The sequence below is a fragment of the Mugil cephalus genome, chromosome 4, assembly GCF_022458985.1.
Source record: "Mugil cephalus isolate CIBA_MC_2020 chromosome 4, CIBA_Mcephalus_1.1, whole genome shotgun sequence".
In the NCBI taxonomy this organism is placed as follows: domain Eukaryota; kingdom Metazoa; phylum Chordata; class Actinopteri; order Mugiliformes; family Mugilidae; genus Mugil; species Mugil cephalus.
This window is the reverse complement of record NC_061773.1, coordinates 9566211-9854568: the sequence shown is the minus strand read 5'-3', so window position 1 is coordinate 9854568 and position 288358 is coordinate 9566211. Positions and strand designations below refer to the sequence as shown.

At 41.5% G+C, this 288358-nt stretch overlaps 13 protein-coding genes and 2 long non-coding RNA genes across 28 annotated transcripts; 6 read left to right on the top strand and 9 right to left on the bottom strand.

Moving 5' to 3' along the window:
• Window positions 1–2512: 2512 nt before the first annotated feature.
• Window positions 2513–21059, bottom strand: LOC125006718 (ras-related protein Rap-1A-like). 5 transcript variants are annotated; one of them, XM_047583012.1, is made up of 8 exons: window positions 20916–21059; window positions 15328–15416; window positions 14026–14094; window positions 13656–13712; window positions 12595–12735; window positions 8705–8848; window positions 7895–8021; window positions 2513–3613 (listed from the first exon to the last, which is right to left on the bottom strand). In XM_047583012.1, the coding sequence occupies exons 2-7, from the start codon at window positions 15382–15384 to the stop codon at window positions 7932–7934; spliced, it is 558 nt and encodes a 185-aa protein (XP_047438968.1). In that variant the 5' UTR covers window positions 15385–15416; window positions 20916–21059; the 3' UTR covers window positions 2513–3613; window positions 7895–7931. The 5 variants fall into 5 exon arrangements, with proteins under 5 accessions (XP_047438968.1, XP_047438969.1, XP_047438972.1 ...); XM_047583013.1 differs by having other exon boundaries at window positions 15328–15421; window positions 20916–20982; XM_047583016.1 differs by lacking the exon at window positions 20916–21059 and adding an exon at window positions 20734–20883 and having other exon boundaries at window positions 15328–15421.
• Window positions 21060–22601: 1542 nt separating this feature from the next.
• On the bottom strand, window positions 22602–27462 carry timm17a (translocase of inner mitochondrial membrane 17 homolog A (yeast)). Its single transcript, XM_047583827.1, has 6 exons — window positions 27371–27462; window positions 25998–26097; window positions 25506–25569; window positions 25140–25268; window positions 24249–24359; window positions 22602–23455 (listed from the first exon to the last, which is right to left on the bottom strand). The coding sequence occupies exons 1-6, from the start codon at window positions 27394–27396 to the stop codon at window positions 23379–23381; spliced, it is 507 nt and encodes a 168-aa protein (XP_047439783.1). The 5' UTR covers window positions 27397–27462; the 3' UTR covers window positions 22602–23378.
• Window positions 27463–30690: 3228 nt separating this feature from the next.
• Window positions 30691–35145, bottom strand: lmod1b (leiomodin 1b (smooth muscle)). The gene is made up of 3 exons (XM_047584025.1): window positions 34519–35145; window positions 31644–33554; window positions 30691–31573 (listed from the first exon to the last, which is right to left on the bottom strand). Exons 1-3 carry the CDS (start codon window positions 34798–34800, stop codon window positions 31547–31549), a joined length of 2220 nt encoding a protein of 739 aa, XP_047439981.1. The 5' UTR covers window positions 34801–35145; the 3' UTR covers window positions 30691–31546.
• A 948-nt stretch (window positions 35146–36093) lies between these two features.
• shisa4 (shisa family member 4) lies at window positions 36094–44818 on the bottom strand. Its single transcript, XM_047583726.1, has 5 exons — window positions 44490–44818; window positions 41187–41364; window positions 39801–39937; window positions 39517–39708; window positions 36094–39007 (listed from the first exon to the last, which is right to left on the bottom strand). The coding sequence occupies exons 1-5, from the start codon at window positions 44572–44574 to the stop codon at window positions 38967–38969; spliced, it is 633 nt and encodes a 210-aa protein (XP_047439682.1). The 5' UTR covers window positions 44575–44818; the 3' UTR covers window positions 36094–38966.
• Window positions 44819–45676: 858 nt separating this feature from the next.
• ipo9 (importin 9) lies at window positions 45677–61653 on the bottom strand. Its single transcript, XM_047581790.1, has 23 exons — window positions 61337–61653; window positions 58803–58864; window positions 58596–58682; window positions 58090–58291; window positions 57838–57926; window positions 57429–57515; window positions 57132–57251; window positions 56349–56449; window positions 55889–55947; window positions 54945–55096; window positions 54761–54859; window positions 53430–53536; window positions 53176–53315; window positions 52655–52817; window positions 52286–52512; window positions 51926–52074; window positions 50797–51201; window positions 50502–50668; window positions 49710–49843; window positions 49498–49617; window positions 48743–48856; window positions 48559–48635; window positions 45677–46489 (listed from the first exon to the last, which is right to left on the bottom strand). Exons 1-23 carry the CDS (start codon window positions 61494–61496, stop codon window positions 46379–46381), a joined length of 3132 nt encoding a protein of 1043 aa, XP_047437746.1. The 5' UTR covers window positions 61497–61653; the 3' UTR covers window positions 45677–46378.
• On the top strand, window positions 61580–67198 carry LOC125006079. Its single transcript, XR_007112529.1, has 2 exons — window positions 61580–61692; window positions 63590–67198. It is a non-coding gene; the product is annotated as an uncharacterized LOC125006079 (long non-coding RNA).
• On the bottom strand, window positions 65879–98387 carry LOC125006078 (guanine nucleotide-binding protein G(s) subunit alpha-like). 4 transcript variants are annotated; one of them, XM_047581791.1, is made up of 13 exons: window positions 96597–98387; window positions 94818–94890; window positions 90051–90105; window positions 89707–89826; window positions 89569–89619; window positions 84987–85084; window positions 73075–73129; window positions 71594–71667; window positions 71277–71335; window positions 71003–71123; window positions 69626–69756; window positions 69177–69271; window positions 65879–67602 (listed from the first exon to the last, which is right to left on the bottom strand). In XM_047581791.1, the coding sequence occupies exons 1-13, from the start codon at window positions 96733–96735 to the stop codon at window positions 67456–67458; spliced, it is 1218 nt and encodes a 405-aa protein (XP_047437747.1). In that variant the 5' UTR covers window positions 96736–98387; the 3' UTR covers window positions 65879–67455. The 4 variants fall into 4 exon arrangements, with proteins under 4 accessions (XP_047437747.1, XP_047437749.1, XP_047437750.1 ...); XM_047581793.1 differs by having other exon boundaries at window positions 69204–69271; XM_047581794.1 differs by lacking the exon at window positions 89569–89619.
• A 6116-nt stretch (window positions 98388–104503) lies between these two features.
• Window positions 104504–107837, top strand: tubb1 (tubulin, beta 1 class VI). The gene is made up of 4 exons (XM_047582030.1): window positions 104504–104656; window positions 105555–105663; window positions 105792–105902; window positions 106334–107837. Exons 1-4 carry the CDS (start codon window positions 104600–104602, stop codon window positions 107482–107484), a joined length of 1428 nt encoding a protein of 475 aa, XP_047437986.1. The 5' UTR covers window positions 104504–104599; the 3' UTR covers window positions 107485–107837.
• Window positions 107838–108969: 1132 nt separating this feature from the next.
• prelid3b (PRELI domain containing 3) lies at window positions 108970–119886 on the top strand. Of its 2 annotated transcripts, XM_047582034.1 has the most exons (10): window positions 108970–109138; window positions 110251–110419; window positions 111538–111627; window positions 112101–112171; window positions 112270–112372; window positions 112934–117241; window positions 118418–118529; window positions 118632–118740; window positions 118917–119083; window positions 119197–119886. In XM_047582034.1, exons 1-6 carry the CDS (start codon window positions 109107–109109, stop codon window positions 113048–113050), a joined length of 582 nt encoding a protein of 193 aa, XP_047437990.1. In that variant the 5' UTR covers window positions 108970–109106; the 3' UTR covers window positions 113051–117241; window positions 118418–118529; window positions 118632–118740; window positions 118917–119083; window positions 119197–119886. The 2 variants fall into 2 exon arrangements, with proteins under 2 accessions (XP_047437990.1, XP_047437989.1); XM_047582033.1 differs by lacking the exons at window positions 108970–109138; window positions 110251–110419; window positions 111538–111627; window positions 112101–112171; window positions 112270–112372 and having other exon boundaries at window positions 117091–117241.
• Window positions 119887–120295: 409 nt separating this feature from the next.
• On the top strand, window positions 120296–125122 carry aurka (aurora kinase A). Its single transcript, XM_047582032.1, has 9 exons — window positions 120296–120599; window positions 120972–121037; window positions 121180–121543; window positions 121632–121674; window positions 121767–121958; window positions 122442–122580; window positions 122798–122946; window positions 123079–123253; window positions 123956–125122. The coding sequence occupies exons 2-9, from the start codon at window positions 120975–120977 to the stop codon at window positions 124139–124141; spliced, it is 1311 nt and encodes a 436-aa protein (XP_047437988.1). The 5' UTR covers window positions 120296–120599; window positions 120972–120974; the 3' UTR covers window positions 124142–125122.
• A 1157-nt stretch (window positions 125123–126279) lies between these two features.
• slc32a1 (solute carrier family 32 member 1) lies at window positions 126280–130859 on the bottom strand. The gene is made up of 2 exons (XM_047583643.1): window positions 129885–130859; window positions 126280–128771 (listed from the first exon to the last, which is right to left on the bottom strand). The coding sequence occupies exons 1-2, from the start codon at window positions 130275–130277 to the stop codon at window positions 127584–127586; spliced, it is 1581 nt and encodes a 526-aa protein (XP_047439599.1). The 5' UTR covers window positions 130278–130859; the 3' UTR covers window positions 126280–127583.
• Window positions 130860–154741: 23882 nt separating this feature from the next.
• On the bottom strand, window positions 154742–170878 carry LOC125006873 (rho GTPase-activating protein 40). Of its 2 annotated transcripts, none has more exons than XM_047583345.1 (15): window positions 170648–170878; window positions 166282–166505; window positions 165202–165422; window positions 164537–164615; window positions 163778–163926; window positions 162465–162630; window positions 162139–162230; window positions 161729–161806; window positions 160743–160902; window positions 159950–160032; window positions 158656–158862; window positions 158308–158451; window positions 157992–158143; window positions 157787–157842; window positions 154742–157299 (listed from the first exon to the last, which is right to left on the bottom strand). In XM_047583345.1, the coding sequence occupies exons 1-15, from the start codon at window positions 170728–170730 to the stop codon at window positions 157193–157195; spliced, it is 2001 nt and encodes a 666-aa protein (XP_047439301.1). In that variant the 5' UTR covers window positions 170731–170878; the 3' UTR covers window positions 154742–157192. The 2 variants fall into 2 exon arrangements, with proteins under 2 accessions (XP_047439301.1, XP_047439300.1); XM_047583344.1 differs by lacking the exon at window positions 170648–170878 and adding an exon at window positions 168492–168913.
• An 18642-nt stretch (window positions 170879–189520) lies between these two features.
• On the top strand, window positions 189521–270244 carry ppp1r16b (protein phosphatase 1, regulatory subunit 16B). 4 transcript variants are annotated; one of them, XM_047583045.1, is made up of 11 exons: window positions 189521–189667; window positions 217679–218109; window positions 241887–241957; window positions 252209–252354; window positions 253799–253902; window positions 259221–259345; window positions 263299–263424; window positions 263526–263601; window positions 263970–264099; window positions 264404–264551; window positions 266493–270244. In XM_047583045.1, the coding sequence occupies exons 2-11, from the start codon at window positions 217842–217844 to the stop codon at window positions 266964–266966; spliced, it is 1668 nt and encodes a 555-aa protein (XP_047439001.1). In that variant the 5' UTR covers window positions 189521–189667; window positions 217679–217841; the 3' UTR covers window positions 266967–270244. The 4 variants fall into 4 exon arrangements, with proteins under 4 accessions (XP_047439001.1, XP_047439004.1, XP_047439002.1 ...); XM_047583048.1 differs by lacking the exon at window positions 189521–189667 and adding an exon at window positions 212449–212508; XM_047583046.1 differs by lacking the exon at window positions 189521–189667 and adding an exon at window positions 216330–216519.
• Window positions 241984–264012, bottom strand: LOC125006731. Its single transcript, XR_007112610.1, has 5 exons — window positions 263943–264012; window positions 263505–263637; window positions 262038–262111; window positions 243645–243798; window positions 241984–242441 (listed from the first exon to the last, which is right to left on the bottom strand). It is a non-coding gene; the product is annotated as an uncharacterized LOC125006731 (long non-coding RNA).
• A 7105-nt stretch (window positions 270245–277349) lies between the features above and the next one.
• On the top strand, window positions 277350–286806 carry fam210b (family with sequence similarity 210 member B). Of its 2 annotated transcripts, none has more exons than XM_047583665.1 (3): window positions 277350–278087; window positions 283919–284106; window positions 285869–286806. In XM_047583665.1, the coding sequence occupies exons 1-3, from the start codon at window positions 277554–277556 to the stop codon at window positions 286083–286085; spliced, it is 939 nt and encodes a 312-aa protein (XP_047439621.1). In that variant the 5' UTR covers window positions 277350–277553; the 3' UTR covers window positions 286086–286806. The 2 variants fall into 2 exon arrangements, with proteins under 2 accessions (XP_047439621.1, XP_047439620.1); XM_047583664.1 differs by having other exon boundaries at window positions 277353–278087; window positions 283910–284106.
• Window positions 286807–288358: the final 1552 nt, after the last annotated feature.

Here is a 288358-nt window from a genome sequence, read left to right as displayed (position 1 = left end):
TCAATCTATTCCACACAACCATTAATCTGTTAATTGATCCAGCAAAGAGACGGGGGGGCAGTATGTGCGTGTATGCGTGTGTGTATGTTATAGAGTGGTACAGAGATGACATTAGAAAAGTAATAAATAATCTTGCCTCTCGTCTGAGCGGTTGAGAGCTCGCTGTTGTTTGGAGCTCCGTGGCTGTAGATAGATTTGGAGGGAAGCCACTGAACAACACACATCTCACACCTTGTTGTAACGGTTCCATCCATTAGCAGCTTATGACCGTATGAGGCCGTACCTGCAGGCGCAGCTAAATGCTAACATCGCCATGCTAGCACACTCACAGTGGCAACGCTACCATGCTTCATATCGTGTTTACATATTCACCACATCTTAATTTAGAGTATTAGCATGCTGCTGTCCATTAGCATGCTGTACTTTACTATGGGATGAATCCTTGAAGCTCTGACCTGATAGCAGCACTAGAGAATGAGCTCTTAAAGCATCAGCTATGAATCTGATAGTGGTATTAGGAGAAGACAGGGAGGAAATTAACGTCTGGAAATACGTTTTGTGCCAGTCCTTCAAATACACGGTAAGATATTTCACCACCTGTGGCGCTACAGTGCAAGTACAGAGAGCCACCAAGAAGAAGACATGTCTGCAATTCATTCAAAATGCAGATACAGAAGTTACTAAAAGAGGAGGAATGACATGATTTTCATGATTTTTTTTCCAAATAAGAGTGGCCTGTCCAAAATGGGGATATGACATATAGATGTCTAAAATAAAACTGGTCTAAATTTGCAGATATACCATAGAGTAACATGTATTACAAAAAACAAATAGCTTAAATCTCAAATCTATGAAAAATTGTGATTCTTGTGACTATTTTTTCCCCCAAATTTTCAACTAAACTGTTTTCTAAAATATTATTTGCTTTAAGATGCTCTTGTTTTACACATGTTCTTAAAGTTATCTGTTGAGGGGATGTTCACATTTTTCAAAGAAATGAGAAAGAGAGTGCTTAGATTTGATTCAAGCCCACCTGGTCTTCCTTCTCTTCAGATGGGGCCCAGAGGAGCTGCAGAAACCTCAGACTGGGGGATGACAGCGAGACGTTATTTCACCCAGAGGGAAATAAATGCAGAAGTGTCTTCGGTATTCCTGCGCTTCTCAACCACTAAAGGGATTAGAGGCCTGATCAAGGCTGCGGCGTAGGTGATAACAGTCAAAAACAAGAAGAAGATGATGTGACTCACACGCTTTAATCCTGTCACCACCGTCCTCACCAGCAGACTTTTAGCATCCTCCTCTGCTTGACACACATAAGGAGCTTAGATGATGCAGCATTTTCTTCCTCTCTATCCAAGAAAAATCCCTGTGTTCCTGGCCGGCAGGCTGCCCTGGATGCGCTCGTTGATTTGTTTGTCTAGCATTTAATTTGGCGAGATACTAATCATTCGAGTTTTAAGCGCAGACAAGACCAGCTGGAAGAAGAGAAGAGACTGCTAAATCTCAACTAGAGGTTTTAGAAAGTGGTGATGAAGATTTTCAATATTTCTTTCTATTTTAAGGGCTAAACTATAAAACAATAAGATAATATTGTATTAACCTAGATTAATTTAAATAATTAATTGAAACCTTGTATGTTTTTTGGATATAACGATGCATGACTAAGGATATTAGAAATGGCATCAATCAGTCACTCAGAAATTAAGCATCTTCTAATTGAAGACTGTGGTTTACAGTCTCAGTAATATTCAATGGTAAAGAGTGGTCTAATAGTCTTCAAAATGTGTCACTATAGTTATTTGGCACCTTTAGCTTAGTATAAGATCAAGTAAAGTAGAAGTATTAAATCATGAGTGTGGAAGCAAGCAAAAGTTGTTTGTTTTTTACTTCCAGAAAACTCTAACCCATTCACCAGTCTAATGTCTTGACATAAAGAAAACTATTCTGATGCCCCCTCGATGAAGCCTTTAACCTTCCATCTATTCAGATGTTTAAATCCAAGCTCTTTCCTTTACTCTGGAAATCAGTGAGAGAAGATTAAAGAAAATCCTGCCGTTCAGGTGAGAAAGAAAGGCTTAAAGAGCAGACCGTGGGGGCTTAGTATACGAGGTGCGAGAAATGTGGCATCCGTCCCTCGTCCTAACGCTCACAGTTTTAGCCGTGAAGAAGAAGAATCATGCTTGATACATGAATGTGTGATGTGCCGACTGTGAATGACCGTCTCATTATGTAATTTACTTGTGGTGTGTTGGCTTTTGATTTAGTAGTTTGTGCTCATATACTGACACCTAATGGTCATCAAGAGTAATGCAAAGCATATGCAACATGATACACAGAACTACAGTATAATACTATATACTGCAGCTATACTGCCTGTTAATCAATGAAGAACCAATAATTATTTTACACTAACAATATTCACCTGTTTTACCAATATACCTAGTCTATATTACGTTTTCAACATTTAATAATAATAAAAAAAAATTATCTCATTTTCTTCAAATAAATCAAATCCACTTTGAATAAAAGTTTAATTCACAAAAATACATTGACCAGTATAATGAAAATGTACTAAAATGTACTTTAATAATCCATAAAAGCTGGAACATCATTGACAGAAAAACACAAGAAGCATTATTAGAGTTGGTTTAGTATAATATATTTCAGCTTCAAGAGACATAGAAATCAATCCTTGTTTTTCCCCATATTTCTTCTATAAAAGACCCATTTTTTCTGAAGCATTATTATGCAAAAAATGGCATTAGAATATATTATGGGAGCTATGAAATCCCAGTGACTGAGTATAAAATTAAGTCACATCAGAGAGAGATATTTGCAGAAGAGAAGTCCATGAACAACAGGGCGAACAAAGAAAAAAATATATATAATAAAAATAATAATACATATTATAGACCTTGATCTATCATCACTGACATGACAGGCATGGAGAATAGGTGTATGGCTATAAAAAATTTCTCACTTTTCCACTTGATTTCACTTGAAAACATCTACACGTAATAACTGATGCATTTTTTTTCATGCTCGTTTTTGAAGAATATTTATAATCATACAACTAAAGGAGGTCGACTTCCATGTCTTTCAAATACGATATTGAAAAAGATGAAAAATACTGAATCCAAGTTCTAACTTTGTTTTCCTTCTTAGACGCTATTATTTTCTTTACGTTAAACTGTCAAAAATAATGAAAATAAGGGGCTGCTCTCTGGCCATGTTGGCAGCTCATGGACATTTTTTTTTTTTTTTTTTTAAACTTTCAGAGGCTTTGCTGTGTATTATCATCATCATCATCATCATCAGTTTGTGGTGCTGTTTGTTGGTGCAGAAGTGGAGACTGTCTGTTCAGGGTTCACACTGAAACTGAGACACAGAGGAAGGTCCTTGGAGGCGAGAGACCAGAGTCTTCTCTTTCTCTCTTACTGTCTGTCTTTCTTTCTCTCTCTTTATTTGCTCTCGTGTGGATCATCGTCCTCGTCTTTGATAGGAGCAGTTCAGTCAGCTGATTCACCGTTTATGGCTGATGGAGGGAAGGGGGCGGGGCTGTTGGAATGCTGGCACGTTCCAATCAGGGCAACAGTTCTTCATTACAGCATTTCTGCAAGACAACGCTCTGGTTAAATCCTCGCCTCGTTTATCCTCCCACCCCCACCAAATGCTTCTCCTTCAACATCGCGAGCCGTTGGTGCCCTCTAAAGGCCATTGAGTGACACTGCATGTTTTTAGAAGAGCCATCAGAAAGGCACAGATTCAGACCATAACACAAGCATTTTTATACTCTACACTATGTCCTGTTTTTAAGTCAACGTTTAGTCTTAAGGTCATTTCCAAAGAGGTAAATCATGTAAATCAACCCATAACATCTTTTATTTGTAGCTGAAGAGGCTGCCGGATATCTTCCATCCGTTTCTGACCATCGCCTACTGTCTCATCGATGACTACACCTACTCCCTTTTCCGCACAAACTTGTCAGTGTCAGAATCTCTGGATGAGGTTTCACAACCCCAGGGATCCTCCCACAGATAGACTTACTCAGAACAAGAACATGTAAGGGAGTGAATGCTCCTACTGGGATGTGTTCAGGTGCAGCTAGCTTCTTTTTGGCAGTCTGATCATGCACACTGATAGAAAAGCTCGGATGAAGCAGGAACAGAAGTGAGTACATGTGTAGGTTTGTGATCGATTTGTGGGGCACGCTACCATCCAATGGGGCAGAAAGGGCATTTGACTGGTCTCGGGGTTGAGCCAATAGACATCGCCCATAGCAGACATTTTAACTCGTGATAGCATTTAGGTGTTCCAGGTCCAGGGATGTGCTGCCATCCATTCAGGATCACTAACTTAATGTGGGACCTAAATGAACTGCAGCCACAGTTAAAAAGGTTGATTGTCAAGAGAGCTACATACACAACAGCAATCTGGAGTAACATCCAAGTTAACTTCTGGACTTCAAAGTTTTAGAGACAGCCCAAAACTCAATTAGTAAGTAAGGGAGTCAGTGCAGTGATAAAACCACAGTGATAAAACAACATGTGGGCACATCCGACTCAGCACGGCAGAATTGAACTCTTGAGGCCACCTGCTGCTTTAACTGCTCAAAACATCAAGACACACGCCTTTAACTTCTATCCAGACTTTTTTTTTTTGACTAAATAAGAGTCAAAACTATCTTGAAAAACAAACACCCAGTACAGAATGTGTCCAACACGATCCAGGTTTTAAAAAGTGTCCACACATTAGAAAAACTGCACAAGCTCGAATGCAAACAATCCTGAGAATCAATACGGAATGATATCAGATATCTGAGCTCCCTGACAATCCCCGTCCCAAATGAGTAGAAAGGATCTGGAGCCAGAGTTCGCAACACATGAGGTCAGCAGGCTGGAAAATGGCCGCAAAGTGAAATGTCCCATTAACTTTCTCTGTGTGTCCCGTCTGTGGCTGGCACTGTAAAATCCTGAAATCCTATTAGTGTTGGTTCACTGGGCTGGCCGGCGTGTGAACGGGGTGGGACGGGGGTTGGGACGGGGGGTGCAGACGCCTCCCCGGGGCAAGCGAACAGAGGCCCCAATCTCACACGCTCCGGACATTCATACTGACCAGCACAGATGGATTTAGATGAGGAAGGCAGTGGGTGGTTTACAAACCCTGGTGTCTGGGCTGGGCACAATGGCACTGTCTGTTTAACTAAGCTGGTGTTATCAGGAATAAAAAAAAAAAAAATTATTCTTCCTCCCTAAAGGTGAAGAAGGTAGAAGATGACAATCTGTAGTGGGTCATTTGTTGCTTTGGCAACACTGAGGTTTTGTCCTGACAACACTGCACAAAATGCATTAACAGACTGAAGGGCCTTTTATGAACGTGCACTCTGACCAAAACACTTGTAAACTATGAGCTGTGCAGCTACACCCTTCTTTTTAATTTCTGAACAACAAAGAGCCCACAGTACTGACACTCAACTCACTTCTTTTATGTGACATCTGAATATTTTCATATTGCAAACCACAACCTTACAGAGATGCTTTTTAATCTTGCACAAAATTAGCTGCAACATTCTGAGGTGTTATTTTCGTTGTAGTCAGATAACAGCAAATTACCCACAACACAGCGAGTTGAATTAACTGAGGTGCTTTGCGGATTGTGAATATAGATAAATATAGTGAGACTTCAGCATCACTTATCCTCAAACCTTAAACTTGTCAGCCTATCGTCCTGTCTGTGCACTAGTGTCACTGGCCCAATGCAGTGGTGATAAAAAAAATAAATAAAATTCTGCCAAAAACATGAGCGGCCACAGCGTCATAAGAGGCTGGTGCATCCGTCCGTCCATCACAACATGTTGTGTGACTTTACAAAAGCTGACAACATTTCCCTTGTACAGCGACTAGCTAACATCTGACCTTTTCCGTCAGGCTCGTCTTAGTCACAGAGCTACTTCTGTCACTTTTAGCGGATTCATCCACGAGATGCTGTCAGATAGCGTCCACCATTATATCCACTTAATTTATTCAAGACTACAAAGCCAAGCAATACAAACACACTGGCCTTTAAGGAAAGGTCAAATGACACTTAATCAGCCCAGTTCTTTTTCAAGCTTTCTGAACCCTTTAGGCTCCACTACCTTCAATGTTTGGAAACACAGAGGCCCGACTCTGTAATCTCAATGTGAGGGCGGATGCACATCATAAGATTTCGCAAGATTTCCTCCACTGACTTAACTAAAGTCATGATCCAAAGGAAACTTTCCACATCAGGGTGGGAACGCTCCTTACTCGGGCTTTCTAAATCTGAGAGGGATGAGTTAAGTGCGGTTCAGTCTTATCAACAGCTTACGATGGACATGAACTCTGACCTAGACTAGAGCTAGAGGTTAAAATTAGAGTGGGCAATGTGATGAGTTAAATATATCGTAGCAGACTTTTTTCCACACCAATCACAGGGAGGTAGCAGTGCCTTTATTTATGTTTTGCTGTCAGAGGACATAAGAATTTAAGAAACCTTGATTTATTACATTACTACACTACATCTTAAGTTTGTGTAAGTTATGTTATTCAGGATTTCTCTCTCTTTCAGCTGAGAGCTGTTGATTCAGTTACGCTATGACAACCCCATTTTAGTCAGTGGGCTCTTCTAAATAACAGAAACACTTTAGTGCTTAATTCAATACCGTTTAACAGCGCTGCACACTACAGCTTCCAAAATGATCATAAAGTTTAATTACAGCCTTTCTGAAGCTGATTCCACATAAACTGAGCATTAAAACAAGGTTCAAAAAGTATTTAAAGCAGGACTAATATTTTAGAATTCGAATGTATTTGGTTTCTAGCATCTGATGCTTTGTCAAATGAGTGTATATTTAAGTTACAGATCGTTTCTCAATGGAAACTTTGCTGAAAGTAGATGCTCACAACACCCACCTCCAACTAAAATAAAATGGAGAAGTATAAAATAATAGAGAAGTGTTGGTACATTTACTGCATAAGAGTGAAAAATATCTCTGATTCGAGCCGACTATAAGATAACTGGACCTAAAACTAAAAGACGAGCTTGTTTGTTCTTAGGATAGACAAAAATAAAAAAAGGCTGGTTTAGTGAGCGTGACTGCTTTGAGGCTTCCTCATTCACAGCATCCGGTGAAACTAAAAAAAAAAAAAAAAAAAACACTTTGAAAGAAAAATTAAAAATAAGCACTGAATCTGATTTTCTCTGGGAAATGACAAGATGACAGGTCAGGATTTCCTCATACATAACCAGCTGCCACAGCTTGCTGAGGTCTGAGGTTTAAGTAACGCTGTCATCCTGTGACTCATTCATTCAAAGCGTAATGAAGATGAATAAAAGTGCTAATGAAAGCACTTCACGCTTTTGAAGGCTGAGTCAGAGATGCCGGTGTAAGTAGACGGATTTGCTGGACCTGCGTCTCATCGGAATCACTGAAACACTATTCGCTGTCACAGGGAGCGGCTCCATCAACACACAGTCAACTTAAAACATGATGTCTGAGCTACTGTCACATGGAACAGTTCCTCTTCAAATGATGACTGTGCTCAGTCTGGTGTATCAGCATCTATCAGATGCAAGAATAGCTATATGACGGGGTTTTTTTCTGTTTCCTGTTAAACGAATCAGGTACTGGTGTTGATCGAGTAGGGAGCTTAGAGGGAGGCTCTCTCTGAACTGCACCTTCCAAGATGACTCCAATTTTCTTGTGTTTAGGTTCTTTAGAGGAGACAGGAAACCCAGCCCCCCTCAAAGCTATTATATAACGCTAATTAACCTGACAGCTCCTCTGTGAATCATGACTTCATGAATATGACGGCTGCTGATGGGTATTCATGACTAACATGTTTTGAAACTGTAGAAACGCACAAATACACACCTGGCTCAGAGCTGCTGCAGGGGCTGCAGGGGGGTCTTTAAAGCAGGACACAGTTGGATTTCTTTTTTGCCTTCTTCTTTTCCACTGGCGTTTTCCTATTTATCTGTCTGACCAGGTCATAGAAGATCTAGGAGAGAGCAGAGAGAGAGTGAATAAAATCAGTAAATTAGACAAGTTGATTCATTCCTCCTTTTTTTATATATATACACAAGGCAATTTATTATTTTGTGTCACAGTTTACACACAAGGTAAAATATTAACTGCACAATACTAATCCTTTATCTAATTGTAATCTAAAAAAAATCTCCTTTCAAGTAAGTCCCTGACAGACAAAACTAATACACTCATTCACCAGTTCATTATGTATACACACTAGTAACAGTTCATCACCAAACCTCCCATCACCTGTGGTATAATGTTCAGTTTATGTTGAATGAGAATCAGAGAGGAGGTGATTCAACTGTATGATAATTCTGAAGGATGTAGTTTGTGGTGCTGTTACACAGGATTTAATTAATCACAAAAGTGTTTCTCTTCTCCAGCCTAGCACCCTGACTAAAACGGGACATACAACATAGTGCCATTCAAACATACTCAAACCACAGCCTTCAAAATAAAAACACAGTTAAATCAATACCTCTCTCAGTTTTTTTAAGCAAACGCTCAATACCTAGGATTTAATGTAGGACTGTTGTATTTGAATTCATTTGTCTCCAGTAGTGTATCCAATGAACTGGCATGTGATTGTATTTTGGTGTTTGAGGGACAATGCAGGCCAGGTCAGCAGGGCTCGTGGCCATGTGTACTCACATCAAGGACGTTGATCTTTGACTTAGCAGAGGACTCTAAAAAGGCACAGTGGTTCCACTGTCTGGCCAGGTTTTGGCCCTGCTCCTTCCCCACCACACGCTCATCCTCCAAGTCGCACTTGTTCCCTACCAGGATCATCGGCACCTGTTACGAGAAAGAAGATAAATGTGCATGAATATATACAGAGTCAGACATTATCATTAACAAGCTGATATTATGGCACCAAATATATTAAACATATGTGACATTTTATTCACAAAAGGTTGTTTACATTCCTCAAAATTTATTTAGCTTAGAGCCTAGTAGGCAGTTTTGAAACCATTTACATAATATTTGCATTATTCATGACCGCCTACTCTGACTGGCTAGAGACAGCGACCAGGTTGACCTCCAGCATAGGCAAAAATACCATCCAATGAAAAATGCTGATTCCTTTAAGCCTCATCTTTACCAGCTCAAGACATAAGAACATGCGCAGCGATCTATGAACTGGAAACTGATGCTGAACGGGAGGTGGAAGAACCTGCACGGTAGTTCAGCTTTAGTATCGCATTTGCTGAGCAAAGAAAAACAAAATAGCGCAAAATAATAATTTTACTACCAATATAAAATCATGACAAAATGAATACAGCAATAAATACAAAATTACCACAGTGGTGAGGACAGACTTTGAGACAAAGAGCTAGTTATAAGAAATATAAGCATAGTGGAGAGATGATTGTAACAGCTAAGAAGTCTATTAATTTCAATCTGAAGTTTGAATGGGAGGGTCAGAAGAAAACCAGTCCACTCTAATAGGGTTACAAGAAGTGAGAAAACACATTAAAGAATTAAACTGGCAAGGAAATAAATCGCTTTCAATTTCTTTCGCAAGGAAATCATTTCAAAGCAAACTGAGAATGCTGCGCAGTGCAGCTGGAATCTCCCAAACATTCACCACTTCTTCTTCTGTGCCGTCAGTCAGTCAGATGTTTTAACAGCCAAGACCAAAAAAAAAAAAAAAATAGAAACTGTGAGGAAGAGAGAATATTCTGGGCAAATCTTCAACCCCCTGACTGTCACAGTGGGCAAAGCCGGGGCAGTCGGGGTGTCGGGATGCGTCTCATCCTGCCTGCTGTTTCCTGACCAGCTATCTAGGGAGAATGCCGGCCCGGAGGAAGTCATGGCAGCCCCGCCCAGCCAGGATAACATCGCTTTCCTTCCTGAACGTTTTCGAACATTTCAGCTAGATTCCATGCTCCAGCTGCTCTCTGGTATTATGATAGTGAGAGGCTGTTTTTTTGTTCGTGTGCTCATTTTGGTTTTGTTTCCCCTTTTCATTTCACATTTATACCTAATAAACCAGAAAACAGCTCAGGATTTTGTGGCAGGGTTAACGGGATATTTGTGTGTGTGTGGCGCAGCTAAGCAATCAGGAAAACATAATCAACCGGTGGAAAGTTTTGCATGCAACACAACAGGCGCAAATAATATATCATCAGGGGAAATTTATTTGCGGTGGGTCTGCAATGAATTAATCTGTGCATGGGAAATCCTGTGTTCAGTCCCCTCCTCTGGTCTAGAAGTGGCCCTCGGACATGTGTTAAGGATCTGGAAAAACTGGATATTTGTAAGTGTGGTAGTATCCTGACGTGCGCGAACTCGCTCACACTCCAAAACTTTTCCCACCCCCCAAGTCAACTATTCCGGAGGACACACATTCAGACAATATAAGGAGTGAGATCAAAATTCTACGGTTCCCTTTCGCTTCTCCTTTTTTCTCTGTGTGGCAGACGACAGGAAACTGAAATGTTTAGATTAACCCCACAGAGGTTGCTGCTTGATGTTTGATATCCAAACAAGCCCTCACACTGGACCGCTGAACGACATTTCTCCCAGGGGTCCTGGGAGAGCCAGTGGTATGCCCTCCTAACACAAACTCTGAGCCAAGCAGGGATAAAAAAGTATGCAGAGAAGGGGGAAAAAAAATGTTCGGTGTCAGCAGCATTAGCCTACTTGAAGAATTTGCACAGCCCACAAAGAATCTCTTCAGACGTTAACGTGCTGCAGACAGGTCCTATCCCGCCCACAATGGCATGCTCGGGATTGGATTGCGGGGAACACTGAACAGGATAGTATAGAATAGTGGTAATGAATGAAGCCTGCCCTTGGAAATGGAGCGTTGAGTCACAAGCTTGGAGTCAGACATTAGTACCATCCTGGTCACACAGGCAGAGACGGAGATAGCCCGGAAAAGTCATAAGACTTCTCTTACATAAGAACTGTGGAAGGAAGTAAAGGAAACAAGCTTTTAATACACCAGCGAGTGCTCACTTTATTTTTCACTCCTAATGACCTCTTTAAGGAGATGGAATTTTACCCTACTTTGTTCAATGTACAGTCATTAAAAGGCTTTTTAATTGAGCCTGGCAGTATTAAGTGCATCTGTACATTTTGCCAGCTTTGCAGTAAATGGTGCGTGCCATGGCTCGGAATAAGAACAGCTGTAGCAGCAACCACATACTCTGCTTTAGCTCCACAATAGCTTGAGAGTTTTCTCCGCACAAAAACCCTGTCTTCCGAGAGGAAAACAAAAAGAAAACACATTAAGCATTTCCTTTGGTCGCGCATTCCTGCAAGAGGCTAGGAAAGATAAACAGATGTCACGGCTATCATAGGTAAAAGCTTCAAGCGCCGCTGAACCGATAGCCGACAGAGTGGCCCTGAGAGCCAGATAAGCAAAACGGTTTAAAGCGAAGGATATATTCAAAGGCAACACACTTCCAAAAAGAAAAGGAACATCAACTGTTTTCCTGCATGCCGAGGAGCCACTGATCCTGCAATCCATCTGTTAGCCTGAGGCTAACCTCAGTTCCCAAACCGCGGACGCTCTAATGAAGCACCACGACCTCAGAATCTGCTGGGTTTTTGATGAGCTGAGGCCTTCCTTGCACATCATCCTTGACAGTCCAATCACCCACACAGAGTGCCAGGCCACAGCGAGACCACAAGGCAGGCCGCAAAGGAGTGGGAGAACACAAAGCAACGGGCAGTGAAACGTCCATTCAAAACAAAAAGAAGAGGAGTACACTGGTACGGATGCAGAAGAGAAGGACAGAAAAGACTGGTACGAAAGTCCTGACCTGGGCTACAGAGGGGTTTTACAGATGGCTGACAGGGAACCAAGAGAGACAGGGGGACGGAAAGAGCAATAGAGAGGGTTATAGTAACATTCATTCCCTCCAGAGATCACCAAAAAAGGGCATCTTAGATCCTGCTGACGCACTATCGGCTACACCAGAAAGGGGACGGAGGGCTTACTCACTCCAACAGCCTCACAAGAGGCCAGAGATACAGAAAATTGGAAATGTGCGGTTGACAAATAGCAAACTTGGAAAATAGTGAGATGACACATCCGGCAGTGACACAGAGCCTGCTGAGGGGTAAACCACACTTTATGCAGAAAACCCAAGAGTAAGGGTTTAATATAATCTAGTAAGAGTGAAAAACACTGATGAAATAATGAAACCACACAGATATGCATGGTACTGTTACTAGTTAGTCTAATAGTCTCATTGTTTTTACTCCACACACAACATAGTCAAAGTCACAACACTGTGACACCAGATGCACTACGCTGAGGTAATACAAATTTGTAATTACGGACATAAAGATGCAGTGATTACAGTGTTGAAAGGTTCCCATGGCAACGGTGTGATCAGGTTATGAACAATGTAGGCGGCTGAGCCCACAGACATAAGGCGCTTAATAACTGATCTGAACTATTTTTCACCATATGTGCAATCTACAACCAGCTCAAGGCTATGACAAAAGTTGAATAAAAATGATTAGAGATGTTTCAAATTGTTGATATAAAAAATGCTTGGAAGAATCAAACACTGTAAACTTACATCCTCTGTGTCCTTTACTCGTAGAATCTGTTCCCTCAGGTCTTGGAGGTCGTTGAAGGTGGACTGTGCTGTGATGGAGTATACCAGGGCGAAGCCTTGGCCATTCTTCATGTACAAGTCCCTCATTGCTGTGAACTGTTCCTATACACGGGAAGGAAAAAAAGAGGATGGACAGGCCATGAGCTCTGCTATACAGACTTTGTTTTTTATGCCTCACTATCTACTGTGTGTAAAGATCAGCAAGTAAGTCTTCGAGTGTGACATATTTAATGGCTCCAAATTCTACATTGTGAGGATTTTGCTGACCTTTCTTCATGATTAAGTATTGTTGAGTTTTCAATGGTTTGAGACACAAAACAAGCGATTTGAAGATGTTGCCTTCAGGTCTGTTAAAGTATACTTCTTCTTTTTACCACCTTGAGATTTTTTTGTGAACTGAATAATTGTAGTTGTAAAGCTGATCAGCTGAACCACTAGTGGGTCCAGAAACAATACAGCAGAGTAACAATTGTAAGATGTCTCTGAGTATTGTGAAGTGTGAGCTCTTGCACGTACAGAGGCAACCACTTGTTTTTTAGTAAGAACAGATACGTGTTTGCGCCATCAACAAACAAACAAACAAACTGAAGCACCAGTTCACACTACAAATTGTTTAAATGAAATATTCCTGCTGAATATCATAACCTTCACGAAGCTAATATTTAGAGTGTATACAGTCCTTAGTCCGGCCCCCTACTCTGGTGGTATGTGGAGAGCCTGCTACATTCATGTGGGGACAAAACATATCACAGAGTGTCAGGTCATGACTGGATGTCGTCCCAGCAAATAAAAATCTCTGAATGCGATTCCAGTTGAATTTTTCAGCAGTGAAATAAAACAGTCTTGCTTGAGATATAATTTATTTCAGCCGGCCCTGTTTTTCCTCAAAACAAATTATTATGCTGGAAGACACAGAGTTTCCCAGTCATCTCCAGTGTCAGTGTCCATTAAAGTGATTCAGGAGGGCTTACATGCAGGGTTTCAAATAAGGTTTCAATGCCAATGCCATGGAGTTCACTTACTGTGCCGGCTGTGTCGAGAATTTCAAGCATACATTGTTGCCCGTCTACCTCCACTTGCTGGAAGAAAGAAGCGTGAGATAATGTAAAGCATAATTTCAGGTCACCAAGCACATCATAGTCATTGTATAAATATGGCATTCACTGAAGGTCAAGAGAAAGCAAGAGATAATAGTATAGTATAAGGACAGAAATGAAGAGAATGAAAACCAGGAGAGAAAGAGACGGGGGGGGGGGGGGGGGGGCAGCGAAGGGAGCTAAATGAGAGATTTCTCCAACACAATATCATGATGTGAACCCGCAGAGCAGCTGCTAACAATCAGCTCATTTTAAGCCAGCGCTCTCCCTCTCCCCAGTCTCATGGGCCACTCACCTTTCTGTACGAGTCTTCTATTGTAGGGTCATATTTTTCCACAAAGATTCCCTGTACAAACTGAACTGTCTGCAAGGGAGAGCACAAAGAAAACCAACGTCATATCAGTGTGACCTCCCGGCCACAAGAACAAAACATCCAGACAGGCAAATACAGTCAATTGGCCACGTCTCCGAGCAACGTGTCTGTCTACAGTCATTACATCAACTAGACAGTACATCTGGAGTGAGGATGTTCATGAAGGTGGTCAGCAGTACAGCCAAGATGGTGTCAAAGTAAGACTTAAGGCCAGCACTTTCATTTTACTGGCATGTGTGGCTCCATGCAAACGTAAAGTCTAAGTTTGGACCGTGCTATATAAAGCAACTGCGCTTAGTGGCAGGTTTACATTAGAGGCAGACCAAGTTCACTGAATAACATCTTAATCCTGTCGCTTTGAGAGGCTGACCTGATTTTGACACATGGTCGAAGTTAGCTACATATGGCCATACATGACCTCAGTGTAATTAACAATAAATTTCATTGAGGTTTGTTTCCATTTTCATCCAACTTAAGAAGAAAGTGAAAACCAGTTAAAACTTAAAATGTTTCCGTTATTTTACTGTAATTTAAACATATACAGACTTAAATGGAATTCAGGTATAAAATACAAGTGTGCACAGAAATCAGCACGGTACTGAAATATACAGCAGTAAATTAACTACATTACATATAAAAGCGTACTGTTATTCTCCTTCAGTTATTTTAGCATTGTGCAGAGTCAGTATATCATACGGAGTATTGCATAAAACCAAAATGAACAAATCAGCAGAACATGAGTGGTCTGTGAGTAATCTGTAGTTTTACTTTATTTGGTCCATAATTTCTACAGCTAGACTGGGAACTACAATTGGCAACTTTTTTTTTTTTTTTTTTAATCTTAGTAAAAATATAACAAAGGAGTGGAAACTGCAGACACAAATGTGCAGCTAACATAGCTGATTTATATGAGACAGTCTTACAAAAAAAAAAACAGCAGATGTGCACAATCAGAAGGAAACAGAAACAAGTCATATATAAGTCGAAATTCAGGATAAAGACAGTTTCATCAGAGCTCTTGTGGTTTCCTCCTTGATTTGACTCACCTCCTTTTAGCACATAGTCTCTTTTAACAACTACCAAATGTCTTGCTGTTTCACTGACAATTATCTACAAAGTCTTTAGGAAACACACTGCAGGGGTGTTAGGGGTTGGGTGTGTGTGTGTGTGTGTGTGTGTGGTGGTGGGGGGGAGGCAGGAAGGAGTTCAGGAAGGCATACTCACCAGAGCGGACTTGCCCACACCTCCAGAGCCTAACACCACTAGCTTGTATTCACGCATGGCGGGATTGCTTCACTGGACAGCCCAACAGTCTGCACTGGACAAACAGGGAGAAGCAAAAACGGGACAAACAAATTGAGTAAAGGTGCAAAACCAAGAGAGAAATCCAACAAAAAGCAAACGAGCAAAGGAATTTCCCCAGTCTGGTCTCCGAGTTTTTCCACTCCTGAAAGGAAGGATTCTAGTCATTCCTGGAGGTTATGGACAAGAAGGAGCACAACAATGGAGGGAACACCCATAAGAGGAGCCGCTTCAGGGTGGAGGAGGTGAAGAGTATGTGACCCCTCTCTAACACAAACCAGCTGTGGTGTGTACGAGTGCAGGGAGAAGGGGAGATGATACATGCATCTGGCAGATATTCCTCCCAATGACACCATCATCTGGCTTTCACTCACCAAAACACACCCTGCTGTCAGATTTGTTAGTCACTCGCTCGTTTTCTTTGTGTGTTTGTAAAAGAGAAATATGGTGACTCTTTGAGTAATGACAAAAAACAGCTGAGGGAAGTGAATGCAGACATGGGGAGGAAATTGTGAAATCACTGGAATATCCCTTTAAGGAACTTGGAGGCTTTGGATCATTGGCACACATTGTGGCGTAAAGTCGGCTGGGCTGGCCAACTGGGTCACTACAAGCAGAGAGGGTTTACAGTTGGAGCAGGACAAATTGGGGTTTTTTGGATTATCTGTCTACCGATTTGTCTTCATATCAAAATGTATGTCAAATTAATTGTCATCAAATCGTGACATGAGATAGAGCAATGTGAGCGCTACACCCAAACTTCCTTCAGACAGCCCTAAACTTATGAACATCACAGGGCTGCTGGCTCTTGTTTTAAACGAAACTTGGTTCTGAAATTAAAGACTAATACTCTTGGGTCATGAGTTGAAAAGTGCAGCTTGTTGGCATCAAGGCTGCGTGTTAATAATCAGAAAGTAGCTTATGTTAAAATCAGGTCCCAAGGACGAGAGTTTTGCCCTGCTTGATTATCGGGCATTTCTGCATACCATCAAAAGCTAATCGTCAGCCATTCTGGGGCGCAGACGATCCCCTCTCCTACCCCGTTCTTTTTGAAGTGCGCTCCATCGAAATTCTCAAGAGGGGTGGGCAAAGGACTGAGGACCTCCAACTTCAATCACAAGCACTGACCATGTGGGATATGAAGCCCAGACTGTGAATAATTCATATATCCTAATCCTCTACACACAAAGAGGAGTTCTCCTTGTACAATCAGGGAGGAGCTACTGGACGGAGAAGAAAAAGAACAGGGCTGCACAAGGTCTATGCAAACACACGCTGCTGTACTCTCATGTAAACACTCAGGCACAGAGTCAAGTGCATGCACAGTGTCACATATACAATGTCATACAGACAATGTCAAACTCTGAGTTATGCTAGGCCTCACGTGTCAGCTTCCTGCATGTCATGTTTCTTGTACCAGCGCTCTGGTCTGACCCCTGCTAAGACACATGACGTCAGGAGTCCACTCTGTGACAGAGGCGGTTACATTATTATGAGACTTCTTCAGAGGTCGTTGTGGAGGACGTCCACTCCCCCAAAAAGCGAACTGTCAAATTCCAGCGGTTGTCTCCAATCTATAAATCTCCAAGAAGGATGCACAAGACTGGGATACAACAATCCTACTGTGGGCATTAGGACCCTGCATAAACTGTAGTGGATAAACTTTGGAGGTGCAAGGAATTGTCTCACTCTGTACCAATTTCTTCTAACATGGGGACCTCCACTATAAAATGCAGCACTCTATATTCAATTTCCCGTTATTACTGCAAGCTGTTCACCAAAGGTAAAAAAATAGTGTCTTCTTGCAGAATAAAAATCACTGATGGTGTCAAGTGAATAAAGTAAAGGAAAAAATTAAAGTGTAAAATAACGCAATAACATGCAACTTTTCAATGTTTCCTTTATTTGTTAATTCTATTCAGTGTTTTAAACAAATACTGATACTTATGCTCAATAGACTAGAAAATACAGGCGTCATATATATATAATGCAGGTCTTACAGTTTATGCGTGTACCTTATTCCGTGTTATACCGTGTCTTAGACGGAGGACGAGAATATGGTTTAAATATTGCTGACATTAATACATGTTTAGTAACAGTCTGCTTAAGAGAAAAGAGAACTGATATAGATGTGGGTTTTCTCTTATGTAATTTTGGCTGCTTACCACAGTAAAAGAACAACAGCATTACAAGAAATATATAAAGACCTGTCATTAATGTGACAGCCAAGTTGACATGAACAACTGAAACCTCTTATCCAGTTCCTGACACATTTTTTAAGCAGTGTTACCAAGGCTGCATTTGTTTTCTTATGTCAGTTCTTCCAAGTAAAAAGAACACATGAAGGTCAACTATAAGTACAGATGAAGATAATCACGTTTTCAAGTTAAAAAAAAAACATCTGTGAGCACTGAACTAATCAAAAAGAAAAGCTTGTGAGTATTAAAGTCGAGCTGAGCTCAAGTCTAAGAGATGGAGCTCAGGAGTTGTTAACTCATTGTCTCAAGGAAGGCAAAGAGGTTGAGCTTGATGCCTGCCAAGACACAAATACCACTTTATCCAACTCAAATGACCATATTGATTATGGCTCAAAGTAATTCTGTCTCAGCCAGCAAGCCTTCTTTCTCTTTTTAAGTTTATCCTGCAATGACTGAAGCCTGTTCTGAAACAAAATGAGTGCTTGACTAAGCTTTCTCCGACAAAAAAAAAAAAAACTTTCTCACCAAGAAAAACTACAAACTACTCTCTGATCTGTCTGCTAACACATTCGCAATGCACACAAAAACACACAGGGCCATTTAAGGACATCAGCCTTTAAAACCAAACCTCTTTCCACTGCCCTCAACTACACACTGTCATTCCCAACAAAACAAACACGGTGCTGCTGTTCCACAGCTCTCGTAGTAACCCCAGCAAATAAGGAGCGAGGGAAAGCCACATGCCACAGAAAACACGCTCCTCCATGACATCACCGCATCACTCACCCTCTACAGCCGAAGGTATGTATCCATCTAAGGCTGGAAATTGGATTAGATGGCCGTGGCAGCGAGAACATGCGGCGAATGCAAGTCTGGATACACTGCAAAACTGAATTTGGAGAACAGGAGGCTTCACTGCTAAACTACAACATCCAAGATCCTCTATATCCTGATCTACTGAGACCAACTACGACAAAACTGTCAAAGCAACTGACTCAGCAGGTCGCCATGATTGACAGACGTCCTCCATATCTTCCACACAGCGCACATGGTGAAAATGCACACATCCGCTGGTTGAGCTAGCAGACACCAACCGTGGTGTGTATCTGCTTGCTAGTTAACCCACATGCAAATAATGGGAGCTACATTTTCAAGAAACATTTAGTTGAGGTTTAGAGGCTAGAAAGACAAAAAAAACAACAAAAAAAAATACGTGTGAGATGATAGCTGCTCTATAGAGGAGTGTTGCTTTTCAAAATGTTGATAAGCTCCTGGTTACTCATTACCTCGACTAAGACCGCTGTTCACATCACCTGTTTACACTGAGCTTGACCCAAAAAAATAAAAACTTCAGGTATATAAGTCAGAAGCTACTGACAGTAGAAAACTTGACAATGAAAGGAACATAAGTTACTTCCTACAAACATCAAGAAATTTAAAAGGGTAGTTTACCTCAAGGGGGGTTTCCTTGAAATACCACAAATACAAATCCTGGCTGGTAATTTACAATATGGAAAGTTATTCTTTGTAGATTTTTATTTGCATGTAAAACTTTACTTTAGCAACTTAACCAAACGTTGGGTTCTAAAAGCAACTAATTAGGAATCAATTTGAAGTACATTAGTTAACCCTGTCTCTAATTTACTGTAATTAGTGCCAAATTACATAGTCCTTTCTAGGAAACTTCCCTAGGATATTAGGAATTTACAAGCTTGTAAAATAAACTGTTACCACCAGCGTTTTAAAAAGGAAAGAATGAAACACTGTGCCTTCACAGTCCTGAAATGAATTTTCTTTCAACCAGACCATCTCCAAGCATGACTGATAACACTGCACAAACTTTACTCAGGAAATCAAGATTTCTTAGTATTGAGGATGTTTTTTGTATTACACAGAGTTTTCTTAAACTGAGGTGGTTTTATCTGACTAACTTTTTGTTACATGCTCTTAAAGGTGTTAAAGAGTTGTCAAGTCATGCAGTCATCTCGTTTTCAGACACCTTTGAATGCCCCCGTGAGTCAAAAGCAAACTGAAGCGAGAGACAAAACTCAATTATGACAAAGACCTGTAACTGACAAATGCTGAAAACCGAATGCATCTGTGTCGCTAGGGTTTTGACCTGTAACCACATCCTCTTTCCAAAGTGTGAGAAGGCTTCATGCTGATAGGATGGAAAAGGAGTAGCTAACTACTAAAATAACCTCTTCCAGTCTCTGTTCCTGTTCAAGACTCCAGACAGCCGGCTTGCTAAGAGGAAGGGGGTTAACAGTCTATCTCTCATCTTTAAACCTGGCCTGCCATGAGATTCAGAGCACAGGATGAAGCCAATGTGTCAATTCAGTTAACAGAGTAGTAGGGGGGGAAAAATGCACCTTAGATACAGTTGCCTCAATGCATGAAGATCTACTTCACTGGGATGCTGTCATGACCCGATATTAATAAAAAACGACCCGCTGTGTGTTTATAATTTGAGGATGGAAGCACACACCTTTCCTGTTTCACGCCACTTAACCTGCAGCAGAAATAGCCTGCAACAGGCTGGGACCCAGACAAGAAAAAGTCGCTTGAGCTTCCGAGTTATCTCATTGTGAATCTACCTAATTTGCTTACGGCGGTAGCATATGCTTATCACTCCAGGTCCTGCTAAATCCCTGCAGTCTGTGGCTCTGACTACACCACAGAGTAACAGCCGATTATTCCATAACATTAATCAAATTCGGTTCAAATCGTAAGAGCGCTTACGGATAAACCCTTACAATACAATAATCCATAATCCAGGCAAGTGAGGTCAGCATCCACCCATAAACTATCCAGTTTCAAACCAGCAACTAGCCCAAGTCCCGTTATCAGGCTCGTTAGCAGAGCGCCGCTAACTAGCTAGCTTTGACTGGCTAGCTCCTGAGCTAACTAGCCGACACATCCTCCCCTGTCGCTTCAGCAAAAAACACCTCGGGATAACGAAAAGGTGCAGCAACCAAGCTCGTTTCATAATTCAGACGCAAACTAGGCGGGCATGCTTTGAAAATCAACGCGCATCACGATGTATTTTTTCTCGAGGAAAGAGACACAGCAGACAAGCTAACGTTACCTGCCCTTCCGCCCGGCCTCGACTAAAATGGGGAGTACTCACACTCTGTATCAACGGTTCCTACTCGAGGACGGTTCTTCTCGTTTGACCGACAAATAAAACACGCGCCGCGCTCTCCGCCGCGCGCGCTCGCTCCCCCGCGCGTGTCTACGCCGTTTGCTCGGACGCAAATTGACTTATTTGACCGCGTTTAGCATGCGGTAAAGTTTGGCATTTGGACTCACCGTCTCTCGCCGCTCCGCAAGTGTCAGTTTGGCTCCGTCCGGCCTCTGTGCGCAGCAGACGTCACTCCCGACTAGTTCTCATTTTTCTTAAAAGGGCATGACACAGCGGCCGCTCGGCCCGCATCATTTGCATGATAACGGGCTGCACACCGCGTGTCACCTCCAATGCACACCCACGCACACTAGCTTTTTTAACCTTTATTACTGATATCATGCTGTGCAAATAGCCTCCACCTTCGCTCTATCTCTTTTATATTTAAACACCACCCGCATGTGAGTCAGTGTCTGGTTGTAAAATCTGTGAAAGACTGGAAAAAAAATGCAAACAAAATCAATACGAAAGGGAATGTTTGTGTTTGCGAAGTGATCATTAGTCAGTATTAATACAAACAACAGCTGTTTTAAGTCTTCAGGGGAAAGTCTATATCAAGCCTGTAATCCCCCTGGGGCCACACATACCATTTGAATATTTTCCTTTAAGTGCTGTTAATGTTTAGATTTAATTGCACTAATAGTCACAGATATACCTAACTGATTAGTGGTCTTTTCAAAGAAAAAACTACCAAAGTGAACTACTCCCACATTCTTAGTGATGTATATGTGCTTGTTTTTCATTGCATAAAACCTACTCTTTAACAAAAGAAAAGAAATACCACTAAAATTTGGATTAAAGCTGCAACAATCAAATAATTTGTAGCAAGTTTGATGACTAAATAGTTAAAGTTCTGTCTTAAGCAAAATGCCAAAATGTCAGCTGTTCTGATCTCAGCTTTTCAAAGCTGAATATTTTAATGATTAGTTTGTTCTTTGACCTAAAAAAAAATAAATTTTGGTGTGTGCATTGAATGAAAGAGTCTTTTTTAAAAGACAGTATACCGACTGCCAAAAAATGACCTAATCAAAGCTGCAACAATAATAATAAAAAAAGATTGATAGTTAAACAATGACAGATCTTTCTTGAGAAAAATGCCAGTCTTCAGAAATAAGAATCAGTCAAATGTGAATATTTCCTACTTTTTAAGCCCTTTATGCCAAAAAAAAAAAAAAAGAAACAAGGACTTTGATATGTAAATTTGATATTTGAATGTGATATAATATTTAAGTCTAACCCAAACCGGGAGCTGGTTCCAGAGGAGAGGAGCACGGTAGCTGAAGGCTCGACCTCACATTATACTTGAATTTTAAGGAACCACAAATTAAGACTATTCAGTCTTTATTTATTTATCTGGGAGTTTATCAGATCACAACTTGAGACTTGGACTTCATTGAGTAAACAATCCCTGACCCCAAACCTAACATCAACCATCTGACGTTCCACAGGGGTTACATCACGGCACCTTTACTGTATGCCCACTCTTTCATCCAGCGTCCTTCGCCTGGTAATGCACAGAGTTGGTTTAAAGAGATAACAGGTGTGTGACTCAAACACGCAGGAATGTGAGGAAAGTGGTCCCTTATGTGTCTTTTTTAAACTAATCTTAAAGAGTCGGCCACACAGTGTCGGGCACACTGTGTGAGAGAGAGAAACACTTTGGTGGATATTTTTGTGAGGAGTTCCCTCTAGTGGGGGCAGATGATGCTGCTCAGGCTGCACGGATGAGTAAATGTAAAGTATTCACTCGTGGTCTAAAATTAATTCAGACCATAACTCATGTCATAAATATACTCACAAGACTACAACAGACACACTTTACAAGTAATTTCTTTATTGTACCATAGCACAATCTGTAATACAGATTTAATGCATTAATCCCTTGCTTGAGTTTCTCCATTCATTTCAACTACCTGCGCCATCCTTTGTCATCAGCAGTCTCTTCCACACCTGTGTCGAATGTAAAATCACTGTCACATAAAATAGAACAATCTGATACGACCCTTTACAGTCTACTAAAATAAATAAATCACTTTAAAAGAAACTGATATTCCAGGAATGGCTTTGTTTCTGTTCTATTGTTTGCCTTCAAAACTGAGTAAAACTAAATTAAAAGGCTAGCTATGTGTTGTCGGCCAGCCCAAGCATGTGACACTGTAAGCAAACAAGGACATAACTGAACACCGGAGGAAATCCTTTACTGTATATACATATGAGTGTCATACTTCTATAACTCATTGGGATCCATTTGGGACATGTGGGTTTGTTTCAGTGCTATAAGAGCTTATCTGTCAGGATACATGCAGGACATACTGTATGTGAACTAAATAAAACAGCACACCTCGTCCCCAACAACCCACCACATGTCTGTATTTAACAGGTGACAGGCGAAACAGATGCACATGACAAGGCTGAGAATGGCGAAAGGCAGATCTGTACATGGCGTTGAGGAGGAAAATGAAGATGTGTTTTTGTCCTTCACGTCTCTGTCACAGTCCATAAAGTCGGGTGTTCTGCACCTCAATTTCTTCTTTGTAACTTCAGCAAGGAATTCAAAAAGGACTAGTGGATAAAGGGAGGGGGAGGTCCTATCACTGATATTGTCTGTAGTCCCCGAAAGCAGGGCTCGGCATGGGAGCAGGGGCAGCTTCCTCTGCAAACTGGGGACCTGGAGAGAAAAATAAATGTCAATGTTATGAGTGAGGACAGCAAATCAAGTCTCAAAGAACTCAATGAGCAAAAAAGGATGTACTGACACCAATTATTAGCCATTGTTGAGAAAAAACACTGATCTTATGCATGTTTATAACAGGATGTTATCAGTCAACAAAGTTATCATAACATAATAAAATAACATATTGCCATGACAATAATTGGTGGAAAAAAGTTATTTTTCCCAATTTGAACTATGTGTTTTAATTGTGTGTATTTAGCTGTAATTAAAGTATAGTTATTTATATTTATTTAACAATTTATGTCTTGTTCTGTGTCTTCATGAGGCAGTACAACAATCCTGTTCAGTTCATATATGGATTGCTTTTTTTGTGTTATGTTACCTGTGCAATAATAGACACTTGTTTCCATAAGGGAAGCACAACAGCCAGAGTTTTGTGGGTGAGCAAACATTTTTAATATTAAATCCATCCAGTTTAACTCTAAATGTGTGGTGGTCTGAATCAAAATAGGACTTTTGTTTTCTTAGCTCATGAAAAAATAGATGACATAAGTCACACAAGTATTACTCCTGGTATTTATTACCCATGTTACTATGTGCAGGATAATTGCATGTTTGTGTGAAGCCTGGTAGCAGAAGGTGACTAATGCTCCAACAGGACAGTCAACATATTTGTCAGGTTTATTCTTTGCTTCAGCAGATGTCATCTCTCATGTTAAGGAGGTGATATTCCAGGATGAGTAATTTATTATCTAGATGAGAAAAAGTTCTTGGCAGGATCACTTACCAGTTGGGAACTGTGAAGAGGCAAACCTAGTAAGTAGGATTCCAGCGCCCTCTATCAACGCCAGCAGAATACCTCCCATGGCTGCAGAGCCAACCATCGCTACTGGTCCATCTACAGAGGAACAGGACATGTTAATAAAGTGCATGCACACAGTAAACGACAAGAAAGGCTGACATATTATCAATTCTTAAACGTTTTCCACTGTTTAATCTCTCTGGTTTGTTGTTATACAGGATTAAGATACTTACAAGTGCACATTATAATAAAGTGCAATTATTGTTAGCCAAGGAAATGCAACAAAAAAGTTAACAAAAAAAAAAAAAAAGTCAATCACACCTCATCAGTAAGAGCCCACAGAGTTCTGATCAGGTATAATAAAAATGTGTGTTTAACGTGCCTTTAATTAAAGACTGGATCACGTCAATTTAAACAGTCAGTGTCAAACAAGTCCACATCCAAGTGGGATCACTGTCACATTTTAAACGTACTTCTACACATCAGGTCAGACCACAATTTAATTAACTGCTTGATCCCAAATTAAATTAAAGTTGCATAGTGTATATTACAACACATGTTGCAGCCTGCAATTGTGTCTTTATTGAAAATACCATTAGGAGCTAGAAACAGAACAGGTTTAAACCTCCTCAGGGGGGTTGTTATAATAGCTGAAGCATTAAAATGCAGCAGTACCTTATGCAAGTGTGCTCTTGAATCTATCATACCATTAAAAATATGCCTTGCAAACACTTATCCAGCCCCTGCTGTTGAAATCTTTCAGGTGTGTTGTACTGGTGGAGTCGTAATAAACCATGTGCCCAGTGAAAACAGCAATATCAATGTTTGTATGAAGTATGTATCTGTCCACTAGCTACTTCCTCTAAGCTTACTCACTTCTTGCAGCCAGGATAGCTCCTGTCATGGCCCCGCTTGTTATTGAGTTCCAGGGGTCTTCCTTCCCTCGCACTTTGACTAAACCACAGTCAATCATGGAGAACAGACCTCCCCATACAGCGAAGCTACCTGCAACCCAAAGAAGGTTCACATGAGTTTAAGCAGAGACAGATACAGTATGCTTTATATTAATACAGCTTATGTCTGTTAGCCAAGCATTTCTCCAAAAGCACCACATTATAAACAATGTTTGATTGTAATATATTAAACATAAAGACAATTTGCCTTGTGGATCATTAAAGTCTGTCTGTCTAAGTCCAAGTCTAAACAGCGTAATGCCAGATTGAATGCTTCATGTTTTCTTACCTCCAAGCTGTGGGGCCCTGGTCTTGATGGCTGTCATGCTACCCTTCATTCTGTGGCTCATCCCCTACAAATGAGGGGGAAAAAACAATTAAATAAATTAATTATTTATTCACTTCTAGGTTAAGTCAACATACAGACGATGGCTGCTGGCAGTGAAAAGATGTCACACTCCTACAAAAAAATGTTATTTTTCCAATTTGATGTGAATCAAAAAGTCCTCGCTCTGCTATAAATGTCAAAGTCTCCTTGAGCAAGAGACTGGTGCCCAAGGCTAGTACCCTGAATAGCTGCTCTGCCAACACTGGTATAAGAGTGTGTGAAGTGAGGCAAATTATGAATACACGTGCTTTAAGTAAAGTCTATTTGCAATTTAATAACACAAATGATATGACGATAACAACACATCCATGAACTAGTTTAATGAAACTTTTAAACATAATTGTTATGTTTGGCTGACGTAAAAACGTGTAGTGCTGAGCCATCTGAACTTACCGAGGGTGCATTTCTGAAGCCTTTAACCGCCTGAAATATTCCTCCTCCAATAGCTCCCATGGTGAAAGCTCCCCCACAGTCGTCCACAATCCTCCAGGGGCTATAAGCAAAACAGAACCAAAGTTTATTGTGATACGTCACCGCATATATAGAAATATCTGAGGATTCCTACTGCAAGTGTATTTCAATTATATAAACACACACTAGCACTCTCACACAACACACATGTGAAGCATTACACACAAGAGTCCCTCGTAGTGTACTGTAGTAGTTGGCACACAACAGTGTATAAACAGAAAATTTAATTTAGCTGCAATTCAAACAACATGGAGCAAATCATTTCCACCCCTGAACAAACAGAAAGATCTGTTTACACACGCATAACACGACTACTGGTCAAATACAGTGTTTTATATCAGAATAAAGCAAATATATGTCATTCTTGTGCATTATATATACACACATTACAGCACGTATTGTAGGCAATGGATAAAATATGTCCGATTATCTCTGAGAATCTAGTTTATGTGTGTCTTTATCACACATGACAATGTTCTAGTTCACTGTTAATTCACAGCCAAGTCCACATGTCCATCACTTGAAAATTTCAACCTAACATTACCTTACACTTTCTGACCACAGTTGAGTTATCATTGAATAATAATTTGCATATCAACAGTATTTGGAAACGAAACTAAAGAAGAGTCTTATTGTTGTGTATTTCCATTTCCTTCCCAGTTATTACATCACATTACAAACCTACGACCAGGCGATAATTACACCTGATCCAGGTGAGACCGTCATACATACAGCATGGTAACAGTCCATTGATAATTGCAGTCAGTAAAGAAAGAGCTACACTTTCAGTAAAAACCTGACTTCTCTCAAGGTACCCTTCTCCAGCTGTTGTGAAATCCTCTGGTTGCCCCCAACAGGCAGCGCACAGGTTGCTAATGAAGCTAGCTCCCCAATGTGCTAAAGCAACGGCATAAATTAACCAAACTAAATTCTCCTGAATGGCTACTGCTGTCCTGTTTAAACATAACATTCATTGTACAGGCTTTATAGTTGTTTCGAGGCTCAGTTAATGGAGTCGGTAAACTGTATGTAATGACATGTGGGGCGAGGAAGCCGACAAGGTCACTAAACGTGACGGTCTGATGCTAACACACACGGCCAATACACTTGTATGCAAAGCTAGCATTACTGCTAACGTCACTTAGCCAGACGGATTTATGCGTTTTGAGATGTGCCACATGTTGTAACTTAAAGATAATAAAGCAAACTTAACACGACAGTTATCTAAAACCGATTCATATACAGGTTTTGCTGAAACGTGGTGTAAAATTGACATTTTCTTGTTTAGGACTCACCATGGTTCTCTGGCGTACTCCTCCATTTTGTTCTTTCGCTGTTCCCCTGACGTAACGACAACGTGATTCCTTAAAGGAGCAGTTCATGTATTTTCAAGGGAGGGGGGAGAAACCCACGTGATGTTTTTAGCTGTCATAACGTTTTGAGGGTCGGCGTATCTGTTTAGTACAGAGGTGTCAAACTACACAGTCCAATTTAATCTTAAGCAATTTCCATGTGTTTAAGTGCAAAGAAGAACGAGTTTACATTTTAAAAAAAAACATCCTTCAATTAAAAAAAAAAAAAAATCTTAAGAAAAAAAAGTGCAATTTTGGCTTATTGCTGTCTGCTGTTTAGTCCTGGGTCTCAGTCAGTGCGTTTACATGCACATCTTAATAGAGCTATGCTTGAAATTCGATTTTCTGAATGCAGTCCTTGTCCCACTTTACATGCAACGAGAAAAATGAATAACTGAAGGGAACACGTGCTCCTCCTCAACACTAGGTGGCGATATGTGTCTTTTCAGCGGGTTAATACCACGTTAATACAGCCTCCTTTCTGGTTGACCTATTACTCACATAATAAACAAGAGTCATTCACGCGGCAGACCGGCAATTCAAACAATAGTACTTTTTTTTTTTTTTTAATCTCGCACATAATGTCAGATGGTTCTTCTACTGGCTCTGTTTACCTTCTTGTTCTTCTGTGACCGGCTTTCTTGGAAGTTTTTGTTCTGTGGTCACACGCCACTGCAGCGGTTGTGGAGCATGCGCATACGCGTTATCCTATTGTAGTCCGATTAAGCATATACATGGCGGAGAAAACCAAATTCCAATTGTTTTCCAATAAGTGTTGTGTTATGTCCACTTCTCTTACTAAAAGAAATAAAGGATAGCAACTCTTCTCATTGAAAATTTACAGTTTTCATGCTGTGGGACAGATTTGACCCTCTGGTGGGCTACTTTTGGCCTGCCGACCGCATGTTTGGTTTAGTAAATGAACTCATGAATATGATTTCCAATAAAATATGTTGTTATTTTCTCAGTTAAAAAAACATTTTTATGGGGAGTGAGAAATCTGCTCACGCCAGTGGTTAATTTATCAACAAATATGACTATAGATGTAGTCTGCAGTATCTACCAAGTTAAGGTATCTGCCATGAGAAAATTAGTAGGTGATGATATGATGGTATGATCATTGATTTGCTAATAATAAAGATCATAATAATACATCTTTCAAAGTGTCCAGGGTCACCTTATGGAAACAGCAATGCACATACCATTGCAAAACAATAAAAATCTAACAATGTTAAAGAATAAAAGCTAATTTAAAGGTTTGTTGAAATGAAATGAAGGGGAAAATATCAATTTGTATTGTACAGGTGAGCAAGAAAAGAAATAAAGAAAAGTAACAATTTGGATTCCCTTGGACCTTTAAGCTGTTTCAGATTTATGGAACAACAAACGCAAAAGATTTGGCATCCAGATTATCATTAAAGGTCGGACGACTTCCCAGAATCTATGAACGAGAAGATATCCAGACTTCCATGTAACCCGTTTAACATTTTGGTCTCCAGAAGCAACAACGTTGTTTTAGTTTACTGGAGCAAAGATTTGCCAAACGTAAAGAAAAAGAGGAAGAGGAGCCTGACCATAATAATCTGTTTGCAGGTGCTGGACCATATATATTATGTTCAAACTTCACTCTTACTATTCTAATAGTTTTTTGTTGGTTTGTTTATTTGAGGAATGGTTGATGATGCCAAGATTTCCACATTGTTTGAAGATACACATTTATCTAGCGTCAACCACCTGTTTCCTGACTTTATCCTCTGGCTGCGTGATTAATGGTACATTTATCTGGCAGAAGTGAAATATCTCCTTAAGATGTATCCTTTTTTGTCTGATCTTGTTGCCTGCTCTCAGATATATTGTTTAGACCCAGACAGCCACGGAGCAAACCTAGATTCAAGCCATATTTCCCAAAACTGTATGTGCCTCATCAGCTTGAAGTAATAATCTTAACATACATTTCCAACCACATTAAACTACAGTAAACATTATGTCTGTTGTAAAAAAAAAAAAAAAAAAAAAAAAATAGCCAAAAACATGTTGCATTGTATGTCAGCTGACATATTTTATGTGTGCAAATGAGAACCATGTTTTCCAGAAAGCCTCTCTGCTGGCAACGAACGACCACTAATCTCAACATTTTCATTCCTTTCCCTCTTTTTCCTCCGTCTCTAACCAGCGCTGTTGGTCAGAGGAGCAGCTACAGCCGAGACACAGGCGGCTGGCCCGCAGCCCGTTATTAGAAAGGGGAAAGGAATGACTTTCGGAGCAAGCCTTCATTGAGAAATGACCAAATATAGGCATTTCATGAAGACAGAGACTGAGGCAAAGCTGAGGAGAGATAAACTGGCCTGCTGCTGCTCTCCTCTCCTATTTACCCAAGATGATGGCTACCTCTCCAGCTGCTGGGCAGACACTAGACAGCTCCCACCGTTTCTAGCAACAGATAGTAGAGATCATTGCTCATCGTAGATCAAGATGGATGATCAAGACATTCTTATTAAATGACCACATAAACACGTTTTAACAAACAAAAAGGCCGTAGCGCGTGTCTGATATGTCTTCCACAAAAGGTCTTACAATTAAATCTACCCTCTCTTAATATTGTTCAGCGTATACGTTAAACTGTGACAGAGGTCTCCTGCTTCACTGGGGAGCCACTTCCTGTAAACTCACTTTTGTTGTGTGAGTCCAAGATAAAATACAAAGCCCTGCTTGTAACCCACAAGTGTATAATTCAAGTTCATGGGGAGCACAGAGAAAATTTAAACAGCCTTCAGTAAAGTCAACCTCCGCAGCACAGGGAAGTAACAAAAACCAAAACACACATGTCAAGATTCACATGCATGTGCACTCATCTATATAAGGCTCGCTAACTATTATGCTTGTGAGTAACGATTTCATCGAATGTACTTGATGGAAACACCTGAGGATATTATTCACAATGAATGACATGGTATTAACACATAACATTTAATCAATTACAAAACTGACAAACTGTGCAAAAATCAGCTGTACTTCATTAACTTTACACTTGCATACGTAGAATCTTTTATTGAAGACGTACAGGCTTGGATAAGAAAGACATGTGTAACAAGACATGTGATTCCTCATTGCACCACTCAGGATTTTTTTTGTTCATCACATCAAATCTCCTTCAGAAAGTACGACATCAGATCAAATCATTGATTCAATCCTGTCATTATTGCCTAAATCTTTCTTAAGGTATAGACATATAGGTGTGTACACGAAGACTATATTCAAACACCAAGGCTAGAATTCTTTTTATTCATTTATTATTTTACAAAATACAACATCAGATAGTGAAGGACAGCCGTTTGCACTTCCTGATCAAATGCATCATGTGATTATTTCTGTGCTGAACATCCTTCGTCGTGCACCAGGATTCCACTGGGCCGCTCTCCAAGCCCGCCTGAGATGTCTTGAGATCTAACAATGAGACACACAATCCACAGACCACCGTGACCTTTTATTTTTCTTACCCAGATTGGCTACGAAGTCAGGCCGCCATGTTTGATTATTCCCTGATATTTCCGCCGCTTCAGATTTCCCAGTTTGAGCAGATTTACAGCTGAAAGGTGGATTCCCCCCCTCCACAAATAAATAAATGGTCAAATGAATGCTCACTATATTAATTATAGACTTTAGTATATTAGAGTTTTATAAAGAGCTCTCTTATGAATCTCTAATGAAGCTCACCGCACGCTCCCACCGCACGCTCACATTCAGATGCATATACAAGCCAACATGTTATATGATCGGCTTCATATTATCTAGTGCAAATAACCAGCAAAGCGTCAATATGAACTGAAGACAAACAGCCACAAGCTCATGGCACTCTGTGCTGCAGACGGCCTATAGGGAGCCCTGCATCACTCATTCTCCACAGAGTCCTTTTGGTCCAGTGTTTGAAGGGAGAACTCATAGTGAGGGCCAGTCGTCCAGCCATCTCGTGTTTCACTTTCCCCATCCGTCCATCCGTCCCCCGGCGCAGCTCTTTAACCAGCCGGGGGAATGTAGAGTTTATCTCAGAGAAAACTTGGTGTGAGATGTCTGTTCTCCCTTGCTCTTCTTCTTCTTCACTTTATATTCCAACATGAAATATTACTGCAGCCATTTTGGCACTGGCACCTGTGGGGGAAATAAAACGTCAGTATGTTTCAATGAACCCCCAGCTGAGCTCTCCGCAAACACTCCTTACCTTCTTCAGCTGTTTAATATCGCTTCCTCTGATCGAGGCCAGCAGTTGGTCCCTTGAGTTCTTGCCGCCGCCTAAGCGGTCTCCATCCAGCGTTGGAGGTGGAGGAGGTGGAGGTCCACCCCCGGGAGGAGGTGGAGGTGGCGGCGGACCTCCCCCAGCCCCTTTTCGAGGAGTCAGCTTTGGCGAGGGCATGGGCGAAGGAATGGGCGAGGGTCTGGGCGAAGCCCTGGGCGAGTTCCTCGCAGATCCTCCTCCAATCTTGGGCACCTCCAGCATCCCCTTCTTCTCCCCATTGGCCTGGGCCAGCTTCTGCTCCTGCAGGCGCTTCTGCCTCTGCCTGTCCATGTTGCGACTCAGTATGTTGGTCGTGGTCATCCGGGGTCCCGCCAACTCGAAATGGTAACCCAGTTTGAGCAGGGTGGTGTTTTCTTTCAGGATCTTGGTCATCTCCATCTCGGTCTTCCCACCACACACGTGGCGCTGGTTTTGAAAGCGCAGCTCGGTCAGCGTGGAGTTGTGCGGCAGCGCCTGGATAAGAGACAGGATTCCCTTCCCAGTGAGAAGGTTGGAGTCAAGGTTGATGCTGGTGAGGGTCTTGTTGTTGCGCAGCGTGCCAGAGATGGCGTAAGCAACGTGGTCGTCCGCGCGGCAGTTGGCCAAAGCAAACTTCTTGACGTGGGTGTTTTTGTGCAAAGCCTCTGCGAACTCGATGAGTGTTTTCGTCTTGATGACTTCTGAGTTGTTGACATTGAGTTCAGTCAGCGAGGGGTCGTTGCTGCGAACCTGCTGCATGAGCTCATCAAACATGCTTGAGTCTTCATCCTCCTCCTCTTCCGCCTTGGCCTTGCTGTTCGGGCTGTTTTTTGCCACGCAGTTACCAAGTTTCCCAGTTTCCTCAGCGTTTTTAACTTTTTCTTTGCTTTCCTCTTTTTCCTTTTTCCCCTCTGCGTTCTGCTCTGTGCTAATCTTCTTCTCCTTCTCCTTCTCCTTCTCCTTCTCCTTCTCCTTCTCCTTCTCCTTCTCTTTCTCCTTCTCTTTATCTTTCTCCTTCTCTTTATCTTTCTCCTTCTCCTTATCTTTCTCCTTCTCTTTCCCTTTCTCTTTATCTTTCTCCTTCTCCTTCTCCTTCTCCTTCTCCTTCTCTTTCTCTTTCTCCTTCTCTTTCTCTTTCTCCTTCATTTTCTCTTTTCCTTTCTCTTTCTCTTTCTCTTTCTCCTTCTCTTTCTCTTTCACATGGTCACTGTGGTTGACCACCTCTTCTCTCTCTGTTCTCTTTACTGCCTTGTCTGGTTGCACCTGCGCCTCACCTTTCACAGATGGCTGACTCTGGAGTTTGGGTTTGTTTTCGGCTTTGTTCTCCTCTGGTTTCAGCTTCTTCTCTTCCGCTTTGCTGTCTTGAGTCGGGCTTTCTGGTGTCTTGCTCTGCTTCTCCACCATTTTCGAGACCAGCCCTTGCGTCCTGAAGTTGTCTGACTTTCTGTCCTTGCTCGCATCCTTCTCGCTTTTCTCCCGCAGCTTTGAGATAATGTCTTTGGTTTTGCTTTGGTTTTGGTCTTTCTTTTCCTTCTCTTTGGCTTCGTCCTTCTTTACCTGTAACTTTGAGATCATATCCTTTGTTTTGCTACCTGTGCTCTCTCTGTTATCTTTCCTGTCTTTTAACTTATTGTCCTCGCGTTTCTCTTTTTCATTGGTTTCTGCTTTCGCCTCACCATCTCGGCTCTCCTGCCTCAAGTTTCTATTTGGATGCCCCTTTGGACTCTGCGGATCTTTGCTGTTCCTGTCTTCCACCTTGACATCGCTTGAGATACTAGCTTGTCTTTGCACTCCCACTTTCATGTTGTCGTTACCCTCCTGGCTGAGGCCCATCTTCCTCAGGTACTCCATCTTCCGGCTCTCTTTCTTCATATCACTCTACAGGAGGAGGAACATCTTGTCAGAAAGTAGAGCACACAGGAATACCAAAGACTACATGTTACATAGTTTAAGCAAATGTTAACATTCATTGTGCGTCTTTGAATTGTAAGATTGGCATTTCTGAAGTCTCATAATTTGGAGTATAAATGGTATGATATGTTCAGTGTAATGCAGTATACAGTTTACGTTTACTGCAAAAGAGCTACTCATCCATCTGCTCACTGTAAACACACACACTCTCTCACACACAATATGGCATGTGTGTTTACAGTCAGCAAAGGGACAAGGGACCACTTTTTATAAAGCAGTGATACATTTGCAGCTAGAAGCTCCCTAAGTCTTTGATTTGTGAGCCTCCATCTGTTTTGCCGTGTGCGGCCGTGGCCCTGGCAGATGTATCCTTAAAAGGCAGTGAGCGTAGGAGCAATCAACCAAGGAATTCCATCAGGCCGGGATTAAGACGCTCCGCAGGGCCGCTGCTCCATCCACTCAAGTGCCTCTCTTTTAAACACGCAAACTGCTAGAAATCTCGAGACGCTCAACTGAGCACGGCCCTGGTTCTGGAGGAAAAAAACATTTTGCACATGTCACAGGGAGAGAAATGCCTCTGTATGCTTGTGAGAAGATGGCTGGGGATGTGGGATGGATGTAAGCAAGCCTCAGAGGGCAAGACAATGTTTTTCCTGGCACAGAAGTCAACCCTGGGGAGGACTATTTTTGAGCTGATTCACTCAGGGAGCATGAGGTCCAGTAGCTTTTACTGTTTATCAGTAACAATGATAAACAGCAGAACCTATCATTAGAATACCCTGGGACAATGGATAGTAGATGTGAAGCTGTGAACTATCCGCATTCTCCTGCAAGTCATTGCCTTTTAATTGCTTTAGATACAAACGTATGATGACGATACAGAGATCAGACTTTCTCGTGAGTCAAACCTGAAATACTTTTCCCCACTAACCTCAACAGACGTTTCCCTCTGAACGAGCTTCCTTTTGGCGTCACTTCGAGCATCCCCGTCCCGGAGGCTTTTGCTGAGAGCTGCAGCTGCCTGAGCAGCCTGGCTCTCCCCTTGGATGACGACCTTCCCCTCCTCCGGGCGGAGGTCTGGTACCTTCAGCATGTCCTTCTCCAGCTCCTCCATCTCCTCAGGGGAGAGGGTGGACAGCAGGTTGTCCAGGTCCGGGTCCTCGCTGACCTGGCGGCCCGTACGGGTCAGGCCTCTCACCTTTCGCCTGGACATGATGACCCAAAAATCTGCTACGCCCTCGGAGAAGAACGGTGAAAGTCGGTAGCTTTGGAGGCGGAATAGTGTAAATTGGTAGATCCTTCTATTTTTTTTTTTGTTATTATTGAGGAATTTATCTCCTGTGTTGAGAAGCAGAGTATTCCTGTGGGCCGAGGCAGATGTCCTGCTGCCCTTTCAGGTCCCGCTCACCAAAAAGCCACCAGAGGCATCAATCCTGGTGCAAAGAGGCTGGACTCACGGTGTTGCAGCGAGGGGTACCAGTGACGGACTGCGAGAGGCTCGCATCATCAAAGTGCACTGTGAGGCTGGGACATTCTTCGAAATCCTGTGAAAGTGCATGTCCATATTTAGTTCAGGGTACACACTCCTTTAAAGGTAATGGGAAGGGCTGAAGTTTACAGAGATGCCAGAGCAGGCTTACACAGACTTCCTATTACACGACGTGTGTTTATACTGGAGAGCAGTTCCTGATTGTTTATTTAGGGGTTACTTTTCACATCATCATTTCTGGCATAGAGAGAAATGTCACAGTTTCTTTTAGGGACTTTTCTGATTTCCTTAAATAAAAAATCCCCAACTTTTTGGAGGAAAACTTGAGATTTAAGTGTGTTTTAGGTTTGTTTGTTTTAAGTTTGTTTTATTGTATAAGATCTCGTTTTAAAACCAGCGGTGACAATGAACTCTTCATGATAGTCACATGGTCTATAAATGTTTGCAGTAAAATGAAGCTAAAAGGTTAAAATATCAAAACACTGAATTGTAAAGTGAAATAAAGTGTGATTTGAGAAGAATAAACATGATATAACGAGTCAGGGTTGATGTAAAAATATGTCAAGAGGAGAAACTACAACAAAGCAAATGAATAACACTGAATGGTCAAATACAAATATGTATATACAGTAGTGGATGTAAGCATAGGTTTGGACTGTGATTTCATTGTTTTTTTTTTTTTTTTACATATCTAATAGGTTCTTTGTAGTTGTTTTCTGTATATAAAGTATATAATTATTTACATATCAACTCATTTTAGGCCTGTTTTTACAGTAATGCAGCTAATTCTGATTACTGATAGTGAAATTCAAATATCTCCATGCAGTATTACATGTTAATATAATGCTGATACTGTAATGTACACATGGTTTTCTGTCAAACATCTGAAAGCATCTAACTCAGTGTGGAGGTTAATATGGACATCTAGTGGCCAAAATCACACACCGAACCCTGTTTCCTAAAATTCCCTTCCTGGAGAACAAAACATTTCAAATAACGAGACGCAGCAGACATGTGTAATTTACATTCCAAAGTTAAATTTTATGTCAATAGAAATAAAAACTTTTCACTCACTTTATATTACAATATGTCATACAATACATATGACAAACAGACCAAAAAAAAAGAAAAAAAAATCATATCTAGACATGTTATTTTCCACCTGATGTCAGTTTCCTTAAAACACAAACCCAGGGTTAAGAAGCACAAATGAACAGAAACATCACCGAGCAAATGTTACGTCCTACTTCGTGTGAAATCATCTTACAGCGTTCTCCTTGTGCTTTACAAAGGCTCAGCAGGTACACGAGGAAGTCGTCGTAGGAGTGAATAATTCACGCTGTAAGCTGCTTGTACAACGCGTCCAATTCAATACGACTTAGGACGACCTCTTAGGAAGCGTTTTACGGTTCTCGGCTCTTACAAAGGCTTCAAGGCCCATTGCTGTCTCATGCTAAACTTCAGATTACAGGCTATAACTTATCTGGAGCTAAGCTGTCAAGCAAACATTTATTTATTTATTTATTTTTAAAGAATACTTTGACATTTTGGGAAATCCACATTTCTGCTTTCTTGTTGAGTTCAAGCTGGACGAGAGGATGGATGGCAGTCGGTTAGGTTTGTGTAGCCGTTGGATATCCAGCTACGATTAGGGCGAGATTTGAGACCTGGCTGAGAATATGGTCATTTACAAAGATACTGACGGTCCCAGAATACGCTCTGGAACTATGGACACACCAAACCACTGTCAAAACCAAAAAGCTGCATTTGAACACACACGAGCAGGACTCTCCTAAAGCACTGTTATCAGCTGGTTGGCAGTTTATCCGTCCTACAGAATCATGCTATTGGCAAAATATTTGTGTGCTCAGATGATATGAAGACACGTGAGCCCTCTGAAACGTGTTTTCTTTTCCACGCGCGGTCAAAACCAGAATCACAGATGCTCACTGATAGCTTGGTGTGTCACAGCCCTTAAGTCTTGGAATCTAACGCTAACTGTTAGCTTAGAGTTAGCTTAGCTCAGCATGAACAATGGAAGCAATGTTAAGGGTTACAAAATCCCCCCGTACCACCATCTCTATAGCCCCTTTATCAACATATTTACACTTCAGCTTGGGAACAAATTAATTAAGGTAGGCTAACAAATCACTGGCTCCAGCTTCATTTGTCTTCTGAAAGAATCAGGTAAATAGCGGGGAGCGATAAATTAGTTGATTAGATGATATAAGCAGCGGAGATGTTCTTACTTTTATTCGGTAGCCGACTAGTTATTTGAATTTTTAATACAGACACAACATCAAATAAATAAAATTACCCAGCAGTAAAGGATGCATCAATGATTACGAACCAAAATTGAAAACTGTAAACATCATTCTAAAGTAAACTGTTATGCATAATGAGTACTTTTGTTTCTGGTACATTTTTGCTGCTAATCATTTAGATTGTAGAACTTGGTCCATAGAAACAGTAGGAGGTATCAATCCTCTCATCTAACTTGCAGACAGAATGCAAATCAGTGGATTTAAATTAAACAAATCTTTTAAGGTGAACAAAGTCTACATTTTCAACAGTAGTCATTTTTGGCTTTGTAGCTCAGTCCAGATGTTTTGAACCCCTTCACAGTAAAAGGTAACCGCAGTCATAATAAATACTTAATGGAAATGTGTCAAAACATCATATCTTATGTTACAATGACAATACACCGTTTCCAAATAACTTGTTACAATGTCATAAAATATTTAGCAGAAGAACAGCTTTACAAAATATGTATTTAAATAGTTAATCTCTTATTTTCACGGTTAATTATTATTGTAAGGTGGGATATTTTGTTTGAATCAAGCAGCATCCACCTGCAACTTGCCCCTTCCCCCAACCCTGATATGTTACAACAAATACACATTTTACATTAATTTCAGTGAGAAACATCCTGCCGGGAATTATGGAATTAGTTTTAAGACGGACTTCTAATCGTTTAAAACCAGAGAGGAAGCGTAACAGGGCAGGAAACTCTGACTGGGTAGCATGCTGATGTCGCGATGGTACATGAGAAGGCTAAAAAAAACTACCTCCAAGATACAAAGAAGACGAGATAAAGTTCAAACCAACAGGTGTCAGAAGGCTCCTTACACAGATCAGGGAGTACCGGAAAATCCACCAGTCTTTCATTGGAACACTTCACCTCATCAAGTAGTCATGTGGTCCTAATTTCCAATTTGTTTTTCACTTTAGCTTGGATCAGACTGCGAAAGCGACATCAAATATAGATACAAAGACATCATGTTATCTGGAGACTGTGGATCAGAGATTACCTGGAATGTAACTGTAGGCAGTTTTCTATTCATTCAAATTTAACAAAGGTGAGAAAGTAAGACAGTTCTCTTCGACAAATTAAAAGGGAGTGCATTATCTTTATATATATATGTGTGTGTATATATATATATATATCTATATACACACACACACACACACACATATATATAAATCCCTTCTGAGCCTTCTTCTCTAAGGTAATGAGCCCTGGGTTTAGTTTACACCCTGTCTTTGAGGTGAGTGCGTCAGAAGTGGCAGCACAGCGTCGAGAGTTTAAGGATCATGTGACACCGGTCGACAGCGGTCAGGCGTCTGGTCGCAGGACAGAGTTTGATTTAGTACTGTGGGAAACTAAGACTAGTAAATAAACAACAACAAAAAAACTTAAAGTGCCTCCTGTTCCGTTTCACAGGCAAACCACCGCTAATCAAGCTGTAGTGTTTATTCGAGTGTGTGTGTTGCTGCCTTCTCCTCTGGAAACAGTCGTTTCTATCCATTACAGTTGTTCCCCACTGTGTAGTGTGTGTGTGCGTGTGTGTGTGTGTGTGTGTGTGTGTGTGTGTGTGAAGATGAACCCATCAGTGGCCAGGATACTGAGGCGGAGAATAAGGTGGTGGGGCTGGAAAATAAAAAGGCAAAAACCACAAAGTCAAATGATCAGTATATTATTATTATTCATATGTTGAGATAAAAGTGTTTTATATCATTTATAATACATTTAAGTGTTGACTTTCATGGCGAAGTTATCATATGCATAAGAGTCTGCAGCCACACTAGAGTTGCTGTGATTGTTTAATCAGCAGCTGAATAAGTCTGGGATCGGCCGTTAAGCTCTTCTTGTTTTACATGTTCATCTAACATGAACATTTCAATACACAAACTTTTTCACAACACCAGGATCATCTGGAATGAATAAACTACAGACTGACTCATCAGCATGAATGAGGCCAGCTCTGCACAGACAGTTTGCAGCTCTTCCTTGCCTCGTTGCTTCCTAGCCTCCCAGAACACAGCACTTCCTGTTAAAACTATTTTCACGGGAAAAACAAAGACTATTTTTAAGAATAAAAGTAGTTCAAAAATATCAGGGCATTCCCCAAACTCTCAAGTGGGTTATGCTTCCCTTACCCTGGCTATAAGCAGGATCCATTAGGTGTGGCTGGTACGGTCCCAGCTGCATCACTGGGTACTGTGGAGGCATGCCGGGATACTGGGGCGCCATTGGATAGCCTGCATGTGGGTACTCGGACGGTCCGAGCGGTTTTCCATAAGCGTCATACATGGGCTCCACTGGGTAGCTGGCCATGGGGATCTGCTGGGCTAAAGACAGAAGAAGTACAGGTGTGAACAGAAACTACGATCCGTCCACAAGCGTCCACACAGACGAGGACACAGAGAGCAGAAAGTGTTACCATCGTAAGGAGTCCTGCCCCGCTGCTGCCGTCTCTGGTAGAGGTAACAGCAGGAGCACATGAAGCAGCACACCATGGTGGCAATGATGGCCACGAACAGGAGGATGGAGGAGGCGATGCCGGCTAAAGTGGTGGGGCTGGGAAGAGAGGAAACAGGGGAGTGGAGGACTTAAGTTCCAGTGCGTTCCCTTTCCAACTTTGATCATCTAGCTCCACATTATTCCTCCTTCCCTATCTCGCTAATTACGTCTCGCTTAGAGAGGATTAAAGCAGAGATGGCTGTGACGTGGAGCTTTTGATTCGCTCTTCATTAACGACTCACCCCGACATCACATCCCAGTAAATGACGCACAGGCTCCAACACATTCCATCACCTCATAATCTCAACAACAAATCACTCCCATTTCATCTCTGCCTCCGCCGCCCACTCATCCGATCTCCCGCTGGGCTTAATAAACTGCAGGTAGCCTGCTCGCCCCTGGACAGTGATGGATGGTTTCCAGCTCCGAGGAGGAAAACTGCCATGTTGCAGCCTCTCAGGTACGATCTCGCTGAGTCCAGCTCTTTTATTGTCCCTTACTGGGACCAGCACAGCACAGATGATAGATTCAGAGCTTCCATTTCTCCACAAATCATTTGTCATTATTATTATTGTCGTACCATTCCAGTGTACACATTACATGATTTCATGCTTCATACTGTATATAGCAGAGACACTTTTTAAGTTCATGATTCATACTTTTGCGAATGCCACGTTTTCATGTCTTTGCACATATTTTATCTTGTGCTGATACAAGACAATGTAAATGTTTCGTGGTTGTAGTAAAATAAAATCTGAAATCCACTGAGGTCACATAAAAAATATACATTACACTTGATACCATGTTTGAAAGAATGTTATCTTAGGTTCACTTTACGTGGACACTAATATTCTGATAATGCTAAAATAGCACAATCATGTTAATGCCTCATTCAGAGGAGACTGGACCGACTGGAAGGAAGGTTCAAAACAACGTGAGACAGAAGTACAGGAACGTATGTGTTAAGTCTGTCAACTTTCAAACAATGCTGTGCATTTTTTGCACAACTTTTTTCTTTCTGAAAATTCATCTTCAGAGAAAGGATATTAATTTCACCATGACACAAATGAAAAGCAAAAAAGAGTCACCCTGGAGGACTCACAGTCCTAAGTATTTCTGGATACGTGGTTTAAGCTGTGAAAGTTTCCTTTTACAGAAAACAAAGAATCATCTGCTCTAGGGCAATGTGGAGGCTACACAATCCTGCAGTGATAACCTTGAATCTTACAAACACAGACTCTTGGTGTCGAGTAAATAAATAAATAAACAATTAGATTTAAATCCCTGCCGCTGAGTGTGCCCCCACCTGAACTGGAAGAGCATGCATCGTTTCTGCTCCCTCTCCGTGATCATCTTGAATCTGTCCAGGCAGCACTGGCGCCGGTGGCAGTTCCCACAGCAGAATGTGATGAGGGGGCAGTCGAAGCCGTTGTGCCAGGTGCCGTTTTTATCCACGTACCACAGGCAGTCCTCGTTTCCAGTCACTGCAAACAAAACAAAGCGGAGGAAACGAAGCAGGTCCGACTTTAGTTTGTCCTCCGTGCTGTTTGTTTTTCTTCCAACCATCTCTCATGTTCGCGCTGTTTGTCGCCTTTAAGAAAATCCAAACATGTATGTCGAACTGTTGCGGGTGCTTCGTTCTTACATCTTTATATTTCCAGACCAGCCACAGACACAATGCGCCCAGGACGTTTTAAGGAGCTGTACAACTGCAACCAATGGTCATTTTCATTACCACTTTTTTTCTGACAGCTACTCTTTCTATTCTTCAACTGATCGTGTGGTCTATAATGCAACAAAAAGTCAACCCCATCACAATTTAATGTTTCTCATCAACAATTAACTTTTGTCTGACAAGTCAAAAATCCTAAATATTTCATTTAAGACATTAAAAAAAGCAAACTGTCACATTGGAGATGAAGAAAAAAAATCGGCGTGTGTGCATTTTGTTGCCCTCACGCACTAATTTGCTAAGTCAATCAGAGCGAACTCTTTCAACACCACAATCGAATGAACACATTGGAAAGCTGCCGAAATGGGTTCGATTTGGGGCTACGGTCTTGCACAAGCCAGAAAAATTAGGGTCACACATATTCCCACAAGGCCCAACACCTGCAAACGGCCGACCATCAGCTTTGTGTGTCACGACCTTAAAGGAAAATCACATCAGAAGAGTGGCTTCTGTAATGTTTAGTGATACATGCTGTCTTTTAAAATAGTAAACATACTTTGAGCCCTTAATTGAGCTGAAGGGTGCACGTATGATTATGTTTTCCACAACACATAATTTAAGGGAAGCATTAAATTACAGTCTGGTCACAACAGGCTGCAGGAAGCCTCACTGCTTTCAAAGTTTGTCTCTGAAGGCTGGAGAAAAACTGACACATCCAACAACATAATCTGCCACTTTACTTTTCTTATGGTTTACTGAACTGATAGAAACTTCATGGTACCTGTGTGAAGCCAGGACCCACACAGACTTGGCTACTGAATCTGCGAAGACTAAATTTGGACAGCGACTGCTGAGCGGCAGCGACATATTGTGTAGTCTGATATTCAAGCTTTAATTTGAACTATTTCCTGATAGTGTTCTTTTGATGTTTACACGTCTAAACTCAATAAAGCACTAGAGTAAAACTTACCATCATGAAGAGTACATGCTCTGCTTTTAAACCATTTGATACAAGTGCATGGTCCCTGTTCTTGAGTCTGCAGGTTGTGTGATTGAAGTGTACTGCGTCACACTGGCATCAAAGCGGGTAGACTAAATAACACCTGTCTGTGTAACGTAATGCAGGTCAATGATATCTTAGTGAAAGCTGAATCAGCATTAAATAAAGGCAGGATTTGTTGAAGCACTTTAACATTACTGCTGAATGAAGTGTATGTAATAAACCAGCAAGTGAGTGTATGGACTCACTCTTAATAGTTTTTGAGCAACATGTTGATTTAAGTATAAGAACTAAACATGTGATATTTAAATGTGTTTAAACTAGCTTTGTGCTATAGAGTAAATAAAAATAGGAATAAATATAACACACTTCTGCATGAATATACATAAACTGTTTGTAATGAGGGGGTCGCTGAGTGCATTCAGTGGCATCTCTGTGCATTATGTCATTGCTATCGGGGTGTTTTCTACTATTTTAACTAAAAGAAAGTTTAGGCTTCTCTGAAGTCTTAGCACTCTATAGTGACCAGGGTCATGAATATGAACCCGATAGTTCTGGAGAAATCCCTCATTAATCGTAACTTTTTTTCAGGAAAGCTTTAGCATTAGCTTTAGCATTAGCTCTAGCATTTCCCTCAGGCTGTCGCTCTAATGAACTCTGAGCAGTCACAGAGTGTGATCACTCACAAGATCAATAAGTCTACATTAAATATTAAATGTACAAACATTTAATGTATGTACAGAGTGTGCATATATGTGTGTGTATATACACACCTATACAAGTGTGTATTCTTGATCGTTATTGTTTGATTTCCTAAAGTCTAATTTATGCTGTACAGTTTTTTCTTTTTTTTGTGTTATTTAAGTTCTGTGTTTACATCAGATTCCTTGAATGTGCACACACACGCTACATGCCAAAAGTTTGGAAGCAAGACCAAATTTGCAGAAAAAAGGTCATAGTTTCACTGTTCACTATACTTTGCAACAAAACAATCGTGATTACTATATAAAGAGTAACTTATCAGAAGACATTTTTACCATAATTATCAGGTATCTGAGTTTTTCTTTCTTCAAAGTAACCTCCCCTGGCTTCAACAACAGCATGGCATATACAAGAGACTCCACAAGAGATCTTTGTAAGCAGATCTCTGTATGTCTTATTTTTATTTATTTATTTTGTACTTTGGGACTGAAGTTGAGACTCTTGCAAATCTTCTCAACCCTAACACTAAGTCATTGTTTTCTTTTGCTGACACTACTCAGCAATGGTCTATTAACATTAATATACACCTAAAGGTAAATTGAGGACAACGGTTCATATGAAAAAAAGCCCAGTCTGATCATGCAGTAGTCTAAATACATCCATATATATGTTTAACTGATGCTGTTTTTTTAAAGAAAGGCATTGTGGACAGAAACTTTAAGTTGCCAAACTTTTGGCCTGTAGTGTAGCTAATACTTGGCCAATAAAGCTGATTCTGATTCTGAAATGACTGCAGCTGATGAGTGTCTTCATCACCTGCCTCATGCATTTTTATTCCCCGATTTATCAAATGACAACAGCAAATAAATACAAAGTGAAAAATGCAGATTCCCAAGTGATAGCTTCATAACACAAACTACGACTGTGCGTCTACTGTTGTGTCATTATTTATATTTGCACTATGCCCCTGGAAAATGTATATACTTGGACAATTCGCACAGATCTGAATAAAAAGGTTTGGTTTCAGTAATCTGGGCCTGAGATAGATATGAACAAGTAGAGAGCTAGCATGTAGCCGGAGATAACGCTGGTGATGCTAACCTAACAGCCCCGGTTAACGGCTGGAAAGGAAGAATAACGGTAAACACAATGAAGCAACCGAAGCAGCGGCGGAGATTCATCGTTAAAACAGTCGGCTACACACGACACGACGCGGGGCTGAGCTGTAATCTTACCCTGAGACGAGCAGAGGACGACGGCGAGCACTGCCAAAGTCACCGAGACGAGGGACATGTTGCCCGTGGGAAAGACCATCCCCATCCTGAATCTGAACCGAGCGACAGGGTTTTAAAGAGCGGGTGTTTTCATCGGCGTTCCCTTAAATAAAAAAATAAAAAATATACGAGCAAAAAAAGTGTCTGGAACAGTCCGGCTAGCTATTGCTCCCAGGCATTATCCTGTCTCGGGGAAAGCACGGGAGACGGGTCGGACTCGACTGTCGGTAATTTATCCATCGAAGTGACACATCGCGCCCGTGACGACGTTCACCGGGGACAAGGAGGACGAGGCGTTCACGTACCGTCTAAAATGTTGGAATTATTCTCCATCGCTCCACTGCCGACTAAGACGAACTAGTCTCCATAAAACCCAGTCATTCACATATATTAACTTGGGAACTGTCTGAATAAGTGCACACATTTTTATAATAGCCAAGTGCTAAGACACTCTTTCAAACCAAAGCCTTGCACTTAAAAAATGAACATAAATATTAGCAAAACATTGATTGAAAATTATTAAGTAATTATAACACTGTACAGTGCATTGTTCATGAAACTGGTTATTGTGCATGACTATCATTTTTGACAGTTTGCGTTTTCGAGCAGCTCTGAATGCATCTTCCCTCTCCACGCCCCGCCCTGGTGAAGAAAGAAGGTCTTAGCGCTATCTGGGAAACAAAACAACTCCTTATCCTACGAAACAGTGAGCACACAGTGTGAAAGCGTGGCCAGAACTTAAGTTTTAAAAAAACTACTATTTGCAGGAGGACAAAATAAACCACGTATTAGGGTCATGTAAGCCTGACTTTGAACCGTTTGGCTGTGATAAATGGAGTTAAAGCTAATTTTTGAAGATGCTAGTCTATCTCTGTATTAGATCGATGTTAACACCTCCCCCTTGTGGACAATCCGAAACTTGCAGAATTACAGTTTTAATTACATCTGCAAATACCTCCCATAAATAGATAAAATAAATGCATATACTTCATTTACTATTAATAATTCCTATATATCTGCAGTACAGTAAGAAGCCAGTCCGTGTCAAAATAGTGATTTATTCTGACACAGAAATTTAATTTAAAGATAACTGCTTATTTCATCCTAATTCAAAGACACAGAAAAGAATCCAGAGATCAGTCTGGAAATGTCCTTTTGGGGCTTTTATTTAGAAATTTTTCCATCCCAAATTCAAATGGGTACAAGGAAATGACAAGGCTGTGAATCACCATGGCAACAGTGTGAATTCCCAAATACCCACCGTACCCGAGACATGACAGCTAGTCTACGAGCTTTTCATTTCCCATCGGAAACAGTCAATGCTTTCTGGAATATAAGGCCGTTTCTCTCCCCCTCAAACATCAGCATGTTTTTTGTTTTTCTTAAATCGACGTAAAGTCACTTGGAAGTGTTTTCGCTCAATTCATACAGGAACACAAAAAAAAATAACAAGCTAAATTACAAACAGGTCATGATGAAATAGTCTGTTCATATGTCACGGTTCATCTGGCCCTCTTTGTGAACCCGTGACGTCTTCATTCGATCCTCTCGTCCATGATGAAGTTACTCCAAAACGGCGAGGCCTCCGACCTCCTTCACGCAGACCTGTGCAGTCTCTTACCTCGTCATCTTCCTCACTTTTAACACCTGCGGTCCTTCATCTCGTCACACGTATGAAGAAACAGGGGAGTTATGGGTAAGTTCATGAGTCTCTTCCCACCTTGTTTGCTTCCTCTGTCTTCCCATGTTGCAAATTCGTCTTAAGAGCATAAGTGAGGGGGGCAATAGAAGAGCGATCTGTGGCGTCGTAGATGGAAGATGATGACGTGTTGGAGCAGCAGACGGCAGGGCTAGAGGCCTATTGACTGCAGGGTTTGTCTCTCAGCTGTGTTGAGGTGGCCTGAGAACATGCTGTAACATGGCTGCTGGGCAAACTGTGTCAGGAAGTCCGTGAGGTAAGCCTGAGGAGGAGAAACGTGATACAATGCAGGTCAGACATGATGATGTAGGTGTAATGAAGGGATGGATACTCTAAGAAAAACAGGTCAATGAGAGCATGGAGAGAGCAGCAGGTTAACAAACACTCAAGTAAAAAATTCTAGCTGAAACACTAATAACGTCCACATCCAAAAAATAAAACAAACAGCTAAAGGACTTTCACCATAAAGAGTAGATTACTATTGCCATCATTTAACTGCATACATATGTAATATTTCACATTTGAAATGCATTTATTCAGTCTTTAAAATTATACACTTTATATATTTTTGTGTTATTTTTATGTTATTATCTTTTTTTGTAGGTGGGAGATCTTCTACCTCTGCAGTTTATGCACAATTTCACAACTGTGCACATACAGTCTAACTTAAGTGTAGGAATAAGTGCCGTACACTAGAATCGGCCCATAGCCCTGGTTTCTGAAACTAGAATAAGACGCTTCCATGTTCAACACACGAAGAGGTTCCTCAAAATAGTCCAGTGAGATCAGGGACAGGAACACGTATGTAAACACACTCAATGATCCCAGTAATCTGCAGGTTGTTAGGACCGTGTCCATGTTTATTTATTTAAAGTCAGTGTGGCGCTGTTGAACTGACTGGATTATTTCGAGGAGTTTCTAATAGTCGATTCTCAGTAAAAGATGTTTACATAATGAAAACTAAACTGATCACACACTCTGTAAACTACAATTTATGGCAGCGTTGTTGAATTAGATCAGCGGTTCTCATTAATAATGTCTGTTCAGTGAGTCATTACAAGAACTCAGATTACCCTTAATTGAGCTTGTGTCCACAGTATTTAATCACCTGTGTGTGTGTGCGTGCATCAGATTGTTTTACCATGAGGAGCCCTGATACATTAGTGTAATACACTGATTAAGTCAAGTATCCCTGTTACGTTTGTACTTTAATGAAGCAGTGACTAGATTTTTCTGGGAATCTGCCCCTCTCTAGTCCATGTGTAGTGAAAATAAATAAATATATTGATAAAAACAGTGCACGGACAACCTAGAGAGTACAGTCGTTCAGTATGAGTTGGAAGCCTTGGTCTTAAAGACTAATCCACCACCGCTGGCACCCTTTCACCCTAAAGCCCCTTTATAACTGGAGCACAGAAAACTCTCCGTCACTGGCGGCGACGAGCGCGTCCAACAGCGATGTGTCTGAATCCTCCCAGAGAGCAAGTCTGTGAAGCCTTACTCTATTTATATAATAACACTACAGTAACATTTGCTGCTATGATGGGAACACGAATCATTGACAAATGCAGAATATCTCCACACACCTCTCACGACCTCGGCACGATTTAAAAGTCTCATAACAGCAAATACTTAGAAAGATAATAAAGCAAAAGTACACAATGCCTAAAATACTGTAGCTATACCATTCATTCATTCATTCATTACATGTCAATACAAACATGTGACCTTCCCTGACTGACTGCAGAGTTGTCAGCTCTGGTGAATTAAGAACCGATGTCTTTTTTTATGAATATTGTCTGTGACATTTTATTTGACTGCTCGTGAACTAGATTAAACCATCTTCAAACTGGCAACAAAGCCCAGAACAACTCACACGTTGAGAACGAACTAAAAGTGGCTGATTTCTAATTAAATAAACTTACTAACCACATGGCAGGTTGAGTTAAATATATTCTACTGTCTCTCCGGTTTTAATTGAAGGGACACAGTCAAATCTCCTAACAAACTGAAAAGCTCCGAAACTATTTGCTCGTTGCCCATTGGTTTGTAGCCGACAGTCGATCACTAGTGGAGTGGTTGCAGTAAACTTTTAAAGAACTCTCCGTTTGCGTCTCATGTCAACCAACTGCATCGGATCCTGTGATCGTTTGCTGCCTCAAAGTTGTGATGAATTAATTGTGGCAAAACAAACATTTCACATATCATTGCTACATCTGGCTGAATTTCATGGTGTCTTCCTGTGCGTCCATTCATAAAGACGGTCTTTATTTACCGTGTCCTGCCTGTGATTCAATCTGAAACAAGAGTTCAAAGCTTATGAGAGTTTACCTGCAGATCAATCTGATTTATGGGGTCTTTCAAGGCATCTGGATCGTCCTCCTCATCGTCCTCATAATAATCATCATCTGTAAATGAATATGATGAGAAAATGATGATGAACGTTCTACAGCAAACACTAAGACAGAGGTGTGTACTGCTAAAAGAACTAAAACACAAATAACTAAGACGATACCGTATTTGTTAGAGGCGATGAGATCAGAAAGTAGCTGCCCCGCCAACCCTTCATCCTCCTCATCGTCCTCCTCCGCCTCTTCCTCCTCGTTGTCCTCCCACATACCGCTGGAATCTGAGACACACCCACGGAACAAATAGATTATTATTTTTTTTAATTTTACGGGCATGAAGAGAGAGGAAATACAAGAAAGGGTGAATGATTTAGAAGCTTGTCCATCACTTCTGACCATTAAGAATACTAGAAATACTAAAAACACTAACCCAATTCTCTAATTGTAACTTTTTACATTTGGTTAAGTCCAATATAGATATGAGAAAATATTCCAAAACACATACATCCATCAGGCATAACATTATGACCACCTTCCTAATATTGTTATATCAGTTTGGGATCTAGTGAATTTGGACACCAGGTCAACACCTTGTGCTGTTTTTTATGTTTTTTGAGTTGTTCCTAAATCGTTTTTGTGTCTGTGTTGGGCTGCATCCTGCTGGGGATGACTGCTGCCATCAAAGAGTGTTATTGTTACGGGTGGGGGTGCCCGGTCTGGTCTAGTCTGGTTAAAGTAACATCCACATGAATGAATGTTGGATCCAAAAGTTTCCCGGTAAAACATTGTATAGTCGTGAGACAATACTTCTCCTGTCAGTGGTTTTAATGTTGTGGCTGATCGTGTATATAATCACTCATTGTGTAACAGACCGACAGGATCAGGTACAGAACGATGAAGCCTTTCTAACATTTCTGCTCACCTTGGCTCCAGTCCGCTGCGTTGGCCCTGCTGGCGTTCGCCTCCACTACAGTCGACAGCTCATTAATGATCAATTTGAAGACCTTCACTAATAAAGGAATGTTGGTCCATCGCTCCGGGTCTGTTGAAATGAATCAAGAGCATAGACACAGACTTTAAAGCGTACCCACACTTCCATCTATAACGTATGTTGAAGATCGTCTCGTGTCTTACTCTTGGCAGATTTGGAGCGTGTGCGGATGCCGTCGTCAGGGTTGTAGATTTCTTCCCCTTTCACCACGATGTCTTGGAGACGTTTGTCGTCTGTGTTGAGGCCGTGCTGCAGCAGCTTACAGAGGGCAACCGTGCTGCAGGAATTTAAAAAAAACAGATGAAAAATATTTGAAGATAAGGCAGGAAAGGCGAGATTTTTAAGAAGCCTATTTGAGCCATTTCAGTCTGTCAGTGTATTTGAGCTGCAGTGAAAGCAGAACGTGTTCATGAAAATCTGGGGAAGACGGGATCCATCAGTTCTCTATGTACACGCTCAACAGGGTTAACACAAAGAGACAAACACTCATGTCCACCTAAGACCAATTCAGGATCACATCAGCTAAAAAGGCTCGGAGGAAGCTAAACCTCTTCAACATCAATATTTATATTAAACAGAACTGAATACAAATCAGCACAGGCTCAACTAATACCATCCATTTGACACATTTTCAACCGAAGCGCTTGTATAAAATAACTTTTATACAATTTAATAAAGTGGTTCAAACTTTTTAAATCATCTGTGAAAAAATGGCTTTTTTGAGGAGACAGAAAAGCAGTTATTTAAAATCTGGAGATGAATTTACAGCTGGAGCACTTTCAAAGTGTCGCACTTATTTATACACAACAAAATTGTCAGAAACTAAGCTATGAGCTAGTTTGAGCTACAATGCCTTTTCGACTACACCTGGTTTTAGGTTATTAACTAGACTGTTGCATTCAGATTTAAAAAGGTGATATGAAGCGTCGTCTTACCTGACTTTGCCCTCGTACTGTCCGTAGAACAGGTGTTGCCTGCTCATCCACTCTGTCATGACGAACTCCAGCGCTGGCTTCCCCGTTGGTCCGGGCAGACTACACAAGAACTCCAGCAGAGGCTCCAGCTGAGAGTGAACCAGGTGGGCAAACACCATGATCAGAGACTGCAGAGGAGGAGGAGGAGGAGAAAAGGTGAGGTGGTTGAAGTACCTACATGTATTAGAACGTAGAAAAAGCACAGAAAAACAAGACCCAACGTGTCGCATGCATTAACCGTCGCCGCTCTCCGTACCTGCATGACACTTAGAGTCTCCGCTTGCTGCATCTTGCTCAGAATTGCTCGGAGGATCTGGTCCAGCTGCTCCCCGAGCTCCGTTCCCGCCCGAGAGATTAGAGTGGACACCAGTCTGCCCACGAAGGCGGCTGTGAACTCGGAGGTCCGGGGGTCCAGCAGCTGGTTGACCACCTGCATGACGTACCAGAGGCCGCTGTTCCCCTGCTCGTCCCTCCACTGAGCGATCTGCTCCAGGGCAACGGAGACGTACGCCCGCAGGCACTCGCCGCCGTTCTGCATTATCGTGTTGTCGTCGGTGCGTAAGGTGCACTGCGCCACCACGGGGAACGCCTGGCACACCAGTATCTCCGACAGAGGGGGTTTGGTGTTTCGGACCACTGTGGTCAGGATGTCTATGGAGGTCTGTGGACGGAGCAGCGGCAGCAGGTTGGAACACAAACACTTTCGTAAGCCTCAGGAAACATCAACCTGAAATTATTCAACTTAACGGTTAGTCACGTGATTTAGCTTCTTTGACCTTTTCTTCAACTATTGGGAACTTTGACCTTTTTAACTACAATTCAAACAGAAGAGGAAGAAGAAGTTTTGACACTACAGGGACATGGTTTTGGTTTATAGCTGACCTAAAATAAATAACTACAAAGATCAGGTTTGTCTATAGCCACATACAGATCCGATAATTAAAAACAATACCTGGATGAACACTTGCCTAAAAGGTAAAAGAAGAAAACATTGGGGGAGGAGGCTGTTAGAATTAATCTGATTCTCTTGGGTCAGTTCCTGTGTCAGCTTGGCCGACTGCTCATTTGTGCTCAGACTGATATAATCCTCATAACTGCTGAAGCAAGGGGGAAGTTTTTGTCTTAAATAGGTAAGCGAGGAAGGAATGAGTGGACAAAGTGAACATTTGTGTTTGCAAAATTAAGTGTTTTCCTTATGGCTGACAAAACATCTCAACTTTAAATTTTCACTGACACTGTCATCAACATGTTATAGGCTTTCTGAGGTCATTCCTAATTAGTTCTTTTAAGACCACTGATTATTGGGCCCCACAGCAGAATATTACTGCTCTGCCTAACCCCCTTGAAAGTAAATAAAATAGTATCTTTGTTCCACTTCTACTTACAGCGCAAAGACCGGAGGGGATCTTGTCGGTGGGAGCCTGCATGATGCTGACCAACGTGGGGATGAGACGCATCTGCATGGGCCCCTGGCAGCCCTCGATCTGTGCCAGCTCCTTAAAGATGTCCTGAGCCAGGGACGCCACCACGGGGTCTGAGGAGAAGAGAGGAGACAGGGCCTGAGAAAAAAATAAGACACTGATCAAACATTCATCTCTCCAGCTTATGTCCCGGTCTTCCTCTGTGACGCGCTCGGTCAGAGCTAACTGAACTGAACTGCTGCACTTTGCCAAGAGAAAAGGAAAAGGATGGTGTAAATAAAACAACACTCGGAGAGGAAGCGCTACGCAGAGCTGCATTCATACCATTGTTATATTTGAGGAAAATAGCAATGGTGAGGGGGCAGATCTTATTCTCGGCGCTGGTGGTGAAGGCCGGGTCCACGGTGCAGACGATGCACAGCGTCTCCATGACGAGAGTCAGCACCTCGGAGCTGAACTGAGCAGCTAGTTGGACCAGTCCCTCTAGGATGCTGGGGAGGAAGGGCTGGAGGACGTGCGTGCTCTCCGACAGCTTCAGCTGATCACAGTACCTGGAGAAAGACGTGGACAGTAGGAGTCAGGAGTCATTAAATCTATAATAAAAAGACGTAGTTAATGAATCCTGTGTTGAATCACGATAGCAAAAGTGTTCTGTGCTGGAACGGTGACACTTCAGAGACACAGCAAACTCACCCCCAGATGGCCCTGACTGCAGAGATGCGGACGGAGGGCGGCTGGCTGTCGTGGAGGCCGCTGACGGTGGCCTGGAGGAACTGCTGGATGAGTTCGGGAGACATGGCTGCCGTGAAGCGACTGGCTGCCCACAGAGCTCGGCCAAGGAGAAACGGAGACGCCGCTGGGAAAGAGAAAACACAAACATAAGACAGTGAAGGGCAACCAAAGAGACGACACAGCAGCTGAGTGTTTATCCTTTAAATTTGACATGTACTGTCTTGTTTTTTGGGGGGCAACAAATTCTTAGAGAAGTGACTCTTACAGAGTTCTCAGTTATCAAAATTAGAAGATTCAGATTAGGGCACAGATACAACAAAAATCTAAAACCTGCATCTCTAATTCTTTGCAGATTTTACAGATTCTTGTGGATCTTTTAGGGAATATTCTTAAGTTTTGCTCCTGTGCGTCTCTGTTGACATGATCAATAGTTATAATACGTATAACACACTTGATCTACCAAAGGTCAGTTTGAGACGCACCTGCCAGGTTGAGATCGGCCAGAATGACGCTGGCCAGAAAACCGTGCATGTCAAACTGGATCCGACCGTTCTTCACATTCTCTGTAATGATTGTCTTGACTGAGCCGAGGGCCAACATACAGGCCTCATGGATCTTCCACCTGATAAAAAAAAAATAATTAAACGTTTCCTTGTCTCATCTCCGTGATGTGCACATTGACCACATATTGCCTGGCCTGAGCATGTTGCAAAGCGTCTTTAAAGTCTCCCCTCACCAGTGCTCATTGCCGCTGTTCTTGGCCTGCTCTGCCTCCTGGAGGTGTCTGGTGGCAGCTGCTGCCAACGCCGCTGCACTCTCATTCTGAAACTCTGCAGCGACAGCCTGCAACCAGAGATCAAAGGTCAGCATCTTTAGGACACTTCCATGGTGAACCAGAGGCTGAAAACTGGGCTGATCAGCAGATTTTGGTCTGAAACTGGTGGAAACTAGAGGAGACAACGACTTCCAAGTTTTCACTGCTGCACAGAATCACATATGGTCCATAGTAAACAACTGTTCTTTCCAAAGACTAAGGCTGCCTTCTGTCTGTAGAGGCTATAAGAGGTGGAGAAGGTTTATTTCTCCAGGTCTCAGGGTAAATACAGCTGCCTCGCGGACATGAACATGCTGCCATGTCATTGCGGCGATCATGTTAGTTTCTTCTAGTTCATTCGGTTTAGCACATAAAAAACTATTTGCCTACAAACTAGTGCACAAAATGCATTGGATTACGACACAACAGTGTCTGCTCAATGTCTGGCAGCTGCACTGAAATATTAACTCACCGAGGATATTTTAAGCTACTGATGAATCACTCAAAAGGGGAACAGCTCAATTTTGAGCAGACTGTACAAACACGAAGAGTTCGCTGTACTTTGGGCTCCTGCCACAGTTATAGTGACTCTCACAGTCAAAGTTCAACCAGGTGCAATTTAATTGATAGTGAAGCTAAAATTAGGAGGAGACTTGATCTAAAGGAGCAGGCACAGCTAACAAGCTAATAACTACGGAACACCTTTATTTATTATGAAGGGTTTTATAAAAACCTTCTAATGTCACTCTTCTTACGATCAATGCAGCCAAACTGTTTGCTGGTGTTTGTATTATAAAATGACAATAAAAGGAAAGGTGGATAAACTTTAAATTGGGAGCAAACCTCTCACCTTTCACAGACACAGAGGTTGGACTGCAGCAGCGCAGGCTGATTGTTTGCAAGGCTTCAGAAGTTAAAGTCTAATGTAAGCTTCAATCAAGGAGCAATTATTCATTTAGGACTGTAATGGATAGATTTGTTTTGTTTTCATGTTTTTGTAAATGAAGAACTGAAACACAGAGCTCAGCATGTGGTTGGCAACATAAGGAGAGGACAGCGTGCGCAGCTTCAAGTACCAAACGGACCAGCCAAGGAATTCTAGTCAAACGTGTCTTCATGCCCTTTGAAATCCAGGCATTCAGCGCATGTCGTCCTCCACTTTCAACACTGGTGATTAAATAACAAAACTCTAACCACAAGCCCTTTCACCTGTGCCATACTTCATCTGTAGTGTGTTCGAGCTCTCATCTCACCAGCAGCAAATCCTGAGCGGAGATCCTGACAGAGTAGGAGAAGGTGTCATCGTCCTCGTCCTCAACGAACTGCTGAGGATTCGCCGTCCACACTTTGATCTAAAGAAACAACACCACAAACTGTCAGCTTCAGCCGCATTTACACCTTCACGGGGCTCATGCTTCCATCGGCGTCGTTGCTCACCTGGTCCTCGGTGATCTGCATGTACAGGATGATGTAGTAGATGAGTTCAGGCAGAGCTTTCTTCACCGTGCTCTTGAACTTGTTGTTCTCCAGCAGCGTGTGCACAAACTCGAAGATGCTGAACACCAGGTTCTCAAAGCCCAAAACCTCACCTGCAAAAAACAAAACAGAAGAAAATACAGGATTAAATCAGTGCACTATCACTGATGCCAAACATGTTGCAGTAAGATCTCAGAGGCATGGGGGAGACTGGATGAAGTTTATTTGGTCTGATGAGACCAAAATCTAGCTCTGATATGCTTGTTAATCAGTGGACAAGACGTCACATTTGACAGACACACAACATTACCACAAACACATCGTGGTGGATTATTTAGAGAAGCTTCTTGTCTCTAGGCTGCAGCTTGTTAAGTTAGAGGGTGAAATTAATGCACCAAAATACAGGCAAATCTTAGAGGACAATCTGACTCGGTCGATAAGAGAAACCACAACAATGGCCTGTTCAGAAGCCCAGACTTCAATCCAAGAGATTTGTGACATTTGACTTGCAAAGTGTCCTTTTTTTTATCACTCCCAGTCCCAGTGCAACCTGATAGAGCGTGAGCTGTTTTGTAACGAAGAATGTAAAACTAAGAAGAAGTAAAGCTGCAGCGTCCAGATGTAAAAGCGTGACTGAGACCAGTCCACAGACTGGTGACTGCAGCCAAAGATGCATCTAGTGAATAATGACTTGATGCAGATAATGTAAACAATCAATACATCACTTGTTTTACATTAAAACCTTTTAATTATTCTATATGACTTCGTAGAAACACATTTTCACTTTCACAGTTTTTTGTAAATTCTTGTCAAAAAGCCAAATTATACCAACACTATGATTCCATTCACTCTTTTTATTCTGCACTGTAATTACAAAACAACATAATGACGTCAGTTCAACTCACCATCAGAGTCAACTGGATCTTCCACTTCCTCTGTGTAGTTGACTTCTGTTCTTACATAAGTGAACATCTAGTTGAGGAATAACACACTAAATGTTTTATTTTCTAGTTTACTCTCACAGGTATATTGTGTTTTCTCATTAGGATATCCTGTTAATGATATAATGTTTACATACAGTGCATTGCTTTAAAAAGTGATCTTGCTACGTAAGCATGTGGCTTCTACAAAACAGGATAATCTGCTGCGGTCACGTGAGTTAATGGTTTAAACTGGTTGTTCTGAAAGGAAAAGAAAAGCAAACCACAGTTAAGTGTCTGTAAACTGAAAAATGCCTCAAAGGAAATCAGACCTTTGTGCGGTCAGGTTCTTTCACCCTAAAATGGAAGCCTTCGCGTCACGTGGGCAGCGGTGATTATCCCAGCGAGGGACTAGCTAGCACACAGCTGGCATTGTAAAGGATATAAAGCTGCACTTTCGGTCAGGGTGTTCCACACGATGGGGAGAATCTGCTGCATGGACGACACCATGGGTTTGGGGAAGTTCTTCACCAACGCAGTCACTGCCTGAGAGAGGAAAAAGAAACGAAGATTTAAAACTCACAGCCGCCATATAAATGAATTACACATGACGGACAACTACTGCGAGCCATAATCAAGTTTAAAAATATTAAAAGGGAGACACTGCAGACGAATACAGCTACACACAGTTATTATCACCAATGAAACATCAAATAGCAGGAAACGATGCTTTCAGGAGTGAAATGTCGCAAATTATTATTACCCAATATGTTTTCTTTCCACAAGCAAATTAGCCTCAGTACAGTTGCATTTCCCTTTGTGGACAAATATAAGAAAAATGTTGTCCAGACTTATCTTAGATGTCTGCGACACAGCTAACAATTAAAACATTTGAGAGGGGTCATGTTAACTGTGTTCGTTAAAAAACATCCTTATGAATGCCCCCCCATGGGGTATATACCACCCCCCTTATGTATTTTATAATATGTCTGAGAAAACTGGTGACGTTCCAGTCGTGTCATTATTTCATTACATTGTTGTCACCTAGTCCTTAGCTTCTACATGGCAACAGTTGCTAGGCAGCGGCGTGCGGCTGATGTTATAACTTGTGCGCTAAACATTCTGTGTATAAAAACTCCCATGTCGTAACCACAGGCCCATGAGTTCCAATAAGTGGCAGCAGAAGAAGAAACCACTCGATAAGTCTTTGCTCCACAGAACCTCTCACCTTCAGGACTTCCATCTTGAGGCCGCTATCAGACGAGGGTCCATCAGGCATCTGCAGGGCCTGCACAAACGCTTCTGTAAACTGCTGAACCACGGGGAAGATCAGCGCTTTGGCTGCACCCTACAAACACAGATCATCGAACAGTTATTAACAAATCAAACAGTGTTCATACTCTAGTAATGACGAGTAACTTCTGAGACTGGATTCCCTGAAGTGTAAATGTTCAAATTTAATCTTTACCATCTTTATCATCTAATAACTGAAAGACAAACACGTGTCTTGTCGAGCCCATCTCACCTTTTCCAGCTCTTCGATAGCACAGATGAGGTTGGCACAGGTGGTGAATATCTCCACTGCTCTGGAGCGGGTGCGGATACTGTAAACCTGCAGGGAGGTGGTCCAGAATGATTATTACAGGTTAGTAACCGATTACAGGAATTTCTATGTAGACTTGACAAAATGTGTGCGTGTATCCACAGAAAAGTTAACACATGTATTGTTTAATTTTTTTTATTTGTCTGAAAGCAGGGACTGCGCCAAGACAACCACTATTTCCAATTTTAGCTTCATAGTTTAACTGACTGTTCAAACAGAGATGAAAACTGGTGAGATTGAACTGTAGTTTGAGACTGTACTGTGTATCATCGCTGTGAAACACACTGTGGTGCCAAAACATCCCATAAAAAAAAGCTGTAGCTGTACGTACCTCGGCCATGGTGAAGATCTTGTACATCTCAGGTAAGATGACTGGAGCCACCAGCGGCATCTGTGTGTCAGTCACCTCCCGAGTAAACTCTGAAAACATTTAAAACAACAAGGAAAAACACATTTTATTCTCCTTATAGTTCAAGACGTTTCAACTCTTAAACTAATGAAGTGTGAAATGTGAATTGGTCTTTTTACAGCACCTGGGTTTAGTTCAGATAACTTAGGTCAAAATGTGGATTTTGTTACACACCTGTGAGGACCCTCATGGCCCCGTGCACAGCGTTGACGTTGCCGCTGACCAGCATCTCCATCAGGAGGGTGAACAGCTGTGGCCACGCCTCGGGCCAGTCCCAGTGGGCGATGGCGGACACGGCGTATGCAACGCTGGAGCGGACTTTGCTGATCGACTCCCGCAAACCACCTGGCAGCAGCTCCCTGATGGCGGCTTTAGCCTGGGGGGCGACAACAAGAGATTAACAACATTCGGTCACAAAGTCTAGTGCGCATGAATACTTTGGAAAAATGGAAGTAAAGCCACAAAGAGAAGAAGGAACATACATGAAGATTAGAAGGTATTCAGAGCCTTTCACGCTTCTAAGCAAACTTTTTGTTGTAGAATCAATTTAAATGGGTAAAACTGATCTTTTTCACATCAATAATCTAGCAGCTATTAGAAATGTAATAATTAGCAAAACAATATGGAATATAACAATAAAATAAAGTGTGCGTTATATCCAAAGTGGACAGTGTTGTTACCTGATCTGTGGTTTCTGGAGGCCTGAATTTCTCTGACTGGGAACACCAGTGAGTCTCCACATACTGCTTCAGGATGACCGATGCCAACTGTGAAAACAAGCAACCAGACAACAACGACGACATTGATATTTGTTAAAATTTGAATCTGACACGAGTGCTGGACATCAGATGCTCCACTGTAAACGTCTTTGTTTAGTTTGTGCTCACCTGACGGATGGCGAGAGCTCCCTGAGGGTCAACTGTGAGTTCTGCCAGGTGGACGCCAAACTCTACGGTGCAAGAAAGGCAGAATATAAATACATGGATAAAACAAAAATCAGTCGGCTTATAGCGGTCACTGTAAGACAAGGACACCGTTCCTCGAAGCCCTGACCTCCAATGATAATGTTTCTAGGTTACACAAACGACAACGATCCACTCCCACCGGAAAATGTTGAAAGCCTGAGGAATGCCACATGAATGGTATTCATGTAGACGTTACTTAGACATGTAGCACCCACCTAGACCAGACCAGAAACCCCCACCCCATAGTAATGACACTCCTTGATGGCAGCAGCCATCCTCAGCAGGATGCAGCCTGACACAGACACACACACACACACAAAAAGGGGCACAACACAAGGTGTTGACCTCACTAGGACCCAAGCTGATCTGTGGGATGCACTGGAACAAGTCAAATGTTTTGGAGGCACAAGGGAGACTTACACAATATTAGGAAGGTGGTCATAATGTTATGCCTCATAGATGCATGTCTCTAAATACTGAATCAGTGACTTCATTTATTGTCGTTGTTACTTTTCCAGTTATTTATAGTTGTCTGTTAAAGTCTGTCTGCCACATCCCTGGCTGTTATTAAACACAACAAGGAAGACAAAAAAAAAGTATTCATCGGCCTCTCCGTTATTCTTCATTGTGAGCCTGTGCACCAAAATAAGAGACAATACTGAATTCGCTTAACTTGCACAAAGCTGACAGACTCCCCCTCCCCCCCTCGCGTGTACCTGCCGTGGATTCACAGAGTGCGAGATAAACGTGTAATTCAGGATCAGCATCGACCTCGATGGTCTCTCTCGCTGGGTTTTACCAAGAGTGACATCAGGCGCCAGAAGACAATGTTAATGCTGACAATCGTGCAGAGCGGCAGCCTTAGAGAGGGGGGCCAGCGGAAAGGGCCCGCCTCGCTGCGACGGTGCTGCTGTACGGCCGACAGACAGCGTGCACAATTAGCCTTTCAGCAACGGCACGAGGATTGCAGGGCAGACAATGGAAGGGCTAGTGGAGTTTAAGCTGCAGGCACTGGGTACTGGACACATATATCCCAATTTAGTTCATTATTAGAACAAAAGTCAGGGGGCCGTTATGAAAATTAATTCCCAGACACACCAATTTTTTTTACAAGAGGGAATGATAATGAGTGTCTTCTAAGTTGATCAACTATATGTGTAGATCAGAAAATAAACACTATTGCTGAATTTGTCAGAAGATTATTTTCCAACACATCCCCCACTGTATAAAACTCACTGCATTCAACCCATTTAGGACTTGGAATGGTAACATACAACAAAGTTTACCAGCTCTGTTCATTACACTCTTGGCTGTTTTTCACACTTTTGCTATATCCTTACACTTTGTGAGTAGACGGTGTAAAGTATTTTTTATGCATGTTTGTACTGAATACTTCTTAAAAGCACGGATGTGATGGGTGATTTTGCATCACCAAAACAAAGGCTTTTCTACCTCTACTGACTTGCATCACTTTACATTTGAACCTTGACACATTATCCTCAATTGAAAAGAAGGGCTGCTCTTGTGTGTGTGTGGACATTTATTTAGTGCAGTAAAGTAAATAAACAAAAAAAAAAAAAAGGTAATAACTCGGGGACCGTGTGGGTCCACCTTTGTCTCACACTCTGTCTCTTGGCGGACACAGGAAGCTGGCCGCTGGTCAGGCGGAACCCCCCCCCCCATCTCCCGGGAGACGTCTTCGCGGGAAAAGCTGTCAGTTCCAGGGGTTCGGGAGTTGCCATGGCGACGGCGGAATAAAGTAACGCAGGTCTGAATTTAGGAGCGTCCTTATTTCGAGGTGCACTCGGCGTTACTTTCGTGAGTATCGTTACTTCCAGGAATACTCAACGTTACTTTCAGGTGTACTCAGCGTTACTTCCGTGAGTATCGTTACTTTCGGGGGTACTCAGCGTCCCTCTAACGGTCGGGATGCTGTCATGTCACCGGTTCAGTGTGTAGCACATTTTAGCTAAACATAGTAGCTACTTTAACCTCACGCACAACTGACACGCAACTTAACGTAAAGAGTTTTGCTATGTTTATTAGTATTGTTGTTTATTGCTGAACGAGAAAAATGAGCCGGGGTCCACTGTGCCCCTGCGCCGCTGAGGCCAGGAGTCCCACACATCTCCCATGTGCTTAATATAACTCAGTAGCTAGGGCTAGGCTGAGGCTACAGATGATAACACTGGCAACGCGATTAGCCGCTTTCCTGTCAGTTTGAGCAAGGCAGCAAAAAGCCTCGCTAGGGGAGGCACTTTTTTCACGAGTTTTCAGGCCAACTTAGACATCAGTAACTTCTGAGTGGCCTACTGTTAGCTACAGGGGGTGAAAACGGCTCCCTGGCTAAAGTTAGCCCCGATAGGAAGCTGGCGACAGAGGCCCACGCTGTTCATTAGGGGCAACACAACGGTGAAGTCCTTCCAGGTAGAGTTTAGAAAGAGGCTGCCGCTCACCCTCTGTCACTTCCAGGACTTTGATCTGCTCCTCCGCGGCGGCGCGCACCTCCTGAGCCGGGGACAGGATGGCCGTCAGTGTCTCCATCAGAGCCTCTTTCAGTCCCTGCTGGACGGGGCCGGTGGACGAACCGGGACGAGCAGAACCCGCCGCACTCATGTCTGCCGGGTTTTCACTCACAGCCCGCTAAACTCGGTCAGTCAGTCACTCAGAGTCAGTCAGTCAGTCCACCGCTGCCGCCACCACCAACCATCAGCCAACCAGCCGGGGAGGAGCAGAGAGCCACGGGCAGAGGCGAAGCGCGCCAATGCGTGGGAACGCGGAGGAGGCGGGACTTGGAGGGAGGAAGCGCCCGGTGAGACCTCGTCCGGTTCGGGCCCACGTGCTTTTCTTTTTTTCTTTTTTTTTTTTTTAAACGTGTCTCTGTTTTGTTTTTACCTCTGTCTCCCTCTTGTGGAGCGGGGGAAACGTTGACTTCTGCAGCTGTCTAAGACATCACGAGTAACAATACATTTTGGTAAAATCTTTGAAATTTTACACTTTCGTACTGACTAATGGGGTTTTTAGAGACTTTGTTTATTCAGATAGATTGTTTTATATGTACAGTATATAATTATATACTCATATAATGATATAGATAATACTGATAATACACCAGTTAGTAGAAACTAAATTTGATAGATTATTTATTGTGTATTAGGTTTGTTTTTTCTCCCACAACATTATCTTGGTGTGTAACCTGGCAGTTTAGGGGCGGACAATGAAGAAAAAAAGGGGATATTTCGGGCTCTTTTTAAAGAAAAAAAAAAACAAGTCCAGGCGAACCCCGGCCCTTATATCAGCAGCCTAACAGCTCCCAACCTGAAGTTAGTCAAACAAGTCAGTGAGGTCGGACACAAGAGTCCAATCTAACACCAAGTGCTCAGAGGCAGTAAACTGCCAAGTTCAGATACTGAAAAGTGTGAAAACACATTGAGTTTGAGAGAATAAGCCTAATTCTGAATGTTGATTCAGCCTCTAACTGAATGATTTTGTATTTTAATGTTATTTTTATTGCTGTTGTTTTTACTTAGACTGTATGTATAGCTTTTACAAATCCATTTCATCAATAGAGACAGTAATTTGTTTCACTCATTGGTCTCCTGTATGCTGAACCTTCATTATAATATGGGCATCCTGATAAATGTTATGTCGTTTATACTGTCTTACCAAGTTGTCATTAAAACAGGACGGTAGATTATATTGACAGGCTAAAACCTTACATCTATTTTAAACACAAGTAGAAGACTGGCATGTTATTCTAACGTCTTATACAACAGACCATTAGGAGTATATTGCTGTTATTGTAGGTAAAATAACTAAGTTAAGATTGTAGCCAGTAGTAAGTTGTACACTATACAGCCACACACATGCACAAAGTATTCATGTGAGTTCTACGATTGGTGGGAAGTTTAGGTTTTGATTTAGGAATATCTGTGGGTGGTGGACACCTCACATCACAAGCATCTGTTTAAGACCAAATACTCACCAAGTTCTTGTTAAAAGTGGTTGCAGATATAATGTTTTAAACCAGTAAAAGTCTATGAGTAAAGTATAGAGAAATTATGTGACTTATCTGAGGGCTTCTTCCTTTGTAATCGGCTGGTGGGAAGTACAGAGTTTTTATTTAATATCTGTGGGTGGGTCACACCTGAAACTCACGTGACGAGCACCTGTTAGAGACCAAACACTCACCTGCAATTTTAGGATGTTGTTCAGATCAGATCAGAGCGATGTCCTCATTTTCCAGGATTGTTAGCGGTTCTCTAACAACCCATTCATCACAGCCAGTGGGCCGGAAAGTCTGGTCCAGACTATTGTGCTGTTCCCATTTGTTCTTCCCATTTTAAACGCGTTCGACTCTCATGTTTTGACACAACAATGCCCCAGATGAGGTTCATAAGAGTGTAACCATCCTGGTTGTGATTGTTGTGGTCAGGCCTGGCATCAGTGCCCAGCCTCATTAGTGACTAATGCCACACATGACTTTGGTTTTACACATTTTGTGTCAGTTACATGGTTTCAGCTGAAACTCCTACATAGTCACTTTATCAAGAGATGGTGCAGTATTTCGCAGATGCACATGTTGTCATCTCCTGATTGTGAATCCTCCCTGCATCCTCTGTTAACAGTTGTACAGTCGTCTCCCCTGAGCTTCCAGGCTTGAACTTTCATTACCGACATCTCACTTCTCTATTCTTTGCATGGACAAGAGTAACATTAAACCACTGTGGAGTGAAACAATAGTGCGATTCTTCGTGAGGCGTGACCGTCCTCCCGCACACGCTGTAACCCTGGATGAGGAAGGGTCGTGTTACTGAAGGAGGAACCATCAGCGTCACCTCACAATCCCGTGGCTCCAACAAGAAAACAGGAGGCTTCTCAGTGACGCTGACACAGTCTGACTTGTTTCCATCTTCAGAGGATGTGCTCCTTTCTTCTCCGCTGGTTCTCCATCCTTACATCAAATACTGCAAGAGATTCCTGATCACTTTGAGATTACGTACCTACATTTATCTACAAACTCTTTGAACTTATTCATACCAACATCAGTGTGGAGGTGTTGGCATGAACATAAACTGTGTAACGTCTTTTCTCCTATCATCACTAAACTCGGAAAATATGTCGAATTATAAAATATTTGATTGTTACAATGACGATATGCTCAACTGATGCCAGCTAGTGCAGGTTTTGATTTTCAGACCAGAGAAAATGAAAACACTCACGAGTTTATGATCCTCAACAATCCACCTCAGGAGTTTTGAGAAATAAAGCCTGGTGGCGTATTTGTATTATTGACCAAATCCCCACGACTAAACTAAACTCCGCACTCGCTGCCCCGACGTCTTCAGTGTGCTCAGATAAAATACAGCCACAGTTTAGTGTAGAGAGAGTTGTGGAGCAGAACGTTTTCAAGATAAAAAACAAAAAACAAACAAAAAAAAACAACTGTGATTGACGGGTGTCAGAAACAAAGATTAGCTTACGCTGAGTTGCCAGTTCATTAGGTACGTCTTGCTGCAGTCTAACAGACCAGCTTTGTAATGAATCCATAGTGACGTTTAGTTTTTGTTGAAACAAAGGTGTTGACTGAAGTTCCCTGGCATCATGTTGATGCAGGTAGTTTGTGTTGCACATGAAAAGCTTCATTAACTGATTTAGTTTGGAACATTTACTTGAATGAGTTCATTCATTTGTGTTTAAGCTCATATAAATGTATTCAACATGTTTGTTTCCTAAAGAATCACTGTGTAATTGCTATTCTTTATTCTTTGTATACAAAAGTCTCTAAGATCTAAGTCACAAATTGAAAGTGTGTTTTTCTCAGAAATCCAAACAGTGTAACTTTAACGTCAGCTCTGTACATTTTCTCTTGGAGACGGCTGCTCAGTGATCGATCATGCATCTCTTAACTGCACAGCTTGTTATTTAGAGTCTCCACAGATACCTCTCATGACCTTATAAATGCAAGGAGTTTCTTATACATCCTTTCTGGCGTTTTGTTTCCCCATTTAGTGACAAACGGTGACATAACAGACACTGATTTAGAGAAACATCTTCCTGATTGCAGGAATCTCTGGTAATATGATTTAAAAATATATTTAAAAAAACACATTTTCTCTGAGCATTATAATCTTGACAGGATTTACTGCAGGGCTGATGTGTTACACTGCATTAAACCGTGCGTACCTGATAAACCGACAGCTGAGTGTATGTGTTGCAGACTCCAGGCGAGTCCAGGAATGAACCAAACATTAGTACAACCGTGTCCTCTTGTTTAAGCAAAAAGAATTTGGTTTATGTAGAAACAAGCAATGTTTTGCAATCTGATATTTCCCTCTCCTTCAAAAGAGTTAAAGCTAAAATGAAAGAAAAAAAAGAAAAAAGTAATGAATACCCACACCCACCCGCCCTCATTGCACCCAGAACTGCCACCTTCTGAAAACGTTTGCAGGCGTTACTGACAGAAAGCAAAGAAACCCTGGGTGACAGCTCACAAGGGAGATAGATATAAGTGTACAGCACATATATATATAAAATATAATATCTGAAATAATGTATATGTATATATATATATCACATATATATACATATACATGTATTAAATTGTGTTAGGGTTCAGTATCTGTCACTCCACAGCATTAAGTTGGTGTGTCTGATTATTTTTCTTCCTTCATTTTTTTTTTTTCAAATCCTTATTATATAGACCAGAGGAGAGTCAAAGCAAAACAAATGAATCAACGAACAAACAAATGTGGGGAGGGGAGGGGGGACTAAGCAACAGACGAAAGGCCTCCGCCTCTATCTGATGTCCCCGTCTCCCCGGCGCCCCCCCACCCTCACCCCCGCCCAGTGGAGGGGTGAGCTCGCCCAGACGAGGTGGGACAGACCCGTCCAGCTGTACAGCGCAGTTAAACATAACTTACATATTAGCTCTCTCTTTTTTTTTTTTTTTTTTTTTTTTTTACACGTACAGTCGTGATCAAGGCACAGGGATCTTCTACAAGTTATTTTTTTTTTCTTCAATAAAGTTGTACAAAATAATACATTTTACAGTCTGTACAAGAATAATAGTCCAGCAGTAAAATAAAAGACAGACGTACTTAAAGCCGGGGTGGGGGAGGAAGTACGAGAGGTGAGAGGACAAGACGAGAGGTAAAAAGGGGAGAGGGTGGTTGTTGTTGTTGTTGTTGTTGTGTGGATAAGGAGGGGGATCGACGAGAGCTAGAGCGCGTGTGTGTGTGTGCGCGTGTTAGTGTGTCTGTGTGTGCTCCCAGGTAAAAGTGTTGCGTCCAGTCTCGACAAGTCCTTAACGTCATGCTTCCTTTTTGATTTTTTTTTTTCATCTCCTCGTTAAATAAACCCTCTCCTTTTATTTCCCACATGTTGAATAGTTGTTATAGCAGCAGGGGCAAGAGGGGCATATATTGGTGTGTGTGTGTGTGTGTGTGTGTGTAGAGATGAGGGGAGGGCAGGGGCCTAAATGGTGCACAAAGGCAGATCACGCACACAGTGTACACCGACACACAACATAGGGAAAAAAACAAAAACTTAAAAGTTGAATTGTGTTATTACAGGAATATATAATATTTATATTTATATATATACATATTTATATACACACATATATAAATATCTATATATATATAGCTTGGATTTTTTGCACTGCATTAAGTTCACTGGTATGCATGAAGTTATGCATTGTATATTTTTTTTAATCCTTTTTTTTTGTCGTTCTCTGCCATCCCTCCTTTCGTGAAGAGCAGGTCATGTGAGCCATGTGGTCTTATGTTCGAGTCACGCTCACGTCCACAGGCAGCCATTAGTCAATTAGTCCGTCTCTCCGCTCCTCCAGGGGCGCAAAAAATAAAAAGGCTTACAGCCCCTGCTCTGTGTCAGTTTGCTGCCCTCCGTGTCCCTTCTCTCTCTCTTTCTTCTTCTTCTTCTCTGCCTTCCTTCGTCGTCAGCACGCGGTGAATAAACTCCCCTCTCTCTCAGAATGAAATTCACTTCAGCCTCTGCTGCCGACTGTGAAAAGCAGGTTTTTAAAACGACCATTATGCATATGTGTGTGTGTGTGACTGCGATATTAAAACCCACCTATGGGTCTGAACGTCTTATTATCCGTAGTAGTGTGTGTACCTGCGAGTATCTGTGTGTGGATATATATCTGAGAGAGAGCTAAAAGGAGAGATCGTCTACACTGAGGGATTCCAGTCCCGACCCTCTGTCCCGGGTCAAAGTGTAGCTGGAGTACAGTCGTCTGTCCAGGTCCAGAATAATAGTTGATCAAACTGTTGTTGGTGTAGCCGTCATTTTTTCCTCTTTTTTTTTTTTTTTTTTTTTTTAAATTGAAAAAAAAAAAAAAAGTATTTCCACAGTTCACGTTTTTCTGAAGCCGTGTTACCAGGAGAAGTTGGATGAGTTCGGAAGGGAGGGCAGGCGGGCAGTTGTTAGGTGAAGTTTGGTGGAGGGGTGATGCAGGGGAAGGGGTGTGTGTGTGTGTGTGTGTGTGTGTGGCGGGGGAGGGGGGAGGGGTGCTAGGTAGGTGTATAAGTAGAGCAGGCGCCGCTGCTCATCACAAAAGCTCGTACTGCCGTAGGTGCATCCTCTGGATGATGTCGCGACAGTCGTTGAAGACGCGCCGGATGTTTTCCGTGTCGACCGCGCAGGTGAAGTGGGGGTAACAGTAGTGGCGACCGTCCCCGCTGGCTGTGCTGATCCTCTGAGAAAGACACGGACAAGGACAAGTTAGGGATGGACCCCGTCTCACTAACACCCCCCACACACCGACGTCGTGTTTTTCTTGGTGTTACTTATCCTGATTGTGATTGTTTGATTGTTTTCTCCTCGTGTGCTCCGTCTCATTGGTTTCACTCGTGTCTCATCACCTCTCTGCCCGTGTGCGGTTACACAGTCCTGCCTTTCCTTTTGTCTTTCATCAAGTGGTCTGTTCTGTTACCCATCAGTTCATCTGTGGTCTTCCCTCAGTGTTTTGATTGTGTTTTTCTTATGATTCCATGCTGGCACTCCCTCCAGTTTATTCCCTTGTGTTTTGACATCTTTTTGGATTTCTACATTACTTTCGTTGTACTACTTTATGTCGGATTACCTCTTGGTGAACTTGGATTAATAAGTCACATTAAAGTGGTCTCTTTGCGTGGGCTTCGGTCCGAGCTCGCCGTACTTCACCACCACAACATGTTCATTTGAAACTATAAGTAAGGATTTTCTCTTACAAGTCAACTATAAATATCTGGGACCATGTGATCAAGTTTGTTAGTACCACCTTTATTTAATTATTTCACTGCCTATCCTTGTGCTTCTTAACATTTTAACCGATCTGCTATAAGGCATATTGCCCTAAGAAAGTGAAGTGTCAAGTCTGAAGTTGAATGGATGAGGTAATGTCATATTTTGCCTACAAGTTATTTTCACTAACCTTTGTCACAGGATGTAGTCTCTGATGACCTTATTTCTTCAAGTAAAGTTGCGCATGCAGCTCATCGCTTGTTCAGTCCTTTACTGGTTGTTTTGGAAAATCAGTTCTCCAACGCTTCTAACCACAATCAGCCACTTCAAAACCAACCGACCGCTCCAACTACGGGCACTGCACCAGTTTTTAGTCAATCATATCAACTTCTAATGTCTTATTCATTACTTCTGCCATTTTTTTTCCCCTTTTAAAAATCCACTTTGAGCTTTTCCACTCCTCGTTCATTACACGACTCTATGCAAATTGTTTGTTTGCTTTAAGGCAGTGGTGTCAAACTCAATCAGAGACGGGGCCAAAATTAAGAACTGACTCCAAATCACGGGCCAACCGCACTGGATATTTATGTAAAATGAGACACAATTTGTCTTGTCAGATGTATTATCAGAAACCAACCACACAGAAATATCAATTTGCTGTTTTCCAAGCCACAACAAAGAATTTCGACTAAAAGATGTGGTTGTGTTCCAAACACTTGTTGTCGTTAATATTTAAGTAAGTTTTCTGTTCGCCGTGCGTGCTAACAGTAGGCTGTTGTCTGCTAAATGGTACAGCGTTACTACGTCTTTGTGTAAGAATCTCTCTTAACATATTGTAGTATTGTAGCTTTTATCGGTTAGCGCATGGACTGATTGAGCTTCAGAAGCTGCTCCCTCCAATTTGGACACTCGTGAAAAACTATTTTGATGAAATTGCAACTCATGCCGCACGGTAAAGTGAATGAGACAACTAAAACGATGTCAAATAACGTGAAAAGAACGAAAAAAGAAAAGCGATCAAAGTCATACAGGTAAGGCGAGCGTTACCTGTGTGAATCTGAGCTTTGTACACACCAGAAACTCGTCCCGTATGAAGTACTTCGCCCTGGTAACGCGGGGATCTTCACCTGGTTCGGGTATTGCTGTTGGGAAAGAACAAACTGGTCACATTTCAGTCGCCCGTACACTGAACTACTACTGAACAGTCAGAGTACAGCATCGCTCCTCCTGCTTACATGCACCACATTAGTTAGAACAGCACCAACCACAATTATTTCACTAAATTACTTGAGCAACAGTATTTATCAGTGTTGTCTTTGTTCAGAGTAGAAAATGAAATAAATCTGAACAAGATCTGAAACCATGAAGTCACATGGACTGACATGTAACGCAGTGTTTGGAAGTTTTTGGTGAGGACATGCCACGTCATTACAGCTTCATGGAAAACTAGTGGTGGTGACCAGTTAGAGTCGACCAAACGTCCAAGCTAATCTTACCATCATCAGGTGTAGTGTAGCGTGCAAACTCTGGGAAATACTCCTCGATTTTGGACTTCCCTGCCAAAACCTTCTCAGCCAGTAGGTCCTGTTTGTTCAGGAAGAGGATTACCGAAATGGTCCGTAGCCACCTGAGGAGGGAAGTGAACGAGTTGAGGGACATGTGTCTTTAGATTTAATTCACGTGTGTGTGTTTCAAGTGGAGTTACGTTTTACTGGACCCTGGCTGTAGCACAAAGCAACAATTTACGGTGTGGAATTTCTGATTTAAAAGGGACAAATATTCAGCTTTCACACAATATTCACACTCCAAACGTGTTTATCTGCAGCGCTTTGATTAAGTGTGTGTATCACCTATTATCTGTGATCCAGCTGCTGGGCCAACGGTGACACTGTTATTTCCCAGAAAACAATTTAAAAGTACAGATGACTCATCCTGTCCTAGGGGGCGTGTACTAACTGTACTACTTTTTTCTTCCAATGAAACGCTTCCTCAAATCTTCATCTTCATCTGCCTTCACCAGCAGCACCGCCAGCTTCGGATCTCAGCTCGGGCTCAGACATGCATCCTGGGGGCGGGGCTTGATCAGGCCACTGCAGCTGACCACTCACAGCAGGTTGGACTTTCCAAGAAAGAGGAAGGTCTCCCCAACTCCCCAACTGCTGCTATAGAAAACGGCACTCTGATTGCTGTGCTATGGAGATTGTTTAAAGAGTCTTTGTGTTTTGTCTGTTTGATTCCACACAGAAGATACGAGACGCGATGGCACGGAGGCAGCACGTCTCTCTCACAAAAGAAATATAAAGTTTTACATTTTGTGCAAACAAGGACAAAAACAAAGAAGAAAAAAACTTGAAGATCCTGCACAAAAAGATGAGCCAAGTGGAGATTCTGTCTTATGGCAACACACTAATAAATGTCGTTTGTCTTATGTGAATCCAGGAATTGATAGTATAAAAAGGCAAAATACACAGTCACAACTGTGCAGGGGTGCATCACATTGTCACATGTAGGAGGTATTGTAGTTGTGCAACACTTCATCTGCAGACTGCAGGACAGCAGGGGTGTTCAGCTTCTAGTGGTGGTCCTCTAACTCAACACTGACTTTCTCTTCATTCGGCCCCACGGCAGGTTTACACAAAGAGGCAGATCTTAAACACTGCAGACTTTTTTTTTGTCGTCCCTATGTTATGTCGAGCCTACTACCAATAAAAGATTTAGCTTCTGAGGTGGACGCTAAAAACATGCTGGCAAACTGAATAACAGAATGCCATAAACACATTGTTCACCACCTGTTCTCTCTACGCCACCTTTTGATAAGTGAGACTGAAACTGATCCCCAAAAGAAAAAAATAAAATAAACAGAAATATCTGACCTGTTGTTCCAAATGTTCTTGAAAAGATTGAGAGCTTCCTGTAGTCTGTTAGTCTGATTGTCTTCTCTGATCACCATGTTGTAGCTGCTACTCGCCACCACGAAGATGATAGCCGTCACATCTGTGTCACAAACACCAGCACCGTAGAAAAACTTGAACACACTGAATATGCGGCACAGCTACTTGAACACTGCATGCAACCAAATGCAATTTCCTGGACATAATGAAAAGTAATTGAGCAAATAGTCATTATTGCGAGCTGCAAACGTCCTACCGTTAAAACACTGGATCCATTTTCGGCGTTCATCTCTCTGACCTCCGACATCGAACATGCTGCGAGAAAAGGGAAGTGAAAGGTATAATTTACACTAAAAGAGCAGAGTGAAGACATGACAACAATGTCTGGTGAAGAGAAACAAGGCACAGTCCACTCAGGTAATGAGAGAATTAAAATTATTGTCCATCTCTCTTTGGCTCCTTTTCATAGAGTGCGTACTTCCAATATAAAGCCAATCATGCATACATAACAAGGTGAGTTTCTTTCACTACTACACATATGTAATAATGTGTGCTGAGTTTGTCGTAACTCACTGGAAATTGACTTTGTCTATTTGAAATCTTGTCTCGAAGATCCCAGACGTCAGTACTCGGCATCTCAGCAGGTCCTGAATGAAAGGGAAGGAATATGTGTGTTAAAGAAACTGGAAGTGGAAAGAATAAATATCACTATAATATTAACACAGATGATATTAATGTTAACTTAGACTTAGACCGACTTTAATGATCCACGAGGGAAATGACTTTGTCACCACAGCTTACTAACATATTAAATTAAACCCTGAGCTAACATACAAGTCCATCTTCAATCGGAGATTAGTGCAAATTTTATTTATTTGACTCATATTCACAAACACCGGCTGTGTCCGAAATAACTCCCTATTTACGTTACATTCACATATGTAACATACACGTTTACTCTCTGCTATGGCATGTATGTGACAGTGTCTATAAATCCCTCACAGCTCCTGCAATAGACACTGTATGCACAGTCCACACGCATGTTTCTCCAAACAATCCCACGAGACAATGCGTCACATGTTATATACACAAACTTTTCCACCGTGTGGTTACACAGCTGACAAAATGATAATGATTTCACGGAGGTGAGTTCATGGTTTCCACGTCCGTATGGATCACTTTGTCGTCTGCTGAAGCTGGAAACCCTGTACAAACATCTGGGAGCAATCTGCAAACAACTGCACATGCTCGTTCGCACACCGCATGTGCACCGATCGGCCATAACATTATGACTGACTGGTCCTAATCACTGGGTATTTGAATTACCTCGTAGTCCCGTCAGCGGGCGGGATATATCAGGTGTAAAGGGAACATCTTGTACTCAGTGTTGATGTTAGAAGGAGCAAGTGGAAGGATTTGAGCGGCTCGGACATGGGCCATATTTTGATGGTTAATGCTGGTTCTGATAGAAAGATGTCAGAACACGTGGGGTTGTGTAGCCTCCAACTAGTTAGTGTGTCCGTGCTGTGCCGCTCTGTCTTTTACTGAAAGCACCAACAATGGACACAACAGCATCATTACGAAACCACAGAGCAATGGAATAGGGTCTCGAGAAGTGTGTTATCTTTTGCATACTATATATGGCCAGATGTCACTTAGTTGGAAAACACGGGGGGTTGTGTTCAGTCTGTTCAGGTTTTGGTAACTTCCACATAGATGCGACTCAGGTTCCCAGCAGAATGTGCATCATTATAGGGTCACCAGCGTTATTCACTTCACCGGCTGGTGGTTTTAATGTTGTGGCTGATCGGCGTATGTTCACACCATGGACCGCGCGACACATTCTTGATCATATTCTGGCCGTTTCAAGTTGTTCAGCCAAACACAACAAAGACAACAGAGACAGTGTGACAATACCACAACCCTGAGACTGATTCATTCATTTCATTTTATCGGTTTCGTATATATATAAGTTCTGTGAAAACTAAAGACCCATGTTTACCGTTGACCCCACATCAAAACGACCGACTGCGTTTGAGTCTCGAGCGTCTCACCTGATCAGTGGGTGTGTAGTCGTTCTGCCTCACCACGTCAATCCGGTCTAAGAAGCTGCAAACAAAACCGAAAAATACAACCAGTTACAAAAAGGCTGCTCTCCTACAAGAACATAATAATAAACATAAAACAACAACATTAAAATGGAACACGGTGTAATAAACTGCCCTCCTTCAACAGCAGTACCTTAACTATGTGTGAATACAATATAACGTGTTAATGTACAGTAGTAGGAGAAGGGAAAGATGGAGGACGTCGGCCTCTGAACGGCCACAAGGGGGCATGTGTTTTAATTCACAGCGAGATCAGAGGCAGCCAGTCTGAGTCACCAGCAGTCGTTTGCTCTGTCAGACCGGAGAAGCCTCGTCAATGGAGCCGCTGTAGTAGTACTTACACAGGAGGAGAAGTGTGTATCTGTGCGCGCGCGAGGCAGCGCATGTGCGTGGGCGGCTATGGAGGCCTACGGTGCGTTCAGATTCGCAGAGAGCGCCTACCCGAGAGCACGCCAATTGTTCTGCTGCACTGGCCTACGACGCCGCCGCTCTTCGCGGGGTGTGAGTCGCCCCGATGTTTTTCACGGTGACCGCGTGAGGGTCACCTGCCAAAGGTGTCTCTGAGAACCGAGGCACATATTTTTCTTTACACGTTTTGTCAGTAAAATAAACAGGACTAAATGTCTCAGGGAGATCACAGGCTGTAAAATAAATAAATAAATTAAAAAAAAGTGCTGGCATTAAAAGGAGAAAAAAAAATAACTGACTAATCATCCGTCCATGTGTGTAGGCGTCTGTTCCACTATACATGTGCATATGAAATGTATGCGAGGACAGTCATAGACAAATATGGACAAGAGCGCACCGTGGAGACAGAGGTTTAAACAGCTCGGCCTTCGCGACTGTACGTCCACATGTACAGACGAGAGAATAATTAGGAAGAAGAGCAGGAGCCGCGCCAGTGGAAAGAGGAGTGGGCTGAAACTACGGCGGGCTGTGCTACACTGGGAGGCGTTTGGTGATTATCTTAGAGCTGCAGTGGCAACTTTTCTTAGTGTCCCACCAGCCTGCATCAATCAAGAGCAAGTGCTGCAGGTTTTCCCACGACAGGTCCTCTTAAGGGTGAAGAAACAGCACATCTGGAGGTCACTATACATGTGTACACATCAGAATATTCACATCATCCACACGATCCAACCAGTGATTTTTGCTCCGGGACTTAAACACGTACAGAGTCCAGACCTTTCTCGTGGGCTACTGAAATTTATTGAACAATAAAAGTGTCACTTTCAGAAACGCTTTCCATACAGAAACATTACGCCTGCCGATACGTGTGTTTTTGTGGACGCACAGGAACAAGACAGAGAGTGAAGGTAAGACACAGTTTGAATAATATTTATTCATTTGCCTAAAAAAAAAATTGAAATGAGTTTTTCTTGTTCGCCTTACTTTGCAAACTCAAGGCCTCTGCAAATTATTCAAATGTTAAAATGTAAAAGACCGGCCGCAGCGGCCAGATGCACACGACCTTTCACAACGGATGTGGAGCGCGTGTTTTGCTTTCATTTTCAAGAAGTATTAAAGATGTATGACCCAACTTGAAACAGAAACCGTTCCTGCTAATTTCTGCTGAAAACACCATTTAACATTTAAAACCCTGCTACGTGTGGGAACCTGCACCGACCGACAAGATAAAACAAAGCCCCCCTCCCCCCTCTGCCCCCTCCCCCCGTCGACACTGTTGAAAACGTCTGAAATGCTCATCGTCCACGGAGTGATTTAATTATTTCCCGCCCCGTCGGATTCTGTTTTGACAGTCTGCCTCTCCGTTCCAACAACCAGAAAGGCGAGACGCTCGCCTCTCGGAGAACAGGTATGTAGCCCCCTCTGAGATAACCAGGAATGTGGCAGGCAGGGGTGAAATGTGACAGGAGGGCTGCAGGTAACACACTGACAGGAACAGTGGGCCGGGCCCGCGGAAGCTGCAGCACTGGACGGACGGACAAGAAGTCAGGAAGAAGACAGACAGACAGACAGGCTGAAAGAGACGCTCACGAATGGTCTCTCGTGTGTGTTTCTCCGCACAAACGCACACGGACACGGACATTTGCACGGTATAAAACACACTTTCAAGCAGCCAACCGGTCTGGTACCGTGGGCTCTCTGCAGGGGCCAAGTGGCTCAGCTGTTCCCACACCACAGAGCCTCCGCTGTGCCAGCAACACACAGAGAACTTCAGTGAACAACTGCTCGGAGCGCAGCAGCCCCCGTAATCCGCGCGCCTCGCGCCCCGTGAGCGAACTCCACCCGCTCAGAACCAGGCTCCCGAAAAAACGAAAATGATCGGCGCGGATCTGAAAGCCCCCCTGAAAGACGATGACAGAGTTAACATGGCCGACGCGCCGACACCAGCCGAGGCCAAGCTCGTGTTTATCTACAGCTCTCTGGTGTGAGGCGTCGACACGCCCAGGACAAACACACTGCTCAATTTTTAGCAGTTCTCCCTATTAATAGGAGAAGTGCCAATAATAACCGTGCCTCGTAAGTCGAGCTAAATAATAGTGGCTGCCCCAGTAACAGAGAGGTCTGCGGCGTTATGTATAACCTGTCAGGGTTATTCTGGGGTAGCAGACAGGCTGAGTTAAACTCTGGAAATACACACAGGACACTTGTCTGGGGATAGAAAATAACCCAGTATTTACAAGAAAAGATTAAGTGCACTTTTTATAGACTGGACTGGACTTTTGACTCTTTTTGGTGTTTTGCAACACGTGTCGGAGGAGCTTTCCAAAACACGCACAAAGGATAATGTATTTAAATATTTTTAAATACTTATTTTTATCATAATCTTTTATTTGGATTTTTTTTTTTGCGTGAACAGTTAGATCATATTCCATTTAAAGCAAATGAACCAATTTAGATGGAAAATAAAAAGGCATCTGAGGTCGAAAATAAAATAAAAAAGAAACTATAAAAGTTGCTATACATTTATTTTATAAATTATTCTTAATATACAACACTTCCAACACTCCTCCAGACAGCCGCATGTCTTTACTGCACATTTAAAAGGATGAATTTTTGCTTTTCATTTCCCCTTCTCTCTGAATTTCCTGTGCAGGACAGAGTCAGCCGCAGTGTTCGCTCCCAACAAAGCTAATAACGTGCCACCATAATGCACTCATCTGGCTAAAGTGGCCGCATTAGGACAAAGGATCACCCAGATTATGAGTTAGTGCACATCCTCAGCTCTGCGTGGGATTAGGCTGCAGCACGGTGTCTGGCCTGCACACTAACAGCTGGACCACGAGACGTCCTGAATTATCAGCTTCGTTTGCTTTGACAAAAAAAAAATCATTACAAACTTAAGATACAATGAGCCACTTTTCTGGGAGTTATTTTTTAATAATGCTTTCTAATTAGGATTTCATATTTCTTCTTCTTAAAAGCAGACAGATTTTTTTCTTTTAACTAATGCAACAACAATTATTTTTAACCGTGTTTTCTGACGTGTAAATAACTATCAGGGTCCACAGTTTAGTTTGAAACAAACACGCAACATCTGGGAAACTTTGCCCTGCATCCGAGAGGCTCCGCTGAGCGGCTGTGTGACACACACACACACACACACACACACACACACGAGCGGAAAACACACAAATGCAAGCCACATCTGCTCAAATTTATGTACGTCTACAGGGTTTTTAAAAAAAATAAATAAATAATTGAATAATTAATACTCATGTCCTCTCAAATGAACACAGACAAAGGATTTATTTACAGTAGTTACACACTCGCTGACACAGAGAGCAAATGTAATGTTTCTGTCAAACTGAAAAGACGGGTAAAACGGTTAAAGAAATAAACTGTTCACTGTACGTAAATAAAGTTTAGCAATTTTTCTTTAAATACTGGTCGTCTCTGCAGACATTAATTAGTTTCCTGTTATTGTTGGTGACAGTGAAATAATTAAAATGGATGCGTGATGCACTTATTTATATTTATAGTAGGCTACATAATAAAAACAGCATTAAAACTTTAAGCTAAACTGCACAATGTAAAAATTCCACTTTTTTTCGGGGCAGACACTCGGACTTGTGAAATCAATTTCTGAGCAGCAGAAAAACGAAGCTTCACGCGCCTCTGAAGCTCCGAGTCGAGTCAGAAAATGGTCTTCCTCAAGGGGGGAGAGAGAGGAAAAAAAAAAAAAACCATCTCGCACGGCGCGCTGAGGGGAGCGACTCGAGGGGGCTTTACTGCTTCTTTGTGCGCTTCACGCAGCGAGAACGACCAAAACCAAAGGCTTCACCGGCCGATCCTTAATCAAACACACACCACATCCAGGGAGAGGGAGCGAGGGAGAGAGAAAGAGGAGGAAAGAAAAGAGAGAGAAGGCTGTGTCTGACATTACAGCGCTGCTCCAAAAATAGCTCCCTGGCGCCCTGGCCTCCAGCTTGGTTGTCATGGCGACAGAACCACAGGCGCTATAAATAGACAATCGGCTCCAAATCTTGTGCTACTGGAGAGGGGCCAGAGAGAGGGAGAGACAGACGGAGGAGAGAAAAGAGAGAAGAAAGAGGGGGGGGGGATGACAAGAGAGAAGGAAAGGAGAGAAAGGACGGGGGAGAGCAACAAAGAGAGAGGAAAGAGATATGCAGGGAATGGAGTGGGTTAGAGAGAGAGGAGGAAAAAAGTGCAAGACAGAAAGAAAAATAACAAAAGAACAAATCAGAGGAATTAACAGAGGAGGGACGAGAGAGGAAAACGGACTCGAATTAACAAATTGTGCGAAGGAAGAATTTAAGACGGGAAGGAGCGAGGACGGCGTGAAAGAGAAAGGCAAAAATTAAAAGAAAGAAACAGATGTAAATAGTGAAGCATTAATGAAAGAATGTAAAGTTTGGGCCAAAGTGAGGGAAAAGAGGACATGAATGAAGGAAACAACAGACGACCAAAAGAAATTCTTAATGAAGAACAGAGGCGAAGAGAGAAAGATGGACGTTTTAAAAATGCTAACAGAAAAGTCAGAAAGAAAGAAAAACTGAAAAACAGAAGGAAATTAGGGAAGAAATAAAGAAAAAAATGGCTGGAAGGAAAGAGGGGATGAAAGTAAGAAAAAAGACAGAAAGATATGCAAATAAAGAATTTAAAAATTTACAAAACTAAAAGGAGAGTCGAAAAGAAAGAAAAACTGAATAACTAAGTGAGAAAAACTACAAGAAAGGAAGAACAGATTAATTTTAAACCATTGCAATGCTAGGAGAATTGTCAGGAAAAAAAGAAAAATGAAGTGAAAAATATGTAAAGAGAGAAATAAAGAACCGCCAAGTTAAAGAAAGAAAGAAACATTTAAATAGACATGGCTAAAAGAAAGGGTGGAAGGAAAGAAAGAAAGAGGCAAAAACAGGAGCTTTAAAAAATGACAGACAAGAGAAAAGCCAAATGAAAGAAAAACTGACGAAGTGAAAAGTTAAAAGAAAGAAAGAAGAGAAAGAAGAGGAAGGTATAGTAAATGTGGGACTGGGGGACTCGGCCTGTTAAACATTAGGAGCGGCACAATCACTGAATACACAGAGCATTCACAAAATCACAATACAGTCAGATTACAGCAGCAGCAGCAGCAAAGTTTCCCAAAGCAAAGCCGTGTCTCCACATGAGCTCACCTTCTTCACAATGTACCTGACTCATGCTACACATCCACAGCACGTTCATCACCTGAACATGTTCAGCAGGATGACACCACGCTACGCACGGCACGGTGAAACCCCCACCTCACAAAGAACAGAAATATATATATATATATACACACACATATATATATATATATATAAAATCTGTGTGTCTGCCCATCCCTCATTCTCCCCTCCCTCCCTCCTCACGATGAGTCAGACTCAATCCCAGCCATTTTCTGTCCCTGCAGAAACACCACTACACACCACAGCGAGGAGGGAGGAGGAGGAGGAGGAGGAGGAAGCAGAAGACGAAATTCACGGGGACTCCAGCACACGATGGCACAGTATCGCTGGGCCACGACTCGAAAGAACAGTCGGACAATAGACGAGACGCTATCGCAGCCAGACGACAGAAGCAGGACGTAGTCACCGTCCTCGTTGTCTAATAACATCTGGATCCAGAGAGACCCTGACCCTCGTAAACTTTGAGGCCTAAGCTTCCTAAAGCTGGCTTCATAATGACTGAAACAAATAGTTATTTATTATACACCTGATTATTTACAATATATCTTTGAGCATCACACGTTTCCAAAAATCTAAGGTGACATCTTTGAATTAGTATTTAGGTTTTAGACTGAAAACTAAAACATAAAATTGTACTGCTGAGGTAAAGGGTATAATCAAGTTCATCAAGTGTTAAAGTTAAGACACATAGTGTTAAAACAATGGCATTTTTTTCCCCATTATCTTTTTTTTTATTTGTGTTTAGGCAAAACCTGGTTATTTTATTTAGTAGATTTTTAAAACACAATAAATACTAATCAATATCACAAATTTTAAGTCATTAAATTACATGCAGTGTCCTTCATTATATATAATACATAATATAATATAATATCCAACATCATTACAAAAAACTTTTTTGTAGCAGATAAGATGCACTTTTTTAAATCCTATTTCTCCACACCATAGCTCGACATAAGCCTTCGTAATCCCAGTAGTTACTTAACATTAGAGTTAAACTATAGTAGCAAATAAAAAGTTCTTAAACATTTAAAACTAGTTTCAGTGTGTAAATGTAATAAGAATAAGTGTAAAAAACAAACAAACAAAAAAAAAAACCTATTTCCTCTGAACCTCAGGAGAGATTTATAATGAGGTGAAAACTTCCAGATTTGCTTCATAACTCAGTGACGTCCATGTGTGGACGGTACAACAGAAACCTGACAGACTCTGTTTGGACCTCGTATGTGAATTGCTGAAAGTTACAGCAACCTCACCAACGCCAGCTGAACTCTACTCATCCTCGTCAAATCAAGGACAGAATCACCCTCGCACACTGAAACCGTCCAGAGCATCAGGAAGTGTTAATAACGACAACAACACATCGCAGAGGAGCATGACGGAGCAAAACGACAGCTTCAGGGAAGCTACAGCGACTTCCTTCTCATCACACAGAGACAATAAAGCATCACCGACAAGTCAACTTCTTCTTCCCCTATTTTATTTTTTACCACGACAAGAATCAAATGATGTCATTTATTAGAAAAAAGAAAGGGAGAGTGTGGGTCGGGCCTGACTTTCCCCCGTGCTGATATTTTCATTTAATGCTAACAGCCTTCATCAATAATGCTGAAGTTGTCTCTCTCTGCTAACACACTCGCTCATTCTTTCTCCTTCTGCAGCCTGCCTGGGTTAAAAATAGCTCTCCCCTCTCTCTTTCTCTGCTTCTCCGTTTACATAAGCACACAGAGGGGGGAGGGGAGCACTTCCGGTCTGGCCACCCAGCCCAGCATCTGATCCATAACACTGGGGCTGCTGGGTGTGGGAGAGAGGAGAGGAGAGGAGAGGAGAGGAGAGGAGAGGAGAGGAGAGGACCCACAATGCAATGCAGGGAACCCCTCTCTCTTCAGTCATTTCTCCTTCTCCGTCGTTGTCTCTCCAGTTGCCTCCAACTCCGTCTACGATCGCGCTTCTTACGAGGACGGTTTTTCGTTTTTCGCACCGACGGCCTGAGCTCACGAAATGAACAACAACAAAAAAAACATGCACCACCACACACATAAACAACAAACACTGTGGCCAGGCATGCAGCACAACAGAGAGACACAAACACACCCACAATGACACACAAACGGTGATAAATTTCAATGGTGTAAAGTGAATTCACTAAAGTGCTGCAGTTAAACTGAATTTTGAGTTACTTGTTGTTTGTGTTGAGCTACCTCTATTTCATGCTACACACTACATGAAGGATTCTTAATTTAGTCCACAATGACTGCTGCAATTACTATATTAGTATTCCACTTAAAAAGAACTTGTGAAAAGCGATTCAATCTTTTATTGGTTTGTGGCTCTTTACATTAAAGCAGTGACTAATGATCTCTCGTTGGTTCCATTTAGGTAACGTCCAGAGTGACAAAATTTCCTAAATATTTCCCCCAAAAAAGAATAAATTAGACAAAAGTCAAATTTTTTAATACCTGTTTGTGTATTCTGCCCCATTAATCATCCACAACCAATCATCTTACACATCAGGTAGTTACACTGTAGGTACGGTGTTGCCCTGCGGCGTATCTACACCATAGCCTGACATGCAATTTCCCAGCAATGTAACTACAAGTCATGACTGCAACAGCTGCTATTGGCACAAAATGCAATTCCTTGTCCACGTCTCTCAGTGGCTGGACAAGTGCAGAAACGTCTTCCTACACATCATCGACTCAGACGTCTTCAATCTTTTGTGTGATCTTAGTAAAAGTAACTTAATAGTCTTCAACTACTTCCAACAGGAGTTGCTCAGTTGTCTTTGCCATTGTGCAAAATACACAGAAACACCCACAGACTAGCTGCAGAATAGCGCAGGAGCACAAATACAGAACAATTGCAACACAAGTATAAATGCGTACATCCGTGTAGTGTAGTCTGCTACGACATAAGCACTCAAAGGTTGGAGACTATTAAAATAACACACCTAAATGCATATCAACTAGGCAAAACTAGCTAGCGCTTGGCCAGCTAACACAGTAAAATGCTACACTAGCAGCAACGGAGCAACAAGAACAATTTCAGTGGAAGCTGTGGATATGAAGCATCAAAGCGACGTTGGGTGAATGACCATAAAGTGCTTTGAGCAGCTCTTAGGTAGAAAAGTGCTTAATTCAGTGGAGAACATTTACCATTTAGATATTTAAAGAAATAGAAGAACGGCATATCCCGTACACAAACACACAAGGGAGTCGGTAAGCCTCCGATATTTAAATTCCTGACCTTGAGTGACCACCTTGTGCCTTACAACGAAGGCTTGACCAAGACCAAAACGACAGTGACATGTTTGTCAAGCAAAGGTTGTTGAGAAGGGTAAAACTAAAACATTTCAGCATTTGTGACAAATAATTTTGACACGCGAAACGCTGCCAGTGAAAATATGCAAGGAGCTGTGCCTGGACAGCGTCTCAGTTGCTGCCAACAAAGACACACCATCTACAAGTACTGTATTTTTGTTTGTTTAGCAAGACTAACTAGACAGCTATCTAATGGAAAAAACGACTTATTAGCTAACACGCACATACACACCTTGCAACAGCTCAGTAGACAACCCAGTTAAGCACAACTAAACCTTTAAGGAGGGATTTGGAGTTCAAGTGTTAAGAATCCAAACCAACAACTAACGGATCCTAGGAGCAGCTATCACTATTGTTTAAGAATACTGGAGCTGGCAATCACGTCACACTCAACAAATTATTAAACCACAATGTTGTTCTTAGCCACTCTTCGAAACAGCAGTTGATAACAGCGACTGCTGGAGTATTTTACAAATTCAAACACCATAGCAACATGTCAACACAGAAGTCGGGCAGTAATGTACCAGCCAGTGCGTTTACATGCACAGCGTAACCGAGCTGTGCTTGAAATTTGACTTTCTAAATGTGGTCCTTGTCCCAGTTTACATGCACCGGAGAAAATCGAACAACTGACGGGAACATGTCCTCCTCCTCGACACTAGGTGGCGACACTATGTGTGTTTTCACTGGATTAATACCACGTTAATACGGCCGGCTTTCTAGTTGACCTATTACTTCACATAATAAACAAGAGTCGTTCATGCGGCAGACCGGCATTTCAAACAATACCACACTTTTCTTAATCTCGTATGTAATGTTCACGCTACTTCTGGTGCAGATAAGACGCACGGCTCTTTTTACCTTCTTCTTCTTATGCGACCGGCTTTCTTGGATGTTTTTAATCCGGGGTCACACGACAGCGCAGCGGTTGTGGAGCATGTGCACACGCATTATCCTGTAGTAGTCCGATTGTGTATATGGCGGATTTTAGTCGGAGTAACGTGTTTACATGCACTTATGTTCTGCTAATTAGCTGGTGTTTTCTAGTGTTTTACTTCCGTGGCTAGGCTAGTTAGCTGGAGTCTGGTAGTGTTCTATTTCTGATACTAGCAGAAGGGAGCAGTGCTGGTTGAAGTGTAGTCGCATGTCCCACCACCTCTCATTACCTCCTGCTGTGGACTAGGCTATGTAGCTGGTGTCTGGTTGTATGTTATTTCTGATATTGGCAGAAGGGAGAGATGTTTGGTTGAAGTGTAGTTGCATGTCCTATCATCTCTATTACCTACTGCTGCTGGCTAGACTAGTTAATAGCTGACCGCTGGTCTGCTGGTCGGTTCTCCAGTTGGACTGGGCTTCTAAAGGAGTTTTGCCTCAGATTGTGGCTCAAGTGATCGTAACATCTCGTCCTGTGTATTAATGAATATCTCCAGTTAGAATTAAGGGAATAATTATTTTTTTCACGTTCATGTAAATGTACTGACTGATCTAAAAGTACATCACTACAGCTCTCACTACTGTTGATGAGTGGAGCAACCATGCTGTTCTAAATTGTGACTTCCCAGAATGAAATGGACTGCACTGAATGGTAACTGAATGCTAATATTAGCAAGCTATTACACTTCCATGCCAAAATTTATCAGGAACAAAGTTTTCACTAGATTAGTTTAGTGTGTAAGCTCACATTTCCTAATAAGCACAAAACAAACAAAGTGGACACATTACTCACCGTTAGAAATTATTCAACTACCTATTGAACTACTAGAAATATATCCAATACCTATTGTATTTTTCATCAAATGTCATTGGAAAAGTTCTTCATCCTCTGGGGACTGTGAACGTCTGAACATAGTTTAAAATCCACCCACTTTCATTCAGTACCAAAGTGGTGAACCAACCAACAGATCGACATGACAAGGAGACAGTACGGCTGAGATGGACAGGTGAAAGGAATGAGGTTTAACTTCAAGTCAGTTTATACCAAGCAGTGTGGTTTTTGTTCAAACTGCCACAGAAAGTTGTAGACAGTAGAAACACTGACAATTGACACCATTAAGTACCTTAATTTATTTCCTTCCTGTCACTGAAAGTGATGATTGACAGGAGTGAACCACAAAGCATGCAAATATTTTTAATTAGATTTTAACGCTCTTGAATATTTTGACGACGACCTACACTCAGACAACGTTTAATGGCCTTTAATAAAAACATTTTAGCAAAACTGGTGTTTAAACTCAGACCTAGGTCTGGGTAATTAAATCAGGCAATTGAGCTAATTTTGGAAAAGTGCTTATATTAGCATGCTGTCACACTCATAGTTTGGTGTGAGTAAACTACCATTAATAAGCCATCAATAAACCAAATGGAGACATTTAAAAGTTATTACAATTCATCAAGAAATGGGGCTAAAAAAATAAAATAAAAATGTATTGGAAATCATTCATCCTCTGGGGTCCATGAACGTCTGTACAAAGTTTCAATTCAATCCACCATAAAGTTGTTCAAATATTTCACTCAGTGGTGAACCAACCCACAGATCAACACTGTCACTTCAGTGAGTCATAGTGTTTATGTTTAGTGTCGCCTAGACAATTTATTTAAAAAAAGAAATCGAGTTTTTAATTTTCCAATGATGAGAACAGCTTATCTAGAGAGGGTTAATACCAACAACTCAAAATAAACACACTGTCAAGGTAACGCAGCTTTGTCGCCTCACGCTCACATAAACCACAAGGGAAAACACCCAAATGCCCCACAGAGTGCACACTGGGTGGTTTATATAGTACACGTGTGAACTATAGGGTCAATGAGAGAAAAAGGAAGCAGTGTTGAGCGCTGGAAAGTTTAAACTGCTTGTGAATATGGAGGTGAAACCAGAAAAAGGAATAAAAGACACAAAACAACTTACTACTGCGCGCAGTCAATGAGCTGATATTCGTTGGACCTTTCCCAGCATGCCCGCACACCCTCGTCCTGCCAGAGGATCTTTGTGTGGTCGTAAAACTCCTGCAAAGAGAAAGATGGGTCCGGATCAGCAACATACCTCATCTAGAAATAAGTGAAAATCAGGACCTTATTTTACCCACAAGCGTTCAGCCTTTGAGTACAAATGATCACAGCTTCAACCTCAAATACGTCCTAAAAACATGTCATAGTTATTTCTGTTTAATCCATATTAGAAAATTAGGACTGCGATGACTGAATGTCTTTTGTCAGAGATAAAAAAACACCTATAAGCTAGTTTGAGTGTCTCAAATACACGGATATTTGGTTTTAGACGGTTGGTCGGTCGTCTGAAGAGGTCACCTTGGACTATGGGAAGCTTTCAGAACCATTTATAAGCACAGGGATTAGCAGAAAACAACAAAAAAAAAAGAACATATTTATCATCTCGGTGTCAATTGATCAAGGCGTTTATGGACAGATAAGCGGTGGCAGTGATATTCCCTATCTTGGTTTCGGAGCTGAAGTCCGGAGAGAAGCAGCAGATGAGAAGGCTCTGACAGAGGCAGGAAACAGAACAGTTCACTGGGTTCATGAAGAAACGGAGAGCTTTGTACTGACACAAGGCCTGGCTGTCACCACGGAGGGGGCTATCTCTTCACTACGATCTTCACTTGGTCACATACAGTGCAGCCAAGCACAAATAAGCCATTATGAATTCAACTGTGTACTGTTAAAAATAATTAACTGAGCCAAGAGTAAGCAGGATTTGCAATGGCCGCCTTTTAACTGGTCAAATAAGTTTCACAAAAGGGAGAGTGGGGCTGAGATGGACACATGAAAGGGACGAGGCGATACTTGAAGTTCGTTTATAACAAGCGGTGTGGTTTTCGTTCTAACAACCACATAAACTTGTCAAACAGGAGCAACACTGATTGACACCATTAAATACCTTCATTTATTCCTTTAGTAAGGAAGTAATTACAAAAATCAAAACCACAAAGCGAGAGTGATCAAAAAACAATTCAAATGTAGTTACTGTGAATATTTTTGGGCAACACATGCACTCTGACTAAGTTTAATGTTCTTCATCTTTGCCTTTAATAATACAACCATTTCAGCAAAACTGGTATTTAAACGCAGACCTGGGTCTGGGTAATTCCATCTGTATTTGGGTGTACACAGTTCTCTTTGGCAGACCACAAGGACACTGTCTTAGCCCTGTACAGTTTGCTCATTTGGGCATAAAAACAATAAGCAGGGATGTTGCTACTGGCATCCAGGCCCATCCAGGCATTTTTTAAATTACTGGATTAGATTCAGACTTCACTTCTCTGTAGCGTCAAAACTTCTTCTTCCATTTTAATGGCGATGGGCTAGCATCAAAGCCACCAAATATCCCAGGAGAAGACCAACCAAAACCACGTGACTTAACATGCCTGCTGTGTGGATTCGCTTTATTTTGGAAAATTAAGTCAGTCAGACAGTAATTTGTAAACAGTGCTCTGTGGATGTTACACGAGGTGGTAGTAAGGGATCGTCATTCAGGTCAGGAAGCACGACGTCTACCACTTCTTTGTAAAGAGTTGTTACAGTCATTATAAATAAACCACAAGGGAAAGCACCTGGACTATTTCTGATTCTTTTAACCACCTTTTTTTTTTTTTTTTTTTATTTTTACGCTTATTTAAGTGCTTTGTTTTGTACCAATAGGCAAAGAGACCACAGTCAAATTCCTTGTGTGTTCACACATACTACTACATACTATTTGAAGCTGATTGTGATTCAGTGACAGTTCTGGTGATGTGTGTTCACACTTTAGTGCCGCACTGGTCAAATCTACACTGTCACCGCTAAAGGAAGGTTCAGACCAAGTCTTGCAAAACTGATCCATAAAGCATCCGTAAAGACAAAGTCTGCGTGGGGACACGAATAAGACCCTGGTTGAGACGAGGGCTTGGGAAGACGGGTCTGCTGACTCATACTGAGCACAGAGATAGACCCCCTACACAATTTAAACCCAGCTCACACTGATGGCCTAAATGGGGTGATACAAGACAAATTGAATAAAGACGTCTGATATATCGTCAGAATGTTTTTTAAAAATAATGAGATACAGGAGATACAGAAACCCATAGAAACAGAAACCTGAGGACAGGTGAGCAAGTAAATATGTGGAGTAAAGTTCAGTGTTGCTGAAGAAGGTGTGGTTCACCTTATTACTAACGTTCAAAAATACATTTGATTAATACTAATGATGGTGTTGATTAAATGAATGCAAAACTCAACAGGAACTCAAGTTAAGATTACAGATATACAATGCAGGCTCTGCACTTATTGTCTCTCTCTTCCTTCCCTGTTGAAGGCAGAGACAACCAGTCAAACTGGTTTCCAGTAGGCCCTCAGGCCAAGCAAGAGAGAGCGGGAAGAGGAGGAGTAAACAGTTCAGGGGAAGGAGGAGAAACCGAGCCTATCTGATGACTTTCTAATCTATCCTCTTTCCCTGACAACCACACACTCGGCAGGCAAATCGTCCACAACAAAGCTTTGATGCCTCTTTGTAACGCTCATTTTAGCATCCAGCTATCACTGCGCTGAAATCACGGTTTTAAAATAACAGCGTTACACCGACCACACCGGCAGATTTATCACCACGTTTATACCTGCTCTAATCCTCCACGCCCCACGCGAGAGAGAGAGAGCGCCGGCCCCTCCATCCAACGAGACCCCGCAGGTCTGCAGTGGAAGAGCAGTGACGGACGGACGGACGGACGGACGGCCCGAGGGAAGGGTCAGCTCCAGATAGGCCCACATAATAAATTTGCCATGACGTAACAGAGACAATATCATGAGACTTCCTTTTGCTTACACACAAATACGCTCACTCTCCACTGGAAACTCAGCTGTAAATGACAAATGTACACGAAAGGAAACAGTTTAAACAGCGAGGCCCTGGTGCTGGAAAATCACAGGGAAGGCAGTGTTATTACACCACTCCACTTTTATTTTCTGCTCATAAATCTAAATGCTTGATCACCATTACGTCAATAAATAAATCTAGGAATTCAAACAAGGTATCTATGAAAACGTTTTTTATCTACGTGACGGTTTAAATCATCTCCGGGGTCGGTGACGTTGGAAAGTATTTTTAAAAACAACGTATGAATTACATCTGTTCAAGAACTGAAACATAATGTATGCGTTACTTTTTGTCCCCAAACAGAACCGCAAACTGAAAAAATAAATCCATTTACCAGCACATAAAAGTAAAAATACCTTAATTGTACCAAAGTAACACAGATTATTTTCCAGGTTTTATTAAGTTATTAAATATATTATCTATCATCCATTCATACAATAGATAATATCTGAACAGTAACTTCAGCCCTGTATTGATTTTTAATGACAGCATTAAATTAACAAAGTATATCTGTTTCACTGCCTCATTATGGATTTCCATTAACTGTTATTAAATGACATGTGTAACAGGTCATTAGTTTTCCTTTACAGTGTGAAGCAAGAATTAATATTTTTTGAGCTTGTAAAAACAAGAAAAAAAAAAGAAATTTAAAGGGGGGATGACACATTTGTAAATTATCCCCCAAAAAGGAAACTGATTCAGTTTTAAATGTTATAAATGAATAAAATAAATAAGTGGTCCAGCGGTGGGACGTGCAGCGACTCCCTGACAGGCCGCAGGGAGCTGACGGCAGCTCGGGGGGGAGAGGGCGGGGAATCCCTCCGAGTCTCTGTATTTCTGGAGGACGCGTCCCTCTGGACGCATTTAGGTTTATTACAGACAATCAGCGGTAATAGGCGGTGTGGATCTCGGTGTGGATCTCTCAGGTGAGAGGCTCATTCAATTGACAGGCTCCCAAGCGGAAGCACACCTGCTAATTACTGAATCGCGGCGCAAACACGCCAGGCAGGCTAATAAAGGCTGCGGAGTAAGGAGCCTTACTCACCTGCAGCACAGCCGGCCGCGACTCAGCAGATCACAGCCGATACTGTGAGAAATTTATACCCGTTACACACCAAGATACACGGCTCAACAGCTCACCCCAGCAGCTCAAGTGTTTTTTTTAAAAACAGCACGAGGAAAAGATTGAATCAAATGAAATTCACGGCCACCACATTAGGTTTTTTTTATTATCAATTCTTTTCATTGATTGTTTCTGTGTAAAACACAAATAACACAATTTGCGAAAGTTTCTTGTTCAGTCCAACCAAAAGTTCAACATTATAGAAGAGATACGAAACTGTTCAAGTAATTTAGTGCGTTTCTGTTGTTTTGAAAAAGAATTGACAACTTATGGGTTGTTGAACTGAATTGGTGATCAATTATTCATCTATTAGAGCTGTAATTCCACTAGATAAAGGGGAAACATCTTCTTGAGGACCTGCAGTTACTCTGGTCACACTGATAACAACAACTGTCTGAAACTTCACAGAATTTAGTTTGTAAGATTACACAGAAACATCTCCCGTTAAGTTTTGTTTCAGCCGATCGATAATCCGCTAGAAAACAACCCAGATAAAAAAAATACCTCGCTTTTTAGTGGCATCAGTCTGAAGGTGGGTGTTGGCAACAAATGCGTCTTAAAAGAGAGAGAAGAAGAAAACAAACTGGTAGCATGAGTAGAGAGAGGGTGGATGTATGTGAAAGGGTGAACGGTGCCACTTACCGAAGGAAACTCAAAGTCCTTCCGGTTTACTTGGTGCAAGACGTAATCGATCCGGGATTGGTTTGCGGGACAGGCTAACTGGCAGGGAGGCGTGAGTGTGTTCATGGCAGCCACGATCGTCTGAGAGCAGAAGAAGAAACCCTCAATCGTAAGAAAGTCATAGGAGTCATACAGAACTAGTACATTATTAAATATATTTACATGGTCTTGAAGCTGCTCCATGTTCAGGCAACAGCTCCCTGTTCTGTTCTGTTCTGTTCTGTTCTGTTCTGTTCTGTTCTGTTCTATTCTATTCTATTCTATTCTATTCTATTCTGTTCTGGCTTCAAAGATCAGTCTCTTACCTCTATAGCTTCTTTAATGTTGTTTTTAATATCGTGGATTTTCTGTTTTTTCTCCCTGTGAAGAACAAAAAAGACATTCGTGCTTTTGTTTTTTTCATTTTCTTTACACAAAATCATAAATTACAACTTCAGGCACAGGAGTGAGTGAATGCAACTGATCACTTTGCCCATTTGAATTAATTTCAGTTGCTCATTTAATCCCCTCACCCCCCCACCCAAAAAAAAAAAAAAGCAAAACACAAAATTAATCGGAACATTTTCACCTTTAAATTCAAACTTATTCTGTCATTTTTCCCGAAACACAAGAGAAAATCCTTTAAAAAGAGCAATTAAACCGAAGCACCAGCGAGGAGATGTTTTGTCTCTTGTGTGACAGAGCCGCTGGGTTTTAGTTGGGATTGTGCTGCGTAACATAAACTTCTCCAGGATCTCTTCGTCAGCCTGGAGCTAAATTATATCCGACATCAGTATCATGGCCGCTCCAGACGCACGGATACCTTTATTTCGCTGACCGAGTGCAACTTGAATTTTGTGTACTTGCTGATGCTGAATCAGAACAGCAGATCCTGACATTCATTAAACAGCAGAGGAGAGGGGGGTTCGCGGTGGAGGAACGTCACGGTACATTTTAGGAACATACTGTACATCTTTGAGCAACAAGTGGGAACTGGAGGTATTAGCAAAGAACGGCGATACGCTCCACATTTTGTCCTTTCAGTGCGTAAAGACAAACAGAATTTCAGCATCACCACACAGCGCTGCGGTCTGAGAAATGTGCTCCCTGATACCAGCGGCCTCCGACGTCACACGGCCCTTTCAGACAGCAGGACTGACGGCGCAAGTGTTTAAATTCCTTCAAACGTCCGGACAAAAGACAAAAGTTTGACTGTTGAAATTCAGACTTGATACCGAAATTCTTCAAATATCAGAACGGAGCGTTTCAACAGCAGAACGAACTCTAACACGAGACCTGGAGCACTCATGCTGCGCTGCCGGACTTCAAGTTAAAAACTATAGGAAGGACGACTTTTGGTAATAAAACTATTTGTCTAAAGCGAAAAAAATAAGGCTATCAGTGTCATGGGATGCTGCTGTAATGTAAGCCAGACTAAGTACGTGGTGGAGGGCATCTATGGGATTCAGCTTTCTCCCATCTATTATTACTGGGCGACGCTTATAAATAGCTCAATACTTGTGACTTCTGGTGCTTTTAGAGAGATATTTAAAACTTGTGGGGAAAAAGTGAGGTCACAACGACCAAAAGGTTTCAAACATTCACTCCAACAATCTTCCTTTCATCCTCGATCCAGACTTCTTAATTTTAGCAGTGATTCAAAGTCGACTCAGAAAAACGTTTCATGTGCACATTTCTTTAGCTGCAGCGAACGAAAAATAGTTTACTTGGTCTGATAATTGCATTGGATTATGACAGTACGATGGGACACGTCACTGGTCCAGAGAGACAAGGACAACGTGAGCACAATGTAAAACTGGGAAATAAGGTGAAACAAAACGAGCATCCAGAAAGAAAGAAAGAAAGAAAATCTATCACGTAACAGTAACACAGCCCTGAAAACCAAGCAGCCCAGCAGATACTTGGAGTCACATGATGACACCTTACAGTCATCCTTCAAATTGTTCTTGTGCAGATTTGAGTGTGAATCTGAAAAACGATTTGACAAAATCCAAAAAAAAAATGTAATTAAAAAAACAAAAAAGCAAACTGGACTGGTTTGAGTTGATATTTGGTCAAACCAGTAACTGACTTTGTCTTGAGGAACGTTCACTAAGACAGTAACTAATCAGTTAATTCTCTTCTCTTCCGGCTCCACAAGCTGCTTCGTTTCATACGTTCACGCTCTTTTCAAAGAGAAAACATCACTGGCATCGGTCAAACCAGCTATGGCTAATTAGCTAAACTAAAACGTATAAAATACTGCCGGGTCTGTGAACTCTCCACAGTCGCAAAGAAATCTGCATCACTTCGGTGCCGATGGAAGTGGACTTTCTGTTGTCCCATAAGCTCAGGAGTGAGACGTCACCTGTGATGAGTTTCAGGAGTCACATTCTTAGCTAGATAGTTAGCATTAGCATAGCATTAAACATCAATAGCTCGGTGAATAAAAGTATCAGATCTGACTCTGTACTCACTATTAAACGACCTGAATTGGTCTCAGACCCTAAAAAAACACTCCCTATAACCAACCGACAATAGAAACCGTTTGAGACAGGACGTGTGAGGATGATCACAGGAGAAAGACTTTTAACTGATGATGCTGCTCAGTGTTTTGGAGTTAACTCTTCTGGAAGGACAACTTCAGAGGAATAACTTTACAGCAGTGTTAAAATAACTCCCAGATTAATTAGTAGACGTAACAGAAAATGAGTTAAACACGGCAACACAATAGGTCATTTCAGTAAAAATATTTTCTTTAAATCCATCTTTCCGTGTTTTAAATATGTGTATTTGCTGATTTATTTCTTTTATTTTTAACTTTGGCAACTTCTGATTGTCCAGCTTTGGAGTTTGGACGTTCTGTTGAAGACAAAACAATTACAAGATGTTTTTTTCCTATTTCATTAAATGATATTTTATAGAAAAATGTTTCTAGTCACTACACTGATGCTCCATATTGGGCATCAGAAATCAAGAGAACAGAAAACATTGGGATGGAGCGTTTTATGTGCATTACTACAGATTCAGCTTGTTTAAAAAAAATAAATAAATACGATAGCTCAACAACAACAACAAAAAACAACCTGAGAAACGTTCTCAATTAGCTCAGATGGACGTTTAAATTTAGCATGAGAGAGCTCGAGAGAAGGGTCTGCCTCCGTCTCGACCTCCCAGTCCTTTTATTTCGCTCGGATCGACTGGACTGGAGCCAAGAAGACAAAGACTACATTCCTCACACTAAGACCTCTACAAGAAAAAAAAAAATAAAACAAAAAGAAAAGAGAGAACACCCACTTTGAAATGAAGTGCCATACCAGTCTCTTCTCACCTCTCCTACACTGCCCTGCCTCTTCTCCCCTATATCACCGTGTCACTCACCATCAGCCTCCTCCCGGCACCTTACTCTGACCGGCACTGCCCCGCACCCGGAGGGGAAACCCAACGAGCCCCGAGGACTGAAACTGGAACTAAACACAGGTGTGGATTTGTGGATGTGCAATCGGAGCGTCTCAATCTGTGAGGAGCGTCTGTTTGACGTGACCCAAAAATAAGCACAAAATCCCCCACTCTAGGAAACAGATGATTAAGAATAGAAAAATGTGACTTTTTTTTTTTTTTTCCATTGCATCAACTTGGGATTGAGTTTAAGGAAATTCACAAGACGGAGTGGCTGAAGACACACCTGGGTCGGACGCGAGAAGTCGTCCGACAACAACTCTGGACAAAGCGTTCAATTTTATCTGCCTCATTAGATCGCACGCAGAGTTTCTTCAAGACTGTGGCAAGAGCCCGTCCCCTTCTTTGCCAACGGAAAGAGGGAATAATAAATATTTGTACACGTCTTTCAGTTTGAGGCAGTTAAAGAACCCTTCATCTGGAAACTTGTCCTATTGATAATCTGAGCGAGATACGGAACCGTGACGTTTAGGAATGAGGGGGAAGAGTTTTTCAGGACGGGCCATGAAACGCTGACCTCGGACAGAGAAATAAATACTGAGATGTGACCAGTGCGTGTGGACAACGGAGCGCTTCAAACGTTTAGTTCTGAGCTTCACATTCAGGACGTTATTTTACAAAAACAAGACTAAAAAACGGTACTTTTACTGAAAAAATATTATGCATTAAGAAAAAAACTGCTTCTCTGCCTTTATACTCTTATTATAAAGTAAAAGAAACGTCAAACACGTATCTGAGCCGTCGCTTGACTCAAACAGTGAGGGAGTGTTTAAGGGTTAAAGTTAAATGTTTTCTTGGTAAATACTCCTCATTAGTCTTGGACCAACTCAGGAATATTGACATTAGAGTTCATGGAATATGTTTTATGTTTGGATATCATGAAGATGAGGCTTTAATATGGTCAATAAGATATGACTGTTACAGTAAAGCTACTATTATCTTCTGTTAATCTGCTAATTATCTTCTCAGTTTAGTCAAAAAAAAAGTCCAGGGTAAGGATGTCAAATGTTTTGTTTTGTCTTACTATATATATAAATACATAAAAAAAAACTCAGAGAAATGTAGTTTAACTGAATAAATATTAAATTAGACATGATGGAAACAGTTTGTAGATTCATTATAAGAGGAAAATAGAACATTGTTGTCATGTTTTTTTATATTTCTCTTCACTGACCGGTAGACTCATCGACTCACTGTATCGTAACTAGTGTAATATGGCTTACGTGATGATTTACAAGCTGCACAACCGTATTACGATGTACATAAAGTGCTTCCTGCCAAGTACAGCTCCATTTGAGCACTGATCCTCTTTGGGCAGCTTTCACAAACTAAATCTCTGTTTTTATTTAATCTTCTAAAAGAGCTATGACTAACTTCTATTTTTCCAGCTGTACCTGCCTGTCAGCACTAAAAAATTTCTTATCGCTTTCTATCTCCTGAACGCACCATCATTCCTCCCCACAACATTATTAAGGTGTTTGGTCAACAAATATCTCTGTTATCTGAGCCAGTCAGTGTCACCCAGTCCTGACGGGACGCGTTAAAATCTTCGCCCGCGCTCTGAAAACAAACCCGAATTCGCCCAGAGAATTAAAAGTGTTGTGTAGGAAGTTGAGAATGAAGGCTCCACTTACTCTGCGTTGAAGCCATTAACGTGCAGTATTCGCATCTGTTTGACTATCGTGCTTTTCCCGGATTCACCGGCCCCTGAAAGAAGAGAGAGAACACACAGAGGATTTAGTCAGAAAAGCCTTAAAGAAAACTTGCATGGAGGGAAACAACTAAAACATCGAGGGTGGCTCGGTGGAGGAGGACGTCCTGGTGGAAGATCGCGTCGCTTGTAGGTAGCAGCAAACCTGACGACATGAGCCGTGACAGAAAACGTCCTGATTTACAATTTCTCTACAACTTGGGCCGAGAGAGATGTCGAGACCTCGATTCACTGAGGCTGAAATAAACTGTTATGTTATCAATGTAGGAAACCTGTGAACACGCATGACTTTTTATGCTGTCCTGTCACATCCTAGAGTTTAGTGTTACACTTGTTCTTCACCAAAAGTATAAGTTTGCAATATACAAGGCGTTGGTGAAGATCAAACCAGCAGTTCCCACTCTTTCTGGTGGATTTACTCTAAACTTCTCTTTTAAAGATGTGACTGTGCTCATTATTTAAGAAATAAAAGCAATAAAACTGGGTATCATGGCTACGATTTGAATTCTTAGTCATCTCATGACCCTTCACATTTATCTTGCGACCCGCTCTACGGGGCCTGACCTCTGCCATCTGTTGGGAGCCACTTGACTTAACTACCTCGTTTCACTCTCCTCTGCAGAAGTGGTGCTTTTTTCTTTTAATACTTGAAGTGCACTTTCCCGATAATACTTCTTTATTTTTACTTAGGGATGATGCATGATGCTTGTAACGGAGTGTTTCTCCGCCGCCGTACTTCTGATGTTTCCAGATGTGATGCGGGCTCCGGGGACGGGACGAGGCCGTCTAACGCGCGCGCAGATATTGTTTACGTGCAATAAACCCCGCGTCGATCGGAGCAGGCCAGCAGAAACCGTACCTCCGGCATGATTAAGCAGTCCTATGTGTGTCCTTGCAAACTGAAAATGAAAGGATCCAGGCCGTCATTAACGTCCCCTAAGCCAAACACTGGAAGCTAGCTGGGATTCGGGCCTGTTATTTAGAGCCGGAGCGCCAGCGTTCAAATCTCAGATCAATTTCAGATTAGAACGAGTGAGACAGGCGTTGAAGGGAAGCTGGTAATCCTAATTTGCACTCCGTAGTCCGAGAGGTTTAGCAGGACACCGGCCTCCGGGTTCACGCTGCGTATCATGACATGGAGGCCTACATGTTGAAGCCTAAAGATAAGATTTATCTAAATAAAAATAGCCCAGTTTTCAGTGGCTGATTTGAGAATATTCATTTCTAGAGGGACTTCTGAGGGGATTAATATGCAACGGCGAGCACGGAGGTGAAAAACAGGTTTAAATAAGACGGCCAGGATCAGACACAAAACACACCGGATCGCAGACGAGTTTTTTTTTTTTTTCATGTGTGCGTGTAGCTGAGAAACGTTCGTGGGGGGAAAAAAAATAAATAAATAAAATCCTATCGCTGGCCTCCCGGCCTCTGCGTGGTGCCTGAGTGTGCTGCCTTCACACAGATGGCGGTGTCTCTCACATGTTCTGTAATCATGCTCCATAATAACCCGCGAGTGCAGACGGGCCTGCTTTCTCAGCCGTCCTGTGTCAAAACACTGCGAACCGGCGGCGTACCGTCACCGCGTCATTGCATCATTAGCCGAAGCTTTAACCTTTACAAGCTGCAGGAGTAAAAAAAAAAACATCTGACATTTTTGACATTTCCGCGCACACATTATTGTAAATTTCACAACAAAACCTACCTAATAGTAATAGCCGGTGAGTCGCCCGGTATATCTGTTTGTCTTTTTGGAGCTGCTTCTCTATTTTCTTGTTGGCTTCCCTCTGTGCCTTCTCCTCATTTCGTTGGTCTTCAGTCTTACTATTGCCAAGACAGCCCATCTTCCCAGAAACCGGGCAAAAGGTCCGGGGGGTTAAGGCAGGGTGGTCGGACGGGTGAGGGGAAGGTGGAGTAGGAAGGAGGAAAAGGGGGTCGCTGATCAGAAGAGGGGGGACAAAATAAAAAATAATAATAATAAAAAAAAAAAAAATCAATCAACCCTAAATTCCTAGTCCGGCCCAAGAGAGGAACACCTGGCTCAAAATGGGAGACATTTATGTTGCCAGATGAAGCAGATGTTAGCCAGGTAGACGGCGACAGGCTCTGGCACAGTGTGTATGTATGTATGGATGGATGGATGTGGGTATTTACTGGCAAATTATCAGCAAAGGGATCAGTGAGAAAGGAGCTGCCGCCCTCTCAGACGCTTGATTCCTGTGTTTTTCACTGTAAATCCGCAATGAAGTCATCCACATTGATATGAGAGTGAACTGCCAAGCTTCCCACTGAAGCACATGAATGAACGGCGCTGGTCCAGTTTCCTTAGACAGGCTTAAAGTCAAAACGCCCGTCTTGAAAGAAAAAAAAAAAAAAGAAAGAAAGAAAGAAAAAAACATATATATATATATATATATATATATTACTTTTTTTTCCCCCCTCAGCAGATGTCTCCTCCGGAGCCCATCTTCGGTAGATGTCTCACACTGCCATTCATTTCCACTCACAACCAAAGCCAGCCCTACGTATATACTGTATGTGTTACATGTGTATATATATAAGTATATACACACATATATATATTTCCACCCTTTTAAATATAGCTATTATTATGTTTAAGCGTTTGCAATTCGCCTAATTAAAACACGTTAGAGAGCAGCTGTAATAAAAAAAAAATAAAAATACAAATAAAATTAAAAAATAAATATTTCCTCCTAAAATGACGGCATGTGAATCATCAGCTACACCGGAGCTCCTTTCTCTGTGAAACCCGTCACATTATACCCCGTATTTATTACTATTATTATTATTATTATTGTTATTATTATTATTATTATGTTAGGGTGTAGTCGTTAGACTTATCAATAGGCTAATAACCTGTCATGTCCAAAAAAAAAGAAATTATATTTCCTCTCCCCGTCAACAGATGCTGGTGCTGGCTTTTTGAACAGACACAAAAAAAAAGAAAAAGAAAAAGAAAAGGCCTCTTCTCCGTCCGTTTTTCTCCACGTTAATTTGTATTTTCTCCTCACATCTGAAAGCTTCTCCGGTAGGTTTTTTTTTTTTTTTTTTTTTTTTTTTTTTGGCAGCTGGATGTCCTTGAATATAACGCGATATCCAGGTGATATTCGTGGAAATCCTCCCCGTTATTTCCCCGTTTGGCGCAGGTACAGCCCGCTGTCAAGTCTCTCAGGTTTTTGTATTCCCTTTGAATCCGTATGGTAAATTACGGTTACATGTGCACGATACATGAACATACCGCGGTGTTTTCAATCACTGGTCCAGCGGAGAGACAGTCGCTTTCACCACCGACGGGCCGCGGCAGCTCCGGTTAAAAAATAAAAAAATAAAACCGGTCGGGGAAGAGCGAGTGGGTTTCTTTGCGGTATTACTCTGAATTATTTTTGCCCCCTTTTTTCTCCGAGAATTGTACATTGAGATAGATAGCGTTGAGGAGGTGGGGTGGGGCAAACGACTCTCACGGAACCCTGGGAACGAAAAACCGTGGTCAAGTTTTCCGGGACGGCAAACTCGACTTCCTGTTGCAACCTTCACAATAAAGCGCGCACAGACGCCTAATGCCCAATACGTAAATGGCGGGTTTGAACGGAAGCAAACCACATTTACAGTACAAACAACACCTCATTCACGGGATTGCGGCAGGGTCAGGCCAGTTTTCCCTTTTATATAAAGCAGTGCATTATAATGATATTAAAATGCAGACACATCTCAGAGAAAAATATCAAAAAGGATAACAAAATAAAAACATACTGCACTAGCTAGACAACACTAAATAGATATAAGCAGGCTACAAATCTTGGCTTCATGAAGGTTATGATATTCAGCATATGTGTTTTTATTTTGAAGGCTGCCGTTTGTTCTACTATTATTGACCCTTATCTTTTTGACAAGTCCATTTTAGTCAGAGGACTAGGCCAAATAACAGAAACACCAGTTTAACACCCAACACAGTTGAATTACCACTTTTCTGACACTGTTTCAGCATAAACTGAACATTATAATAGTCATGGAGGAGGATTTAGTGCAGGACTGCTATATTAAAATGATTTTTTTTTTCACTAATGTACTTAATGAACTGGTAAGTGAGTGTATATGACACACATTGCTTTAATCAGATAAGCTACAGAGACAGAACAGTAGCGCTTGGAACTGCTCCAAAAGAGTAAAGTAAAAAAGAAAGTATATATTTGAATCAGTATACTATGAGCACCAGTAAGTATTAACTAGATTTCCAATAGTAACAATGAGTGGAAATTGCACAATTCACATTCACATGGATTGCACTGTAAATGTTGACATTTATTGCAAAGTAAAGATATTACACATGAGTGTGTCCACTGAGAACAGCTTGGTCAAAAAGTCTGAGAGCACCAGGAGGGAAGAACCTGAAGGAGCCGCCTAGTGCATGAGGAGGGACATGTTCTCCATTAAGAACAGTGGCTTTACCATCATTCTTCTGTCTTCCACCACCTCCAGGAGAAACGTCCCAGGACAGAGCTGACCTACTTGATTCGTTTTTTGTAAATGTTCCCCTCTGCAGTTGAGGTGCTGCTGCTCCAGCAGACCATAGTAGTAGGTGGCTGACGCCTCTACTAAAGGTCCTCAAGAGCGCTCCTTGCTCTCTGAAGGACCCGTGTGTCCTCAGCAGATAGAGTCTGCTCTGTCCTTTCCTGTAGACTCATAAAAGACTCTATTGTCTCTTTATTCTATTCCAAAGTCTAATCTGAAACTTGAAAAGAATGGAGCTATAGAGATAATGAAAAAAAAGATCAATGCAAGTTTCACATCAATTTAAATGTCATTTTAAAATCACACATAATAAGCGAGAACACATACTGAAGAACACAGAATAGTGTCCAGTGTTTACTGTATAGCTTCTGAATCTGAACTTAAGGTCAGTATTTATATTATGTATCGTTTAGTGTTTGAAGTTGAGTCTTCCCCTCATAGAAAGCCTTAAAAATGGGGGTTTCCTTATCTATACTATAAAGAATGTCACCATACCTTCAAAATCACGTCATTATTCCCTTTGAAATAAACAACTTTCATTTATAAATATGCACTTTGATGCAGCTGTGCATAACATGGGAGCTTGTCAAAAAGCTAAATGTGGTCAAATGCATTTTCCCGAAGGAAATAACTAAGTTGAAATGTCCAGAATGAATTAACACGGTTTGTTGCTTTGTCAAGAACAATTTAAGAGTTATTTTTGAAAACTAATTTTATTTTAATGACAGTGCCAGTGAAACATAGATATCAACTTATTTTCAAGTGAGGATTCAATAAATCAACCAAAATTACATACACAGAATGAATACACTGAGTTCAGAAAAGGCCATATGTAATAATTATGCTTTTAAAACAAAAAAGGCATATGAGAATTACAAATTATTAACATTATCTGAGCTGCCAGTTTCAAATTAATGTGTTCTCATTTTGGAGACTAAAATTGTATTGTTACAAATGAAAGGTTTTCATACAAAAAGTTATTCAAAAAATGTAACAAATATACATCTGTAACAGTGAATATGTTTAAAACGACATAAATATGAAAAAAGACGATACAATCATTTAAATCTTTACATGTATCCTCTCCCTCGGTAGATCAGCTTCATGCTTTTAGTTTGAAGTAAGGATCAGAGTACTTCGCGTTTCCGCTCTGCCGCCGCTTGACGCATCTGGATTGAAGCAGGGTCGGATCACATGATGGCCCCGAGCGTCATGAAGCAGCGGCACAGAATGAGAGAGGCGCCCTCTTTGAAGCAAAAACGATTATCAATCTATACACCCGAAAACCCTTAATCAATAACTCTGAAAGATTAAGAAATAAAATGGATCCATGCACATATCCAAACATAGAAAACACAACCATATATATATTTCAAAGAAAGGGCTATTATACCTAAGAAAAATAATACTGATGGAAACTAATTTTATTCACCAAACTTCTTCAGGCGGGAGAAACTGGTCAAATTTAAATTTAAATCTCAGGCTGTGACCAATACATCCCAAACCGAGTGCATCCTAATCTACTAAAGTGACTTATTTAGTAAATATCCGTTTAGTCATTCAATGTCGTGTTGTCAAGTCTGAAATGAGTTCAAGTGTTACACAGTAAACACACATTTACTGGACATGTAAAATGTTGTGCATGAAATACAGTGACTGAGTTCTGATGTGTCCTTTGTCTTCTGAGACCAGACTTGGTTAAGAACTCTGACAGGAATGAGTCTCATGAGTCTCATACACGAGGTGGGACATGTTCTCCATTAAGGATAATAGCTTTACCATCATTCTCCTGTCTCCCACCACCTCCAGGAGACCATCCCAGGACAGAGCTGACCTCCTTTATTCATTTGTCCCTCTCCAGAAACTTACAGACGCAATTAGGTTGTTTTATTTGTTTGTCCCAAAGAAATAAAATTAAATGATCTGGCATAACTTAGTCACAGTTTAGTTCTTCAGTGTTGTCAAACTGGAAATGGTTTTTGAATGAAAGATTAACTTTGGCGCGTAAAGTTTAAAAATAACTCCTCCCTCTTTTTTCCTGTCTTTCTACCTGGCACAAATGTCTTGAGACACTTGAAACGTTTCTGAAGTTTGATCATTCATTGGTTGGTTTAAGATGTTTAAGATGTTGTCGTGTGCATGCTGGGACAGTTTTTAAACATTTTACTTTTCTTTTTTAGTTTATTAATACTTGCAGAGGATTTAGCCTCACTCCAACTGAATGACAAGGTCAAAGCCACAAGTCGCTGGTGTTAAAAGTTAAAGGTGTTTGATCTTCTTTTATTCTGAAGTCGTCAGAATTTAAAAACAGTTTCATATGTTATTTGAGGATGGGCCCAGGAGAATAAGAAATGTATTGCTGGTCTGGTTGGGATATCATGTTGCTGTTTTATGAAACCTGCCACAAGCATAGGAAATGTAGACCCCTATAAAAACAGCACAAGCAGCTGAACACTGCACAACCTTTTTCATCTTTAAAAGTAGAGTGATTTTGAATTTTCTTTATTGACTAAACCCCCAAAAATAATCTATGGTTACTATGGTGAATTGATGTGCAACATGTACACTATGAGTGGACCCAATGAGAACGGGTATAACCCACATTTCATGACAACAAATACACTGTTTTCTGTGGGAACTGCTCCAGCCAGTTAGTCGTGTGTTTCTGCTTCTGTGTTTATGTTTTGGTTTGTCTCTAACTTCTGCTGTCGTTCCAGATCCTTTCCTCCTGAACCGGCATCAATCCATCCATCCTGACTGGGTCCACCTTTAGTCTGGGCCCATTCGCCTGTGCTCCAGGTGACAAGTTATGTGTAGTTTCTCCCGCACTATTCCTTTTGCCTGAAATTGTGCATACGAGTCTTTTTTTTTCTGATGTTAATTGTTCAAGGAAAACATAAGACTGATTGGCTTAATTCACCGTGTGTATTTTAATAGTTGAGTGAAGTTTCCTCATAAACTCCACGATAAAAAAATAAAACATAAATGAAATCTGATCAGTAGAGAGCGCACCTGAACGCCTCTTTGTGCATCACAAATCATGCCCAGCAGACAAACTGGCATCATGCACAGACACGCACACGCTCTCGCACACAAACAAACACCTCCCTCCACAAGTGCGTCAAAAGACAGGGGATAGAAGCTCAGGGCAAAACACATAAAGGTCATCAGTGACAACTAAATGCTACTGTGGCTCTCTAATGAACCTCAACGGACGACTGGAGGAAGAACTAATGACTGAAACAAGTCAGGGACAAAAATCCACGACCTCTCCAAGAAACTTTAAACCAGGAAGCCGGCCGCTTTCATTTGATCTGAACTTCACAGTTTCAATGGTGTATTTCAGTCATTTGTTCAGTGAGTTGCTAACTGTCATAAAGGTTAAACTTGGGGCCTTAAATCATATTAATTCATTGACTCTGTTGTGTTATTTACTGAACACACACACACCCTGTCACGATAGCAGGTCTGAACACAAACAGAATAAGAGAAAACCAATTAATTGAGCACAGTTAATTGTGTCTAAATTTCATTTAGCTGGTTCAGCGTTCAGGGGGCTGGTCTTGTGTAATTCAGTCATTTTATTTATACAACAATAATAAAATTGTGTCAAGACACTTTACATTATATTCATTCCGACCATTTCAGAGCCTGAAACCCCCAGAACAAGCACAGAGGTGAAAAGGAAAACGCACAACAGACACATCTGCTTGAGGCCGGCCACGAGGAGGGGCAGAAAAAAAAAAAAGAAGAGGAGGGAGGTTCATGACACTACCGAGGGATATTATTATTAGTAGTAGTGGTGGTATATAACAGCTGTACTTTATCAAAGACAGTTAAAATATCATCCATGAAAAAGGGCTGTCCTGTCACCATAATATCTTTGGTGGTTTTGAACCCAGGACACTTGATTATAATAATAATTAATACTGAAAACTTACTGGGGAAAAAAAAATGGTATCAGATTTTATCTTAATGAAAAATAACTGACTAAAAACATTTTTCACACGGGAGCCATAACTTCAGTAGATGCTGCAAAGTCTTGAACATTTTAAGACCGATGGGTCGTTTAATAAATGCAAAATGTCTTGGTGCTGAACTTTTATTTTAGCGTCTTAATATTATTTTCATAACTTTGTTGAGTTTGCATCAATTTGGGAGGTCGTTTTGAAAACAAAATGAGCTGGAATCTGAACGCCTGAATAAATCTTAACATATTAAAGCTAAAATGCACAATTTAAATCAACTACCGAGACATTTTAAGATTCGGCCACATCATGTTATGTGTGTGTAAATCCTCTAGATGGTAGCATCCCTCATCTCCAAACCTCGGCCCATCATAAACCATCATTACTTCATTCAGTCCACAATTGGAAATGGAAAACTAAAAATTTTCCCTAACCCTAACCCTAACCCTAACATCTGGATAATTTAGCATTTACAAAGGTGAGGGGGGATACTGTTATATTGTCACAAAGTTGTCTGGAGTCTTGTTGTTAAAACTTTTTTTCTCTGCTCAGCCTGACAGACAGTTTAAAAATGTGAACTGGTCATCATACTGATGCGTGAAATGAACTGTTATCTGACACTGACCAGAGAAACACACAGCTTCCATTCATGTTCGCTACACTTCCTTCCTGTTCAGCTCACAGATGACTTCTAATACATCCAATAGGAGGGTGTCGCAGAGCTACTTTATTCTTTAGCAGCTATTACTCCTTTAAATTATAATGTGCTGACCAATAATAGTAATAATAATAATAATAATAATACTAATAATAATAATAATAATGAAGTAATGTAATTTGCATAGTTTAATATAAGTATAATATTATTAATAATAATAGTAGTAATAATGAATATTATAATATTAGTATAAGATTATTAAGCAGACACATTAGACCTATTTAAACTGCATGTACAGTTAGATAATTGAGGAAACTCTTTTATAATGTACATAAAGAACCGTTTAACCCTGTGTCTGTATGTATTGTTATTATTATTTATTAATTATTATTGTATTGTATAGTTTATATTGTATATTTGTGATCCCTGAGGTCTTATAGACTGGGGTGACTCCTCACTTGTGACATCACCTCTGGTCCCGTATAAAAGGCCAGCGGTGACTGAAGACTATCACAGACCCCCAGCTGTTCTGCGTACTGTAGCCTGATCATCATGCGTGAAATAGTACATCTGCAAATTGGACAATGTGGCAACCAGATCGGCTCAAAGGTAATAAAAGAAGACGCTTCTCCACTGCTGAAGTTGTGATTTGCACTAGGCATGACTGTACCATCTTTTATTTATTTCCTTGACCAACATCTGAACTGCTTAGGACAATATGAGAGATTGTTGTTGACAATTATTGAATGCATTTTAATATGACAATAACAATATAATAACCTGTTAAAATGTTCAGTTTAGGTTGATACAACGTAAGAACGTCTGTAATTTAACTCTCTTTTGGAGGATGTAGGTTGTGGTGTTGTTAAACTGGATTGAATTAATCTCTAAAGTGTTTCTATTTAGCTTCGCCCTCTGATTAAAATGGGGCTAGAAACACAATACAAATCTCTAGTACTACGAACCAATGAACGGGCGGTAATGTGTATGTTTTAGCTGTACTTATCTTTATTTTTTGTTATGTTTGTTACATGTATCGACATACGACGTACTGTTGCTTTGCATCTTGCCACCAACAGTTGTGACACAGTGGCGCAGGGTGTTCCCTGTCAAGCATTCAGTCAGAAGATAAGAGTCATAGCAAGACTGGTATGGGTGGGACGTTTTTATCGTGGCTAACACAAAACAAGGGAGAGCAACTATAAGATAATAAAGTAACACATGATCCGTTCCAACACTGGAGAAAGTGGCCGCTGAAAAAAACAACAAGCGGCTAATTCAGATATAAAAATATTTTTAATGTTATGTGCAGCACTAAAATAAAACCTATATAAAAAAAGCAGACGTACATTTCCATTTAGAAGTGCCTATGAATTAGAGAGTGTAAAAAAGACAAAAACTTGAAAGTATAAAACAGATAAATGTGCTGGGTAGATCATCAGTCATCAGCTGCTCAACTAAGAACCAGTGCTCATCACTATGACCGGGATGTTTCCCCTCTTTGTAGTTCTGGGAAGTGATCACTGACGAACATGGGATCAATGCAACTGGCATCTATGAAGGAGAAAGCAACCTCCAACTGGAGAGGATCAACGTCTACTTCAATGAGGCGCACGGTAACTGGGATTTTCCAAGTGCCATTAGTGTTTTTTTTTTTTTTTTTTTTTTAAATATTGTTGTAAAATTTAAATGTATGGTGTCAATTTCCAGCTGTGTCAGTGATGAATTCTCATTCTGCATTCAGGTGGTAAATATGTCCCCAGGGCCTTGCTCGTTGACCTGGAGCCTGGCACCATGGACAGCGTTAGAGGAAGCCGCATCGGAGCCCTTTTTAGACCAGACAACTTCATCCATGGTGACATATTCATATTATGAAATATTACATGTGACTGACCTTTTTCTGCTGAGTCTTGATTGTTCTGAGTTGGGTTTTTTTTTGGACAAGAGAAATAACCTAGTCTGTCTCCTAGTGTTTTAAATTGCCTAAAATTTGCATTTATGATTGTAATGTAAACTTTCCAGTGAGAAAACATTGCAGTTTCTAATGTGTTTTGCACTTAATCCATAGAACACTACAAATGTTTTATAAATCTGAGAGTGGGCTGAATAATTATATGACAAACTGAAAACAAAAACATCACATATAATCGTAGTTGTAAGTGTTAAACTAACGAAAATGACATTTAGTGACAACACAGAGTTCAAAAGAGGCGGCACAATGTTTTTACAATTGTCCTGCTTTTTGTATGCTGGCCTGACAAACACACTTTTATTTATGCGTCACAGGGAACTCAGGGGCTGGGAACAACTGGGCGAAGGGTCACTACACCGAGGGAGCCGAGCTGGTGGAGCAGGTGATCGACAGAGTGAGGAATGAGAGCGAAAGCTGCGATTGCCTGCAGGGCTTCCAGCTGGTTCATTCGCTGGGCGGCGGCACCGGCTCCGGCATGGGGACCCTCCTCATCAACAAGATCCGAGAGGAGTACCCCGACCGCATCATGAACACCTTCAGCATCATGCCGTCCCCGAAGGTCTCCGACACGGTGGTGGAGCCGTACAACGCCACGCTGTCCGTCCACCAACTCCTGGAGAACACAGACGAGACCTTCTGCATTGACAACGAGGCCCTCTACGACATCTGCTTCCGCACCTTAAAACTGACCACGCCGACGTACGGGGACCTCAACCACTTGGTTTCCCTGACCATGAGCGGGGTCACAACCTCGCTGCGATTCCCGGGTCAGCTCAACGCAGACTTGAGGAAGCTGGCTGTGAACATGGTGCCGTTCCCCCGCCTCCACTTCTTCATGCCCGGCTTCGCCCCTCTGACGGCACGCGGTAGCCAGCAGTACAGAGCCCTCACCGTGCCTGAGCTCACCCAGCAGATGTTTGATGCCCGCAACATGATGACGGCGTGCGACCCAAGGCGAGGGCGATACCTCACCGTTGCCGGTATCTTCCGTGGCAAGATGTCCACCAAGCAGGTCGACGAGCAGATGCTAGCAATCCAGCTGAAAAACAGCAACTACTTCGTGGACTGGATCCCACATAATGTCAAGGTGGCCGTGTGTGACATCCCACCTCGGGGCCTCAAAATGGCCTCCACCTTCATCGGCAATAACACGGCCATTCAGGAGATTTTCCGCCGCGTCGGCGAGCAGTTCGCCATGATGTTCAGGAGAAAGGCTTTTCTCCACTGGTACACAGGGGAGGGCATGGATGAGATGGAGTTCACCGAGGCGGAGAGCAACCTCAACGACCTGGTGTCAGAGTACCAGCAGTATCAAGAAGCCACCGCTGATCTAGAGTGGGAAGCAGAGGATGAAGAAGAGGAGGGACCCGCATCACAGGCGACAACTAAGGTTGAGTCTCGGGCGGAGGTGAAACTTGAAACAGTGACAGAAACGAGCAAAGACACTGTAGATGAAGATGAGTAGAAGCCGCGACTTGTGAAAGGATCTGGGAAATATTATGTGGCTTTGTTGCTCTGAAAAAGAACTCTTATTTTGTAGGTGCTATGACATTTTTCAACGATAATGCTAACTTTGGTATTTGTGTTAATTCAATGATTTGAATATGACGCTTGTATGTACGTTTCTGAGTGTTTTTTCTATTGCATTAAATATATAACCATGGACTTTTTTACATGTATATATAGAAGAAATTATGTTTAGTCAGCTCTATGTAACCCACTGCTTTAAGAAGGATATTGTGATGTTTACATTGTTTGAGGAATATTGTTTTTATAGGAGCTATGACGGTAAATAAAAACAGAAAAACCAAAAACTGATGATGTGGAGTATATTTATTGTGACAATTTAAAAAAAAACAATGACTTCCTTTTTCTACTGTGTTTTATCATTTAAGGTTAAACTGAACCAAACTTAGCTGCAGTGATGGACAGGCCTCTGATAGCATGCTAGCAGCGATACCGCTCAAGGCTGTCAAAGTGTTTCCTCCCACTTACACAAGTCTGGGTCAGAGAGATTACACATAACTTGGCCATAGCGTCTGCAGGCTGAGATAAGCACACATTACGTGGAGATGTCCCAGCACGAGGGCAATTCAGTTGAACAAACTCAGTGTACTGGACCAAAGGGGACACCTGTAAATCACATGGAAATATACTGTAGGTTTTGTTGATAAAAGCAGTATTAGCTCATTGACGACTGATTCATGTTACAAGGTGGAAGTAAGGTTGAGGAAAATACATTTTTTACTAATTATAGGTCAGACTTTGTTTGTTCCACAGTTTGTACTTTGAGTTATGTCGTGATCCCTCAGATTTCTCCTGCAACCACGCACGGGAGGGCACATGCTGAAATGAAACACACGTGAGATGTATGCCACCTGTGGTAAAAGGTCACAAATGCACATTATATAATTGAAAGCAATGACTGGTGCTCCTTTGTTTGGTAAATCCACATTAAACAGTGTCAAGGTCATGTGCATTATGTTTGATATGTTTGGACATTTAAACCACATTGGACATTTTCGAGTGTTGATTTTAGAACTTCAAAGTCGCATGAGGGCGTTATATAAAATATTACATACACAATATCAAATGCTGCACAGGAACAAGTTCATGTGACTGAGTTAATAAAGTTTTGACCTGTGGCTTGACCCTATTGCGTCAGCTGGGAACCTGCAACCTTCACCCATCTGGGATGTGTAACATCAAAGGTTAAAAGGGCGATTACCATAAACGCAGCATTGAGAACTAATCTAAAACACAGACGTTAAGACGAGGCTCATACTCGGCAAGGTTCAATTCATGTGTTAGGTCGCAGATTAGTTCTCAAGTTTTTATTTGAAATGCTTATTATTCCGCAGTCTTCAAGGTCAGGGTACGCATGCGCCGTGTACCAGACTACCGGAACTGCGTTTAACACTCATGTGACTGCCGCTCCGGTGAGGGCTGCGGAGGAGGAGGAGGAGGGGGAGGAGACTAGTACTTTTCTCTGAATGTAGTCCTCTGATCGCTGTCAGTGTGACTGTGCCGACCTACCGGTTTACAACGCGTTAGCCCCGGCTTCTCCAGCACCTCTCAGACAGAACCATGAAGATCTGGACTTCAGAGCACATATTCAAGTGAGTTTAGCCACACAATGTGTTTACTACAGATGATTCGGCCGTCAAGAGTTTCGCTGTCTGGTTCAAACAGATAAGTCACACCAGCTGGCATTTAATCCAGTGAACGGCATACGGCGGGGTTTAGAGGACAGCAAAGCTTCGCCGGAAAATGCGGCTAATTATAACTTTAGTGTCATTAGCTGTGCATGCTAATAGTATAAGCCATAGATATGAATACGGTTTAAGCTTTAGCAAAGTAGCGAGATTCTTTACCGGTTAATGTACGTTGGCGCTCAAAGAAGAAACACAAATAGACGACTACACTAATACTTTATTATATATTTATATATAATGTATAACAAAATAATGCTACAGTGTCTCTGTGCACATCTTTTGCAACGGGGTTGCGTAAGCTCCCATCACTAGTACAGTGTAACCTTTCACCTACATTCCGTCGTAGCCGCCTTCGTCACTTCTAGTGCCGGCTCATTCACACGTCTCCATAGCAACAACAAAACGCCTACGTCTGACAACCACGTAACGTAACAAAAAATCTTCCCTATATTCATTTTGAAATTGAAAACATTTGAGTTTCCGAGACACGTGCTGTGATTTAGACCTACCGGTAATATTGTGTTACTGTCTGACTGTGTTATATAATCCACCAACCATTTAATTTGTAAGCAACATGTAACAATTAATGTCGCATAGTAGTAAAGCAGGATTGTAAACATGCATTGAATATGTTAATAATAAAAAAAAATGTAGAAAACAATCCACCTGTAAGGACACTAATATATTAAATGAACTGATTATCACTATGTGGCTAGTAAATACTTGTGGCATCCACACTTGTGTGTTCAATAGCATTAAATAAAACTTCTTCATATGTTTTTCAGTGGATGCAACTTATTTACAGATTCTTATGTGTTGTGGCCTATCTCTATAATAATTTGCTAAGTATGTGATAACTAAAGCTCTCAGTTCAGACTAGTATAAAATGGTAATACTTAAGTAAAGTTGTACTTCATTACATAACCTTCAGTCACACTGCAGCACTAAATATATAACACTGAGTTTTTAGTATTACAATAATTGTTTTTTTTTTTTCCTTGGCTTTGCTTCAACAGCCATCCTTGGGAGACTGTGACCAAGGCTGCTATGCAGAAGTACCCCAACCCCATGAACCCCAGTGTGATCGGAGTGGATGTTCTGGACAGAAACATCGACAAACAGGGACGCCTCCACAGTAAAAGGCTGCTCAGCACAGAGTGGGGTCTTCCATCCATAGTCAAATCTGTAAGTGTCAGGACACAAAAAAATTCTCGCACTCTATGGAAAAAGAGACTAAAAGGTTATAGTAATCTGGTTTTATCCTGGACCAGTTCAGTACCATTGAGAGGTTAATGCTTTCCATCCAGCAAGCATGACCTTAGCCCGCGTGGCTATTTCTGTCCAGCTGCAGCAAACCTGGTGGCTGACTGAAACCCATTCGAGTTCAAGGCTCTGTGCCACAGCTCGTGCGTTACAGAACACGGTAGTGCCATTTCTGTCATTGCTGAGCTGTACCCCATGACAGCATGTGTTGTAACTTTCCATCTCTGCGTCAGCTCATTTCAAACTAGAGGTCACGTTAATTCACCTGTTTGTGAATGGAGGCCTCTGGATTTCTACGACATGACATTGAGCTTTTTTCCTTGGATCGCTGACTTTTTGAACTCGGATGATAAGGCTACAGTAAACAAATAGTCTGTTACTCTGTCTTCTGTCAGTCTGTATAAACAACACTGCCCAGTCACTTTCTGTTCTGCAGCACAAGGTGTCTGAGGAAGGAGTTGTAGTCTCTGGTAGCATCTATGAATAGCCCTTTTAATTCCAAGGACAGTCCATGTCACAGACTGTCCCAGTGATTGATAGCATATTAACGCAGCTCTTAATCAGATTGTCTCAAAGGCAGATCACTCCTGAGCCTCACAGTATGTATCATGCAGACGTCTTGGAGCTCACCTCTGTACTTTTGTGTGAGGTGCTGTCAAAGCCTCAGCAGAGATGACGGAAAATCCCAGTAACATTATAAAGCTAAAGCTAGTGGAACAGAACCTTACATGCAGAACTGAAATGTAACTTTGAGTAAAGATTTGAAGTTTACATTTTGTCCTTGTTCTGCCTGAAAAAGCTACAAATTACTTTTACGTGGAAGTTTTCAATGTATTAAACTAAACTTGCGTGCAAATGAATTGAAATAAGTAGTGGTTCAGTGCAATCATGACTAATTTATTGTATGATATTCAAATGCAACCTGGGTATTTGTACTGGAAACATTGGTTAACAAGCAATTTAACATGGAGTTAAACTTTAATCTGTTTTATACGTTAACTTCACTTTATAGTAAAGTCCGTCTCTTTCTTTGCCTGCAGATCATTGGAAACGCACGGACGTACACGTATGTTCAGGAGCAATCGGTGGTGGATCCCAAAGAGAAAACGTTCGAACTTCAGTCTACAAATGTGAGTACATTTAGAACAACACGCCCTACTCTCGAGCTCATGTTGAGATTTTACTATCACTGTGCCAGTGAGAACATGACGTACATGAATGTGCTGCCAGATGAATGTGCTACTACAGGACATGGCACTTGCAGATGGAAAGACATCTCAGGTTTCACTTCTGCCCACTGGTAGTGCAAAATGTGACCGTTAAGTATGGAAGATACTTTCCTGATTTTGTTTAAAGGGTCATAGTCTATTAAATCTCATTATGAAACACACACAGCTCGGCTTTCCACCTGAACAAACACACAAGCTCAGTGTCTTAAATGGTGAATTATCTCTGGAATGAATTCCTGTTTGACTGGTTCACATTTCAATAAAGGGAGTTCACTGTGCTGTTGTGGGACCTGACAGGTCTCTCGGACTGGCATGTTATATAAGACATGTGCATATATCTTTGTTTGATTATTAATGATTTATTTTCTCGACAGATCACATTCACAAACATGGTGTCTGTGGATGAAAAGTTAACGTACAAACCACACCCCCAAGATCCAGAGAAGTGAGTTTTGATATTGCTCAAGTGAGACTTTCTTTAATTGTCATGTGATTCAAGGCGGATTTTGACTGTGACGTATTTTAAACCTCTGTCACCTCTAGAACGGTACTGACTCAGGAGGCCATTATCTCTGTGAAAGGGGTCAGTCTCAGCAGTTACCTGGAGGGAGTTTTGGCCAGTACCATCTCTGCAAATGCTGGAAAGGTAAGAGATCCCCTGTTTCAGATAGTTTCACATGTTGAGAATTAATCAAACTTTTCTCAGGGCCTGCTCCTCTGAAGTATGACTGTTTATGCTGATCACTTCAATCAAACTGAGAATGAGAATTTAAATCTGTGTTTTAGAATTTAGTTAATGAGCTGCCAACGTAAAAAACAAAACAAAAAAAACTTGTGACTCAGTTATGACAATTGTTTCTGCACCCATTCAGTCATATTGTTTTGGGTACTAAAAGTGTTTGTCATAGATTAGAATAATGTTGTTTTCACTGACATATACAATAAAACTGAAGATGCAGTCTAGACAAACGCGTAACCAAGCAGTTCTACACACAAACGTTATGTGAAGAAACTGTAATGACAGGTGATAATTACATCATTCAGATGTGAGTGTGACGACACACAGGATCTATCCACAAAGGAACTTGTTTGTATTGCACACTAAGTAGTTACAGAACACTTAGTATGAGGCGCAGCGTTATTCCTGTGGCTCTCTTAAATGCTGATCCTCATCACATGACTAATGGTGTATTTTGTTCCTGATCAGGGCCGTGAAGCCATGGAGTTGGTAATCAGGCGACTGAACGCAGAAATCGAGGAGCTGGCCGCCACAGCGCGGGGGACCATGCGCACCCCGATGGCCGCTGCAGTCACTGAGAAATGACACATGCCTCTGTTGTCCAGCAGTGTCTGAGCGAAACCAGTACGACCAGCATCCCTTCCTGGATGCTGTTTTGGTGCTCTGGGGTTTTTTTGTATTATTTAAAGTTACAATCCAACCATCTGGTTCACTTGACTATCTACATTAGATATATTTTAAGCAGCAGGCTGCAGCATGAGGAGGTCCTGTTGAGTGATTTCAGCGGATGCCGTCTGGCAGGACTGCAGAGATTAGAACTATGTGGCACACTGGTACAAGTTTGAACATCGTTTGTTCTCGGACGCGTGTGGCACTGGCAGAAATGTAGCCGTGGGCGAACTGGAAACATCCAAACAATGAAAAGTGCCAAAGCGGACACTGCTTTTTGTCCAGCGTCTTCAAACCTTTGCCAGATGTGTTTTCATCTGGAAAACGACCTCAGAATGTGTGCGAGTCTCCTCTATCATGAACTCTGTTCGAAGTGACAGGGTCAAAAGAAAAACAGTTTATGGTAAGATGTACAGGAGAACTGTACTGTAATGACTGCTTGTGTTTAGGTACGATGGCTGAAAGTCAACAGATTACAGGGGTGGTGGTCACATGCAGTGTATGTCAAGGGCACATGTGCTCAGATCAGAGGAAATCTCAGTGGGGTTTATTTGTGTAAGCGGGCCATCTCAACAAGGTTTTTCTGTGGGACCTCAGTAATAACAAGACACTGTACCAGGCAGCGTGTGTTGGCCTGATTATAAACTGTATTGTTGTTATGTAATAACTAATATTGTTATTAAGGTATAAGTGAAATGAAGGGATCAAGCTACTTGCCATATTTATGTTTTTGATGTAGAAGGCCTTCTCAAATGCAAACTCATTACAACACAGATGTAAACGGTAAAAACTTCATTTACTCAACCTTGAACTTGTTTGCTGAACTGAAGCAGGTTTATACCTGTGAAGGTTCTTGGTCATCCAGGCCATGGTATATCAAAAAAAAAAGGTCAAACTGAGGCAGCTGGACTTGTAGTGTTTCCTCTTACAAGTCCACTCACACTTGTTTCAGCTTATTTATTTTATTTTATTTTTATTATTATTTTTAGATATTAAGAAGTTTTATCAACATATAAGCCTCTCAGCACGTTCTTTCAATAAGAAGACCTCAAGACCATTACATGCACTTTTACTTGCACTTACAAACTTATCTATTCTAAGAAGAAAAAGCTGCTACACCTGCTGAGGGAGCTGACAATATGAGCATGTATCTGGGAAGGTCTTTTTTTCATACAGTGGACAGCAGTATGGTGATGGTGAACGAACAACAAACTAGTTTCTTTAAAATATCTTTTTTTTTTAACCTGTAACAGGAATATTTATTTTAATAGTTTTCTTTGAATGAGTGAGTTATTTATGGTGTGATGTCACATAACTAACCAGAAAGTGTACTTTATGTTTTTTTTTTGTTTTTTGTTTTTTTTTTTTGTCTAGGTGCCAGTGATAAAAAGAAATTCTCTGAACAAATGCAAAATGTGGCAATAAAATATTTTAACTTGGAAGTGATTTATTTTTTTATTTAAGGTGAGATAAAAAATAACACATGTCTGGATTAATCTAAAAAATGAAGTGTCCTTTTTTTAAAGTTAGCATTCAATACAGATTTTAATTCAAACTGTTTTTAATGAGGAATAGGTCAAATTCATGATTATTTATATTAAAACCTGGCTGAAGTGAAAGTCAATCACGGTCATTGAATGTATTAGAGCAGTCGTTTAGCTAAAGGCCATTAAAATAGATTTTTACATAAATAAATGGTTTAAACACTGAAGCAGTTGGTCTACATGCAGGGAGCATACGAAAGATGTTGCCTCTTTTCTGCCACACTGAGGCCAAATGCTAGTCCTACAATTTCATGTGGTGAAAAAATTAATGAAATGTTTGATGTGAATTCTGGGTGCCACCAGCATCCTTTTATTTCTTTTCTTTTTTTTTTCTTTTTTTCTTTTTTTTTTGCAAAGTTACAATTTATTAATTTTGCCCTTAACTTCTGAGGTGTCTGGAACACAGTGCAGAGACAGAAAACATCTACCAAATGTAGGGAAATATAAACTTCAGTATAGGAGATTAAAAAGTGCGGCTTGACAGATGTTTTGCAAATTTAGCTTAATTTACAGATATCACACAGGAATCCGCATCCAGTCAAATCCATCCACCTCCAGGGCATGAAGAACCAATCCATCTCCTAAAAAAAGAGAAAAGCTTCTTTATGAAAATAAAGCATCAGATCGAGAACATTTTCAGTTAACTGATCCTGATAATAGTGAGTTAAAATTTTTCAAAAACCCAGGGCTGTGTTTGTATGCAATGGACATGGACCAAGAGGGTCATTTGTGCCTGATTCTCATCATGGACAGTACACATGGAAACTGGGGAGGTAGGCTGAGGAGGGCATTCAAGGGTAATGCTCATAAAGTGGGATTTGTGACTGCTGCTAATGAGACAAATATCATCAGTGATCGTAACGAGGCAAAGCAAGTCAGAAATGGATTGCAAAAGTACAATTAAACTCTTTTGGAGTAACTGCATGAAGCCAAAAAAAGGAACATATAGCAGTGACAAAGTTTAGGAGCTCAGTGAATGGGCCAAACGTCACACAGCAGAGGTGGAGAGTATTGACATTCAAGGCCTGTTTAGAAGCCAAGAAGAAGAGCACTGAATACAAGATGGACTGAGTGAACTGAAATCCAGGAAGTTATCAAGGAGAATGAATCTCTCCATTAGACTGAAAAGTGAAGTCTTCAAATATTGAATACTGAATGTTAAAATGCAAAACCTGACAAAGAGTAAACCAAAGTTGAGTTGACCGAGGGAGAAACTGTTGAAGAAAAAAAGAAGGCACTAGAAGATAACGGGGACAAGGAGAAGAAAGCTCTGAAGGAGACAAAGAAAAAGGGGAAAGAATCAATCTTAAAGGTGTAGGAAGAAAACAAGAAACTCAAGAAAGAAAAGAGAACTAAAGGAGCATAAAGTACCAATGAAGGAGAATAACCAACTGGACGAGCAAAGAAGAGAATTTGACAAGACCAAAGAAAACTCTGGAGAGTGTATCATGAGCTGGAGAAGTCCAAGAAAGATCTGCAAGAATTAAAAGTGTAGACAATAAGAAAATGGAGGAGAGTAAGAAATATCTGAAGGAGTATAATAAGAAACTTGAGGGTGAGTTGAAAACAATGGAGGAGGAAAAGAAACAACTGGAGGGTATGAGGAACTGGAGGAGTCAAAGAAAGATCTGGAGGAGGTGAAGAAAGGATTACAAAAAAATAAAAAAGTAATGAATGAGAAAAATGCAGAACTAGAGAAGAAGAAAAAGACTTGGAAGAGACAGAGGATTAGAGGAACAAGAAGACAGGAACAAGCTGTCAGAGGACAAGAGAAAGTTTAAAGATAAAGATTAGAGGAACACAAGAAAGCACTGAAAAAGACTCCAAAAGATTGAGAGGGAGGAAAGACAAGAAAAGACAAGAAAGAACAAATGGTAAAAGAAAGAAAAAGAGGAAAGGAAAGAGGAAAAGGGAGGTTTCACAAGATCCTTTATACGTGTTTTTTTTACTATGTTTTAGTGAAAATAAAGATACAGTAGATTGTGATATAAAATGTTGGCAGACTGTACACTTGAAATTATATTAAGGTTATTAAAGTTTGGTATAGTAGCCTACAGTAAAACTTTCTCAGATCTATCCAGTTGCCAACTAATTGACCTTGCGAATGATAGCAGGACTGTCTAGAGAGCAGAAATCTTCTGTTTCCATATGAAAGTCGGTTCCAGACAAAGGGGGGGATTTTCCTAGCTACCTTTTGCTCTGGGAAAAGGGTTTGCTCATTAGAAATTGCGATGTTTAGTGATTGTTGGTATACAATATAATTGAGTCATGGATTTTTTTTTTAATTTAATAGATAACTACACGTGAGGAAAAGAACTGATTATTACAGTGTTTATACGGTGGAAAATTGAACACAGCAAGGATAATACGATTTTTTTCACTGTATATTTTCTAAGGTTAATGAAACGTACAATCCGGCTTCCGTAATTCCCTAATTCGCGCATGCGCAATTCAAATCTGGCGGTGCATGCTCGCCTTACGTCCGGTAGGGACAGTCGGCCACGGCAACACCAACAGAATACAACATGCCGAAGAAAAACACACTGCCTTCTGAAACACTGCAGTAAGTACATTAATGCACACGAATAAATCTCGACCTGTGTCATCACGAAAGAGCTGGCACTTATGTACGAGGTGCCGGGAGAGATTGCACACAATGCTAACGCACTTTGACCGAGCTTCTTCTGGCCTTGCAAGACTTCTGCAACGTTGGTGCTGACTGTTCTAAACACATTTCTTCATTAACTAGTAATTGTAAGCTTCCATTCAAAAATCTGGACACATATTGAAAGTGTGTGTGTTCAAACTTTTCACTGGTAGGACACTGAACCATTACGCATAGCCAAGCTTCACAAGTTGAGCAGAAAGCTGTTTCATGTGAAATGAGCAAAATACGACCAGTTAAAAAAATCTATTTTATGTCGGTTTGACTTTTCTACAAAGCGGTTACCCAATGCTTCTTGCAGGGTCGTAAATAATATACCTTTTTAACATATTCATTTGAGGAATTTAGCTGAAGTACTGTTGATTCATCCTCAAATGTATCTACAACTAAACCATCAGCTTGGCAAAGACTCACTCATATTCTTTTGATTTAACTAAAAATGTAATCTAGAATAAAGAAGACACTTGTTGTATGTTGACAAGTGTCCTTCTGATAACAAGAAGGTCTAAGATGAGCCCAATACGATAATCAAATTTATTAAATTGAGATTTGCTCGATTATTTTATAATCCACAAAGAAATGCCCCCCACCACAATCAGAAATCTAGAGATTTCTGCCATGGTGTGTTGTACTGGCAGTAGTTGAAACTTCCCAAATTCCCTTTCATATAGTTAGTCAGATAGTTTGAGTTACTTTAAACAGGCCTAGCACATCCCTCGTGGGTAAAGGATGAGTTTATTATACTTTCTGATGGCTTCATATCATTCAAGTTTGCAAAGATTTGTGTAATGCATGTAAATAAACTGAAGCTCAAATTCACTGATGTATCAGAAAACACCGTGACAAACTGCATCCCCTACATTGACTGTGAAATAAAATCACCATCTCTCCTACAATATCAGAACACATATTTCCGTTGCACGTATCAAAAGATGTATGTTTTGTGTCTTAATTGGATTCACTTTGGATGTTTATGATTAAAATTCAGCGCCTTTTTACTCACACACAATCCTAAAAGATTTAAACACTTCATCTCAGTAAGAGAAACTGAATCTGTGTATGCTGCTGTTTCAGGATCCTTGAATCTCTGTGGGCACAGGGAATGCAGAACTGCAGCACAAATGAGAACAAACTGAAAATCCAGCAGGCATCACTGGCAACAGGTCTTGTGGATGAAAGAATAAAGGTATACCACACTTGTTTTATGAAAGAGTGAAATTTGCTTTCACAAATTATGCAAAAATAATCTAAAACACAAGTAACCATTGTTCATATTGTACTGGTAAAGTGTTGGATTTACAGCAGGAACCGAAAGAAGAGGAAGGATGATGATGGAGGACAATCAAAAGAAAACAAGTCATTTAGCACCTCAACGAAGACAGAGACATGCACTGAAGGTAATGAAGGTCATTTTTACATTTTCTACCCTGTATATTAGGGTAAATGGATTTGGTCCAGGTTCCCAAGTGTGAACAGCGACTTTGTGTGTCATTCTGTTGTATTGTTTGCAATAGTTGCTCTCAACTCCCAGATGTGAAAAGTGTTCCTTGACAGATGTTTTGCTTTATTCCAGATATCACAAATAGTGTTTTTGAAAAGATGACTCAAGATGAGACAGAGGAGGTCGACTCTGAATTCAGCAGGCTGGCACAGGGAGAAGCGTATCAGGACTCATCATCATCAGATGAAGAGAGTCAACAAGGAGCAGCTGCTCAACTTATAAGAGGCATTGAGGGAAAGGTGTGTACATTTGTATACGTGAACAAATTCTTGTGTAACTGTCAAGGACCTAAATGTGGCCCCTCGACTCTCCCACAGTATCTGATCAGTCTGTCATCTCTTGTTTTGTTCAGGTTCGAGAGCTCCAGGCCTGTGACTGTGATGTTATTGTCATGGTTTACAACCACAACAGCAGGTACCTTTCTACAACTGGGACACCGAGAGCACTGGACTTCCTACGCTCTCAGGATCCAGGCATTGATTTCCAGTTTGCAGCAGCTTTATCTACCTCTTCTTGAGATTTGTATTTTGAACTCAGTAACATCATCACTCAGGCAGTGAGTTGGATGTTGTGCTCATGGGACCTTTGAACTCTTCAGAATATCAGATCCTGAACTGCTGACATGTTAATGCTTTCTGAAACCTGCTGTGATATTTGCAACACTTAAAAGTTGTTTAATTTAACTGTGCAACAAAGAACAGCAACCATCTTACCCTGAATGCATATATGCAGTTATTTGATGTGGCCACTGGAGAGTTTTATGAACCAGTACAGTAATTCTGAACATACAGAAGCTAAAGTGTCAACAGATTTTCAGAACTAACTGGATATTCTTCTACTGTGTAATGTCTGTCTCGTTTGTGTTATGATAGTTATTTGAAACATATATTAGTCTATATTAATTGTCATCAGAGCTGAGGAATGTACATGGACGAATGGTGGAACATCTTCAGCAACCCAACAAGTCCAGTGTCTTCTTGTTTCAACTTTGTTTTTTGGATTTATTTGAAGCTGGAAAATAAATGCCTACTTTGTCTCTGAATCCCGTCCAACTGAAGATATTCAATACGTTTTTGAAACACAGATATTGTTAATGCCTCCAGACATTTTGAATAATTTGAAACATAGCATGATGCTTTCTGGTTTATTGTCTATTGAATCCGTAAAGCTATGTTTCCTCTTTTGGGACAAATTATTATCGCTGCCTGGTTATAATATTTGGTAGGAAATCTATAATTATATCTGTTAGCAAAGAGCTATATTTGTAGCCAAAACAAACAAAATGTAACAAAACTAATGCCATAAAATAACGTGCAACAAACAAGCCGACCCCCCTATCCAGAGCGCTTGCGCGTCCACTGGTGGAGCATTTCCGGTGACGTCGTGCCTCGCCAGCCAATGGAGGACGAGTACAGAGCATTCACTCAGCCAATCAGAGACCACGGTCTGTTTAAAGGTTGTGAACGAGGGGACGTTTGAAATCAAATACACACAGAGTCTGAACGCATCCGCAGCTTTTATTCGTGTGGTTTTTTAAAACTATATTTATTTCTCTAAAACGTCTAAAAAGGACTGGGATAGGGTGGAAACGTGAAGTTCGTTGTATCTCTACTACGAACTGCGTCTTCTGGCCGACGTAGCTGGTAGGTAGCTGGGCTAACTTTACGTGCTGGAAATCTGCCTCTGACCCTTTTAAATTCTGGATAAATTTTCCGACGGTGGTCGCTGTCGGTCATCGTGCAATAATCTATTTGGGTAAGTGTATGTAAGTCTCATAATTAACATTTTAATGAGTATTTTGTGGGACTTGTTGTGTGCTATGGTTACTAAGCTAATGTTGCCACTGTCTATAGCGATTGGTAGCTAAGCGAGAATGGAGGCTAACTATCGTTTTGCCACCTGAAGTATGTTCGACTTTTCAGTGTTTATGTTCACATTTAGAGATTAGTATGAATATAAGAGCAGCTTTAAGCACATGTGGTAGGCAACGTTGTGGTTAAATTAAGTTTCACCAGCTAACCTACAATTTAGAGAAATACAGGCTAAACCATGTTTAAAAAAAAAAAAAGAGTTTTATTAATAGTGAAATCATATCTCTCCACTCTTTTATTTTTCTTTTCTTCTCAGAGTATGGATTCTTCTGCAATGATCAAGGTGGCCATGGGCACAAAGCTACAAAGGCCTGAAATGAAGGTATTGATCATTTTAATTTGAACTTGACGAGAGATTATTCAGTTTGGTTCAGGGCACAAGAAAAAGACCTCTTTCACTTTAAAAAAAAAAAAAAATAAATAAAAAGATGTTTTCAGTGTTTGGTGTTTCACTTTGATTGCAGTCAAACAGTGATGGGCCGAAGCGTATTCCTGTCTCACAACAGCCACAGAGGATTCAGAAAGCCGTAGTCACACCAACTCCGCATCAGCGAGTCTTGGGTGTGTCAAATGGGCCTCAGCGGGTCCTCGGTGTGTCAAATGGACCGCAACGTGTTCAGCGCCCTGTGAGCCATCAGAAGCCAGTGTCTCATGGCTCTGTTGTTGTGAAGCACACAAACCCTGCTGATCAGAATGTGAATCCTCTAAACCCTGCACCACAACCCAAAACTTTACCCCCGCAAAACCAGCCACAGAAGCAGGTGTCCAGGGTGACGCCGGAGTCAACCAAGCCACCGTCGGAACCAGCAAAGTCGGAGAAGCCTCAAAGTGAGTGGACTTTACTGGACAAACAAATGATTGTTTTATGTCTGTTTTTTGGATTCTAAAACGTGCCTTTTGCTTTTCTTTTTCTTAGCTAAACCAACCAAGAGTGATCACGCACATGTGTCTTCTTCAAAGTATGTCTAAGTGGGATTCTTTACAATATTCATGTAATCCAATAGAAAATTGCAGAATATGTCACCATTATTGTCACACTTTGCTCACACAGGAAACCATGGAGCCTGGAAAACTTTGACATTGGCCGTCCGTTAGGAAAAGGAAAGTTTGGTAATGTCTACCTTGCCAGAGAGCGACAAACAAAGTTCATCCTAGCCCTGAAGGTGCTCTTCAAGAAGCAGCTGGAGAAGGCCGGTGTTGAGCACCAGCTGAGGAGAGAAGTGGAGATCCAGTCTCACCTCAGGTGATGTATCGTTCAGATTGTATCAAATTTAAGAGTCTGAATGATCCGCAAAGCAAACCGGTTAAATTATTTGACATTGTCAGTATGTTTCTGTTTGTATTAGTTCCATTTTTATCGATGAAGTATATTATTCTATATTCATATCGTTAAGAATCAAGAAATTTGATTTCCCATCTGTGCATGCGCACATGGGAAAATTTCCCACGGGATGAATAAAGTATCTAATTTTTCTAATAAATATTTTACTTTAAACCGTTTCAGTGATGCGTTCTTTCAAAGACATAACCATTTCTATGTATTGTCCTCATGAAGGTAAGATTAGTTGCAACTGATATATCACCTCTTAAAATCCTTGGTGTGAAGACCTTCTCTAAACTCAGCAGCTGAGGTGTCCGTTAGGATGAGGCATTTTTTTTTCTTTTTTTTTTTTTTTTGTGAATATCGGTTGTGTGCTTAGACAATTTCTGCGTCTGCGACATACAGGCATCCAAATATCCTGCGACTCTATGGCTACTTCCATGACGCATCGCGTGTATATCTGATCCTCGAGTTTGCGCCCAGAGGAGAGCTGTACAGCGAGCTGCAGCGCTGTGGAAGCTTTCCTGAGGATAGAAGTGCCACAGTAAGTGTCTCACTTTAATGTCGTTGTCTAAAATGTACGATGCAATCAAATGAATACATACATGCCTGGTTTAAAGATGTTTAAATGTATCAAGTGGAAGCAATGATGTTTGTTTGAAACTTTATCCACAAAACTTGATGTCCAGTTGTCTTGTTTGAAGGACTTTAAACTTTAGACTGTCCATGTAGCAAACTTACTACTTCATGTTTCTTATTAGTACATCATGGAGCTAGCAGATGCCCTCAACTATTGCCACACCAAGAAAGTGATTCACAGGGACATCAAACCAGAGAATTTGTTGTTGGGAGCAAATGGGGAGTTGAAGATTGCAGATTTTGGCTGGTCTGTTCACACGCCGTCCTCCAGGTAACCACACGTGAAGCATCTGTAAAGTTGGTTTGTGAAACTGTTGTAATTTTTGAAGAACGAGTTTTGTTTGCATCTCCAGTTCATTTGTTTAGTTGGTGCCTCACTATTGGTTTGTTGTTCGTTGTTCAGGAGATCTACTCTGTGTGGAACGCTGGACTACTTGCCTCCAGAGATGATTGAAGGCAAAACTCATGATGAGAAGGTGGACCTGTGGAGTCTGGGTGTCCTGTGCTACGAATTCCTGGTTGGAAAACCCCCTTTTGAAGCAAAAACTCACGACGAGACATACCGCAAGATATCAAGGGTACTACACTCCATCAACAGGCTTTTACACTGATCAGGCATAACATTACAATATTGTGTAGGTCTCCCTTGTGCCTCAAACAGTTGTGACTCATCAGAGAACGGACATGGGTCTTCTGAGGGTGTCCTGTGGTGTCTGGTAACAGGATGTTGTTAGTGGGGGCCTTTGGGTCCTATGGGTTTAGGGGAGGGACCTCTCTGGATCATCCCACAGATACTTTGACCAGTTTGGGATCTAGTGAATTTAGAGTCCAGGTCAACACCTTGTGCTGCATCCTGCTGGGGATGGCTGCTGCCATCAAAGAGTGTCATTGCTGTGGGGTTGGGGTGTCTGGTCTGGTCTAGGTGGGTGGCACATGTCTAAATAACGTCCAAATGGATGCCAGATTCATACGTTCATCACAAGATGGTCAGTGATATATGACTGTATGTTACAATGCATGTTCAATCTTAGTCAACATTGGTTGGTTTTTCAACTTTTTGGTTGGACAATTTAAACCTGATACAGTATAGAAATATTTTTTGTGAATTAACATATTTACTTTTCTGTTGTCTTACCTTATTTTATTCTATAACACCTAACTTAAGTCATGTGAAAAGTCTGATCTGTTATTTACTTTATTTCATTATGTTATGCCTGATTGTGCCATTTCGCTGCTCATTAGTGGTACATGATATTGAATCTTTGTTTCCTGTCATCCAGGTGGAGTACACCTACCCTGCACAGAGCAACTTCAGTGCTGGAGCTAAAGACTTGGTTGCCAGGCTGCTGAAGCACAATCCTATGCACAGACTTCCCATCCAGGGAGTCCTGACTCACCCCTGGGTAGTCGAGTCCTCGACCAAAGTGCCGACAACTATGAACAACAGCGAAGAGCCCAGTCGGTGATTGCTCTTACTACTGAGGGTTGTACATGAGAGTATTGCAGAACACGGACTTGGCGTACGTGTGGGACAAAAATCTGCTTCTATCGCTGGGGTGACAACATCATTTCTTCATGTGGATGGTTTCCATCTGCAGATATATTTGAGCCACTTGATTTATATTTGTCGTCTTTTTATCCTTTGACTTTCCTGTCTTACCAGTTTACAGAACCCCTAAAAGGTCACGGTGGGGGACTCGTATAGTGCTCCATTGAAATTTCTTTTACAGTCCCTCTGATCCAGACTGAAGTTAAGAGACTAGAAAAAGGGAGAGAGATTATCTGGCACTACATGTGATGCTTTTTATTTTCAAAGGCCGATCATATGCATAGTGTAGCTGCTCTGTTTGGCTGTGGCTGTATATATGGTTATTGTTCGGTCTTCAGCTGCTGTCGTAGTTCAGTATGTTCTTATGGATGTGTCCAGCTCTGGTACTATTACAACACTGTCTGTAAAAAGCTATTGAAACAACTCTTGTTTTCCTTCTAAATGTAAATGCAGACTTGCGCAGCCACACCGTGACTCTTCAGGGGCTCTGTACCAGTGACTTCCTGTTGACTGTAAATATTTCACTTTTTTTCCTTTCTTTCTTTTATTTGCATAATTAGGCGAATTTGTATGGAATGTATCTAAAGTGTCATCGAGTTGAGGTAAATTATCTTTCACTTTGAATTTAACCAGTATGTCTTTATGTGTTCGTCTTGTTTGCATTTCAAATTCTCTTACTTGTCTCGATTACTTGGTAAACCAGACTTTGCACTGCATGAATGCCTGATGAGGGAAATGATTCTATCACCTTGAAAGTACTGTTTTATCAATAGCCTCTAAGTGGGGTGTACAGTCAGCAGATGGCGCTAGAAAACCACTGGAACTGGGATAATGTTACAGGTTTGAATGAAAGTGATTTTCTGCTTGTAAAATAAAATATTGAATTAAAAGGCTACTATGAGAGGTGCTGTTTAATGTGTATTACAGGTGGATGTGATGTGATGAGTTTGCATGGTAAATCTGAGAATCTCTTTTAATTGGTGTCTATTTTCACCTTAAACAATATTGAGACTATACTGCTATTTTTTGTAGCTGTTACGTCTAATTAGAGGAACCAATGTTAGGGGGAGTAGTGATGCAAAGTATATTTATTTAAGGTCCTCTGTATGTGTATATCTATATATAGTATAGGTGTGTGTGTTTGTGTGTATAATACACACTCACACACAACCAAAGTAGTACTGTCGGAGAATAAAACACAATGCTAATTGCCTCAGGGGTGATTGTAAATCGTTTGTCCAAGCTAGTTTTCTTTCTCATTGCTTTATGCAGTTGACGTCCCTCTCCACTAGGTGGCTCCCCAGGAAAGATAATGAACATGCAGGTCTTGTAACAGGAGCAAAATCATTATGGCTCGATTGTTTGAACCGAAATGTATTTTAATATACACATTTTACGCGTGAAGGTGCTTAAAATTTGTTTATATGTATATTTGTATTCCTGAATGGTTGAAAGGAAGTATTGGTGGACGATTCCCAAATAACAGGACGGATTTTTCTAGATTAGCTATTTTTTCTTTTCTGTTTTTGCATATTTAACTATGACCAAATAATTGAAGGTATAGTCGATCTACCTTTGACATGCATTTATAGCTGTTAATCCTTTGAGAAATGTCAATCCCTCCCCTTGTTTTTGCGACTCCATCCATATCAGTCTCCCTGCGCACCCCTGGGATTTATACAGACCTTTAGACGAGTTCACTCACAAATGAAATTGTTTGCCCAGATGTTCCCTGAAATCAACAGAGTGGATGAACAGGTCGGCCATGAGGCCTTACGCATGTGCCTGCAGCAGAAAGGCTGTCGAAATGCTTGTTTTATTTAAGCAGGAATGTGAGGCCTAGTGGAAAACATGCTCCGAGTCTCTCTGCAGACGCAGTCTGGAATAAATACAGCAGACTTTGTAATCGGATTTTGAGCAGACACATCGGATTTTGAACCCCACCCAATCCTCACATAAACCCGAGACCCACATATTCTCTGGTTATTTTTTTTTCTTCTTCTTTCCAAACCACAGGCCCGCACAGCCTAAAATAAGTATGAAAGCGACTATCAGTCATTTTCTATCTTTTATTATAGAGAAAAAAAAAATACATGTTCTGACCGTTTTTCGTTTTACATAAAACCACACACATTTTTACAATATAATTTCACGTAGTTCTTTATTCTTTAATATTAATTTCACGATATATGATAACGACTTTGAGATATACATTCCATCTTTTTGAAACCACAATAACACACTACACATACGGTTTTATAACATTTCCACAGGACCCATTGGATTGCACAGAATGAAAAATGTCTGTATGCACATTTTCCTCTTTAATGATCTCTCTTTTTTTCTTTAGATTTCCAGACACCGAATTTCAAACACAGGCCGCTTGTGTGTGTTATTATTATTATTTTATGTGTTGAAATTGAGTGCAATTTAGCTTCATTTTAGGGGTCCACATGCGGCTATAATTTTAGCCTGTATGTGGGAGTGAATTCTGTTTTGCCGATTGAAAAGTTCAATAAAATAAATGTCATTTTTTTAAAAAAAAAGAAAAAAAGGCCTAAGCATTGACACGTCCGCGCGGTTTTCTTTTTTTTTTCCCACTTCCCAGTTTCATTGTGTGTCTGAAATATCATACATTCAATGCATAGTTTGTATAGCTGCTGTGTACTGTCTGATAGTTTGCATTACCAGTATTTTTTAAATCTATCGGGTTAGGTCCAATTTTCTAATTTTTCTAACAAAAACGTTGGTATTCTTTTAAATATTCCTAAATGCATCCATGTCTTTCTATTGGTTATTGCCATTGTGTTATTTTTTGTCAGGCTTTTTCTTGGTTCAGCGCCACATTCACATATTGATTCATATTGCAAATTACCCACAGAAGAAATTTCTCTTTCTTTTTTTTTTGTATTTGCCCTTTTAAAATAATCGTCAGTAAATCGTGTCGGTCCATCACAAACTAGAGCGTTACATGAAGTGAAGTCTCGTGTGGGGAAGCACCACAAGAGCGACGAAGAGGCAAAGCTGCCCCCCATTTTGCAATTTTAGTTTAAGGTCAATGTTGTAAACGTTTACTCCACTGGAAAACATGTGTGTGTACTTTCCTTAACATATTTTTTCGTTGCCCTTACAGTGTGCTGTGGACGCCTCAGATTCCCTCACTGCCACCGACCATGTGTGTGAATTGATGTGAGTACTGTATGAATGCGAAAATGTCCGCATGTGCTCCGTGCGCGCTTTTACGCATGAATTAAGCAAGGGGGCAGCGCGCACAGACAAGTGGTGTGTTTTACTTTTCACTTTTTCACTAAATGGGGGGATTTGCCGTTAACATCTATAGTTCCAGCGACGACTTGCATCTACTCTTCTATGTTATATTTGAAAGCCTCTATGAGCCCCTCCATTGAGTGGATGAAACCGGATATGCTGCATATACCTCCTATTACAAAGATGGCGACGTCAAAGAAAACCTGGTGCCATAGCAGCTTTCTCCATAAAAGCTTGAGGTGGAAGAGGCTGGGAAGCAGAAAGCAGAGGCCTGCGCCCGTCAGGCTGCCGGTGAGGCCCATGAGGAGGGCGAAGTGTGGCACATAGATCGCCATGAGCAAGGTGAACACAACAAGGCTACATCGGAGAGTGAGTCCCCAGGATTTTAGGCGTCCATCGCCTCCGTAGCAATCTGGAAAGTACGCACGTCCCCCATCCTGGAAAAACGACTTTTCTAATACCTCGACAGCAGCGAAAAACGGCAGCGGATACGACAGCAAAGCTTTGGCCACGAGGAAGAGGTTGACGACAGCTCGGATGGTCGAGGGCAGGTTGTCTGTGATGACCTCCTTGGTCGCGTCAGCCCAGGTCAAGTAGGCCACCAAGGCGAACAGGCCCTTGAGGATACAGGCAGCGATGTGAGTCCAGTTCATCATGCAGTGGAACTCGCTGGGTTTCTGCATGTTCCCCTCCAGAGACGGCAGGAAGATCTGCGAGGTGTAGCTGAACACGATAATCCCAATGGAGATGGGGAACTTCTTGACATCGATGTAAAACTTGACCTTGTCCCAGGCCCAGTCCCTCGCCCTGGAGAGGCAGTACGCAATCACCAGGACGTTGATGACAAAGTGGGCCATCGTACACAGCAAGCTGAACTTGGAGACGGCTTTCAGGTTCTTCAGGAAGGCGCAGGGGAGCAGAGCGGCGGTGGCGATGATGGCCCAAGACTTCTGGGAAATTGGCATGCTGGGGAAGCTGTTGTACATGAGATTACCGCTGACCACCACGTAGAGGATGCAGGTCATCACTAACTCTATGATTTGGGCTACATTCACGACATGGCCACCCAAAGATGGGAATCTGGGCGCGCAGCAGGCGTTGGCAATGTCCACATAGGAGTCCCTCACACGGACGAGCTGCCCGTCTTCATCCTCCTCGTACAGGCAAGAAATGAGGATTTTCCCCGTGTAACAGCACACCACGGCGGCGAAAATAATGAGAAACAGTCCGAGGTATCCTCCGTGCAGGATGGCGTAGGGAAGGCCGAGAACGAACATCCCCTAGACACACAGAAAAAGAAAACATATTGTGCCTGAGTTAAAAGTGCTGAATTATGCTCATTAAATAAAACGTAAATACTTTTTTTTTACATTTTATTTTTTATTGAAGTGGTTAAATTGTATTTTTAATTTGTTCTTTGGGGCTGCTTGGCGTGACTCTTCAATGAATGTGACTCCCGTTTTTTTTTTTTTTTATTGTGATGGGTTTTCCACTTCGCTTTGAGCGCATCCGCCCGCCTCTGACGTCATCACGGGCTGAAGGAGACACAGTGTGACGTCAGGGCGACTGCCGTGACCACAGCCCCTGATAAGACATGAAAAGCATTGCGTCTAGGGAGGTTTGTCGCATAGCCTCTACACACAGACTCCACTCTCCTGCAAATACCCCCGCAAGAAGTGAAGACCCACCTCACATGCAAAAAATGGACTTTACATATATTTCTAATTTTAGTTTTGTTTTCAAGACAGTTTGGGAAAATATGTGTGTTTTATGCACAATTATTATTTGTTGCGTAAAACTTCACATAACTAATATTGGTTATTAATGTAGATACATTTAACCTTTATAACAATCCCACAGTATTATTTATAAAATTCTTCCTTTAAACCCAAAGCCTAGAAACTGCTTTCTTTTTCCGTTTTGTCATCACCGTGCGGAGTATGATGTGCACACTTATCAGAGACGTGCATCGGTGACACTGGACATCACTACAGACAAAGAATGTGTGTTGAGGGGAGGAGGGAGGAGGGAGGAGGAGGAGGGGGTGGGGGGCACAAGGCATCAACTGCCTCCCTTTTTTCAGCGCATTGTAACGCACAAGCGGTTCTGAAAATCTCTGCACTGCTCTGGTAAGAGGTCACGGACATTACACTACTTTAATAACAGATAAAAACAATTAGGCAGACTATATTCCGCACACTATATGAAGCAGAAACTTGTCAAAGTTCCTAGAAAGCCTGGTGGTTTTTCGTTTATACATGGGCATTTTAATGAACCTTTTACGCGGACGCAGGTGTGCATGTAGAATTTCACAGTTGCTCCGTAGACGGCTCGGCCAATTAGAACCGAGCGCCGGAACCGCCCGTTTATAATCCCGTGAAGCGCATCTTTACCTGGATTGCGTTCGTGACGTTCCAGCCCGCCTCCCAAGCGGTGATTTTTGGTCTGACTTCAGTCAACTCGTTCGTCGGACCCCCGTCCTTTGAGGCAGAGTGCGGTGGACCGGTGCCGTCCCTCTGGTAGTGGCTGTCCCCCTCCAGCGCGTCCCCGTCTCCGCTGCCCTCGCCTCCCATCTCATCGGTTGTCAAAATGTCCATCTGCATGCCTTGCCGGTGGTCGTAGTCCAGGTCATCACAGGCGGCGAAGCCGAGAGCCTCTTCGTCGGTGGCGGCCTGGAACCCCATCCTAGCGAACATCCCGCTCACCTTTGCCTGGGATTTGTTGGACACAGTCGTGGCTGCATTTGTCAGTTTATTAGAAAGCTTGCTTCTGATTAAGGTCGCCATTTTTCGATCCTCTCTCGACTCTCAACTGTCTGCAGCTTAATTGATGTTCTTCTCCTCCAGTCAGTAAAAAATGAGGCTACTTTGGATTGCTGCTCTTGATTCTCTGCATTAGATAAAGCCACGAGAGAAAAGCGCAAGTTTTTGTTTCAAGACACCGACGGTTTTTCAGTTGCTATCTCCACTTCTTGTTCAGTGTACGCCTGCTGCTCTTGATTATCCCCGGGTTCATGTCACCTTCAGACGCCACCGGTCCGTTTCTGCATCTTGGCACTGCGCTCTGACGCTCGACGAGTAGCGCACCTTTTCAGTCTCTGAGGCAGTTCGGCGCTGTGCGCAAAAGCTTTACGCACGACTGAAGGCGAGCCACAGGTTTCCACGGGGCCTGTAATATCGCTTTCTTTTGGGGTATAAGGTGGCACACAACGTTTCCAGCAGTTGCCCGTCGGTTTTCAGGTGCCTTTACTGATGCCAATGCGGTACCGTGGAGCCCGGGGGGGAAGGCAGGGAGGAGACACGTGTCCTCATCAGCCTGCCAATGCAAAGCACGTCTCCAGCCCTCCCAGTTCCCCACCAGGAGAAAACGGGAGAGATTTGCTGCATTTCTAGGGGAGGTGCTTGCAGTACCCCCACCTTTCCTCCCCCACCCCATAATCTATAATACCTCATCGTAACATCCAATGACATTCCGGGGGCCTCAAATCTTGCATAACTTTACGCGTATAAAAGGAGCCTGAACACTGACGAAGACCCCAAATCTTTGGATCAGATTATATAACACACAAATATAGGATCGGTTCATTAAAAATGTCGCGCCATCCATTTCTTTTTAAGAGAAGAGGACACGGAGCATCAAAATAATAACCAAAAAATATTTCTGGAATTACGCGAATCGGGTTTAATATGCGCGTTGGGTTGGTTTGATTTTCAAGGGAAAAAATACATTTTTTGTGCTTTTTTTGCTTTGCCAAACTGTGGTAAGATCCAGAAATCGAGACGACCCAATTCACTTTGGCAAAATAAATGTAGCATTTATAAATGTAGCCATTTATTTTGTATGAACCGAAACGAAACTTTGATTTCATTCCACCGGCTCTGTTGTCAGAAGCCTTCATTGAGGATGCTCATTCATTCACTCATTCATGATCTTGAGTGTGTCTGTGAAAATGATGTGACAGTCCGACCCGTGGCGGTGCTCCCGTTGAGTAAAAAAAAAAAAATGCTTTTTATGGAAGAAGAAAATTAATTTAGGTCAATTTAAAAAGAAACGTTGACAGATCATGTGTACCATTTTTTCTCAGTAATTTATATCCTATCTAAGTCCTTTAAATCCTTGCTAAATGATACAGTCATGCAATTAAATTACATTGTCCAAATATCATATTTATTTTTATTCATCCATTTAGCTGCATTTGAAGTCATTTTCTTGTTTTATTAATAAGTGAATTAGCAACACAGGCCCAAATAGCTGTAAAACGTTTGTTGACACTCTCTTGTCACTAGGACTTTGTTTTCGGCGTTTCCTCGGGCTGCAGTATCAGAGTTCATCACCATGATACAAAGCAGCGGCCTAGTTCGGCACACTAAGCCTGTACTCACACACACTATGCTCTAACGCGGTCTGTATCTGCTGTATCCATCCAGGGAGGGGACATAACGCGGCCTGTTAAACGCTCTGAGTCTGGTTGCTTCAATAGGCTGTAACCCGCAGCAATGCAGTGACATGACAGAAAAATACATGATCTCCAACTGGTGATCACAATACAGCAAACACAAACCAAGAACAGCAAGCCAATGCTTTTTGTTTTGTCTGTATATCAAATTAGAATGAGAGGCTCCTGGATTAATGTAGGGTTTAAAAGAGAACAACCTCACGCCTCCACAAAATACCACAAACACCTTTCTGTGTTACTTTGGCTTCACGAAAATACAGGTTAAGATATTTAACCCTGTGAAGTCATTCAAGCATGATCCGAATTTAAAACGTGTCACTGCCTGGCGATTGTGCACAGCACAGTCTTGTATGCAAACAAAAAGACATCAAAAACCATCGTATTATTGTTCAGTTTTTAAGCGGATTGAATGGTTTGGCACTGAATCAAACCCAAATCCAAACTGCATCACGACGATCTCACCGACAGGCTCACAAAGAGGAACACAGGCCGAGGTTTATCAGGCCTGTGCATCACCTATAAAAACCTCAATCCCGACTGCATTTGAATCATAAAATACGGGGCAAATACATCTTACTCTGACGCGCCCGGCTTTGTGCGTCTTTTGTGTGGCACTCTTTTTTTTTTTTTTAACTTTCAGCCGTGGGAACGAAAATATGTCTGTTTGCTGCGCCCAGAATGAAAGAGTTAATGACAGAGGCTGTTATCAGCGCGCCGCAGCCCTCCTCTGATCTGCGCTCTGCGCTGTCTGATGGACTGTGCTGCAAGATGAAAAGAGCAGCCCTGACACCAGGTTACAGCGGTGCAGACCTTTTCACGACCTGCTGTACAGATCCACTAATAATAATAATAATAATAATAATAATAATAATAATAATAATAATAATAATAATAATAATTTATTCTGCAATAAAACTAATTGTTTTATTGTGATGAAACCAAAACATGCGTTCGCCCACAAAAGTTACTCAAGATCCTATTATATCACACAATGTATAACGAATTTTAGTCCATATTTCTGTGTGGTTTTGATACTCGTGCTTGATTTTGTAGTTGTGTTTCCATCCATGCAGACACATCGTGTTGTCTGTGATCTGTTAGAAAGAGAAAAGTGATTTCCTCACTTCATCACCCATCCCGAGAGTCATCACAGGGTCAGGGTGCCACGTCCCTGGAGGATCCTCCTGATCTCTGTCGATTCAGATATGACCGATCAAAGCTCTCTATCTGTGTTGTCCGACTTTACACAGCGTTTGTGTCTGACCCCCCGCGTCCGACATCCCAGGCGCTTTTCTTGTGTGTATGTGTGTGATAGAAAGGCAAATCCAAAACGGCATTGTGGTCTCAGTTTGTCCTCAAATTCATTTCCTCCAGTGTACCCCTCCACCCCCTCCCTCCGATGCACACTTTCCTTCCTTCCCTCTCTCCTCAGTATTTCACCCCCCGGCTCTCCTTTTTCACATTACACACATGGGTGAGCTGGCACAAGGTTCTCCGCCTTCATATAACCCCACCACCTCCACCTCCTCCACCATCCACATCACCCCCTCCGCCAGCAGCAACCCCCAATCATTTTCTCGATTCAAAAAATAAATTTGGACTGCAGGGAGCATTTTCTCCTGGAAACAGCAAATAAAAAGAGGCTGCATTTTGCTTAGATTCACAAGTAACAGCAAATAAAAAGGAAAATATAAAAATATACATAATGTAATCCATTTGAGGCCTGTCTAGCTGGTGCATTGTCAAAGATTAAATAGATTCGACGTTTAAGTGGCGTAATTTCCTGCAATTATGTGGCTCCACAATGCTTGTGTATCTTTACCTCGCCCATTAAATGTTTTCAGTGAGACAAGGTAATGGCATGGTGCTGTGAGTGTTTGTGTGAGGGAGGGGGGAGGAGGGACTGTGCTCCCTAAAACCTTTGACGAACGACACAGATTGAGCCAAGATCCAAAGATTTTTGAGGCAATGCAAATAAAACGCAGAAATGCCCCCAAGATTATTATGCTAAAAAAAAATATATATCTTATTATTATTATTTTTTTTTAAAGATTTATGGAAACTGTGGTACCCATCCCGCGCCACATTACCTGCTATTTGACCCCTGATTGTATGACTGCTGCGTCCCTTTGCAAGTCCAGCGAGGCAGAAAATAACGCCCAACGCTCCCCAATTAATAGACGACGGTGAAAAGGCACTCTGCGCTCTCTGGGGACTGTAGAGGAGGGAAATTAGTCCACATCAGGCTAATCAGAAGACCTCAGAGTCCATTAACATTTGCATCACAATCACAGGTAGCGCAGTGTCTGTGTTATCGACCGAATTCTATGTTTGCGCGAATCGTGTATATTTCAGCACCACGGACAGAGTTTGTTCATCTTAAAGGTAAAAACCCACCACAAGCGACGTTTTATCCAGTTGATTCTTGACACTGAGAACTGAAAATACAATTTACTGAAATGGTTTCAGCTGTTTGGAGCTGCTCGGTTTGTTTTTAGACACAAATACAAGACAGTCAATGACCGAAGCTGGGAGTCAAAGACTTCAACACATGAAGTTGAGGTATATTTCTGTCTGGAAGAGTGTAATGACGCCCTATTTTTGCTTTCTCATAACTGTAAATGGTTTACTTAAATTTGTACAAGCTGACATTTTGGGTTCAGGTGACCATAAAGTTTCAAAACGCAAACTGTAATGCCAGTCCGGTGGACTGCTCAAAAAAACACAACTCAACTCAACTACTGATAGCAGCATCCATCTCAGATTGTTTTTTTTTTCTCCTGGTCAAATGGTGTCAGTGTCAGATGAGCTCTGCGCCTCGACATAATTTGTCGATACTTATATTTTTTTCACCCTTAACAAAATTCTGATAGGGCACAAAGTTGCACAAATACTTTGTTTTCCTCAGTTCTCATTCTCGTCCTGTCAATTTTCCAGAGAAGAACAAAAAGAAGAAAACAGGCTGTGATACAAACATCATGATATTTTAACCCCTTTGCCCACACCGTGTTTTAAACAGAGGCATCAGGCAATCATAGCAGCCGCCCACTTCCACGGAGACAAATCCAGGTGGCCCACAGTGGCAAACCACTAAGAGCCTTTTCATTACTCCTAATGCGCCTGTTTAATGGCTTATTATGGGCTCCCGAGAGACTCCCCGAGAGAGGGGTTTGTATTAGTCCTGCATGATGGCTTCTGTCTGCATGAGAACAATGACAAATGGCACGAAGAATTCTTCTACTCTATCTATCCATCCGTCCACCTCTCCCAAAATATGACCGCACATGAGTCTAAAAAGAGAGTGAACTGTGTGTATCCGAGTTTCATCCTCCTCCTCCTCTCTGCGTATTTGATATCAAACGCTCCCCAGACGCCGTTTTGTTGTTACCCCACGGTTACTCCGCTCTCTCCATCAACCTTTGACGTCCCTCCTTCCCGGTGCGGGTCAGGTTCTCTCTCCTGCTGCGACACATTAACATTGTAATTGCCTTTTTTTGAGCACAATAAACGGAGCTGGTCCGCGGGGACCTGCACGGCCCGGAGGCTGGCACAAAGCTATGCCATCGATTTTTCACACACTACCAGCATTAAAAAAAAAAAAAAGCAGCAGCTATCAAAAATCACAGACATGCTTTCTGCAGATGATGTAGTGTATCTGGTTTACATCTGACACTTGCCTCGAGGCACATACAATAAATTGTCCAGCAAGATAACTAATTATTATTATTTTAAAATTTAAATGGGCAATTGATGGCATAAAACAGCAGCATTATCAGTTCTTCTTCTTGTTACATATTGTGTAGGTGAAAGTGAGTAATAGAGCAAGGAGCATTTCTCTTATATTGATCAGGACTTTAGGTGATGGAAAATCATCAATAGGCTATCTGTCACACCTTAAGCTACTGCACCCCTACAGCCACAGCTCCTTCCACTGGTTGTGTATCTCTGTGTGCGCGCTGCAATGTGAAAATGCTTCATTTTTAATGGAGTGGGAGAAGTGTGTGCATGTGTGGTCTTGTCACCCAGAGTCCAGTCAATAAAGGAGCAGACCTCAAGCTGCTGCTTTACGGACGTGTAACAGTTTTGTTCTCATTAAAGTTTGATGTCATGAAAGCAGCGACATCTTGTCGGCCCTCACAGGGATTCTCACACTCAACTCAGGCTGCACTTTGACTGAGGGAGCTGAAAGGTTGGCAGTGCTTCAACATGTCATCATCATATAAACACACGCGGTCAAGTAACTGTACGTGTTTTCCTTTCAGTGTTATGATGTGTGGATTCACTGTATATGTCATGACTGTAGAACTGCATTCACAGCTTACAGAGGAATTATGGCCAAACCAATCTCACCTTTTGATTTGTGAATAGTTTTATTTACAATCAAAAAGAAAAAGTAGGAAAGATATTTACCACATTTGCATATTAACATGCACAACATTGTTATACAGAGATCGAACTAGATCAAACTAATGGTTTGAGATTTTCTGAAACAAATTTATTCACTCTCTTGCTGAAAGTCAGGTGGAAAGATTTCTGTGTTTCCTGTGTGCACCTGAAATATGAACTTGCAGCCGGGCATTGTAGCATGAAGGCTGAAAACTGTAGGAAACCACAAGTCTCAAGCACCATCTATACAAACACGATACACAAACCAATGTCAGACCTGCAATGAAAGCCGACTGTGATGCTTCCTCATGCCATCTGTGTTTGGACCAAAACGCTGCACTTGAACACAACGACTTTAGCCATCAGGTAGCTCGCACATATACTGATCAGCCACAACATTAGAACCACTGACAGAAGAAATAAATAACGCTGACCATCTTGTGACAATTCAATCTTCTGCTGGGAAACCTTTGGAACTGACATTAATGTTGATGTTACTTAGACTAGTTACACCTACCTAATCTAGACCAGGCACCCCCACCCCATAGCAATGACATTCCTTAATGGCAGTAAAGGACTGATCATGACCTGGATGACTGAGAACCTTCACAGACTTGATGGCAGCAGCCATCCCCAGCAGAATGCAGCCTGACACAGACGGACACAGACAGAGGCATAAGGAAGACAAGGTGGTTTTAATATTAGAATTTTTAGTGGTTTTAATATTAGAAGTGTATCTTCCGCACCTACATAAAAGGAAATAACTCTGCATACCAGCAGGTGGCAGTGGTCTAGATTCATCATTGAAAAAGGGGAAACAGGAAGAGATACTATTAGTTGATAGGCCAGGAAGCTTGGCCTTTCTGAATCAATTTGATGGTTTGGTCTGAGTTTATTTATTTTGATACACAATACACATAGTATTGTTTCATCGTGCTGCCTGATGATGGTCGACAGACAGTCGACAGTCTCATTAATATTTTGTGTATTTGAATGTTCAGAGGAGATGAACATGTAAAACCTGAATTTTGAACTTTGCCAATTAGAGTGATCTCTCACATCGTCACCATAACTAGGGCCACAGAAGCCGACTGACGGACAACTGGTTTGATGTGTTACCAAAAACTGAAGTTTTTAAGTTTTAATCAATGAGCTTTTACTGCCAATAGGTCCAATGTGTCTAAATGTTTCTAGTGTTTGAGATAAGCTGTGCTTTTAAATATTTCTCTTTCATAATATGAGCTCAAGTTAAACCACAAATTTGGATGGATTGTGTAGATATTTATCTGTCAAGACACAATTTATCTATTTATTTATTTTAGGTCAGATGACACTTTATGTGTAAGAAGCAATAACGAATTACTAATGACGAAGAGGCATTTAGTGTTTTCCTTTTCTACAGTTTAATACGATTTTTAACAGTCATGACTAATGTCTGTAACATCCAGTAAACAAACACAAGCTCAGAAATGTTTCATTCTGGTCGGTATTTAATAGGCTGTTAGGTGTTAAAAGGAAACATACATATCTTGTATCCAAAAGTCCATATGTAATCTCATCGAGCCGCACAAATTTTCAGCGTTTCTTCTCCCGTCATAAACGGCTCCATTTCTTTTAACCAGGCGCTGGATCAAAGGATGAGATGAAACATATACAGCTGCATGCAGCAGTGCAGGGAATCCCTCTTTTCAAATTAGCAGCAACCCTTTGTTTATTCTAACGCATCCCTGTGTGTTTTTTATTAGTGTAACCCCTCCATTTCCTCTCCCCATCCAGCCTGAATGATTCATTGAAATGCACATCTTGTTTTGCAATTGACTACATTCACAACCTGCTGAAAGCTTTTTGTTCTGTCCCTGTGATGTCGGCAGGCCCTCAAACGGCTTTGATTTAATTGAAAGTCGTGGTGCTCATGGAGAGTGCTCGGAGCTTAATAAAGGTAACCGCCGGCCATGTTGCATGTAGGTTTATGAATAAAAAGCGTGTATGCTTTTAGAAAACGGGGTTTTCCCTTCCCCCCACGGTCGAACCGGGCAGCCACTCTGCGCTGTCATTAACTGCTATTGTCAGCAGCACAATCAAGAGCAGGAGAGGAAGAAAAAAATACACCAGCACTTATCATGAGCTCAGCCACAGGAACAACACACACACACACATGTGCAGAAACACACAAAAATACCCAGTGCACACCAGGAGAATAGATGTTACTATTGATTTCTGGGCTGATGTGTGAGACGTTGCACAAATACAGGAGTGTGGCTACAAAAGGTGTTTTTGTCTTTCGAGAGCTATAATCGTTCCGCAACACTGGGCCAATGGCCGGCTCTGTGTTGAGGCGTCGGGTCAATACAGCGGTGGACTGGAGCGCTGCATCGCTCCAATCTTCTGCCTCTTTTTACAGGGCCAAATGGCAGCTCAAGCATTCACATTAGAACAACATTGTTTGACTTTAACTCAGACATTTTGGCCTAAAGCTCAATCTTTTCAACATGTCTGATGTCATTCAGTATATTTTTTTATTGTCAGTAAAGTCCCTGGAAAACAATGATCAGTTTAGGCTGTAACATATATTTCCCGTGTAGCCAAATCCTTATGGAGCTTCATTGTTATTTCAGACTATTAACCTACAAATATTTATGATTAATTTTTTTTTTTCCTAAAAAGACAAGAAGTTTAGAAGTTTGTTGCACACTTAGGGGGAAAGAGATAATTGTGTTCCCACACAGATGAATATACATGCAGGGTTACTCTGTTATCAGCATCCTAAAATTGGTCACACGTTTGAATTGTGAGGATTTGTGCCTTCAGATATATTCATATAATGTCATAATTTCACGTGGACTAATTTCATAGTATTGATATATAATGAAAACACAGCAGCCGCCTTTTCACTGGCTTTTCACAGTCAAGTGTTCAGGTGTTTTTTGAGAGGTTGTTGGTCTTTTTTGGGATTTGTTTTTATCTTGTTTTGCTCTCACAGACAGTATCCTGGGAACCTTAAAAAAAATTGCATGTATTTATTGTTTTAATACATTGTTAAGAGATACCTGCATTGACCTTTATTTATTTTAGGAGTTAACTATAGTTTTTGTGGAATAAGTCCAACTACTGAGGTACACACTATGTACACAAGGTAAATTCACGCAGCTGATCCTTTTTACACAATTGGTTCTAAGCTCTTGAATGGTCATTTTAAATGAGTATTTTATTAAAGAAATGTGTAAGTTGAAGAGAAACATCTCCATTGCTTTAATTCATCAATCTCAGCTGATCTACCTCATCAGGGCTGTTTAGGTGAAGCTTGATCAGAGATGATACGGAAAAATTGCTCACGACATAAATAAGTAAACATATACAGTAAATATCCACACAATCCCATAGTCAGTCTGAATAATCAGCTAATTGATAAAATAATCAACAAATGATCACACACTGTACAGAGGTACCTTCAGTGCCTCACACGCTTCCTTTTACAAACTACTTTCTTTTATTCTCTTGAACGCATCTTTCACTGGACGTCACTGACCCACCCAGAGGTCAATCTGTCCTGTTGGTTTCTGCCTCAGTTGTGTCATAGTGAGCCGCGTCCCTGAGGGCGACTGCAGCAACACATCTCATGCAGACCTGTCAATAAGCTCAACGTCCCCGACGCCCCTCCACACTGGCCCTCAGGCCTCCTCCCTGTGTGTCTACAACTCACCACCGATTGCTTCCCAGTGTCCCTCTTGTACTATTTAAGCAGAACACTGAGGAACACATGCACGGCTGCAGAGGGCACGCCGAACACACACACACACACACACACACACACACACACACACACACACACACACATTTTCATATATTCAAGGCTTTTGTGGGTCTGTGAAGAGTCCTTTAAAGGTTGCAGAAGATGTGAAGATATGTATGTATCATAGTCACTGAATATTTGTTCATTTACATCAAAACAAAAACATTTTGTTGGATTATTATTGCTGCATTTTACACAGCTGATATGTGAAGATATGTATCTTATACTACAGCCACTCCCAGCTGGAGGAAACTATCGAATGAGAGCAGGGAAATGTTGCATATGTGGATACTGGCGGTTGATTACTTTGTGCCACACGTGTAAAACACAGATTTGCAAATTTTTCCTCGTCGTCTCTTTGAAATCCATTTCTGTCAGGACACAGCCTCCTGTTTTGGACTGGACTGGACGGTCTGTTCACGGCCAACTCACTTTCTGTGCACACAGAATAATAATCGTGTCCTTGACGGTGGCTAACACTTTATGTGAGGTGTTGCTGTTAGATGATGAAGTATAAAACAACAACCGAGAATAATTTTAGTTCACTTCATATGGAGGAATCTATTGCTCTGACATCACTACATCCAATCTTTTGCATTCCTGTAAAAAGCAACTCCAGTCAAGCTATCAGATCCCACCTCTCCCTAATTCAATCTCAGATGCTGCGCATCTCCTGTCCACCTCCATCTGAAATGTTTCTCAGCCGTAGGTGGGTGAGATAACATCTCTATTGTGCACTTCTGTTTGGTCGAGATAAACCACAAACAATATTAAACACCCCCATATCTGCTCCTCTCACACAATCCAGCTATCGCCCTCAATGTGGCCTTATTGCATTTCAGTGTTACAGCTCTCTGTGTTCTCCTGTAATGTGCCACCCCTCCTCCCTGTGTGCGGTGGTATCACCCAGTTTGTACCTATGTTAGCATGCGTTTGTTTCTGTCTCATTGTTTTTGGACTGTGGATGTTGCCATAGTTATTGTGTTATTGTGTCAGATTAGAAGATTATAGATTCTTTGTTTGACTTAAGAAAGACACAACAAACCCAACTTGTATTTATTCACCAACTTGTCATAGTTTGATGTCTCTGGAGACTTAGAAGTAGTTACAAGAGACCAAATATCAAAACTAACAGTCGATGGTGTGAATGATGCTGGATGTCTTGGGTTAGTCTAAACGTGTCAATAAATGTTGATACAGTTTTGGATTTTGTTTAGCACATCCTCGTTCCCAGTAGGATCAATCATCATAGCTTTGGTGAGCATTTCCCTTTTGGTTCAGCACAATTCTCAGGTCAGTATTAACTATTATAATATATAACTATATACTGTAAACCCAGTGACAAATGCTTTCAGAGTGAATCAACAAATGTAAGAATGAAGATGTTCAGTCCAAGAAGCTTCTTCAGTTTAGGAGGCCGGTGGGGAATGAGAACGTCTGTGGGCACATCACATGACTGGGGTCTGATAATGGTCAGGACTCACCTGTGACGAATGCTCCTCTACATCCAGAGGATAAATTACTTTCACATGTGCTCCAGGGATATATATATAACACATGAAATACACAGTTTATTACACAAAGTTACGTCCGTTTTCTCCTTTTATGAAGTTTTGAAGGCAAAAAATATTAAGGAATTACTTTTTTACTTTTGTTTACTACAACACAAGTGTAGTGACCATAAATGTATAATTACTTAGACTTTAATGATCCATAAGGGAAACTGACTGGTCACAGTAACTCAGTTGCACGTTAAAACACTCCTGAGAAACACAAGTGAGAGGAAAGGTTAAATAAAATAAAACACTATTGAAAATAAAATCATTGAGTGGGAATTATAATAGTATAAAAAAATAATATAAGCAAAACATTTACTGAATTAGCACATGAACAAATGTACAAAAAAACTGAGACAAATACACAAAATATAAATAGGAATGATAACAAGGTGCATCAGTGTCCATTAACATGGATAACAAGGAGTCATCTGTTACAGAAGGTGAGTCGTTGGTATGAATGAAGTCCTGCAGCGTTCACTGTGGGAGTGGAGCTGGATCAGTCGGTTGGAGGATGAGCTCCACTGTCCCTTTATAGTCTGGTGTGGTGGACGAGATCACATTACACATGTTTTTACTCTTATAAGTCAGCAATGGTTTGTTTTTATATTTGGTGTGAAGGTTTTTAACAAACTTGCTTTGCACATTAACAAACAGTAGATGCTGGTGTCGAGTGGAGTCAGTTTTGGGGCCTCCAACATGTTCTGACTTTACCTTATCTCACGTTTTAATATAAGCAGCATTTCTTTTCTTACTTTACACTAAATGGAATATATTTGTGTGTCGCATCGTTTGTATGGAGCTGTGCATTTAATGATATCACCTTAGTCTCTATTGTAATGGACATTCTTTCACAGATTTCTGATATTTTATGGACCAGTGAATTCATCACTAAACCTAATAACGATATCACAGTATTTATAATTCTTTCTATCGCCTTCATATCTTCTCTTTCCTCCCCGCCAGCTTTTATTCACCATTTTTCATTGTTTTCCATTTTTCCATTTTAAATGCACCCACACACTTGCCCTCGCCCATCTCTCTCTCTCCTCCTCTTCCTCCCTCCGTGGCATTGTCCTCCCTCTCTCTCCTCTGTTGTGATCATACCTCCACCCAGGCACCTGACTGCAGATAATCACTCGAGAAGTAGAGAAAAAAAAGCCCTCAGTTTTTATCTGCAGCCACAGCTGCAATTCATTGTAGAGAGCTGAATGACAGAGAGAGATTAATAGTACCCCATCACTCTCTCCATCTCTTCTTTTTTCCCCCCTTTCCTCCACTTTCTGCCAATGCTTTCTCCTACAGCTGGTGCTTTCTGAAGGGTGAAAAGACCCGGCTCCATTTGAATGCCCCGTTTTGAATTTGCTGAACAGCGGCTGTAAATTAGGGGCTGTTGTAGGAGGAGATGATCACGTTACACATTAAGCTGCACACTGGATTCTGATGAAGTGTCTGTCTGCGACTCCTCAATGTCAAAATGGACTTTTGCACAGTTCGTCCAGCGAAACAAGTTTCAGGAACGTCATTAACATAAAAATTAAAGTGATGCCAAGAGAAGCGAGGTGCTATTAACAGAATCACTCGCTCCTGCAATTACAAAAAGGACAAATTTGACCCGAGGCGGCGAAACGCACGGTGTGATTTAAATGGCAGAGGGGAGGTGTGGTTTGCAGTGATCTGCAGAAATAGCACAGGTTGAATGAAAAAACACGTTGCCTTGGACCAGACAGGAGCAGAGACTCGGGGTTATGGTCTGGACTGACTCCTCGTCATAGGTGGCAGGACGAGGAAATGCACATTTTTGAACAGCTGTCACACTGAAGGAAAAAAATACGCAAATGTGTTAAGATTTGCAGAGGAGTGAAGAACAAATAAACTGATTTGTGCTTTTTCAGTTTAAGTTCTACAACATATCATCACTGTCCTATGAGAGTGACGTCACACTTTTTTTTAAACGATATTTAAAAAGATCATTGAACAACATAATATATTTTATCTTTTAAGAAGTTTCAGAAATTAATCTTTCAGGTTTTTAGACACACAATAAAAATCACTTGTTCAAATATGGTGGGAAAGTTCATTCTTATCTTCCAGTTTGAATCACGTGCATACACTGAAAATATCACGTGTCTTGTGGGCCACAACTAGTGATAAGTGTTGATTATTTTCTCAGGAAATAATTTGATCCATAACGTGTTTGTTTTTTGTTTGTTTTTTGTTTGTTTTTTTTTCCAGAAGTGAAATCTTGACATTTGATTTTGTGGCACCAAAATAAAGTTTTCCAGTTCATTAGCATTAATGTATTAACGCAGCGCATTAGACAACTTTGTCATCCTGGCAGAAAACTAAACAGTAACACATACTTAAAAAGTCAGTTACCAAACATTTTCTGTCAAATAATTAATTGACTAATCATTCCAGCTCCGGATGTGTCTCTGTTGCCGACTGTGTCCGTGTGGAAGAATCTGCTTCAGGATTCATTTATTTCACGCTCCATCCAGCGGCTCCGTGTGTTTAGCTTACAACGCTGGAGCTTCTGTTTGAATACAGAGGGAAAAAAACAACAGACGACTCACTGATGTGAAATGATTACACAACTGTTTTTTTTTTCCCGCTCCGGGGCTGAATGTGTGCGTCTGATTCCCGCTCGTGGGAATCATTTCATCCAGTTTACCCCCCATAACGCACCTGCATCACTAAACAGGAAGGAGCTGCTGTGTTCTGATCACCACGTGTTCGGTCCTGATGGACGCAGGAAGTGACTCAGTACAGCAGATTATCTGTACTTTGTATTTGGGTACATGAGCAAAATGTTTTAGTGTTTGAACTGAATTAAAGTGACAATTACAGTGATTTAAAAAAAGCTGAAAGAGTAGCATTCTGCTTGGCATCAATTTGTAAAATCCAGTCAACTGATCAATATGAGGAAAAGGGAACATGTGAAACATGAGGTCTCGAGAGGGTCCACCTGAAACCACTTCTTAAAACCTCCAGAATTTTACATCTACAAAGCTCTGGAAGAATGTGAAACACACACGACAAAAATGTCAAATACAAAAAAACATGCAAACATTGTATTTCAGATTAAAAACTAAATGACTTCTAACAGTTGACAAGAGGATTATCTCTGTTCATGAACTGCCCCGTTACACTTTAGATCATCTGAGATCCGTTCTGTTCCCAAACACTCTGAGATTACTTCCGCCCCCATGGAGTGGCGTGGCTCTCCACTCTGCTGCGTGAAGGGGTGTCTGGGGACGTGGACACGGGTCACAGGCAGCGCCACATCAGGGCACCGAGCTCCAGCCGAGTGGGAATTCGTGTTGATTTTCATGCTTGGCTGAGCCTGTTTTGCCAGCTGCCATTTATGCCCGGACGTTCATTCTGTGTGAGTGACCGTGTGTGCGTTTGTGTGCCGTCCTATTTTGGTTGGCATAATGTGGCATCCGGCTTAAAATAGAAACAATGTCATTGTGGCAGGACCTTTTTCGTCAGGGGATAAAATAAAAGCTCAATTTTTTTTTTTTTTTTTTTTTGGAAACTGCAACTCCAAATGTAAACACATACACGGGGCTGTGCGGCATTTCTTATTCCAATCACTTCAAAAGGAGAGCTGAGAGCTTTTTTCTTCCCTGCCGAACATAATTCAGCTCAGCATCTAATTCATATTATTACTGAAATTGCCTCAAATTTGTTGCCATGGTTATTTTTCTCCCCTCTCTCTTTTGAGCTTTGTGCCTCCTCAGTGGCCGATGATTAGGGCTGACAGCAGCTAGAAGGAGTCTGGGTGTGGGGAGACAGTGTGTGTGTGTGTGTGTGTGTGTGTGTGTGTCAATGGGAGGACCGATAGGCTGCAAGGCAGTGACCTGGTAATAGTGAATGTATCCACAGGCCATATTCCAAGATAGTTGCCATGGTCACAATAATTGGGCAAAGCAGAGCAACGAGAGAGAAAGAGAGAAAGAGAGAGAGAGAGAAGGTGTGTGTGCGTCGTCTCATGTCTGCAGACAGAAAGAGAGAGAGAGGAGAGAGAGAAAGAGACAAAGAAATGAAAAGGAGAGAGGATGATTGACTTTAAGGAAATGAGGCTTGAGGCAACACTGCAGACTAGCAGCGGGAGACGGTACTACAGCACCAGCTGCTCACAAAGATACGCTGTACCGTGAGGATGGACAAAATAATATGAACGCCTATCGCTGTGTTGTGTCTCAACTGAGACATCTTTAGATGGTCATGAGCTTCACAAATCATCATATATGTGTATGTGTGTGAGTTCTGTTGTTGTTATTTTATTGCCAGGTGTTCATGTCCTAACCAGGTCAGTGTGATCACTATGGTTACTTACTGGACATTGGGTTTCTGGTCATCTAGTAAATGTCTCCAGTAGTGAACTGTTTGCTTTTAAGTTTTATTTCAATTATTCCATGCAGTATATATGTGCATTGATCAGTCACAACATTAAAACCAACAACCTGTGAAGTGAATAACACTGATGATCTTATTACGATGTAATATTGCACGTTGGCGGTTCACTGCTTGTCCATCCTCAGTCCTCCTTTAGATTTGGGTCAGCATAATCATTGGTTGATTAGACATTCTTTATATATTTTTTAAAAAATTTCCTCCATAAATTTAAATGTCTTTGAATAGACATTAACATAAATCCAACATATTTTAGTAAATAAGGGGTAGCTTAAGGTTGAGTGCAAAATTATGATAATAATGTACATTTATAAATAGCGATAGGCCGAGATCAATATAGACGTATATAGTAGGTAGGGAGGCCCTACTTCATCTCTCCATCAGTTTGGGGTCCTTGGCCTGAAAAATGTTGAAGACCCCTGGCATAGATTTTAAAATAGATACATCTACAGGATTACAGCATGTGTATAATGTATATACTGTATCGTATGTGAAATACTTTCCATTTATTGGTGATGATTTCTAGCCACACTTTTACACACGTGCTCACAAGTATTTATAGACTGACAGGGTTTATATAGGATCAACCCATTTTTATTATGATGCAAGAACATGTAAACCAGTGATTTTGTGCATCCACTCATATGTTTCAACCATTGTTGTTTTGAGGATTAAGGAGCATCACACAAACGTGATTCACGTCATTTGTTGTTTTGGTAACACTTTCTATGAAGGTTGTATTTGTAATGCCCTATGAATGCACTCATAATATTTTATAAGGTGTCTATAAAGCATTATAATGGTCATTATTACCATTTATACATATTCACAAGTCGTTATAACCAACTTCATGATGCACTATGACAACTGGTTATGAATGATTATAATTTTAATCTGAATAGTGCATTATAAATATGTCAATATCTGCCTAGTCACTTGTTAGTTTTATGATGCATCATAACTACTTTGCTTTGCTAAATGTGTATAGTGATGCATAATGAGTTTTGACTTCGCCTATAGTGCTTTATATCTGTAGTTATAAGTATATGTAATAAAGTTATAATAATGTATACATCTCCCTACAGCACACAGTTATAAACATCTATGCAATATCATAAGTGCTATTTGTCAGCGATAAGTAAAGTGACAAGAATATGACACTATTATTAACAGATATAAGTTACTATGAGTAATTAAAAGGTGCAATGAACTAAGTCCTGAGTCTGGCATCTTTACCCCATATGCACAATGTTAATATCAAAGGTGTTATTTGTCAGCTTAAGGTAAATCAAAATGATTATCAATGCTCTGAGCACATTACACAAACACATGAAACAGGCCAAAAAGGTGGCACGGCGTGGTCCTAGAGATGTGGCTCTTAAAAGTGCCTTTGGGTTGGTGAGGTGATTCAGGGTCAAAGGTCAGGAGATGGTTTGACAGCAACTACAAGAAGAACAGAGGCAAATCTTTAGTGCTCTAGCTGGGTTTGTTTTTATGCAGAAAGGTTTGATTGAAAACACATAAGCAGATCACGTTTTTTTGTTTAAAGCAGCGTAATGAGACATTATGTTACCGCATATCATGCAGGCACCGCAGATTACCCGTAGGTGGCTTAAGCTAACTACACGAAAGTTACCAGACACGGCTAGTTTTAATTCACAAATTAGGCATTAGCTCACAAAACACTAGCAGGACAGAGAGACAACATACCTGTCCTGGAGAGGACTCAGCGAAGAAAGGAAAGAAAAGCCGCTTTATGACTTGTACATATAGTCAATGCTTTACGACAGTGGGTGGAGCTGTGGACGGAGGTGGGTCATGGACTAAGGAATGACATTTCTACAATAATAATAATATAAATAAAAACGATATTAAAATAATATCTGACGGCATATAATAATAAATGCGGACATTTCTAGCGATCGACATCTAGCGATGTATAAGAGACCGATATAACAAATAACCATTATTTTTTTTTCGAATCTCAAAGTGCCGAATCCTGCAGCAAAATTGACGTTGCATTAAAAACCGAAATAAGATCATTACAAATCTAGTCTAAATGAAATTAAATCAAACCTCTTCATTGCGCAGTGTTACATTGACAGTCGTCCTCATAGCACGAAATAACTTCCAGTTGAAATACATCAGTTTGAAATCCGTTTCGAGCGACATGAAAATTTGAGAAAAATCGGCAGGCACCAAACAATAGATTAATTTTCGTGACAGTTTCACATCCACTGTGACACCGGGTTGGCATTTAACCGCTTCTTTATACAGGATCGTTTGAAATGTCCGCATTTATTGAATGCCGTCAGATATTATTTTAATATCATTTTTATTTATATTATTATTATTGTAGAAATGTCATTCTTTAGTCCATGACCCCTGACCCCACCCACCCACCTCCGTCCCCAGCTCCTCCCACTGTCGTAAAGCATTGACTGCGGGTTTTCCACTCTTTCTTCGCTGAGTCCTCTCCAGGACAGGTAGGTTGTCTCACTGTCCTGCTAGTGTTTTGTGAGCTAATGCCTTACTTTGCTTACATGAAGCACATGGTTTACGTATTAAAGCAATGATTTCGAATGGTTTCAATCATTAAACGATCTAATTTGTGAATTAAAACTACCCGTGTCTGGTAACTTTCGTGTAGTTAGCTTAAGCCACCTACGGGTAATCTGCGGTGCCTGCACGATATGCGGTAACATAATGTCTCATTAGGCTGCTTTAAACAAAAACACGTGATTTGCTTATGTGTTTTCAATCAAACCTGCATTAAAAACAAACCCAGCTAGAGCACTAAAGATTTGCCTCTGTTCTTCTTGTAGTTGCTGTCAAACCATCCCCTGACCTCTGACCCTGAATCACCTAACCAACCCAAAGGCACTTTTAAGAGCCACATCTCTAGGACCACGCCGTGCCACTATTGTGGCCTGTTTCACGTGTTTCATGTGTTTGTGTAATGTGCTCAGAGTGTTGATAATCATTCTGATTATGTGTGTTGGTTTAAATGAAAATAAAGTGAACTAAATACATTCCTTTTGTCTTTACTGTCCAGGCTCTCATTTCATTGTGCCTCATATTTGTTTATAATAGTCTTATATCCACAACACCTCATTTGCACTAATTTACCTAAAGCTGACAAATAACACCTATGATATTAACATTGTGCATATGGGGTAAAGATGCCAGACTCAGGACTTAGTTCATTGCACCTTTTAATTACTCATAGTAACTTATATCTGTTAATAATAGTGTCATATTCTTGTCACTTTACTTATCGCTGACAAATAGCACTTATGATATTGCATAGCTGTTTATAACTGTGTGCTGTAGGGAGATATATACATTATTATAACTTTATTACATATAACTACAGATATGAAGCACTATAGGCAAAGTCAAAACTCATTATGCATCACTATGCACATTTAGCAAAGCAAAGTAGTTATGATGCATCATAAAATGAACAAGTGACTAGGCAGATATTGACATATTTATAATGCACTATTCAGATTAAAATTATAATCATTCATAACCAGTTGTCATAGTGCATCATGAAGTTGGTTATAACGACTTGTGAATATGTATAAATGGTAATAATGACCATTATAATGCTTTATAGACACCTTATAAAACATTATGAGTGTATTCATAGGGCATTGTAAATACAACCTTCATAGAAAGTGTTACCGTTGTTTTTAGGGCAAATATGAATGGGCACAAGACTCATAATTTAAGCTGGATTAAAATGTTCAGTGTACACTACATCTGTGTTTTCTTGCTGTGTGTCTCAGAGTTGTGTGTATCCCTCTCTGCCATTGGCACTGTCGCAGTCGGTCTGCGTTTGAATGAAGCTCTGCCCCGTCCCGTCTCTCACAAGAGAGCAGCAACATCATCCTCTGACACTGTGAGATCACAAGGGTGTCCCCCACCCTGACTCACTCACAGATTTGAGCCTGGCTTGCTAACCTCCGGCATTCCACCGTCATCATTACTACTGTCCACCCACATGTCTCCCCCTCCCTCACATCCGTCCTCACGCTGCAACAAAACCTGGCGGGGGAGCGGTGCAGCTCGGTGGTTTCTCTAGTCTACGCCACCCGAGCCGTACAATGAAGCGACAGCGGGGACTATGAGGCGATGACGTGGTGGGTGTCTGCGGAGGATGTGGGTCTTCATTGGATGTTGGATTTGCACGTGCACAACCTCAGCTGTGGTGCAAGGAGGCGCTGGACATTTGAGGGCAAACCTGAAGGACAGAGATGCATGTTCAGCTCTTCTCCTTCCTTCATTTGTTCTGTCTTTGAATTGAACAGTTCCAAGAAATGTCAACACATAAAACTGTGTGTGTACAGTACATGCAGCGTGGGTGTGTCTGATGCATGCTTTTGTGTGTCACGAAGTTGGGGGCTGGTGGCAGGGACACATTGTGTGTCTCGAGGGCGGAGGCTTCGGTGATCTTGAGTCATGAGTTATGTTGAGGAGGGGACGCACAGCCCTGAAATGAAGGAAGGCTGCATGAACATCGTGCTTCGGGCTAAAAGCTGTCTACTGAGACTGTGTTATAGCGATAAGATTTGTGTGTGTGTGGGTGGGTGTGTGTGTCACAGGCATGCAAAAACGCACACGTCCTTCTCTTCTTTGAAGTGTCAGGCCGTCAGTCGGTGTGTACGTACAGTCAGATTCAGATTTGTCCAGTGTGAGACATGCTGTCAGTCTGAAGGGACATTGTGTGTTCGTAGTGGCCCAGGGGATGGAGTGTCTGTCAGTGTGTGTGTTTGTGTGTATGTGTTTGTGTGTGTGATTCCTGCTACAAACACATTACAGTCCTACGCCAGAACACAGAGGCAGTAAAGGTCATCCTCCTACTATGCATCAAAAACATAACATAATACATGGTGTAGTACCTAATTAAAATGCAAAGCAAAAGCAATTAACGTGATTTATACAGTTGGTTAAAAAGAAAACTTTATTAATTTAATTCATGGATGCACAGTTCAATTCTGTTGGTAAATTACTTAAAATGAAATTTCAATTTGTGAGAAATATGAGAATTAACTACAGCTCCTTCACCATTTCAGCAGGGTGCATTTTCAATGGTTGACACTCAAGGCAACAACTGAGTTTAGCAGTTTAACACGCTTTATGTGTGTGTGTGTGTGTGTGTGTGTGTGTGTGTAAAAACAAAAATCACTTTTGTCAGCATACAACTGATGTGTCAATGTGTTTTTTCACATGTTCTGTTCTTTTTCAAAAACAAAAAAAAAACTCTCCATCCAAAAACGTTGTGACTTGGCAGAAGGTGGCATTAGTATTGTGGGATTAGTATGAAAATGTACCAAAGTAGATCCCAACATGACAAGTTCAACATATTGTTGAGCAACACAGTGGTGACTCTGCTGACTTTGTTGCTCGTGTGTTAAGCTTATCTTAAAACATTAGCTGATTCAACAGTTAGAGTAACAACAGAGAGTAACTCTCATGAGTTAATGCATATACACTCCCAAGGTGGACCAACTGGGTATTCTCATCTTCTTCCCAATTTTTACAACCTTAAAAACACATTTAAGGCTAAAGAAGTAGCACTTAGCTAGCGTCAGTGTTTTCTTTGAGCTTTACCATTAAACTTAGTTTAGGTTGCTAACTAAAAAAGGCTAGTCTTCAGAGCTAGTTTTTCCTTCTCTTTATTAACCAACTGACTGGAGGTTTTATATTTATACCTTATTGCATTTATTATTATTATTTATCATATTTATGATTTCATTTAGTGAGGTGTAGAGGCTTTTTTTCCATTCAAATTTTAGGCTCAACATCGTCTCCCCTTCTTGTAACAATATTAATATAATAATTTCAATATGTAAAATATATATGCTAAAAAAAAATACATTTTAAATAGCTGAGATGAGCTCATATTCCTGGTACTCAAGATTATCTGCACCGGAAGCAGCCTCCTTTAAGCATATTTGTACTGATGGATATTGAAAGATAAAAAGGGTCTTTTCCACGCAATCATTTTATCTTTAATTACGTGTTTTATTAATGCCACTTTTTATATGGAAATGTGATTGTATTAACACCACATACGTATTGTAGGTTTATTTAAAGCCGCCCCGCTTTTTAATTTGGCACTTTTCCTTCATAAAAATAAGGGGCCGAAGTGGCCATTTGAATATCTTTGATGTTCCTTTCAGCGTGTCTTCCTGATTCACAATCAGCTCCGCCGCCTGTCTGTCAGCTTTCTGCAGGAGAGATAGCACTCTCTTCATTACGCGCTTCATTAATTTAAATGCTAATTGATTCTGCGAGGGCCTTTCAGACTGAGGGCCAAGTCCTGTCTTCCCCCGTTGATTGTGTGTGTGTGTGTGTTAATGCGTGCGTTTGTGTGCACCTGCTGGATCCTGGAGTGACACGTCCTGACAGAAAAGCCTCTCCTGCCTGTCTGTCTGCCTCAAGTGTGCCACTGATACGGTTGGAGTGCAGCCTGGAAGACAAGCAGAACAAAAAAAAAATCCACCAACAACCATCAAACAAGAGATTTAAGGCCTTAGAGGTAAAAAATAAATAAATAAATAAACAACGTGAATAGATGCAGTTGGCGTGCAGCGTGTGAGGACTAGATGGATAAAACAGAGGATGCAGGGGCAGTTAAATGATCCATGCTCTGTTGCTAGGAGACACCGGGGCTGGATGGTAGAGATAAACGCTGGGATCCACCCCTGGCAGCGAGCGGAGGGTGGGAAAGAGTCAGCGGGGAGGCAGGGGGTAAGAAAGGGAGAGGGGGAAGAGGGGGAGGGAGGAGGGGAGTCACACGACAAAGACAGAGGCATCGCCGTTCACGGCAGATAAGCTTCCCTTTTCTCTCCCGCTTTTATTACCCCTCATGTCATTTGTTATTCACTTAGACCTAGAGATCTGCAGCAGACGTTACAGAAACATCAAATGCGTCTACTTAGTTTTCTTCGTTGATGATCCGTAGTTTACGTTTGGGCTTTTCTCTTATGTAAGTCCTCCTTCTTTATATGAATGTGATATAGAGCCCTGAGAAGGTCACCACGTCTTGTTTTATCACATATTTTTGCCTTTTTATTGTAACTGATTGAAACAAATCGTATCCCTGCTAGTACTCAGTTTAAAGCTACCTACAACGACACTCAAGACGCTTGACAAAAATCTAAAATGTACTGGGCTACACCTGTTTGTCTATCAATCCAAACTGAAATATCACTTTTAACTCAAATAAAACTGGGTTTGTACGAGACAGGTGCTTGAGTTGTCAACCTGTGAATCTTTGTTGGTTTAGTGTGGATGGAGTTTAAAGGTAAAGTCTAAAGGCAGAAAATAAACGATTCAAGAGCATCAACCACTCAAGTTTGAGCTCCACGTGTAATTTGTGTAACAAAATCACAAAGGTCCACCACAATCCGTCAAAGCCCCCTCGAACAGGAGACAGTGGTGTTTAATGCCATGACTCACAGTGAGTAACACTTTGACGTGATGATAACACAACTGGTTTAAACCTATAGTAATCAGTGGGCTGGTCCTTCCACCGCAGACTCGCTCAAACCGTTTCCACGAGCGATGCCCTCAGCTGCATCATTAGCAGAAATCAAACTTAAAAAAGTGAAACTTTTGCGCAGTGATCAGCGGCGGAGGCTCTCGAGCTGGTGCCAGGAGGGAAACCATGGCTGCCACCATGCAAGCACAGGAAAGAGCTTCATCTCCCTCCATCATCCCTCATCAATCCGGTCAGCCTGACACAAAAAGACAAAAGGGAGGAGAGGAGCGCTTCCTTCCATCGCATGTGAGGGAAGTGGCGAGCTCTGAGTGCGCGTCGTGATTAGTTATGAATGGGACGCAGCGGCCTGATTGGTGGAGAGAGACGGGGGTCAGGCGTTCTGCCAGCAGCTCATACAAGGCTGCTGATTGCTATTCATCCGCTGATTACAGTAATTTAGATCTCCAGCAGGCCAAAGGGGCCTGCGTCTGGCAGGCTGGCTGCTGCCGCTCCGTCTGGGGGTGCAGTTTGGATTGCCTAGTGATGTTTTTTGTTTTCGGAAATGAGTGAATGAAGTCGGAAGAAGAAACGAACATGCAGAAAAACCAGAGCGGGTGAGGGGAAAAAAAAAGTGTCGAGCGTTTGAAAGAGAAAGATGAAAACATTGAGGTCCAGAAATATTAAGTTAGATTTGTCATCAAAATACTGCACAAACTGATGCTGACATTACATGCTCACCTCACGTAAGAGAAAATAAAAAGAATTGCATATGATGCATCAGCTTTGCTCTTTCTGTCTTTCCGAGCAGCCGCTTGGACACACTGAGACCTTGAATAATCGAAGTTGATGAAGCAGTTAGTCGCAAATGGTTTCTCCAGGAGCGCGGGTGATGAATAATCAAGGAACTGAGCAGCTCCGGCCTCTCCACCCGCGCACATTACAAGGTTAATCTCTCTATTGATTACTGCAGCAGAATCAAAGCGACGCCTCAGTACGGACTTTCTCTGTTGTCACACGTGGCTTTGTCTTTTTGTGGATGCATAAATATGGAGGAGCAGATGGAACTGTACCGTTGATGAATGACGCTTTTGTTGATAGCATCTTTCCAGCGCAGCTCATAATGAAAAAATAAATCATGCTTAGCACAACATTAGAGTCACATTTATTGACAAAAAAAAGCAACATCTCGAAAGTGTTTTTCTCTAGAGGAAAGTACTTTTCACAGACATATTAAAAACTTGTAAAGGACATAAATATACATTCTGACGTCTGCTGACGTCCAAAATCACCACCAAACAAAAGGTCGACACGTCGATCCCAGCAGGAAGCAAATGTCCTCGTAACTGTCCAGCTTCAGGAGTGATTTACACGGATAACACTGTTTCAGGAAGCGTCCTCTCAATTTCTCACACAAACACATTCACGTATATACAAACACGAACACGGTCGATAGGAAAACGCTGTACTGTGGACTCGCGGCCCTTGATTTGGTGACACCTCATGGTGGCGTCCAGCATGTGTGTTTAGGCAGCGCGTGTGTGCATGTGCTCTGCTCCTCGGGGTGTTTGGACTAACACTGCTCGCCCTCTGGGAAGCTGCTTCAGAGGTGACCCAGTTCTCCTGATTGTCAGCAGAAGGCGGTTTCATCAGCTCGCTTTGTGCCGAGGCACTGAACTGTGTCTGGGACCCTGGGACAGGCCAATTGGACTTGTGTAATGAAGCTCATCACACACACGCATGCACGCACGCACACACACAGGCCGACCGTCGTCGGGTCCGGGGCGACAGAATTTATAACACCCATTTATTACCTTCTGCTTTATCAAAGAAACGCGATTCCTCCGCGCGTTTCTGATGCAGGCGCCACGTCGCGATTATGGTCCATTACCAGGAGGTGACAGAGATTGAGCAGAGGGCGTTGATAGATGGCGGTGCCGGGGCCCCGCTGTCATTATGGCGTCTATCGAGTGGAGAGCGCGAGACGCTTTCCACAAAATGGCCGCGGAGCCTCAACATGGCTCCGGCTGCCGGGAGCAAATCATTCGTGTCTGGTGATCGGTACAAAGTGTTAAATACATTCGTCTGCTGCTTGTGTATGTTTGGAAAAGGCTTCGAGCAGCAACACGATCACTACTCAGCGTCCAGCAGAGACGCCCTCCCTCCCTCACAGCCAGCAGAGTGAATATGAATGAGCAATATTTACTACTGCTAACAGATGTAAAGAGATTCATAACAAAAAAAAAAACTATACATGTACACAAACACTGCAAAGTCCCACATCGAGTATGGGCACCTTAACACATCATACTTTTACACTGAGTGCAGCGACTCCGTATTATCCTAAGTCTCTCTATCCTACACAATACTCACAAAGTACAGAAGCAACAACAGTATTACATTCATATAAATAATAATAATTAATCCCAGTATCGCCCCCGAGTCACTTCAGCGCCTTCAACTCGCTCACGTTTAAAGATGAAGACCAGCTTCACTGTGTGTCCTTAACAAACTCCCTTTAGAGGTACAATGTCTGTCCTTGAGGTTGCGACACCGAGTCCCTTGGTGTCAAAAGAGAAAAGTCTCCTGAGCAATCGTCGCATTCAGGTCAGGGGTCCTTGGAAGTCCGTGGATTTTTCATAACACCCAGGAGATCTCAGGGTTTCACAGATAAAGGGATATCAGTTCATCAGGGTTTCTCCCCCTCTTTAAATGGCACTGACAAAGAAAGGAGACGAGCTGACAAGCCCTCCGTCTTTGTTTACTTTTGTCCCCAAAGCTTTTAAAAATGGTAAAAGGATGAAACAGGTGATCAAGGGAAGCCCTTCCTCCAAACTCACGTGGACCAGGTTCACTGATAACCTGCATTTTCTCTGACTAACTTGGTTACTGTCATGCAAATGCACTGTGTAAAATATGGGAATAATAATAACTCACATGAGAAATCTTGTACTCAGCTTATGCTTAGATATCAGTTTAGCTTCAGCTACGCAGAGAAACGTCCGTATCATGTTTCAGCTTTTTTTTTTTTACAAAGGACTGATGGATCAAACCCAGGAGCAGGAGAACACACTGTCTGGGTATGAGGAGCAGAAGCCGGCCTGAGACAGGGGGTAACTTGGGCTCTCCATAGCCAGAGGTGCTCTGCATCCCCATCTGCTCGCTCATCATGGGAGAGGATGGCTTGAGAGAAAAAGCAAACTGTCCATTCTGTGTCTCTCTGTCTCCCTCCTCTGTCCTGTGCAGCAGGTTCTCTGTTGGAAGTAATGAGTCACGTCAGCAGTGTTTTGCTCGCAGCGCTGCAGCCCTGCAGGAACGCAGGAGAAATGATGGAGCAGGAGGGGAAAAGGAGCAGAAGGAGATGGAGAGAAACCTAAAGAGGAAGGAAGAGTGGAAGAGAAAGAGGGCAATGTGTGGTCATGTGATCAGGGACAGCTTTGCTCCTGGCAGATTGTCCATCTCTGTCTCTGCTTCCTCCATCTGTCTCCTACTCTCTTGTTGCTCCGAGGAGAGACGTTGTCGTCTTTTTAAGACTGTTGTTATTGTTCTTTTGCAACCCTTTCCTGGATCTGTCCATCCCTCGTCCCACAGCCTCCACGTCACAGACCTCTGCTGCCGTTGGGTCTCAGCTTGATGACCCATTCTCCTCCAGGGTTACTGTTGCACAAATCCAGAAGGTGCGCGTCGGGGTCCAGACAGTGTTCACCTGCAGAACACACACAATATAATTTACTTAAGCCACAAAGTTGTCAAATTGTTTGCAGATGAGCTAAAAGAATAACAGAATTTACTTTTAATCAAGGCAACCCCGAACTATTTGTAACCCAATCCTTATGTGTCCAATAGGCCAATATGACTGTTTGTCTACATGAGAGCAGAACAGTCTCAGTTTATTTATTCTCGGCCTGTGTTGTTTGAAAACAATAATCAAAAGTAAAACTTTACAAGTTTTCCGTCCCAAAGTTGGACTGAAAAAGTTTTAGTTGTGCCGCTCACAGCTCTCATGTGAGTGCACAGACATGTGTGTAATAAGCATTTGTCTGCTCTGATAACTGCAGATGCAACTGCTCGTGTCTCTTTGGCACTTACACACTTGGTTACATAAGACCTTGCTACTCTCATCAGCTCAGTGAGCAGAAAGACATGCAAATGTCAGCGCTGCGCTGATCTGAGGAAACAGTGCAGGCACTTACCGATGTTTCCTCCCACTTCGTAAAGGGCACATTCTGGATACGCCACGGACCCGTTTCTGTGGAGAGACACATGGCACCATGAAGGTGGAAAAATGCTACACAACAAAGTTAAAGCTGTGAGTTTGTTCACACTTTTGCATTTTTGAATAATCCAAACAGACATGGTTCATGCGGTAAAGTTACTACTTCACGGTGTTTATCATACCTTCGCATTTTCCCCTTCCCGTTGTCGGGGCTGCGGAGGAACTGGCGCTGGAACTGTGCGAGGAGGTCTGAGGCGCGGGAGTTGATGTTGAGCTGATACTCCATCGTGCCGCTCACAAGCTCTCCAACCTGAACCTTCACTGTACGATGCGACTGCAGGAAACGAACAACAGCACGACAGCTTTCAGCACTGTAATAACACTGATTTCGTACCAGTTAAGAGTCTAGTGTGGACTTTTTTTTTCAAACACAAAGAACGTTTCTTTCAGTGATCGCGGCCAACACGGGCTCATTGCAGCGCCGCTAAAGCAGCTCACCTCTGAGTTGTTTTTGTCAGGTTTGTCTTTGCTGTCTGTGTGGATCTTCCTCAGCAGGTTCTTTATGCGGCGATCATAGAACTGGTAGCGCCGGTTATTGTTTTCGTTAAGCTTGCGCACCTGGCCGATGAGGAAATTTGGAACCTGAAGGGGGAAACAATGTGACACAGCATTTATGAGGCATGTGCTTTCATGCCAAGAAATGTGTAGAGTGTCACCAGACATGCCACTTGATTTCTCTGGGACTTTCCAGAAAAAACATGACACAGAATGAACTGTTGGGTCTACATTATTTACAGCTTCTGCTGTATTTTATTTTTGTCATATCTAATGTGTCTCTGGTCCTACCGTCCAGAGCAAGTCCTGGTAGCGGATGAGGAGCCTCATAACGTCAGCTGCCTTCTCCGCCTGTCCTTTCTCTGCCCCTTCGGTCAGTTTGCTGGGGACGGCCTTATGGAGGAAGAGGTTGGGAGCCATGATGGTGGCGACGGCCCACAGATTCATTCTGTTCCTCTTTTCCCTGGAAATCACCTTACTGAGGAACTCCAGCAAGGCCTTAAGGAAACACACACGGAGACACGTGAAACTGAAGATATTTCTGTTGTTTCTGGTTAAAACCGTGAAGCACGAAGGTTGAACATGTGTTTTAGATCCTCCCTCAGCTGAAGAATCAGGAAGAACTCCTGCTTACACGCAGCACAGAATACAGTCACATGAATTATCACAGTGACTGCATCATCCGTAACACCTCTGCTGAGATGTATGTTAATGAACAGTAAGTTTCAGCTGCCTCCACTGGAGTCAAAGTAATTGGTTCAGGTGGGCTTTATGCTCCTGGCTGCTATAAGTGGAGCTGACTGCACACTTGTGTCGGTGAAAGTGAGTCACGGTTAATGCAAGTTGTTATATAACAGAGCTTTTTTCGATGTGGATTATGAGCAGAATGATACAGTAATGTTTTATGGAACAGTTCTTTGGTCAAGTATCATCTGGGATACATTTCTGACAAATCTAAGAGGAGGCGGCAGCTTCGAGTGAACAATATTAAACAGCTTTGGGTTGTTCTCAAATGTCCAGTTTAACTCTTTTTGGGGAAGTTTTTGTTTGTGTAAAAGTCCTGTTTTATGCCATTATTGGTTTTCTTGACATAAATTAATATTCTACTTCTTTACTATGAAGTAAATCAGTGATATTAAACTGTAAAAATACTGAAATCCTACATTAAATTGGTAGGTATATGTTCAGGCTGTATCCCACCTCTCAACCCACATCCAATATGAGATAAGTTTCATGTTTACTCAACCATGAACCATGTGCAGTTATAGATACTATTAAAAAAACTTCATTGTCTGAATTTGGTTTGATGTAAAATAATAGTAAAACATAAATGATGTGGGTTAAAAGTAGAGCATTTGTAAGTAGTATAAAGTGGTACATCAAATTCAACACCAAGTATTTTAACTTTGTACTTGAGTAAAACAAAAATGATTCATATTGAGAAGGAACTAAAATTCTCTGCAGCTCTTTGCAGTGACTGAGACCATTTAAAAAATCTATTTCTATTCTGTTATGATTGTTTAAGGGCAAGACTCGCTCATTCTGTTACGAAACCATAAAGTGAAGAGCTGAAAAGTGTTTTTACCTTCAGTGTGTTTCTGTTGGGCTCAGGCAGCAGCAGTATGAGCAGGTTCAACATGTGGAGTTTCTGCTTCAGCTCTGTGATGTCTGAAGGAGAAAGTGAGGGAGTAAGACAGACTGAACACATGCAGACACACACATGGACACACTGTTCATTTCCTTTGTTTCAGACTGAGAGTAATGGGTTGTCTAAAGATTAATAGCATTGTGACAGGTGGCCATTAGGTTTGTTAGCTTATGTCTCTGTCGTTTATCATGTTGAATTGATCCTGAAACTATACATCAGGGAGTTATCAGTCAGGTTATATTAATATAAATCTGCTTTTTTTTATTAAGGTGAAGCTCATGTGAAAGCAGGTGATCTCCTGGTCTGCTGCTGTCACTGCAAATGTATTTGTGGAGCTGGGACACCTCTTAAAATCTTATCGACTTGTTCATCTTAATGTTGATTTTTCAGCGGCGGCAAAAAAGATAAGCGTCACACAGCCCTGTCATCACGGTGAAGAGAGTTAGGCGATTATTATGTGAACCCTACAGAGCTGTTGGGAAAAGAGGGCAGCAGATCGTTGTGTAGAGAAGGGAAGAGGAACTGTTGCATGTGCTGATTTTATACAGTAAATTAATGCAAACTGAATTTGATGATCTCATACATAATAAAGACAGGTCAGAAAGACTGTGTGCAGCTAATGTACAGTATGTGTGGAAGCGTCTTAAAATGCTGCACACAGTAAAGAATAACGACACAAGAACATACAATGTAATACAAACACAGAAATCATTGTGTAGCATCCACTGACCCCTGACTCCGCTGAAGGTGTTGAGGTACTCGGCGGTGAGCAGAGGGGCCGGCAGCTCCCGGATGAACTTCTTGAGTAGTGCTGCAGCGTCGTTCGGACTCACTTCATCCCAGCTGACCTGCCCTGAGTAGAAGTTGGCCTCCAAGTTCTGCTGCAGCAACTGCACAAAGGAAACAATGTAGATTTCAGAAGACGTTGGCAACAAGACCACTCTGTGATTCCTCTGCTGTTCTGTTCTCATTAAAAACTGTCTGTTGTTTAAGATTATTTATCTTGAGGATCTGTCACGGCCTCAAACAAACATATATGTTATTCAAATATTTCACTGATCAGTCTTGATGTGAAAACCTGTATTAAATTTATTTCTACTCTAATTTGTTTCTATTCTTGAACTTTACATATTTTGTGGTGTTTCTATGTTTTTGTATTAATCAAGTTGTTACGTTTAGTGTGTTTTAAAGGTCCACTTGATGAAAGGCACTGTGTGAAAATAATCATTAATATGTGTAATAATTTGAAATGTTATTAAAATCATAAAAAAGGAAATAATGTACAACCAAAATATGAAACTGGTTTAACTGTTTCTGAGAGATCATTGTTCTCAAATCCTCTAATTCAGTATCTGTGCTGGAAGCTTTTCCTACATTAGTGCTGAGTGGCGCCCTCTGGTGGTAGCTTTTATTTAACTGGTTCAGAGTCACCTGTATGTGTAAGCTAATGCACACAGTGCAATGAGGGATATCTGGCAGCTGAAAAAGCATTATTGATTTTGTCTCGTTGTTTGCTTGTTTTTCCAAATGTCAGCTGTAGTTAAACACAGTAAAGTCAGTTGATTTTCCTCTCTGCTTCCCAAGTACTTCTGACATTTTACAACGTCAATATTTCATGCCATTTAGGTCATGAAATATTTTACCTTGCTTTATACGCAAGACGAATAAAAACAACACTTAGGGGCAGCGTGTATGTGTGTACATCCAGATTTGCACCTTGATTCTGGACTGAGATCCTGGAACCCGCAGGATCCCCTCCGAATCGACTCCTTTCTTCTCCAAAAACGACAACAACTGCAGAAAGAGAGAGAGGGAAGAGAGAGACATCAGCAGAGTCAAGCGTCAGTAGATAAGAATCTCTCGCTCACCTCTGCTGGTTATACTCAGTAACTGCTGCTACCAGCAGGGTGTGGTCAAAGCGTCCTCACACACAGAGGACACTGGGAATGTTTAATGTCCTCCAGAATTAAAAGACGCTGTTTGTGTGTTCAACACAAGCAAAACTGAATATAACACATCGCAAGCAAAAACAGGTAAAATGAAAACTGTCGTCTTGTGTTAGAGGAGTGAAGAACAGACGTAGAATAAATGTACTGTACGTGTATAGTGCACTATTGGGTTCTTACTGCCTGCAAGAAGAGAGGAGTCGAGGTGCTGGGCTTCATTTTCTGATCGTTTTCCAGCAGCGTGGCCAGTGGCACCCCAAACAGAGTGCTCTCTGCAGGAGACCAAAGTGTCAGGAGAACATTCGTCAAAAACAACATTGCGGAAGAAATTCTCCACTGGTTGTGTGTCAGATGTTGTTGTGTGTGTTCTTATATGTAAATAAGATCATTATGCTTTAAAAGGATTATTTACGACAGATTAATCCATTCTAAAAAAAATGTATTTTGTATCATTTTCAGTGCTGCCTATGTGGCAGCACTTGGCAGTGAGTGATACTACTACATACCTGGGATTTTCCTCCGGCCCATTTTGTGCCTTTTGACCTCCAGCTCTAGGAGGTCACACAGCGCCGTCATGTCGATGAGAGCCAACTGACGCACCTTCTTCATGTCAGTGTGGGAAAGATCCTGAATGCGTGTCACTCCTAGACGGCACTTGGGGCGTATCACCCGCTGAGGAGGTGAGAGTGGAGGGAGAGGAAAGTGAGAAGAGGAGGGATGGAGGTGATAGGAACAAAATGGAGGTGAAGAGGGAGACACATGAGAAAAAGAACAAAATAAGAATATACCTATTGCAATATACCGTATATCAGTTCCTTTCTAGGCAGTGTTTTCAATCAATGTGTTAACTGTGCCCATGCATAATTAACACCACTAATTAAAACTCAAAACAAAAGTCCCCTCCAGAACTGTGTGATTCTTTTGGAAAGAAAAAAACACAAACTATTTAGCCAGAAAAATAAATCTGCTGGACTTTGAGACACAACAAATCTCATATTGTTTAGTTTCAATCACTCTCTTTGTGATTAACCTTGTTATCTAATCGACTGCAGAGTAGTGCAAATGCATTATAATATAACATTTGAGTGTATTGTCAGCTTTCCAAACATGGACTGACATGTACAATGATTTATGTGAAAAGCTTGGATTGAATTTATTTGTTCAAGTTTAATACTATCAAAATAACTGATAATCCCAAGCTCACATAAACACAGGCACAAATAATTTAAAACAACTTTAATGTGATTACTTGGTTGAAATCAGATGACTTGTAATGTTGATGTTGCGCATACAATACACGTTGCTGCATACACAGCAAAAAACCAACCACAGGCGTTCATGGCAGTCATTCTGCTGAAGTGCCCAGTAAACAGTTATTTTCAACCCAATGATAATACTTTTTAAGATAGTACTTTTATAGGTGAGTGTGCAGACATTTCTGTACTGACTTAAAATCTCCATGAACAAATTGAATTCTGTTAAACTGTCGTCCTGGTGCAAGAGCCAAACTGTTAAAAGCTGGTATCTTCATCATGTACAGTGCTTCCCCTTCAAATCATAGGATTCTTTTAAATCAGTAGCACTAACACATGTGAGTGTTTTTGTAAAGTGTCTTAAGACCATTTGTATTGTTACTGACGCTACTATAAATAAAATTGTATTGAATTTTCTTTATGTTCCATTTGCAAATTCAGTCCCGTTTCATCAGTGGATCATTTCCAGAATTTGGTTGTTTGAAATTACTTTTCTCTAGTACCAGTGGAGCCGACATCCGGCCGGGAAAGTTAGTGGAAGAGATGCAAAGTGTTTGGGAGCTTACAGGCAGGGTGCTGTCCTCTTTCCTGCGTTGGCTGTTACTCTGTGGGAGTTTGGCTTGTTTGAGGAAAATGACAGCCTGTTCGCAGTAAGCCACGTCAGTGATGAAGAATTCCTCTTTAGGAGCACATCGCTGGTGCTCTGGTGTCACGGCTGAGGGAGAAATTAAAATGAATTCACGCTACGTGATGGCACAAGAGGGGGGAAAAAAACAACCTAACGTCAAAATGGAAATGAAGAAGTCTACCGCCAACTTCCTTTATCTTCTCACTAACTCTTATCTGCCACAACAAAAGAACAGATATTTATAAAAACAAAAATACTGCTGTAGTCTATCACCATTATCTTTGAGCGCTATGGTCTCTGTTGTATATTTAGAACACTAAAACACGGAGAAATGAATTGTATTATTCATTCAATTATTCAAACACTTCTTCCTGGTTTTTATCACAGAACACAATCGGGGACTTTCCCCAAGCACCTGCATGGAGAGACGAGGTGTTATCCGGAGATTAATCTGATCCAATGTGAAGACAGATAACTGGGCTGTGACCTGATCGTTCTCATCAGACCATGTCAAATCTGCTGCTCAGTTATTCAGACATGTTATTAAAGACTATAAATAAAGTGTTAACTCCAGATGATGGAGCTTGTTAGTTTCAACTGCTGCTGTACTCACACATTTACCCATCTACTTATTTGCTACTGTCTGTCGTACTTGCAAGTTTATGTTTGATATGAGTCTATATTGAGTTGCTCTTACCTGTTAGTGGTGTTTTGGTAACTGACGCCATGCTGTGTTGGGGCCGTTCGTCGCTATGTTGAGACTCAGGGAGGAGGGTCTGATGAAAGAGCACACAGACACGTTTCAAACTAATTCTTTTCTGTCGACCGCTGGGAATAAAATTTGTGTGCTTTTGTCCATTAATCAGATGGACAAGAGTAGACAGAGTGTTTTCTTTGATAAAGCACTGATAAGGATCGGAGGAACAGAAGCTCTACGCTGGATGAGTCAGGCAGGCACTGAGGACAAAGCATGGCCTTTACATGTGATTTGGCTTCATTGTCACAGGACAGTCACCCTGAGTGGAACAAGACAGCACAATACACTGGAACAATAGAGAGACCCTCACTGAGAACTTACAGTCGCCTGGGAAATTGGTATTTTATATTTTATTGCATAATGCATTTACTGTGTGACATACGCAGCCTCTGCTTTCACACAAGACTTTCTACAGCAATCAAAGCCTCTGATTTTAGAATCTGAGGCTGATATTTACATGTTGATAAAAAAATATACGACATGACATGCTTTTTAAGTAGCTGCATACAAACAGATTAGGATGTTTTAATCGTCATTTTTTGGTGGTCGGCTGCAGAACTGTCTGCCTCAGACCAACTCTGATGGACATTTAACTATATCCTGACCTGAGCGATAGGGGAGTTGAAGATGTCACGAACGTCGCGCGGTGGCGGTTTGTTCCTTTTGCGGAGGGACAGCGTGTAGGAATCCAGGCGGCGCTGAACAGCCGCAGCCTGCGTCCGGGTCAGAGTAGACAGCAACACCGCTTTGTCCACATCCTCACTGTCTTCACTGATGAGGGTCGACAAACCAGCATCGGCCAGCCACTGCTCCTCTTGTTCCCCTTCTGAGACAAATACATACATGGAGCAGGCGTTGAGACACAAATGGATGGATGGAATATGAACACAAACTAACAACAACAAGATGGCGATAAAACGCAATAAATTAACTTTAAGTAACTTCTAACTAGATTGAATGATTTGCTAAGTTTGCTAGTAAAGTAACAGGTAAATTTGTTGCTAGAGAACAAGCCAATTAGTAACAAAGAGCGACATCATAAGATGCAACATAAGCAAATGTAACTGCTTCATTGAGAGTAAACAAAATTATCATCTCTTTATCTGTTCTCTAAACGGGTCACATATTAAACTTTACTATTTACAGTTAGTTCAGGTAACTCCGCAGCAATTGTATCAGGCAGTGTAACAAAAACCCTCCAGTCAAAATTTAAGTATGAACTAGTAACAGATCTGCTTATGAAGACCTGGCTTTTGGGCCCTAAATGCAGTCATTAGTAAGTATTTTAAATTGACACGCAGATTGTTTACACGTTAGTAAAACGTTAAAGCGCTGCTTCTGTCCATTAAAGGGTAGAATACACACAATCAGATCATTTGAATGGGTATAATAAAAGAGTACTCCCATTAAAAGTCCACATTCATAAATGGCTATTTGGCTTTGTGTATAAAGCACTCCCCGCCACAGAGTGTTTGAAGCTGTTGTCATGGTGATGAGCGGTGCTTTGCGGCATGGGAGAAACCTGATACGTTGCCAGGACAAATGCATCATTTCATGCAGGATCTCTGTAGCAGCTGAATTAAACATGAATATTTTGTAATGCTACCAGATGAGCTCATGAGTACATTTTTCTCAGCTTTTCTGTCCATTCCTACACCGACCAGCATCAGATTTACAGTGTTTACCTTCTGACTGTCTGGAGTCTCTCCTGCTGCAGTCAAGGTCTGTGTAGCCACTCCCCTGTCGGATGGTCTCAACCTCACTCCAAAATGAGTCCAAGCAGAGTTTGTCGGGGTGCTGCTCCTGATCCTGGGAGAGCGCCGTGTGCGTGCTGTGCGCGTGTTCAGCAGCTGCCTGGTCCTGCGGGCTGTGCCAGGGCTCCACGCTCATCTCGGTGGGGCTGGGATCTCTGGTGCAGACATACACACACGTAAAGAAATCACACGCATGCATGCAAACAAATGAGCAGAAACACAAAGACGCATACGAACGCGGCAGAGACGGAAACTGAACCGGTGACGGGAGGATGAATCAGCTGGGAGAGCCCAGAGAGATGTAGAAACAAAAGGAGTGGGATGGAGGGAGGCCCGGAGAGCGATGGCGAGAACGGACACAAAGGGGGGTCTCTATTGTTCTTGCAAAATGTGTCCTGGAGGCAGAGTGCCCTGCATGTCCACTAGATGTCACTGTTACAATGTGATATCTGCTTGTACCAGGGCTCCACCCTCTCTCATCTGATGTAACTCACTAACAATGACAGACAAAACATACAATGTATAATTCAACAAGATAGATGATAAATTGTCTTAATTTGACTTCTGTTTTCTGTCCAAACCAAAGCATTGATAAACCTGCCTGCATGTTTTCTGTAGGACCTAACAGAACATACTATTCTCTAACAAAGGGACACTCAGCTGGCAGACGCACTCTCCCCCTAAAACATAAAAACGTGATCCAATGTCCACAGACACCGGAAATGATTCACCCCACTGCTTTGTAGTTCAGTCACATTCTTCTCACATTCATCTCAGTCGACATACCAACCAGTGCTGGTCCACATTCAAACAATCAAAGGTGGCTTATCATGCCAGCATGCTCATAGCGACAGACAATGAAATAGTTTCAGTGCAGATGCTTGCCAAAAATATCTGTCATGCTTACAACTGTATGTCAACAAATAAGATGCTCCTCAAAAATGCCCACATCACCCACGAGTGAAATCCGTGTTGTTTAGGATGAGTGCTTTGGTATGTTAAACCAGTTTCACTGTGTTTCAAAAGAGGGGGTAGGGGAGATGTGATGTTGCGAGTTTCGACAGAAACCTAATTCAATAAAAGCATCTTTTCTGAACAATCATCAGAAAGTTTCTACAGTAGGACGTAGTAGCTCTTTGTTTTCAGTAACACTTAACAATGTCCCCAGTAAATGGTGAATTAAAAATCAAATCTATTCATCATCTAAATGAAAGAATTCTAACTGTGCACTGAATGTACTGCTATTACATAAAACTACATTATGACAGTTCTTTGAGTGATTCAAAGCCTTCAAAACTGTCATTGTTATTAAGTAAAATGGGTCATGCCATCACTTCTTCTGGTTCTCCGGACCAGTGTGGGCACATTCCAACACACAGAGCAGAGAGGATACCATGTAATGTGACAGGACATTCATTCAGCGGAAAACCTCAAACATTTATGCAAGTTTTATATTCAAAAACAATGAATGCATTTTAAAATGCAGAGCTGCAAGCTACTGGACTGGTGGTAAGAGCAACGGCATTAATGAACACTAGCAGACATTGGCCTGACAAGCCAGACCTTTTTCAGTGTATGTTATATAAACTGTCAGAAAATAATGGTGAATACCATAATCACAGACATTGCTGGTTTCCTCCAACCAGCCAACAAAAACCCAAAGAGTTTAGAATTACAATAAACACAAACAAACCAGCAAGTCTGTATATCTGACATCCTTGCTTTAAACGACTTGAGCAATTAAATTTCCATTAATCCAGTTGTTGAAGAGTGATTTTAAAATAGCTGTTTCATATCTAGTGGAAACACAACTTCTAAGTGACATAAAAGAGTACATTTAAAAAACGTACTTAATACTAGTTACATAATAAGTATCCACTTAATGTTTTGATTGTCTACACATTAAGTTAATACATTATAATTACAGGCTTATGTAACCTTGCACAGAGAACAGTGAGCACTATGCGCGAACTACATACACCAACTCTGCGGGGGTTTGAAAGACATGTTAATGTCTTGGCATCGATGTGCCATCTATATAGTTTCACTTACAGCATAGACTACTGTCAGACTTTCCCCAAAACACGTTTGAATTTGGTCCTGATCCACCTCCAGCTCTAATTCTTTCTCATGCCACCTACCTGATTTTATTCCTGAGATACAACGGCTTCACTCGCCTGGGCCTCAATTGGGTTTGGTTTGGATGGAGCCTGAAACGGGTCAATCTGGTACGTGGAGACTGCATGTTGGATCCAAGGCTGCTCACCATTACCTCCTCTCTGCCTCCCATATCCACACTATTAAAGGGAATTAGTCCTGCACAAAAACTAGCTTTATCCAGTCCTGGTGGTTAGACGTTGTCAGTGTAAATCTGTTCTCTGCTCCAGTTTCTCTGAGCGGCGGCAGGAAGTAATGTTCTAAGTCTTCAGCGTGGTTTGAGGCTGGGTGGCATGCTTGCAAGCTGAGTTGAACTGGAGGTGGAATGCAGGAGGGAGTGTCAACCCCATGAACATCAACACATCATTCTCACCTGTCCCCTCCCCTGTAAAACGCCCTGCCTACATGCCTGATGACTGGCAACTTCCTCTCTGTCTCTGAAAGACTTTTTAATTGTGTGTGTTTTTTTTTTTCTGGCTTCTTGTTAGGCCAATAGATGTCTAATGGATGTGAACAGTGAACTCTCTAGATCCATTTGTGAAAGCTGACAAAATTAATGTCACATAAACACCTCGCAGGCTTCAGTGAACTTTTCTTTGGGCGAAGCAGTACAACCCTTCTCATTAATCAAGAATTCTTTGTTACATAAGATGAGGCATTGTATCGCCTCTCTGTCACGTTATGTCACGGCTAAGAAATAAATTAATCATATGGATCAAAGGATTCTCTTTATTTTCAAACTGTGCTGCAATCTATAATGAAACAGCTCATGATGCGGTGAGTTAAGTCAAATCATGCTTCGCTTGCAGAAGAACACACTGAAGTACGAACCGCACCATTCATGTTCTTCATAGTACAATAACATCCCCATACCTGAGTACATAAACCTTTGCTACAACAAAGGGTCAAGTGTCAGCTGTGTGTCGTAGTGCATGTCTATAGGTGCGAGGCAGAGTGACAGAAACATAAACCAAGACACATTTTCTCAGGTTTCTCAAGTGCAACAGGTCTGTCTGCATTGAGTGTAAGAAGCCCTATAATCTTCACTGACCTGACAACCTGACTCGTCGTTGTTTTTTTCATTTTCTCTTTTCATGCTAATGTGACCCATATATCAGTTGACGATGCAAACAGACAAAACTCAAACACCTTAAATGTTACGGAGAAGAGAAAAGAGAGAAAAATATTCCAGTATTTTTGACGCAGAAAGCCAATAGCCGTGTATGTTTACACGTTTTACTCAAACGCACGTCTGCGTGACTCAGTTCTGTCTAATGACAGCCTTATGGAGTCTATGGAATTTATTTTCATAAAAGCTCAACATAAACTTGCTTTGCATCAGATTCACTCACTCACTCACTTACAAATAACTGAAAAGCTTAACCACAAGTTAAAATGCCAGCAATCATGACATGTAATCTCAATAGAAACCAGGGAAAGAAATTCCCTGTCTTTTTTTTTTATTTATTATTCTATCAGCTAAGAGTCATTTTTAACTCAAAGCAAAGCAAAAGGTCCATGTTAATTTTAGAAACTAACTAAAGAAAATGTCAGGGTGCTGTGATTGTTCCTCGTTGAATGGACCTCCCATTAACTCAGAGAATAAACAGGAAGCCATCCACTTTCAGAGAAGAATGGACAAAATGTGAAGAAGTTGTCTACCTTCATACTCAGCACTATGGGAACAACACAAAGTAACCCCAAACAAAAAACTGCTCAAGGAGCACAGTAATCCACTTTAAAAAGTGTCTCGTGTTGAAAGCAATACAGTGTTTAATGCTCGTGGCTGAACTCCACTGAAAGCCTCTTAGCTAGTAAAGAATGCAACAATTAGCTCATATGGCCTTGAGAAGGTGTTTATCAACCCGTCGCAGAGACAGGATCTTTTAAATAGATAACACTGAGACTGATGGCTTTGAATCACGGTAAGTCTACAAAACACTCAAATCAAAACATTTAAAAAGACACCATAATAGCAAAACTCAATCTGACAGCATTTAGACAGTTAAAGTTTTGGCTAACACCGGGGAAAAAAACTGTCAAACCAAAGCAGCACCCAAACCTATTTTCATTAAAAGTGTATATACATGAGCTACAAGCCCAACAGTCCACAGTGAGAGCGGTGAAAGCCTAGTCCTACCTGGCTTTGGCTTTGGCGCGCCCGATACCTTTGCCTGAGAGTAGCAGCAGCAGGGCTGCTGAGCCACTTCTCCCCCATGGCATCCTGCTGTTGGCCCCCCAAACTGCTGCAAGCTGTAGGAAACAGCGGCTGCCTGCCCCTGGCAAGCTGTTTCCTTGTAATCTCTTCAATGCACAAACACATTAGAACAAGGACAGTCTAACTGTGTTGGCAGTCACGTCACTACGTCGCATCCTGGGGCAGGAAAAGAAGTCTGCATGGGGGGTTGGGAGGGAGAGAAGCTGAGTGGCTGAATAACTGGCTGGGGCTGGGACAGGCAGGAGGGAGATATCATATGAATGGTTAGCATGGTTGGGGAGGAGTGGGGGCTGAATGGATGGAGCAACACAACAGCTGCATGTCTGATTGACTGGCCTGTCTGCTGCGGCGGCTCCATTCGCTTTTTGGGTCAACTTATGCTGCGGTTTCTCGTCTTATTGGGACGAAGAAACGTATGAAACATCCACATAGTCGTTGCTGGTACTGATCAAACGTAAGCACAGGAAGCCACCCTGTTTCTTTAACCTGACCTTTGGTTCGAAGTTTTTATGGTGGTTACTGAAGGACATCTTCCACTTAACTGTAAATTATCTACAGCATGGTTGAATGTGAATAACTGTCATGTTCAATTTGTGAGACAGGATTGAAAATCTCCTTATTGAGACCTTATAGGTCTCTGAAGGAGGAACACAGGGAAGAATATAGTATGTGGTGGATGAGGCAAAGAGCACAAACAACATGAAATAAAATTTGTGCCAACTATAACATCTCTTGAATATAACACAGTACGACAAGTTTCAAGGCCAAAGTTCAGTTGTGACCTGACCTTCGATCTCTTCAGATAAAAACGATTGATGAGTTCAGTCATTATGCTGCAGCTGTGACTAGTTTCATTGCAGGCTTAAATGTTTTCTGCACCATGTGTTAGTACATGAAACGTGCCCCAAAAATCAAAGTGCCATTAGAAAAGTTCCCTTAAACAAGACATTAGGGGAAGAAAGGGTTGTGAATGTTATCAATTGTGATTAGTTGTAAATGACTATTCTCTGTTTGATCTTTACACTGGGGTATATATAATACTATGGGGTAGAGTAGTTAAAACAAGTGCTGGTGTTATTATGGCGTCATAATCCAGCTCAAAGTAAAACTTTTCATGAGCTCTGCTATTTCTGTCTCATTATGAAAGAGCTATGGAATTTATTCCTAAGGACTGGACTTTGTAATGCAGCAGCCTGGACGGAGTTTAGTCTATAATGCTAGGCCTAAGAAATAAATATAGTATTTCTAGGAACATATATGAACAACCAAGCTAAAGCGAAAAGTTCCCTTATAGATTTCTCATTGGCAAAAATGTTTTGTTAATGAAGTGCATAAAAACTACTTTAGGAGCCCTGATGGATGAAGGCCTCTGTCTACTTTATACCATTTAATAATATCAAAAATAAACATCCCAACATTAATCTTGTTTTAGTCTGGCAATCCTTATTCAAGTCAATCTAATCCGTTCCTGGATGCAATCAAGTTGTTCATTTATTAAATGCTCCACTCTCAAAACTGGTCCAGTTATACTGAACAGAACACAAGTCTTCTCTGTTACAGTTTACTGTGCGATATATGGCGGGAGCAGCTTATTCTTTGCTTTACGTTCGTGGCATCTCAAATCTTTGGCAGTCTTCCCACTTCTCAGACTCAGTCTGTCTCTGACCAGATCGACACTGATTATGCAGCATACAGAGATGCCATTTGGCATTTTGGTTTTCTCTCCAGCTCTCTCTGCTCACACAAATTATTATTATGTTCCGTTATGTCAACACTAATTTCTGAGGTCTCCCATGCTGTCCATTAATCACTCTCATCTTGATTTTATTCCTGGTTGAATCCACCAAAACCACTTTCCATGTAAGAATGGTCAAATCACCTCACTCTCTCCTTCCTACGTTTCTTTCCCTTCACTTGAATCTTCTCTGACTTTCATTCCTGGCAAGTCAAGCGCTTTCTCGCCTTATCTGACAATCCTCCTTAGCTCACAGATACGTCCGCAGGAAAAGGAGAGTGCAGATCGCAATGGCACGTCTTCATGTGAGCCTGCAGATGGCATGTGACAGTTAGCTCAGCCTCGTGGCCTGCTCAGCCACCTCTTGGCAAGCGGGGCACTGAGCCGGTGCGGAGTGGAGGGGAAGGGAGGACAGGAAAGTGTCAGAGTATACAGGAGAGGGAGAAATCATGAGGAGAGAAAAGAGGGCAAATGATGACAGAGGAGGAAGGATGTACGGTACAAGTGCGTTGAAATTGATAAAACAAAAATGTACACATTCTTTTGTTGATCTTTGTTGGCCAGATATTTGTTTGTCAGATATATATGTATTGTTATGATGATATATAAATAAAATGGAAATTAAATTAATTAAACTGCAGTATAGTGCAGCCTTCACACAAACCCAACAATTCCTCCAGATGGCTTGACTCACAAGCAACTGGTGACAGTGAGAATGGCAACAGCACGTCACTCATATCCACACACAGTCGAAAACAAAGTGTATTAGTCCATTATTGTGAAGACACAAAAGCACACAGGGACACAGGAGGTGACAAACTGTATCATCAAATGACAAAGCCCATGCAGCTAATACAAGTTAGTGTTTAATCCAACAACCACAACACAATTCCACCCAAACCAATAAAAATGCCAAAGTCAATCTCTGCTGAACACGTTAGTGAGTACACAGTGTTTCACTGGATGAAATGCACCAGTCATGCATGGGTGATATTCGTTGTATACATACACAGAGCTTGGTTGGTGCAATTAAATTCCTGGATCATGCCCACAGTGACGTGGGTGTTTCCAATCATCATTACTTATGGCTGAAAAGTTGGGGACATTAACTCATCTGGATGGGGCAGCTGAACTTGTTCTGAAAGCACAGATGGCAAATGAGTTGAAGCTTTAATTATCTGGTCATAAAAATATATTGATGCATCACTCAAGGTATGTCCCAGCAGGGCCTGCAGCTTTAACATTAACACAGAAGTGAGCAAAGATTTCTTATTAAGTCTTAAAGATAAACAGGCCTGTTTAGTTTGGAAAGATAATACACACGTGACAATAAATTCTTTTTTTACCTACCACTTGGCACACACGTATCATTGTCAAGGTAGGCTGTGAGCATGTTTTATTGAAACCCTAAACTTAAATGATCATAACAACAATTACAACCCTGTTATGATCTGCAGTGTGTAACCATATCTTCCCTAATGATAAGGAGCTTCCTTGCCCAGGTCTCTTTCAATGAGCCATTTGACACACACTGCCTGTCCTCTGTCATCACTGGCTAATGGCAGTCACAGGTCTATTATTTTATTATTTATCATGTCTTTGACAGAACTGTGTATCCCTATTCTCTCTTTGAGAAACAGATGCTCCATTGCGTCAACCAAAACAAACAAGTGTCTTTGCGTTAAGTCCCTCGCATCAACACAGAAACTGCCTCTCTGAGGTGTTCAGGGCTTAAGCTACCAGCAATGAAAGCTGGAATAACTTCTCTCTTTCGCCATATGGAGCTAAAGTGGATTACAAGAGCAGCAGTACTTTGCACTGACTCTTGGCATTTAGACTTGAAAGTGGACAGCATTTGGCTCTTCAGATACTATGCTAACATTATATGAAGTCATCTTGTACTGTTCTTGTACTGACTTAACCTATAACATTCACACTTGCCCTGAATTCTCATCCACATACATTAGTGATAGTGATCAAATACATCAAACATTTAAACCTCAATTTTGTTACAACCTCAAAAAGCCTTGACCAAATTTACAGCCTCTTTACAAAGCTCATTGCCAATCTACAGCAATATAAAACTCCTAAACTTCCTTATATGTAAAATATAACAGCCAACGTAAAGATAATGACAGTCAAGCATTTCATCGCAGTACTGATGTATTAAACAGGGGAAAAAAAGACAGATCAAAGACTATTAAATGAGTTAAATGAGGACAACTGGAAAAAAATTTCTTGTTTTGGGCTAATCAGTTACTTTAATGCACTTACAGACGATCAGTTGTCCGTTTGTTAGGTTCACTAGTCAAAATAAATGCATTCTAAAACAGTTCAGGACTAAATCTTAGCTTCATGAAGGTTAAGATATTCAGTATTTATTTAACAGCAAGTTGTGGAATCAAGCATGTTTTCATTTTGGAGGCTTTGTTTTGTTGTACTATTGAACTGTAATAGGTTCTACTGACACTTGTTTCTGTAATTTTGACTGTTTAATTTTGGTCAGTGGGCAAGGACTAATAACAGAGAACACAAAGGCTGTTTGCTTCACGTTTCTTACGTCGTTTCAAAATAAGATGAGCATTGTATTTGAATGTATACGTTTTCGCAGGTGTAGGTTACCTAATGTTTTGACAAGTCAATGTGAATTTAATAGCAGGTCATAGAAATACAATAAATATGTTTAAGGTGTCATTTCATACTTCGTCCATCAGATAGCATTAGTATGGCGATCTAAATGCTAAACAAACAATATTGGTAATACCGACGTTAAAAGCGGGCGTCACTTACGGCGGAACTATGATTCATCGATTATAACAGTTACAGTAATAAACTCACATTTAAAGGCATATTTTGACTTGACTTCCGTCACTGTGCCGAACAGGGCTCTGTAGAGCTGCACGTGCAGACAGAGAAACGCCCTTAGTAACAGGTCCTGAGACCCTAGCAACCAGAAACGCTTTCCGACAGCAGAAGAAAGTCAAAAGGCGAAATTAAAACACCAAACAACAAAAATAAAACCTATAATATTACTAATGCACGGAGCATCGTGTGTATGACAGCATTAATCTGCACCCATTTAACATTACAGGTGTACAAAGGGAAGCTATAGCTAACTGGAAACAAAGAGCTCCAATAACTACACCAGTTTACTCACATTTGAAGACACCGTCGACGCCCCCGGTGTGCGAAGGCCCGACCGAGCGTGAATAAAGGCTTTTTCCATGTAGTAAAATAACATAGGCGAGTCTTGCTGTGAGCGGTAACAACAAACAGAGTAGACGCCAGAAGAGATGAAATGAGATGAGGGAGTCTTCCCTCCGTTAACCGTTCACGTTAGTCTTCTCACCTTGCTGCTGACGTCATCACGCTGGGCTCCACAACAACAGAGCCATGTTGTTGTAGCTGGAGCCCAGCATGCTCCAGATGGCATCTTAACCAACTAACTTAAAAGTTACGGCGGGCATTAAAGGCATTCCACCAGACCTTTGCTGTATACTGATTAAATGACTAAAACACGTACTGAATATATAGAATATATATAACAATATATAATTTGCATGGACTAATACACCCAAAATTCTAAAACATGTGCTTTATACATAGGCCTGTCAGTAGATATCAGATATCCACTTGTAAAATAAGCAAACCAATAAATTAATTAATCAACTCAGAATAGATTCTAAACGAGCCAAGTGAAGTAAACCTACCTTGCAACAACTCCTAGAATGGATGTGAGATTTATTTACATGCACTTGAACAACTGTGACTTTCTCAGAGGGCAAAAAATTATTTTAATTTAAAATATTTGTGCCATTATTTTGCATATTAGACGAATAACACGTCAAAGTCAAGTAAATACAATGGACATAAAAAACTAAACACTTTCATTGAAACCATGACAAATTTTCTATAACACATCCACAAGGAATTTCAGAGATTTTATTGTTTATTCTCTTCAGCTTATTCTGTATATATTTAGGCTTATTTAAATAATTATGATCAGGATAAGAAAACCTTTGCATGTTTTATATATCAGAAAAAAAAATGATAGGAGAGAAGATTAATGTGGTATCATCCAAATGACCTGACATTTGTTATCTATTATGAACTTTATTTATATAGAGTATTTATACTTGTAGCAGATGTCAAATGTATAATACTGTCTCGCGCATGGATAGGTCAAAGCATTTTACTGTAAAATTTACCTATTTGCATGACCTTTTATTTCGGTAATACAGAGGTTCTAGTTGGAAAGCAGCCCAACCTGCAATAGTTTTGCATTGGCCCATAAGGTAAGAAGTAGATCCACTGATAATACAACAGGAAGGTTGTTTTATGTTTGTACATGCAAATCAAGCTTGGACAAGCTGTATCAAATTTAAAACGTGGGTTTACACAAATCATCTTCGTGTATCTGTGTATTGTTTGTCATTGCAAACCTTGTACTTCACAAGAGATTCATAAATAGCCATTAAAGAATTGGATTTTCACTTCAGTCTGACTGAGTAAATAACATGCAGTGACAAAATAAGTTAAGTTTCTGGAAATTTCAGTCTCATGTCATGACCTTCTTCAGCAGCTGGTACTCCATTTTCTGATGAAGGCCAATGCGCTTCCTCTAAAAGTATGAAATGTTCTAGGAAGTGTGACCTGTGCTAATTCTGCTGCCATACAAGGTCAATGATGAACCTTCAAGCACACATTTAACAATGTATCTACTATCTAACATGGTACACACTCATGCAAAGTCCCTTCTGACTCGGATTTAGGCTACTGCTTCCCTAACCACATGCCACATTATATTTAGCCATGAACTATGGCTCTAGGGATGGTGATGTTGGTCTCCCACTCCAGTAACTGGCAGCTGGTCCGGAATAAAATAGGCCTATCCGAGCAGCTGCCGGGCGGATTGAAATGAAATTCTATACTGGCATTTGAGGTTCACACAGGAAAATTTGCTTTATCAGCAAATACCCACAGAACAAATGACACCACTTTCTTTCTCATCTGTGCTTTAGTTGAAGAACTAGTTCTCATTTGGCTCAAACACCTCTCTGCCTGAGATAAATCTTGCACTTCTCTGCGCTGTCACAGAAGTTTTTGTTTTTTTTATATGTCACAGCTATAAATCACTCACAGTGTAGACACAGTAATGCAACAGAGACACTTATTTTCAGATACCTAATTCCTAGCATACTACAAAACCCTCATTCATGACGCACGCCTGCATTGTGTCTGCTCGCAGCTTTGAGATGGAAACCTCTAGGTCAGATAAATTGTATCTGTCATCCTGTTTTTGTTTTCAGTGACCTCTCAGCATTCTTATGCACGGCCTGTTTCATTACAGTGTGTGTGTGCAGTGTGTGTTTGAGACCGAGGAGACACAGAGCAGCACAGCAACAGAGAGCACAGAGGGCCAGTAAAGCATCCCACTCTCTTCCTGCCTTTGTTTCTTGTCAGGGACCAACATGAGGCTCAGTTATTAGCTGCACCTCTTAGACATCACTTTGCTCCCCCCCTCCTGTGGGCTCCACTCCTCCTACGGCTGCTGTGCGTTTCCATGGAGACGCAGAATATGCCTGCAGATGATTACAGCTCCTGCTGCACGGCCTTCTTGGAGACAATGATTCTCTGCGCAACCTGAAATTAAACAAACAGCAAAGGCACGAGTGAAATGCATCCATTCACTCATTGTGATTGTGGTTTAGTAATGCACAGTGATTACCTTGAATCTCAGAAATGTCATTCTTTAATGAAAACATAGCCTGATAAATAACATGACATAACATTGTGGCAATGCAACTGTTTGAAAATGACAATGACCTTCTAGCCACGATTGCAGCATAGACCATCTGATGGCAGTGCTTGTCTGTCATTTTGATCCAAACTGAAATAGTACAAACATTAACTGTGTCTGCTGACTTCAGAAATCTCCTGACATTTTCTCTAGTGCTAGCACAAGGTTCAGTTTTGTGGTTTTAATGGAAATATCTCATGGATGTCTCAGTGATTTAGGTCATGTCCAGTTGCCCACACTTATCATCCTGTCCACTTGCAAGAATGGAATTTGTCCAGTATCTTGATTTGTATAAAATCTAAGCAGCCCCAGCTGCACTTTGCATCCAGAACAAGCAAGCAAATGGTGGCGTGCTAGCACCCTACGATAAGATGGTAAACATAGTTCAGATGACACTAAATATCAGCGTGTCGATGTAATCAGCATTATGATCACATTAGCATTTAGCTGCCTGAGTACAGCCTCACAAAGCTGCCTGTATATCTGTGTGAGATGATTTGCATGTCAAATGTCCAAAGGTGTGTACTCTCCATGCAGATTTGAGTTTGTATGTATATTCTGTCGTGTGTGTGTGTGCACATGTACATGGGGTGTCTGTGTGCATGCACGCATGACCTGCTAACAACCGTGACAAATGACTGAAACTCTATCTGGAGTGAGGAACTCTACCTGCGCTAATCACCGGGTTAGCTCCCTATAAGGACCACAGTTCCTCCACTGAGCCTTTTCACGCACTTGTTGTTGATACCTCGTCAGACAGAGACAGAGAAACAATGGCTCGTTTGCAGAAATTAAAAAAAAAAAAAAAGTTTAGGATTTGCTCTGGATTATGCTGGCATGTGTGCATTAAGCTGGATTTCTAAATTCCTTAAGGCCCTCAGCTTTGGTGTAGTAGACTTGGGAACGGGGCCAGACATCTGCTGTCTTGCTCACACGTCATGATGGCACGTGAAGCCTGCCCCGCTTATGTGCTATAATGGATTCTCCTGCGAGTGCTCTGCAAACGCTCCTGTTTACCGCTGCCAATAGAGTGAGTCAACTATTGGCAGGCTTTTTCTCAAGCAGCATATCCAGTCATTATGACGAGCTTGGTGTTCACGTCACACATTAATGTTGCATATGATAAAGTAACAAGACCTTTTCTGACTGGCAAAATATCAATAATCAATAATTAGACTTAACACTAACAAATGTCACAAGACAAATTAAACTGCAAGCAAATGTGTTCTCTCCTGCTTTAATTTATTTACCTAGACTTACTTCTATGTAGGCTGTTCACTTTTTGGACTACAAGAAAAGGTTTAACGGGAGTAGGGTGATTAGATTAGATTTGCAGACAATAGACACTATTCAAGCAGTGCTAAAATCTCTTGCTATATTTAACTAATTCTCCTTTCATTCATGGTAATATCCTCATTTGGGATTAACCCTGAGTTGAACTTGGGAAACAAAGTAACACTGGTGACATTTGAGCTCAGCATTTATGAAGATGCTTAAAGGGGATTTAAATAACACACAGCGAAAGAGGCAAAAGGAAAGACACTGAGCATACAAATCACATCATACCATTAAGACTGCTTAGATTGGCTATCAACCAATATATATATATATATAAAAAAATGCCTGAGACAAAGGCCTTTGTATTAAATCAACACGCTGCAGTCAGGTGCAGCTCTGCAGTATCACCCCAGTCACGGAGCTGTTCTGCTTGATCAGCAGCTCATAAAAGGTGTTGTTGAGTTCCTGCTGAGGTTAGTAGAGATCGTGAGAGAGGACATAAAGTGCGGCCTTGTTGGAGCGTCACACAACATCAGCGCCCCTCTGTGTCACAATGTGGCTACTACACATGGGCCATAAACACGTGGTGTTTAGTTGAGACAGTTAAAGCTTCTGCTAAAAACATTATTAGTGACGTGAGCGCTAGTCATGGCATAGCACACGGGTTATGTATTGACAACACAAATACTGCAACTTTTAGCAGCATGGTTATCATTGTGTCTCATATTTCCACTTGTAATGTCCAGAATTAGCCACTAGAGGGGGCGCTTACCTTTCTGTAAATAAACTGCAGACCAGTGAAACTACAACGACACCACTTAAGTTTTCTCTAACGTGTTTCTGCATAAACTGTTTCGATTTAATTTCTCATTTGTTTCATTATAGAGACAAATATGAAGGTACAGCACCCCTTCTTGTGTGAGTGAACTTAAGGTGTTGGTTGGCCTTGATAGGGAATAAACTGGGGTTAATTGTTCCATCTCAATGATCCTTACTTCCTTACTTTTTTAACCACATCATTTTGGTCCCATGAGCAGTGGTCACAGATGACTTTCAGCAACATTTCAACCATCTACTGAACTGAAGGGAAGTTTTTTTTTTTTTTTTTTTTGTTTGTTAAATCTTAAATCTGCATTTTCAGTGTGTCCTTTTAAAACCTCATAGGAATTACTAAAGTGTTGCTGCAGAGTCAGAACCCAGCATGCCTCCAGCAGAGTGAATTAGGTCTCTGATAATATTCCTGGTGGGTGTTTCAAGATTTGGAAAGCTGCTGTCTTTTTTTTTTTTTTTTTTTTTTTTTTTGCACTCATTGAAATAGGGAAAGCAACCTCTGCACAGTGTTGCCAGAAAAGCAAAGACTTCTTGGTGACAATCTATACATAGATTTGTGGTTTGAGCATTGTCAGTTACTGGCACAATATACAAGGGAGAGCAACACGGTGCCAACAAGAAAAAAAAAAAAGAAGCCAGAGGAGATAGATTTTTACTGCTGTCAATGCAGATGAAAGAGAATGAAGCTATGTTGCCAAAGAGGAATCACAGCATAATCTGGTTTAGCGTCAGTTCCTCAAAAAGAAAGATTAGCCCTTCAGGTCTTTCTTTAGAACTGCAATATTGTTCCTCTCAGCATGACACACTGAATGTGTGATAACCATTGACTGCTAAGGCAGAATGGAGAAGAGCTCAATATTCTGTTTAAGAGGCAGAGGCAGACTGAATATGCAGCCTACAGTTAGTGGAAGTCAATAACAAAGTACATTCACTAAATTACTCTACTTCAGTCGCTTATTTGAACTGTATGCTACTATATATATATATATTGACGTTTTACCCACTATTTATCAACTTTAGTTACTTGTTGCTTTTCACATTAAGATTTTACAATGAAAAATGCACAAATAAGCTAAATACAAATGTTTTGTGTACAAACGCAAAATAATAAATCACGGCTTCCCAGCTGCAACAGTTTTCAGCTGGTTCTCCTCATCATGTTTGAAATGTCTATAAGTTATAAGCAACCTCTAAAGAGGTTCAAACGTTCAACATTTCAGCCCAAATAAAATTGAAAATCTTTCCACAGAATATCAAGATGTTGTTTATTTCTCACAGGAGGGACCCAAACCCAAAAGATTAGGATGCTTGACTTCTAAACTGTATAGGTAGTTCATGCTACCTTGATCGGGTAAAATAGTAAAAGGAACTCATGTGAATGTAAACATCATGTCAGTGAATAAATGAATGCAGACTTTGTATTACAATACTAAGCAGTATTTTCAGTGGTAATAATATTACAGCTATTGCATAGCTCTACTGGCACTTTTTTTTTAAATATATATTTATTGCAGAGTTACTATAGATGCTTGGAGGCATCACAAATCCAACAGAGTACAGTGCTAGAATACAAAACAAGAAAATAAATCTTCCCAAAATCAAAGTCAGCGCCTCCATTGTGCTTGGACAGCTTTCTTCCAGCTGCCAAACGCATGATCCCAACCATATCAGCAATATTCAAATAATCTGCGTGTCAGAACTCCTAGGAAGCATGCGTATATTAGAACTCTCTTTCCTTGGGCTGCAATGATGACACTGTTTTTTTGGTTCACAGAATAATTGTTTGCACAGCATAATCTCTGCAGACAAATAAATAGATAAATAAATAAATCTACCACTCCAAAAAACGTCATCGGGGGGGTTTATGTTTCTAGGTCAGTGGCTGATGTAATTGTTCTCTCTGGGTGTAGTAGTAGTAGTGGAAACGTGTGTGTGGCCGGGAGTTAGAGAGAGCCTGAATAAAGCAAACAGTGATTTAGATTTATTTCAACAACTTTTAGAAAGTATCCACGTTCAGTAAAAGTAATTTGACAGGCAGATGACGGTGAATTTGAGAAATAATGAAACTGGATGCAGATGGTTTGCAAGAGTGACAAGGAACAAGAGATCACTTGTGCATAATCACTACTTCCTTCGTTAATGTCTCAAGCAGCTTGGTGCATTCACGGCCTGTCTGCGACTAAAAAAAGGTCGCAGAAGATACAACCCATTTGCAGCTAAGAGACAACACGTGTCATTTCCAGTTGCCACATTTACAGCTTTATGGTGCATAGGCACTCGTATGCACTCAAGCACATTTTGCTTTGAGGTTCCGTTCGAGCGGTAAAGGCGCCCTTTTAGTCATTTTGCTGATCGTTACCTCACTGGGATGTTTGATCTTCACTGTGGAATGATGTCAACTGTCAAACTCTGCGCATGCATCCTAACAAAGCACACGCGCTAACTCTGAGTGAAATAGGAGACGTCTTACAGTGTATGTGGCATTTTTGTTGGTTACAGATTTTGAAATGTCATTTTCAAAGACAGAATTTTTTCCACTGTGCCGCGTGAAAGAAAGACACCGTTTGGTTGCAGCGACCCTGATACATTTATTGAGAGAGCTATATTTGTGGTTTTGTGTTATTTTTGTTTTACGAGGGCAGACTTCGCTGAAAATAGACAATCTCACATTATCATTTGAGTAAACCAATCAGAATAGAAACAAAAAATCTAATGGCCAAGTACTTACTGTTGTTGTCTAGTTTTGGATCTTCTTCAGTGAGATTAGAAATCTGCCTGTTTCAAAAATTATCATGGAAATACGGTTTACAGAAAGTGGTAGATGTGGAAAAAGACTTTTAGTACGGTAACTTCTTGAATGGACACAGGAAGACAAATGTGTCAAAGAAAAGGGACGAGGTAAGAAACTTTCAAGGTTGCGCTCGTTGACAGAGAGACAGGTGCCTTAAAGCTGTGAAGGTAAGAAGGAAACAAAAGACCTAACTATTCTTTCTAGGGGATCAGTGTCACATTTGGACTTGGAAATGCTTCAAGAAAAGCAGTAAAAAGAATCAGTACTTTTGACTTTAAAAAGAAAAGACACTCTATGCAATATCTCCTATGTGTGGTTTATAATCCATCACATTACTGCGTTATTAGTATTAATGGATTTCTGAGTAAATAGCCACTATCCAGAACCATATAGAAACACTGAAGTATATGTCAAGAGCAAAGATTTTAGTCTACCACTGCCTTTTACTGGATATAAAAAATAAACATGTAAACACACTTTTAGTGAAACAGTGAATTTCTAACACATGACGCATAAAGTGCTGCTAATGTGGAGGAAAGCATAATAAATATTACATCCACTCCAACGCTCAAGTGTCCTCCAGCCCATTATGGCATTGACAGCCCTGTTCATTCACTCTGTGCTGTTAACCACAGGAACCAGCTCAATACTATAAGTTGCGGCGCCCTTCTTGAGAAGGGCAGGGCACAAACACTTCAGTTTCATTATGATTGATAACAGGCGGATTGATGCACAATGGATGGAAAGAAAACTTTTAAGTGGTTGATAATAACAGCATACTCCATCCTCGTTGACGAGTTAATATCTTAATGGGGGGATCTGACAACACGGACACTTTGCTCGTGGCAGCTGCTTGGCACTGATCCAGTCTTCACATCCATAGGAGACAGAGATAGATGCATAAAAGAGAGGGTGGGTCTCTACATAAAGACGTGCTGTGTACTGATTTATCACACAATTTTCAATAGTGTCACAGAGAAACATCATCTTGCCTAAGACAGTCCTTCAGCAGGAGATCATTCGACATTTTCAGTTCATGGTCAGTTCAAGTTCGAATAGAAATTACGAGAAATATATATTTTGCAAATTTGATTTCTTTTTGAGGCTTGGATCAAAAGACTGCTGAGCTTGTCTGTGGCACACCATTCTCAAAAATAACATCCTAGACTTTCAGCTGTTTCCCCTTGTTTCTAGTCTTTATGCTAAGCTAACTTACTGTTGACCTAATGTTGTGAAGACCTAACATTTTTGAACTACAGGTATGAGATTAGCATCAGTCTTGTAAACTAAATCTAGACAGGAATGTGAATAAGAGCATTTCTAAAAAAAACATTTGACTGTTCTGGTAGTTACAGGACCAGACTTCTTCCTGGAATTGGTTTCACAGGGTTCCAGTTGAGTTTTCATGCTTAGCCAGGTGAACTAGCTGCTAGACTATGTCATATTTAACACACAGATATGACCTTGCAAGAATCCTATCATCAAATTGTTACCAAGAAAGTGAATAAGAACATATTACAAAACTGGATTCTTTTTTTTACATGGCATTCATGGGACCACACTATATCCTGGCAGTAAGTCTTGGGTCTTATCTGTTTAATAATAATTAAAGTCTATTAATAAGATAATTTCCCAAAAAGTTGGACTACTCTTGTAAATGCCGGTTATGATACAGTATCAGTAACTTCCTGGACCTCCAGCTGTTTCCCTTATGTCTTTATGCTAAGCTAGGCTAACTTGCTGCAGACCGTATTTTAATTCCAAACACGAACATGAGATTGCCAAAATGGCTCCAGAAAATCTAACCACTAAACCGAAGGATTCAGACAAGACCTGATCCTAATCCCTACTGTGGCTCGTGGTCTTTGTTTCATGCCACCATCAACAAAACAACCACCTCTTTCTACTCCATGAGAGAAGTGGGGCAAAACCATGAAATATGTAAGGAGTAGCATCTAAAGCCTGCTCACCGTCTCAGTTGCCAGGGGACCAGGAAGATTGGGGTTAAGAGGAGAAAAGGGGGCATGTGTGAACCAACACATTACTCCATCAAATATTTCTGACCCAGATTCTTGGCTTACAGTGTGTGGTGTCAAGGTTTATTTCACCTATTTTATCCATGGAGTTTGGACAACATGTGTTTGCTAGCACCTCCTAAGACACGTTAACTAATTCATGCTTTCTGCTGATACTGAGGATCCTTGACTGGTCTGGTCAACAACGTCTCCCCTCACCGTCTGGGACTTGCTCGTGGAGGTGCTTGAACCTCCATGTCCATGTCATTAGCATGGCGGACTTTGTCCTCTACATCATGCCTCATCTAGCACATCATTTATGTTTACAGTGAACGTAATCAGGATGGCGCTGTGTTTAATGTTAAATGCATTTACTGTTGCAAATAAGTGTATTCTAGTCAACAAGGTTTCTTTTCACAAAGTTCCATGTAAGCAAAATTGTAATACATTTTATTTCATAAACTAAATCTTACCTCACACATTCCCTTTTCTATTTTCACCACTGCATAATGAAAGTATTCAAATGCAGCCTCAACATTATGATATTCAGCATTTTATTGTACTAATAGCCAAACATGACCTTTAAAATGCTCCCTTAAAAACATGGAATTTTAAGGATTAATTTTAATTCAGATGTATGAGAAATTATGCTAAACTTTCATGCAGTAGGCGGATGATTACTTAATCAATGATCACATCAAGACAAGAGGCAGGGAGAGAGAGTTAGAAAGGAAAAGAGAGATACCTGAACGAAAAAGAGGAAATCCCAAAGAGTGGGAGAAGAATAATTTTTCATATGCGCCACAAAGAAGATTTACTTCTAGATCAAAGATTTACTGTTTCACCAGAGAGGCAGCACACACACAACACTAATTTCATTTTCAAGTTCAGTATTTTTCTGGCACATCAAGGGCATTAGTACAAAAAAAGTCCACTGCTAAATAATAAATACAATATAAAGTACTGGAAAAAATATTGCTTTACCAAGATGGCTTAGTTGAATATATAGTAAAGTTACAAGGACATCTGCAAAACAAGAGTTGGGAGTTATTGAATGATTTACAACTAATTTCCTAATGTACAACAATACTTTATAGGCCAAGTGCGTCAGAAATGAGTTGTCAACAAAACAATAAAGTAGTAGAGCATGAGCCCATATAAGAACATTAAAGAATATTATGTGTAAGATAAAACACTGTTTCTTAGTAAAATGACCACAAAATACACAAAGGCTATGACTGTGAACAAAATAGAAGAAATGTAATGAACTCTAAAAGTAATGTGTGTGAACCCTTTTTACAGTTGACACTTAAGCATTATATTTCAATATAAGGACCAATACTCTATATCTTCATCCAGTCCCAATCCTCAAAACAAGAATGCACATGGAATAAAAATGGCAAATGCAAGCATGTTCCATGCACCGAATGTGGGTCAGCAGAAGAAATCTGGGTCGCTCATTAAGATCCTTTGATGAAAGACCTGAATCACCTTGATTCATAGAGTCCGTGTATGCACAGCACACTTATCTGATCTGTAGCACTCAAGGCCAGTATGATATGGGCAATTCATTAAGTACAATGCATTACAAAACCCAAGCCTGCGTGCCTGCATGTGCGAATCAATGGGCTATGTCAAGCAAACATCGGACTATGATTTAATCATTTGTTGCAAGTGCATTATACCATGAACAGAAAGTAAAACCGATGACAGTGCTGCAACAGTTGATATCTATGCCAAAGAAATCCATTGTTTTTATAGCTAGTAGCAACCTGTACACATTTTAGGCCTCAAGGCTAACGTTAGCTAACATAGCTACTATTGATAAATGAGATCAAGTGGTGCATTCAGTGCTCTCTGATCTGGTACAGTAATCTCTATAATATGCTGTATGGAGGGTAGATAAGTTGTGCTTTATTTGACAACATATTACATAGCATTTGCTAGAAAAAACAAAGGCCCTAGTCAGACCTGGGTGTAACAAGTATCCTGAATGGTTGGATCACAAGTATCCTTCTTTAAGTATGTGCGGTCACACCTGGTGTCTCTCTACATGATTTATGAGCCACCACTTGAAAGCCAATCTCAGTTCTGCACTCTCTGTGCAAATAAACATCATCGTTTGGGGTGCAGTGGAATATTGTTACAGCTACTGTCTCTAATGGAGCTCTACCTATGTCAGTACCACAACAAGCAAACAGCAAGCAACATGACCCAACACGGAGTCGTGACACAAATGGTTGGGAGTTTCTTTCACATTCTGAGAGCACACAGGACAAGTTATCAGTTATTTATTTCTGCTGTGATTTTAGATGTTTTAGGGAGTCGCACAAAGCCCACATTATAACTCGAACAATGGCCTTTATATACGGAGACATGCCGCCACTGCGCTGTTTGTAGAAGAAAAATCTTTAGTAGTAAATAAAGGCACCATTCATTCCTGAGAAATACAGTAACTTCACTCAGCAGGGCCACTTTGCAGACAGCAACATGAACACGCCAAATTTCCTGGCGATCATTCATGATTGCATTCATATTTGTTGTTTTTCTGAACGAATGAGGAAAAAAAACTCACTCATGCAAAAGGACGTCAGCCGAGTAGGCGTTGTGTCAATATGAACAGGACATATTGTGTGTTCACGCTACTAAAGGAATGTGGTCACAAATGGCCCAGACCTCCTCCATAATACCAGGTCTGAACAAGGCCTTAGAGACAAAACATCCCACATGCACTGGACTAGTTGTACCAAGGTACCTCTAGTAATGTGCAATAGTTACATAATTGACTGTGATGTTAATCACACCACAAATTACCACAGACCACAGACACCACAGTCACCACACACAGAAGTCCTATGATAATACTAATCCAGTGTGAACAGGCATTGCTTTGATTCAGGTGTTTTTATTTTTATTTTTTTTTAATAGTTCTACTTTCTTTGTGGCTTATTTTCCGTCTCTTTCCTCTTAAGAATTCTGAAGATTGTGTTCAAACCAAAGTTTGATCAATTTTGTTGCATAAGATATAGACCCTTTCACAGAATCATGTTTGACAATGAAATCGTGACGGATGATGGATAAGGATGGATGTCATGCAGGGCAACATAGTGCGATGTGTCGGATTTAATTTCACTGATGCATGAATGTGTTCAACAAATTGGTAAAGTAGGAGCTGATACATAACTGCCAGATGATTCATAACGCCTCCTAGGATCTATACGGTCTGATCATGTTTTATTTTGTATAATCTTTTTTTAATTTATTTTCATTATTAATTCAAATCTACAAAGCAACTAACTGACTGACTAACTGTTAAAAAGTGTCCGGGCACGAAAGGCATATTACCTCTGACATGTAGTTTTCTGGGAGAATAAATCTAGAATTTAGATGTAAACATACAGAAAAATACAACTTCTTTAAAACAACTTTCTTTAAAAATGGTCAACAGATTTAAGTCCTATTCAAACAGGATTAATACCAGTGTGGCGCATTTGAGATAAATGAGATTAACCAGCTCTGTGTTTGGTTTAGATTTATGGTTGTGATGGCTCTGTTTGTCCCTACACTCCTCTCTCTCCTCCAGGGTCAAATGTGGTCTTCAAAGTCCACCTCTGTATGAACGCTGAGCATAACTGATTTATTAGGTACCACGAATAAGTGTCCTAATGTTGTCTAATGTGATATAATGAATGTTAACAAGTGCCTGGATCAGCACTTATGTTCTAATGTTCTAAATACATGTTTACATTTATTTACCACTTAAGGACAAGGGACCATATATGGTAAATTCATTCATCTCGATTTTCTCAAAGAAAATAAAAAATTTTGAAAATTTTCTCAAAAGTAAAAAAGTCTTCTTATACCCTACAATAACTCTCTAAGCTGGAAATGTACAGTTAGTAATTGTATTTGAATGCGTGCCCTATAAAGGGTTAAGTAACAAACCGAAGAGGGGGCAAATCAGACAAAACTCACAAGAGATGAAGATTCACAGCACACACACATCACAGCACCTCTGTGTTACATGAAATACGGTAGGTAACTTTAGATATAAATTTTACTTTATAAATTACAGACAACCACAGACACAGACAGAGACAGAGACAGACAAACCAATCCCGTGAGAAAAGGGCTTCACTGTGAATATAAGGTATGAATGCCACAGGCAGGCCAATATAAAATTTTTGGGGCCCTGGCCCCCTCGGGGCCCCGCTTTACACACCCCTGTCATCCACTACGGCTGTATCCGAGCTTCAGGCTCCTCCTCCCGCTCAGCCCCGCCCTCGAGGAGTGACTGAGAGAGAGAGAGAGAGAGAGAGAGGGGACTCTGCAGATTTACACACACACACACACACACACATACACACACACTGAGCTTTTCTTCCAGCGCTGCCGTATCTTTACTAACGGGACAAGTTTAAACCTCCTGGATATCACTGTGGGCTCTCCGCGTCGCTCTCCCCTCCGTGTGAACATCTGCACCCGGACTGAGGTAAGTGTAGAAATTTAGACATGTTTCTTGTTTTTTTTTTTGAGGGGGGTAAAGTGTGGACCAACTAAACCAGGAGAAGGAAGGGGATTTTTCCCAGAAGAGGAAAAGCGGCAGCAGGGAGACAGGCAGGCGGGCAGGAGGAGAGGCATGTCCGGCGGTTGTTGGAGCTCTCACTTTGCCGCTTTTCTGCGGGTCACCGGATTCATTATTATCTTGTAATTAAACCGGGGGAAAAGCGGCGTCTGCGCTGCTGGCGCCTGAAAAACCCAACCACACGGTTTGAGATTAGCGGAGCGGCTTTAACATCTCCTCTCGGATGTTACCGTCGCTGTACGGCTACACATGGCTTCTCCTGCAGCCGCTACAACATTTCCCTCATACTTTGGAAGTGTGTGCTGCTGGGACACTTTCAGATGGTCGAAGCCGCTGGAATTTATTATGCTGCGACTTTGTAAATTGCTGTCCCGTAGAACCAAAGCTCTGAACTCAATGTTGAGCTTCTCAATGGGAGGAGCAGAGTGTTACACTCAAGTTTTGAATGGGAAATACGCCTATGTGCACCCATCCGACGCTTTTAAATTACTTTGTCCTTTCTGAGGATGTGATTTTAGCACCAGAAACCAATGCTTTGTTTATGCATTCGTCATTTAGTCCAGAAAAGGCCTAATAAAAATGGTAAAACCCATCAGAGTGTCTGCAAATTGCTTGTTTTGTGCAACTAGCTGTACAACAACCAGCAAACGCTGACAGCAGAGGTCAAAACGAACACAATTATTGCTTCGCTTTTTATTGCTAAATGAATTAAAAAATCTGTCGATCGACTGTCCAGACACAGAAAAATACTCAGTTCACCCTGACACACGTTAACCTCCAAGAAGCTTGACCTGGCAGTTTGCTTGCAAGGCTGCGATGAACAATTATTTCCACTATCTGCTAATTATTTTCTCCGTTAACTCAAAGCTGCCAAACGTCCCACACGTTCAAAGCAAGGTGAATTTTGTTTTATACAAACAGATGTAATTGTTGCAGATCCGCAGTGAGTATTAGTTAAGCTTTGGTCTCCTCCCACTCTGGGATTACTGTAATTTAGTAAGTATTTATGGGATTGTTGCTAATGTGCAGCTAGCAGTCCAAAGTAATTCGGCTCACAGTGATATAAAACAGAAGAAGAGCAGCATACTCAGACGAGCAGCCTGAATCAGTGAATTAATTGTATGTGTATGTTTTTTTTTTATATACAGAAATGATTAAGATATTATCAAAATGGCTGCCGTTTTATTTTCTTACAACAACCAGCTGTGTTAAGACAGAACAGGCCTTGTCAGACATCTGTCCAACCTTCATTATCGTAATAGCATCAGAAGTGTGCTGGAAGAGTGGCTCTCGTGCACTAATGCACTGCCCCGTGTTTACACGTCATCGGCCGTGATGGTCTCACTTTGTGCCAGATGTACACTTTGTTAGTACAGGTGGGATCCTCGCCTGGCTGAGTTGGCCTTTAAATGTTTCGTAAGTTTAGACGCGCCGAGCGCTTGTCCTGCTGTTCCTCTCTGTATCTGCACCGGCTGTCGGCTCATGTTAGAGCAACAGTGTGATTTGCCCACGTGCGCGTTCAGCTACTGTACATACATGTAAGTACAGTATATGACAGTGGTATCTGTGCATGCAGACGTACACATACCTGAAAATGGCCTGCAGGTCAGCATCACATGTGTGAGTCCAGATTGTAGTTTGCATACGTGAAGGCACTTGCGATGTAGGCACAACGCTTAGAGCAGATCTATACAGTGTATAGGTTAGGTGACATGTGTTTCGTTGGTGCGCGTCTGTGACCCCAGATTAGGGCTAGTTGGACCCTTGTGCGGAGCTTTTAAGCTGATTCAGTGTGTTGCCTTCAGTGTATTGGTGAGAGAGATCACTGTGATTAGCTGAACAGCTCAGAGAACTAGTGTATGAGAGGAGAAGCAAATAAAAGCAAACAAGACAACAAAAGGGTAAACATCTTAACATCTCTAATCTAAACATTCAGATCCACAGATACTTTCATCTAAAACAAATAAGCTGTAGACCACCTGATCAGCATGACTCAAGAGGGACCAGCTCCGTGTGAGATTGTAGCCCTGCCTAGTTTCCTACACTCCTGGCTAATAGTGACTCTTTGAGGCCACATTCACATAAATACAATTTTGGGGTGAAACCGCATAAGCCTTGCATGTTTAGGCATTTTTACAACTAGATGCAGTTTTGCAATGGATTGTCAAAACAACACAGAGGGAAACCGGAGAAAAAAAGAGTGTTTTGGAACGCGTAAACATGGCCTTAATTTCCCCTTTTCATGACTTATACAGACTACTGTCACGTGCTAGTATGAAGAGATATTTGCTTTCACGCAGGTGCAGAATGCCCGTTGGATTTAGTCTTTGTCACGGCCGACCTTCGTTTCTGTTAGTTCTTTGATGACGCTTTTATGTGTCTGTGCCCGAACTCTGATACACCGTACATGTAGTCATCATTACAGCCGGTATCAGGTGTGTTTACTCAGAGACAAGGTGGAGGTGTAAAAGTGAGTATGTGTACTGCACCAGCAGCGTGTGATGGGTAACAGGAAAGCCTGGGAAAAAGAAAACGAAACATCAAGCCTAACAGCGAAGGCAGACGTTTTCTTTTGAACATGAGTCAGAAAAACAAATTGAGAGGAGTTTGGGAGCATAGGACTGTGTTTTATCTGTTTTGGCCATCAGCTGTTGCTTTCAGGTTATCACAGCCGCCTTCAAACTTAAAAGGTCACAAACAAACAAGCAGAGCCGTACGATTTAAATGTGGTGCAAACTGTCACGCATCGTGCAAATTTTGCGTCTTTGATTTTGGAAGCACTTGTCATGTGACAGTGCTGCTGAGAAACATGCTGCTTCAGAAAAGTGGAAATAAGTTTTTTAGATAATGTTTTAGGTAATTTTCCCTGCAGTAGCATTCTGTCATTATGGCATCCCCGTTGTGAGATTCAGATTATTTTCTTTGTGTATTTAATAAAAAACAACAACATTATTTCAAGCAATTTCATAACAAATAGTAATTAATTGTAGAAAATCCAGACAGAATATAGTCTTTAGTTAAATACAGACTCGTTGATTAGTTCTTTGAATTCCTAATTTTATAAAACAGATTGGAGCAAATTTTATGAAGAAATTGAAAGAACTTGATTTCAAATTAGACACAGTTTTTTACAAAATGTATCTGCTAATTTTTATGAGTGCTCAGTAAAATGTTTAACTTGGGGAGGTTTCATAGAGCCAGAAAATGAAGACGATGCTGAAGTGGCAAAAAAAATCGCAGTTCCTCAAATGGCCACTTGGGACTGACTCCAAAACTGAGTCAATGCTCACATGTCCAACCCAAAATAGGGTTGGTCTCTACAGCTTACTTGCCCTATTCATTACAGTTGTTTAGTTCACAGTTTACTGTAACTCACACTTTTAAGTGATATAACGCTTCATGTATAATTTGGGTAAAGGCTTTTTTGAATGACTTCTTTGTCCATTTTTGAAACAGACAGAAGTTAGGTGAAGTCGGCCGCAGCAAAGATGGCGACAATCCACTATACTGAGAATCAAAACGTCTCCTCGGGACCCATATGCATGACGCCATGAAGGGTTCATCCATCACTGTATATTAAGTCAGTATTAGACTCATTGCTCTTTTTAAGACTTAATCTCTTTCCAAATGCGCAGTCAAGTGTAGACTAACAGTCATTACAACCATAAATGCATGTAGCCACATTAGCTGTGCACTCCTCCACATTAAAATCAGCTCAGATATTTGAGGTGATAAATCATTAGGCTGTACACGGTGAAATGGCAAGTCTGGATTCTCCCGAGTGTCTGAGTGAGCCGCCTGTGATCTCCGAGGAGCCCCTTCTCTACTCCCCCTCCGCCGACGAGCCGTCTCCATAATATATTCTCTGCAGTTTTGTATCCTAACTGATGTTTAATTATTCCGGCCCTGTGATTTGGCTGTTGCTCATAAAATATTGAAACAGAAGCAGCCCTGGAGGCAGACTGAAACACATCAGCCTCATTCTATCCTTAAATACGACTTGGAGTGGTGGTTCACATCAAAGCAAGTCGGCACAGAAGAGGAACCCTGAAATAAGTTGTTTAATTGCATTTAAAAAAAAATAAATACCAGTTGTCGTTATTTGAACTCTATATCTGTTTCTTGGCCTCGTGCTGATTAAAATGTCTTCTCCGAGAACCTGCACGCTAGCTGACTATTGAAAAGCGATTATATGAGATCAGTGTTCTGATTACAGCTAGCAAACCCGGGCGCTGCCTGCTAATCTGCCGTCTTAATACCGAGACAGGCAAATCTCAGGGCAACTATCAAGCCTACTTATAAGCCTTCGAAGCGCACATCCCCCTTCCTTGAGTGTTACTGATACACACTTGTTGTGTTTTGTCCTGACCTCAAGGTTGATTTGATTTGCTTTGAGAGTGAGTGGTGCAGATGATCTAAGGATGAATGTTGGCCAGGTGAATTTGGTTTCACACACAGTGACTTAACAGCTCATATGTTTTAGTGATTGACTGATTTGCCAATTACTGAAAAACATCCACTACAGTTCCCTAAAAGCAGAAGATGTTCTGTCATTTGGTCCAGCCAACAGACCAAATTTATTAAGTCTACATCTAAAAAAAAAGAAAGAAAACAAGCAAATGTAAAAAAAAAAAAAAAACAATATAACTTTTAATTTCTGATTAGTTATATGTTTATTTACTTATGACTTCTAGTAGGTCCAGTATTTGGTAATTCTGTCTTAATGCTGCTTCCTCTGTCTCTCTGTCTTGCGGCACAATTCATTTTCAGTTATGTCATTAAGAGGAAAGTAGGCATTACAGCATTCGGCGATTTCCTCTGAAGTTGTGGGTTTGAGCTGAGTACATACTTAAGTAATCAGCTGACATAATGGTGGATGCCCTGCTGATGGACGCCGGGGCATCTGAACCCTCGCGTGGCCGCTCACTGACAAGATAAAACCGCAAACATTACTGTCTTGTAGAGAAGAGCTTTGGCCTCTTTAGCACCGTGTAGTCTGGATCGATCTGCCCCTGTGGCTGCAGGTTTGTCTGCCAAGCTCTTAATTTGCAGATGTTTCATTGTTCAGTGAAAACCTTGTTTTAGGTTATACGTGAGTAGCTCCGTTTGACATGTGCTAATAATACGTTGAGGCGGTTCTTTAGTGAAATCTGACTTTGAGCTGCTGATTGATTTCAAACTATCTTGATGTTTAAAAATTTTAGGAAGCAAAGACATTAGCTTATTAACTGTGTCACACTATCCAATTTCATACACAGCAGTCCTTCTCTGTCGAATCCAAACAAACAAAATCAGCAACGGCCTGTTTGTCCTGGGCGATATAATTGGATGTCGTTCCACCAGATAGATAAGGACATTTTGGGCTGCGCTGCACATTAATAGTAACCAGTAAATCTAAAGGAACTGTTGAAAGAACTAAAACAGACATTTGCTTATTTTATCATTTTTAAGAACATGCTCTACGTTGTTGGATCTATAGTGTGAAACAAAACCAGTTTAGCCTCAGTTTTATCCACTGCACAACCTGCATGTGCCCTTTTTCTATTCTAACAGGCATGCAGGCTTGAAAAACTATATAAAACTAATCACATTAACTTTTAGAGGAAGTCTATACTAAGCCTTTTGCACTTTACATGTAGTCATATAGATTTCTAGAGCCAGGAAACTCTACACAAATGCATGAGAACAAATATTGTGTGTGTGTATACTGGACCAGTAAAGCTGATTTACATTTACATGCTTCTGGCACATGGCTGCAGTGATTCATTACAGCATATAAGTGCTGTTAAATGACACTGAACATGAATGAGATTTATTCTTCTCCGCTGGCATCAAACACGACACACAGATCAGGTCAGTAGCTGCGCTGTGTTCAGAGGTCTGTTTGAGATATCGTCAGTAGAGGAACAGTAATATTAACAGGTCGTGTATCGTCGCTCCTCCGCAGTGAATCTCCAAAAGTGCACATAAATGTCCCCCCCCCCCACCAGTCTCCATGGCTTTCCACTGGAGAATACAAGAATCTGCAGTTGCCTGTCACGGCAGGTTAGGTCTGACCTCGGCTCTATGTCTCTGTCCAGGTTACACTGCGTCCCCTGACCCGCAGCTTCACACACTCTGCTGCCACGAACCCTCCTACACGCAATGATCTTTTATTCTTCTTTTGTTTTAAATATGCACGCGGACAGAGATTTAACTGAATCTGAAGGTGTAGCTACCCTTTAGCGAAGGCCACGTCAAACAAACTTGTACCTAACCTATTTTATCCTAGTTTACATAAAGGGTACGTTTTGATTTCCACTGCGTGTCTTTAGAACCGACGTCCAAGCAGCGCAGTGTGTTATTGTCAGTGAGGCAAAAGTAAAACACGTCTTCGTTGTCTTCCGTGCGTATCGAGAATCATCTGCGAACTCACACTGTTTTTGTGTCTAATTTTATGTGTTTTATTTCTAGCCCGTCGCGTGTCTCTGTGTTACGCATCTGTTGCAGGAACAGGCCGAAGGGCCCGAGTCAGTGGAGCAAGCCAGTGAACAGGAAGTGAGATCACAGGGCTGGTGGCTTGCACTCTGTGTTCAGGAAGGCGTTCGGCCGAGGGAGGGGGGGTTGTAAAGGTTTTTTTTTTTTTCCTCACATTGTTGTGTAGAGCACAGCAGGCCTCTGTGGCTTTAGTTTGGCTTTGGTGCATGGCTCCTTGTGTACGCGTGAAATGCCCAACAAAAATCTCTTCATAGTAGACAAAAAATAAATAAATAAAAATACACAGGCCTCCTATGATGTACTAAAACATACTAACATAGTAGATTCTGTGTGTGTGGAGCCTCTTTAAATAGCCGCTGTCTATAAAGAGTTTTTATTCTACTCCCCTGATGAGCAAAATGAATGTGATGAACACAGCTGTTGAACTTCAAAGGCAAAATTCACCAGACACTGAAAGTGTTGTTGAAACAGTCTGCATGTGTGTGTGTGTGTGTGTGTGTGTGTGTGTACCATTGCTTTTTGAAGGCGTAAATAGTCCCTGTGCTGTTTGAGATTGGCCCTTTAATGTCGGGTTTGCTCTGTCTTGCCTCTCTCTGTCTGCGTCCAGCACCCATTGGTTTAAAATTGACTGCACACTCTGGTGCTTGGCTGTGCCTGGCCGTGCCAAGGCTGCAGTTGCAGGGTAATTCTGCATGTGTATGTGTGTGTGTGTGTGTGTTCTCTCATGTAAATGTAAGCATAGATGCATCTTCAAGTGTAATATTTGGCACTTCTGGGCTCAGGACAAACAAACACACACACACATCGCACACCACTGGTGTTTTAATGTCTTTGAAAGCAGTGATCCTGTTGCCGATGCTCCTCTGCTCTAATTTCTTAAGTGCAGCATCCCTTCAAAGTGTTGTAACAGCTGTATCTGTTTAAATATTTATGAGGGAGCACAAGTTTATCTGGAAGCATCCTTTTAGGAAACCTCAAAAGAGATCAAATGTTGTGGAGTGTCTAGACGCGACGAGGATGATGCTCACGCGCGAGAGCGGCGACATTAATTTTACAGAAGGGTCAGGTATTGCAGACGCGCCACAGATGTGGTGACGCGATGGCTTCTCTGCTGTCCCTGCAGGGTTTCAGTCCAGCTATCTAATTACCTCCTCTAAGGATGTTGTGTTTTCCTGTCCTGTTTGGAGGAAGTCTGAAATATCATCAACAGCTTTCAAAGAAATTTGGTACAGAGGAGAAAGTGTTTGACTTTTGGCGTGGCTCCACTCCACTCTAACAGCCTTAACGTTGCAAAAATGTATCTTTACTATTATTATGCTTTGTTCATGATCATGAACTACTGCAGTATAACTCTAGCTGCATTTATCCTCTAATTATCCATGCACTGCTACAGATCCCAAATTCAGATGAAAAAATTCTTTCTAACATTAACGTGACAAATTCGGAGCGCTGCGCATACTTGGCAGTGGTATGTGCTTTCGGGATGCCTTTTGGCGTGGCACTGATTGATATTCGGCTGGGAGAACAGAAAATGCGCTCATATAAAATGCGTGTAAGAAGTTAATCACGATGGTGTCGTTGCGGAGAGTTGCTTCAAAAACAGCCCCCCCTTTTAGCCTGCCTTTCTTCTCATGTGCGCCCTTTGCGGTATCTGTGGTATGTTTACATTCTTTATCCGTGCAGACTCACCGCCATTATCAGGAAATCAGTTTGTGCCCTTTAGAGATGTGGATGAAAAAACTGACAACTGCGTACATGTTGGCGGATGCAATGTGAGCTCAAAGACGTGATGACACGTGAGACATGATGCAGTTATTCCATGTGTAGTCAAACATGCCACGACTTAGTAATCAGTAATTTATTATTATTAGTAGTAATATTATTATCAATTAATCTTCCAGATAACTTTCAACTGTATACTACTTACTCTCTACTTACAGTGGCTTACTATCCATTAGCATCTGCTCCACAGGGTCTTTGTTGTGTTCTTTTTTGAAAAACAATAGATAAAGATTCACCAGTGACTCCCAGGCACCGACTAAGCTCACTGTGAAGGTCCAGATACTGACCCTGCTGACTTGTGGCTATGAGGTCACTAAGCCATCTTATCTTCTGTGTTGAGTTGCTGCTGTTGTTCGCAAAGCCTGCATCTTATTGTGAAGGAAGTGCGAAGGGTTCATATTGGATTTGGACACGAGCTTTGATAGGAACTCATTTCTGCCTGGATGCAGGTGTGCGGTTTCTTAGTATCTTTGAATATTAGTTTCAAATGTACGGTATTTGTTGTGCAGCTGCAAGATTTGACCATCATTTGCCTCTATGTTTGTTTTAAGTGTCCCCAGATGGAGATCCTCAATGCAGTTTGCACAATGTCCATTCCAGGAGGCTAAGCTGTGCTAACTTTTGGCAAGACAGCAAAATCACTGGTTTTGGAAATCTGCAGGAACTCGTGCTGTTTGCCTCAGTACATGAGGCTGCTCAGTGTTTTTTTATAATTTTGCTGAATTTCTACTGAAGGAAGTAGAGAATATAAAGTTTTCATTACCAACGGAGCCACAGTGGCCATGTTGGTGGGGATTATGCCAGGTTGAAATAAACTTGAATTATCCTTTACCAAACCCAAAGAGACGATTACGGTCAGTGGGTTTAGACTCTCTGAGGAGCATCAAACTGCCAGCAGGGAGAACAGATTATGCATATCCACAGCATTGTCATCCCTTTTGTCTGTCCCTGCCTCTCTGAATCTAACGAACACCGACAGATCTTTATTTTGCAGAAAATTAAAACGAGTAATCAGAGTGAACAGCTCCTAGTCTGTCCGTGCCCACAGTCACTGGGACAGTGCAGGCTCACTGCACACCCATCTTGATGTAGTAGTGGATGAGAAGTGACACTTACTGCAGGCTGGCTGAGGCTAAGCCTTGTTTACTTTTATTTTAGCCAGGGACTTAAACCATCATTAGGCAGCGAAATGACTCAACAATGGGACTGATCTCCAGACAGGCAGACAGAACGAACGAGGAGTGGAAAACGAGTAGAAGGAACAATTCGGAACAGAAAGAGAAACAAAAAAAAGAAAGTATATTTCCTGAATTTGCCTGGAGATAGAGTAGACAGGATGACTGCAGCAGGGGGACGGGGGTGGTGGTGGCTAGAACCCCGAGGCCAGGGCGTGTTGTGGTCAAACCCTTTTATAAATAAACAGAAAGATTGGTCTAAAATAAACACAAAACGCTCATGTCAGTGCGGGGCAGATGGACGAATAACCCCACCCAGGACCAGAGACAGGACAGCAGGGCCTAAACATGCTGCTGTGCAGGTCACTGCGGGTCAAGTTTTCCCCCTGCTTTGGTGTGAGGCCTTTTTGTAAAGGTGACCACACAGGGAAAATATGCTCCTGCAGAAAATAACAATGTCAGACTGTCAAACTGAGTTTCGTTACTTGAGGATCAATGTGATGTCCTCCCAGGGAAGGTTTGTAACCCTGAGCGGAGGCTGTGCTCGGATGCCTTTTTAAAAAGTGGACTTTTTTTGTGCCACCTTAGGCCGGCATGCTGCTGTTCTACTGACGTAACTGAAAGCAATAGGCTTGTGTGGGTGAAATGAAAGCCCGTACATACAAAGAACATCTCAAAGAATAAAAAGAGGCATCCCACACTGACAAAGATGACAAGCAAATGGAAACTCGCACAACAACAACAACAGCAAAAAAAAAAAAAAAAAAAAAAACAGTCTAAGAAGAAAAAATTTACCCTTTTTTTTTTTTTTTAACATGGCAGGACACGGATCATTACTGCAGAGCCTGCTGGTGAGAGGAGCCGAATTAAACTCGTTCAGAAAAGGCTAATAGTCCATCGCATGGGAATACAAATGACCGGCTTCAGATCATAAGACTTTTCTGCTTAAATTATCTGGGAGATGCAGCAGTTTGTGTGTCCACACAAAGGTCCTCCTCTCAATCAGTTTATTTTGGGCTGTGACCACTGAGGGCGCTGTGGAGGAACATTCCTAGAAGTGGATTTTGTTTGTATAACACACAGGAATACAAATACAGATACGTGGCAAGGTTTATTTGTACAGCACATTTCAACAAGAGGGCCGTTCTTTTTGTTGCACATGAGACATGAGATTCTGGAGGTGTGTAGCTCCTCCTAGCTTCCTATCGCCCCCCCTAATAGTAACTTTTTTAATGCATTTCCTTCATGGTGGGACGGCCCAGCAGTCTAAAAAAAAGTAGTCATTTTATTGAAGTTATGCAGGGATAATGAAAGATCAGAATGAATTTGACCTGTATCTGTTTGGCATGTACAGTATTTCATTTCTCTTTTCAATGGTTATTTATACTGTACTGTAATACCATGTGACCGGCCTGCTGGGAGTTATTTCGTTGCAGGAAGGAAAATGGTGTGTTATTACTCATTGTGGTAAAGGTCAGTAAGTGGCATGAAAAAAAAAATCCTTTCATTCATTCAATTTGAGAAAAGGCATTTGTAAACAGAAAGGTTTCCGGCCTCGATGTAATGCGGTATGCGATGCATAAAAACCAAATGCTGTTCTTCCGTGATTAGTTTCGACCCTGCCTGCAGATGAAGTAGGAAGCATGAATCTAAACAATGTCCGAGGTTTCAAATGCGGCTTTGATTTTATGTGGAAATCCATTTAGAGTTTTACGATTTAGCTGCTCATTGATTGCACACTTTTTTGTTCCTGTTGTTGTAATTGGTTGATTGCTTCTGAAAGATTAATATGTTCGCATGGTTTTATATTATTGTAGATGATTAGTGTAGAATATCTTTGAGGGTAATTCAAATAAAACAAGCAGTTAGAGTTAATTTTGTCACTAATTTCACAGATCAAACACTTATATGAGAAAATAAGATTAATCCTTAAATAACAGTAAGCTGATTTGAGAACCCTCAATGACACGCTGCATTTTTCCTGTTTGCTTGCTATTTCTAAAACGGCATGCCTTGATTTTAATAAAGCTGTGGAGGATGTTTTTCTGCTCATAGTAATGCAACTCCCAACATTCTTTATACCTGTGAAGGTTCTCAGTCATCCAGGTCCTGCTGTCCGGTTGCCTTTTTTAAATGTCTTTTGGATTCCCAAACTTTCAGCTTTGCATCACAATCATTCATACGTAATGCACACAAGGTAATAAAACTTAAACAGAACGACCACTGACAAACCCACACAAACTGTTTAGGAACAACTCAAAAAACGTGAAGAACAATGTGTTGACCTGGCCTCCAAATTCACTAGATCCCAAACTGATCAGGTATCTGTGGGATGATCCACAGAGGCCCCTCCCCTCAACCCACAGGACCCAAAGGCCCCCACTAACAACATCCTGTTTCCAGACACCACAGGACTCACTCAGAAGACGCATGTCCATTCCCCGATGAGTCGCAACTGGTTTGGAGGCACAAGGGAGACCTAAACAATATTAGGAAGGTGGTCGTAATGTTATGCCTTATCAGTATATGGCCGCTAGATGTGTTACAACGTAAGCTGATCATCTGCTTGGTGATCAAGGGTTTGTATGGTTCCGCTTTAGTGGTTATCATGCTTTTGAATCTCAGAGACATGATTTAATCCACACAGTAAAGAGAACCAGTTCTGATCTTGTGTCCTGTGCAGCTGAAATTACAAGTCGAGTTTATGTGAAAGCTTTCTACAGCAGATCAGCCTTTCCCTAACAGAGCCCTCCATCTACACGACCAAAGATAAACAAGAAGCTTACGAGGTGTACTGTAAGAGTGCTCTAAATCCTTCAGTTTACACACTGTCTGAGCATTGATCCGAGCGTTCGGCTTCCCTGTGGCTTGCTGCTGACGCTGTGGTGGCCCTGTTTACAGATGGAAACTGTTTCTATCGGTATCAGGTGAAAGAGAGAGTGTCTCTGTTGTGAGGAGGGAATTTTAGCGGCACAGTTGTTACACTGCTGTGTTTATTTTGCTTTTATTTTTGAAAGAAGTTTCTGGAAAAATAGGGTGGTAGCTTAAAGGCATCAGGGAGGTCTATAATAAAGTTGTAATTAATGCAGAAATTGCATTTTGTTGCCTTGAGAAAAAATGTACCATACTTTGATTCAGTTTGAGGCACTTACGTTTAGATTCCCATATCATCGGGAGACATCTGATAGGTCTTTGTGACACGTTCTGAATTAATCTGGGACTGGTATTCAGCCTGTGACAGACGGTTTGGTCTCCATGGAGTCCTGATCTCAGCATCATGATGATGTCACTGTGGGACGACATAAGGAGACAGAAGATAGAAGACAGATAGAAACCACAGACATGTTGTGACAAGTTCTCAAAGTTTCTCAGAAAAACTGATCTGCCACATACGTTAAAAAAAGGTACAAAGAGGAGAAGTGGCGCTGTTTTTAAAGGAAAACATTTCTGATGCCAAAAATTGATTTGATTTATTTTTATTCTGCACTTTGTAAAGACGTTGATTAATGAGCGCCTTAACAAATCATGACTTTAGTTTTCAGAGCACTTTACTTTAAGCACCTTAGACGACATATACACACACACTCGCTGGTTCAATAGGTACATTAGTGAAAATGAATCCATTCTTCTGAATAAAGTCCTGCATGAAAACGTAGCTTAGTTTATTGTGAAACAACGTCAGAAATGTGGTCGCTCAACTGTACGATCATGGAGAATGTAGTTTGATGTGCTGTTAAACTGTAATGACTCAAAGACGAAGGCACACTGAGCAAAATGGGGCTATTTTAAAGAAATGCTGAATACCAGGACTGAGTACAGGACTGTTCTTTTAGGATGCTTTCGTTTTCAATAGTGTCCCTGAAGTGAGGGTGACTAGATTTGATTGTGTTTGTGTCTTGAAACCCTGACACGCGTTTTGCGTAATCCCTTCTCACTGAAATATGAAACTTATGAAACACCCTCTCTCCAGGTCCAGCGTTTGATTTGTCCACTCTGGGCTACTGTAGAAACACGGTGGCGCAACATTGTTGACAGCATTGAGTGCAAGAAGACCCATTCCCTCTGGAGACATAAACATAATTATGAATATTTCGTACCATTTCTGCCAATAGCTGAACAAAATCCCACACACTGGACCTCAGTTTGCAGTTGACACACTTGCTGAATGATTTGACAAACGGCATTGGCTTCCTTGAGACACAGGATAGATGAATAAAGAGCAGTGGCTTTGTGGCCACAGTAGGCCACGATTGCTGCAGTTATGCTGCTTGAGAAGTTCGTCAGCATTTTATGCTGCTGATGCACTGTGCCTACAAAGTGGGTGGCTGTGGTGGCACAGCAAGCGTCCTTGGTTAAAGCACAGAACCCGGTGTTGCAGATGAGCACCTCAGATGGTAGCTACTGCCGTGGGAATGGGTGAATGAAAACACCATGAAGCATCAAGTCACATTAAGATGTAGACCCACTGTAAGAGTGGACTATTTGCCGTGTCCTCTGGTCGTCTCAAAGCAGAGTTTACATGTCCTTTATTTACATCGTTACCATTCTTATTTCCACCTTGCATAGACAGATGATTGTGAACGGAAGGTAAATCAGTCTGAGGTGAGAAGTCAGGGAAGGTCACACTCTGAATCTTCTTTGAATGCACAACATATGAAGAGTATGCAAGGTGCCTCTCTTGTTGTTTCCTTATTCCACATTGTGCAGCTTCAATTTTATTCCCACAAACGTCATTGTAGCAAACCGATGGCATTTCAGTCTCAACATTTGACATAGAGGCTGCTTTGTCCATGTAGATTTACATTTTTTGTCCCTCCATGATTCAGCAGAAGGGCCATTGGGTGAAGGCATCAGCAATTCAAGTTGTTGTTTTGGAGCCAGTTTAGGTGTCTCTCTGAGTAATGACTGGTGACACGAGGCTGTCGGCCCTTTACGGTGCTTGATGTGACATTGTTACCAACATGTCTTGGCTTGTTTAGTTTCGCTTTTGTAGCATCGTGGCTCCCTGTCTACTCACAAAAACACGACACAGACAAGGTGGAAAAGCAGGAGTAAATAAGAGAAACACTTCAGATACACTACACACAGTCTGAACCTGTATTTAACTGTATCATAAACCTGCATTAAATGCTGTGTCTTAGATATAGTGTGTCGTCCAGTGGAGAAACTGAACATACATTTTAATTTATTAAATCGTCTTTTTCATTTCCCTTGGGATCCGTCCACGAGCCTCCTCCTCTTACACCTTTGGCTTTTCTGTGATTTCAAGAGTCCAGGTTTGTCTAAATAACGGCTTCAATACAGAACAGCGTTTGGACTGTGGATGCAGCGTTGACCTCGCTGTGCCAAGCAGGACCAGGCACAAACTCGAATTAGGTTAACGGGAATTATACTTTGCATGACTGTAGGGCCACCGTGTTTTGCTGAATATGTTGGTCAGTAGGCCCTGCGGACCTGGCAGAGAAATACACCGCAAGATTTCTGGCTTAGTATTTACAAGCAGCTTATGTGGACATAATCTAATGTAACTCGGGCTCTTGTGGAGTGATTTCAACTTGTTAGTTTGCTTATTTTTAAGTAGGAAATTAAATTACCTTTTTTGCAGCTACAGCAGCAGCTGGACAGTGGACGCATCCTGCAGCACCGCGCTTTCGTCGATATGCAGCGCGCTGTCTACCTCTGCCCTGGTTCGTTACGACAAGGGATACAATGACCCAGAATCAAGCTGACCTGAGCGCTTTAAATCAAGGCTCCACCAGAGGAAATAAATTCTCTCCCCACCAGCACGCCGAGCGCCAACTAGGACAAGTAATCCAGACAGAATAAAAATGTCCTCATAGAGGACGCCGAGGGAGAGAGGGATCAAGGAGTGAAAACATTTTCAGCTAAGAAAGAGAGAGGAGGGTATATTCTTCACTGGTCGATTGACATTATCTTCTTATCTTCTAATATTTAGTGCTTCATAATGAGTCTCACCACGTTTTTTTTTTTACACTTGTTGCTGTGTTTTCATGGCGGCTAGTATTCCACCTGTAAGCAGAATAGTTATTGAATCAGAATAAAACGGTAAAACGCTTTGATGGTAAATGTTCCCGCCTAATTATGTTGGAATGAATACAACCCCGTCTCAATGTGCTTTAATAAGGGACAGATACGCGGTAGCAAAACCATGAGTCGTTCAAACAAGTGTCTGAAAAGATGAACAAAGCCCGAGTCAAATGTGTCATTGAAAATGTGGGTCCATCGTCTTCTATTAAATGAATTCAGCGCTGCAAATAAAGTTTGCGTCAATTATTCATCTTCCTCTGTTACATTTGATGACGGATTCAATGCTGCACACCAGACAGAAGTTTGAATGTTGCCCTTGTAAACGCAACATGGGTGTGATTCAATACAAGGTAGGAGATGAGAGAGTCAGTCTCAGCTGCTGTTTCTTAGATTGAGGTTGAACCATGAAAGCTATATTGTTCTGGCATTTTTACGGATTAATTCTAAACAAACATATAACTTGAATCTGTGAACCTCAAAGGTGAGCGTAGGCAGTTTTGTTAGCTTTGGACAGAGCCGCCTGTTTTCTCTGTTAGCACTGCTGGCTGTAGTGTTGTTTACTGTAAAGACATGAGAGTGGCGTCAGTCGTCTAACAGTTCACAGGAAACAAAAAAAAATGTGTTTGTTTTCAGGAACCTCTCGGATAAACTTTACGAAAAGCGTCAGAGGCCGGTTGTTTGTGGTGTTCTCGGTAGGCACTATAACCAATAGACCACCTGTTGCAGCATTTGACTCTAACCATCCATTACAGTTTCTTCTTCTTCGAAGTCTGAGATCAGAGCGATACGGCGGATGTGTTTGTGTGTAGCTCAATGGCTCGGTGGAGCCTGTTCAGTTTATCTGTTTACCTGCAGCAGCAGCTGCTACTCAGGTTTTTCTTTCCACTCCCCTGCTCTGGTCTGCCGCTGAGCGCGAACGTTTCCTCTTTATTCCGTTTTTCATTGAAAAAGGGAAATTGCCGCTGTCGCTGCTGAAGGAGCGGAGGGGGACGTCGAGAACACAACTCGGCATAAAACACAAACAGATTGGATCCTTCATCCGGAGACACACCTGAAAATTTGAGTAAAATTTTGTAAAAGATAGCAGTTTTGTAAAAGCGTGTCTCACATCCTTTAAAGGAGAGGGGAAAATACCTTGCCTTACAAAATAAATACAACATTTAGCAAATGAATGAATGAATTAAAAAACAAAACAAAAAGTAGTATTTACTTAACTGAGAACAGATAAGAATGCTGCTGCAGTAATTAAAGCTCTGTGCAGGGTGACTGCACATTGCCTGCCACTGTGTTGAAGGTGTGTGTGTGTGTGTGTGTGTGTGTGTGTGTGTGTACGCTCTCCAAACACAGAGCTGAGTTCTGTCAGTTTGACTACAGTGACTTTAGTTTGCCAGGGGTCGTATTCAGACTAATGAATGTGGTCGTCAGAAAGGTCGGATGTCAGATCTCAAAACCTACCGCTTCCTCTTTTAATGGCCGTGTGTGATAATGAGGCCTTTGGGATAAAATACGAGTTCGTGTTGCCGTTTGATCATTAAAGGACAACTTTTTTTTATAGCTCTGAGTATCATTACGGCCGGTTGTGATAATGTTGTAGTCACCAAGCTAAATGTCAAGGGCAGCCATGTGAAAAAGAAGCTGAAAACATCCAGGAACATGAGCTGTCAGAGGACCACACAGCTTTGAATCGCTGTAGTTTATCCTTTATTTGTGTTAGAAGTCAATTTAATAATCTGTGTGTTAACATGAATGTCGGTGGCTGCATCCAAATGTTCAAACTACAACAACCCAAGACTGTCCAAATATAGACGTCTGAGATCTGACATCAGCTGAATCATGTAGCAACCATAAACTGTATACAGGAGCCCCAGTTTGTGGATGACTGTTTTGTCTTTTGTTTGGCAACCTACGGAGCCGCTAGAAGAACCGTCTGAGGGATAGTATGTATCTTACCTGCACCAGAAGTAGCGCGAACATAACATACGAGATTAAAAAATGTACATACTTTGGTTGTTGTTTGAAATGCCGATCTGCCGCATGAACGACTTTTGTTTATAACATGACGTAATAGGTCAACCGGAAAGCGAGCTGTGTTAACGTGGTATTAACCCGCTGAAAAGACACGTGTCGCCACCTAGTGTGGAGGAGGAGGACAGTTATTGGATTTTCTACGCTGCATGTAAACTGGGACAAGGACTGCAGTCAGAAAGTCGAATTTCGAGCATTAAGCTCTGCATGTAAACGCACTGAGTCACTACCGATGGACATTTCAATCAAGTCAGGCATGCTACAGACATAACTCTCTTTAAGACCTAATGTCTACTTAATTGTGGAAGATTTTTCATAAGAAATTAATTTAGCTTAGTTTTATGGACTTGAATATTTTATAAGGAACTCTGGGACCAAACAGCAACGAGAGTCTGTTGGAGCTAGAAATTTATCTGCAGCCTTCATCTACAGACCTGACAGCTACATTCATCTTTTACACTCTATGGCAGTAATTGTGTTTACTTAATGTATGTGTAATATAATAAAAATATGACTAAGGGAAAAAAATGACTTATTTCAGAAATTACTTTTTAAATTGTGACATAAAAAATGGTCGGGTAGTGCTGGGCCTCAAGCTACTGTGGTCTTTCAATCTCATAGGCACAACATAACAAGGAAAATGTAACTGTATGAAAATCTGCAAGGACCCAGCCTGCAAGTTTGAAGTCACCTCAGTTTATAAATCGACTTCCTGGCTTAACGTCAGTGTATTTGTTGAAACTGTGCACCCACAGTTTTCCTGGGAAGTGAGGGATTATTAACGTTTTAGGCGAGTTTGTTTTGGGATTTACCATCAAACAAACCTCCGAAACGGTCTGAACTGTTGTTACAGCCTGTTTAATCATCTGGCTCCCCTTGTTTCCTGTCTGTGTATGTTCCCATATCTCAGAAAGCACTTTGTGATGTCACTGTTTTCATAACTGATAGAACTGCAGCTAAATTACCAAAAATGAATCCTTTAAATTGAAATTAGTATATGTTTGGCTCAGATATTTTTGCCTCCAGCGTCCGTTAGCACAATTGCTGAGAAACGCAGCACATTGTTAAGTCTTCTGTTTTGAAAAACATTTGCCTCTGGATGGATTTTTCTTCAAGCGTACGATGCCCCCTGAGGCTGTCACCTTCACCAGCATCAGTCACAGACCCAGTATGCTAACAATTAGTTTATTCCTCTCTAATGCCCTTAACATTTCCATAAGCCTCGATAGTGAAACCAAGGCTGACAGTGACTTTGCAAAAGTCTTTACGGTTCAGCTAAATCACGAAACGGAAAGAAGGAGTTTCATTTCATTCTAAGAGGCTGCGTTTCCCATTTTAAACATGAAATTGGATTGAGCTCTTTCATTGCAAATGTCTTCACAAAATGATCCCATTGTACTTTTCCACCAAAAGTTATTGTGAAAAGTGGACACACATTGAAGGAGCAGCTTTAAACTGCTGAGCAGCAGTCGGTCCTCCATCTCACAGTGGATCGCACACAAATCCTGCAATAAATTCCACAATTTTTACTATAATTAACAATGTAATTGTTTCATTTGCTTCAGAGCCTTGAAACCAAGTCAGTTCATTGACTGAGGATCTTGGAGTGAGACAGGGATTCTACAGGGAGGGAGTTGCTTGTATCTGTGTGAATGATGTACTTGCATCACTTGTGCAACAGCTGTAACTCCTGCTACTGTCCCCGATGAGCGGGTGTTGGTGGGCTTTTTAAGCAGCTTGGCCCGTCCGTGGTATTAGTAGGTGATTAAATGAATTAGCGCGGCCTGGAGACATTAGCGCTGGCCTGGAACACGGGGTCCGAAAGATTCAGGGGGCCACAATGGGAGGGCAGGGCAGGCAGGGCTGCGGGCCTCAGCTGACTGAGGCGAACGTTTCACAAGCATGCATTCACAACATGGTCTACTCATGTCATACAACGACTCACACGAACACACACGCATGTAGATTAAACGAAGAGACACAGACAAACCAATACTCTGTCAGACACACTGGACCATTGTCTCTAACACTGCAGCCACTGTGTCTCCACGCGGAGTGTCCTGACACAGCACACGCCTCCTCGCTGCTAAATGTCATGCGCTGGTGCTTACATTATTGGTGATGCAAGTGTGTTGATGTGCTTGTGTCAGCACAATCGTGCCAGGTGACAGTTGTGAACAGAGCACATATTCTGTTGCTCTGTAATAAGCCTTTTTGAAAAATGTCAGATATTCTAGATTTATTTTCCAATAAAATAATCATACGACTAATTAGTAAAGATTGAAAATAATAAGTTGCAACCACAGAGTGTTTGGACCCTTCAGTGATTTTTGAATGACAGATTTCACTCGCATATCTTACACTTTTACATTTTTTTTTTTAATTTTTTGATTAATATGTTGCTGCATTGTTAATTTTTTCTAGTAATGGTTTCGGTTTTCCCTCGTAAGTCTAGTTTCAGTGCTGCAGCTTCAAATTATTTTCATGATCGATTATAAATCACTGTCTATCAAGGGTCAGTGAGGATGTAAACTCGACTACACAAAGAAAATCTCCAAATATTAACTGTCATGTACAATAATAAAAAATTCTCTGCAGGGATTTCTTTGTCTCTTAGTGTAGACACATTTCCGTCTTTTCACCTTTGTCCCATTAGCTAATGTCCTAATAAAAACTGATGATGTGCAGCAGGATTCAAAGATAGACACATGCACATTTTTTTGCGTCCAGAGTTCATCTTTCTTTGTGGCTTGTTGCTGATTGATTGGGTTAAAACTTGATGCTCGAGAGCAGCTGTGATACTTTGTGCCTCTTTATTGTGTTCATAAGTTAAACATGTGAAGTCGGGGTTTGGCAAAATGACCTGAGAGGACAAAACTCTCACTGGGGTTATGAAATGTGCAAGTGAGAAAAGTCTGTTTAGAGTAGCATCTTTCACAATATGTGAAACTGCTTCACAAAAACATGTGAGCTTAAACCATGAAATAAGTACAGACAGAAGCAACAGATAAAACACACTACAAATTTGTTTCAGATGAAGCACAACAGAAAATCTATAGCCAGTATCAGGGCTGCAGTGTTGAAGGAATTGTCATCTTTTGTTTTTAGATGTGTGCGACAACCAGACAACCAGTAAATGCTGGTCTGAAGACCTGGGTGATCGGCTAATGAGATAACGATGGAGTCATTCAGAGATGTAAGCAGGAGCTTGATCTTAAATTGAATTTTTATCTTGAAGGAAAATCAGAGTAAAGATAATAGGATGGATTTGTTGTGAGTAAAGACCAACAGTCTCGTCTGTCGTCATGTGGATCACTGGTAGATGGTCAACGGCTGTCTTTCTGAGATAGGTGGAAGAGAAATCACAGAAATGAATTACAAGTCTGTTTGTGAAACACTTTCCTTAAATAAATAATAAACATATATGGGTTAAAACATAAATATGCTGACCCAAATGCACAGCCTGATCACATATAGTAATTCCTAAGTTTAGACTATAGAGTGGAAGATAGAGACCCGAGGGATTGGTCAATGTTGGAAAGCTATGCTTTCTGAAACAAAGATAAGGACCTGGCCTTTATCTATAATGAGCTGTAAAAGGTTTTTAGCTCTCCAGATCATTACGACACTCGGATGATTATGTAAAACGGACAGTTTCACAGTCTAATCAGGCTTAAAATGGACATACAGCTCAGTACAATCAGTGTAGCAGTAAGACGTCGCTTTGAGTCATTTTAAACAAAGTATGTAAAAGGTAAATTGTATAGGACCCAAGATAAAACCCTGGGGAATGCCGCACAAAAAAAAACAAAAACAAAAAAAACTACAAAACAATACAGCAGTTTCAGACATGACTCTTGTATCCAAAGGGTAGAAGGTGAACCAGTCTAGGGCAGAATCACTCAGCCATCCCCAATAGGGGCCATTTATATAGATATTAGACAATATGCCATAATTGGATGAAGCAGCATGAAAAGAAAGTCTTTAAAAAGATATGGTCTTAATTTCAAATGTTATTAAAGTCTATTCTTAGCAGATGAATTGAGAGGTACTTAGCATACCTGAACTGTCTTGTGTTACTAGCAGGAAACTCGCTGTGAGCAGCTTTCCATTGCACTCTTAACTCTGACACAGTTTTTGTAGTTAGGCAGCATCTTCATGTCATTTTCTGTCATCTTGAGATAGAGATAATGAGGAATATTAAAGCTTCATCTTCAAAATGGTTTAATCAGGTTTTGTGTTGTAGGGGCGATGAGAGCGAAGACAATCCTCTGTTGTTTGACGTCTGGATTAATTTTTATCTTCAGATCCGTTCATTTGTTCTCTCCTTGAAACAATCTGCATCAGGACACTTATGATGTCGGCGCTCAAATACTTGATTGAGGCATCAAATCGGTGTGTCCTTGTCTTTTCTAGGCTTGTCTGCTCAGAAACCAGGGTCAAATGTATTGCAAAGCCTGTGGATCCTTTAATATAATATTTAATGGATTTTGCTCATAACCTTGGATTTAGTAGTTTTACCTAACAATCCCAACTCATGTTGTTTCTGTTGCTTTCAACTCCATCCATCGGCAAATGATATTTTTTTTATCAGCTATATGTGTACAGTATATCACCTTCTGTGAAACCTCCATAATGATGATAAAGCCTAGAATGACCCTAATCCATCTGAATTGTGGAAATATTAGTGATTTAAAGCTAATTTGGCACCGCTGCTCGCACACATATCCACACGCTTAAACACACACACACACACAGTCCACCAGTCCAATGAGGATTGGTCATCTCGGGTAAGAAACCTATGAACACACGCATTATATTTGGCAAAGAAGGAAATTGTTCATAATGGCATGAAGGTGTAGTGGCAGGTACTGACAAAACTACATTATTTCCTCTGGTGAGATGCGGCACGTAGCTCCAAACCAGTTATAGAACTATTTATCTGGCCTATATTTTTGGTTTAGGCTGTCTCTGTCTCTCATAATAAACTATTTCACAATGTCTTGGTCTGGCATGTCAGCAGCAGATAGACTTTAATCTTGAAAGTCAATTATGGGTCTTGACTGAAAGTTGGCTTTGGAAGGAGGTGTTGTCTTTTTGAGTCCAGCCCGCTCATATTTTATTCAGGAGTGTGTAATCACAACAGGGCACGCAACAGAGCAGGAGTTTTGTGTAGGCAGCTGGCAACTTACAAAAACAGGAACCTGAAATAAACTCAGAGGCAGAACCAGAAGAAAAACTGTAAGTAATTGTAACTCTGTTTTGGGAGTTTGCTTTGGGCATAAACAGTTTAGTGACGGCAGCAGCAGCTACCTCATGTTCATGGGTGATGAAAAATTAGGCTTTCTATAAAAATGTGAAACACAAAGTGGGATCGCGGTGTAACATCTGCACATGCAGCCAGCGAGCTGATTGAGGTCAATCTGTGATTTGCTGCCTTGGCCCTCGGGGACTGGCTGTGATATCGCTGTAGGGCTTACCGTTACACATAGCGCCTCGCATTTTACATATCTCCAAACACTTTGCCTCAGACATCACATTAAGTGTTTACATTGTCTTGTTTTTAAGCTCTGCTAAAGTGTCTAATAGGGTTAAAAATTATTTATTCTCTTCAATCTTCAGGTGTTTAAGAAAGGCCAAAGACTTTGTCGTGACGTATTTCTACGTATTTCTACTGCATATCTGTATGTGGGTTTCTTCTTGCGTATCATAATATGTCAAATCATGAATCGGTGTCTTCTTTATATCCCTTGCGTCCCTCCCCACACAGTAAAGTATGACAGAGCTCAAGTTGTCAGCATGTGATGAACAGTGAAACAATGGTCGGCCTTAGGCACTGGTCTCCTATCAACAGAGGGACACTGCCCAGGAGCACGCCGACCTTTTCACTTCTGTGGTTTCAGGGTGTGGGATGGTGGGAGAATGGTTATTGTGCCAAAAATCTGTGGTATTCTTGGAAAAATTTATTCAAGCTTTGGCATCCTCCTAGTTTCCATTTATAGTTGCCATGAGTGGGCAATAATGAAGAAAAATTCAGCCACAAATAAGGCCTGGCCTCGTAATGCTGCTTGGACACAATCACTCCCAATGAGTTGGATTCTGACTGAATCTATTTTTTCAATAATTGACAGATAATATGTATTTCTAAATGGGCTGCAAGTAAAGACTTAGGTATTTATCATTGACTTCTGATTATTATCTTGGTTACTCATGATCAAAAAATTTGAACATAGTGAAAAATGTGTTTGTGATTCTGACGGTCAGATGACTCATCTGACCAACAGGCCAAAACAATTGTCCTCTGAATAGATACTAAGCTATAGGGAAGCAGCCAATTCTCATGACGCAGAACTAAGAAGCCGCAGTTATTTTGCTGAATTTTGGATGAAATGTGACCTAGACAATTTATTAAGACCACACTATTTGTTGATGAATTATATTTATATAGAATGAGTCCCTTTAGGGCCACAGTTAAGATGTCGTGTTAACTCGTGCCTTAAGAGATCAGATCACAGTTGGCCAGCTTTAAGTACACCTGAGATGCATTGAGGACACATTTAAGATCTGACCTTCCAGACCACATTTGGCAGTGGTTAAATATGAAAAAAAAATCCAAACAATAATAATAATAATAATAACAGTAATGATTGTTTGTATATTCAAAGTGGCCGTGTTCAGTTAGCTTTTCCATTTTTCCCTTTTTACTTTGTCCCATTGCTGTGCATATGGATGCTTGTATGGATTGGAGTGGTTTCTAAAATAACCACAGTTTGTATCACGTCGTCATGTCGGGACGCACATGCAAGAAACAGCTGGTTCTGAAACAGCAGTAAGTGAGCCATTGTTTTGATGCAGCAGCTGTTTGCACATATTCCAGTTAACCATAAATCACGTAGGTGTGTATTTGCATACAGATCAGAACTGAAGTGGTCACTTAAGTCACAAGATGTGAACACTTAGAGCTGGCCACTTGTGATCACATCACTCAGGACGCATGTTAATACCAGGTCTGTGGCAGATATTTTTCACGAGCACTTAGGCAGCCTGAGAGGAAAAAAAGGGTTGATCAGTGTCAGCGCATGTCAAGATTTTTATTAATTCAGGGCCTGACTATGACGTTCTCTGCTGATTTTTTGGAATTTATAACCGTGTGTTTACTTTGTAGAGCATTTATTATTTAATTATCGCCTTCATTAAAATCAGAGAGCGGCGGCTGCCTTTCTGGCTGCAGATCAGCTGAGCCAGCCTTAATTTAACTGGTGAAATAAGGCAGTAAAAAACGCAACGACTAAACCAAGGTCTTTTATAGTGAACTGCATGGTGTTGAAATTTGTTTTTTTTTTTTCTGACATTTCAATCAAATGAAAGTGAGGTAGAGGAATAAAAGTCCAGAATATGAGTTTGACATATGAGCCCAATCAGTCTTTGACAGATTCTCTAATGAAAGTCTGGTGATCATATTACTTTAGCTTTAAGTTGCTGATCACTGAGGAGCTGTTTGTGTGTGGGCGTGTCATGTTTTTGTTTGGTTTTATTGGTCTCTTCCTTTGCTGTGACTTATGTATATGTGTGTGTGTGTGTGAGTAACGTCATTACCTGAGCTCTGACTCCCCTGATTCGATCAGTAGTAGCTCCTGGGGTTCATAGCCCCTGCGCTTATTCCACTGACCATCACAGGCGGCCAAAGAAAACACTGGACGTTCCTTGTTTGTCACACATCCTGTCTGGAGTTAATTCGCTCATGTCTCGCTGACAGGGAGAGGTTCAGTGTGCCTGCACAGACTCATTCACGGTGCATCAGAGGGAACGTTTGCCCTTGTAAAATCCAGCGTGCTGTAAAATAAAGCAGCTCATGTAAAAGGGTTTATAGATGTTAGCAGTTTCGTGTCGCATTTTTCCTTGTTTATTTGTCCGTTGTTGTCGTATGTTATTTTCCAGCAACCGGGGAGCAGTTCTGTGTGTAGATTTATTATTTCATCAGTTCCTTCGCTATAATCTTATGAACCAAGTGGGGGCGTCACAGTATGTTGAGTTAAGGTAGCTGACACCACAGATGAACTCTGCCACAGGAGCGTTGTTTGTAACCTTCAGCTGTGTTTTGCATCCGAGTGGCCTCCTCTTTACCCAGCACGGTGCTTTTCCTGTTTCAGCACCGCGCATTAAGATGAGCTTAAGGGTCTGTTTCATGTCGTTACATGAATGGATGTGCCTCCATCAGGAGGAGCGGTGTGTCAGGAACACATGATACTGACAGAGCAAACAATGTGGACATATTTATGAGTTCAGTGGACAGCGCTCTGAGAATAATAGTGCTTTCAGAGTACATGGAGGATGTTTTGAAGAATTATTATCATCACCTGCAGCACGGTGACTATGCACACGGATGTTTTTATTGTATGTCTATAGGTCGTGTTGTTGCTATGCAGCTTTTAAGAGAAGGGGATGAGAACAGTGACATCTGCTCTAAATCCTGATCTTACAAGAATATATATATTATAATATATTTTTATTTTATACGTTTGAACTTACAAACTCTTAAAAAAGCTATGTAAAAATGACATTTATTATGTTACTATATTTGTTGATATATGGATCAGCCTTCTAAAAAGTAGTGCAAAGTGAGTATTGACTATCCTGTCGCACTATGTCACCAGTCTACTGGAACCTATTTACATATTCACACCAAAATCATCTTGGTAACCAACAAATGACACCACGTCAAAACAGGAACCGGCTCGCTGTCTGTCTTCCTTGAAATACTTGAGGGGGGAAAAACTTGCTGACGGCTTTAGTTTGAAATCCCTGCTGTTAACCGCTTTGTGATTGAACTTTGGGTCCGGACCAAGACACTCGCAACACGGGCTTTTTCTCGTCCCCATTTCCACCCGTCGTTTGTCCGTCCAAAGGTTTTGTCACGCAGAAAAAATCAAAGATGAACTCTCATCAGTTACGAAAGAAACTGTCAAGCCTGTAACGGCTGAACTGTCAACAGCGGTTCATGGTTTCTTTTTGCTCACTGACACACAGACACCCACGCACATGTACGCTACACTGGTGAGCTGACGACTGGAAGTGATGCTGTAGGAAGTGATTGTACTGCTTGTTTCCTGTCCATGTTTGTAGCGTTGAGGCAGGTGTTGCAGAGGAAATATAGCATGAAGTCGAAGAAAAGCTGACTAGACGTAGTGGCACGCTCCGTCGTGCGGCTCTCATTAAAGACTGCACATATGAGGAAACATTCACCATGAAGGCGTAAGTAAGAGCTTGTTTCACGCTTCGCTTTTAAGGCTATGGAAATATATTTGCGTGTTTGCGTGAGAAGTGTTTGGGAAAGGCCGGACTTTAATCAGGAGAAGGTTTTTTGGCTGTGGTGTTAAATGTCCGTACATTGTTTAGAGTGCTGCTCAAAGGAAGTGGTCTGACTAAGCTCCAACACTGTAGGAATTTTGCAGTTTATGTGTGTGTGGAAAGTTTTGGTCTTTAACTTAAAAACTGAAAACTGTCTTTTAGATTCATGTATCAAAAAAAGAAAAAAAAAGATAATTTTCTGGCTCCAGATGATGTAAAGATCCAGTAACCTGCCTCCTCTGTAGATCCCCCCAAAAAATGATAAGAAAGTGATGCTGGGCTTTGTTGCCTCTCTGATGATGCAGCTTTGGGTCTTCAGGGAAGAGAAACACACTTCTCATCTTCATGTTTACAGCCTGAGAAGCTGCATCAACGTAACTCAGACACGAAAAAAATCCCCGTTTCAAATTTACTGCCCCAGAACGTTTCTCTCTTTTCTCTCTTTTTTTTTCTCTCTCTCACTCTCTTTATCAGTCTCTTGTGCTGGCGTTTGCGTAGCGTTCAGGAAGCGGTTAACCTTGATGGAGGATGGTAGACAGAGGTCTGTAACAGCTCACAAAGCAAATGGAAAATCTAGACTGCAATTTGTGCTCAATCATTTAGTTAAACGTCGAAAACACTGACCTGCATTCTCATGGAGGCGCATTTCTCCGCTTGTTCCTGAAACTTTACAGTCGCCGTGACTTTGAGGTAAAAATTATGCAAATTACTGAACGATTTCTTGTTTCACTTTTCTTTCAGATGTTTTATTTATTTATTTATTTTAATTACAACCGACCAAACAGAACAAACACCTAAAGAACACTTGGTTGCGCAGTGGCTTAAACTGGGGTCTGTCTAATTAGGCCACCATCTCTGTGCACTTCGCTTTAAAGGAAATCATTGTTTCTCCAAGAGACTTTAATTTACAGCCTTTGCAGCTTCAGTTTAAAGTCCTAAGTGAGTTTATCAGAAACTTTTACATTTTAGTGATGTGTGTTTATGAAAGTGACGGCTGACAAAGTTTCGCCGCGGATATTTTTACGAGCTGGGGCTCAGCTTCTCCCTCTGTCTCTCCTCTCAGGCTGTTCACTGCTGCTGAGACGATGATGATGACGATAACGGGAGGAGGCCACGGCCGGAGGTGCAGCCCTCGCTAGGACCTACACGCTCTCCCCAAGTTCACCCCTCCGCCGTCCGCCCGCCCGCCGCCCGCCCGCCACTGCTGTTCGCCCCCCTCCGACGCCATGGCCAATCACCTGGAGCTCATCCAAGAGCTGCAGCAGCTGGACAAAGTGCCCAGTCTGGAGAGGCTGCGGGCGGCCCAGAAGCGTCGCACCCAGCAGCTGAAGAGATGGGCCGTGTACGAGAAGGAGATGCAAAGCAAGAAGCGGAAGGCTGACAAGAAGGGACGCGGCGCCAGCAGCCTCTACTACTCCGGGGCCAAGAGGCACGTGTCGTTCGCCGCCAGCGTGGCCCTTCTGGAGGCCTCGGCCAGGAATGATCCAGACGAAGGTAAGAGCAGTGGAGGACATTTATGGTTTGCGCAAATGAGTTTGAAATTCTTGCCTGGGATGATTACATAAGTGCAGCCAACTTGCCGCTGGGCTGTTGTTGTTAAACTCACAGTTTAACGTGACACTCGGCGTGTCAGCCTCAGTTCACTTCTACAGCAAGATGTCAAACTGCCAATGTCAGGAAACCATTGGCTGGCTGTGCCCACTTAAACCGCCAGTGGAAATCACTACGTTTGAATTGAATTTGTTCTGCTTCTGAGACTGTCTTTATCATCGGGAAATAATGGAGTTGTCACACCGAGATGAAACTCTGCCAGTCTTTTAATTAAAATTTCTCCCGCTGGTGCCCCCGTGTTTGGAGATAATAATTGTTTTCCTGAAGCACGCAGGGTCCCACGATGCCGTGGCAGTGTGTCTGTGATTCGGGCATGATGATAGGCTGCTATCCTAAAGATGTGGCATCTAATTTAACGTCACTTTAACCTGAAATTGGATTGAACTCTTTTTATCATAACAAGTGCAGCCTGTGGCGGTTCTACTGTACAGTCTTTTGCTTGTGCAAGCTGTGTGCACAGATAGGAGAGCGGCCGCAAGACTGAGGCATTTTCACAATAATTCTTATGGAGCAGAAGCGACTCTAAACTGGTTGTACACACTGACAGTTGTACACATATGCACATGCAAATGGGCTGTGAACTGTACCATATAAGCTCCAGCTGGAGTGAGAGGCGGCTCTCTTGGATTTTGCAGCGGCGTGGATCCTGACAGAAGCTTTGATTTAACAAAAACACAAGAAAGGGATGTTGTTGCCGATTCTGGTGGCGACGGTGATGTGAGGCTGAAAACGGTTTGTGGAGCGCTTTTGTTGCGCGTTGCTGTGCTGTGTCATTCATTCTGTCAAGTCTGTTTAGACTGAACCAGAACTGTGGTTGATTGTGCAAGTGATTAGGCTCCTTGTACAAAAACCACATGAGGTGGCCATGAATGTCCAACATCAATATTGTGCAGTGACGGTTTAACAATGAAACACTGAAGTTTCCACTCACTCTGCATAAGGTGAAGTTAGTATTTATACACAGCACTGAGACGTCAATAATTGTCATGTAAGGGCAGCTCTTGTATTGAATTATTTATGTAGCTAATATAATACTGTTGCATTGCGTGTACAAGTGTAATTTTTTTTTGATAAGTTTCAATTTAGTTAGTTATTTCATGCTGTATGTGACAGGATGTGACCTAATGGCGGCCGCCGGTTGCCTTGCCAACCGCTCTGTAAAGTGGTCCCCGTGGCACTGTGAGAGCTGTAAAAACAATTTTTAAAAATATTATTATAATAATATTCAATTACATTTGAATTGATTCAGTTACATTTCCTTGTAACTGGTACAGGCAGAGCAGAGCGTAGCAGGTGGGCAGGTCATCGGTGTGGCGTTGTTATCGCGTCTTCGCGACTGTACTGTACAGACTCCGGCTCCAAAGTCGCAAGATGTTGCCGCCTGTACCCCTGGGAAAATAGCGTCAGTTTGGCCAATGCAAGGAAGATTGACAGGACTAGGGCGGCGCTCTGCTTCAGCTCCTGTGTCACTGAATGAGTGAAGCGCTGACTGAAAGATAACGTCTTCTGCCTCCATTTATCCCTTTACAAAAATATGTTGGATTCATGTTAATGTGTATTTAAAGAAGCCCTCCCTGCAGTACGTACCTCTGTTGAAGACCTATGGTTTATGCTTATATTGTTCTACTTATGAGTGTAAGACACTTTTTGCAGTTGAATAATACAGCGTCAAATCATACTCAGCACTGCCTGTGTTGATATTTGTTATGAATAATATTATTGGTTAAAACTTGATTAAAAGTATTATGAGAACACGTTGTAATAAAAATTGAAAAGGCGGAAAGCTGTATTTATATTCAGTGGTAAGCTATTTATTTTCTTCTTAGATTTCTTCTTAGCTGAATCAATTAGTAGCAGCCAGAGTGTACCCATAAAAACTGTAGCGTGTGGACACAGGACTTAACAGAGGTTGGACTTATTGCAGTAATTAGGTCGTTTCAACCCTCAGATCCCATTCTTGAAAATAATAAACATACATTACCTTGTCAGCATTAGCCTGTTCACACATAATGCAATTTACACACATCATGATAAATGTAGCGTGTCCCTCAGTGTGGGAGCCGTGAGAACAGCTCTCATTGCTTTGTACTGAGTGTTTGTGATGTGCGGACACTTTGTCAGTTCTCCTTACAGATGACAGCGCCTGGGCATAGAAACATTCACTATCACTGCCGTTTAATGAGGGTGACCATGAAAGAGGCAGCGAGATAAAAAGAAAAAGGGACACAGGATGCACTGTTGCCCACACAGCTGTAGCAGCAGGCTAACTCAGGAGCCTGATAATGTCCTTTCTCATTCCCTCTGGTCCCCAAATGCTCTACCAGGCATCGTGACTCCACACGTCACGCTGCTCCAGCACCAGCTCACAGGCTCTGGACTTCTTTTACATAAATATTATGTGACAGTGTTATGGATCCTCTTTCAAGAAGGTTGAAGTGAAACAAAATTAGACGTCGATCATGGTGGAGATCGTCTTTGACAAACAGGACATGAAGCGAATTTAGAGAAATCTGAAGGATTTTATTGAACAAAATGAATCTCTAATCCGCCAAAAGCGATGACTAGTGAAGGCGAACTAAATGGCAGAGAGTTCCCAACAAGACTGGAAAAAAAAAGGAACAACCTATCACCTGTGTTTCATGAAGAGAAAGAGAGGGAGAAGTAAACACAGCAGCAGAGTGAGATTGACTTTGACCCGAGGCTGACTCTGCCGGCCTGGAGGCCATAATAAGATGAGAGGTCAGATTGGCTGGACTGACTCCTGTTTAATCCCTGATTGGCTGGAGCAGGCGAGGTGCTTCCTGTGATTCTTTTCTTGCTCTTTTTTTTCTCCGTGGTTGCAGTCAAAGCATCAGCGGGTCAACCGGAGGCGATGCCTGTGAGCGCACGCTGACCAGTGTATGATTACCGATGTGTGCGCTTTATATTTGTTTGCTCTTTTCGTGTTCTTTGTAAGCTTCACTGTGTCTCCAGTAGTACAGAGCATATGCATACGCAGTCTTAGCTGTGCACACTCACTGAATTGAATGAGATGGTGTGTCCAAACTTTTGACTGGTCGTGTGTATATATATATATATATATATATATATATATATATATGTATATATATATATATATATATATATATCTGAGCTTCAGTGTTCCTGTTATTATAACTTCCTCTCTGGAAGTTGCGGGAGCCGACTGTGTGAGGACACACAGACACAGTAAAGCCACAGAGGACACAATGACACATACTCAGGCTTATGATTGTGTGTCCTTGCAAACGCGTGCACGACAGAAGGAGATGAAATACGCAGAAAGAATATCTACAGTTCCATGAATGTAAATAAACTTTTTTTACTGTGTCTGCAGAAAACTCTCTCTCTCTCTCTCTCTCTCTCTCTCTCTCTCTGTGCGTTTGCTAGCCAGAGACACACTGCTCAGATATGAGGGGTTATGAAGGCAGAGGATAGTGTCTAGGAGAGGACTCCATGGAAGGGAGGCGTCCTGACTCTCAGCCCATTGCTTCGCCCTCCGGGCTGACGCCCTCCTGAACTCTCAGCCCCTTCACTTTGATGGCAGTTGATGGCTGTGAAATTATTGCGAAGCGCCTCGGTGTGTTTCCGCGCGGCTCTGTGGCTATTGAGACTGATAGGATTTCTCCTCCTCGGAGAGACGCCGTCCTGCAGAGGGGCAGCCAGCAATGTCAGAAAGGAGAGTCAACACACCGAGCTGTGGAAGGACTGGCCTGGCATTTGCTCTGTTATCTGACAAAGATGTCAGACGGGTTCGACGTTAGGAGTCGAGAAAATGGGAAAAAATCTCAACGAGATGCGATTATGTAACGAGCATTTGAGTTGATGTTTGCAGTCTCGTCGAATGTTCTTATCCAGACAATCTCACAAAGCTGCTCAGTGTCTGTGATTAACGACAGTAGGTTACTTCAACATTCGGAGGCAATCAGATCCTCCCGGTGATTAGCCGCCTGTAAGTGGGTGAAAGTAGCATGGACGAACAGGAGTGTCCTTGAACAAAACATTGCACCTCGAGCTTCTGGTAATGTGTGCGTCGTAAGGGCTGCACTATAGTAGAAAAGAGGAGATTCATACGGTGAGTTGTCTGACCTCATCTGAAATGAAATGTGGACCTGGGGACCAAATACTTATCATACTTATTCATTTTGAATACATTCACCTTCAGGTCAAGATCTGATTATACTGGAACATCGCAGCCTATGGGTCACTCTTCTCCGTATAAATGTAATAAATCACATTGCAATCCTTGATAAAGCAGTAAGCTGAAGAGAGAACAGCTGTCCGACGCCTTTTGAAAAAGTCTGATGTCGTTCGTTGAACATACGCTATTTTATTCAGCGAAGTGTGTGCTCAAGTGCATGTACAGTTTCTTTGTTTTTTATTAATAGTTCTCAAATACATTTTCTAATACGGCCTTCAACTGCCACTGAGCTGCTTACAGGAGGGAGGGAATATATATTTGTAAAATCAGCCATCCCCTCCTCTCTCTAGTCCTGGTTGGGCGTGGCGCTAAGTGAATTTTAATGATGTTGCCGTAGAAACAAAGGCAGCTTTCTGAAGCTGTTCACCCGACAAACTGTTCTGGTAGCTTTACTGTAAAAGAGTTTATGTTGATGATGTTTTCTTTACATCCTACTCGAGTTGTATAAAACAACAAAACTTAACCCCCGCACTTACTCTCACTATAGATATGCAGTAGTAGTTCACCTTGAGGCATTTAGCTGGTTACAATAAACACTGTGTTAATATTAAAGTAACAACCAGTGTCAGGGTTGAAGCAAAGTGAGGAAGAGACAGACATGAAAGAGGAAGGATCGGTTGGATAACCATTATTTTGCCGTTATTGTGGGTGCAAAATAAATAAAAAAATCAACTTCCGTCCATATCTTTGCAGATTCTTGTTGTGTTGCCGCTCACCTCCCACCTTTGGACTCTATTTATTCACCCACTCACGTGGCAACACCCAGCGCGCTAATTACCACTTATTCCCCACTGAAAATCATAACTCGTAACTTGACGCTGGAGACACTTGGAAGCCGCATGCCATTTTTAGTCATGTGGCTTTTGCTTTTGGTTCACCACCTTTTTTTCTGGCATATCTTCACCATAAAAAAACAAGTACAGAGGAGGAATAAGTCTAGATTTCAAAAGAGAAAATACTCCTCCAGTGAGAACCGCCCAGCGGAAGGAGAATTTGCGTGTGGTATTTTGTGCCAGCCTTTTCTCTTTCTAGTTATTTGTTTGCAAATGAGGTCTCGGAGGAGGTTTCGTCTTCTGCTGCTGTCTTATTAGAGTGGTAAGACCTTCTCCTCAGAGGCCCCAGATAAGCTTAGCTGCTACCAAACATATGGCAGCAATAGAGCGGCATTAAAAAGAGGAGCGGAGAGAAGAGCACGGATAAAAAGGCGTCGTATTTGATGTAACCGGGGTTCGAGAAAACCTTTGTTGGTGAGGTCTGCCGTGTTTACACCTGGGGTCACCCTTAATGTAGCTTTCTGAGAAATCACATAACTGCACTGTAAACAAACAGGTTAACCTTTAAATACCACTAGGAAGATTTAACAAGCTCTTGATGTAGCGTTTGATAAGACGATAAGATGGAAAGTTCAGACAGTTAAATTGGCTTCTGTGTTGGATCTTTTCATTCGGTGCCGTCTCTGGTTGGAAAATAAACGCTTAGAATTTGACATTTGGGAGCATCATGCAACATGCATGATATTTGTAGTGGATATATGGAGAGACACAAGACATCTCCAGCTACCTGCAGCAGTAATTATTACCCTAAGAGTTGGTTCTAAACTAAGATGTTGAACATGATTAGTACTATATGTTAGTCATGTCGTTGTTGTCCAGTAGAACTGCACAGATCTTCTGTGTCTGGTCTCAATTTGAAGGCATCATTTGTACTTAATTAATCTAATTAATCTCTTAAATGCACTTCTTGATTGTAACAAAATCAAACACATCTGCGAATGAATGTAAAAGAAATGACCTCCAATCTGCCCAAACTGATCCACTGTGACGGAGAAGCTTATTCACCTGTTGCCATTAAATCGTTTTCCATTAAATGAGAAACCACACACACACACACACTTGTAAGTTATACTATGAAAAATAAACAGCGCCGTTCACCGCTGATGCCGGCTGCCCTGCAAAAGATCAGCGCCGCTGCTTTGTGTTGTGACACAATGCATTAAAAATTTTGGTTCAGGATAAAAGAGAATTGATAAAGAAGTTGTCAGAAGCGTCAAACATTAAAGGGTCGACTTTTGAACCAGATTCATCGGCCCGTTAAGTCTGCACGAAGCTTGTTATCCATCTCCTCCTTTCAAAAGCATTTAAATACTGTAAATCACTGGATCTGATAAACACCACTGATATGACAAGTGATTAAACAGCTCGTTGTCGGCATGCGGGATTTAATGTGTGTTGGATCGCTTTGTCATTTTGTTCTTTTTTTTTTTCGTGTGAGCCTTTGCATACTGCATACTGTTAACACTGTGACTGGGCTGTAACCTTTTTTCAAAAACATCTGTCTAGACCCTTGAATACGTATTCAAGCCCTGTCCTTTAAAAAGATTATTATTTTTATTTTTTTTACCTTTCGTCTCTTCTTGGCTCTACCTACCGATCCGTAACACGAGGTTGTTTACTTACACGTTCAGCTAATCTGATGTGACCTGGCCGTTCCATCTTGTGTCGTAACACGGATCACTACAAGGTGAACTGTCTGACAGAAAACAACCCCTGAACAAGTATGACTCTGTCCATCTCTGCTAATGTAAATTCTTCACGTCAAAAAGAGGCTGTTGAAAATCCACACACAAACGAGCCTTTATCAGGTCTTACCCGCAAGTAATTTGTTAGCAAACACATATAACATGTATTGGCTCCTTCTTTATTTAATTTAAATGCTTTTTGGTTTTCTTAGTTTTCTTTGACGAGAAGTTACAGAATATCTCCGTGTTGTATATATTTTCTTGTTTAGGATTTTTTTTTTGCCTGTATTTTCTGATATTTATTAAGGTGGTGACTTCAGCCATTCAATAACCCTGAAAACACCAATACCGCAGAGCCTAATTTAAACGACCTCTGCCCAAAAGATATTAATAAAAATTCAGGTGAACTTGCTGTGAGCGCTGATGTGCATCCAGATTAAATAATGAGTCAAAGCGCAGTTAATCTGAGGAGCAACACTTCAGCATTTAATCTGAATCATAAAGCTCCTTATGGCAATCTTATTTTATCGCTTTGCTAATTAATTTATTCAGTCATACGGCTGAATGGAATCAGTCTCACTGTCCTCGCGCCGTTTTCTTGTGTCACAATGCAGCCGTCTCAACAAAGGACAAATCAAGGCTCCTTCACCGCCGGCTCAGTTTTTGCCTTTTTTCCTCTTTGTCGTCATCCAGGTTGATTTTATGCAATATTCGGAGCGCTTGATTACTCAAGTGGCATTTGGCATTTCATTTCCCTGACTGACAATAACATGTGTCGTTGTGTGGGTGGCATCTATGAAATGGCGTTTTGATTACGAGGGCCAACCTTACTCTCCTGACATTGGGGAAGCTGTCCTTTCTTTCTCGCTGTTGTTTCTCATTGGTTTTCTCTCCTGTCAGCTCTGTGTGATTAGGACACTTTTTGGTTGGGTTCCTTCCAACCTTCAGGTCAACTAAAGTCTGTTTCTCTTCTCTCTTTTGATCTCTTTTTGCTGCCCTTTTTCATTCCCTGTCCCTTAAATTGAGATTCCTCCCTGGGTTTGTCAGACACTTTCAGGCATCGCTGCTCTGCCTGAACCTCGCTGGCACTGCTGCCTCCTCCCCACCATCGAGTCCATGTGCTTCACCATGGGCGGAGCGGCTGATTCGTCCTGATCATGTGACATAATTGGGGATTAAAAACGGTGGAATAAAGTAAATGTACAAAAGTGGAAGCGGCATGATTGGTTATGTATAATGCAGTGTGGGGTCTTAATATTTGCGATGTGGCGTCAGTGGCCGGGCCAGGATTCACTGGAGCGAGGGATTATCAGGATTTTGACTTAATTGGTTTCATATTTGAACAAGTTTCTTGGCCGCACAACTGTCTCACAACAACAAAGGGTCATTTACTGAACTGGAGCAATTTACTGACTAACTCTGCTTCATTATGTCCTTTACTTTCACTACAGCACGCTCTTCTTCGTCTCATTAGCAGTCATTTCTCGCCCTCTTTTCAAACGGCTCATGTAAAATCCTCATTTCCATTATTATGGTTCTTTGCTGGTTTAGATGTGCCTGTAGTGGAGTGTGCTGTAATAGTCTACCAACAGGCTTCCTGACATATCCGTCTCCTCCCCTCTTTCACATCAGTCAAATCTCCTGGGAGAGCCCCGACTCTCAAGTTAACTCCCATTTCCATGGTAACCGAGGCAGACATAGAGAGGTCCAGGTAGCCGTGGCCCAGAGCTACTCAGCTGCAAAGGCACAAATTGTGCATCATCACCGCCGCTGCTACTGCTACCGCTATGCGGGACAGTATGTGGGAAATGGTCGGATGTGGTTATGGTCACTGGACTAATTTGCCCTCAAGTAGAACTGTCATGGGTGGAGTGAACTGTGTGATCTAAATCATACACAATGCATGTATAGAAAGTAATGAAAGGACTCTTTAAAACGTAAAAAAAACCTAAACTTGACAAATTAAAGAGGAATGAACGAGAGCACGTAATATTTGGATTAAGATGGTTTTAGAAAACCCACTGACAAAACTGACAAAACAAATTCTTATAAAATGTAAGGTTGCCAGGAGTTGTAATAATAATAAAAACCATGGCCTGAAGCAAAATCCTGATGTGGCGTCTTAAATAAGACAGCAGCTAAGGAGGAAGCCGGGTGAAGTTATCACAAAGTCGACACGGAGGATGGATAAAGCAACATAATTTGCCACGGTGGAATTGTGTTAATTATTTAAAGCCTGATCCCGATTGTTTCCCAATCTTGGCCGAACATTTGTGCCAGGATAGCAGAGCAGCTTAACAAAGTATGTTAATTAGGAGAGCGCAAACACAAAAGTCAAAAGGGCTTTGCAATGAAACTGAAAAAACGGACTTAAACTAAAATAAATAATTGAACACAGCAAATTAAAAGAAATATGTGTGCTAATGTTAACCCAAGTGAAGCAAGTGTTTTTGTGCCTGTGACTAAATGATAGTGTTCCAACAGCATAAAACGGATTTATGGTTTTGGAAACTGTCACGGGTGGAGTGAACTGTGCGATCTAAATCATAGACAGTGCGTGTACGGAAAGTTATGAATGGACAATTTAAGACTTAAATACTAAACTTTAAAAAAATGAAAGAGGAACGAGAAAGAACCTGTTTGGATTTCAGATGAGTTTTGAAAAACATTCGACATTGAATATTTCTCAGATGATCTTTTACAGCTGACAAAAAATAAGCAGAATCCTTTTGCGGAGTTGTAAATTTGACAGCAGCAAAGGAGGAAGTCAGATAAGATTATCACAGTCTACAAGGGTAGAAGGTTGGGGTGGATGGATGTATTAATAAAACATAGTTCAGCATAGCGGTTTAGTGTTTATTATAATCTTGGCCAAACATTTATTTTCAGTATCAGGAATTTAGAGAGACTTGAACACAGTATGTTTTTAAAAAAGTATGGGTATACTTGTAAAGCGCTTTTCAACTACAAAAGTCACAAAGTATTTCACCATAAAACTGAATAAAATGGATAAAAACAATAAATAAATGGAATTACGTACAAGAAAAACATTCAAATTTTGATAATTTACCTAAACAAACCTAAGTGATAGTGCTGTAACATGATAAAAATAATTCGTGGTTAGTCACAAAGACTCCAGAGAGGACCGGTGGTTTATAATTGTTGGATAAATGTTGACGGAAAAGCTGATGTGTAACATGGGACAACGAGAAGCACAACTGAAGGATAAATGGGGGAAAAATAAACCTCATACACCTGAGCAGAAAATAAACACATCAGCAGGGCTGCCTCTTATCAGTGGCTGTGATTGAAGCCCACCCGCCTGGACGCTGGCCTGCCAGAGGCATTTAAGTGTCAGTGTGAGTTGGGGTTGATCCAACACTGCCAATCCCCTGAATGCTTGTTCAGCACCCCGCTGCTCCCCCCCCTGCCCCCCCTCCCAACTAATATTATCTCCCAGTGTCTACCCACCTACACGGTGAATAAACAGCCCAAAATAAGTCCTGCAAAAGGATTCTGGATTATCCAACAAGGATTAGACCACAACAAACCAAACAGGGGCAGCCACAAGTGCAACACTTGACGTCGTTAAACCCTGGAAGCACCTTGAGTCGCCTTTTAATTGCATGTGTTGAAACTCCAGCAGCGCCCGTGGCTGGTGAGGATGTTACTGATGCAGAGATTAAAGAAAAATCTTTTCTAAACTGAATCGATCATTTCACGTTTAGGGTGAAACTACCCCTATCCTTCTTCCTGCCTCCTGTATTGGGTTTTCCTGAAGCCATAAATGCAAATGGGGCCAGTGGAGTGGAGCAGAGCTGCTGTGAGCAAATGGCAACTACTGCAGCTGGTTACAGCCGGAGGAGCTGTCAATCAAGGGCAACAACAAACCCCAAAATATACCCCTCTTTAAGCCGGAGATGCCCTCAGTGGGACAGTAATTACCACCAGTTAGAGGAAGTAAAATTAGCTCTTGAAAACCGACTAATATGTGTTTTTCTAGAGGATCGTTGGCAGTTTATATATTCACTCTTCTTTCAGTAGTTTTTTTGGAGATGCCATCTAATGGGAGCGAAGGGTAACTGCTTTGGCATTAAAAGTGAACTTCATCTATTTTGAAAATATCAATATAATATAAAAAATAATAAGGGGAGGTAGACACTGATCAGAAAAACAAATGCTTAAAGAGTTTGACAAGATACTACACAATAAGCAAATAATGTGGTAATGTTTTCAGTTAGTCGACCACCAGCTGCTTCTGCAGCTGTTTGATGCTATTAGCTGTGCTACTGACATGGATGGTGACAATACAGTCAGAATCAGCAGAAATCATTTAGGTTAAATCATGAAGCCAATGAATGACAGGATATAGTAAAACCATCTATCCTAATTATAATCAATAAATCTAAGCTTTTTGTCATTGTTATGTTTTAAAATTCAGTTATATTTTACTAGTTAATCCCAGGAGAAATCAACAACTTCAAAAATAACAATCGAATTAATCAATTGAAAAAATAGTGGCACAGCTAGTTTGTATATTGATGATGAAATGAAACGAAGCCAAAGTCTTATGGTAATAACCTGAATAAGCTCCTCCCGTTTTTTGGGACCTGGAGTTAATCTGATAAAAGGGTTGATGTGATAGTCCCTGCTTTTCAACATCTGTGAGTCCACAGCGTTAGCCTGAAGGATTTGTCTGTTAATGACATGATCAAGCGCCTTAACTCTGTCCAACTTTGGAGTGTGTTCCAATCATCTTTCCAAATCAAAAACCTGAGCTCACTGGGGTCCTTTGTGTTTATTTGGTTTCAGTCTTAATTCGCTCACGTTGACCTGAAAAACACCTGCCGCATCCCAATCCACAGTTTGTTGTGTCTTCCAGTTGCCTTCCCTGCAGCGCTACCCAACTGCATCTGTTAAAGCAGCATAACATACAATTAAAGTCCCTTAATAGCTCATGATGTGGGGGATAATTATAACACACGCGGAATGCTAATTATATCAATGATCTTCCCTCTCCATCGTCCTACTAAAACCAATGTCATTCGGCTGCTACTTATGGACGTGCAGAGTGGCCCACTTTCTGCACAGCCGACATGAAGGCAGAGAGAGGCCTGCCTCGCCTGAAGAGCATTCATAACCTAACAATGTTCATTTCAGGAAACTGCTGCACCGACTTTGTTTTGGTTGTTCTGAGATTAAAGTGTCTCTCTGATGCATCAGCACTTTTCCATATGGAGTAAATCAGTGAAAAATGATTGAAACACGGTTGTCGCCTAAACACTAATGGTGACAGAAATTACTTCCAGTAATATTTCTCTCAATTACTTCAGTATTGCACCGGAGAATTATAAACATCCAGTGAACAGAGCAGCATCAGGATTCTAACATGAACCTTAGAAATAAACCGCAGGTCTGTTGTGTCTAATGTTTAGTTATGAACGCACATAAATATGAATAGATGTGTTAACTTCAACAGAGTTTCAACTTGTGTACACACAACATATGTGTACACACATGATATATCCAAGATACGGAGAAATGTTACAATATAAAAATGCAACTACAAGTATCTCAAACTGCGTTGTTGGTTGGTTTTTTACAGAAGTGTAAAGAAATCTAATTTGTTTTTAAACATGAGGCATTTTGGGCACTTGTACGCATCAAAGAAAAGCTGTGAAATGGGTTGTGATGAACCTGTGAATAAACATCTTCATCTCCATTAGGGATACAGTGAGCTTGAGCAATGATAAATGTAAAGGTTACCAAGCTAAAATGACCATCTTCCAAGAGGAAACAGGCTTAAAATAAAGTTTGCTTCAGGAAATCGACTTCAAATTTTCTTAAATTACAAACACAGAATGTGAGGAAATAACGTGCCTCAAATAGGCAGGAATAGGAATTAATACTTTCATCAAGAGTCAGTGGAAGTGACCTCGAGTGCTCCCTCGTCTCCCATCTTAAAATGTTTTACAGTAACTCTGGGCTGTAAAATACAAGCCTGCTTCCACTGGCTGTGTCCTAGAATCTGCTTCCAGCATATCACTGTTTTAGAGGGATTATAAACCACTATGACATGTTACATAAACCATTCTGTAATCGGTATCTCTGTGATTTAAGGGATTCTGTAGCAGCCATTATTGCAGCACAACAATATTCCCTCCTCCAGTAAAGCAACAGGAGAGACACCCCGGGAAGAAAATCAATTCTCCTCTCGGACTTTCCTGCGCCTGAAGTCACGCAGCGCCGCTCATATCACAATATTCACTTGATCCTCACTGCTGGTGACTTCTCCTTATCGCTGATCATTGGCTGTGAGATACGCTTTAAGAGAGACTCGCGAGTGTTTATTACATCAACTGGAAGATTATAAATCTCAACTGAACTCATAGATCAGAGGATCTGTGCATCCATCTTGCTTTGATAGGAGGTTCTCGCTCATCAGTCATCTCCCAGGGATTTCCTGATCACAAGCAAATAGGCTCAAAAAAAAAAATCTCAAAACGAACCCTGAAAGATTCAGATCTGTCAAACCGCGAAGATGAAAGGATGGAAAACAGATACACTGTGTAATCAATAAGAACTCTTTGCAAACTTGTGATAGATAAGACAAACTGGGTTTATTAAAGATACGTCTCTGAAGGTCTCACAGTGAAAATATTAGCAGCTACTTACTTTGTAGTTATGATTTTGAGCTGCTGCTTATTGTGTGTGATTTGTGTCTTAGTTGTAGCTGGAAGTAATCCACATATTTATTAAAACAAACTGTCATTAGCAAATGCAACGGCACAGTTTTTACTAAACGGCATCATCAGCATGTTAACTTGCTCACAAGGACGGTGCTAACACACTGATGCTTAGAAGGTCAATAAAGGCGTGGACACAGCAAACAATCAAACAACTACCAGCAGTGAAGGCCGACTACAGAGTCTCCTCACGTCAAGTTTTGCCTGCGCCTAAGAGTTACACTTGAACACACCACAAAAACGGCATCAAATGATCAGCTATTCACTGTAGATGAACTGAGAAGATATTTGTGTATTTGAATGTTGAGATGAGATGAAGATGATAAATTAGAAGTGCGTTCTGTGTGCCCTTTGAACTACCTGGTTGGTTTACTTCCGCTTTTCTTTCTTTATTTTTCTTTTTTTTTTGTGACTGCTTTGCTCAGTTAACAGTCATGTGTTCAGCATAAAATTCTGAAAAGCTGCTAACAGGACACACATAACAGCCGCCTGACCCCAGCTGATGGCTGACATTCAGTCTGGTTTGTTGCGGCCACCTTTGCCTGTCTATAAATCTCACTTTAGCTTGTTAGCATGCTAATTAGCCCTGGTCATTACTTACAACTTAAACTCACACAGTGTGCTGACAATATTTCACCATACGGCTTATCCCGAGAGCGCCCTGTACTTTTTAGACCAGTCTAATAGTTGAAAATTTATGAAAAACGCAAATGTTGACATCGTCGTGGTTTGGCAGATACAAGGGGCAGCGAAGATTTCATCGCTGATCATCCTATAGTCATGTTGTGGAGATGTTCTGGACCAGTTGATAAACTCAGACTGCTTATGAGTAGCTTCTTATCAATAATCAGTGTTCAGGAAGGTTTTGACCTAAATAACTCCAGTTTCCATCTCCAACATACAATTGGACCCATTTGCGCGTGCAGTGCACACAGTGTTGTTGAGGCACAGTGAGATAACAGGAAGGAAGGGTGGGTTTCTTTTCCTGTGCCGTTATTTGTTGATGTATCTTTTATCTTTTGGGAGGCATCTCGTCCAGCGCCGTCTCCTCCCTCAACGGGAATTCATGGGACCTGCCCCGGAAGGCGTGCATGAGATTTCTGCAGCGTTGTGTTACTGGATTGTGGAGCGGGAGATAATTGCCATGGTGACCCTTGGATGTAATGGATTGCTTTTTAAAGATTTTTGTGTTTGTGGGTTCAGCAAAGTGTGTTGCTCAATCCCAAAGGGTGCTGGTACAGACAGATAGGAATCACGCTCATGGTTTATGTCGCCAGCCCTGTGTTACTTTCTTTGCTTTTGTCTCTCTTAGTGTCTCAGTGTCTGTCTGTATTATTTGTAACGGTGTTTTTTCACTCTCATGCTCCTCTTTTATATTGTGCATGATAAAGCCTCTGAAACTCACTTGAGTCAAAGAACTGATGCGTCCTATAGGTGAGATAAACAGGTGTTATGCTTTTTAGATGCTAGTTGCTTATGAAGTCTGACATTACAATGTGACATTGTACTTGATATATGACACATTGTGCTGTTTTTATTATTAGTTTTCTTTGAGGATTTTACGTGTTTACAATTTAAACAATGGAGCATAGGTCACGACCCCTAGGGGTCTGCGGAGGTACTGCAAAATATTTGGTTGATTGGACATTTTTTATATATATATATGTATATTTTTCTTTAAACATAGTAAGAGTAGACTAAGTAAGAGGGTAAAGCTTCAAAATCAATCACCTGTGATTGGTCCAAAAATGCATTTCCATTGTCCATGTCTCCCTGTGATTCTCTTTTTTTTATTTTCTTTTTAAAAGTCTGACACTTCCACGAGTACATCTCCTAAAACTCCAACTCAAGACGCAGCCCCAATTGATCCCATTCAACCCACAGAGGTTTGGTTAACGCATTCAGTCAAAGTTCACCAAATCCGCTGAATCTGTCTGCTTCCCATCGCAGTGCAGCGACTTCAGAGAAGTGTAAATTCTCAAACGGCGTAGGCCACAGTGTAGGCTCTGCAGAGATTTAAAGCAGAAGTATAAACCAAGCTTTACATGCTAAGATCCAGAAACACAACAGTTTCCTGTGGAGTGATTTCTAAGCGAAGAGGATAAACTCCCTTCAAACGGGAAGAAGCCTCAGAGGAAGAAGCAGACTCAGAGTGAGCGGCCATCTGCCTCAACAGGTTGGGGTGAGAGGTGAGTGGAGAGAGGGAAGAGGTTGAGAAACAATGCAGAACACGCAGCGTGCAGCTTGGTGAGGCCACTAACAGCAGATCAGAAACCTGCAGCTGAGGAGTCAGAGATACCTGCAGAAAGATACAGGAGGGAGAAAGCACAAGGCTGATGACGTGCATGGGGAGTGGAAGAGAGAAGCGTATTGGAGATGATCCCTTGTGCATCATGGGAGGTCTCCCAGCAGCCTGAGTGGGTCGAGGTCACCTGAGGCAGCCTTATCAAAAAGGAAAGTTTTAGGCCTAACCTTAAAAGTAATTTCACAAAAACATTGGAACCGCTTGAAAACGTTTCCCTTCAGTGGCAGAAGTTTTTTTGCTGTAAAGTAAAAAGTAAAAAAGTTATATAATAGTGAATTAGTGATGTAGAACAGCTCTGTTAGTTGTTTTCTAAATTGTCACGTGTGTGTTGAAGCTAACCAAATGCTACTAACTGCTAATTGACATTTTGTAAATGTCAATTTTGACTAAATGTAATTATTGAGATAAAGTCACAATTATGAGGCTTCGGCATTCATTTGTTAGTCCCCTGAGTGGCCTAATGTGTTCAGAACGTTATGTGCAAATTACGGCACGTTAATTAGTTTATGCAGCCAAAAGCATTTTGTTTGTTTGTCGTTGTTTTGACCTTAATTTGTGCGTTCCCTGGATCTTATTTTAAAAGACAAGTGAGTCAGCGTTAAACCCACACTCTGTACATACATGTACTGTATGAGAGCATGAAACTGTAAATATATATAAAATGGAAACATCATTTACTCAAGTTGATCGTACAAATATTAAACATTCTGTTCTTTTAAACTTGAAAATACGGAAACAAAAGAATAATATGAAAGAAATGTTGATTTGGACTTGTACTAATTTACTTTGTGAACAATTTTAATTAATTCATCCATTTTTATCTGCTTATCTGTAGTCAGGTCATGGCGCTAACAGGCTAATTGTATTTCCAACGTCCCCAGAAACACATTCTTGTGTTGTATAATCTCTCCAGCAAAATCTGTGTCTACACCAAGGTCTCCTCTTGGGTGCAAGGAAAGGATTCAGCGACTCTACTTCATGCCTCCCCCAGATGTTGCCCCAGTATGGATGGATGGCAAGACTTGGTTGTGAATGTCTCGGTTTCAACATGACAACGTCAATCTAAACAATCAAATATTAGGAAATAATCACCAATGCTACATTTATAACTGTTTGCTTTGTACAGTTTGTTGCATAAGTGGTAGATGAGCTGCATGTCACTGAGTGCTGTTCACACACTGAGACAGACAGAAGCCAAAAATGTAAAACAAAAATCTAATATTCAAGACAGACTCAATAAAAAAAAAAACAACAAAAAACATAAAATATGCATTAGAAGAGATTGATGTTTGTCCTATTCCTCTAGCTGTTTATACCCCTGTCTTGCTTTCTCCTCCATGTCTGCTCCATCACCACACACATCATAACTCAAACCCATTTCATCTTAACTAATACATCAGAGCCCAATCTCTCACTGAGAGAGCAATTCACCACCAATGCATATAGTGTGCCGCGCGTTGACCTTAAAACCAATCACTTCGGTGGCGTGTGTCTGCCTGCCTCTGCTGCTGTTAATCTCACATGTTTTAAAATGTGTAATTTCCATGCTGAGGAGAAGGCAGAGATATGTCTGACCTCTGACTGACACAAACGCACCGCAAACGCACCACTGTCACCTTCTGATTGCTTTTCTCAAACAAAGAGAAGGTGGCAGTTTTTTTATCCCTCTCTCCTCTGCATAGGAAAATTTACACAGAGAAATGACACGCACACGTTTGTTTCTTGTCACCTGCATTCAGGGTGTAATTCTGTGTTCACTAATCCAGTACCTGGTACGTCTGTGTGGATTCCTGTGGACGTTGCTTGCCTTACACTGCCATGGGCTGATACTGAGATATGCCGCCAATAGTGAGACTTGCCTCAAGGTTGTCAAACTTTCCTGAAGTGTCCTAGAAAATTTGTTTATATAATTCCTTTTATGAATTTATTTCACTGCAACTGAAGTGCCACATCTAGTAACAGAAGCAGAATATTTGGCAGACATATCAGTTAAAGCAGACATATGCCTGAACATAACCACAAGAGACTGTAACCTTGCAAGAAGATGTTACACTGCGTACACCAATGAAAATAAAATCATCAAAAACAACAGCCTTACTGATATATTACATATTAAGCTGTGGAAATATAAGCATTTTCTCATTATGTTAAAAGCAAACATAATCCAGTCTGCATTACTTTCTGTTGTAAACGAGTTATGAGAAATCTCATCTCTAGGAGACAGCTTTGAGTTGTTGGATTTCAGATATGTCACAGTAGAATAATGTCTGTGTCTTTCTCTGTGTGCGTCCTCCTGCAGCTGTAATGTTGGTTGAGAGGCTGTAATTAGTCTTTTTATGGATGAAGACACTTGATGTGGCCTCTTTCATTCATTTTCTTATTTGACTGAATGCACAACAACAACAACAACAACAACAACAACAAAAAGGTTTAAAGCTGCAGTATCAGAGAAGGTGTCTATATTCATGCTCTTGTTATAAGTGTCCATTTTTGGGGGGCAAAATGTCTTTGTACGAAACACTGAATTTACCCGTGCTGCTGTTTGTGACTGGACTGTAGATGAGCGGTGACATCCCTGCGTACGAGAGTAGAAAGAAAGGTGAATGTAGAGTTTGAAAAATCAATAAAAATTCTTTTCATGACCTCCTGAAATCCTCTAATCACAGCCTTGGAGTCATCAAACCCAGACTGTGACTCATTGTTCAGTACTTTATTTGTTTACTTGAATTAAGACAGATGAGATGAAAGTGTAGATGAATTGGATAAATTAGCGGCTCATTGAAGTTACATTGTTTTTTTTGTTTTTTTTTTGTTTTTTTTTGTTTTTTTTTTTTTTGTTTGTTTTTTTTTGTCTGCATTTGTCTGCATAGTTGGACACCACAGGGTGTCAACATTATATGAGGTTGATGCAGTTATATTCTTGCAGTTGAAAGCTTTATTACTTCAGTGCGTGAGTGTGACCATCACCAGCCCTCCCTGAGAACTGTCCTGTTGATCTTTATTGAGTGTAGTGACCTTGTGTGGCAGGGAGGGCAGTGCTACACCTCAGTGGATAGAGGGGGGGAACAAAGGAAAGAAAAGATGTAGAAGGATGGACAGTGGAGGAGATACATGTGGTGCTAGTAGGAACTAGTGGAGTGCAGGGTTCTGTGCTTCCCAGTCACCTCACTCAAGTATGACTGGGTACAGTCATCTCTGGAGAGATGAGAGAGTCCAGGGGGGGGTAAGGGCGTCCCAATGGAAGGAGAGAAGTCTGCCATAGGGCACGTAGTGATAGAGTGAAAACAATAATCCAGCCCTTAATAGCCGGGACTCATCAATTCTTTTTGATGTGATCCAGCACGGGCTGGCAGGTGACAACACACATGCATGTGGGCATTCCCTAAATATGAGTGAGACCCTTATCAGGGCCCAGAGTCAGGTCAGAAGCCCCAGCGCCCGAGAGCCTCCACCCCAGTGTGGGGCGCATGAGTGACAGGACCAGAGAACCACCGTAGCCACGGGGCAAGCCACACCCCAGCGCAGATGGCGAGCGATGACCAACACCCCCAGACCAACCAAGCGAGCACAAGTCGGTGCAGGCCAGAGCAGCCCCCCATACCCCCCACACCCCCCAGCCACCGCAGCCCGTCCCCCCACCGCCGCCAACACCCCCCCCAAAGACCCCACCCCCCGCCCGCAGGGCAGCCATGGACACCTCTCCAGCCGAGAGGACTCCCCCAGGAGCCCAGCAAAGCCCCCGCAGACGGGCACCGGCCCAGCGCCCAACCAGGGACGGGCCATCCGAGCAGGGGGGCCAGGGAGCCGGCCCCATGCCCCTGGCGCACCCGGGCCAGGGAGACCACGGGAAGAGAGAACCCCCATCCGCCAGGGAGAGTTACATTGTTAATGGCGCATGATGGAGCCTGAATGCGTATAAACCTGGATTTGTCGTAATCTTAATTATTTGACAAGCGTGTGTTCTTGGTGTTGACAACCTTAAATAATCCAGCTGGTTGGGATCTGACCGTTAAAATCATCTTATGTTTTCTCCACATCAACAGGGAGAACACGTGTCAGCGTTCATTTGCCACTTAATTTATTATTGTATCATTGTGCAGCAATTATTATGCATTTAATTGTACATTAAACCCTTTCTAATGACTCCAAATACGACAGGACAATTAATCTTTAATAATGATTCTGTAACAAATTCAGAGAGAATTAAATTAAGAAGAATTAAGAAGAATTAAATAGACTTACTTTAAATTTAGTTATGACCTCCACAGGCAGACAAATATAACATTTAGGAGGTCCTCTTTATATTTTGATTCAAAAAATCCAGGGGAGAAAAAAAAAGACCTCTAATTACAAGAGAACCTCAGAGGATGCTGAGAATGTCAGCTGCAGTGTTGATGCTGAAGCTGAACTTCCTCTGAGGTTTGCTGGTTCAAGTCCAGGCTGTACGCTGTTGATGTACAGCACAGCACTGCAAATACACTGAGGAAAACAGAGAGGCTGCGTGACATTTATTGGATGCAGTCAGGCTGAGCTTGCACTGTATAACCTTGGGTCCAATTTTCTCTGCACTCGCAGTAATATTTCACTTCTTTTCCCGTCTTACGTCTTATAGCGGCGCATGAAGCTCGGGCCGCTCCTTCTCTTTGCTTTGGCCGGCTCGGATTTTAACAACACTCTTAAGCTGGAGAGCTGCGGAGCTCACGCTGAGAAGATGGTGATATTAATACTAAAAATGTACTGAGAAAGAGAAGAATTACATGCAGACAGTGTTGACAGTGACGCATAATTGAGGTCTAATAGGCGCAGGATTCAGGAAGTTGCATAATAGAATTAGGCTGATAATGGCTGCACTTTCACCATTCTTCTGTACTGTAGAAAAAGCACTCCTTGTGTCGTGCACAGTGCACAATGTGCTTCAAATAATGACCAGCTGCCATTATTGTCGATCCGTACTTCCATTTAACTCTCACTTAAAGGAAAATCCTGCAGCCCTACCAACATACAAAGCTCCACTCTTCTTCGGTTTCCATTTGTCTCCGTCTTATTGTTATAAACCTCCATCTCACACACTCTGCCTCCTGTCTTTATCAAAAATGTAGCTGGTACTTGGGAGTTCCAACTGTTCTTAACTTTGGAACTGTTTCTGCCAAAATATAGCAGGTGCAGCACTTCTCAACAAGCTGTCACAGGGATGGATGATGCAAAACTTCTTTGAACTGATGTACGCAGGTGTCCTAACAAAACACAGAGCAGAGGACTTGGTGGTAATGTTTACCTGGGCTGCTAATAAAATTTTACCATCGACACAATGAGTGGTGTGGAGATTTTTGGCCCGTTTCTACTCTCCGGCAACACTCAAGCTTTATTATTGATGGAGCAGCAGGTATCACAGTATCACAGCCCTGTGCATTATTTATTTACACCGAAAATTGTGGCGTAACAACACACTACTACCGAACTTAAATCAGAGGTAATGCAGCGAAGGACGGAGCTTGTGGTAGAAATGGAAATCTGACATTTTCTGTAATAAAGTACGAGGCTTCTCTCCACATTAGATAACTCAGCAACTCTCTGGAAAAGTTCAGATGTGATCTCGGTTCGATTTTATGATGTTGAGTCTCACTCTCACTGACAGTGTCTCGGGCTGATTACTTTGATATTCATCCGTCTTCTTTCAGGGTTCCTACAGCTCAAGGCAAGATAAACCTAAGACTTTTTTAATGCTACACCAAATTACATTTAAGACCAATCAACACAAATGGAAATTTTTATTTGAACATACAACATGACTTTTTATTCCATTGATACTATAAATCCCAGACTGCATTGCAACAGTTGCCTCGGCTCAACGTAGAGTAGTAGAGCAGCTTCTGAAGCTCAGTCCGTACAGTTAACCCATAAAAGCTCAAACCACGACCATTACAGCACCAGATACTACATATTTCAATATGTCCAAGGAGATTCTTACACAAAGACGTAGCGACGCTGTACCAGTTAGCAGACAACAGGCTAATCGGTTAGCCTACTCTTCCACTGTAGCCCACACAGCAAACAGAAAACTAAGCTAAAATATAAATGACAACACCGCTACAGCTAAACACCAGTCGGTTAACACATAACATGCAGACACGTCGAAAAAGTCCATCAGCCAAATAATAGCAGCATGTTTAACAGGGCCTCGGCATGCTAACTTAGCAGTGTGGTTACCCCCTCTCTCCACCGTACAGTCACCACCACGGCACGTTAGCCTCGCTAGTCTCACTTTATTCAGGCAGACAATTTTCATTAAATTTACACTTTCCCATGCGAGCATGCGGTCCAGCTGCTACATGAACAACGTGCATCATCAGTCACGGCCGCAAACACATCACTGTGCTGTTGGTTACGTGACGTTACTGCTATTTGAAAATTATTTCAAAAAATAAAGGTCGCCTATTATTTTTAGATTTGAGACCAATTACAGTCCTAACACCTTACTTTACATGTGTTGAAATTTTCGAGACTTTTGAAACATTGATTTAGGAGATTTTAATGCCAATTAAGGCATTATTTTTGGATTAATGAATTCAGTGCCTTTTAAGACTTTTTATGGATCTGTGGGAGCCATGTCTTGTGCATGAGTTCCTCAACTGACACACAAATACTTTGTTACCTGCATATGTGTAGCCTATGTGTAGTGGAGAGAGCTATTCTTTATTATAATATTGTATTGTACAGTGGATATACATGTATATATGCTTAATTTTAGACCAATATTTTATTTATTAACGTACACACACTCTGTTATTATGACCTTGGGCCTTCAGTTTGAGAAATCAGGAAGTGATCAAAGCGGCAGAAATGCTGTCGTAGTAAATAATTTTACCCAGTCATTTGCCCTGTAGCTTCAAACCTGCCAAAGATCCCAAAAGAAGAAAAAAGAGCAGCAATTTCAGCTTTAATTCTCTTAGTTCTCTTGACAAGAACTGAGATACTGTGCTGTGAACCGAGCAGGGAGCTTTTTCTGAGTGTCTGAAATGTTTGGTAAGAGAAACAGGAGCTGGAAAAGTATCCCATCCAGTTAGATTTAAAGCAGCTTTTCAAAAAGTGCTACATCTGCCTCATTTCACGTCATAACCTGATTTTTCCACTTGCTTTGTTTTTGTTTTTTGGGGGGATAGTAATGACGTAGGATGGCTCCTACGTGCTGCGGCCACTTCCTGCTCAGGTCCACGGGTTTAGCCGTCAGGCAGCTGTCCATTGTGCAGGCTATGAGAGCTGATATATTGTGAATTAGGGTCCGGTCGGAGGGTTGATCTGTTTAAACTACAAGGCAGGACAAACAGTGTAATCCACAGCATCGTTACATCACCCTCCGTCAACATCTCCCCCCACCTCACCCATTCATCCATATTTCCAAGGTCAGTTAGGTAACATCCTGGCTGATAATTTGAGAGATTGAAGTTCCTGCGGGGATGATGGAGGATGATTAATGGATTGCAGATTTATCGGTGATGCCACTGGGTAACAGGAGGTTAAGTTGAGCTGCACCCACAGACGTGAGCAATATGGAGGAATCTGGTTGGATGGATTCTCGCCAGTTTTTTGTCCTGAACTTTTTGTTTTGCTTTCTCGCTGAACTATTGATCATAACTGAATAATCACCATTCAACACACACACACCTCTTCACAACTACACAGTCAGGCACAGCAAAGTGAAAATCTTTCACTTACTGGCCACAAAATTGTCTTTTTTTGTTAGTCCAATCGACGCATGGAAACGCAGTCATTCAAAGCAACCAAGTGAAGGAAATCCAGCCGTTAAAATAAAAGTGTCACTCCATTGTGTGAAGCGTCCTCCTTCATTTGTGCTTCTTCTTGTGCTTCTTTCAGTTCGTTACCTGCTAAAGAACAACGTGAGTCCAGACCTCTGCAATGAAGATGGTCTCACGGCCCTGCATCAGGTAAGATCACATGTCTCCTAGGTTTGATACTTTTCTGTCCTCTCTGAGCTGTCCTTGAGCGAAACAACAGACCTCTGAACATCGCTTAGAATATTTCTTCAAACTGAAAAACTGAGAATGATTTGAGAAAAGCATAAAATGGTGAGATATGTGTTTTTATTCTTTCAATGATCTATTAAATGCTCCAAAATCAATCAGAATAGAACTTTTTCAAGATGTGCAAACAGGTTTTGTCCACTAAAACATTAAATCTGCTTAAAATATAACAGAAAAAGAAGAATTTCCCTTCCTTTCCTCCCAGGTTTACTGAAGGTAGTAAATTCATTCGACAGGAGAAGATGATCGAGACAGACCTGTGTTTTCAGTGGTGCTGCCCAGATCAATTCTGACTTCGTTCATTGTTTGAAACTGTTTGAAAAGATGTTGTTTTAACAACCCGTGTTGAGTCAAGTCAGATGAGCAGAAAGAATGTTTTTGGTCCCACCTGAAATAAAACATGGTATAAATTATTTACATGATTACTAGGCTCAGATATTTTTCTTTTGGAACATTTTATCAGTGGTTTACAACACCCTCTCAATCCCGTAGAAGATTTCTTCCTGTGTGCCCAGTCTGCTCTGGCTGAGGTATTTACATAAAGCATTTTCATTCTGATATGTGGAATACTAGTGTCCAGGTAAATGTTACAAGCGTGTGAATGAAGAAAAACTGAAAAATCCTTACATATGGTAAATTCGACCCATTTATCAACAGAAAAACATATAGTTTGGAAAGCTTAACATTTATTCAGACTTTTTTACAATGTGAAATGAATGTGGAAAAATGAAACTCTGTCTTCAAGCATCGTTTATATTTGACAAAATCAGTTTCTGTTGTTTTTTCTCATCCATCAAAAAAAAGTAGATGGTTGAACGAAACTAACGTGTTTTTGACTCTGTTTAGCTGTGGGTTTGACTATCTCGTCGCTATCACCGTCGCCATTGTGCAAATATAATGAAATAACTTCCTGATTCATTTGCCAAGGCACAAATTCAGCTCTGAAGTTCTCTGACACTGAAGAAATGATTTTTAATAGTGAGGAAATGAGTTCAGCATTGGGGGAAATTACTCCATTTTGATGTAGGAAGCTGATAGCGTACACCGGGGCCTATTTTCACTCGGTAATTAGATCCATTGCTGGCCTGATAATCAAAGCTTTCACCACTTCCGAATCAATGCATGTCGCTTTTCACAGAAAAACGCTGTTTGTCTGCGCGAACAGCGCACCGTTACGCATCTCATTTGGTCACAAATCGACCGAACTTTAATTTGAAAAGACGTTTCTCTCTGTCCTTTCACTTTTAACCCGGAGAGAAACATTTCTTTGTCATATAGCCGCTACCCAGACTCTGAGCCGAACTGTTGCTGAGGTTTGTCCGTGTTAAGCAGAAATGTCGATTGCTCGTAAGAAGCTTGTAGAGATGCGTACGACATCTTTACGTGCAGTAAGGTAGCTGTGGGCGACATCTTTCTTAACCCTTGACCTAGAGTCGTGTTTAGTTGAAAAGAAGACTTCCTAAATTATTGCTCTTCATCTTATTTTATTTCTCCTTTATTTAACCAGATAAAAGAGCCATTGAGATCAAGGCCTTTTTCATGAGGGTGACCTGGCCAAGAAAGACAACAGCACATGATTCGTGATTCTTACATAAAACCCTGGTTTTCTCTTCTCTCCATCGCGTCCTCCTCCCTCTCTTCTCATTCGTCCCTCTCTGAATTTTACAACCCCACTGACAGTTTATGTCCTCTCCCCTCTTCCTCCGTCGTCTGAGGCCTAATATTCAGGCTCCTGCAGGCAGGCACTAAACGGGAGGAAGAGAAAATTGAAGTCCATCAGTCACCGCCGGCGTGGCTGGTGTTTTAAAAAAAAACAAAAAAACAGAAGTCTCTGGGCTGCTCAGAGATCAGATTGACCTTTTGGCTTTGAATGTGTGTGTGTAATCTGCTATTTGGATGGGTTTGCCTGCACAGTGTCTTCCAGATAAGACCTTTGACAGATACCAACACACACAGAATGCACACATAGACAATTTATACTTTGACACAGACACACACACTTAACCTGCATTTTGACATCCTGTTTTCTTGGAGCTATCTTAAGCACAACGGAAAAATTAAATTCATATCAGACGAGAGCAAACGCATGTGTCTGAAGTGGATGTAAATGAAAGGAAGTGCTGGTGATGTCTCTCTAAATGAGATGTCATACCTGTCCAGGACTGGTCTCACCTGCCCGATATGAGCCATTAATCAACAGAAGGCATGCAGGGTCGCTCTATGTACCACGGCACACGCACATGCAATCACACGCCAATGCACACTTCATTATTTACTAGGTCGGCCCGGTAAATGCCTCATGAAAGCACTTTGATCGCTTTGGTTTAGGGAGGATGATCTTCGTCAAGGCTGTGTGTGTGTGTGTTTGTATGAAGGCGTGTAGTAAAGCTGCATCACAGACACGGCCTCAGTCCTCTTTCATTTCAATGAAACCGCTCGACTGGGAACATGAGGGTACTGGTACAGAGGCAGTAAATTAAGAGATGTTCTGCCACAAGTAGCTTTTGCAACCGTGCAGCTTGACGCCGCTGTCTTAGCTTGTTGAATATGTGCAGGCACATCATCCAGTGATACTGTATTTATATAACGTTATGACCCAATATTCCTAATAATGCGTAGGTCTCCTTTGTGTAACTACAAATGTTGTTAGTGGGGACCTTTTTATCCTCTGGGACAAGGTGTGGGGCCTCTGTGGATCGTACAGCAGATAACTGATCAGTTTGGGATCTAGTGAATTTGGAGGCCAGGTCAACACCTTGTGTTGCTTTTCATGTTTTTCAAGTTGTTCCTAAACCCATTGTGAATGGGTCTGTATCAGGCTGCATCCTGCTGGGGATGGCTGCTGCCATCAAGGAGTGTCATTGCTATGGGGTGGGGGTTTCTGGTCTGGTCTAGGTGGGTGGTACATGTCTAAGAAACAGCCACACTATTGCCAGGGTCCAGAAGTTATTTACTTCTCCTGTCAGTGGTTTTAATGTTGTGGCTGATGCTTGTGCAAAGCACCGGTGTGACATTTAATGTGAGTAAACGTTCAGATTAGTGGGTATGTAAAAAGAATTAAATGACTTGTGACGTTCGGATTTGGGTTTTTTTGTAATAATTTTGGTAATTATTTTCATTATATTGTCATTTATTCTGTTGATGCAGCCCTACATGGCAAACAACGTGTTCAACGTGCTGATTTTCTTTTCTAAATAATTCCAACATATTTGACCATTGAGCTGTTTCTGATGTCATTTACAGCATTCAGGGCAACAGGAGCCCATATTTGGGGAAGGATGTAAAACTTTGTGATGCATCAAACTATTCCACACATTAAGATGTTATCAACCTCCCTGGGTAAATGCGTCAGTGAGTCATCCAGGCCCCAGTGGGTATACGGTGCCATGACTGTGTTATAGGAATAAACAGGAGGCAGAAAACTGTAACCCTAACCCTACAATTTGTACATTGTTAATCGCCGTCAGTCTAGATTAGCTCCTACATGTATGCTTTAGTCAGATGAGATGTTTATCTTGTTCCTGTTCCTCTCTTCCTCTCTCTTCTTCACTCCGATCCTTAGTGTCTAATCTGAGGGTTTCAGGCTGGGTTCTGTAAAGCGCTTTGACAACATATAAATACAATTAAACGGAGTGCCGCCCTTTTGTATATTCTTCTTGGTTTTAAACCCTAAAACTAAAGCCTTCATTATCTGCTGAGAGTGAATGTTCTGCCAGCAGCTGCTCACTATAGTAACATTCAACCAGACAAAGAAAAAAAAAAAAGATAACATCTGTATATATAGATATATGCACACACACACAGCTCCTCGGCTATACATGGCGTAGTAGAAACTACTTTTTTTTCACACTTAACGTTATAATAAGCTTTGTCTAACAGAGAGATATTTTTTGCTTCGAAAGCACTCACAGTTACAGGGAGACAATCTCCTTGCCAGCAGATGCTCCCAAACACACCTGCCTCATGTTGTCCCATATTCAGGCGAGTCACAGCTGTGATCTGGCTCTCAGCTCCTGTGTTTTGCTTCGGGACCTCCCCAATGACAAAGAGTCCACACGGTGACCCAGAACCCCGGCACGCTGCTGGAGTCACATTTAAAAACATTTGTTTGTTCCAGCGTTTCAGCCACTCAGGTATTTATGCAGAGATGACAGATACTCTGTTGATGATCTCCAGGGTTTGTGTTTGTGTGAGTCTGCATCGCTGTGCACCTTTCAAGCGTCATTCTGCTTTTTTGTTAGCTCAGCCATGGAGCAATCAGACCTGTCCTCCTTTCGGCATCACTCTCTAACACTTGGCAAACCCAAACTCAGCAATAACATCCCTCTTTCTTATTAATATGCTGTCATTTATTTTGCAGAGATGCAATCTGCTGCCCTGTCAGACTGTTTACAACAGAGAGGCAGAAAAAATATGACGGGGGGGAATGTTTTGGAGCTCAGGTACACCGCGTACTCCGCTGGTGCCTCAGCCACTTGCCACGGCCTACATTCAATTCATTTAGCCTCTTAGGTCTAATTCTCAACAGGTGAACTTGGCGCCGTGGGTTTATTCACTCAGATCCCATCGCTCTTTGTCATTTGCATTTGGTTCCTTCAGCTCTTGCAAAAATTTAAAGCCTCTTTTAACCTCTAACCTGCTGCCGCCGCAGCTGTACTCTCAGTCACCTGCTCACTTAACCCTGCAGCATTTCAGAGTTTCATTACCAGTTCTGTCACCCTGGTCAAGTTTCGGCCATTCACAAAGTCTCAAGCCTCATTTTCCCCCCCCTCAACCTAAACCGGAGTCTTCTCGGCCCACTTACGGTCCTTGGCAAGACCGTCGCCTGTTGTTTTCCAGACACACAGGCATAATCTGGGCCTTTGTCTGAGCCACACTACCATCCTCATGTGAATACTTTTTCATGAATGGCACATTATTTCCCTGCTTGCCTCATTGTCTTTAGTTCAGCTGCTAGTTAGGTTGTGGGTACAAATATGTATGCGTGTTTTTGACAGATGTAAGCTAAGAGATTAGCCTAGTAATTAGCTAGCAGGTGGGATGAAGTATGTGCAAACGTAGCTGATGTGCACGTTGCAGCCTACGCCTTGTATATGCGGACAGCACCTGCCATGCCACCGGCGCATGGCTTGAAGGGAGCTCATACATCACTGTATCCATTGTCTCTGACCAGTTAGCGTAACAGTACTTGTCGGTTTTATGATGCCGTTAATGTTTCTTGAATTCTGCTTTAAAACGTGGCAATTACCAGACTGAGACACAAAATCAGATCCGTAACTTGGGGTCTGGAGACCAATTTAATGTCTCCATACAGGCACACACACATTCAAATGAGGAAATGTGACTCATACTTCTCTGTCCTTTCCCCCGTTTGTTTTCTTTCCTATCATTAACAGCGGAAGTCATTGACACAAATAAAGCAGCCTCCACAGAGAATCACTTCTGCATCTGGTGGCGTCACAAATTCATTTTGTTCTTTCCTGCTCGTTCTGTCACCCAACTGTCTGAGCATCATTAACAGTAAAGGTCAAGTAAATGGTGTATAGTAAAAAAATTAAAACTATTTTTAGTACCATTTTCTCCTCGTAATCGTACAATATAGAGAGTTCATCATATTAGCTATGAGATCAGGTCATCCTTTGAAGCTAAATTTATGAAATTTGGCTTTATTTTTTTAATGAATTAATACATTTTTTTTAAATTAATTTCATAATTTTTGGATGTCTGTGCAGCCCACTCTCATATCCTGGATCGGATTCAGTTTCATACATCTACGGATCGATATTTGAGAAGTTGCCATTTCCAACTGAGAAATTATGTTACTTAAGTTGATAGGCTTAGATGATATGTTTGTTCACAAGCAAAGTCTTCAGAAGAGGGAAGGGGGGCCTTAAAGATGCAGAAGCTAGTGTCGCCTGTTTTTCTCTTCACATCACAACATTGTGTCAAAGCTTTATTTTTGAGTTAATCACCAACTATTAATCCAGTTATATTGTAACATCGAAAATACCGGGTTGACACAGAATTTTTTAGACCTGGTTCGACCTGGGTCGGTTTTTCGTTCAATGTGAAAATAGCTTTAGGTATGCTAACATTAGCCAACAGAAGACAGGTGGGATAGTGCCAGTTTCAAAGGTTCCTCTCGGTTTCCAGCCTTGACCAATGGCCATGAACTGGGTAGTGACTGAAAGGACGTCACCGTGGTAACGAGTGGTCGAAATGAGATCCCTCCTTATGGCGGCCAGGCTCAGATAGGGTGAGGAACTACTAGAGCTGCTGATCCATTGAACCTCAGATGGCCCAGCCGAGGTGGTTTGGAGATCTGCTGGGATGCCCCTTGCCTCACTCTTTGAGGTTTATTGGGCATAGCGAGCTGTGAGGAGACCCCGGTGTAGATGGATTCTATATCCCGAGCTAGAATTTGTTGCTGAGAAGATGGACATTTGTGGTTGATTGCTTAGTCAGTTGTCACCATGACTAGATCTCAAGTGGAAAAAAATGTTGGATGGTTTTTATAAATGACCGTTTCTCCTGTTTACTCAAATGAAAAAGGTTTGAGTTATTTGTTTAAAACTGACTTTCACGTTTAAACTCTCACGTTTCTTGGCTTTTTTTTTGTGGCCATTTGTTGGGCTAAGGCACTTGTCATGAAGATGACGTCTTCATTCCCAAACCATCCTACATAGCTGTGATGGTCACTGGGTTTTTATTTCCCATTCAGACCATTTTTAATAATGGAAAAATTGAAATGCGTGGAACAAGCAGAGCTGTTTTGAGGCTTCTGACTGCTATTTTATTTGTCAAACTAATCCTCATACCCACACATTAGAGTTGTCCACAAATTTGACGCTGTCACAGTTTATAACCACGTATCAGTTGTCTCTCCGTGGCCACGTTTATTTTTAATGCACTTCAACGTCAAAGTTAAATTTCCTCACAGATGCAAAACTTTTGGGAAAAAATGGAACAACAAACAAACTTCCAGTAAACTTTTACATTCTTCACCTCAACTAATCTGTTACGTACAGGATGTGTTTGTCAGCACGCTGTGTTTCCAGTCAGTCTGCGTTATTTTTTTCTGTGCATCTGTTTCACCTCTTATCTGCCTTCTCGCTATCTATCCTCTGCATCTGCTCAGTAATTTCATTTCCTCTGTTGTTGTATATAAATCCGTGAACTCTTCTGCCACATCACGTCAGAGCAGCCTTGTCTAGAAAATTCATAGTTTCTCCTTTCAGCAGTCTGATAATTTTTAGAGTTGTTTTAGCAATTTAAGGTTTTATCAGCGAGCAGGAGGGCACAATCAGAGATCTAGCACAGGTGAGAGACTGAGGTTCGAACGTGTGAGAGGATGTGCAGCCTCCATACAGTGCATTTATACAGTCACTTTATTACACTTAACAAAGGTGTTTATTGTCATAAATTTATATTTGCAACAGCATTTAACTGTATTTTTTAGGATTAAGCTGTTAATTACTCTAAAAACACAGGAAAGCAGGAATTAAATGTTAATGAGGCTCACAGGATGTTGACGAATTGAGTCTGCAGAGGCTGTTCGCTTTCACTGAAGTGACTTCTGATGTGTGCGTCGTCTAATCAGTCGCCCTCCCACAATATTTCCATACTGTTTATGTTCATGTTTGTTCTCCCTTCGTATTAGCGTCTGGGTTTGCTGTCACCACTTCTCTCAGATATTGCACTAAGGCTCATCGTCTATGCAAATCCATGAAATACAAAGACTGTCTTTTCTCTGCACCTCAGGTGCAGCGATTTGAAAAGCGTAAAGAAAAAGTTGGAAAGCTGGGAAGTGCTTTCTGTCATTCAAGAGATGAGAGCAATGAACACATATTTGATATGAAGCTGAAATAGAGGGAGGAATGTGTTGGTGTGTGATATTTTGTCTCCTGTCCTCCTATTTCTATCACTTGAAGCTACAGTGCAGTGGCACTAATGGCAGGCATTATTAAATACTATAATGGCCACACAATACTTTATTAATAGAGGGACTGTTTGCTGTAACATGCAAGTGAATATTAAACTACTTCCACTTTACACCAATCGTGTATTTTATTTTAATGCACAGACTTATACTCCCGGTGGTCTAATTATCTCCGAAGCTCGATATATGCAGCAGACCACTTCATAAATTAATCTTCCAATTATTTAATAGTATTTTTACTAAAAAGTTCTGCTCAAAATAACACCGCCCTATGAATATTTTCCAGTTGCAGATGTCTTGTTTTATCTGACCAACAGATTCATAACCAGAGATATTTAAAGTGGCAGCGTCAAACATTTCAGTCTTGGCTGACTTGTCGACACCCGCACTTACTGGAAGTTACTACAAATCCAGGTCAAATAATCCTGTAGGTGACTAAACAAAAGACTGTCATCTTAAGAAAGAGGTCAAGCAGCAGTTTTCAGTTTCCATATTTGTGTGACCAACTGTGGCCTGATTTTATGTTGCACAGGCCTCACATAGTTGTCTGGCAGAGAAATTGGAGGCGTGCAGCTCTTCATCCAACAGCTCACTGCGGCTGCTTATTTAAAACTGGACCACTGTCAAGAAATGACTTAAAAGGACCACAGTTTTGTTTAGTAGATGCATTTTTGTTGGGCGATAGTTGGTTGAACCTCGCTGTCAGGTTTTGATTTTTTTTTCGTGTGAAGCTGCAGCAGAAGGAAATGTTCATGACTGTTCATTATTCTATACACAAACAGATACTTGTTTTTAGAGATTACATTAGCTTTAACATGTTGACACAGACACTCAGTCTGTTATGCAAGATTTCTCTGGTAAGTCAGTTTATTTTCAAATGCAAATCCTCAAAATACCCATTTGAATATGTCACAGAAAAACTTAAAGTTGGACACTGCCTCATTCACTGCGAATGTCGTGATGAGCGGCTGCTTCCCGTAAGTCTTAGCAACAAAAGTGGTTTTAAAAATCTGTATTTTTATTACATTCCCTGGTATCTTTATTTGTTTCTATCTGTCTATCTACAGTAAAATACATTCAGCCTTCATAAGGGGATTAGAAGCAGTCATTCTGTCGGAGAAGAGGTTTTGTTTTACTGTGACAGATGTTTCCTTTTAATTTAAAACACAGAGGAGAGAAATTACAACACGACTTCTCTGAAGAGTGGAGGAGTTCTTCAGTGAAAGCAGGTGGTTCTGGATAAAAGGGGGATTTGTTTTAATTATTTTTGCTTTGATAGACTATAAACTGGAATGATTAAATATGACATGAAGCAGAGTAAAACCAGCACAAATAATAAAAGAGGCTTTGGCAGATGTCCCCTTAGATTTTGCTCTGAATCTCTCTGATTTTATCGGACCCCTACCACTGGGACGAACTAATCCATTCTTCCTGTCTTGCACTTTGCGATATTCGTCTCTCTGTTGTTCCTGCTTTGTCTTTGTTCAACGGCATGGCTCTGCCACACCAATTAGCCCTGATGGAGGAAACTGCAGCCAGATTCAAGGATGGCTTTCATGGAAAACTCTCCCTCCTCTCCACCCTGTAATCACTCCCAGTTTAACAAGGAAAATACTTTCTGTCCCTCTCCGCCTTTGTCTCCGTGGAGGGGTGTGAGATATTTGTGCATTTGCAGTTTTGTCAAAGATCCAGGGAACAGCGCACACAATGGCTGAGATGTCAGAATGACTGCGTCCAAACGTACTAAATGTGCTCCCTGTTTAGAGCTACACAATATGCTGTTACAAGACTTCAGAGGAGATGCGGCTCGGCTTCTTCATGGACGTCCTGTTCGTCTGTGCTGTCTTTGACAAATGAGCCTCTTTTCATTCATTTCGTGCACTGATAAAGGCGCTGGAGCGTACGGCGTTAGTGCAGCACGCAGTATGAATTATCCTTTTCAACAAGCATGCAGGAACATTTCTCCAAACAAACATTTAAGTAACATTCCTCAAAACAAGAATAAACAGTATCATCAGCTTCTTTTTTTTTTGACATTTACTGATGATTGAGTTCAAAAAGCAGTTCCACAGTTTGTAGAACGCCTTTCAAAGTGTCTTGTACCGGTTTCCCATCATCCTCCTGCCAGTTCTCTCTCTCCATGGTTATTAGGTATTACTGTGTGTATCCAAGCTCAACCAAATCTAATCTCACCCCGTCTCCCTCTGTCCATAAAGTGTTGCATAGACAACTATGAAGAGATGGTGAAGATCCTGCTGGACCGAGGAGCCACTGTCAACGCTCAGGACAACGAGTTATGGACGCCGCTGCACGCTGCTGCTACCTGTGGCCACGCAGGACTCGTCAAGATACTCATCTCAAAGTAAGTCGTGCAGGTCGCACCCCGCGCTTATTTTCAGCCCTAAAGGAAAGACCACCTGACCCTTTATTGCAGCGTTTACATGGACAAGAATCTGATCGGGCTGTTTGGTGAACTACTGGTGTTTGCGTGAACAGTAGCAGTCGTTGTCTGAATAATGAAATCATTCACCACTGGCTGCTGTCTTGCCCATCCTGTTAATTTTTTAATAAACACATTCTGCATGAAGCTGAAATATGGTTTATATCAACAGCTAATGGGCAGGTCTGAAATTAAGCAGCGTAGTATTGTCAGTTAAGATAAATATTCAGGTGAGACCACTGTCCCAATTTGTAGGAGCATAAATGTATTTTTTTGACAGAATTCTGCAAAAGAGAAGAGAGGTCTTTCTGCCCCAAAAACAACAACTGTGGCTACAGACTGGAGTCACAAAAACTGATGGTAATGCGCCCAGCAGAAAAATAAAAGAATAATAATAACAAAAAAAGGACTGGAAAGTAGGTTGAAGGCATGACAGAAATAGCTATGTCCTCCCCTTTTCGCAGCTGTGTGAGGAAACAAAAGACTAAAACGAGAGTGGGTGAAATCAGCATCATGACATAAAGTTTAGACACATCAGTGAGGCTCAGCATGTGGGTCATGATGTAATTAACGTAGGCAGAATCACATATTATATAATTTCTCTTTGAATTTTGTTAAAATGCTAACGAGGCGTGATCAGTTATGGATAATATTTAATTATGTCCAGCCCCAGGACATCTGTAATGACATATTGGACTAATTAGCTGTCTTACACAAAGCTTTTTAATAATTCAATAAAACGGACTCAAGTTTTCCAGCGGCAAAAGGTGTTATATATCATTAAATGACACGCGAGTATATGTGAGTTCACGTGTTTAATTAGGAATTGATTAGATTCTAATAAAGGATTCAAGCAACGAGAGACATGAACACACTGTATGTGTTCACTCCCATTTTGTTGCAGATATGGACGCGTAGGGTTGAATCAAATCCCATATGCCTCTACTAGAAACACACACACACACAAACGCACAAACTACACAGGCACACTGCTGCCATCTGTTGACACGCTGGACTTGTCAAACCACTCATGTTGTCAGTTGGACTCATTATCCACAGTGAAGTTACAAAATAAAAACGGCTAAAACATGCAAGCCAACTTGTTCTGAAGGGATTTAATGAGCATCATCAATTAGTGCTCAAACTGTGATTTATTTGGCCGTTAATCCCGCCAAAGCCTTTGAGTTATAGATCGCCGGTTTTCCGCATCGTCCGCTGTCTCTCCGCTGATCCGAACATGAAGTACGGGCCCTGCTCTACAGTGATGAGCACATTGGGATAACAGCTGTGGCTATCAAGCGCTTTTCATCATTATTAAATGGATGGCGCAGATTCCTTTAATTATTTATCCGTTCATCTCTCACAGCGGCGCCGACCTGCTGGCAGTCAACTCTGACGGGAACATGCCCTACGACCTGTGCGAGGACGACCCTACACTGGACATCATTGAGACCGCCATGGCCAACAAAGGTACGGTGTAAATGTGTGACGAGAGAGAAGCCAAACCCGCAGACACCTGGAGCCGTGTGCAGAAAAGTTCATAACTCTGTGCTGATAAGAATATATTTGTGCTTTCCACAGTGTTTTCCACAGATCGATTAAGATAATGTTCCTTCACCATGCGTAGTAATAATACATCTAGAGTTTCCCACTGCCATGTTAGCAGCACAGGATTTTTAACTAGCACACTGCCAATAACAGACAGACACCTGTACCTTTAAAATGACTGCATCTCAGTCTATATGCTAGGGCCATAGTACAATCAGCATGTTAAAAAAAAACATAAAGTTCATGATATGGGTCAAGTTGGCAGTTGTTAAGAAACTGTTGTTTTAATTTTTGCGATGTGTGCAGCCCACCTGGCTGTTTTTTCAGCGCGGTGAATCAGCGCTGGATATCGTCTGTGAGAGGGATCTCTGTTTGTTTGTTCGGCTCAGCAAGCCGGTGCACAAGAAGGGAAATGGAAGTGACAAATGGAAGCGAATGACAAACTCCAGAGGGCACAAAGAAGTCTCCTCTCATTTTTCACTTTTCTCTAATGGGAACATTTCATTATGTGAGCATTGTCACATCAACATGGCCATCGGGACTGCGGTAAACTCAAGGCCGGCCGATCGGTACAGTTTGCATATCTGGTCTTCTGCTTCCAGCTGCTGCCGGTTTTCTTTGATGTCGGCTTTATGTGTCACAGCACGACGCCGTCGTCGCGCTACATTGTTGCTTGTCTGCATTTTCAAAGTGAGGTTTTCACTTAACGTTAGAAGAGAAAAGCGTGTTCATTTCGTGGCTCACCAGACTAATCCGGTTACGTTAGCTTAGATGGATGACCCTGATGGAGGCTACCAGCCGTAATGTATCTGTCTAATAAAGCTGCTCCGTACACTACGAGTGCTGCTAGAGTCTTGACCTTTCCACAGTTTCTTGTTCTCCTCCATGCACCCTGGTAGCAGACGAAGCCGTGCCAGAAATACAACTTTAATTAGTTATTTAAACATGTGGTTTGATTCGCCAACCACTACCCCACTGAGCCGCTGTCGCCTCACAGCGAGAAGGTTCTTCCTGTGCCTGCGCCATATTGATTGGTGATTGGTGATCGTAGGTGTGAACAGTTGTAGATAATAGACTGGCCACCAGTCCTGGGTGCACGACACTTAGTGACCTGTGACTGTATGGATAGGCTCCGTGATCCTTTATGGATAATTTGCAGTAGATTGTGGATGGATCCATAACCTCTAAAGAATTTGGAGAGTCGCTGATTGGAGAGAGGGATCTCGCAAACATTCAGCTGCACAGACGTAAAGCTCACTTTGCACCCACAACAGGAACAGATTGCCGCGAAGAAGAGACGGCAGCGAAATTTTGACCTCAGAATGCATTTAGCGTCCCGCTAAGTTTTAGGATTGACACTCCGGGTAGCTCCGAGATATTCACAGCTCTCCATCTCTCAACGGGATGCAGATTAGGATACTGTATATTCATGCGCGTGATGGTAAACAGCTGCGGACGGCTCAGTTTGTTCGCATGACACGAGTGTGAAAGAGTTCAAGGAGATCAGCTCTGAAATATGCTTGTGTGCACATCAGGGATGGAGAAAGGAAGCTTGAGCCGTGCTGCAGAAGTGTAACACAAAGAAATAGTCACGCGAGGAGAGTCACGGTGACAACTGTATTCACACTAGAGTAAAATCAATCCTAACACAAGCTCTCGACAATGATTTGCTTTAACAAAACACAAGGCTGTGAGGTGTTCCTTGGTGAAGGTGCCCTTCAGGCAACCACTAAATCCCAAATGCATCAGTGGAGCTGCTCGGTGATAAACAGAAGAAGACTGTGTGGAGGCAGGGTGGTGCTGGAAAGCATCCTGAGTGCTTAGTCAAATTTCCCTGGACAATTAAAGGTCAGAAAAGCTCTCTCATGACAAGTACTGCATTGTAAACAAGCGCAGGGTTAATAGTTTTGATAGCTTTAACAGTGCAAAAAGGGCACGTGTTGACATATTGTGTGGGTTGCATCCTGGATGTGAGGAAATATTGTAAACACGTACAGAGACGGGGGGTGAGGTGGGGGGGCTTTGAGAGGAAAAGCTGACTTGGAAATGAGGCTCTCAGCTTTCAATGGGATCTGTGGATCTGCAGAATGCAGATAGCAGTACAGTAGGTGAGAAGAATGATTATTAAGCTGATCAAAGGGAGCGCAGTGCTGCTAATTGCTCCTGTAATGTTCTCAGGACTGCACTGGTGGATAAGGCTCCTCTCTCCGGAGACGCTGCAGGGCACACTGGCAGCCTCCCTCCAACACACACAGCATTTGATATGCAGCATCGTCTGATCTGACTCTTCCTTGATCTGCCCCCGTAGAGCCCATTTCATCTATGATGAGCTGCGGTGATGAGCAGGAGATCTGTCTACCTGACACTCAAGGGCAGAAATGAAGTGTGGCGTGAAATATTGGCTGCACAAGTCTCTCTGCTAATGCAGTATTTTTTATGCAGAGTCAAACTATAATATGTATTAGTATATAATGAGAGTTTGTTCGCAGCAACGTGTTATCTGTCACCTTTAGTCGATCAGTCACGTACGTCAGCACGTAACAATGTTTCCAGTTAACGACGGGTTTTCATGGGGTGAAAGTGCTGGAGTTGTGACTCATTTTAATTTCCAACAGTTTCAACAGAGCTGTACCGAAAAGAGCCTTTCCACAGAAGGACAGTGAAAGACATTTAAGACAGAAAAATAATCATCACATCGGAAATGACACGAGCTGCGTTTCCATTTCAATTCTTTTGCTAAGTAAAAGGGATATTTGTAAAATTTTGAGGAAGTACAGTTTCGGTATGTACGTGTTTCCATTGAAAGTTATTTTGCGAATTAGCTGTAACTCTCTTGAATTTATGTAAGACTTTTGAGTAAGATGGACTTCAGATGAACTGGTCACATGACTCCTTGAGTCATGTGTGATGACAGCGAAATGTAAGTGTTTCCATTGGACTTTTGTATTAAACTTCTATATTGATACAAAGTGTATTTTTCAAAATTTTGGTGTTTCTATTGCCAGATTTTTATTCCGATATTTAGATTTTGCACATTTCTAAGGCTAACAGAAACACTGTTAATAATTAGCATGGTCCTAGTCTGGGTTTGAGCTCATGGTTATTTTATGGCGGCTCTTCCTGGAGTTACCGTGACGACTGTCGGTCAACTCCACCTAAAGAATGAATAAATATTCTAAGAGAGACGTCTAAATATATAAAGATGAGACTGAAGTTAAGTGCAGTGTGTCCAGTTGTGCTTTTAGTCTCTTTCATGTAGCCATCACAGTTGTCACTTAGTCTTAAAAATGACGAGACGCGCTTGTCACAGCAGACATCCAGAGTGACAAGATGGCCTCAACTTTGATCCGTAGACTCCTGTTTCGTCCGTGCCAGAGAGACTGTTCCGAATGAAACCACAAAAAGTCGTCGCTGGATGTAAACAAAATGGCGTCTATCATCTCCTGGACTCCAGCGCCTTCAAAGACCCTCTGGCTGTGACTCTGATTGCAAAATTCAGCTCACCCTCTCCCTCCATCACAATCACTGACAATCACGCACATGTGAGAACAGAGTGTGACACTGAACCGGGAGTATGACTTAAAAATGGCGTGCCGGAGGCTGATAAACGGCACGAGTTTATCTTCACCTTCACTCGCTCAATTTCTAACTGATTGTCACGAGGAAGGTCATGTGGTCACTGAAATGGAAAGAAGATATGCACAGTCAGGTGAGGCCTGTCTGCTTCTGTATTTTATGTCTGGTAAGAGTGTCCGGTCCAGGGAGAATATCCTCCGTTAACGACAATAAAGGAGGTAGTTGTGTGTGGGTTAAAATTAATTAAGTTTTATTTTCGGCTGGTTGCATTTTAAGGACACACAATTGAAAATGTTTTTTTGGCGTAAAGGAGAAATCTCTGTTTGCATCACTTGGACTGATTTGTTGTACTTTTTTTAGACCTGTTTGATTCTGAAGTCGACCCGTGCACTGGAACGTCCGTCATGCCCGTCATGAGTCAATGCTCTGACTGACAGGCTGTTTCCACTATTGTTAAACTGACAGTTCTTTCAATTTGCCGGACAGCACAGTACATTAGCTCCGAGCTGTGAGAAGGATAACTTCTTCACTGAAGTGTGGCGGTCACACTATTGAGCTCTACCTGGCAGCGGCAGGACGGATTAAAGGAGGAATTTCGAGCGGTTTTGACAAACAGAATCACCATGAGCCACACTTCACAGACCTCTTTGCCAAAAGGAGTCAGGAAAGCCTGCATGAAAGTAAAATATGCTGCCACCCAGACAGAATGATGATTTTATTTCCTTTTAGATGTTCAAATCCAAATGTAGATCGAGCAGATACAAACGCTCCTGTGCCACATCTAAGCTCCAGGGAGGGTATGGCATATTTTAAAACACAGGTCTTCAGTGGGGGGTCCGCAAAATTTTTGGTTGATTAGTCATTTTTTGTATATATTTTTAATGATGAGTTCCTTACCTTTCTTATCCTATTTCAACATAAACTAAACATTATAACAGTCACGAAGCTCAGATTTGGTGGAGTGCTGTTAGTACAATGCATTCGTTTTCACAAGTGTACCTAATCTTTTGTGTGAGTGTACATCCACTGTGACTGAAATAGGACACTGGTATTTTAGAGCCAGAACTACAAAGTGTTGCAAACAGCTACTAATTTAGATAAATATCTTACTAATTACTAATTTAAAATAAATGAGTTGTTGGCATCGGGATCGTGCGAGCTTCTCCACCCTTAGTTTTCCCGGCGTGTATCTGGGGATCAGCTTTTATTTGTTTGTGTCCCTCGCGCCCCGACCCATTATCTGAGACCCGGCTTTTAATTGACTGGAGGTTTTGATTTGAGTTTTGCCCTCGGTGCATCCATTATACTATCATCGTTGCGGCACAACAAAAAGTACAACTGCTGAAAATGTTTGTTCAATGCTTGTTCAGCTTTTTTTTTTTTTTTTTTGAGTAGTCAGTGAACCGAGTCTGATAGAAAATATGCAGTGTAATTTCAAAAAGCTGTTGCTGTCAATCCAGAAGAGGAAGCTAGTGCACTCTATAAAGTTTACTTTTTGATTTTATTTACAGGGTTTTGTGTTCCAGTTTCATCAAACCAGAGATGCTTCTGTGTCCCCCCTGAACCGGCCGTGTCAGCGCGCTGCCGTTGTATATTAAAGCTGTCGGGGAGGTGCCGCCTCTGTCGTGATTAACTCTGGTTGTGCCTGCGTTTGTGATCGACAGGCATCACCCAGGAGATGATCAACGAGACGCGAGCGTCGACAGAGAGGAGGATGCTGGGAGACATTCAAGAACTGCTGAGACAAGGAGAGGAGGTCAACCAGCAGGACTCTCAGGGAGCCACACTGGTGAGAAGCTCCTCTCGTTGTTTTTGCTTTTTCTTCAACAAAGTTAATTTAAAACAAACTTCTCTCAAGTTTAAGCTTCTTTATCATTTCAGCTACGTTTCCCAACAGGACTAAACGTCAGGTGGAACGCAAATGTGTGTTCAAAAAGTGCACTCCTCAAAACATAAAAATGAGATGTATATACGCTCCATAAAGTCTCAGTAAATGTGATGTAAATGTTTGAGGCTTCCATAAAAACAGTAAAATTCTTCGCTCCAGCAACGAGCTGCTGAATCAAAAACATTTATATGCGACTGCAATATGCAGATGATGCAAACGTTAGATCTCCCTCCTGTCGAGACTCCACATTACATAAAATAAAACAGATTGTGTCTTTAAAGGAGCTACAAGGCAGTAGTGTTACTACAAGAAGTGTCTTTCGGATTAGTTTGGGTATATCTGAGGAAAGATGTAATAATTCCTCTTTAGATATGTAAAGTCCAACTGAAAAACATCCTGCTGAACGTACTCATTTGAAAAATGGTAGAAAGGAAAGAAACGACTAAGGCATTTATTTGTGCTCTTGACTAGGTATATTCCTATAAACACCACATCACAGTCAGGACAGCAAGCTGGAAATAAGTTGAAATTTAAAAAAAAAAAAAAGTGACTTGCAGAGTTGTTTACAGTCTTATACAAAGTACGAAGTCGCCTGGAAGAATTCAAACCAGTTGCCTTTGTCTTAAAAGCTTTGCCATTACACTAAACAGCCCGGAGAGGCAAATTTGTGACATGTGATAATGGGCTATAAAACCTGAATGACACGCACCGAGTGTTTCCCGACACTGTTGTCGGGTAATTGAAGCAAAAAAAAAAAAAAACTGATTTGCCGGTGGAACAAAGAGAGGACAGGGTTGTTTTCTGTGCCAGGCACATTTGATAGTGTGGACTTGTGAAACTAAAGTGAAACTAAACTTTACAGAGCTATAAATTAGTAATGGCACCATATGTTCGGTCTGCTTGTTCTCGCTCTGGGTGAAGTGCTGCAGACGCACACAGACACACAACTCACACCAGATTATGAGGCGTCAAAGGTCTGAACCGAGAAGAAAACACAAACTGTGTGTGAATACTTCTTTATTACTGATGCACCTTTTTAAAGCTTGTATGCTCTGCGACGCTTATATAAAATCTTCCGAGCTAATCAGGCATTTAGAGGACTCATTATAAGCTTCTTAAAGGCAAACCAGCTGTGTGATTTTAAACGCACTGTAGACGTACGATTTAGCTCGACATGAGTGGTCAGTACACAGACGGTCATAAAGAAAACTTATATACATCAGGAGAGAAACAATTACACATAAGAAGAATCATAAAAGCAAAATTTGGATGCGGAATGAATGAAGTGATGAAAGATTAGATTTAAAGTCAAATTCTAGGCAGGTCAAGACCCTGCCTGTTTTTAAATCCCTTCTTAAAACTCACTCTTATTCTTCAGCATTTAATCTGCTACGTTCAGTTCAGCTTTTTTTAAATGTGAAATTCATATTAATGGATTAAATAATGTCTGCATGTCTTATGTGTTTATGTACCGTATCTAAGGCTTTCACGTCACAAATAGGCTTTAAAAAAATGAATAATAAAATATCGGCCTATTCCCCATCTAATACATGATTAATACATGATTATGTTTTTTTTTTATCACAGTCATTTTCTGCTTTACATTATCAGACAGAACTGAATTGTGCATGAGAACAAAAGCAGACGAAGGCCTGTTTTCTCAAGCTTTATAAACTCATAGTGGATATTGGTCAGCTGTTTGTGTACTAACGGGGAGGTATTCCTAATAAAGTGAGCTTCTTTCGTCAGTGCAGCGATGCATTAAAATGTCAAGCAAGGCACACACACACACGCACACTCACGCAATAATGGTGTAATTTCCTGAGTAGCACGTCAAATGCTAGATGCCTTAATAAAGCCCGTATTATGTATCAGGGATGCACGCTGGGGAAACACAGAGAGACGGATGACTGGATGAAAATAGCTAGAGGATGGTAGTATCCCAAAATAATCCTGGTAAGCTTTAAAGTCTTAATACAGATCGTCTGATTGAGCTGCTTGTCCCTCTGCTTCATGCGCCCCGTTAATCTTCAGTCGAGCATGATGAAGCAAACTAGAGCATGCCTTATTAAAATCACTGGCAAAGAGGAGAGGAAGAGACCTGGAACTGGCAGGAAGTTATGTAAGGTTAATCTTTTGTTGTCCGGCGAAATACATTTGGTGTCCTTGTTTTGAGATAACAATGGCTTGTTCATGCTTTTCGTCTTGAGTGGAAGAAATAAAAGTAAAACACACAAGAGGAATAGAGGAAGTAAGGAAGCGAAGGGACAAGATTGGATATTTCCATAACAGATCACTACAAAATTGTGACAAGCCAAAAACTGACTGACCTAGTTTTTGCATTCAGTCTGTGAGAATAAACAATTCAGATTATGTAACAGATAAAGAAAGGTTTTATCCATCCTTGCTCAATACTTACCAGGAAACCAGATGAAGGAAATGTTTCTAATTTGCATTTTGTAGCACCTCAGAGCATCAAAATATCAAATGCTCTCTAAAGACCAGCAAGCCTGGATTCAGCTTTTCTAAATATTCTAGTTGTTCTAATGCTGCTTATAAATGGAGTTGAACTCCAAAGCACAAACCCACCTACCTCCAGTAATAATACAGGACACATCATCTTCTCATCCTGGCGTTCGGCGTCGTCAGTCACTCAAACCCAGTCTCCTGCGTAACAAAAAGTCTCGTTAAGCTGCTTGTTATGTTTTGAGGATGATATGATTCATCGACACAGCCACGGTTTGAGTTGGGTCTGAGGTTAACGACAAAGCAGCCAAATATTCCTTCCAAAGAAATCCTCAGGCTGAAGGGCAGGTGTCGCTTTCATACGCTGTTTGTTGGCGTCTTGGAGATTTGCAGGTTAGGAAAAGAAAACACTGTCCAAAAAAAAAAAAAAAAAAAAAAAAACTCAACAAAAACCTGCGGCTTAACAGAAGCTGTATTTAGTTTTACTTTATTATTATTTTTTTTAATCCTCCTCTGTCCCTCTCTTTGATAGGATCACACATTTGCATATTTTCTGTCGGCTTATGCGGCTCCTTCGTCAAACATATCATGTGGAGCTCAGAGTCTTAGTCGCTTCATAACAAATCTTAAGCAGTTTGGAGAACAATGTCACAACGTTAAACTTTTGTTTTCGCTGTTTTACCACAATTTAGTCTTTTCTACTTTTAAGAGTTTTAGAGTCACTGGTTACAGCTGTGCTACGATTTTAATTCCGAGCACTAACTTTCCAGTGAAAAATATTGTAGATGTGTCTGAAATGAAGCACATCATATGACATATTTGTTGCCTTTGGAAACCTAGAGATCTCCATATGAATTTAAAATACTGTGGGTTTGAACATCGCTTGACTCTATAAAATGAATTTCCACTGAGCGGTCTGCTGTCAGGTCAGAGAGGTTTAAGAGGCTAGCACTAGAATTAACACCCTAATATTATGGAAATTCTATCAACGTGTGAGTTGATCCACTCCATCTAGCTCAGTTTAACTGTTTTCCTGATACAAGTGAATTCTGACCTGCAGTAGTGGGAGGAAGTTGGATGAGTTTAAGTTGTAGCTGCACATCAGCCTTTGTACATTGTTGTGGACCTGACTTGGCAAACCGTTAGCTTAAAGATGCTCAGTGACCTCCTTAAGCAGCAAGGAGCAAGTGAGCGTCAGACTCCTGTAGATTTTTGCAGATGCAGTGTGATATTTCTTATAAGGCAGAAATTGTAGGTTACTGATACATTCTCTGGCATCTCTACACTGTGGTTTTAGTGCGAAATCCGCTCTTGACTTTATGCAAAGACTGAATCTACGGGAAATCCACTGGAAAAATCGCATCAGTGCTCTTCCTCTGCTCTTGCAGCTCCACATCGCAGCAGCGAATGGCTACGTGCAGGCTGCAGAGCTGCTGCTGGAGGGGGGAGCTCGCATGGACCTGAGAGACTCAGATGGATGGCAGCCTCTTCATGCTGCGGCGTGCTGGGGTCAGGTAAGGTAAAAACAACAGGAAGTGGATAGGCACACGTGCACAGACCAAAAAAAAAAAAAACAACACACATTTACCTGTACCTGTTGTTGTTGTTGTTTCAGATGCATGTGGCAGAGCTGTTGGTGTCTCACGGAGCCAGTCTCAATGCCAAGACCTTCCTAGACGAGACTCCCATTGGTATATTTATATCTCAGCACCCTCTTATCAATACACCTGGTGGGGGGTTAAGAAAGCAAATGTCTGATCTCAGCAGGGTCTCATTTCCAGCTTGTTCAGTCAAAGCGAGTTTTACATCAAGGCTTGTTTCCTACTAGGAGCTGATCTACATGTTCCTAGATTGGAAACAAGATCAATTTTGCTGTTTTATAACTAAACCGGTGTTTACATTTTCGTCATTGTTACTGTTGGGTGAATCCTAAGGGGGTGGGTATGTAAAAAAACTCAGCTAATATCAGAGACTAGCTCACAGTGTAGCAAAGCACAGCTCACACGGTTTGACTTGAAAGTTGCTGACGTACCTCGACGTTTATCCGTGTCCTTCTAAGATCTGTGTGAGGACGAGGAGTTCAGGGCCATCCTGCTGGATCTGAAACACAAACACGACATTATCATGAAGTCGCAGCTCAAACACAAGACCTCACTGTGCAGGCGGACATCGAGTGCAGGCAGCCGCGGGTAAGTGCTGACATCTGCTGGTCTTGTGACTGCAACTGCAGTGTTCGTTTTACTGAGCAGCAGGATATACATATCATTGCAGTGTACTAAGAGCTACAGCTATATTATATTTAATATACATCTTTTAGAGTAAGCAGTGCAGAAAGTGATGTTTGTCCGCCATAATTTTTCTTTAAAGCTTGAAATGTTTTCTACCAAATTGAGTGATTTCCTGAAGTGATTTCAGGACGGCTTCTTTCAGGTTTGGTGGTTTGTTATTTTTCTTGTTGCCTTGTCTCAGTGGAAGCTTCACTTGTGTCCACAGGAAAGTGGTGCGGCGGGCCAGTCTGTCAGACAGACACAACCTGTGCCGTAAGGAGTACGAAACAGAGGCCATCGTGTGGAGGGGAGGAAGGGAGGAGGAAGAGGAGAAAGAGAAGGAGTCTGATCAGGAGAACAATCAAGTGGTGAACGTAAGTTTTTCGCTTTTCATTTTTGTTGCTAGTTTTTATAATTTGGTAAATAGACTACCTCTGTTGGAGTTTTTATAGTTACCAGTGGCCTTTTTCAACTCCCTGCACACACACTGTCAGACGACACAGTTTTGAGAGTTTTTAACAGCACAAAGATATCGATCTATTCCACTGATCAGCAGTTGAGTGTCAGGTTTGGTGTAGGTGTGTCACACTTAAAAGAACTTCCTCCCAACTCTCAGGAGGAGAGGAGCCCACAATGGAAAGAAAAGCTGCAATACAATCCCAGTAGCAGAGTCTATTGTCAGTACTATTTAGCCTTCAAATACTTCAATTTCAGTTTTATTTATATAGTGTCAATAACAATACGAACTGTCTCAAAAAAAAACAAAAAAAACAACCAGAAACCTCCAGAGCAAGCCTGGGGGCAACGGTGGCAGGAAAAACTCCCTTAACAGGAGGAAAGCCTGAGCTGTCATAGATATGTATATTGAGCTGAAGGAAACAAGGACACATGTATAATCCAATAATAAAAGATATAGCTGATGATCTTATGTGACAGTTTGAGAGTATAAGCGGAATCATGAGCAGGTTGGTAGGAGTGGACAGCTGCAAGCCATGAAGACTGGGGCAGGTTGATGAGACCACGACAGCAGATGTAGCTTGAAGCTCCACAGGTCTGATATACAGATATACAGCACTCCAGGCCAGAGACCCTCACAAGAAGATGGAGGGGAGGGAGGGGAGGGGAAAGACAGAGACACAGCAGTTAGTAATAGAAAAGAAACTCTAAGAGAAGAGAAAGGTACCAGAGAAGAGAAAGTAAAGGACATGTCCTCAGTGCATCGTCCCCCTGCAGCCTAGGCCTATAGCAGCATAACTAAGGGATGGTTAAGTCCAGCACTAACTATAAGCTTTGTCAAAAAGGAAAGTCTTAAGCTTGACCTTAAAAGTAGAGACGGTGTCTGACTCCTGAACCCAAACTGGGAGCTGGTTCCACAGGAGAGGAGCCTAATAGCTGAAGGCTCTACCTCCCATTCCACTTTTTGAAACTCTAGGAACCACGAGAAGACCTGAACTTTGAGATTGTAGAGATCTGTTGGGACATTATCGTTCTATGAGGTCTTTCAGATATGACGGAGCTAGGCCTTTCAGGGCCTTGTATGTAAGGAGGAGAATTTTAAATTCAATTCTAGATTTTAAAGGAGCCAATGAAGAGAAGCTAATACTGGAGTAATATGATCTCTCTTCCTAATTCCTGTCAGTGCTCTTGCTGCAGCGTTTTGAATCAATTGGAGGCTTTGTAAAGAGCTATTTGGAGCCAGACAGTAATGAGTTACAACAATCCAGCCTGGAAGATACAAATGCATGAACTAGTTTTTCCGCATCACTCATGATTAGACATGATTTTCCTAATTTTGATGATATTACGCAGGTGAAAGAAAGCAACCCTGGTCACCTGCTTTATGTGTGAATTAAAGGACATATCCTGGTCAAGGCATGCTTGGAGTTTAACCAGCTGATTAGATTCATCTGGTTTCATGGATAAATATAGCTGGGTATCATCTGCGTAGCAATGGACGTTTATGTCATGCTTTCTAATAGTATTACCTATTTATATTCCTGCAACAAGTACAATACTTGGAGATTATAAAAAGAATTTCAGGAAAAAAATAAGAACACAGCATCTTACATGCATTTAAATTCAAGTAGGTTGCAGATAAATATACCAATAACTTCAACTTTACCGTTTGTGAAAGGGTTCATTCTCTTTAATGAAGCCAATTAACTGGCTTTACATCTCATTTTATATGAACCTGATCATTTGGCCACCTGATCAAAGGCATCTGATCTCCCCTGCACAGCACAGGGGCGGTATTTAATTATCCAAAAGAAAAGCCTTCGACAGGGATTAACGTAAGCCTTATTGATGTCCTGCAGGTCAAGCCAGTTGTTGCTGTGGAGCTGCCAGACAAGTCCAAGCTACCCACCATCCTCAAAGATGGCATCAGCAAACAGAACGGCCTCATCTCCACGACGACTTCTGTGCCACCGCAGCTGCCCTCCAACGGCAGCACACCATCGCCCAACAAGAGCGGGGCCGTAGACGCCCAGTCCGCCCAGGAGGAAGCCTGTCCAAAAGAGCGTGCTCAGACGTTGTCTGAGCTGAAGAAACAAAGGGCCGCAGCCAAACTGTTGAATCACCCGCTGTTCAATGGTCACCTTGGTAACGGCTCCACAGACTCCTTCTCCGATGCCAAAATCAACTCTGAGGACCCCCGCATGCCGCTGGTCTCCTCCAATGGCAACGCAGTTTACTACACGCCAGCCAGCGGAGACCCACCCCTCCTCAAACTGAAACAGCCCATAGAAGAGGAGCAGCCCAAGTCACGGACCTGCTGCTGCGTGTCATAGCGCCCCGGTCACGTGACTGTTGACGGAACAGGAAGTGTTTGCACAGAGAGGAACGAAGCAGGGAAGATGCTGTAGAAAGAGGCGAAGGAATGAAATAGGAAGTATTCCTGTATTTTAACGTTCTGTCCTCCCCCCACACTTTAAACTTCTACCAGAGAAGGAGGGCGTCATGAAGGGGGTCTAAAAAAAAAATGTTCCTTGTACCTTCACATGTCACATGACTCCCGCCACACTGAAGACCTTCCCTGAGTGTAGGCATGTTTAAATGTTGCAGAGAAAGGGATCGAGCAGTGCCACGTTGTCGTCACTTGGATAAAATTCCTTTTTTTGTATGTGGAGTCGTGTCTGCTGCCATGCTGTCCGTGTGCCCCTTCTAAGAATCAGAGTGTCTGGAGTTGTTTTGGTTTTCTGGAAGGTTAAATATGGGCAACTTCTGAAGATTGCAACCAACTGCATGGTCTACCTTCAGACAGAGAGAGAGAAACGAAGCCTTTTTTAGCCTCCAAATGGATTGTTATCATGACTTGACCCAACGTTTAATCCAGGATGAACTCACATTGTTATCAGACCACAATGTTCTGCTTTTTTTGCCTCAACTGAGCAGGAATGCCATCCCGAGGTGGTCCAGATATATTGTATTACACCGTGCTGTACTGCAGCATATAAGCAAAACGTAGCAAAAAGAGATCCGCGACGTCTCTTTTGAAGTCTCTTTCAGGTTGAGACTGGCTGCAAAAGTAAAGGGAAGGAATGCCATAAACCAGTGTTGAACCATTCAAGAAGTGTACTTCCACAGCGAGAGACGCCAGGAAAGAGTACAGCGCTGCACAAGTGTTTGAAACTGTCACTATATTCCATCACCTATATTTCACCTCACCGTCCTCTCGTATCCAACCTAAGTGACAGGTTTGTTTTATGCATAATCCACTTTGTGCTCACTCGCACAGATAATTTAAGCAAACACGGTTGGAAATGACTGTACATTGCTTTATTTATGAAATTTATGTAATGTGTAAAAAAAAAACAAAAACGAAAAAAAAAAAAACAGAAGCATAATAGTTCCTACAGTTGAGTGTATTTATTATTTGGATGGTGTGTGGAGAGTGTGAATGCAATATGAGAAAGCACCTTCTGACATGAAAAAAACAAAAACTTTCAACTGATGAAGTGAAGTAAGGGTAACTGTCTGCTAAATGTATACGTTATTAATAACACAAACATCCTACTGGGATGTGTTCATATGTGTCACTACAAATAACAGTGTTATTTGTTTATGTTTTGTTTTTGTTTCCTGGTGGCCATTGTGTGGCCCGACCTTCCCCCACGTTATCACTGTACTTGTCTTATTAACGAAAATTGTAAATGTTACGTAATGAATTACTGTAAGTGTAGTATGAGTTGTCAAAAGATAAAAACTCGATGCCTCAGTTTGTTAAACATCAGCCCCCTCATGGATTCGGCATTTAGCGAGTCCACAACTTTATTTTAGCACGTCTGGGTCACACCAAACACAAAGTATGCATCAATCTAATCCCAAAAAAAAAGAGCTTAATTAAAGTGTTTGTTTGACATTTTTGGAAATTAGCTTAGCTTATGACTATAAAAGTGTGAAACAGCTAGTCTGGCTCAGTTCAAAGCTACCACCTAGCTTTTATTTGTCTTTCCATATCAATATGTCTCAGTTTCCCAGAAAGCATTGAGCCAGCGTGTACAATACCAAACTGCGGCTGTTGCGGAAAATTCAATTAAATAAAGCCACTAATTCTACTAAAACTTTTCCTACTTTGACAAGTCAAAATACTGTAACAACCAAATTTGTGAAATCCTGTTATCCATATTTTGTTTTCGTCAGTCAAAGCAACGCTAGCTTTTCCCCTGTTTCCAGTCTTTGCTAATCTAAGCAGGAACTGGCTATAGCTTAAGTTTACGCTGCCTTCAATTGGTGTTGTTTTTTATCATGTTTGTCCATATAAAGTGAGATTTTAATGAGGTCCAAGTTCTCAAGTTATGACGTGCTGATATTTTCAGAGATGGTGGATGATGAAGTCATAGCTATACTGTCATCCAGTCATAGTTTCCTTAGCAATTTATTAGATCTCTGAGGAAAATGCAGCCTCAACCTTTCATTATGTCTGCGCATGTCCTTCATTAAGTTACCTGGTCATTACTTTTCTTCAAGACTCCTACTGTTGCCTAGCAGTTGTGCTCACGTGATTGATGTTGATGTTTGAATGACAACTATTTTGCTAGCGTGACTAACCACAGGGTTACAGGTTCCATTTGAAGGCGGCATTAAGACAAAATGAGGGTGGGCATCAACCTTTTCATCTAAACCTGGGTTTCCAAAAATGTTATGAGTGCCAAAGAGTCTCCCATGAGTAAAAAAAAAAAGACTTCTATGGGCATTTGAAAAGCTTTGGAGCAAGGTTTTCTTTTGCCATTACAGAGTTTTTTTTTCTTTTTGCTTCTGATGCTCCCCCCGTTTTTGAAAATGTGATAACCCAAAATACCACTCTGTCACACTTTATCCCCGTAACGTGAACTGTACAGTGTCAAATATTTGTACAGATGTTTGTAAATATGTTTGTATTAGCATTCCCTTATCTGTTCACATGATTTGCATTTACATGTCTGTGTTGTAACTGTTGAGGAACACATAGGAAAGTCCAGTTGCTCGTTATTGATGAACAGTGTTAGCAGACATTTGGTTTGTAAAGGGGGACACTATGTACAGCAGATCTCCCCTGAGTAGTCACACAGTCCAAAATCTGTCTACAAACTCAAGTACATATACTTAATGTTTTCTCCCTGCTGTTCAGAGACCAGTGTTCGTGGTTCACTTAAAACCCAATGGAATTTTTCCTGCACGAATTCCCTGCAAAGGTCAGGTTTTTAACGTCACGCTCTCAGACCAAGCAGGTTGAAGAAGTACAAAATAAGTCAAAGAGATTGCCATACCCTCTATTTTCGGAGCCGAGGCATCGTTTTGCTATGAATCAGCTGAAAATCACTGAAAACTGACGTTTGAGCTGCTGCAAAGAAACAAAAAATTGAAACTGAATGAATTCCGATCAAACTGAGAGAGAAAGGGACGCTCAGCTGTTACAACAACTAACATGTGTTCTCGTGGTAAACATAGATCAGGGTTTGTGTTTGACCGCAAGCCTCGCTGCCTAAAAGGATAAAGATTATGAAGAACTACTGATTTTGTAATTACTGGAATATATTGATGGTTGCATTAACATATTTTGAATAAATTGTATATTTTGAGAATTTTATATGGTGTGTTACAGTATGTGCGGTCGGGTGCAGTGAATTTCTGACATTTCTAAAGCGAACATGCTCTGCAGGCTTTAGGCGTCAGGAGGAACGCAAAACCTCTGACGTATGGTTGTTAAAAATTAGGATTTGTAATGACTCCAACATCAACAACATCCAGAATATATTTATTCATTAGAGAATAAATATATTCTGGATGTTGTTTAGAAATAACAAAAAAATATATATATTTTTACATTTTCTACATGGAGGTACTTCTATGTATATTATCTATTAGAACCAATGTGTTTTATTAAAGGCCAAGCAAATGCTCCTCTTTCACCTAGCGTCTAAGAAAACCAACAGGGACCAAAACTTGGTAAAACCCAAACTCTCCATAGCTACTGTTCAGTTTGTCTACTCTGGGCCACTGTAGAAATATCGTGGGGTCCATTGTAGGGGAACTTCTCAGTCTGTAGATTGAAGAACTAACTTCAAACTAGCGAAAAAAACAAAACAAAGATTTTCAAATACTATGTTGCTTCTACATTAATAACATAATAATGAATATTGCACATCATTGCTAATATATTCCTCTAAATTAACCACTGATTCTCTTCAAAGTATATTTAGTTGAATGTGTTCATGTTATATGAAGGTTTCTACGAGTCGTTTCACCCTGAGAAGTCTGCCTCCTTTACCCTAGCTGTGCTGTACAGCTCCTTTCTGCGGGCGGAGACTGAGCTGTCCTTCATCAAACAGCTGTCAGGGTCTTGGCCCCACGTCAGCTGCTTCCTTCTAGGATTTTCTATTTCGTGTTTCTGAACTTTCACCTCCTCACTTCCTCCCATTCACTGACTTTGAGGTCGGCCGGGGTCAATATTTCTACTGGCTGCAACACAGCAGTGGTCGCCAGGATAAAATAGCAGTTTGGTACTTTTTCCCTAATTTGTCTTCTTTGCTTGGCTCCATAATCAGAGTATTTCGTGTTTCTCAGAGTTTATTTTGAGCCAGCATACTTTACCCTCCCTTCTCAGCCTCTGTTTAGTAACAGTTCGTGACTGGCTCTGTTTTTATTGCTGACGATTTTAAGGAAGTGCCCTTTTGGCATGGCGGGACCTTTAGCAGAGACCTATCTGTATTTACAATGCACCATCTACTCATAAAAAAGTCAGCTCAAGCAATAGATAAAGAAACCATCAGTACAAACACTACATAATTTGTCAAACATCTGCTTAAAGTTATAGTCCCCCATGTGTCTTGAGCAAATATTAGTAGAAATCAGCCTTTTATTTGAAGCTTTCTCTGGGCGCAGTCAGTGAGTGTAAAGCACACAGACAATGAGGAGAGGGGGACAATGGTGCTGACAACACACGATCCGAACTGCATTAACCTCCTCTGTGTTGCTTGGCTTTGCTATTGTGCCTCGGCCACAGTGAGTGCGGGCCAGCTGGCTCTCGTCCCAGTCCTTCAGTCCTCTTCACTGAAGGGCAAAATGGATGGGCTCCAGAAAAAGCATACAGACGCATACAGACCACTCAGCTGGGTGCATAAATGGTAGGATGCTGAAAGAGGGAATCAAGGAATGGTCCAGAAGTAGAAAAGTGAACCCATGCCAGGAGCTGATTAGACTCTGACCATGCCATTGATGAAGAGACATTTGCATTGCGGGAAGACAGAAGGCACTAAGGGGGCGGGAGGTTTGCCAGAAAAAGGAGACTTGTAAAGGAGACTGAGAGAAGAACTGCACATAAAGAACGGATGGATGCAGGGATGGCTCAGTGGGTCAGAACGGATGCTGGGTTCCCAGGATCTGTTGGACTTAACAAGGCTCCACTGTGCTATTTGACCTGAATTTAAGATGTCTAAGTGGGACGAGCTGATGTCTGTCTGTCCAGCTGGTGGTAAAAGAGAATTGGCTGAGGAATCTACGGATCAAAGTCAGTTCTTCACTCTGAGGCACCAGGCAGCATTTCAGTCTGAGAAGCACTAACACTATGATCTAAGACCGGAAGCAGGGTGGAAGTCATTATCACAATATACATTGATTAGACATAACATTATGACCACGGCAGTAGAAGTGAATAACATCGACCATTTTGTGACAGTGTTCTGCTGGGAAACTTTTAAACCTGGTGTTCATGTGGATGTCACTTAGACATGTAGCACCCAGCAATGATTCAGCAGCAACGTTTGCCCTGAAGGTCTGATTTGGCTCCATTATTAAGGCGCCTTCATGTGCTGTACCGTCTATTGCTCATTTGCAAACGTTTCTCTGAGTCAGATTCAAAGAACCGAGGGGACTGTTAACCAGCACAAAACTGAAACATCTGCGGTCGGTATATGTGATTTTTCACAGTTGAGTGAAGACCATCTGTGCATCAGTATCGACAGATCAGTGCGGCCATTATATCCAAGACGCATGTTGATAAATCTTCAACGTGACTGAACACAGATATGTTTTCTGCTTTACTTTGTCTATAATTTAGTAAGAAGTGGATCTACTAAGAATATATGATTTTTTTTTGTCATCACCCTGTTTTTCATCTTCACAGCTTTGTCCAAATAAAATCCAAATCCCAAAGATATTAGATTTATTATCTCCTATAACAGGGGGTCTTCAACGTTTCTCAGGCCAAGGTCCCACAAACTGATGGAGAGATTAAGTAGGACCCCCTACCTACTATATGTGTTCTACATTAAACTTCATAAATGTACAGGTTTATCATCATTTTGCATTTAATATTAAGCTATTTAAATAATATAGAGGTTCATATATATATTTTTTTTATTTCAAACATGCAACAGTAGGGTGGTCGTGCAACTGCCCTAAACATAAACATACATATGAGTGTATATATATATATATATATATATACATATACATATGTGAAATTAAAAGATGAAGAAAATAAAACAAAACTGTCCATTTTGGCCTCAGTAGTTCTGGGTTTCCCCTGGGGACTGAATAGGCTCCGGGCTAATTGCGGGGAACCTGACAGAGTAAACGTATAATACATGTAATTGACAGGTCCTGTATCGTGGAATGAAGTGCTGACTTAAAGGGAGTGTCTTCTGCCTCCATTTATCTCATTACTGAAATATGTTGGATTCATGTCAATGTGTATTTAAGGAAATTTAAATTTGTGTGGAAAAATGACAAAAGAAAATATATTAAAAAATGTCCAATCAAACCAAAATATTTTGATTTGATTGTGATGTTTGTGCTCTAGAAGAAAGTAAAATATTGTACTGTATTGTATTGCTAAAAATGTCTAATCTGAGTAGTAGTGTAGCCTTGGATTCTTGGACTTCCAACATGGACCAGAACACGGTCAACTCAGGTATAATTAAACCAGCTCCAATCAACGACCAATAAATCACAAACTTCTGAAATGGTCTTTTTTTTTCACCATAGGTCAGCACCTACAGTAATAAAGTCATTTTTATTTACAGGCACTTAACACATTTAAGGAGTGAGAGACTGACCAGATGCCTTCAGCTGTGACACACACCAACATCCTGTCATGAAGCCTGTTTGACTGGTTTCCAGAGAGTCAGCAGAGCAGCAACACATTCTCCCCTCAGTGACAAATATCCACCAACACCATGACATAATTGCATAGCAATACATTTAGTAATACAAAGTTAATATATCCACACCCACATGCAACACCACCCACTGGAGGGTGAGTAATGAGTGGTGAGTTGTCATCACATCACTTAGCGCATGAAGCAACACAGTGAGATGGGTCTGTGATTGTGAAACCTGCCCTGACTGCATGCTGACAACATCATGATGTTCAAAGAGCTTTAATGCAGAAGTTGGGGAATCATAGCGGGCATGGGCAAGAACAGGAACAGGTAACAGGAACTTGGTTGATTTATCACTTGATGACACAAGGAACGACTGGGTCATTGTTTTTTTTGTTTGTTTTTTTAAACACATCAATGGTTACAAAATGCTTCACCAGCAACTTGTGTTTCTCGCATCAGTGGTCTCTTCAGTGTAGTAGTGGAGTAAGTTGAGTATCTGAGTTTAGCACAGTTGAATCAAATTGAGAGCTGAAAGAACAACTCATTCTGCCAACAAGAAACCACCAAGTGAAGTGAAAGTTCAACAGTTTTAATGGTTTTAGAGCCCTAGATCAGGTCACACCTGCGACTGATGAATCTAAATAACTGTAAACTGAGCTGGATTGTGTTTTAGTAACTGCTGGCTACAAAGACACAAACTGTTTTAACATATTCTCTGCCTTTACGTATATTTATATTATTATTATTTCCATTTATTTCTCCAAAACCTGAAACATTTGTGTTTTACAGTAAACAGTGTTCATAACCTTAATAGCCCCCTGTAAGTATCTTGTAATGGTAGCTTAACGTCATCTACTCATTTAGTCAAATTCTATTTGCATGAAGCTCATTTAATTTGATTTAACTTTAATGTCATGTCATTAGTCAAATGTCATCATTAAAGTAGTAAAGTATAGTCTAACATAAAAGCTTTATAAGTTAAAAAGCAACTAAGTAACATTTATCATGTCCCAGATATTCTGTTCACTTTTTATAAATTTGTACGGTGCAGCCATTTTTAATTTAGTCAAGTATAAAATTGTCCATTAAATATTTAGTAAACTTTTAAAGGTTGGTCTTACACACACGTGCCAACGTGAGATGTATAACGCTGACATCTCAAAAACTTAATTCAGGCAAACTAAAACATGAATGAATTTCTGACTAATGTCCTATTTCAGTCTGTATGTGTATGTGGGACTGTACTTTCTACTGTACATGTCTCCTCCTGCCCAGGTAAACTTCTCTCTCTCTATTTGACTGTGCCAGTTTATATAACCACACATGTGTCACTGTCATTTTTTAACATTTACATTCGGTGCTGTGCCACAAAACTAAATTTATCACCACCCGCCGACGTGAAGAGCAGTTTAAAATTAGCCGCTGTTTTAAATCAGCCCACATGTTGATTCATGGCTTTGCTGAGAAAAGGTCACAGGCAGCACAGAGTGACTGCACCATTCTCACGCGGCTTCCTGCCAACATCCCACCCTCTTCATCTCATGCACGTCTCTCTACCTTTCACACAGTGAGCGTGTGTGCATACTTTACCTATAACAAAAAAAAAAAAAAGAAAGAAAAAAAAGGCGCAAACGTCACAGGAAAGTATTAACCTCAACTGAAAGCCGACTGTTTGTCACACTAAGCTCTAAACACACGGGCATGCACCAGCATTCAATGATAACAATGGAATAATTGAGGAAGCGTGCTCGGTTTTTTAAAGTGAGGCTGGATTCCTGAACTCGTGTCTTCCCCCACCACTTCCTTTTTGGGTTTTGTTGACATTTCTATCTGTTTTTGCATAGGCGTGCAAATTTACATGAGGAACATAAAGGTAGAGAAGGGGAAAACAGCACAGAAAAATGCCTGTGGCTTTGCGCAAAATCTGACACTTCTACGAACCAGCATGTGACAGTTAACCGCCTTCTCTTCGAGCTGTTGGTCTGTGGCCTTATCTTGCTGTAACATCCCACAACTCAAATAACTGCCAGCAGCAGGACACTGTCTGTTTTCTATTAGAAAGGGGAATTATGATACACACTGTGAGGGCATGACACTTTAACAGTGCGGTGCATTACAGCTAGTCTGCCATAATGTGACCCGTGTGAAAAATGACACTTTTATGGTGCCTATAAAGATGTAGAGGCGTAATGTTTTAGAACCAAGGTAACCAAAATGTTTTTCTGGAGTGAATTGTGCTGAGATGTTACTAATATTTCTGCTCACCTCGTGTTCATAAATGACACTCTTCAACAATGACCTTGATTAGGATGTGCCTATTAAAGTGCCCACTGAGTCTATTGAATAAACACTTTGACTTTTCATGCATCCATTTGCCAGATTTGCAGAGATATTTTCTACAGCTTTTTGTCCATTATTAAGAAGAGAATGCATTTTTTTTTAGTTTTGTTTTACTGTTGTCTGCGTGTGCCTTCGGCTCTCCTTGTCCTCATAATATGTTATATAGGGTGTTCAATTATGTTTTGCGCATTATAAGTTTAACCTCCTTCCTCTTAAGTTTTAAGACACAAAACGGCACGTTGTTGTTTCTGGTTAACAAAGTTAAAAACGTTAATGAATAAAAAAATATTTGAAGGTTTGCAGCAGAAAAAAATCCACAAGGAGTACATACAGTTGTCAGTTCTTCTTCTCTTACATATTTTGCTCTATTTGTGAGGCACTTTTTTTATCTTTTAATCAGACTCACGTTTTAAAAAGTCAACATTTTGGAGACCTGCAGAAATGAACACAATGATCTCCAAGATCTTGATTGTTGTCTTTGGCGGCCCCTGTGGCTAAGAGGAGTAACTGCAGGTATGTACATATGTAAATGACCTCAGTGTGACAATGACTTATTATTATTATTATTATTATTATTATTATTATTATTATTTAAATAATCAAGATTCTGAATCGAACTCTGATTCCAAATGAACTATCTACATGGGCAAAATACCATATGCATTTACATGTCCCAAAACATACATTTCTTTGCTTACGTGAAAAGTGGTTTGTGTCCACTTTCGAGCATAACATCTGCCAGAAACATAACTGAAGAAAGGGCTATTTTCTCCAACTTGGACGGGCCAAAGTTTTCCTTTGTTTGGCCAGAAAGTCATCACGTCTTTGTTTACCACACGTGGGAGAGAGAGTACGTATTCATGAGAGAAACAAGTGAATAAAGTCTTTACATGCTTATTGGAGGCGAATCGTTTTCTACTGCATAGATTAATAAAACACCACCCTCTCAGATTCCCTCAGATCAGATCAGATCTGTTCCGACTGAGGCATTTGTATTCAGTTTGTCCTTTTTATTCGGGTTAGTGGCAGAATCCTAGTGTCAACAAACGCAGCAAGTCTTGGTTTGACTCCGGAAATACTGATGTTGCACAAGAGTTGTTGACCGAAATTAAATTTTTTCTCGGCTGCCGGACTGTCAACACACGCTCTGAACTCAGTTACATCCCAAAGGAAGCTGGGTGATATAAGCGAATTACATGAATCAGCACGGTTATACCTTTAAATACCCCCTCCCTTCACTTCAGCCTTTTACTATCTGCGGTTGCGCGTCAGCTCTCATTGGCTGCCAGCGATAATCGGTCAGCCAGAGCAGCGGAGGGCACAGGGCAGCATGTTTACACCTACTTAGTCTCACAATTGCTTGTCCTGGACGATTTACTCGCTTCATTTAATTACTGTTATTTTATTTTTTATTTTTTTCGGAGAGCTCTTGTAAAGGGGCCGTCGGCGGCTATGTTGCTGGTGTGTCGCGCCGGGAGGTTGTCAGCAGCGGCTTTGGATCCGGCGCTCAAGTCACCAGGATGGTTTGTGGTGCAGGTCAAAGCAAACAGACTGACAGCAAACACGGGCCCGGGCACGTTTCAGACGCACCGGCTCTTCTGCGCGTCCGTCGGCGGAGTCGATCCGAGCCGTGCGTACCTGGGGAAGCAGCGGCGGGACGCGGCGCTTAAGTGGGACACGTCGTCTGGTTTTGTAACAGCGGACCGGGGACACTTGGACCGGGTGGCCGCTGTCGCTGTGAATCTGCCCCAAAGCGTGCAGAGGGAAGGGGGTGAATTTGATATTATCGGGCTCCTTTGTGCAAACGGGCGCCACAGTAGCAGCAGGGGACAGCCGGCGGTTAATGTTTTGTTTACTGGTAACTCTTGGTCGGTTTCCAGTCGACGCTCCTGCACCAGGACCATGCAGACCAGATCATCATCATCCACAAGTGCAGCCGCGAAGAAAGGCGACGCGGGCGAGGAGCAGGCAGGCGGCATCAAAGAGGTAAATTCAACTGCTCCAGGTGTTCGCATGGCCCCCAGTGGCCCCCTCCACAAGGGGACACAGGTCCGAGCCCGAGGCCCCGCAGAGGCCGTGCTCAGCCGGGGGTGGTCCGGGTCTCTGTATCCGGATTCAAAACATTATGAAATATGCAAAGGCAGCCATCCTCATGGTAGCCAGCTGTCTCGTTATATAACACGGCACAACATGACGCACACATTTGCAGACAGACTGCCTTAGAGGCGAATCTGCAGCATTCATATTTAATGTTTACAACTCCTCGAGTCTAAACGTGCAGAAGCTACGGCTGAGTGATAATTGAGGTATGTGTGGGACAACGAAAGCTGCTGTGAAAGTCGCAGCAAGAGTGACTCATCTAAATTCTTTTGGCTTTCTAGCGTGTGTTCTCAGTGGTGAGCCGACACCAGCTGATAGAAGGAACAAGCACTACTTGTAAAACGGTGTAAACGTGACATGTTAAGTGCTATAAAATGAATGAAGTTTGCACTAGATTATATAATTATGAAGCCAGGGCACGCTGCTGATCTCTGGAGGAAGCTCAACAAAAAAGACAGGGCTTTATAGCATATGTAATGTCTACCATGCACAAATGTTAGGGCACATTAGTTGCCAGTAAGAGCTGAAAAAATGAGTCAATAAACTGGTTAGATGAAGAATAATCAACAATCTTGTTGATTATTCTTCTTTGTTTTTTAAATTAAGTATGTCAAACACCTGCTTGTTTGAAATATCTTTGAACCAATGAAGAGAAAAGTAAGATCAGCTGAAGAAATCACCTTGGATTGTTATTTATCAGATGATTTCATAAACTAAACTGAAAATAATGGAGATGGGGGGAGAAACTGAAGCCAAACTGAAGCGCAAAGTATGTCTCTCCCTTCTACATTAGGGTTCAGTTCATCATGGTTAATCATTCATTCACCGGACGTTTTACTTTCCACTGTCTCCTCGGTGCCTCCTCTTGTGGTTTCAGGCTCTAGGTTCTAGAAATTGCTTTCCGGCAGTTTAGATAGTAATTGACACGATAAGAACAAAATGTCAGCACTGGATCTGTTTCATACCAGTGTGTAATATGTGTTATACTTCAGTCAGTGACGTGCTGCTAACGTGACTTCAAAACATCAACATATAGACTCATATTAGGCTAATCTAAAGATGTAAAGCTCAAATGAGACAAATGACAAAAGTTTGTTTGAGATATGGTGCTAAAAAATTACAGTGAGATAAGGTCTTGACGATGAGAATATAAATTTTGTTATAGTTGTAAGTCTATAGGAACTACTACTACTACTACTTGCTCTTTGGAAGTAAGAAGCTCATGCAGGTAAATTGACACTTTTCTGTTTCTGTAATTCAGGCAAGTTGCATTCACACGGAGGGAAAGGGAATACAATACAATTTATTTCTAATAATTTTTTGTATACGTTACCCACAGTGCACCTTGGCCAGCAGTTATAGCCTCAGGTTGTTTGTCTCCAGAAGTGTCACGTCTACAGAGCTCTTTCATTCCTTTGTAACTCTTAAAACAGACCCCTCCTCGTGTGGGGATTCATAGGTCTTCCTGCAGCTCCCTCTGGAGCCACAAAGTATTTTTAAGTGTTTTCGCATGTGCAGATCCACCCCCCAGGGTAACTTATGTAAAAAGTGATTGTAGGAAATGTTTCGCTCAGTTTGACTTTGTTACGAGAGCAGATGTTTAACAGTAACTTTCTCGCTTCTGGCCGAGCCTCTGACATGAAGGATTCACCACTTTACCATTTCCCTCCCGCTCTGTGAGTGTGTCTTTGTCCGTGTTTGCGTGCCACTGTGACTTGGCATGTGTTTTCATGACTCTGAAAAGCTGTTATCAGACACAGCAGTCACACTGTTCCCCTCCTATACACCCTCCCTGGCACAACTCCCTTTAGCTGCTCGCTCACATGACCCTCCCACAGTGTTGCCTGCCTTTACTTTTAGCTTGGCCTTTCTCGCCCTCGGAAAAGCAAAGGCCTGCTCCCTCTCCCACTCGAGACTCTTCCATTGTCCATTGTTGGCAACCCTGTGAATATGCTGCAAAGACTATGGCTTCATTGAGGGGGCTTGGGCTAAAATTTAGCAAGACAACTTGTAGCTGAGAGAAAAGACCAGCTTTTTTTTTTTCTTTTTTTCTTTTTTTCTCCTCATTTTCCTTTTTCCTTCGTCGTTTCTGCCTCACTGATTAACGGTCTGTCTCAGGCCCACAAAGGAGCAAGCAGAACGACAGTGCAACAAAAAGGCCTTAGAAGGACATGAATGAAAGATGCTGTTCGGGAAAGTAAATGTGCCACATGGACATTAATGTCACATTCTTTTAAAAGACTGAAACATGAACGCAGCGTACAGTGTCTCGGCTTATGGGTTTGAACTCGTATAACGTCCGTGTCTCTTCAGAATAAACTCTGCTGGTGATCCCCTAAATTAACATTCCTGTCAGACTCAGCTGACCGTTCTGTGTGATGCCAATTAGTACTCTGGTTGATCTGGCTTATCATCATCAGCATGTGACACCGTGAGCATGTTTGCATTGAGCTCAAAGGATTACAGCGTCTCACAGAGATATTATCTTTCTGTAGACTCAGAAACCTGTCATTTACTGAACTGGATTCTCTTAATCTTCTATTTTTTTTTGCTTTAGGATAGTTTGCCCATATCCACATTTGCATTCAGCCTACATTTTTGTCATCATCACTATTCAGGTTAGACTTGAAGAGCTACAGAAGTATCATATTTCCTTATAACGAGGCCACAGCAGGCAGTGTTCTTTGTACTTAGCCAGTCGTCTTGGCTCTGTGGGCACCATGTCGATATTTTGCCTAAAAATAAGTTCATCATGCAGGCCAAAGGTATTTCCTGTTTTCTTTCCTGGCAGAGGGGATATTTTGAAAACTCGCCTTCAAAGGGAACCGCTGGACACAAATTCCTCCTGCCAGCTAGTTTTAAACTTCTCCGTGGTTCATGGTCTCAGTTTAAGTTGAGCCTTAAGGGGGAACGATTAAAGAAATTTGGCTCTAATTGCATTACCACAGCAAGTCATGTTAAAGTGCTGAAAGCGCTAATATAGCGCAAATATTTGAGGGCACCAGTAGCTATTTTAACCCCGAATCACACAGGGAGGCTGTTGGACCTGGTGCTGCAGCTGGACTCTTATGAGATTTGTAGGATCACGAGACTCGACACGGATCCGTCAAACTGTGTGGCTGATCCACAGAGGTGTCGGCAAATCAGTCAGTGCGTTTACATGCACGTGAAAAAAACTAATTATTGCCTTAATCGGACTATAACTGGAGAACTTAACTGCATGTAAACACGTTACTCCGGTTAAAATCGGAGTTCTCATTGTCCGATTGAGACACCCAGATAATGCGATTGGAATTGGAGTTTTTTTAATCAGATAATGCGTGTGCGTATGCTCCACCAGCACGGATCTTATCTGCACCAGAAGTAGCGCGAACATTACGTACGACATTAGAATATGTACTATTATCCATCCGGTTGTTGTTTGAAATGCCGATCTGCCGCATGAACGACTCTTGTTTATTATATCACGTAATAGGTCAACTGGAAACCGTACCGTATTAACATGGTATTATCCCACTGAAAAGACACGTATCGCCACCTAGTGTGGAAGAGGAGGACAGTTATTCGATTTTCTTGCACTGCATGTAAACTGGGACAAGGACTGTAGTCAGAAAGTCGAATTTTGAGCATAGCTCGATTAAGCTCTGCATGTAAACGCACTGAGCGTCCTGTGAGGAAGTACAGGCAGTTATGGGTGTGTTTTAGGTGGGATGGTGGTCACTAAGGCATAGATTTTACTTACAAACCTGGCAAGAATCAAATCATCCACCAACTTTAGAACACTACACAGGTAGCAACACAGATAACTTGCAAGCTTTCGAAGCTCTTCACACTTCAGCTGGTTGTCTTTCTTCTTAAACACATTTGTAACACATCATATGGAGATCATTAATATTAGCCAGTAGAATATGGTAATAGATTAGACATAACATAATGACCATTGACAGTAAAATAAATATCATTGACCATCTAGTGACCAAAACAGTGTTCTGCTGGGAAATGTTTGGACCTGGCATTCATGTGGATGCTACTTGATGGCAGCAGTCATCCCCAGCAGGATGCAGCCTGACAGACACACTGGAAAAAAAACATGAAGAACAGAACAAGGTGTTTACCTGACCTCCAAATTCACTAGATCCCAAACTGATCAAGTATCTGTAGGATGATCCACAGAGGCCCCCACTAAAACATTGTGTTTGCAGACACCACAGGACACTATCAGAAGGTCCGTGTCCATTCTCTGATGAGACAACTGTTTTGGAGGCACAAGGGAGACTTGCACAATATTAGGAAGGTGGTCATAACGTTAAGCCTGAGTGATGTATCTTTAAAGTATGACTTCTAAGGTGGTTTTGCTTAAGGAAAAAATCTGCATCATCAGATGTACTGTAGATCTAGTCAACTTTATGTGATTCAATGTGGATTTACGTTAAATTCTCAAAACTCCATTGTAGTGAACTTTCATGATCCTCAGACCTTTCTCATCCTCATTATGAGCTGCCTGCAGTTTGCGGTGAACTTATTCCTCAATAGTCCCCAAAGGAGTCCTAGCGAGTGACCGTGATAAAAGCGAAGCTCCTCTTCAGTATGTGGCGCCGTCGCGGTCAGCCAGGTAAACATCGACTACAGTTCAAACGGTGCCGGCAGCAAGGTAAAAAGGTAGACTCAGAGTGAATTTGCAGATTAATATTTACACTGTAATGCCGGTTACCCAATGCGATCACGTGCAGCCACATCAAAGGGATAACTTCTATAATACTAGTTGTACAGGTTTGGCTGCTTTACGCTCGGCTTTGCTTGAAAAATGTAGTGAACACCCGAGGCTTTTGTCAGACGCGCTGTCACAATACAGACTTTCTCAGGCTCAGCCTGCTGTCTGTTGTGGCGTTATTGTCACTGCTGTGTACTGAGAGTGTGGGTCCCTAATCAACCTCACATGCACTGAAGTGACCTGTCTGCTCCGCGCTACGTGTCAGACGACTGGATTGTGTCTGGAGTGGCGTTTGTGTGCAGCTCGCAGACCCAGAGCAATGTGTGCGTCTGTGGCGCTCATGAGAGGCTCTTTGTGTGTACGTGTAAAGGGCAAAGTGACTGCCTTCTTTTATTAGTGAGCGATAATGTGAATTACCAAAACCACACAGCAGCAGCCTATGTTTAATCAGCTGACTCGGCTGCTCTATGAACAGGGGAGGCTAATAAAAGCCCAGGCTTTGTCTGGCCCACTTGGGTGACGCACAGTCACAGGACACAGTTGGGTCTGCATTGTGATGCTACATGCATTTATATATCAGACCTAAAAGTGGGGGGACAGAAAGCAGAATTCGAATCGTGTGTCTCAACTATCCAACTTTGTTTGCACATCAGGGAATCTGGAAATGTTTAGCTTGCAAAGTAGTTCAGTGCGGCCGTGCTGCCCCACAAAGACAAACAGAGAAGCAGCCTTGACATAATTTAGGACAATGACGGTTAGATTAGATTAAACGTAGTAAACGTAGTAGGGGTACAAGCTACAACCATTACAGACACTATTTCTAATAAATCATCAATGTCTCAGTCCCTAGTGTCGTTCTGCTCTCTCCTACATTATAATTACCCTATCAAGGGTCCATGGATTTAATCTGTTTATATGTCATTATTCTGACACTGTTTCTTGTAGCTTCCAGTTGAAGTCACCCTGCTCATCCTCTCCCTCTTTTGTTTTTGTTCAGGACGTGCAGAGTTTAAAAGAAGACCCCTCATCCTCATCACCCGAGAAGGTCGTGGGGGACACAGAACCAGAGGGAGGAAAACCCAACAAGACCCAACAGCTAAAGAAAGTCTTCAAGGAATATGGAGCAGTGGGAGTTTGCTTCCACATTGGGATTTCTCTCATGTCTCTGGGGATGTTCTACCTCCTTATATCCAGGTAAAAAACAAAACACAACAAAATATCCAGTCATTGCCTTTTTTTCTACAAGTGGGTGATTTGGGGGCCACTGTAGTTCCAGGTGGCTAGGGCCTCAATTATAATCCTTTGCGGATTTGTTGTTATTAAACTATGTTCTAGTTCGTTTAGAGGATGTATGTGCAGTCGATGGACCTGGAGCACAGTGGAGATGATGCACAACCTCAGACGATGAAATTTACACCACTTGAACCCTGATGAACTTGTACTCTCAAAGATGCAAAAGGCTTAGCAGTATCTTATCTGAGTGTTTGTATTTGCTTTTTTATTGCTTCTTGATTAGAGATTGAAGCCAGATGAAGGCTACATTAAATTAAATTAATTAAAATATCTACCCTAATATCTCTGAACAGGGTTAGAAAATGTGTGAGGTCGACCCTTGATCTGGTTTTATTTGGTTTTCTTCTGTGATGTTGATGATCCAGACTGTCAGTAAACATTATTTTCTTAACATTTTGATTATGTTATGACAGGAAATGTTGCCCATTTTAATTTCCAAAGTCACAGAATATATCACAGGCTGGAAAGTTAAGTGTCATGTGATTTAAGATAATCTAGGGAAGAGCGTCCTCTACTGTAGATGGACACCAACAGGGACCTGTTCTGTGAATGGTGTACTGTCTCTACCGTCTTAATGTTTTCAGCCACTCAACTGGAGCCACAGTTTCTGAAATATGGCTAATGGCTATGTGCAGATTTTGACACTATAGTCCATGCATTTTATTCCTGTCTGTTTCTGCTAATAGACCATGAAACAACACAACACACTCTTCTTACTTTTGGCTCAAGTGTCATTCCAAACGGTCTCAGGCCCTGGTGGGTCTGGCTTCACGCCAGCGTCTTTTCAGCCCAAAGGGACTTGGCAGACATTAACTGACAGCTTGATGATATCTTTCTATAGCTGATAATGATCCTTGAGCTGGAAAAAAAAACAGTCTCTGTAGCCATCAACAATCAAGAAGGATCACGGAGCAGCCAGAGAGAGCCAGGCTTGTGTGGCCCCGCTAATACAGCTAATACAGCTAATACAGCTCTCTGTGCTGGGTAAACAGTTGTCAGGGTGCAGATGGATCTTTATATTTAGCCGACTTAAGTTTGCTGAGTGCAACAGGGCTGTTAATGCGTGAGGGGGGCCTGTATTTACTGAGGCAGCTCGAGGCCTCGTGTTGGCACATTTTTCACATATTTATTCCTCCAAGTGGCTCAGATGAAACCGCTGCGGCTTCTCAGCACTGAAGACTGTCTCACAAAGACAGGGACGCTGCTTTAATGCACTTCAACTCTAAGATATTTTTTCATGGATAACATCTTAAGTTTAAATTGGTATGTTAATACTTGTTAGACGGTCTTTGTTGGGCCTGGCTCCCTCTGGAGGAGGAAGAGGTGAATTGCGCTTCTAAGGACAGACTTAAAAAGAGCTGCAGAAGGGGAAGATGGTTAACATAAGTAAACACAAGGTTTTCACGATTGATTTTATGGGCACTGTCTAACTATCAGCTTAAACAACAATTTTTCTTTCCATTTTAACTTGTGCTCTGAAGTAATTTAAACAACAGCCCTTAGTATTATAGTCACGTAGTCCATAACAAAGTCAAACTATGGGGTTTGGGTAATTTCTTTTCCCACTGACTGATACTAATACACAAAATCAACACACACACTTGCCGCCCAGACATGTTTGTAAATTCTTTACTCTCCTAACCAGTCTTCTGTCTCTCCACAGTGGGATCGACATGGCGGCCGTGCTCTGCAAAGTGGGCTTCAGCGAGTCCGTCGTTCAGTCCAAAATGGCCGCGGGAACCAGCACGTTCGTCCTGGCCTACGCCATCCACAAGCTCTTCGCTCCGGTCCGCATCAGCATCACGCTGGTGTCCGTGCCTCTCATTGTCCGCTACTTCAGAAGGACTGGACTCTTTAAACCACCCACACCTGCACCCTGATGCTCGTTCACGGCTCCCCCCCTCTGCCCAATAAAGCAACAAACATCCTGAAAGTGTATACTTCAAACGCCTACGTATATAGATCTCGGCTCGTTCGCCTTTTCTTAGAAACATCTCATCTCTTTGCATTTGTGAAGTCAGGTGCTAGTGCAACATTAGTTCCTGCTGCACCAGTCAGATGTGTGTTGCTGTGGGATTAAAGTAGGACTTCAGTCTTTGGCTCAGACATAATTGTTTTAGGGCTAAGGTCTTAAAGTGTGTGCATTCCAAAAACAAATAAATAAATAAATCATTACATATTTATTTACAATCAGAACACAGATCAGGGATTATTTTGCCAGATGGCAGGTCTGCTTCTTAATGCTGTGAAGGTTGCCCTTAGGAATAAATTGGAATAAGCTGATTTTTATGTCCACTGTTCCCTGAAAGCTGACTGTGTTCTGGTGTTATATGAATCAGCAGAATACCTCAGGTTCCCCCTGTGTCTTACCTCTCTCATCTCACCTCTCTCTGTCCCTACAGTTTGTTTCCTAGTCTCTCCTGGCACCCATTATTTCCCTCTCCTCCCTTCCCTCAGTCATTTCCCAAATGACACTACATTAAAAGAAGTACATTAATCTTGTGTATTTCACTGCAAACTGTCGGTGTAGATTGTTGGTTTTTGAGTTGTTAATGATTGAATGGACCGTATTTAATTATTAAAAAGGGAAATTCTGTTTTACATCGTGTGTGTTTTTGTTGCAATGCACCTCCATCGCACAGTGTATCAGATCATAGCTGCGGACTCTATTTAGAAGATTTAAATTAATCAGATGTGAGTGTAAAAGAAGCCACTCACAGTGAATTAACGGAGTGTTTTAGTGTCTTCCAGCTCAACGTTTTAACAGTTTGAAGCTAACTATCATTTGTCAGCCATAGTAGTTTGTTTTCAGCAATTAATCTGTATAAATAAACAGAGCTAACTGGAATGCAAATGAATAACGTAAGTTATTATTAAATTAACTTTAATGGGAGTGAGCTGTGATGCTAGTCTACCATTCAATTGCTTAGGTTTAAACAAGAAAACCAGCTTGAGTTGCACGTTTTCAAAGTTCGTTCACAGCCTGTCAGGTTTCCTTCAGACACTGCGGATTTAAACTTGTCACGTTTCTTTAGAGGAGGAAATCCCTCTTCTAATGAAGGACAGAGTGATGTTTCTCCACTTATTTAGTCTCTTTTAATTGAGTTATTATGTAATAGACATCGACAGGGTCAAGTTAGAAAAGAGGCCGCACTTCTCCTTCTTAGCCACACTGAGGCGCTCCTAAACCACAAATCCAGCCCCATTTGTCCTCCGGCGATACCACTTCATCCAGTTTTCATCTCTTCAGATTAAAAGCCTTTGTGCTCTTAAGGTCTACGTCGACACCGGCATTAAACCATGAAAGGCTGCTTCACTCATGAATCCCAGCGTCTGCCAGTGTGTCAGGATGGCGTCTACAGCACAAACAAAATCTTTTATTCAGCCCCTCTCCAATAAATACTTCCAACGGATGGAGCTGTTCTGATAGTGTTGTATGTTTCATGGGGTCATAACAGACTGGAAATTTTCACTCTTAATAAGAATTCATTCATTCCTGAGTGTATTTTAATCTCTCCTCGCTTTTCCTCCTGTGCCACCGGCTCTTCCTCCTAGATGGTTTGACGAGTGGTACGGCACAGAAAGTAAGTCCGAGCCGGTGCTGTGTCCCCGAAGAGCTGCGCCGTATTGAATGGTAGCTGCCTTGAACAAGACCTGAACCCTTCTGTGTGTCTGTGTGTTTCTTGGCCCGGTAAATAATTCAGCCAGGAGAGTTGTATGAGGAGAGCTGAGCGCGCGCGCGGTGGTCTGTGCCAAAAAAAAAAAAAAAAAAAATCAACCCCGGTTTTTCAGGAACAGGAGCTTTGGCAGCACTCTGACACAAACTTACACAAACGGATTCCTCCCACACAAGAGATACACACAGAGGAAGAAGGAGAAGCCGAGGTCTCATTAGCCGTGATGAGGACAGGGAGCTGCCATCGCCTCTCCATCCCCTGCATGTCCCCCATGGCTAGGAACAAATTGGTGACAGCGCTCCCAGCCACTCTGCCGGGGCTACCTGCGATGCGCCGGGCCCTGTCAGGCTCCTCTCCGTCCTCGCCGCTGTGCGTTTGCGTGTTCCAGCGTGCTTATGTGCGTGTGTGTGTGTGTGTGCGTACGCCAAAAAAAAAAAAAAAAAAAAAAAAAAGGACGGCGAACATGAGAGGAGGAA

What these genes read in the sequence shown, in the direction of transcription:
- LOC125006718 (XM_047583012.1), bottom strand. Translation starts at nt 15,384, where the DNA reads ATGCGTGAATACAAGCTAGTGGTGTTAGGCTCTGGAGGTGTGGGCAAG. An exon ending in GTGTGGGCAAGTCCGCTCTG is followed by an intron (nt 14,095 to 15,327) that starts GTGAGTATGCCT and finishes TCTCCCTTGCAG; the next exon opens with ACAGTTCAGTTTGTACAGGG. An exon ending in GAGTAAAGGACACAGAGGAT is followed by an intron (nt 8,849 to 12,594) that starts GTAAGTTTACAG and finishes TTCTCGTAACAG; the next exon opens with GTGCCGATGATCCTGGTAGG.
- timm17a (XM_047583827.1), bottom strand. Translation starts at nt 27,396, where the DNA reads ATGGAGGAGTACGCCAGAGAACCATG. An exon ending in GCTTCAGAAATGCACCCTCG is followed by an intron (nt 25,570 to 25,997) that starts GTAAGTTCAGAT and finishes CCTCATTTGTAG; the next exon opens with GGGATGAGCCACAGAATGAA. An exon ending in AGCTATCCTGGCTGCAAGAA is followed by an intron (nt 24,360 to 25,139) that starts GTGAGTAAGCTT and finishes GTTCCTCTGTAG; the next exon opens with ATGGACCAGTAGCGATGGTT.
- lmod1b (XM_047584025.1), bottom strand. Translation starts at nt 34,800, where the DNA reads ATGTCCAGGCGAAAGGTGAGAGGCCTGACCCGTACGGGCCGCCAGGTC. An exon ending in AGAGGGAAACGTCTGTTGAG is followed by an intron (nt 33,555 to 34,518) that starts GTTAGTGGGGAA and finishes CTCCTCCTGTAG; the next exon opens with AGTGATATGAAGAAAGAGAG. An exon ending in ATATTAAACAGCTGAAGAAG is followed by an intron (nt 31,574 to 31,643) that starts GTAAGGAGTGTT and finishes TTTCCCCCACAG; the next exon opens with GTGCCAGTGCCAAAATGGCT.
- shisa4 (XM_047583726.1), bottom strand. Translation starts at nt 44,574, where the DNA reads ATGGGGATGGTCTTTCCCACGGGCAACATGTCCCTCGTCTCGGTGACT. An exon ending in CGTCCTCTGCTCGTCTCAGG is followed by an intron (nt 41,365 to 44,489) that starts GTAAGATTACAG and finishes TTTTGTTTGCAG; the next exon opens with TGACTGGAAACGAGGACTGC. An exon ending in GGGCAGGACTCCTTACGATG is followed by an intron (nt 39,709 to 39,800) that starts GTAACACTTTCT and finishes TTCTGTCTTTAG; the next exon opens with CCCAGCAGATCCCCATGGCC.
- ipo9 (XM_047581790.1), bottom strand. Translation starts at nt 61,496, where the DNA reads ATGAGTGCGGCGGGTTCTGCTCGTCCCGGTTCGTCCACCGGCCCCGTC. An exon ending in GAGCTCTCGCCATCCGTCAG is followed by an intron (nt 58,683 to 58,802) that starts GTGAGCACAAAC and finishes TTGTTTTCACAG; the next exon opens with TTGGCATCGGTCATCCTGAA. An exon ending in GCAGTCAGGGCCATCTGGGG is followed by an intron (nt 52,513 to 52,654) that starts GTGAGTTTGCTG and finishes GTCTTTCTCCAG; the next exon opens with GTACTGTGATCAGCTGAAGC.
- LOC125006078 (XM_047581791.1), bottom strand. Translation starts at nt 96,735, where the DNA reads ATGGGCTGTCTTGGCAATAGTAAGACTGAAGACCAACGAAATGAGGAG. An exon ending in TCACCGGCTATTACTATTAG is followed by an intron (nt 94,891 to 96,596) that starts GTAGGTTTTGTT and finishes CTCTTCTTTCAG; the next exon opens with GGGCCGGTGAATCCGGGAAA. An exon ending in CTACACTACACCTGATGATG is followed by an intron (nt 69,272 to 69,625) that starts GTAAGATTAGCT and finishes CTTTCCCAACAG; the next exon opens with CAATACCCGAACCAGGTGAA.
- tubb1 (XM_047582030.1), top strand. Translation starts at nt 104,600, where the DNA reads ATGCGTGAAATAGTACATCTGCAAATTGGACAATGTGGCAACCAGATC. An exon ending in GCAACCAGATCGGCTCAAAG is followed by an intron (nt 104,657 to 105,554) that starts GTAATAAAAGAA and finishes CCCTCTTTGTAG; the next exon opens with TTCTGGGAAGTGATCACTGA. An exon ending in CTACTTCAATGAGGCGCACG is followed by an intron (nt 105,664 to 105,791) that starts GTAACTGGGATT and finishes TTCTGCATTCAG; the next exon opens with GTGGTAAATATGTCCCCAGG.
- prelid3b (XM_047582033.1), top strand. Translation starts at nt 117,204, where the DNA reads ATGCCGAAGAAAAACACACTGCCTTCTGAAACACTGCA. An exon ending in CTGCCTTCTGAAACACTGCA is followed by an intron (nt 117,242 to 118,417) that starts GTAAGTACATTA and finishes CTGCTGTTTCAG; the next exon opens with GATCCTTGAATCTCTGTGGG. An exon ending in TAAGAGGCATTGAGGGAAAG is followed by an intron (nt 119,084 to 119,196) that starts GTGTGTACATTT and finishes TGTTTTGTTCAG; the next exon opens with GTTCGAGAGCTCCAGGCCTG.
- aurka (XM_047582032.1), top strand. Translation starts at nt 120,975, where the DNA reads ATGGATTCTTCTGCAATGATCAAGGTGGCCATGGGCACAAAGCTACAA. An exon ending in AAAGTCGGAGAAGCCTCAAA is followed by an intron (nt 121,544 to 121,631) that starts GTGAGTGGACTT and finishes TCTTTTTCTTAG; the next exon opens with CTAAACCAACCAAGAGTGAT. An exon ending in GCACATGTGTCTTCTTCAAA is followed by an intron (nt 121,675 to 121,766) that starts GTATGTCTAAGT and finishes TTGCTCACACAG; the next exon opens with GAAACCATGGAGCCTGGAAA.
- slc32a1 (XM_047583643.1), bottom strand. Translation starts at nt 130,277, where the DNA reads ATGGCGACCTTAATCAGAAGCAAGCTTTCTAATAAACTGACAAATGCA. An exon ending in ACGTCACGAACGCAATCCAG is followed by an intron (nt 128,772 to 129,884) that starts GTAAAGATGCGC and finishes CTGTGTGTCTAG; the next exon opens with GGGATGTTCGTTCTCGGCCT.
- LOC125006873 (XM_047583344.1), bottom strand. Translation starts at nt 168,640, where the DNA reads ATGGGAGGCAGAGAGGAGGTAATGGTGAGCAGCCTTGGATCCAACATG. An exon ending in AAGAGGACAGCACCCTGCCT is followed by an intron (nt 162,631 to 163,777) that starts GTAAGCTCCCAA and finishes TCACCTCCTCAG; the next exon opens with CGGGTGATACGCCCCAAGTG. An exon ending in CTCCTCTCTTCTTGCAGGCA is followed by an intron (nt 161,807 to 162,138) that starts GTAAGAACCCAA and finishes CTCTTTCTGCAG; the next exon opens with TTGTTGTCGTTTTTGGAGAA.
- ppp1r16b (XM_047583045.1), top strand. Translation starts at nt 217,842, where the DNA reads ATGGCCAATCACCTGGAGCTCATCCAAGAGCTGCAGCAGCTGGACAAA. An exon ending in CAGGAATGATCCAGACGAAG is followed by an intron (nt 218,110 to 241,886) that starts GTAAGAGCAGTG and finishes TGCTTCTTTCAG; the next exon opens with TTCGTTACCTGCTAAAGAAC. An exon ending in GTCAAGATACTCATCTCAAA is followed by an intron (nt 252,355 to 253,798) that starts GTAAGTCGTGCA and finishes CATCTCTCACAG; the next exon opens with CGGCGCCGACCTGCTGGCAG.
- fam210b (XM_047583664.1), top strand. Translation starts at nt 277,554, where the DNA reads ATGTTGCTGGTGTGTCGCGCCGGGAGGTTGTCAGCAGCGGCTTTGGAT. An exon ending in AGGCAGGCGGCATCAAAGAG is followed by an intron (nt 278,088 to 283,909) that starts GTAAATTCAACT and finishes GTTTTTGTTCAG; the next exon opens with GACGTGCAGAGTTTAAAAGA. An exon ending in TTCTACCTCCTTATATCCAG is followed by an intron (nt 284,107 to 285,868) that starts GTAAAAAACAAA and finishes GTCTCTCCACAG; the next exon opens with TGGGATCGACATGGCGGCCG.